The 278726-nt window shown below is 41.6% G+C and overlaps 2 protein-coding genes and 1 long non-coding RNA gene across 11 annotated transcripts; 1 reads left to right on the forward strand and 2 right to left on the reverse strand.

Annotated features, from left to right (window-relative positions):
* Positions 1-63168: 63168 nt before the first annotated feature.
* Epsti1 (epithelial stromal interaction 1) lies at positions 63169-165603 on the reverse strand. Of its 7 annotated transcripts, none has more exons than XM_028878513.2 (12): positions 165299-165601; positions 143846-143904; positions 142115-142198; positions 137038-137111; positions 136199-136282; positions 128203-128276; positions 103845-103959; positions 90528-90560; positions 88636-88719; positions 77571-77644; positions 70660-70759; positions 63593-63685 (listed from the first exon to the last, which is right to left on the reverse strand). In XM_028878513.2, the coding sequence occupies exons 1-12, from the start codon at positions 165475-165477 to the stop codon at positions 63677-63679; spliced, it is 969 nt and encodes a 322-aa protein (XP_028734346.1). In that variant the 5' UTR covers positions 165478-165601; the 3' UTR covers positions 63593-63676. The 7 variants fall into 7 exon arrangements, with proteins under 7 accessions (XP_037064266.1, XP_037064265.1, XP_037064267.1 ...); XM_028878521.2 differs by having other exon boundaries at positions 103866-103959; positions 165299-165600; XM_037208371.1 differs by lacking the exon at positions 70660-70759 and having other exon boundaries at positions 63169-63685; positions 103866-103959.
* Positions 165604-168615: 3012 nt separating this feature from the next.
* Positions 168616-186398, reverse strand: LOC119088503. Of its 2 annotated transcripts, XR_005092149.1 has the most exons (3): positions 186270-186398; positions 183492-183645; positions 168616-168751 (listed from the first exon to the last, which is right to left on the reverse strand). It is a non-coding gene; the product is annotated as an uncharacterized LOC119088503 (long non-coding RNA). The 2 variants fall into 2 exon arrangements; XR_005092150.1 differs by lacking the exons at positions 168616-168751; positions 183492-183645 and adding an exon at positions 184231-184460.
* Positions 186399-186470: 72 nt separating this feature from the next.
* Positions 186471-243263, forward strand: Dnajc15 (DnaJ heat shock protein family (Hsp40) member C15). Of its 2 annotated transcripts, none has more exons than XM_028878538.2 (6): positions 186471-186659; positions 199038-199089; positions 202680-202753; positions 215395-215471; positions 219852-219922; positions 220867-221131. In XM_028878538.2, the coding sequence occupies exons 1-6, from the start codon at positions 186558-186560 to the stop codon at positions 220971-220973; spliced, it is 483 nt and encodes a 160-aa protein (XP_028734371.1). In that variant the 5' UTR covers positions 186471-186557; the 3' UTR covers positions 220974-221131. The 2 variants fall into 2 exon arrangements, with proteins under 2 accessions (XP_028734371.1, XP_028734375.1); XM_028878542.2 differs by lacking the exon at positions 220867-221131 and adding an exon at positions 243009-243263 and having other exon boundaries at positions 186498-186659.
* The last annotated feature ends 35463 nt before the right edge of the window (positions 243264-278726 follow it).

The raw sequence follows: 278726 nt of genomic DNA on the forward strand, positions 1-278726 counted from the left end.
CGCCTGCCTCTGCCTCCCGAGTGCTGGGATTAAAGGCGTGCGCCACCACCGCCCGGCTTTTGAGACTAATAGTTTTATTACATAAAATAAATTATGAAAACAAATCAGCTTATTCGAGAGTATAAAAGTATGTAAAGAGTATAAAAGGCAGTAGTATTAGGCCATCAGTCCAATGTACATTTTTATTGGTAGTATTTTACCTTTTGGAGGCAGGCTCCTCTTTCTATAGAGTATACTTGACAAGAGGTCACATGAGCCTTCTCCTGTGCCCTTCTTATCACACTCCCCCCACCACCACCATGCTACTCACTGCTCACAGCAGTCTGAAAATGAGACAGCGTGGCCGAGCCTTAGAGAGGTTGACTTTGTGGAGTCAGTAAGCGAGTGTGATTTATGTTCCCACCGAGGGCACACTGTTCTGAAACAGACACATCTCTGGGATTCTGTGTCTCAGCACTCTGCCACCTCTTTGGAGGGTAGCTGCTGGTATCGGTGAGATAAACCAAAGCCAGAGAACTCCAACTAGGATGTTAAGTCCTTTCCTTGGGAGCAAGAAAGAGCTCATGTCTACATTTCATGTTTGAGATGTGTCTACAAACATGATAAAGGAATGCCCAAACAAAAGGCACATATTTTGCTGATTGACATACACACAAATGTATGCACATGTACATGGATTCATACACATGCATATAGGTGCATGTTTTCACAGTCATATTCACATCTGCCGTGTTCACACTGATGACCTAATATTTGGGGGATTAGCATCTGGAAGTCTTTCTCAAGCCTTCTTTCCTATGCCCCTTACATCCTGGTTACAGCAATGATTAACTTTCCAATGACAGTAAACAAGCCATTGACCATGCCGTTGCAGACCTCAGACGCTCTGCATTCTTTCCAATCCCTCATTCTGAACCTGACTCGCTAGCTCCATCTAAAAGCTCCAGTGGCCTTTTACACACACACACACACACACACACACACACACACACACACACACACTATTTGTCAAACACCTCATGCATAAATGCCTGCAGGCGTGCTTGACTAGATGCCATCGCTACTTCTTTGATGAGAGCATCCAGTGCCTTCTATTTAGTGGATATCTGTCTGTCTAGTTCCTGCCACTCTGCCCTGAGAGCATCAGCCACAGCAGGAAAAAAATGGTGTTCTTCTCTCTCTTCCTTCCTCCCCCCTCCCTCCCTCCCTCCTTCCTTCCTTTTTTCAGTTTGTTCACATTCATCAAATAGAGCGCAGAATACAGGTAAATAAAAATTGAGTGAGTGAAGGAACAGAATGAATGAGTGTGTTCTTGATCACGTCCTTAGGTAAATGGCTACCCTATGCATTTATGTCCTATGCAGCCCTCACCCTGAAATCTAAAGTCGAGGCTTGTGGGTGGAGGATTTGGTTGTTTCCTAAGCAACAGGCAATGGCATGGCTGAACCATCTGCATCCCACTTGAATAGGGAGAAATTACCTAAGTGGGCAGTTACTCTTTGCCCGGTGACTTTTGTTGCACTGTGTAGCTCATTTGATCAAGTCTAGACGCATTATTTCATGTGCTGTGAAGTCCCAGTTCCTGTAACACAGCCCCCTCTAATCATTAGTCTTTCTGGCAGAATTTGATAGGGGTCATATAAAATCCCTTTCCTCGTCTGCTAATGGCAATTTGCAGACACTTACTATGAGCAATGTGCACTGCAAAGACCAGCAAATTCCCCCGTTCTCATCCAGGCCTGTAACGTCAAAGCCCGGAACCCAGCCTGATACTTTCCTCAGTGATATGTGAGTCTTGTTTGTGGTTGGCTGCCTCATCAATTTTCATTTGGGAGTTGAAATGGACTCTGAGGCAGATATGGCATTAATTACGGGGAAATTGGTTGCAATATGCCTGAGGTAAAGCCCTTCTGATGGGAAGCTGAGATGGAAAGAAAGCCAAATTATAAAAAGGGTGATTTACTGGAAAAGGGAAATGTGTGCATTACCATGAACGTTTAGCAAAAAAAAAAAAAAAGGGGGGGAGGACGGACCGATAAACCAGAAAGATGGTGGCGTGACTGAAAGAGAAAGAAACCCAGGATCTCAGAAAAGATTTATTCTTACGCTTCGTGCATTGTATTTCCCCAGATGCATATGGCATTTTCTAAGAGTGTGCTTCAATTAAAAGGCAAGTGAGCATTAATAATGGTTGGCAGGGCCCCTGTTTCTTTCTAGATTGAAATATATTTCACTAAGAACGAACTAAGGAGTGTCTAGGGATGCCAAAGCTAAAATTCATTTTGCCAGCTATGGTATCTGCTGTTTTATCAATTTTCTTGTTATAATATCACATTGTTCCCCTAAAGATTTCAACTTTTTTCTTTGTTAATATCTCATTTTGTTATTGTTGTTGTTGTTGTGACTGAATCTTGACGAGGCAAAACACAGATGCAAAGTCAAGGCAGAAATGACAACCCTCGATTTAGGATGAGAAAAGTGAGATGAGAGAAACCTGAGGGGTTCACTTTTAAAAAGCCGCACAGTTCTTCCTCATCGGGCATACCAGTGAATTACGAGGAAAAAAACTCACGGGTGCTGGTGAGTGCCTGTAATTGTGGTGCTCCGGGAGCTGAGGCAGGAGGATGCTGATTTCAAAGCACCAATCTGGGCTAAATACTGAGTGAAGGTCAGTCTGGGCTACACGTGGAGATCCTGAATTAAAAAAAAAAAAAAAAAAGGAAGGAGGAGGAGGGGGCGACTGATAACACTCCTTCCCACTCTCACTGCAGTAAGGGTTGTGATGGGCTAACCTATGCTCACTGGGAAGCAGAAAGTGGGTGGCTTTTATTTTGAAAACACAGTAGCGGAGACAGTGGGGAATCGTGGGGAGGGGAGCCAGCTTTGCCCCATCCCATCCCATCCCAGCTGCTTAGGGTAACTTCAGCCTGTTTCAGCTCAGCTTTCCCCTCAGCATAAGAGTGGTTGCTATTGCCTTGAGAATTAAGTTTGATTTCTTCTTTAGAAGGAGTGCTATGACTACAGAACGCAGGTTCATGGAAGCTTCGGAATCCTAGAGAGGTTGCGGGGTCCTAGGACCAGCTGTCTTCAGGATGGGGTCCTAGGAGGCACCCGGTGTGCCTAGTTGGAAGATAAGGACTCCTGATGCTAGAACTCTGTACCTGATAGATACACTGCCAGTCAGGAGGGTGGAGGGCTGTGAGGTTCCTCTGTGTAGCCTTGGCTGTCTTCAAACTCACCCTGTAGATCAGGCTGGCTTCAAACTCAAAGTTCCATCTGCCTCTGCCTCCTGAGTTCTGGGATTAAAGGTGGGGCCACCCTGCTGGGCAGTGTGAGTGTGTGTGTGTGTGTGTGTGTGTGTGTGTGTGTGTGTGTGTGTACATAAATGATTTGGAATGGATTACACATCTGCTAGGTACACGAACACTCAGAGCAAATTAAATATGATTGAGTGCAGCTCTAGAACGAAACTTGAATCACCTTCTACTATGGGGAATTACAACTAATGCTCACAGAAACTGTTATGTACACATTCGGCAGAAACTTAAACTATGCAAGTTTGGGCTGTCGACAATGCCATTTGGTCTTTCTCTTCTGTCACCCTTAGCATTCGACATTTGTCACTTGGTTTCAAGAGGTCTATATCTCGCCTGTGAGGTCTTAGAAGCCTTAATGGGCACTCTAAGTTGAAAGAAAGAAGACTGTCAAGGAGGAAGGGTGGTTCAAAACAAAACAAGACAAAACAAAACAAAAACGTCCATAAATGAGTTCTAGAAGCTGTCACTTCATCTTTCATTGGCCAGTGCTCTGTCACGTGCTCATGCTTCCGCTGTATGCTGGTAGCTCTAGCATTTCTAGCTGGAATATTGCCATACTGAGCTCTGTGGGTTCATTTATTAGCTGGAAAAGAGAAAGGAGAGATCGAAGGAAAGCAGCCAACCGAGCCTGCCACACATGCTTTCCCAATATCTGCATTGGATGTGGATCTGTGTAAGAAAATATACACATTGTTGAAAGTACGCCACGTAAATGAAAATATAAAATTGTGATTTTTAAAGTAGGGAAGGCAGGTCTGCTTGATCAAAGAGCTAATAAAATAACTCTCTTCAATTGTATTTTAAACACAATTTGATTTGTATAATATTTTAAGATTACAAACATTTTTATCTCAAGGCAATGCCTATTTTTAATTTTTAGTTATTTAACTTTTGATTATAACTACACAGGTACATAGTACCCCATGTGACAATTCCGTGCCTGTGCACAATATGTAATGATGGGATCAGGGCCATTAGCATGTCCTCCTCAGTAAACACTGAGCAGTTCCTGAGACGAGGAGCTTCTGACACCTTGTGAAATAGAAAGCCAACACTGGAGTGGAGGCATTGCCCGAAGAGTGAGCTCTATATTCATACAACAGGAATGTAGCATAGGAATAAGGGTGACTGGGACTAAGCAGGGTCTCATGGGCACTAGGAGCCAGGCTGAGTCGCCTCATTCCCTTGAATTGATCAGTGTGGCCTAGGATACCTACAGCCCCTAGTTTGTGCCAGAAGTAAACTTAGATCTCATCTTGGGAAATGTAAAATTATACTAGGCTTTAAATTATTTCTATACTTTTTTTTCTCATGTAAAGAGTAGCACTCAATTATAAAAGAACCAGGCACATACAAAGACACAACAATATGAATGAAATTAAAGGGAAATGCTATAGAACAAAACAGATGTTAAAGGGAGATAAGATAGAGTTATTAGACTTTTTTTCTGATTAACTTAGTATATTCATGGAGCCGGAAGACGAAATTGAGAATTCATTAGAAAACTGAAACTGGGGGGGGGTCCCAGATCTAAACAACAAAAACCACAATAAAGGAAGTTAACCCAATATACCGCTTAAGCAGAAGATTGGAATGGCTTAAAGGCAAATTAACAGGGGTCTGGGGAGATGGCTCAGCAGTTAAGAACACGTGTTGCTCATTTAGAGGACCAGACTACAGTTCCCAGTTCTTCCATTCAGTAACTCACAACTGCTTGTAACTGTAGCTCCAGAGAATCTGACGCCCTCTTCTGGCCTCTGCAGGTACCTGCATGTATGTGTCCACAACATTCAAACACACACACACACACACACACACACACACACACACACACACAAATATAAAATAAAGTAGAATGATTAGTGATTTGGAGAATTGGTTAAAGAAATTAAACTAACTAACATAGAGACAAGCTGACTTTGAGTGGTCAGAAAAGACAATGGCCTGAGGTCCCTGTCCTAGTTAGGACTACTATTGCTGTGATAAACACTATGACCAAAAGCAAATTGGGGAGGAAAGGGTTTATTTCAGTTTACATTGAAGGAAGTCAGGGCAGGAACTCCAACAAGTCAGGGGCCTGGGGGCAGGAGCTAAAACAGGGGCCTTGGAGGGGGGCTGCTTTCTGGCTTTGCTCTTGTGACTTGCTCAGGCTGCTTTCTTATACAATTCTGGATGACCTGCCTACAGCGCCATACACAATGGGCTAGGCCCTCCCCACATCAATTGTTAATCAAGAAAATGTACTACAGGCCAAGCTGGTAGAAACATTTTCTCAGTTGAATTCCCTGCTTCCGAAATAACTCTAGCTTATTTCAAGCTGACATAAAATTAACCAGGACAATCACTCAAATCATATCTCTGTATTCTTACACAGTAAAAACTATTAAATATGAAGAAATGAACTATCACGAGTTAAACAACTATATTCCATATCATGGAATAGTCAAATAATTAAGTGAGGATACATAATATATATGTTTCAAATATCTAAGGAAATAAAAGCTAAAGAAAGGCAAAGAATGGTGGTGCTCGCTTTTAATTTTGGCATTCAGGAAGCAGAGACAGATAGCCGAGGGGACAGAAGTCTGAGGCCAGCCTGTTCTACATAAGCTCCAGGCCAACCAGTGCTAAACACACACACACACACACACACACACACACAGAGAGAGAGAGAGAGAGAGACAGAGAGAGAGAGAGAGAGAGACAGAGAGAGACAGAGAGAGACAGAGAGAGAGAAACTCTAAAGAAAACTAGGAATTACATTCTATTATAAAAGAGAAAGTCTAAAAATTAGGCAAATACAGCCTTTTCCATCAAAAAATTTAAAGCATTAAAAATTTTAAAGGTAAAAGACACCCTAAGGAGCAGATTAGACTTGAGTAGTCAGAGGTACATGGGTATTTGAAGATGTAACTGAACGATGCTTTGAGAATGTGACGCAGTGAAAGGACGAGGTTGGAATAACAAGAGAGCTGAGCACCAGAAACATGGAGGAACAACTGACAATAAACGATAGAGATTTCGTTGGCCCTGAGACTCTTCCCTCCCTCACCTCCCCCAGCCACTCCTTCATGTCACCCTTGTTCACGTTCTAGTGTGCCCTCTAACACAATTTTTCCCTTTGGGTTTGAAGATTGTAGTGAAGGGCTACGAGCTAAATAGATCCCTGATAGGCAGACAGACAGGAAAAGGTAGACTACAGCTCGGTAATGAAGACGGCCAACACCAGCTTCTTCCTCACCCTCCAGACCCGAGACAAACCTGGCGGGATTTTCCTCCTTCCAGCAGGCCCTGGGTCACGGTCTCCCCTCTTCATCCACCGGGCTGGTCAGACATGTTCAAGGTCAATTCTGAACACGCTTCCTTACAGCTTTGGGCCTGTCAGTTCTCCTCTCTTCATCGAAGGCGACCAACCTAAAATTGGGAAAGGGACCTGCCTGTGCCATCCAAACCCAGAGTGCCCAGGTCAGTTCCCATTCTGCTCTGCATTTTTGTCTATGCAGGAAGAACTTTCTTTTCCTTATCTGTTTTGCTTGCTTCCAGCTCCACCCCTGCAAAGTGCAGAGGCAGCTACGTGGGGTGATACGAAAGGCGCCGTAATGCGACGATAAAGCAGGCAGGAAATCTAGAAGTTGATGTTGTCCCCTCCCTCCCAGCTTCCGAGTCCCTGCCCAGGGCAGAGGTGGTTAGCGAATTGGAAAACTCAAGCTTTAAAATAAGTTCAGAGTTTTTATTATTAACCTATTCACACCTTTAAATGGATGAACTGAGGCAGTCCTTGTGGCGCAAAGTAATGGAGGGAGAACTTTTTATAATCTAGAAGTTACTGGAAAATCTATTTGGCTTAACAAGCACGCTGGCTTGCTGTGAAAGGACCACAGGAGGGGACATAAAGTGACTTTATAGTACACCGGACTGAGTTCATCTCTTCCTCCACGGCAGTTATACCTGCCCAGAGCACCATGAGGAATGAAAGCAGTCCAGACTCTTTAAAGGAGCACAGAAATCAGGGATAAAAAGCGTGACTGCCTCGTGATGACCATCTAACAGAAGCTCTGCTCTTGTTACCATTTAAATATAAAATCCTACCTGGAAGAGACTCGCCTATTTTAGAAAGGGTTTTTCCAGGTGTACACCCATCCCTCTCAAGAGAGAGACCCATCCCGGTTACCTGTGCCTCAGAAAGTGATGGCTGAGCACCTATCAATCAAAATGCTGTTGCTGTACCAGGTAAGGCGTGAAGACAACTCTGCAAAAGTGAATGATATGCAAGCAAAATGACTCTGCTCTTCCGGTTGCTCTCTGATAAGTATGCTCAGCTGACTCTCCCCGAGGAGGCTACCAGAACCACAAAGCAATGGTTCTATAATCACTGCAATTACTAGGGAGGAGACATTTGATCATTCACTGTCTACATGTATTAAGTCATCTTTGCAATAGTTTAGCCCAGTTGGGGTTAACCAAATCAAAAGTTGTATGGTGATGGTGAACACATTCTGGTTGTTTCCTTTGGGCAGTTGAAAGTTTTTCCAGGGGCTGGAGAAATGGTTCAGTAACAAAGAACACTTGCTGCTCAATCATGAGGTCAAGAGTTCTAATCCCAGCACCCAAGTCAGGCAGCTCACAAATGTCTGTAATTCCTCGTTGAGGGACCTGACACCCTCTTCTGTACTCTGCCATCACCCCACATACACACATTGCGTGTGTGTGCACGTGCGTGTGTGTATGTGTGTGCGCGCACACACCACACACACACACACACACCAAAATCATTTAGAACAAGAGTTTTCTAAATTCATTCACATGTTCATTAATTCTCTTTCATGTTTGTTTCTCATTCCCATTTCATTTTCTCCGTCACTGAGTAACAATTCATTCAAGTCCATCCATCAGTTTTCCCATGTTCTAGGAAGACATAATGTGTAGTTTATGTGGCAGCATTTTAGATTCCAGAAATGACACCCTGCTATAGAGTTTATTCCACTTCTGCTTGCTATGTTTCTTAAACTTTTCCTTTTTTAAACCAGGTGTTGTGTTAGCACCCAGTCTCCTGCTCTGAATGTCTGCATAGCAATCTACAGCATGTATCCATCATCCCATAATGACAAAGAAACAGGTTTTCTCCACGCTTTCATCATACCTCCGTGATGGAAATCTTCATCTATCACCATATTAACCTGTGTGAATGGGGTCTCTGGGGTATGTGCTGCAAGGGAAATGCTACTGGAAGTCACATGTTCTGGTCTGGATCTACAAGCTGACTAAGCAGCACCATATTGCCCTTCAGAGGAGTGACATCCATCACTCCTCCCACGGCGACTCTCTGGACTCTCTCCTCTCTGCATCACACTGGGGATTACACAACTTTTCCTCCACGAGAAAAATAATTAGTATCTCTCCCAAACACAAGTTTTCTGATGACTCATAAATTTGAGCATCTTTTTACATATTTTCTAGTTTCTTGAATAAAGAGCTGTTCTTTTTGTTCATTTTCCTGTCGGGGTTTCTGTCTTTTTCCTTGATGTTTTCTATATTTCTTTACACAGTTCTACATATTGAACTTTTGTTGCTTTATACATTGCTAGAATTTTCCTGCAATTGCTCTTTTGTCTGTCTCCATTGTGGTTGTTTGTTTTTTCTCTTTTTGGGGGGACCTGCTACCCAGCTTCCAAATAAATCACACACAGAGGCTTATTCTTAATTATGTATGCCCAGCCTTAGCTTGGCTTAGTTTCTAGTCAGCTTTCTTTAACATAATTTATCTCATCTATGTTTTGCCTCTGGGCTTTCCCATTCTCTTCTGTAAATCTTACTCTTACTCCATGGCTTGCTGTGCAGCTGGGTGGCTGGCCCCTGGAGTCCTCCTCTTTCTCTGGCTCCTAGATCTCTCTTCCCACTTTTCTCCTTCTGCATGTACTCTCTGCCTGCCAGCCCTGCCTGTCCTTTCTCCTGCCTTGCCATTGGCCATTCAGTTCTTTATTAGACCATCAGGTGCTTTAGACAGGCAAAGTAACACAGCTTCACAGAGTTAAATGCAACATAAACAAAAGTAACACAACTTAAAGTAGTATTCCCCAACACTCCAGCACTGAACAAAAAACCTGAATTTTTATGTAATCCAAGAAGTCATCATGTATTGATTGACTTCATTTTATTTTGTCTTTGTTGATTTCTTTAAAAAAAAAAAATCCCCTTGCTTCTGTATTATGAATATATTTTGGGTGTTACCTTGAATTAACTGATTTTCTTTTAACGTTTAAAGTGATAATTCATCAGCAGCACAGTTTTGGATATGATATGTGTGTGTAGCAGTGTAGTTTGCAAAATCCACTTCCTTCTTACAAATAAATGATGACTAGAAAGTAATAGGAAATGTCATTTACATAATGGCATACACACTCAGGAATGTTCAGGAATGAACGTAAGAGAAACAATGGAAGGTTGTGGTAGTGTGTGCCTGTAAGATATTCTGAGGACACAGAAGTAGAAGGGTCGTGAATTGGAGGCCAGCCTGGGCTACCCCTTAGGGGCTGGAGAGATGGCACACCAGTTAAAAGCACTTGCTGCTCTTGCAGAGACCAGCATTCAGTTCCAAGCACCCACAGGGCAGCCCACACACAACCATCTGTAACTCCAGTCCTAGGGGATTTGATACCCTCTTCTGGCTTCAGCAGACACTACACACACATGGTGCATTTAAATAAAGAGGAAAAACTCATAAAATTAAAATAAAAAATAAAGTCTTTAAAAAAAAGTACTATTCAAAGCCTATATGAAAAGGTTTACTAAGGGATATAAAAATAAACAAATTTTTAATAACAACTAAAAACAAATAAAACAAAAATATATTTTAAAATTCTTGACAAATTAAGAAACATGTAATGTGACAATTCACTATTAATAATGCTATCTATTCTTCCCAAATGATTGCAAATAAATTGCATATTCAAGCAAAATCCCAAATGATACAAATAAAATTTAAATTGATTATTTGAATGTTTACTTGAGAAAAAAACTACAAAAGTATCTCCCAAAACTTGCTGCAAAAGAAGTGCTTGTCACATTGACTATCGAATACACTATGAAAAGTACAAGTAAAAATTAGTATCAGGAGCGGTGGTGGCGCACGCCTTTAATCCCAGCACTCGGGAGGCAGAGGCAGGCGGATCTCTGTGAGTTCAAGGCCAGCCTGGTCTACAGAGCAAGATCCAGGAAAGGCACAAAGCTACACAGAGAAACCCTGTCTTGAAAAACCAAAAACAACAACAAAAAAAAAATTAGTATCAGCAAAATTACTATCATGGTGCTGTAGAGTAATAGTATGAAATGAGACCCATAGGCTTATCTTCCAGTTAATGATAAAGTGAATTTTAGATTTTAAACAGTATCATCAAAATTTAAAATTTGAGTAATTTGACACATATTAAAAAAAACTTAGTTATATTTTCTTTTTGTTTCTCCTTTAAAAAAATTTTATTCATTTTACATACCAACTAAAGATCCCCCTCTCATTCCTCCTCCCACTCCCCTCACCTCCCCCACGTCACCCCTCCTCCAACAGGGTGAGTTATTCCATGGGGGGACAGCGAAACCTGTCCAGGAACCTAAAATACTCGTGGAAGCTATGTTCCTTGATTCTAAAATGTAGCCTAGAAACTTAAGTCAGTTCTCATGATTTCAGTGCCACAAATGTCTCACCGATCAGACCAGAAGCACATCTTCACTTACTGACAATCCTGACATGGTTCTTCTCTTGTCAACCCCGCACCCCTGTTCCGGGGAAACTGACCCTTCTCCCATCTCCCATCCAGTGATTTTAATGATCAGAAAGTCAACATTTATTGAGAATGTGTCACACACTAGACATATTAACAAGGACTGGAGGTGGGGGGGCATGGTGAATCAGATGTGGTTCATGCTTTTGAAAAGCCTGGGGGGGAAGTAGATGTGTTAAAAAAAACAAAAAAAAAAAAAAAAACAAAAAAAACCACTCCATCATAATGTTCTATGGAGATAAAGAAGAATCGACACTTTCCCCAGCATCTCTTAATCCATTTCTTTTGCTATCTCCCTTACTAAGTCCTTCCTTTGTAATTTTTTCCCTCCCTCATCTCTTCATTTTCATCTTCTTAACCTAATGCACACTATACAAGGCAACCTTTTCCCAAGCCGTGATAGTCTATGTTTCACCTCAGTCCTCAACGAAACTACAAAATACAAACTTCTTCCCCTCAGAGCTAAAGAGAGAACATAGTATATTCCTAGTAAGTAGCTGGTGAACCAATGAATGCATCTAAACCAAAGCTAACTATTGAAAATCAGATTTTATAACTATGTGCCTCTAATTATGTTAATAGGATCCTAGGAGAGTGGACTGACTCTGGGAATACCAACACACAAGATGTGGTCACCTGATACCTCAACGGTACAGAGATAAGTGGCATTGGACTAAGAAGGGGAATTACTCAGTATGACCACAGCAGGAAGGACCACGGGGATTGCTGTCTTATGCCCTTTCTCTCAACATTGACAGTAGCACTAAGACTATTTGGACTATATAGACAGAAGAGCAAAAGTGGACAACCAGACATGTATGTAGTCATGTAGTCTTAGTTAAATAGGTGCTCCATTCATCATGAGCTCAGGTCCAGTCCCGCTGGGTCCTTCTGACACCAAGAAAAGCACTATTGTTTGAGTGGGAGAAGGAATTCAGTTCCCATCAGAAGATAATTTCTCCTGCTTTGGGGAGAGGCCCTAGTTCCTGAGATTCAGTGTTTTGTGTGAAATGCTTGCTGCACTTAGAATCATGAAAATATTTTAGTTACTCAGCCTTGGAGTGGGAAGAAATGAAGACATATTGGGTAAATTTAGAACTATTTCAACTTCATGATGAACATACCTTAAATGACTAGCAAGTCTCAACCAAAGTTTAGGTTTGCAAAGGAGACAAAGGCATTGAAAATTGGAGGTGTGAAGCTTTTGTCTCATTTTCAGTTACAGATTGGGCATCTCAGACCCAAGAATGGAGTCAATGACTTTAGCAAAAGTCTATTGAAAGTCTTTGTTGTAGTCATACTACTTCGACTTGGATAAGCGTCTTTCATCTGGGCATGCTGACACACAATTATGATCCTGTACTCATGAGGCAGAAGCAAGAGCGTTGTAAGTTCAAGGTTAGCAGGGCACACAGTAAGATCCTGTCTCAAAATGAAACACAAAATAACAATAACAAAGCCTTAAATCCTGCCCCATAGCACGTTAGCACGTTGTCACCTCTGTACTTGTCTAGTGGTACTCTCTCATAGCTCTGTGAAGCCCTTCCTACCTTTCTGACAACTGTCTACACTGAAGCTCAATTCTGGACCCATTACCTAAAAGGATTTTCCCAGAGAAGACTTCTTCCAAATGTCTTTGAAACTCTTTGCCTGAGCCATTCATCTGCTACTTTGGAATGCGCTACTGGAAATTGTTATCTTTTGATTAATATGCTTTGTCTCTCCAAGTAAGATACCCATAATTTATCAGCTCCAGTGAAACTGGAGCTACAGTTGTTAGCTCTCATACAATAATTACTTAGAGTGCTGAGACAATGCATTTGGAAGCAAAAACAACATTTGTTCCCAGTGGGTACAAATGACACATTCCCATGTCTACCTCCATTGCTTGCTGAACAAGGGATCTGACAGGAAATCACGAGGCAGCGGTCCTTGCTAGCATGATAATGAATCAACAACACACCGATCAACATCTTCTCTCCCATCAACATGACAAAATTACACATTCATTTGCAGGACCAGCTCCGTCGAGCCCTCCAGCTGCCAAGAAATTTTCATAATTTATTTGCTTTTATTATTAAAGATTTGGGCATGTTTAAATTGAGAAGTAGAGGGAAATGGCTTAGGAGGTCTTCCTGGATTCTTTGTGCTAAATTGAAAAGTGTCCCCCTAATGGAATTCTTTATGACCATCGAGATCGGGAGAAGGGTCAAATAAAATGCTATCCTCACATGCCACAGTATAACTATCCACTCCATTCTACATTCAGACATCAAGAGGAGGAGAAATGATATGCTTAACTTAGGACTCAAAGCAACTAAGGGGGTCACCTCTTCAGAAAAGGTAAGTCTGCTCCAGCGCTGTAGTCCACTAAAAAACAGTAACAGCACAACTGAAGGCCATTTGCATGCCAGATGAAGCCTCCTCCAGCCCTACTCCATGCCACAGCATCCTTGCTGATAGTCTTTTTTTCATTTTTCTTGTGTGTGTGCATGTGTGCGTGTGTGCGTGTGTGCGTGTGTGTGTGTGTGTGTGTGTGTGTGTGTGTGTGTGTGTGTGTGCTGTATACATATGCATGTTTGTGAGCAGTGTGTGTGTGTAGGGGGGGTTATATGGGCATGTATGTACACATGCATGTGGTGTCCTGAGGTTGATGTTGGGAATCATCTCTGATTGCTCTTCTTCCTTATTCAGTGAAGCAGAGTCTGTCAGTCAAACCCAGAGTACCCAATATGGCTGGTCCCACTAGCCAGCTTGATTTGGGGGACTCCCCTGGTCTCTGCCTTCTGAGGCTGGAATTAAGGCGGACTGCACACCCACCTGGCATTTGCATTGGTTCTGGGGATCCAAATTTAGGTCCTCAGGGCAAGTGCTTAATCACCAAGTCATCTCCCCAGATCCATTGCTGACATTCTATCATGCTGTCCCTCACTGTGTATTCAATCCTTATTTGTCTGTCTGTAGCAAATGGAAAATAATTTCCTCAAGACAAGGAATTCTTACCCCTGTGATTTCAGTTCTTAAAAGACTGTCCAGCAAAGACAGGGCCTGTAGTATGTCAACTGAATAATTTATCAGCTCCTAGGAAACTGGAACTCTAGTTGTTAGCTCTCATACAATAATTAGAGTGTCGAGACAATGCATTTGGAACAAAACTAACATTTGTTCCCAGTAGGTCTTATGACTCCTTATGACTTTCAACTTTGAATTATCATAAAACCATTTTGCAAGATGTAGGACAGAATCTGCATGTACACAGGAGCATAGAAACCTACAACAGACAAAGACAGAGAGGAGGAAACACGAAGACGGGGACAGGAGAGTGAGATGCATCCACGAACAAAAGAGCATCCTCAGCCACTAGATGTGGGAACAGATTACAAGCAAGCAAAGCCATGCAAAGATGTTGATTTCAGCCCCATGATACTCTCTCTGGATTTTCAGCCCCCCAGAACTGCAGAAGAATAAGTTTCTGTTATTTTAAGCTTATGGAGTTTATGATAATTTGCTATAGCAACCACAGGAAACTAACACAGTGGGTAACTACCCAGAATATCATAAACCTGTCAATCACAATTCAAAGCCAGGTGCTTTGGTTTTAAAGCCCAGGCACGTTTCCCTTTTCAGTCCAGAATGTTCTGAACATGGCCTAGTTTCTGGTCAGTAGATTTTAGAAGCATCATCATCCTTTCAGCCTCTACAATGAACAGAGTGTTGACTTCCACATTCCCCCTTAGCCCTGAGCATATCTTCAGGGGACATCCCCAGTAGTATACAAATAATTGTACATGTATTGTACCTTTTAGTGCTCTCAACTTTAGGAAATAGATGTAATTACTATTCCCATTACAAATGGGAATAAATGAAGGTAAAGAGAGCTTAAATTATCCCATCCACGGTCCCACATACTTGAATTTGTGGCATATATAACAAATTGTGCAGGCTAATGATTTTTTGAAGACTTTAACTATGCTCAATCTTCCTCCCACATTAGCTTCTCATCTTCTTAGATTTCTTCATGCAGCTCATAAAGTATCTTGTCTAATACAAGTGAGGCATGAATTACCTAAGGCCCCAGCAATATGAAAGCAGATGGATAATAGAGTGAAATTATTTACTCATGCTTGACAAGCTAAGTGGCGGCTCAGGTTGGTGCAAAGTTAAAGAAAAAATAGAACTTGTGTGCCTCTTGTGCCTCTTAGTCCAGAAATCGATTTCAGAGTTGAGAGAAAGAGGAGAAAGATTGCACAGAATGGAATGGAGGACCATGGAGAGGCCTTTAAGCTTCATGGTGTAAGACCAGCACTGGAGTGACTGCAATCTCATGTCACTGTGACTAATGCCAATCGGGAGTGAAGTTCTGCCTCATCCACCTGACAGAGACAGTCACCTCCCTCCCCTTCAATGACATGTGTCACTCACGGAAGGAACCAAACTGACTGAAAAGGATAGCAGAGCCCTGATGACAGGAAGAATAGGACAGAAGTATGAAGAGAGCCTCTGGGAATGAACACACCCATTCTTTGGGCTCCCATGGGTCTATCCCCACCCCTACCATTATGGAAATCAGCAATCAGTGTGTTGGAAAGGATTTGCCCAGTGGTTCCTCCAAACACCGGATTGCCTGTGTCAGCAATCTGACATGGTGGCGACACTATCTTCGAGATCTACCATAATACTTCCAGGCTTTGCTATTCAGTTTGTGATTGTAGCATACGCCTTCCCATGGAGGTGTTTGGGTCATCCTGCTGATATTTCTATCTCACCTCATTCTTTTCCCACAAATGATTCGTTAGCAAGCCAATTGCAACCATGAGCTTTGAACACGTGCTAGCCTAATTTCCATTTGTTCCCCTGGCAACACAGGTCTTGTCTATTTAACCCAGGGCCAAAGCCAGCAACAGTTTAAGTGCTCGAAAGGGCAAAGCACCAATCACTACACGTAAGGCTTGATCTGCAGGGTGAAGAGGAAATAGCAAGTTTGACCTTTTAGACTTATGCTAATGGTGGTCACCAGGATCCACTTAGCCAAAGACCTTTTTTCTAAAACCCCTCACAAAATGAACAGTATCTCCTACCGGAAGCAAACAGATCTTTCTAGGGAATCAGACTAGGGACATTTATATATTTATTTCTAAAATATTAATTTTGTTTTCACTTAATGAGGATATCTAGGGGACTTCAAAAAGGGGGAAATGGGAGATGCTGACATTATTGAACAACAAGCTCTAAGTGACCCTTTGGTCAGAAAATAACACAACATATTCTTTTATTTACTTGCATTCCACAGATAGGTTAGCTAGTCCTCCACTGCATGGTATGGGTCCATCCCCAAATCAAGTACCAAAGAAAATAACAGTCCCTCAAGAAGTGACTAGCACTTGTCCTGATGCCCATTTGTGCCTCTCCCTAGATGTTTGTGGAGCATTAAATCATTGCAAGGCCGCAAAATGACCCAGCTCTGCCTTTCAGGATACTATAGCTTCTGACACGTGGGAATCATTATCATCTGACCTCATCTTGGGAGAGACTTGGAACAGACACCTCTGGCCATAGCTGAGCCTATCTTCACACCACCCTTCTGTCGTCCTCTCTGGGAGAAAGTTCCTGTCCCTTCCTTTGAAGCCCTCGCAGATACATTAGAAGCCTCTCCTAGTGTCTCTAGGATGTATTTCTCTTGTAATCCACAGCATTCAACGCTTGTTAAGTCCCTGTACTGAACATGAGATCACGAAGTTGCTTGACGTGTGTATGTAACTGACAGAAACACCCCAGGGTATCTAGCCATTCGCCCATGTTCTCCCCAGCTGGAAATACTGCGGAGGAAATGCACACCTGACTTGAACTTCTGAGTGTCGACTTTTTTGAGGAAGTGTAAACAGAGCAGAAAACCTGCCCTCACAGAAGCATTTGCAGAAGGAGAACCAAGTCAGAGCATGAGCAGCAGATGGGGCTTGAGAGCCAAGATTGAAAAACTCAGGATGCGTCCAAACTCTAAATCATTATTGACTGAGCTCCATACTGTCTTAACGGCTTTTACTACCTCTTGGTTCCAATTGGAAATGCATATTAAAGCATGCAACACTGGGAAGACCAGAGGGGCTAGAATAGTAAACTACCCATAGCTTAGTAATCGTTATACATTAATTATTCAGGAGCCCAAGCTACTCTTTGCAGACATTAAAACTAGTGACAGCAAAGAAATATGCCTCCCCTTTGGAGGATGGGAAGGAGAAGTGTTATGTGGGGTTGATGCTGCCATGATATTTAGCAAAGCATGACAGCTTTAGTAGATAAATAACGGAATGTAGTATCATGCAAACTGTTAGCAATGCATTGGAAGACTCAAGTATTCCCTGTAGGGCATTTACATTGGATTTGCTATGATTGCAATATCTGCACAGTGATGCATTGCGTGTTTTATTCTCTTTATTATATGTTTTCATTACTTTGTGTGTTTGAATGCAATAAAGAAAGCCGAAGCAATAAAGGCTGATTGATAATAATAATTCTGCAAAGATGCAACTTCCTCTCTAAAGCAGTTCTGGAGTTGGAGGAACCAATGGCCTCAGATCATCTGTTCCTTTGTTAAGGTTTTATCTTCCTTTCTGATAAAGGAATGGTAATGGATATAGAAACAGCTTTCCATGGCAGCTGGCCTTTCATGGTAAATGAAGAGGAAGGTAGGAGAGAATGGGTTACATTTATAATGTACCATCTTGCATATACTTTACTTTTCTGTTTGCATCCTTCCTTTTGTGTTCTGTAATTCAAATATCGGATGCTGTGTTTTAAATGAACAGCAAGTCTTTGTGTCCCCTTTGTTTGCTAGGTTTTGAATTAGCACAGGTATCATTTGGGTTCTCTGTTGGTTAGCTCTCTGTAACTGTAACTAATAGCTGAGGCAATCAACTTACAAAGAGAAGCAGTTGATTCGGACTCCTGGGTTCGACTGATGCCTCATAATAAAGCTGTAAGGCCTGTGGAGATGCAGTTCATCATGCTGAGAGTGCATGACAGACCCAAACCACTCATCTATAGCCTTGGAACTAAATGCAGAAAGAAAAGGGGCTGGGACTCTGCATTCCTCTACAAGAGTCTTCCCCTAAAGACATTAGGGGGAAAAAAAACCTCCCACTGGGCCTCACCTCCTCTAGTTTCTACTTGTGTTAGCTAGCAAATCTTGATTGTCAGTATCCATCAGATCAGCCTGTGGGCCCATTGATTTGGGTATTTTCTTAATTGCTAATCAATGTAGAAGAGCCCAGCCCACTGTGGGCAATACCATCCCTATTCAGGTGGGCTTGTGATTTATTAAAAGCAACAACAACAGTAACTGAATAAAAGCCTGGAATCAAGCCAGTAAGCAGCAGTTTGTGGCTTCTGCTTCAGTGCCTGCCTCCAGGTTCCTGTCTTGAGTTCCCATGGAGATGTCCCTTAATGATGGACCTGTAAGTCAAACAAACCCTTGCTTCCTCCTGCTGTTTTTGGTCAGTGTTTTATCACAGAAACAGGGGACAGCCTAGGACACCACCACTTCCCAAAAGTGCCATAGTGGTGACCAAGCCTTTACCATAAGAACCTTAGAGAATACTTAAGACCCAAACTACAGCAGGTTCTATCATTCTGGCGGCCTCTAAAGTTTGTGAAAAGCTTATGTAAGCAATTTTCACTAGTGACTCTGTCTTAGGGTTTCTATTACCGTGAAGAGTTCCCATGGCCACCACAGCAACTCTTATAAGAAAAACATTTCACTAGGGTGGCTCGCTTACAGTCTCAGTGGTTCAGTCCGTTATCATCATGGCATGGAGTGTGGTGGCGTGCAGGCAGACATGGTGCTGGCTACATGTTGATATGCAGGCCACAGGAAATGGACTGCGTGTCACACAGAGGGAGAAGCTTTGAGCAAAAGAGACCTCCAAGCCCACCCCCACTGTTACACATTTTCTCCAACAAGGCCACACCTGCTAATAATGCCACTCCCTTGGGGGGGCCATCTTCTTTCAAACCACCACAGACTCCTAATCTACTGGAACCAGTGTGTGTGTGTTTTCTCAACCTAATGTAAAAATGAGCTTCAGTCATAGCTGAGCATGTGTGATGAGCCAGTGGCAGACAGGATCCATAAGACTAAGACTTTGCTCAATAGCTTTGTTTAGGTTCATCTGCGGGTACTCAGGGATGCAGTTGGGCTGGAAATACCGTACTTCTCTGGGGTGTTGCAGAGAGGTGCTGCATGCAGAAATTGAAATGGCTTCGCCAGGGTTGTTGGAAAGGGAGTTTTGCTGAGATGGAGAAAACGAAAACACAGCATCAGGGCAAATCAGCCCTCCCCACCCCCACTTCTGTGCCACGCAAGGCAACGGCCAATGGCTGCATGCAAGTCAGGATGCCTGGAAACACGTTCAAAGCTCCCCCGGAGTTTGTGTCTGTGGGGCAGAGAGATGAAGGAAGAGGCCGTTGCCCTATCTGGGGGAAGGGGGACATCGGAATCTTCATCTTCGGGAAGACCATTGCTCTTCTTGATGTGGGGAAGCACAGCCAAATGAATCCAAAATCAATCCCACCAGCTAGCAGCCATGTGTAGCCAAACAAAACAGCTGCTGAGATCCCTCAGAAACACATGGGGGAGATTTTCGCAGGGAATTGAGTTTTCCGTATTATGTAGGTGTGGGCATGAGTCAGTAAAACTTGGGCAATAAACATTAAGTGCCTTTATTTGTACCTACAAACAGATGAGGCCTGGGGGAAATGGGTTATTTGTGAAATAAAGGGCAAATTCCATTTGTGATTACAAAGGGCAGGCAGCCGCTCTTGGCATATGATTTTCTAAAAAGCCCAAACAATAGAAACAAGCACATTAACGGGACAGAACAATTGTTATATTTGGGTCAGGCCAGTGAGTCACCCCACTGAGGGAAGCCATTGCAGAGGATGGCATAAAGGATTGGGGTGCTTAGGGATAATGTCAAGTTGGGAGGGCAGGACTGGCAAAACACTGGCCCCATGAGAATGAACTAGAAGGCCTGTTAAAGTGCAGACCACAGGGCTGCACACCCCAGGGGGGCTGACTCAGTCGCTTTCAGTCAAACATCCTTACAGGGCTATCTGTGAGGGCCACCCTAGTCTGCATGGACATCCTAGGGGCCAGACCATTGACTAGGGACTCACCGTGTGCCCAGAAGAGAGAGAAGCTGTCTATGGCACAGAGTGGTGAGGAAGTCAGTATAGAAGGCTGTGGTCACCAGCCACTGGGGCAGACAACAGAAAATCAGGAGAAGCAGAGAAAAAGAAAATGAGATATGGTACAGGGCTGTGGAAAAACCGGGTATTGAATCCCAGCTTTTGCTTAGCGCCAGGAATCCAATGCCTAGACAGTAGAGGAAGATGCTCCAGAGAGAACTCGGTTGGACCATTTGTTCCAGGTGATTCTGTAGTTTCTATGTGGGTATGTTTAGGTGGATGCCAGATGGGCTTCTTAACATGAGTGTTTACCTGCACACAACTCACAAAGGTCTTTATTTTTTCATAGATTTTATTCCTCAGAAAGAGCTGTATGAGTACACAGGAGGCTGATACATGAAGAACAAGAGTCTATGGCAAACCTGGGCTACATAGCAAGGACAGCCTGGGAAAATCAAAAAGATCTTGTTTCAAAAACAAAAGGAAGTAAGGGAGGGAGATGCGAAAGAGAGCCTTGATGGAGGTAGGAAGACAAAAATCAATGTTAGTTTATGAGGCAACCTAATATCTAAGAGGAGCATATTCCTTGGAAGGAGAAAGGCATCAGTCAATGCCTCTACCTCTAAGCTACCTCTACTCTACTATACCTCTACTCATGAGCTGGATGACTGGGAAAATAATGCTACGGTTGTTGGTTGTTTTTGCTCTTTGGGCTCTTTTCTCTTTTTTGGGGGGCCTGCCACCCAGCTCCTAAATAAACCACACACAGAGGCTTATTCTTCACTATAAATGCTCAGCCTTAGCTTGTTTCCTGCCAGCTTTTCTTAACTTAAATTATCCCATCTATATTTGGCCTCAGGGCTTTTATCTTTCTCTATTCCTGTATACGTTTTCTTTCCTTCTTATTCTGTGTCTGGCTGTGTAGCTGGGTGGCTGAGTGGCTGGCCCCTTAAGTCCTCTTCCTTCCTCAATGTTTGTCAAGGCCCTTATGGCTTTTAGAGTCTCCATTGATAAGTCAGGTGTAATTCTAACAGGTCTGCTTTATATGTTACCTGGTCTTTTTCCCTTGAAGCTTTTAATATTCTTTCTTTGTTCTGATCATTTAGTGTTTTGATTATTATGTGCTGAGGGTAATTTCTTTTCTAGTTGACTATATTTGGTATTCTGTATACTTCTTGTCCCATGATAGGCATCTCCTTCTTTAGATTGGGGAAGTTTTCTTCTATGAGTTTGTTGAAAAGATTTTCTGTGCCTTTGACCTGAGTTTCTTATCTTTCCTCTATTCCTATTATTCTTAGATTTGGTCTTTTCATAGTGTCCCAGATTTCCTAGATATTCTGTGCCTGGAGTTTTTTAGATTTAACATTTTCTGGTCCAGTCTTTCTGGTGTTCAGTTTCAAAATTCTATTCAACCCCCATTTAAAGGCAATAAAGGGGGTGCTTAGATGGATCAGTGGGTACAGCTGCTGCCATTCCTGGTGGTAGAGGAAGAGAAGCAGCTCCTACAATTTGTCTCTGACTTCTCTGTGCCATGGCATGTGACCCTCCACCCAAACAAATGAATAAATGTCCGAAGAAAAGAAGAAAGGTTTTAAAGGTAATAAAGATCCTAACTTCAGCATACTTCACCATTTCCTCTTGAAAACCACACCACCCCCTCCTTCCTCCACTAATCTTTTCTGACATCTATAGTTGGAAGTATCTCTGGTCCTGCCCGGCCCCTGAAGTCCAGACAAATCTCTCTCACCCATGGTGTCACAGCTGTTTATAAAATAATTGCTCAGAGGATTAATATTATTTACAAACTGTATGGCCTATGGAAGGCTTCTTGCTAGAATAGAACAAATAACCCCCATACAATAGTGTATATTTATAAAACACAGCTAGGAAATAAATATTGCACTCAGCATATGTGGACTGCTTATAAAAACTGATCTCACAAATGTCTCAACACATTTTTGAAGAATACTATCATCTGAATTGTCAGATTCAATTAAATTCGACATCACTGTCCTGTTACTTTTAGTTTTTTATTTATTTATTTTAGAATATGAGTGTTTTTTCTGCATGTATGTCTATGTACAACATGCATACCTGGTGCCCATGGAGACTAGAAGAGGCTGTTAGATGCCCAGGTACTGGAGTTACAGATGGTTGTAAACCACCATGTGGGTGCTGGGAATTGAACCTGAATCCTCTGGAAATGCACCAGTACTCTTGATCACTAAGCCACCTCTTCAGTCACAGTCATAGGTTGTTTAAGGCCATTTGGAAAATTAAAAATGCACTTCTAAACAATTCATAGATCAAAAGTGAAATCACATTTAATAGTCAAAATAACAAAGACTATAAAACAAAAGTTGATAAAATAAAAAGGGTATGAAAAAAAAAACTCTAGCTGTAAGTATTTTCACCAGAATAAAAAAATAAGGTTTTCTGTCAATGAACCAAGAATCAAATCTAAACTTATACAAATAAAAGTCTGTGAGGGGGTGGAGAGATGGCTCAGTGGTTAAGAGTACCTATTGTGGTCATGGAGGAACAAACCCAAGACTTACTGTATGGTGGCTCATGCTGAGGATCCAATACCCTCTTCCAGTCACTGAGGGCACCTGCATGCCTGTGGAACTTCATGTGGGCACACACACATACACATAACTAAAAATAAAATAATCTTAAGAAGGAAAAATAGACATTTAAAACAATGAAAAAAGGAAAAACAAAATGATAAAGATAAGCAGAAGTAGTAACAAGATAGAAAGACAATGTCATTAATGAAGAGGGTCAACAAAGCAAAAAGGTGGCCTTTTAAATTTGACTTAATTTTAGAAATAATGGTCTGAAACAATAGGAAAACCATAAAATTAGGAATAAAAAAAAAATGGTCACAATGATAGATTCCTGATAAAAAACTAACAATGGTAGTTTGTCAATAAATTTGAAAAACAGGGAAAAATGATAAGTTCCCTAAAGTGGTTAAATTATTGACATTTACACATGAAAAAAAAAGCGGAGAGCCTGAAACAGCCCATGCTCATTAGGATAACAGAATTCTCTTTAAAACTGAAAAAAAAAAAACAAAACAAAACACAGGACCAGAAGTTTCTGTGGAAGTTCTAGTAAACAGTCAACAAACAACTGATTCCAAAATCAAATGTACTCCTCCTGGAGTTTTGCCAAGAAATGATCTTCTGGGAGTGGGGTGTGGCTCAGTTTGGAGCCAGGGCCTCCCTAGCATGTGTTCTTAGCTCTGAGGAGGGCGTAGACCGAAAGTGTTTTTCAACTATAGATATAAGGCAATTCTAAATTGTTTTTTAAAATTAAAGTTTTATCTATCATATTTAAATCATACACATTTGAAATCAATTTAGCCTATCCTATGAATATGGATGTAATTTCATGGCTTTTCATATCTATTCTTTTCTCTGTCACAATGATTACTTATCCATGCCTCCTCCTAGTGACAAGATTATGATGGCGTTTGAGAATAAATTTCAGTGTGTCTGTTTAAGGATTACAGCATAATGTTAGAAGATACAACAAGCTAACATGGTTACTGTACAATATCCATCATCTGGAATAACTGCCCATCCTTCTCCTTGTAGCCAAAGCAGATATAACCTAGACTTTAGCCATGTTTAAAGATTTCTATTTATAATATTTAATACCATGTAAATAGTGGCAAGAAAACCGCACACAGTCTCTTCAGATGCAGTCCTTCCTCCAGGCCCATCACCTTCGTCCTCTAACTTCTCGGTCCTTTTCCTCTCACAGAAACGCCCTCTTCTCCATCTCCTGTGTTCACTTGCCCCGTCCACCTCTTTCCAAAGCCTCTTTTTCAGAGTTCCCTAAACCCCTTTCTGAGTTTTTTTCCTGTTAGTTTAGCAAATTTTCATGTATAACCCCCCTTCTTCCCCCTTCTACCACCCAGAGTGCATTTCTTCAGGAGTACCTGAGCTATTTTTAACATTTGGTTCCTTTTCAGCAATTTAAATTCTGTTTAATTTTTCATTAAAACTCTCTTGAGCATTTGATTGGAATTTCTTTCTTTTTAAAATATTTATTCTTATTTACCTGTCGTGTGTACGCGTGTGCACACCATGTGTGTGGGGGTGCCCACAGAGGTCAGCAGAGAGCATTGGATCCTCCGGAACTGGAGTTACAGATGGTTTTGAGCTGCCTGATAAGGGTGCTGGAAGCCCATCTCCAGTGTCTAGAAGAGCAGCAAGAGCTCTTAACCACTGAGCCATCTCTCCAGCTCCAGCTGAAATTTCTTTCACGATGTCTGTGAGTTTGGTGAGACCTAACATTTATCAGTTAGTGATGTGAGGAAGCAAGAACTGAGCTTTCCAGAGAACAAGGATTGCTGCCTCAGCACAGAAAACACACAGACCTTGCCAGAGTTTTTAGGCTGCCCTAGAGACTCCAGACCCCAGACCACAACTCCTGAGACTTCAAAAGCCTTACAGAGTTTGGAGTTGGCAGGCAGTCAGCCCTCTGCCTTCATAGGAGCCAAGTTCTTATCAGTATTCTTGTTTATCCCCTTTCTCTGGTCCTCCCTCAGACTGATGATACCCTAGGAGATCTGTGAAGCTTCGGGAATCCTGTGCCTCATCTGCACTACCCTCCTTCTCAGAACTGAGAAGCTGCTAAGTGGCTTGCTCTGAAGCCACTTTGTTTCTTCTACACTGGAAACAGAGTAAAATGAATCAGACAGAAAAGGACAAATGTCACATGTTATTTCTTATGAGTAATCTGTATTCTTAAAGCAGGACATGAGGGTAGAGACCATCTGGGAATAGGAGGAATGGGAGGACAAGAGAGAGTAATACAATCCAAACATTATAGCACAGTCTATACATGTATGAAAATATCACCATGAAACCCATTCTTTTATATAATTAATATAAACCAATAAAAAGTCATGAAAAGGGTCACTGTATTAAAAACTCTTTGTTGCTATGATAAAGCACCACAATTTCTTATGGAAGAAATAGTTTCTTTTGGCTTAGGGTTCCTGAGGGAGCGTGTACAATGGCGAGGGAGCATGGCAGCCAGCATCAGGAGGAGGGAGATGAGAGAGTATACCTTTAATCACAAACACAAGCCAGAGAGAAACCTGGAAGTGGGCTGAGACCCAGAACTCTCAAAGTTCCCCCTTGACCCTTCAGCAAGGCTCTTCCTCCTAAAGGTGTTATAAGGTCCCCAAACAGCGCCACCCAACTGGGGGCCAAGTGTTCAAATGTGTCAGCTGTGGGGGACATTTTTCATTCAATCTGCCACAGTCACTTAGACAATTGTGAATGTCAAAATCTACAGGTTATTTCAATATGTTTATTATAAATCAATGAGAAAAATCAATGAAGTCTTTAAATTTGGAAGGTATGTATGGACTTAAATAATACTATATATAATACACGTATATAAAACTTATATAATATTATATATATATATATATTATATAATAAGGACTGTGCGGATTTATATAAACTACCCTCACCAGCTCTTTCTCTTCTTCCTTAAAATGAGGATGACCTAAATCACAAGAGCCAATTGTGTTCAAACTTCCTGCATTTTCCTCAGTAGGAAGTGAACTGAAGGCGATTAGATTCGACAGTAGATATTTCCTGCATACAGGGACTGTGTGCTCATCCCGACTGCCGTGGATGAGACTTCGTAGGTAGAGTCACGAGGCAAGGTCTCTCGTGCTTACGGAAGTGCAGGTTGCACATACACCACCTCTGGATAGATTTCTTCCACATCAGGCTCAGCTGCTGTCTCACACATCAGCAAAGCCACTAGGCATCCTGCTCCAACCAGCAAGATGAGCCCTTCCCCCACCGCCCACTGCAAATAGAGCCTGAATCCCTAGCTGCCCCTCTAGAGGGTCAGTGGGGGGGGGCGGCGCGGCAGCTCAGACCTGGGTCACCTAGACAGAATGAGAATCCAACCTAAACCTCTCAAAGGCAGAAAAGCAACATACACAACCAAAAACAAAGGAACAAATCTATAAAGAAAAGCACAGGCATTGCTGTGCACAAAGAAAACCTCCGAGCCTTCGAGATTTAGTCACCTCTTTGGCTATAAAGTCTGTGTCAGAATTGGGCACTCTCTCCAATACTGGGAAGCAGAAAACAGTCTTCAATCCCGGATATGTTAAGGCAAGGTCAGCCTTTAACAACTAAGAAAGAAAAGGATGAAAATCACGAGGCAGAAATTGCATGCCACCCTTTGCCAACTCTTGCTTTTGAAATTCAGAATTGCAAGCTGAGCCATATGGCTCCATGCACCTTTTTGACTAATGGCTTTCTCATGGGGAATGGCTCAATCAGGCATTTGTTTGTGTTTCTGGGGATGGCTGAGTTTTCTAAAAGCCCTCTCCCCTCCCAAGCCTACACACTTTATGTTGAAGGAAAACCTTGTGAGAAACAGAACATTCAAGAGTCATTAGTAGTCATACTCCTAAGCCTTCATACTTAGCCACAGCCTTCAGAGCAGGCTTCCCTGTGGTTACTAAATTTTTCCTCTTGCTGAGATTTCCCAGCATGCTCTAGGATTATCAAGCAAAGCCAAATATTAAGAGGAAAATCTTGAAAATCCTTCAGTGCCTAGGGTGGAATCAAATCAGAGGAGCTCTTCACTCTGGCACCAGCCAGCTGAGCTACAAACACTGACCCAGCCCACGCTGAGAAGATCATCATGAGCAGAAGCCCAGAATGCAGCTTGAATACATTGCAGACTCACAAATGGGGGAAATGAAGTCCATAAAACAGTGGGAACATTTGCAGAAATAACAGTTAATATTTATTTCGGGCATTCATCTGTACATGATGTTGAGATGTTTCTCCCTCAGTGTTTCTTTCTGCCCTCAAGGCTTTCTGTTGGATAGATTCTGAATTCCTTAATCATGGAAGCTTTGCACCATATCTCAACTGGCAATCCAGCCCAGTTTTTGTCAAAGTGAGTGCTGGGCCCAGAAAATAGCTGCCATTTAAAATGAAGCAAAACAAAGCCAAAGACAAAAACTTGGACACCGGTAGCCCTGGTCAGATGAATTTTATTAGGCCACGTTTTAGTATCTTCTTTATGGATTCTACTTGGTTGCTCAGATTGTGAAAATTACAAGATAAAAATTAAGTGGCTGTGTAATGTCTGACTTGTCAATTTTTCCACCTGGCATTTCTTTCTTTTGCAGCATTCCTCATTCTCTCAAGGAGGGGAGGCGTGAAATGGGGAAAGCCACCTGTCCTGTGCAGCAAATGGGAAGGGTAGTGGGCTGGAAATCCGAGGCACCTGGTTTTCCAAACAAGATCACAGTCCTTTATGCTCAGCCTTAAGCAAAGCCATGTCTCCCTGAACCCTATGTGTAAGCTCTTACAGAAAACACCATTTCCACTGAGAAAAACAGAATCTCAGGGTGGGGCAATAGCTCAGTCAGTGATACACTTGCTGAGTAAACATGAAGACCTGAGTTGGATCCTCCGCAGCCCATGTGAAAAGCAAGGGGTAGTGGCTGGGGCTTATGATCTCAGTGTTGGGAGGCAGAGACAGGTAGATCCCCAATGCTCTCTGGCCATCCACCCTCGTGAAATCAGTGAGCTCCTGGCCAGTGAGAGACTCCATCTCCACAAACAAGACGGCTGTTCCTGAGAAAGGATACTTGAGGTTGTTGAAGTTGTCTTCTCACCTCCACATGAACACACACACACACACACACACACACACACACACACACACACACACCGAGTCTCACTGATGGCTGCTTCCAAGCTTCTAAATACAAAGATGCACATCTCCCAACGACCCTGTTTCTAAATAATATTCATAACCAGAGTTTGTCCAGGATAACTGTTTGTGGGAGTCACAGGAATGCCATTTTTGCACTTTCATATATAATGGAAATGCTTTGCTTGTGTGCCCCACACCATCACATAGAATATTTTAAAAGGTGCACATTCAAGCAGCAACATTTAATCAGATTAAGTATTTTGCTGGATCATCAAGGTTACTCTTAAGGGACATTCCTTTCTGCCACTGCATAATGATCAGGACTAAGACGTTTACCAGGGCACTTTGAGGTGCTGCCTGGGTTTGTTGGTTTGTGCTGAGATGTCAGCAATTCAATGTGTCTTGGCTTTACGTTGTCACTGCAAATGTCAGGGCAGTGAAAGGATGAAACAGGAATGCATTTGGCCTCAGAGGCCCCCAGAAGGGTCCCGGGGACTCCCAAAGGTCTAGATATAATACTTTGAACAATCACTGTGCTAATACCTTAATATAAAGACATGGACAACATTAGACTCCAGAAGAGCAGGTATCAAAACAAGGAGAGAACACAACATTTTATAAAAAGGTCTAGCAGACGTCTGGCACTCAGCATAACCTTGTGTTTCCTATTTGGTATTATCACCGTTATTTAGACTAGACCAGTCAGCAAATTTTTATACGCACTGTGTGCTGGTTTCCAGTGGCCACTATCATACTTAGTTCGTGGCTGACAACAGAAATTTAATCTGTCCCACTCCTTAAGGGCTTCAAGTTCTAAAATCTGCAGTGCCACAACACTGGAGGCTCTGGGAAGAATCCTCCATTGCTTTCTCCTAGCTCCTGATGGCACCCACCCTTATCGCTCCAACTGCTGCTTCCGCTTACACAAAGCTCCCCGCCCGCTTCGTTACTCCTTCTAACCACACACACACACACACACACATCATCATCATCATCATCATCATCATCATCATCATCATCATCCAACAGTCTGCAAAGTCTTCATTTCCAAATTAGGTCATAGATTCCTATGTTAAGATTTGAACACATCTTTCCTTTTTGATACAAAAATAAGGGGTACAAATTACTGCCATTGTAATATTATATTATGGTATGCTTAATTGTGTTTCTTGAACCCATTGCACTCTACCCGAAAGAATTCGTGCTAATTCTCTTTTGATCTCCCCATTGTTGGGAATACTGAGCAGTACAGTTTGTTTTAAAGAACTTGGTTATAATTGATGCTGTATATAACTTGGATATTTACATTGGTAATATGTGGTAAGTTGTGATTTATGTGTGTCCTCATTAAATCTTACCGTAATCAAGATAATAAGCACACCCAGAGAAACCCAAAGCACCCAAGTCTTCTTTCGCCACCTTCCTTCTCCACCTTCCTCTGCTCCCACCCCAGATCCCCAAGGCAACCACCATTTTGCTCTCATTCACCACATTTTACTGCATTTTACAGTTATTCATAATGGAATCACAGATTGTGTATTTTTTCCCCTCTGAAATCCTTCACTCAGCACAATTATTTCATAATCCATCCAGTTCCCATATAGGCACCTAGAATTGCTCTTAATTGCTACATAAATTCAATTATTTAGATATACACAATTTATCCATTTTCTTGCCAATGAAAATTCAGGTTTCTTCAATAATTGACTATTACAAATAAAATTGAATGATCCTAGTCAATCCTGCAAGTGGTCGGAATTACTCTTACTGTCTGCTGTATATTTTGACTAGGAACCTAACGAGCCTGACAAAGCATGTTTTGCTAGAAGTCAACACTTGCACTGACTGTTTCTGAGAAGGTTGGGTGGCTTTCTCTGGTACGAATTACACAAAACCTTTTGTAAAGAAGAATGTAGCACAAATCATGAGTCAAAAATTAAAATTTTCTACTTGGATATCATATTCATTAGGGTTTTTGCCTCCTGAATTAATCTCTTAAAAAAGAAAACAGAAAGCAAATTGGTGAATTTCTTTTCTATAGACCTGTGTACAACAGTAAAGCAGTAGAGGCAATCTAAATTATATATAGGTTCATATATAATACATATAAGAAGGGAGTTTTTACACAAAATGTGAGGGTGTGTCAGACAAAACTTTTAACCCAAAAAAGAGCTCAATGTGAAATTTGTCTAGACTATGAAGTCAGCCATATAAAATTTAGGTATGCTTGTAGATGTGGAAACTTCGTTGTTACTTTATTACTGTAGTGGAAATATGAATGATATTTCTCTTTTGATGTCTTTAGAGCTTGCCATGGCATTTATGCAACAATAACCACCCTCTTCCGTCACTGCATGGTAAGCCTTTTCTTTCTGATGACATGCAAAGCTGACCGCATCCAGTTGATCCCTTTCCTACCATGGATGAGAAAAGCCTGGATGCTGTTAGGATCAGTCAACTCTACCCCAACACTTTACTACATTTCAAATAGAACCCAAAGGCTGATATTAGGTAGTCATGTGCCATGGAGACCCATAAACTCAAAAGTATACATAGTAAAAGAGACAGAGGGAAGACTCAAGGGTTGGCAATGATGCATCTTATCCCAATCTCTCACACACTGATGGTGGAAGTATGAGTTGGTAAAAACCACCTGGAAAACTATCTGGAGTTATCTAACAAAGAAGAACACATTACATGCTCTGACACCATAAATCTCCCTCCCATGGGTATACCCAAGAGAAACACATATGTATGTTCAGCAAAGGTGAGTACCTAGAGTGGTGATGGCCACCAAAATTGTAATAGTCTACATTGGAAACCACTCAACATTTATTTTTAAAACAATGGGCAAATGCGTTGTGGTAGAGACATATGATAGAATACCATACAATAATTAGAATGTATAGTTATACATATTCATAAGGGTTAAATATCACAAATACGGAAAGAAGCCAAAGAGTGCATAGTGTATGTCTAGTTGTACAAAGCCAGACAAAATTAATCTGTGCCTTTAAGGATTAGGAAATGGTTGGCATTGGGGGCAAAAGGGCACATACTTACTGAAAGGAACATAAAGAGGCTCCCAGGGTGCTCATAACATACTATTTACTGATTCAAGTGCAAATTAAATGAATGTGTTCAGTTTGCAAAACTCCACAAGCTGCGTACTTATATGTACTTTTCTGTAACGTATATAATATTCTGACAAAAGTTTCTTTTTTGTGAAGTCCATAAGCATTATTAAAAGCTGTAAGAGCGTTACCAGGAGCTTTCTTTTTTATGTAGATACTAAAAGAGGGACAGTTGGCAGTGTTAGTGTAGTGTGGTGGATTTACAATGAGCTCGGAAATCAGGGTTATACAGCAGGGTGCATCTGGGGAACTTTGTCACCAGCCAGGAATGGTTATTGCTAGTTATAGAGCTGAAAGCTCTCAATAAATTTTGTTTCCTCCATTTCACACTGTCCAGTGATTGGCAAAGAAATAAAATGTAGAATCAAGAAGGCTAGAATGCCCTCTGTGAGAATAAAATGTACTGCCAATATGGCACACAGCTGCACCTCCATCCAGAGCTGTATGGCGCACATGAGAGGTCCAAGCTGCTAGATGACTTGGAGGGCCAGCAGGCTTCCTTTGCCAGATGCACAGTTAGAAGAGGCAAAGAGAAAATGTGCTTCCACTAAAGTCCCCAAGGGAACAAAAGGAAACTTTTCTCCAATGGAGAGAGGAAAGGAGAGAATCCCATCTCTAGGCTTCTAAAGAAGCTCTCCACGAGGCAAAGGAGAAACTCTCTATCCAGCTGAAAAAGCAGCATTGTGTGCAAGTCCTTACTAACACTGAGTTGTCGGAATTTCTACTACAAATTCCAGCTCTGCACATCTTAGTTTTCAGTCTTATCCTTCTGCTGATGAAGGAAGGGTCATCAAGACCTTTGTGGACAATTTTATCCTGTCTCGTGTGTAGCTCTGGAATTGATACGATCTATAAAAACTGTAAGCAAAGTGAATGTGAGCAAGGGGAAAAGTTAAATATTTCATGGTATGTCCTATAATACAATGTAGACACGATTTTAGAAATAAAATTGTGTCCTATAGATGTCACTTCTTACTAAATGAAACCAATCCACCTCAGAGAGATGACTCAACCTAAATCCAATGTAGAAATACACTGGGTAGATCTAGGCTACCTTAAGTACCAGGAAGTTAGGCGACCACAACAAGCTACCAGACTCTCATTGCATAAGAGCAAAGGAGTATCTGAGGTATCCCTGTCTGCCAAGGAATGAGACCTTGAAACACATGTAATAAATAAATAGAAGTACAAAGACCATATTGATTACCATTAGAGGTTGTCAAAGCAAGAAGAGGAGGAAGAAGAAGAAGAAGAAGAAGAAGAAGAAGAAGAAGAAGAAGAAGAAGAAGAAGAAGAAGAAGAAGAAGAAGAAGTTGTTGTTGTCAAGGCCCCAGTACTCATGATGATATGGCAGGAAGTTCATAGCAGTAGCTACTAAGTGTTCATGCTACACTATATTCTATATTCTCTATATTCAACAGAGAATTAAAGGAAGCACAGAGCAAAAAAACATGTTAAATTGCACCCCGAGGATGCATCTGGCCAAACATAAGGGGATTGTAAAAGGAAAATCATTTGGGTCACTTCATCAAATAAGTTTCAAAAAGGAAAGGGAAGGGGAAACTCTTAAGCATCAGAGAGACTTATCATCAGCTGTATGAGTCAGATGCAATGTTTTGCACTGGGACCCCACTCACACAAGCCAGACAGTTTATAGGGGAAACAGGGTAGATTAGAATATATCCTGGGAATTGGATGGTTTAAAGAATCATTTTAAATTAGGCTATAAGTGATATTAGTATAATGCTATAACTTTGTTTTTACAACTAGCTACCTGCTTGTTAGTGATATATATTAAAGAGTGCTGTGCTAAATAAAACAACAAAGTCTGGGTTTACATTAAGGAAGTCTGGCAAAAATAAATACAAAGCCAGCTACAGATAAAATAATATTAGCAAAATGTCAATAGATGTTGAAACCAGGTAACAGGCAATGAGGAATCTACATATTTTCACTATCCTTGTGGATGTCTTAAATTTCTCCTTTTGAATTAAAAAATAGAGAATAAATTGAAACTCTACCAACTGACCTAGAGTAATGTCCACAATTTTTAACAGGGTCTCACTCTGTAACCCTGGCTAGCCTGGAACTTCCAATACAGAACCAGCCGGCCAGAACCCACAGAGAACTGCCTCCTGAGAAGCAGGTACTCATGGTACTGCTAGCATGTCGAGCCTCAAACGCACAGTTCCTTGTTGAGTCAAAAACCAAAATGAAGAACAAGCAGATTATATGATCTCAATTTGTAAATAAAGCCCTGGTTTTACAAATAAACATGAAGATTTGTAGGCTATCTATAGACATATTTATATGTGTTGTTATGAGCATGGAGAATTATTTGAAGGTCCTATACTACATTACAAATATGGAAGTAGAAGTTGATACAGATGGAGAAATGCTAAATAGGGGTAAATACAAGCAAGAGCTCATATTTAAAAAGCAATACAACATAACCTAACATAAGGGTTTATATGACACGATACAAATAGATTTTATTTATTTATTTATTTATTTATTTATTTATTTATTTATTTATTTATTTATTTTTGGTTTTTCGAGACAGGGTTTCTCTGTGTAGCTTTGCGCCTTTCCTGGAACTCGCTTTGGAGAACAGGCTGGCCTCGAACTCACAGAGATCTGCCTGCCTCTGCCTCCCGAGTGCTGGGATTAAAGGCATGCGCCATCACCGCCCGGCTACAAATAGATTTTTTTAAATAAAAGATTATTCTTAATCTCTATTTATCTTGGGTTTTTGGTGTTGTTTGTTTGTTTGTTTTGTTTTGTTTTGAGACAGGGTTTCTCCATGTAGCCCTGGCTGTCCTGGAACACTCCCTATAGACCAGGTTGGCCTCGTACTCAGAGATCCACCTGCCTCTGCCTCCCAAGTGCTGTGATTAGAGGCATGTGCCATCATACCCAGCTATTGTTCTTAATTTTTTTTCTAGATAGGGTTTCTCTGTGTAGCCTTGGAGCCTGTCTTGGATTTCCCTCTGAAGACCAGGCTGCCCTCGAACTCACAGAGATCCACCTGCTTCTGCCTCCTGAGTGCTGGGATTAAAGGCGTGTGCCACCAACTCCCAGTCTGTTCTTAATTTTTAAAAAAACAGTAAAATATGCACATATTTCTGAAACCTAATTGTTTTCTTGATCCTGATGTCTTGGTAGCTGTAGTAAACTTCTGACACCTGTATGTAAGAGTAGTAAGACCAAACTAAGAGCTTCCAGAGGCAGCACACAGTGAGCTGAGGGGAGGCAAATAGGATTGGGTGTGTGGCAGGGACTTTGGGATGGGGGCTGACTGGAAATCAATGCTTCAGGATGTACTGAAGCAAGCATCACTGTGGTGTGTGAGCGTGGATGGCAAGGAAACAAAATGAAATGTCAGCAGAGCGCACTACAGACAGCGAACGTCTCTTTCAGAGCCCATGTGTCCCGCAGAAGGCACGCCAGCATCAGGCAGCCATGGAGCAGAGGACAAGCACTGATCGGGGAGTTTAGGTCTATGGCACATGCCTTGTCTCAGCTTAGATAGACACCAAGTGCAGACCTTGGAAAAGAAGCTTGCCTTCTATTCCTACACGTATAAAATGGGAATGTAAATAATACTCTATACATAGTCATCAAGTATGGTAACACACATCTATGTTCCAAAAAAGGCCAACTAAAAAATGCCAGGCATATGAAAGTACCAGAAAAAATTATTGCAGTCTTCCACATATGTGTCTGTTCATGCACACTCTCAACAGTCACATATATACTCACTATAGAATTATGTGTAATTCATCTATAATTATGCTCTGTAGTTGGTGTTCCACATCTGCAAACCCACATGTGCAGAGTCAACTAATTGCAGATTAAAAAAGAATGAAAAAAAATTGTGTCTGTGTCGAAGATGTAGGCTTTTCTGCCATTATTCCCCGAGAGATACAATGCCATCTAAAGATGATTTAACATACATGAGGGAATGTGCATAGGTTATATGCAATATATATATAGTGTACTGTTTTATATAAGGAGCTTGAGCATCTATGGACATCCATAGGTACCCAGCAACAACTGTATTTTCACAAGTTTTACAACAACACAGGTTTTCTCAAAGATTAAGGACCTTAGGAAGCTAGCAGTCACATAATAGGGTAGTTAGAATAATGCTGGGCTGTAGCTGAGGCTTCTGTTTGGAGACAGTCTCATTCACAGTTCTTAAATATCATTCATTATCTAGAGTAAGGCCTTTAACCCAGAAAACTTACAAAGCCAGACACTATCAACTGAATTATGTCCATCGAATTCACACACTGAAGTTCCAAACCCTAAATGACAATATTTGGATGCATAACTTCTGGAAAGCCATCAAGGTTAGGTAAAATCATGAGTCTGGGACTCTTGTATTAGGATTGGTACATTTATTAGAAGACATCAAGGGGTGGGGCAGACAGGAAAGCTATCTATGTGTGAGGGGACCTTACCAGAAACTCAAACCCACTGGAACTTGATCTTAGACTTCCAGACTCCAGGGCTGTCAGGCAATAATCGGTCATTAAAGCCACCTAGTCTATGGGGGTTTTCTCAGAGCAGCCTCAGTAGGCTAAGACAACAATGAAGAGTCTCTACGTCATGTTCTCGAAATATCTGGACTCCACATAGTACAACATCTGCCACATCATGTTGTCAGTACTACTTCCTGACCATAAGACCCTGTCCTGGTTGTTTAACATTTCCTCTGTCTCTTTCCTTCTTCATACGGTGGGGAGAATGGTGGGAACCTGCCTCACAGATCTTCCCACTCATTTTGCGATGATTAGGTACATCCGGTTAATAATGATGAGTCAATAGGACGTAAGCTCGCCTGGAGAATAGTAAACCAGACAGAATGGAGGCTCCAGTCATTGGTTTTGCTGTCAGCCTACCAGATTAAACTGGAGATTCCACAACGACCTATAGACTTTGATCACCTTCCTTAGCCTTGTCACCCTGAGAAGAAACACAAGGATGTGACACATAAATAAATACTGCCGAAATGAACAGCTAGACGACGAGAAAGGAAAGACCAACTCCGCAGGGAGGAGGACATTTTCAGACACTGTATCCAATACCTACAACTAAAGAAGAAAGCTATTTCTTAAGAGATTCCAAGCAGAAATTTATAAGTTGCAATTTAATTGATTCAACACATAATCTTAAAAAAATGAGGGAAGATTAGTATAGTATAATATTCCTTGAACAATTGCCCTGTGAATAGTAAAATATCCGTTGGAGAAGTGTCAAGGGTGTGCACCATTCTAAAGCTCATTAAAGCTTTAATGGTACAGGGTTGGGGTTCTCATTTCATTTCAATACAATATTTTATTGGAGGAAAGTTCGGGCTATGACAGCAGTGAGGTGTGTCTACTGCGTTGGGTGACATTTCATTTCATTTCTGGGTACCTGTGGAGATGAATACACTAATTCCAAGTCTGCGAATTCAGCTTGCTGGGCTTCTGCAAATGAAAATGTCATATGCTAAAGTGTACTCTTTATCATTTAATTTCTAACTGCCCGCTCATCAAATCAGAATAACAAAGACAACAGCTATTGCAGGATGGGTGCCACATGAATTCTAGAAATCCACTGCACTTGGAACTTCAGCCTTGTTCATGGCAAGAGATCGATGAAAATGCAAATTTTAAAATATTCCTCCTTGCTTCCAGAACATGGATGATTATGAGACTTTAATTTGGTTTTGGCTGAAATCATAAAGCAAGGGCATGGATATATTGCGTAGTTGCAGCCTCGCGGTCTACATAAACAATCTGCATTGCTAGGCAAACCTTTTATTGCCTGAATAAGTCTGGAAGACAGTGAGAGCAGTAAGTGAGTTAGATTTAAAGACAGGGTGGTGATGTGTGGCTGGAGGAAGCCGCAGTAGACAGGGAGCCTGTTCACTCCATTACCAGGACCATAGGTGACCATCTATCAACCTTATCACATGTCTCAAAACATCAGAGCCTAATTCCCACCTTGGATTAAATCATCTGATGAAATTTAGAAATGTCCCACTCCTCCGAACTATAAATAAGTTGCCCAATTCTCTCCTCAAAACAAAGAGGGAAGAAATTCTCTGTTCTATTCTCCTTAGCCTTTGGGGATACTGAGAAAATAAACCTTCTCAGAGTCCGGACATAACTATCTTCTTTTTTTTTTTTTTTTTTTTTTTTTTTTTTTTTTTTTGAGACTTTTCTTGTCTTTCTTTTGAACTGCTTTGGAGACCAGGCTGCCAACTCACAGATCCCCTCCTCCTCCCGAGTGCGGATAAGGCGCCCCACCGCCCGGCTCGGACATAACTATCTATACCGGGCAATACCCACTGGTCATCTGTGACAGAATCCACTCTAACTACTTGTGTGGGAAAGAAGGAAGGAAGGAATATTTATGTGATCATTCTGTATGTTTGTGTAGAGAGATTGAGTTCAATTAGTGAGGAAGCTGATCCATAGCCACTACCACTGGCTTTCTATACCTTAAACTCTGACTGGCAGGAGTGATAAACTAAAAAGGAATAATAGGAGTATGTAAGTTCTTGATGCTGCTGACTATGAGAGTCTTCATGGAGTGGCATTGCCTTGTAGGTCTGATTGTTCCACATTGGGCATTGTTTCTTGAGATGCATTGCCATCTTTTTGCCAATGACATTTCATCTCCTAGTTTTATTATCTAGTCATATGGCTTTACATAGTAGCTGTGTGTGATGTCAATCAAGCATTTATCTCCATCACAGACTGTGGTGGGAGTTTTAGACTCTTACGTCCAACTTCACAGTTTTTAATCCACTGGGATGAGGAATAGCAATGTGAAGCCACAATGTCAAAAGTAAAAACAAAAATCTCCACATTTTAATACATTGATTCCATGCTGTAACCTAGCTCTCAATGACACATTGCACCAAACATTTTACCCCAAACAGCCAATTTTAAGGAAGAAAATGGATGCCGAAAATCGTGCTACTCAACAGAATCGTGAGATGCCTGTTCATGCATCCAGATATGACCCTTCATCAATGATTACAAACCAAGTAGCTTCCTTTAGCTCTTACAGAAAGAGCTCCAATTCTCTCCCTCTTAGAATTCACTTACTTACTGTGTCTCTATCCTTTCTGCAGCACTATTTTATTTATTAAATTTTTATGTTTGTTTCATAAAATACTTCCACATACGTGCCTTTGGCTTGTCATCATTATTATTGCCACAACATTTTGGTAGCCCACGCGGGGAAGCCTCTCATTGCTTCTCTTAGCCTCTCTCCACTCTCGTGATTATGGTGCTCGGCTATCCAACAGGGTCAGTCTCTTCTCATGTAAACTCCAGAACTTATTATAAAATCTTGTCAAATGAGATCTTGCTGCTTTCGCGCCAGACCCTCCCCCGGAGGCCTCTCTGTAGAGTTCCTGTGTGAAGACAATGAACCCTACCTCGGTGCTAGACCACAGCTGTAATGTTCACTACTTTCCCAATCCAAGGCTATCTGATTCACGGGTGGTAGTAGTTTTATGGAGGCAGGACATAGATTTATTTTTTCAGGCTCTGCAGTAGTGCACCTCTAACAGACCATAGACTCTTACACCTTCTAGGTAATTCCATATCATCCCAACTATAGAACTAATTGCCCTGACTAGGACTCTCCATCTGAAAGCAGGAATGAGAGAGCTCACACTCCCCCACACTCACGCTGTACTTTCTATGTAACCAAGCACGTAGCCACCTAGACAGAAAGAATTTTCACTGACCAAAATGCCTCAGTTAAACTTGCTCCTGAGATGTTGGCACCTCATTTGACTTCCAACCTAGGTGGCCACTAGATATCAGAAGGCCCATTAAGATGACCATTTTGACATCCTTCTAGAAAACAAAGAGCATATTCACAGGCCAAACAGGTAACTAGGTTTCCTTGGTTTCCAATCCCATTCTCCTACATCACGATATCCTCCTAGAGAAAGCCCAAAGGCTTCATATCAGAGCTTTACAACACCCTCCTCTCTTCTCTAGTGCTGGCTAATATTATGTCAACTGGACACAAGTTAGTTGTCTGAAAGCTCAATTGAGAAATGATTGATGGGGGAGGATCCAGCCCATTGTGAGTGGTGCTGTCCCTGGGCTGGTAGTCCTGGGTTCTCTAAGAAGCAAGCTGAGTAAGCTATGAGGAGCAAGCCAGTCAGCGGCTCCCCTCCATGGCCTCTGCATCAGCTCCTGCCTCCAGGTCCCTGCCCCATTTGAGTTCCTGTCCTGACTTCCTTCCATGATGAACAGTGCTGTGGAAGTGGAAGCCAAATAAACCCTTTCCTCCCCAAGTTACTTCAGTCATGGTGTTTCATCACGGCAATAGTAACCCTAACTAAGATACTCCCCAAAGAGAGATGGTTATAAATCCAAGAGAATAAGCTGCTGACTCTTGGATTATCTCAATGGAAGATCCTTGACAATTTTTATCAGGCCAAACATTTGGGGACCAAAGTCTACCAATTTCTAAATGAGCCATTGCTCATGGATATAGAAAAGTCCCAGAGTTTGCAGCCTATTTCTAAACATCGTCCTATCTATTGTCAGGCTGATCCTGAAGAAGCCCTCAAGGTCCTTTCCTTTCCTCCTATATAGCCCACCAATCTAAGGAATTATGCTGGGGAAGATTGGCAAATAGATTTTAGCAACCTGCCTTCATACAGTATAAGTAGATGGCCTCGGGTATCTGTAAGTTCTGGTGGAATACCTTCTCTAGAGGCATAGAACTCACTATGGCACAAAGGAGCCTCAGAAGGAATCACTGTCCTCACAGAACATGTTATTCCTCACTTAGAGCTGGTCTCTGCAGTCTAATAATGGCCCAAGCTTTCACTTCTAGTACCACTCTGGGAATGCGTGAAGCTCTCAAAACCAAACATTATCTGCATCTGCACATTACTTGGCATCTTCAATCTTCTGGAAAGGTTGAGAGAGATAATCTAACCCTTATGATATCTGTCAGTGCACAGTTGAAACCCAACAGCCTTGGTCCACTCTCCTCCCAAGAGCACCTTTAAGATGGCGCATTACTCTCAAGTCTACAACACACATCAGCATCTTTGAAATCCATTGCAGTAGGCTCCTCCTCCAGGCATTACAGCCCCAAGTCTGCCCTCACCATTTTAGAGGTGTCCCTCGTTAACTAGGGGAATTGGATCTATTTGACAACTTTCCCACAGGACAAAAGACTGCTTAAGGCTGTTAAGACCAGACCTTATCAAATGCTGCTCACATCTCCAATCACAGTCAGGCGATACAGCCTATCACCATAGGCTCATGTGTCCAGAGTTAAGATTGTTCCAGACCCAGAAGTTCAAATGTGTGAGCCTCTGAGCCTCTTACAGAGCTCCACGCTCAATCACCTCTACATGCTAATGGGTGATAGAGGTTGTTTTTCTAACCTTTCTGAGTTCCAAGGTGTGATGTGACAGGCGCTCTTTTTTATTCACTCAGTATTCTGCAAGATCCAACCCAGTTTAGAGAATTCATCCCAGTCCTTTTCCTCCAGGAAGACTTCTTAGACTATTCCTAGACACAAGTCCTCCCTACCCTAGAGTTTCCTCCATCTTTATTCACTTAAACCATCATTATATTGAGACCCTATGCTAGGTGTAAGCTTTCTTCTCATCTTCACAGTTCCTATTATTAGGCTTCTTACCTGGCTTCCTGAAATTACCTCATGATGCCAATCTTAACCATTATTACTTTTTAAAATCCATGTACTCATTCCTGTTTTAGCCCCTACAGTTACCTCCCTTTATCACCATATATAAAAGGCTTATGATGTACTCAAACTGCACCTCTCAATCCTTGAAGAAGCTTGCTGGCTTTGTCTGCTCTCAACTCCTAATCACTGGTCCCTTTGGGCCAGGTTGACTCTCTTACTTCACTCAAACTGCTGTGCCCATGACATGCTTATATGGCAGCCCAAAGTGGTACATGCCTGGGTCTGAGAGAAGAACGTTGTATTTATGCCAGTTGGCCAGGGATAGCCTGAGATCAGCTAGAAGATGAGCAAAGCAGATATCTGATTTAATACAGAGAGCATCAGAGAGATCACTCCTATGGTAGAGCACATGGGACTGGCACTTCCAATTATAACCTCTCCTTGGTCTGCTCACCAGTATAATTCTCCTCTTTTCAGCCATTATTTGCTTAATTTTATGGTACATTTGTATCTTCTAGATTCTAGGCCATTAAGTTCCAGATGGCATTGTCACAGAGATAGTAACCATTACCATCAATATCTGTCCCCCATCACTGAGGATCTCTCAGCCTCCAAGTGACATCACAGTCTGGGCTTCCACCTCTTAGGGTAATCACTCTATGTCCTCTTACAAATGGCATTTGATTCCTTTATATTTTGTGGTCCTACAACCCATGACAGAGTAGCAGTGCCAACCAGGGCCCTCTGATATTCCTACTTAGCTCTGAAGACATTTCATCCATTGTCAGTGATATTACCTTGTTGATATGTTCAGCAAGCATGAAGACAACAAGACCAAAAATAAAAGCAGAAATTCCTAAATTTCAACAAACAGACACTGACTATTTGGTGACTCACTCAAGTGATTTGTGATGTCCTGATGACAAATGGCACTTTATCACAAATGACCAATCTCAAGAAAGATAACTAACGAATGCTATAAGTTTTCTTCTTAACAAGGTAATGGGATGCCTACTATTATATATCCAGATATGGAATCCACATAAATGACACTCTACTTGGTAACATGCAACTCCCCTTAATTTCTATAAAAAAAAAAAAAAAAAAAACCCTGCCTGCTCTACCTGTGTCCTTTTTGTGCTCTATTTTGGGTTGGTAAATAGCTTTGCCTCAGCACCTCAGTTTGCTGCTATCAATCCTGGCATGAAAACACAACCTAAGCATCTTTAAAACAGAAATCCCAATTCTCATCCTTCATCTCTTTCTTTGAAAAGTGTCTACTCACTTGCTGAGGCATCAGATGTAGGATTCATTTTGTTTATTTCCTTCTTTCCACTTCTGGAAGCCCGGTCACCTGGTTCCTTAAATAAACACAAATTCATCCCATTTGGGATGTGTATTGTGCAGACTATGAAACAGGATGTTACAAGGGAGGACAAGGGCCTTCATATGATGGCTAGGAATCCCTTTCAGAAAGGCAACAACACCATTATCAGGTTTTGAGGAGGCCATACAAAGACCAAGGGATCTGTCATTTCAGACAGAAAGAACAGCCTAGAACACAATTCTAAGGCAAAGTATGGTGGATTGAATAAGGGATACTACTGTGAGTTCTCACTGAGCAGGGAGCCATGGGACAACTCATATAGGACAATTTAAGCCAAAATTCTGAGTTTATATATCAAAGTACAATCACTGGTAACTTGAACTTGAGTAGTGGTATCTTAGTTTTGGTTTTTATTGCTGTGAAAAGACACCATGACCACGGCAACACTTGTAAAGAAAACATTTAATTGGGGTGGCTCACTTAGAGTTTCAGAGGTTCAGTCAATTATTGTCAGGGCAGAGAGCATGGCAGAGTGCAGGCAGAGGTGGTGCTGGAGCTGAGACTGCCACCTCTTTCAGGCAACAGGAAACAAACTGACATACTGGGCAGCATATGAAACCTCAAAGCCTGTCCCCACACGTTATAATAGTGCCACCCCCTGTGAGATTATGGGATTGTGGGATTATGAGGGCCAATTACATTCAAACTACCACAAGTGACATGAACTATTTTGTTTTTTCAAAAATCACTCAAGAGTCCTGGTCAAGTGACGTGAGTAGGCTTACAGCTTCGGCTCCGCCCACTGCTGCGCTCTTGCGCTATTGATTGTATGGAAAACACAGAGGTGTTGGGCTACACACACAGGGCTCATAGAAGAAGGGAGGGATGGAGAAAAGGAGCAATAGATGGGGACAGCATAGGAAGGAGGAAAATCTTGAGAAACCAGGATAAAAAAAGATAACCTAAGCCAGACTGGCCATACTGTCAATTAAAATGGAAAAAGACCAAAGGGCATGGGTAGAATACCCAGGGTAACCAGCGCAGGGGATTTATCTTCTGGGACAAGGGAGTCATAGTTCTGAGGTGGGATCAGGCAGAAAGTAGAAAGCAAGACTCCAGCATTTAGTGATGTTCCTCCAAAGACTTCCCTATCTTAAAAAAGGAAGATGGAAAAACTCCACTTGGTCATTCTGGAAGAAGAAACAATGCCTGGAAATCTTCATGTGATAGAACCCCACATTAGATAAGGCATCAAAAGTTAAGATGCAGAAAAGATATTTGCCAAATTAAAAAAAAAAAAAAAGTTAAGATGCCCACACAATACAAGCAACTCAAATCAGGAGAATAAAATTTAAAAACAAACAAGAACAAAACGACCACCACTGAACTCTGAAAATCCAACCAGAAGTAAATGCAAAAGCATTACACAAGAGTACATGAGTACACATTGGGGGTGGGGGGCAGGAGTGATCCTAGTGTAGCAGTTTGTAGCTGGAGGTTTTTTTTGTGTCCACCCAGCTTCTGTAGCCACTCAGACCCAAGTGAACACACAGAGACTTATATTATTATAAACTGTATGGCCATGGCAGGCTTCTTGCTATCTAGTTCTTATATCTTAAATTAACCCACAATTCTTATTTATGCTTAGCCACATGGCTTGGTACCTTTTCCCAGTTCTGCCTTCACATCTTGCTTCTCATGGCAAAGGCTGGCAGCATCTCCTGACTCAGCCCTCCTATTCCCAGAATTCTCCTCTCCCTTTGTCCTGCCTATACCTCCTGCATGGCTACTGGCCAATCAGCACTTTATTTATTAACCAATCAGAGCAACACATTCACAGCATACAGATATCCACAGCACTTCCCCTTTTCTTTTCTTTTTTTTTCAAAAAAGGAAGGTTTTAACTTTAACATAGTAAAATTACATATAACAAAACAATTATCAAGCAAGAATTACAGATACAGCAGTTTACAGTAAAAATATTACAACCTACCCAAGAAAGTAAACACTTGGTAGGGAGCTGGCAGAGAGTAAGAGCTCTAACCCTGAAAAGTCTAGAGTGGTTGATAACACGACCTGAACGAGACTGTAAATCAAGCACAAAAATGACAGTGAAGACACTGGGGATCACGAAAGAAAGAGGCAAAGTGAAAAGAAAACCAAAATGCATATTGCCTTTAAATATTAAAACTAAGCCATTAAGATTTAAAAGTTAAATGAGTAGGTTAAAAAGCAGATGAGGAGCAGCCCGGGAGAAAATTAGTAAACTGCAGAATATATTTGGAGAAACAGCATAAAACACAGCACAATCATATACAGAGAAATACAAAGTTTGTGCAAGTGATTAAGAAACACAAAGCACTGAAGAAAATGTTGAATATTTATCTGGTGGGATAACAAGATGTGTGGAGGGGTAGCGTTTGGGTTAACCACAATACTTTATTCTCTTGCACATAGGATTGGTATAGATTCATCTGAATGTTTCCCTAGGGAAGATATATATAATGCAGGATGTTGAAGATATTTGCCTGGAATTGCTATCCTGACTTACAATGTACAGAATTAGTAAGAGAGTCTTCATGCACTGGGTTGTGAGATCAGAGTGTGCCCAGTGTGGGATGAAGAACTTTCATAGTCCCTCAGCTTTTGTCCCGTGTCCACTTTCCTCATTTCTTGGCAGTGGGGGATGGCACAATGAGTTTGACATGACCACAGCAGAGCCAGAAACATCAGAGGTGGAGAGGGGCTGGGACCAAGACCTCCCGATGTCTGATCAACAGCTCTTCCCACTGTATCTTCCTCCTTTTCAATTCTGTAGTGCTGTGTACCAGGCCTGACAATGATTGAGAGCTAAATCAAGGTATCTTAACCTTCTCTCAACCCTGGCTGGAGTCCACAACAAAACAAAATGCAACAGCCTCCCTCTGGTGCCCGGAGCCTCTCGCTGTGTCATTTTGGCAGAAGTACCTCATTTGGAACAGGGTGGGCTTCCAGGGACTCTGTAAAGGCTGGTGGGCATGAGGTTTAATGTTTTACAATTGGTATGAAAAATCCTGTGCTCCCACCATAAGGGAAAGTGAGGCCAAATAATCATGCCCAGGGTATGCTGGAACCTGAAGCCAGCTGACTCTGAGTGACAGTGAGTTGTGGGGTGTGCTGAGTGATCAAGACAATAGGCACAATGATTAATTGGGAAGGATGGGTTGCTGGAAATGCAAAGAACCACTGTCCGTATGAAAGCGCTGTATACGCAGACAAGAGGAATTAGATAACCTACTTAAACCCCTTTGCATTTTGAGTCAAATCCAAGGGAAGTCAGTTCAAAAGATTCCTGGGTCTTGCCACTCACCTTCCGAGCCACCAGATTGTTCTTCCTCCATAAACGATGTCTGAAAGTGCACTGTATTTGGATGGGTTGTTCCTGTTTTGCTCAGGGCCCTCTTGGTTACACCTGCTGTGTCAGCCCCTCACCACAGGCCAGTGTTTGTACTGGGTGACAATGAGCCAAGTATTATTTGCAGGGATGAAGAGCTGCATTAAAGTCGGTCAGGATGGGTTCCGCAGACTTCAGAAGTCAGTGCTGTGCCACCCAAAGCACCTTCCAGAGCAGAACTATTCACAGCTACCAGGTGAGCACCTGGTAGAGGGCCTCAGCTCTCAGTCTGTCTTAGTGACTGTTCTGTTGCTGTGACAAAACACTATGACCAAGGCAACTCATGAAGGAAATCATTTAATTGGGGCTCACGGTTCTAGAGGTTGAGCCCATGACCATCACGACAGGTAGCATGGCGGCAGCAGGCAGTCAGGCATGGCGCTGGAGCAGTAGCTGAGAGCTTACATTTGAGACAACAACCACAAGGCAGAGAGAGAGAGAGAAAGAGAGAGAGACAGAGAGAGACAGAGACAGAGAGACACAGACACAGACACAGACACAGACACAGGACAAAGACAGACAGAGACACTGAGAGACACACACTGAGCACACTAACTGGAAATAGCAAGGGCTTTTGAAACCTTAAAGCCTACCCCTACTGACAAACCTCCTCAACAAGACTACACCTCCTAATTCTTCCCAAACAGTTCCACCATCTGGAGGCCAGGCATTCAAATATATGACTCTATAGGGATATTTTCATTCAAACCACCACACATCTCTGTTCAGAATTGCTCTGAATGACAAACGTCAACTCAGTTATGGCCACACCTTGCCCCAAGGCACACATAACCAATGGCTGATTTATAAGGAGATATGCAGTTCACCCATCTTCACAGACAACTACAAACTTGACCTTGTATGAGACTGAATGACAGGCCAGCTTTTCCTTCTGCCCAATCCTAGGACACATTTTTCCCTTCCGGAGGAACTAATCTCAAGATTAGCACCCTCAACAAATCTGCTAGACTTACATCTACATCTCAGCATCTCCTTGCTAAGCTGCCAGAGCCCAGGACAATCATCACTTGGTGCTTTTGATACAGGTTTGACTGGTATAAGTAAGATGTGGGCAATGAGCTGAATTATTTTAAGGCTGGTTAAATCAGAGAATTTCCAGAGATAAACTAGCTCATCTTTGCCAATTCTATGAAAAGACACGTGAGACCCAAATGAGGTGATGTGCAGATGCCCATCTGTGAGCAGTCCAGTGAGTAGCCTCTAGCTGTCAGCCTCTTCAGGGTCAGTCTTACCAAAGGGTGGCCCCACTGAGGGACATGCCCCTTCTAGGACAGTCCACAGTTGGCAACTGAGTGAGTTGGTGCGTACAAGTCCAGCGACGTCAGCTCCGCATGGGACACCGCCACATTTGTTTCCAGAGAAAGGTTAGCTCCAACTTTGTCTAACCCATACCACAGCTGCGACATCTTCCTTTACCCAATCTGCCTTTTCCCTCCTTCTCCCTCGAGCCCCAGTTTCCTCTCTGCATTTGCACCTCCGTACTTCAACCTTCACCATGATATGACGAACACCTACTTTCCAAGGACAGCTTGTTGGGTGCTTGCTGAACGCATGAAGTGCCTGGGCACTGGCAGTCAGGGATAGCTAACTCTTCATCCGGATAATGAGGAGAAAAGATTTGGTATTGTCACTCTCAAGCATAACAGTCAATTGTGTAGTGACCTTGGCCTCAATTAGAGAGATGTCTGAGGCCAGGAGGTCACCATTCAGTGCAGTCAATAGAAAACATGAGACATTTTTATCTAAGTAGCTGTGAAGCAGAACCTGAGCATCCTGCCAGGGGACATATAAAAAATAAGAGTCTCACGGCTCTTGTACAATGACTGTAACATTAATGGCATGCTGTATGAATCTACAGCTATGAAATGGTTAGTATTTGATAACACATTTTAAATTTGAAGTAAATATTTTGGAGTTAATGGAATAAGAAAAAGATGAAATGGAAGAGTCAATAAAAAAAATCAAATACTCTGTCGATGAGAGAGCTGGTAAAACTATAAATTCCAAAGTGCTTATTGCTACTCATCATGGTCCCCCAAGAGACATGACATCATTGACCACATAATATCCAGAAGATACAAATCTACTCAAATTACAGTGCATACTTCCAACGACTGTACAGAAGAAACATAGTAGAAAGTAGAAAGCATGGCACTTGGTTTTGGTCAAATAATTGTTCCTCTAAATAATTATATTTTCTGTTTCTTATGCATGAGAAAGTGAAATCAATAGAATTTAGGGCACTACTCCAAAATAATGGTACCTTGACATACTGACTATTCTAAGCTGGAGGAATCTGGGGAAAACCACAAAAGCTGGAAGGTCACTGTCTCCTTCTCCCCTTCTCCGTGATGCAGAGCTAAGGTCTAGCAAGGGTTTCCTGATCCCTCCCAGAGGCCCTTCTGTGAAAGACACCCTCTCTTTACTTGGAAAAAAAGGAATGTTTTCACCCCTGTAGTCACAGAGAATCTAACAAACAGACCTTGCAAAATAAACTGTGACAAACTATGTGGACCAGAAAGGATCTTGGAATTTGGTGTGGCTGCAATAGAATTCATTTCCATAATCAAGTAAATAGTGATACTCCATGGGCATCCAAACAGTAGCATTGCTGAGAAATATGTAAATGTTACACACAGTTAAACTGAGCTACATATTTTTTTTTTTTTGTAAATTCAAACACAAGGCACTAGTATGCCTTCACCCTTTACTGTCTGCTGGTCATAGAACTTTGAAATCATTTGAATCTTTGAATAAATAATTTTTATAATCTACCTAAATGTCCCATAATGTTATTGGATGTTTTTGAAAGTGAGTTTGAGTTGTATTTATCTAAATCAGTTAGAAATGTCTTATAAATGTTTTAAATGGGTTAAGTCCAAATTTTCCAGTTTTCTAGATGCTCTGATAATTGAGATTATTAGATAACAAGGTTGAAAAGCAGCAAGACACTAAAATGTACCCCTACTGCCAAAAGGCAAATTAAAACAGATTTAGTAATGGATCTAATTGGTTTTTATTTGCAATTTATGAATTGGAGTCGTTTCTACAAATCGAAACGACAGCAACTCCTCCGGGGTGATGACTGAACTGTAATGCGAATCTTAAAAGGTCTATAATAAAAAACCCAGAGCCAGATATTGGGGTGAAAGCTGAAAGATCAGAGAAGCAGAACAGCCAGCCACTAGCTGACCTTTACGAAATCCTCAGCCTCAAGAGAGAGAGAGAGAGTTCCTGCTTCCTCATGCCTTATATACCTTTCTGTGTCCTGCCATATTACTTCCTGGGATTAAAGGCATGTGTCACCACTGCCTGGCTCTGTTTCTCTCATGTAGTCCAGTGTGACCTTGAACTCACAGATATCCAGATGGATCTCTGACTCCTGAGTGAGAGGATTAAGGGTATATGCTACCACAGCCTGACCTCTATGTCTAATTTAGTGGCTGGCTCTGTCCTCTGATCCCCAGGTAGGCTTTATTGGGGTACATAATATATCACCACACTGAACAGTAGGTTTTACAAGATGATAACAAACAAATAGATTACAGGAAATCCAATTGGTTAACTCTGGGGTACATTTCTGTAGACAACACAGCAGAAAGGAATTCCTTATTTGCAGTGACAAGAATCTGTGTTGAGATCTGGACTGTTTTGGAACCTGATTCATTGAAGTTTTGGGTTAATTATGTGACACTTAGCATGAGGGATTCCATCTTGTTGGAGCACACTCCAAAATCTTGCCCTGTCACGAAATCAAAAGAAGACTTCAATTCATTCACTGTTAAAATTCTATAATTATCTTTGGAGTATCTCAATTTGTGGACAGATTTTTTTTTTCTTTTTAAGCAAAAGGAAGTACAAAATGGCCATTGAAGGCTTAAAATACTTCACAAGACATTGTCAGAAATGTATTCAGACTCAGATCTCAGAAAGATTGCTGCTATTCCTCCATTTGTTTGCAGCGTAAGATGGGAAGATGGGAGGAAGGCAAGATGCCATAATCCTATGCCTCTGGGCCACAGACAGACAGACTTCATTTAGGAATTAAGCAGGGCAGGTCCACAGCCTTCCAGCTGAGCTAGATTATCCGACATGACAGCATGTCGACTTTCTGAACTATCATTCCTTTCTCCTGTGTGTCAAGTGTGTCCTCTGGGAGTCCTGGGTCTGGTTACCCAAAGCCTATGTTCCTCTTCTCAGGGTATAAACACAGGTCTCACTGTTCCAGTATCACAGTGAGTGCCACTGATGTGATTTCTAACTACCCCCCCCATAGACAGACACTTTTACTGATGCTCTTATTTTAAATTATAGGAGTAGGCAGAGTTGAGAAAAATTAAATTTTGACAAATATAAATTAGGCAAAAAAATAATGAATAGACAAAATTAATTTGGCAAGTAAAATAGTGTTTGAAGAAAGATCCTCCAAGTAGAGATTTAAACGTTAGTACCCTTGAAAATAAATTAGAGTAGAGAATAGTGTGCTTTACCACTAATCCAATTAAGTGTGGTAGCAGGAGCACATTCTCAGACAACCTCTGGTCTACAGAGGAGGTCAATTGAAGGTTCGTTTCCAATTTATTAGCCATAAAATACAACTTTGAAGAGAATTCCTATTTGACACAGCAAGATCATATTAAGATGAAAATCACATTCTTAAGGAAGATACAGTGATGCAATAGTTTGAGACAAATGTGTTTTTAAAAAACTAAAGGAGATAATAATCCTGATTTTGTTTAATGTTTGATTTTCAATAGAAGAAGGTTGTAAGTTTACAACCTTCTTGGTGGACACAGACATATGTTAACTTTGGTAAAGAAAAGTGTTTTTAGGCTGGGCGGTGGTGGCGTACACTTATAATCCCAGCTCTCGGGAGGCAGAGGCAGGCGGATCGCTGTGAGTTTGAGGCCAGCCTGGTCTACAGAGAGAGTTCCAGGACGGCCACGGCGGGTACATAGAGAAACCCTGTCTCGAGAAACTAAAAAAAAAAAGAAGAAGAAGAAGAAAGTGTATATATGTATATATAATAAAGCATTTATCTATATAAAAAAAGTGTTTTTAGACAGTGTTGGAATATGACTATCTTATCAACCCAACTGAAACTCAATTGCCGATTCATAAATATTTAAAGATGTTCATGACTAATTTAGTGTCTTTTTTCCTTCTCAAAGGTGAAGTAGCTGGAAATACAAACTTCTTGGTCACTCTGGCTATTGAGTCATCAGATACCCTACACTCAAGGAGAAAGTGTGTGTGTGTGTGTGTGTGTGTGTGTGTGTGTGTGTGTGTGTATGTGTGTGTGTGTGTGTGTGTGTGTGTGTGTGTGTGTGTGAGAGAGAGAGAGAGAGAGAGAGAGAGAGAGAGAGAGAGAGAGAGAGAGAGAGAGAGAGAGATCTGGTTTCCCTTTCTAGGACCTATACAGTCAAAGGCTCCCAGGACTGGAGGATATCTCAAAGAAAAAAATGCACCAAATGCCTCCAAGGTATTCAATTTCAGTGTACTGAGTACCTTTGAGAATTTACTAGAAGATAAATCTCTGGTCCTTGGTGATAAGACATGTGGTATAAATCCTGAATGGGGGCCAGTGGTCTATGTTTTTCCCAAGATCTTCCCCTCCCTCCCAAAAGACTCTTTTGAAAAAATGTACCTGGTCAGCTTTCAAATAATTCTGAAATCTTTTATTGGTATAAAGCTGAACTTCACATCCAGAAGTACCATTGACCAGCACTAATAGTCATAGGAAAAATAATCCTTGTCCTCATGGTGGATTTTTAAACAGAGGAGAGAGATGCCATCTGTTGTCAGGGTCTTTCCTTCTCTGCCCTTCACCTCTACACACATGCACACATACAGACATTCAAGCATGCACACACACAACCACATATACATTCAAACAAGACGGAGAATAAAAAAACAAACAAACAAGGATTAGGGCTATGTGGTTGATGAGCAACATGTGCAGACAAGCTAAGGGTGGCAGCTGAGGGCAAGCTTTATGGACCCAACACTAGGAATTACACAAGAAAATCAGGGAGTAGAAGGGATAGGGCAAGGCAAAGAGAGGGAACGGAAGGACCAAGAGGAGAGAACTCTACATCCATCGATTGCCCAGTCATCCCCAAGCACTCTGCTGCCTTTGCCATATCATTGGTTAAATATTTTCTGTCTCCTAGATATCAAATCTGCTAGTCCTCCAAGCACCCTGGCTTTCCATTCTTTTCTCTTTTCTTCTTGTAGTAACAGTTTATTTTTTTCTTTTTTTAAATTATTTTTAGTGAGTATATGAAGTACTGGGTTTCATTGTGACATTTTCATAGATATTATATTTTGTCCCTTCCTGTTCTCCCCTCCTGAGCATCCCTTCTACCCTCCAAATGGTCCTTCCTTCTGCTTTACGCCACAGGTAATCCCTTAACACTCTTTTGACTCCTCTTCTTTTCCTCCACCTCTCCCTCCCCTCTGATCACTGCCTTTCCATTTTTGTGTCCTATGTATTTGTAAATTTGAACTGAGATTCCACATATGCAATTAAAATATACACTCTTTGTGAATCTAGCTTATTTCACTTAACATAATGACCTCCAGTTCCATCCATTTTCCTGCAAATGTCATAATTTCATTCTTCTTTATAACTGGATAAAAGTCCTTTGTGTGTGTATCCCACATCTTCTTTATCCATTTATCTACTCCTCTCCTCAAAGTTATTCTTTTCTGTGTTCTTGATTCTGCCTCTGTGTACAGTAGTCATTAAGTATCTGCAGTGTTGGCTTGAGGAATGTGTGCTTCTTTAGTCTTTGCTTATTTTAAAATGTGCATATTTTTTCATCAATTTTCAAAGATAGAGCAATCTTGCTTGGCAGTTATTTAGTTTTGAAACTTGAAATACAACCTTCCATTGTTTCTTGGTTTTGTATGAAATTTGGTATTATTTTCTTTATAGCCTTTAGTATTGGTTCTTTGTGGATCTTCTCTGGTCATATCTATTTGGGGTTCTGAGAGCCTCTTGAAATTGGATGTCCATTTCTTTCACTAGATGTGGGGAATTCTCTGCTAGAATTTCACTGAATAGTTCCCTGCCTTTAGTTTTCTATTTCAGCCTCTTCTTGCATCCTACTGATTCCTAGGCTTGGTCTCCTGGTCGCATCCCAGGGCTCCTGGGCATTGAGGCCAAGCTTGCTCATCTTTCCGTTTTTATTGGTGTCACAATGTAGTACTTCTCTTGACCTTATCTTCCATTCTGGACATTCTTGCCTTTGCTTGGTCAGGTCTATTGAAGTAGCCATTTCAGTCCACTCCCTCCTGCAAGATTCAACTCAAACATCATCTTCTACTTCACTGGAGATGATTCATCCCTCTCCTTTGGACATCAGCTGTGCCCAGAAAGCCCAGATTCTGTGTGCTATTTATACCTGCTTTCTTGTATCTAGTCCTCTTAATAAGCTATGTCATTTGCTTAGATATGATTTTCATTGCTAGTGCCTCTCTTCCAACACTGTAAGTTTCATGAGGGCAAGACTTGTGTTTTGCCGGGCGGTGGTGGCGCACGCCTTTAATCCCAGCACTCGGGAGGCAGAGCCAGGTGGATCTCTGTGAGTTCGAGGCCAGCCTGGGCTACCAAGTGAGTTCCAGGAAAGGCGCAAAGCTACACAGAGAAACCCTGTCTCGAAAAATCAAAAAAAAAAAAAAAAAAAAAAAAAAAAAAAGACTTGTGTTTTATGGAATACCATATCCCCAGTACTTGGAAGAGTACCTGGCACATAGGAAGACACATAATATAATGGAAAACAAAATTTCCCAGACCAGAAAAAAACAACTTTCCTCATAGTGGAAGAGGATTTAATAACATTACTGAATAAGAACTTAACCAGAAAGTGACATACATTACAGAAAATTTGCCTAAAAAGATTCAAAGCACCGAGAAAGCTCATCTGCTTACAGCTAAGTAGATACAGCCACGCTTGCATCGTGTAGGTTCACTGATCTGCGGTCAGGACAGCTGGAGCTGTCTTCTGACACAGACTTAAAGCCTGCCTTCTTTAATGATTCATTCAAAGAGGTGGTTCTTGGGGCCTGAAGAAAGCACTTCTGAGAGGCAGGCCAGATGTGTAGTTACAGAGATTTGCACACACAGAGACAGTGAAACAAATTCTGAAAGAAAAAAGGGGAGAATGTGGAAGTGTCTCCCAGTTTTTAATAAGGAGAATTATGACTTACAATAATTCTACATTGAAATTGGTTTTTTTTTTAACTCTTTCTGCACTTGATATTTGTTGACTAAACAAACAGCTAAATTCACATGGTAAGCACTCAAGAGCCAAACCTGTGCCATTTTTATTTTTCTCTACAAGACCAGCACAGTGTTCGTGGAAATGGGAGAAGGGAGTGAATGATTTCAACGACTATAATGCTACATCAGGGACTTAACGTATTAAAGACGAGAATAAAATGTGTGATGGATAAGCTGGGCTTGTTATGAATCCCTAAATATCCCTAAAACATCTCTAAATATACATTAGTGAAGCAGATAAGGGCTGAACTGGATACCCAGGACCGTATCCCACTCTGAATGCTACAATCCATAGCTCAGAGCATTTGCCTGTTCCCAAGCCCCTTGTATTTCTTCCTTCCCCATCAGCCAGAGTTCTCCCTGCTTAGCTGGGTGAACTCATGCAGCATTTTCTCAGGCGCCTGCTCTACATTTCATTCGGAGCCAGACACGTAGGCTCATTTACAGGGGACGCATGCTCTCGCATAATCTCTTCACCCATCTTGAGCTTCAATTTTCTCTTAACAATGTTCACTCTAGCCTATTTGGTCCAAAGATCACTCTCCTTGACAGAGAAGACAGGAGCAAATGGAAGAAAAGGAGTTCTGCTTTCTTTGTGTCATCCATCAACATCACACTGTTTGGCCTGAGCAGCTGGCCTCTTCCTTGTTCCTGCTCTGGACTTAAAAGCCCTCCACTACCCTGAGCCTTTCAACTCAAATGCTTCTGTTCATTCTGCCCCTTGGGCCTGATCTACTATTTCTCTCTCTCTCTCTCTCTCTCTCTCTCTCTCTCTCTCTCTCTCTCTCTCTCTCTCTCCAATGTGTTGGGGTGGGGTACACACACCTATGTACGTGCCTACAGGGGCCAGCAGAGGCCAGAAGGGGCTGTCAGAACTCCTGTTCCTCACTCTCCACCTTCCTCCTTTGTGATGCGCTCTCTTACTGAATCCAGAGCTCTCCATTTTCTGTCTAGGCTGGCTGACCAACAAGCCCCAGCAATTCTCTTGTCTCTATCCTCCATAGCACTAGGAATACAGATTCACGTGGCCACACCCAGTTTTTGTATGTGTGCTGTGGACTGAGCTTAGGCTCTTATGTTTAACCAGTAGGTGCTCTTACCTACATGGCCACCCCCCAGATCCCTTCAGCATCTCTTTCACATCAGCATTGGAAATAGGTTTCTTCCCACTTTTTTTTTCTTCTTCCCACTTTTTGGCACATGCCCTTTTACAATATGAACCTCCTGGTAGAGTATACAGGACCCTGCTTCTAAATGTCATCTTCTCTTGTCTTCCCAGCATATGGATGGCAAAGACAGAATTATAACTTCAAAGGAAAATGTAGTATGTATACTTAATGGAGTTTTTTTTTCATCCATAAAGAAAAAAAAATGTTATGTCATTGAAAGAAAATGGATGCAACTAAAGATAACTATATAAATGAACTAACCCAACCCCATAAAGATAAATATTGCACACATTTCCTCATTTATGGCTTATACTTTTTTAAAAAGTGTGTGTATGATAAAAGTTTTTTAAATGCTGTGTGGGGAGAGGTAAGAGGCAAGAAAAATGAGGATGAGGCTATGAGGGAGGATGTATTCAGAATACAGTGTATTACGTCTATTAAAGCTTCAAAAACATCAAACATGGCCTGAAAACGAACAACAGCTTCAAAAGCTCACCAATTCATTTGAGTCTGCTCTTCAGGAATAGTATTGTAACGGTGCTTTCTTGGATTCTTTAAAATCTACATTTTCCAAGTGCTAAGTACCATCTCAGCATCCCAAGCTCCTTCCTTTGGGCTGGCACAAATCTCAAAGGATTCATTTGTCCACCAAACTCCAGCCTTCCTGGTAGGCTGTAGACTTTTGCAAGGTGCAAGAGACAAAACCAGATAGTCCTTTCTGACAGGGGTGGGTGGCTGAGAAGTTGGGGCAGGGAGAGTGGGGCTGGGGGTTATGGGAGTGGAATTCCTGCCAATGGACGATGCAAGGATGGGGGCGGGGTAGACTGCCGAGGTCGCACGTGCACGGGGCAGGTGGGAGACGGGAGGAAGAGCGAGCAGTGTTAGTAACGATGGAGTCCTTTCATTTTCCACGAAGTCAGCACTTCCTTGCCCTTCTTCTACCTTTGCCATCATGCTAACTAAGACCCTTTACCTCGTCAACTCATGGAAACACTGTCCTGTGCGGTAGCCAAGGAAGAGAATTATCCAACAATTCAACACTAGTGAACCACAGGGCGGGACCCCTGCGTCTCCCAGATCAAGTGGTTCTTCTTTCTGTTCCAAAGGGTCACTGTTCACCATCCACAGCAATTAAAGGACAGCCCTTGCCAACATCCTTTACACATACCAGTGTGCAAAGCCAGCCACTTGGCTCATGTCAGTGGTTGCCTACAGCAGGGCTTGAGGCTATGAAAACTATTCCATGTAGTCTGATATTCTTAGACCAAGAGTTCCTCCATCCTTGACTGTCACATATGGAGTTGGCAAACTACTTGTGAGAAACTCTAAGAGCCTGAACGTTTCTCCAGGGTGCTTCTCCTCTACTGCAATCTATCCCCCATTCCATTTCATACTCAGCCACAACCATCTCAGCCCTGTGGATCTCTCTGTGTCTCTCTGTCTATATCTGTCTCTGTCTCTCTGTGTCTGTCTGTCTGTCTCTCTCTCTTTCTCTCTATCTCCCTTCTAAAACATTTCTACACCCACATCAGTACAATGTGCTTTCCTCCAGTTCTCTGTATCCTACCCCTTACCAGCCAACACCATACTTATTTCTACCAAGGGCAGTTTTATTCCTGAAATCAACCTATTCATTCAGCAAATGCTCCCCGAGTGTCTTGTATGAGCAGGCACCACACATAAGCCTGGGAGTAAGACATTGAACAAGGCAGAGTAGCTTTTTTAGATTTTTAGTTCTTGAAGTTCTTCTTGACTATACCCTCTTCCGCCTTTGAAATTCTTCAGATTTTCCCTTCACGGTCATGTCACCATCAATGTATTCATATATGAAATTTACCTCTGACTTGTCGCTCTGTCTCTGCCCTACAAACTCCACATATGCACTCTTTACCCCCTAGCCGTACTCACTGCTCTGGACTGGGACCCTCCATCTCTGCTCACCGGGGCTGATGTCATCCCCTACAGCTTCCTAAGTACGTACTCAGACTTTGTTCTTGACTTCTACAAATCTGGATCCCATAAGTCCATCACTCATGATTTATTTAAACAAATATCTAGTTTGATCCATTCCCTTCTTATGGCTTTTGAAAAGTGTAAACTACTTGAGATGCATGCACCAAGTTTCAGGTTCAACCTGTGCCTTTTATCTCTTGCTTCATCTTTCTGCATAGTTCTTATTATATTTTATTTAGGTTAGCTGTGTATGCTCCTAACTCAAATGAGAGATTTTTGTCTATTGGTTTTATATGGTGCTGGGATTTGAATCCAGGACTTCCCAAATACTACACAGATACTCTTCCACTAAGCCACATTGCTAGCCCAGATTTCCTTATTGCTGACCTGTCCATCAGGGCAGTCTCTCTATCTATCGCAGTCCCTGACCTGTACTATCCCCATAACAGATTTTGGACTGCAGTAGGTATCTGATATACCTCACATGTATGTGCATCTTTAATTAGAAGTTTTCATGGGTGAGTCTTACACATTTGGGGTAGTTACTTATCCTGTTTACAAATGTTCTTAATTTCTTCTGAGAACATTGTGAAATCCTCTTTCCAAGTGTCTTTAAAGATAATTAAATGGGGCATGGGGACAAGAAAGGTTAACTGGGGTAAATGATTATATATACAATGAAATTCATTATTGTGTGTAAATAATGCATGATAATAATAAAAAGATAGAGATGGCCATATAATTTGTCCTGACTAGCATAATGGAAAAAATGGAGATGTTCTTTTGTGTGGCTCAGTAGGCAAAAGGGCAAGCTGTGCAAGCCCAATTACCTGAGGTCAACCCCTGAATTCATATACAAAAGCCGCATATGGTGGCATGTCGCTGTAATTTCAGTACTCCTACAAGGGGGTAGGAGGCATCGACAGGATGGACACCAGCTAGCCTGGTGTATTCAGCACCACAGCAGAAACAGGAAATCACCTGCCTCAGCAAGGTGGAAGATGAGGAAGATGAGAAGGAACTCCTAAAAGTTGTTCTCTGACCGCCCCCTTCCCCCAACAGACACACACACACACACACACACACACACACACACACACATGCTGTGTGGCATGTGTCTACTTTCATTCATACATACACTTAGAAAAGCAGATGAACAGGCATTGCATTTGTTAGCTGGACATGGAGGCGCGCACACACGCAATCTCCGGCTGCTTCAGGCTGAGGCAGGCTCTGCGGTGGAACTCCTGAGTTAGGAAGTAGTGTGAACACCCAGGTAAGACAGTGTCTCGATAACCAAGTGTGCCATTTCCTGAAGAAAGCATTTCACTGCCTGGGGGTGAGGCACAACCACTGTGTTCTTCTGCTGTAGGGCAAGTGCAGGAGGAGAAGGGACCTCCATCGGGCCAGGTCCCCGGGAGAGAGCCTGTGTGAACGGAGCTCTGCCTCTGCACGGCAGCGGTGTCGCATGGAGGAGAGAGAATGAGTTAAGACAGTAGGGAGAGATGGGATTGCTTAGTGTGGCCAGAAATGGGTATCTTATCGCAACTGCTCCAAAGCCTGAAGAGGACCCAGACCACTTCCCTTTCATGCCTTCTTGCTTCATATTTCAAGCAGACTAGACTATAAATAGTTTAATGTTGACTTCCGAGTTCTTAATTCAAACTGTTCAAAGTCAAACATTCTCTCCTGTTTCTTCTCTTGGTCCTAAGCTACATTTCATTCTCGAGTAACTCTGGTTCCCAAAGCAAACATTTCTAGCTAGTGTCGACTCCGGTGATGGTCACTGGCTTAGCATTTTGTAAAGACCAGCATGTCACTCTCTCAGCAGCTCCTCTGCAGCCCGTAATCTTTGGGGACTGTCAGAAAGACGACTCCGGCACTCGGCCAGCAGCTGAGCAGCCAGCAAAGCCAAGGGGCTGTGACAAATTAGCTGTGGCGGCTGTGTGTGCTGCAGTGCGGGCCGCCCTGCATCTTCCGTCCCAGCAGATGGCACAGTATCATGACAATAAATGTCGTGAGAGTGTTTCCCCATTTGCCTTTTACAAAAAAAAAAAAAAAAAAAAAAAAAAAAAAAAAAATCCTCCCTCTATGATGCTTTTTAAACCCCACTCTAGAGCAATGGCATATTTGGAAAAGAAGAGAGCTCCTAAACAGAGCCCATTCCTTCAAAATAAAATGGCCTGGAGTACATTTATTCTCTGCCGTTTTTAGAGTGACTTGAAAGGTGTACTTTTTTAGCCTCATGTAAATGTGCCGCACAGCAACCAGCATTGCTTTGTGCACATCAGGACAAAGCGAGCGCCTGCATGCTTCGTTTGAGTTAGAAACAAAGGGCCAGCAGCCTTCTTGCTATTTCCTTCCATCTGGTAGCTGTTCTAATACAATGCTTATTCCCTCTTCTGACAGGCAGGCTTCCTTCCACAGGTCCCTTTTCTTGGGAATAAATAGGTATACCTAATCATGACCTATCTGCTTAATGCCTGCAATTTGCAGTCAGGCGTGGAGACATGGTTTCAGGGCTTATACGCTTTCAGAACACAATTGTTTATTTTAGCATGGATTGTCAAAAAATTTTGACTTTCAACCCAAATTTTTCATATTTATAAGTGTCAAGAGTTTTATTTGGAGGGGGGTATATCTACATTTGCTATAATGACAATATAATTTCTCACACTTTTTGAAAGACAACCAACTCATAGGCTGCCCATAATGTTTTGTAAAACAAAATCAATCCAAAGAAAAAAATTCTGTGTTAGCTAGGAGCTGTGGTGTGTGCCCGCAACCCCAATACTAAGGGGGAAGCGTCAGCAGGATTGTGGCCTCAAGGCAAACCTCGACTACATAGTAAGGCCAGCCTCAACCACACAGTACAACCTGCCTCAAGAAACCAAGAGATGGAGGTGTAACACAGTGGTAGAGCACTTGCCAAGAATGCCCAAGACCTTGGCTCAATTAGCCAGCACAGCTAAAACAATCCAATTCTTTCTTTCAACCTAAACAGAAATATGTATCTAGTACAAAAACATAAATAAATAAACAATAAATAAATAATAAACTAGTAAAAAGCAAATACAGAGAGCTGTGTCACATCAGGAATGGGACAATCTATCCTATGTTACTCAGAACTAAATCTACTATGAGGAAGCTGGCATCTTTTGTTTGATTCAGATGGCCACTAGGCCAAGTGTTGATGTATATGTTTTAAAATTGATCAAATGGATACCAAGCAAAAATAAAAGAAAAAGACTGGTAAATTGAAATATATAAATATTTCAAACTTCAATAATGGACTTAAGGCTAAAATCCTCCACAAACATTAGAAGAGTATCTGTGAAATCACACCTCATCATAGACAGATCTTTTGCAAATCCCACAGGTATACCCACACCTAAATTCTCCTCTCCACAAAGCTGAAGCCACCGAGCAGGAAGCACATGGGAAGAGGAGGGTGACCTCTCTATTGACATGTTTGACTCATTCAATAGGCAAAGATTTAAAAGTCGCTAATTCTACCAGAGAAAGTACACATATTGGGGTGCCATTGTACACTTCCAGTGCTGATAAATACTAGCAGGGCCCTTTGAGAAGAATGTTTTATCACTTAGGTCAAGGCTCCTATGTTTCTACCCCCACAGGATGGTTAATCAACTGTCAGTATGACAGAACTCAAGAGTCACCAAGGAGACAAAACTCTGCGTGTGTCCGTAATGGTTTAACTACAGAGAGGTTTAACTGATAGACCCACACTAAACGTGGGTGGCACCATTTCATGGACTGTAGTCCCAGACCAAATCTAAGGAGAAATACATGAGCTGAGCAATAGAATTCATCTCCATCTGCTTCCAACATGGCCAGCTGTCTCAAACTCCTGCCACCCTGCCCTCCTCACCATGATGGAATGCATCCTCCAAACATGAGCCAAAATTAATCCCTCCCTCCCTTCTCCCTCCCTCCTTCCCTCCCTTCCTTCCTTCAGCTGTTTTTTGCCAGGCATTTATCACAATGATGAGATAAGGAACTAACAGATCATCCCACCAAAGTCATATGTTCAAATCCCAATCCCTACAGTGATAAGCATCAAGAAATAGAGGCTCCTGGAGGTGATCAGGTCACAGGGATAGACTCCCTATGAATGGGATCAGTGTTCTATAGAGGAGGCTCAAGATAGACCCCTTGCCTCTTCTACTACATGAGAACATGCCAAGAAGGTGGTCAGCCAGAAAGTGCTATCTCCCCAGATGTCAAGTCTGGGAGTCCCCCTGTCTTGGACTTCTAGCCTCCAGAAATATGAGGAATAAATATGCTGTTCATAAGCTAACCAGACTCAGGAAGCTTCTTCAAACAGCTTGAGTGGATTAAGACAACCTCATCAGTGTGTATTTTAATCACCAGTTCAAACTCTAGGAGCTCACTCTCAGCCAACAGTCTACACGGCATCCTTTGATACACATACTGGAAAGGATCCAGAAGGATACACAACAAAGTTTAATTATAACTATCTAGGAATAAAACCTGAAATATTATCAATTTGTTAACTGCTCATCTGTAGCAGTCAATATTTATTTCTATAACACATAAATTATTTTACAATAATTTGCTTCTTTCCTAGAAAAAAGAAAGTTCCCTCAAAGCATAGGAATATAGACAGGACTTGAGGATTTCCTACCCAGAGTTACCTAAAAGTCAAAATTCATTCCAATTGGTTCAACAAGGCTGGTTAAATATGAAAGGCATAATAGTAGGGTCCCTCGGGCAGTGGTTCATGTTTCTTTCCTAATAACTTCCATCTACATACTTCAAGAAATTCCTTAAGAAATATACTTACAGCCCATACATATTCATAATTTCAGCCATGATATTGTAATTTTCCATACCTGTACTTTAAAAAAAAAAAAAGTGGAACCAGACACATGAACAATCTGCTGGGGAGTATAGAAAACGTCATATACTAAGGAGGAGATTTGGGCCAACTTCCCCAAGAGCCTTCAAAAGAAGAATGCATCCTTTCACCTACCCCTGGATCCACAGTGATGGTCACCACAGAGGGGAATACCATTTCTGAACACACACACCAAAACACACCTGTGAGGGAGCCAGGCTGCCGTGTGTACGGGTAAAGTGGCTGCTTGCCATGGCAGCAAACTGTCTGCTACCACAGCACATTGACAATTGGTTTGGCAGTGTTTCCAACACAGGCTGAGGGATTCAGCTTTCTTCATATATGACAACAACAAGAGTTTCAAATGGACCAAACACTTCATATTAGTGTCAGCACTCACACAGCTTCTGTTGGCAGAGAACAGGAAAACAAACGTATCTGCATTTTTTTTGTTGTTCTAGAGAAATTGCCAGAACACCATTTGTTCTTAGCCACCTTCACCCCACCCAATATGGAACTTTCTGCGTGGCACCATGGCCCTAGTCATGTGTCATGGCCCAAGATTTCAAATCCCAATGTTTCCCTGAATATAGAGATCTGGAAAATTAATCTTAACAGGGCATTTGGTGAAATAGAAGATGTCTTGATGCTACAAAGTATTATTGGTTTAATAAATATTAGAGTTCTGTCTATCTACCTGTTTATCTATTCTCTTTCTATAACTTATCTGTCTATAATCTACCTATCTATATATCTATTATCTACACACACACACACACACACATACACACACACACACACACACACACACACACTCATTCTTCCAACCTTTATTCTATGAAAGACTAAATGCAATGCACCTTGGAGGATAGAAAGGCGACTATGGGACTGAACTACACAGTAGAGAGATCAATATTCTTTTACTCTAAGAATGATGAGCTTGTTCAAGGTCACAGAGCTTGAACAGGAGAGCTAATTAAACTAGGTTGCACAGAACACAGAAAAGATAAGTTTCTCTCATACTTACAAGTCAGATAAGGCCTATAGCTGTCTAGCTAATTTTTATAAACATATTGGCTTTCCAATAAACAAATTTTCCCATTTGAAAATCAGGGGAACAGCAGTAACCAATGTATAAAGACCAAGGGAAGACCCAAGAGTGACTACCCACTGTGTTTGATCTATATGGACTGTAAAAATGAATGTTAGAATCAGACTCTGGAGAATTTTTCATTTTAAAAAAATGACCCATTTATACAGAAGTAGTTGGGAATTTATTTATAAATTTGTTTATAAAAGTATAAGAGATCTCCTTTTGCTCAAATTTGTAGATTAAGAAAGTAGGAATTCAGAAAGACCCCAAAGGATCCCCAAACCTGTTGTAAGAATTAGTAAAGAAAAAAAAAGTCAATTAGGGGACACAAGCCTACAGCATCCACAGCTCTAACTACCTTGAATGTCACGTGATTCCCTTTTACTATTTTACTAACATTGCTCTAATTAGCCTTCTAATAAGAGGCAGAACTAATTAGGAAAAATAAGGTAACATTATGCTGGCAGTAGAGATTAAACACGAGTTGGTAATGAGCCTCTAAATCCACACATAACTAATGACAGAGGAAAACTGGCCACCCACAACCCCTCAGCTGAGTAGGTGGGCAGTTGAAGTTGAGGTATGAAAACTAAAGCCAAACAAAATTGCATGAAGGAAAAGCATCTCATGAGGGTTTTCAAGGTCAGCTGAAGAAAGCCCGATGGTAGTGACTGTTTCTCATATACCCTGAAATAAAAAGAAAACATAAATTACCACAAACAGCAAAATAAAATCTGGAGCCCGTACAACCCAAAATGGAGTTCCTGTAAACTATATGCAGTGCATCAGACTAAGGTAACCTTCTCTGTTTTTTAATGACTGAAGTCCCAGTGAAATGAGTTTGATTTTTAAGTCGTGGTGTATTTAGTTTGCTACATGGTCTTTGCTGAGGTCCTAATGTCTTATCCAATGACATCTTAGTGACTGTGCTGTTACACACAGGCCAGCATGGGTCACAAATATTAGAGTTCATAAGTGTTGGCACCTCAACAAACACAGCAAGGACAGAATCAGGGTCAAAGGAATTGGAATGAAAATGTATTAGTGGAGTCACACTGGCTTATTCACCAGGAAGGTGACTTCTAAGGTGACCTTGAGGTTGATAGACGGACTAATGAGTCCCCACCTCCACTGTGTTCAAGGGATCATCCTTTTGTAATACTGGGCCACACTACACTTGGGATACAGACAATTGTTGATTTGTTAGCCCTTTATGGAAACTCAGAGGTCATGTCAAGTTCTTAACTATCCTTGAAGACAAAGCATTCAGAGATATATCCCACAAAGTCTTGCCTATTATTGTAACTGAACATATAATTGACAGTGACTTTTAACATGTTCAACATCAGGTGCCTCATGAAAACTAACATGGAACTTTACAAAATAAAAATGCATTTTTAAATATATGTCATTTAAAATTGTTGAAGAATAACTATATACATTAAGCAATATCAAGCTATAATGAAATAAAAATGTTTAAGAAATAAAGATCAATCCTATCTGTCATTTCAGCATACACTTATCAGGGGCCTCCTGTCCAAGAATCTATGTGACATATCAAGAAACTATTCTTTCCATGGATTTTTACCATAGTCCCTCATTTTTTGCCTTCTTCCTTTTCTTCTCTGCCTTTGGCTTTCTACTGGTTCCCATGTTTCCTCCCAGCCATCATTGAGGGCAGAGCTTTTTTCCTCATATTCCTTAGAGAATCTCAATTGCCATCCATTCACTTCTAAATAAATGACCCATTTGGAATATACCCTACATACTAACTCTAGTCTGATTGGTATTTAAAAAATACACCCAGAATAAAAGACCAATTTCTGGCACTCTCTTCTGACTTTGGATTGAGGTCCTTTGAGGAATGGATATATTAATTTTTTAAAAATATTTATTTATTATGTATACAGTGTTCCATCTGCATGTATCCCTGCAGGCCAGAAGAGGGAGCTAGATCTCATTACAGATGGTTGTGAGCCACCATGTGGGTGCTGGGAATTGAACTCAGGACCTCTGGAAGAACAGTCAGTGTTCTTTACCTCTGAGCCATCTCTCCAGCCCAGATATATTAAATTTTAATGTAGCTATAGTTACTTTTTATTTTTGGTTTATATTTTGGGTCAATTTTTTTAAATAATGTTTTTAATTTTCTTCTAAAATCTAAAAAGGTTTCATTTTTCTTTCTAAGCTTGACTCCCCCTAGAGCTGATTTTTGTAAATGGTGTCAGGAGAGTGCTGTCTAATTTCCAATAGGTATACATGGGTCCTCAACACATCTGCTGCAGAGTCCATTTGCCCCCAGGGATGTGTTCTCCACTGCTCTGTCCTACATCAAAAGTCTGCAAATGTTTGGCCTGCCAATACCAACTGTGAGACATCCTAAATAATTAAATACTCAGGTACATGTCTTTATCTTCAACTCTTCTTGACTCTATGCTTCCACAGTTAGTTAAACCATAGACTGGGAACTCATCCCTATCCTTTAACAGGATACAGCTTGCCATTTTTTATTCCTTAGAGTCTTTCTGAAATGTCTTATAATTCTTTAAAAAGTTCTCACATTTTTTGATCACATGTTTTTGGTTTGGTTTTCTTGTTTGCTCTAAATGTGTAGAAATGAATTTGGGTTTTATATACTGATTCTACCTAAGTCAACATTGGTGAGCCCTTATTTATTCTAATATGAATAAATATTCTTTGAGATTCCTATGTAGGTGATCACATCATATGTGATGTAATTTATAGATTTGTTTTCCTTTTCAATACTTATACATAATTCAACAGAAAGGTTTTTGTTGAAGTTTTGTTTTATTATGAAGTTCTGCTTTATTATTAAATAAAGAAACTTGCCCTCTATTTCTCCTTTGATAGAGCTTTTGACTACAAATGAGCACTTGAGTTTATCAAATGCTTTCTCTGTATCTGTAGAAATGATCATACAAAATTTATGAGATATATTATTTTAGGAGGTTTTTTATGGCTTGTTTTATGATAAGCCAGGTACCATCGTGAGAGTCAGTTGCCAACTTGATACACTTAGGAAGAGGGAACCCTAATTGGGTGTTTGCCTCTATTGATGGGCATGTCTGAGGGACATTTTCTTGCTGTGGGAAGTACCACCCCAGGCAGATGGATACAGGCTAGCCAAGAAAAGTAGCTGAGCAAACCATGAGAAGCAAGGTATGATCTCTGTTTTGGTTCCTGCCTTGACTTCCTGTCTTAACATCTCTTCATGATGGACTATAACCATAAGAGGAAATAAATTATGTCCTTCCCAAGTTGTTTTTGGCCATGCCATTTATCACACAACAGAAACTCGAACTGGAGCATCGTGTTTGCAGTTCTGAGATAGGTATAACTTAATGAGGTTTTATTACCTAATGTTTTAAAGGTCTATAAACATTTTATGATTTTAAACCTATGTTTATGAGCAAAAGTCCTTTTCGTACCTTTTTGAGAATTGCATGCATGACTACAGTGAATTTTCATCATATCTTCTACTCCCTCCCTCCCCAATTCCTCTCCATGTTCCCCAACACAGTCCATTCTCAAATTCATGAAGTGCTCCTCCATAATTATTGCTACATGCACACACACACACACACACACACACACACCCCTATGGAGTTCAACTAGTACTGCCTGTAGGTACTTTGGTTGAACTATCAAGGAGCGTGTCTTAGAAGAAAACTGACTTTCTCTTCCTTAGAAGCCGCCAACTCTCTATAGCTCTTCAACTAGGGATAGCACCATTGGGAGAGGTGCTGGCAATATGCCTGGCTCAGTTGTTGCAGTAGCTTGTCGATTTCACTGTGTCATCACACTCCTCCTGGTCCTCCAGCTCTTACGACCCTGTCCATGAGATGTAGATGTATGTCCATTTGGGTTTGGCACAGCCGCTCATTCTTTGCACACTTTGGGGAAAGCCCAGCTTGTTTCATGGGTACTGGGGTCTGGTGCTCCTGATTGGGCAGCAAGCCCTCTTCACTGAGCTTTCTCTCCAGCCCCTGGGCCATCTTTAATTGTATCTTGGTTTTGTTCGTTATTCCAAGTCTCATTCTTATTTTAGCAAATGCTTCCTACACAGCTCTTTTAAATTCAACACCTATTCATTTTACTATATCAAAATGTTCTCCTAAATCTTTTGTTGTGCTCATAATGTAAAATCTCAACGACTTTGTTCTCTTGTGTGTGCAGTAGATTCTAGTCATGGCTTCTTGTTTGGCGTATATTAGCAAGCGAAACAATCCAAGAGACCCATCCTTCTATGCAGAGAGGTCCAAACAGTCAGACAAATGTATAAATAGATGTGTTAGGGAAATATAGTAGAGGAGAAAGCATTGTGGGAAAATACAGTAGTATGTGGGAAGGGTACCACAAGGCTTAAAAAAAGAACAATCTAAGGAAATCCTATCAAGATGATGGAATCCGAGGAAGCTCTTGAAGGAAGAGAAATGACGGATACTTTGAAGAGGTATATAAAGGGAGAAGCTGTGTAAATGTCCCAAACTGAAGCAGCCAGTGTCAGAACGTTTTCAAATACCCCCAAGGATGCTGATGCAGCTAGAAAGAGCCATGACAGTAAAGAGCAGGAGTGAGACAGATTCCACCTCATGTAGAACCCTGGGGGCCAGAGAGAGGATCCAGCTCTTACCCCAAGTGGCAGAGGGAGTTCTGTGAGCCCCTGGAGGGTTTTGAAGAGGAAATTGACAAGCTATGACCTCCTACTAAAAGGTATTCCTGGCTAAGCTCTCCTACTGAAAACAGATTCCAGATATGTAATTGTGAACATAAGAAAACAAGTCAGGAGTTGACTGTTAGGATTTGGAAGTGCACTGGGAGAGACTAGACAGAGGATGTTGCCAGTGGAGGTGGTGGAAAGGTCGGACTGAAAACATTTACAGCTTAGTTTTAGACATATGGAGGTCGAAATGCCTGTTACGTATCTTAGTCAACCCAACTGCATGTGCAAATCTAGAGGAAAGGATCAGGTTGGGAACAGAAAGTTAACAGCAGTAAGCGCATGGAAGGGACTTAGTTTCTTCAGGCAGAGCAAGGCCACCAAGGTATTAATGAAGTCGTCGGGAATGTGGCTTCCCTGGGATACAGGAGATTCCGGGAAGGAGAATGGAAGGAAATGACCACTGAGATTTGTTGGGTCCCAGCAAAGGAATGTGTCCTAGAACCTATTTCAGAGGCGGAAAAGATTCACCTTGCCAAGTGCTGAGAGGCCAGAGATCAAACTTGAAGGGTAGCCAAGGGTTTTTGCACTGTGGACATTGTCAGTGGCCATGAAAAGATAATAAAAAACAAACAAACAAGCAAACAAAAACCTACTGGTAGAGTTGGCTCATACAGAATAACAACAAAAACCCCGAGAGGCAGACAACACGATGGTGTACAGCTGTAATCCTACGCACCAGGAAAAGGTGAGATGAGAGGTCCACACCAGCCTCAGCTACAGAGGAGCTGGCTTTTGAAAAAATAGGAAATTAAGTCAGTGGCAGCAACATATCAACAAAATTTATGTTTGCTCCTGTTACACTGGTAGAATTTTCTACTTTGATGGAATGTTTGATGACTCAGGAGAGAAGGATGTTAGAACAAAGTGTCCCAGCAGGTAAAAAGAGAAGCTCTGGTCCATAATTAAGCAAGGTCTCAATATGTGTAGGTGAATAAAGATGGGGTGAGACTGAGGACGTTCTCACCTTTCTATCACATAATTTCAAATAAGAGAAGAATCGCAAACCACCTTGGATTTGGATATGCCTGTCTTGGTAAAACATTTTGACCCAATCATTGTCACCATTGTGTCCTAAGAACATAGCGGTCTTCTCTTTGAGCTGTTGAGTCTAAGCAACAATTTGTCACCCACTCTCCAAGGTTTGCCAGTAGTCACTGCAGAGCTGGGCTTTAAGTCACCTCCTTAGCTGAATCCCAGTTGCTATGTATGCATTCACATGTTCCCACACCTTCCCTGGATCCTAGACACTTCTCTGAGGGACTCCTGGAAGTTGTTGAGTAGTGGAGAGATGAAAACTCAACAGTGAGTTTCAAATCCCGGACAAAATTTGATTTCGAAGTATGTTTTCTTATGTCTCCTACACACAAAGCCTCATGGACAAGTCAGTACTGTATGGATTACATCTCACAACCCAGAGACTGAGTTTCAAATGTGTTCTCCCTCTTCCACACTGTCCAGATTCTGAATGCCATAGCAGAGCATATCAACATACATTGTGAATAAAATAGACCCATCCAACACACATTCTCTACAAATGTGCTCACAGTCCATCATCTTCAATATGTATATTTTAATAAAAAAAAATACCAGTTTTAACTTCTAGCTGCCTTCTGAAGAGTCCTGCATATAAGATTGTTAATACACTGATTTCTCCACAGTGAGCTTTTGCACTTCAACTATTTATCGAGTTATTTATTTCCTAGTTTCCAGGTTAGAAAACACTCTATGTATTTATCTGGAGGTGGGGCATGCCACAGCATGAATGTGGAGGTCAGCTGACAGCCTGTGGGAGATCTCTCTTTCCAACATGTGGGTCCCAGGGATTAAACTCAGGTCATCAGGCTTGATGATGAATACCTTTGTCCACTGAGCCATCTCACCAGCCCAGCACTTGATTATTTTGTTGGATTTTGATGATTTAAAAACATCTATCTGATCTCCTCACTCCAAATATACAGGTATATATGTATAGACACATACACACACACACACAAACATATCTGATCTCCTCACTCCAAATACTCCTCACTCCAAATATAACTGTATATATATATATACATATATATATATATATACACACATATATATATACACATATGTATGCATACACACATACACACACACACAAATACCAAATACTTTTAAGTCTTCATTCACTTGGGATTTAATTAAACTAAAAAATAAATTGTGATTAGTTCTGACTCTGCACACCTTGTAGTCACACATATTTTGAAGTTTTGTTATTGGTTCAAGAATATATTACACACAAAACCACATTAAACACATAGAATTGCAAGGGTGTTTTTTCCACAGAAATATGTAAGGATATTTCATCTTCCAAAAATACCTTTGGCTATAGGGCTTTTTTTTTTTTTTAAATCATATTGTAGTGAAAAGTTAAATCCTAGTTTCTTTGATGTGGTGGGTTCACAAGGAGGCCCATGACTGGAGAAGAATGCTTAGTGTTTTCATAACCACATTTCACTTCAAATTTCCTTGGGGGTAAAAATGTTCATTTGTTTTTGTTGCAGGTCTGGGCAAAGGTGATGAAAAAAAAAAAAAAAAAAAAAAAAAAAAAAAAAGCCTTCCAGGCTGGGCACATGCTAAGAACAAAAGGTAGGTGTCCTGTTGTTTGTCTTTTAATTGACCCAAACTGAAACTCTTCTTACCCTCCTCCTCTTCCTCTCCTCCTCTCTCTGCTCCTCCCTCCCCCTCCCTTTCTTTCCTCCACTCTCTTCCCTGCTGAATTTATATTAATTACCCAGCTGCCCATTACAGTACACAGATGATGATGATGATGATGATGATGATGATGATTGGTGGAAATTCACAATATATTTTTAAGTGATCACTTATTTTTATCCTTTGACTTGGAAACATGATTTTTTGTCTTTTTTAGAGAAAGAGAAAAACTCACCCAGCTGTTGGTACTATTCATATTCCAACAGCCTCCAGACTGCTCTCGGCCACCTGGTTGACTTTTGCCTTGGAGTCGGTCCAGAAAAGCATTATTTACCCTTTAAAACCAAGAAAAATGTGCATAAGTAGCAAGCCTGCTGCAGGGATAAGAGGTTTCTGAGAAGCAAATGTGCTGCACAAACTGGTGTGGGATGCTTCTTCCCCTCGGCTTAGAGGAGGTCTATGGAAACCTCCATCCGGTGACGCATGGGGTCTGCTAACAGCCCCTTACTGGGAGGCTGGTACTGGTGTGTTTCAAGCCAAAAGGGCATCAATTCCCGACTTGAAAGTTTCACTCACCGGGTCTCTATCATCTTAGCTAGTGCTCTGGTCACCCAAGTAAGCCAAGGAATAAGACAGAGGCTAGAGATGGAAGAACCAGGAAGAACTAAATAGGGGGTGGGGTGGGGTGGCGGAAAGCTCTGTGGTGGTGCTGGGCAGGACAGAGCCGTTTCCACTTAAGCTCTATGGCCCTGTCAGTCATCCGGAATCAGGCTAGAGAAAAGGAGAAGGAAAATAGCAGGCTGCAAGGAGAGAAGAGAAGTCCAAGTTCCAAAAGACAGAATAAGTACACCTTTCTCTGATGTTCTGCCACACTTATAGCCACCAACTTCAAAACTTAAATCTGAATTAATAAGACAATCATGTTCGCAAAGGTCAGGATAGAGGCTGCCAGAGATGGTCTAACAAGTTATCCCTCAGTATCCATGAGGGGTTGACTCCAGGGCTGCCTGTGGGTACCAAAGGACACTGATGTCATGTCTCTTCTGTAAAATGACATAGCACTACCACCCTTCACATATCCTCCTATATGTTTTAAATGATCTGTGGGTTACTTATAATATTTAATACAGTATCAATGCTGTGTAACGAGTAAAAGACTTATTACACTGTATTCTTTAGAGAATGAGGCAGGAAAATTGTTATAACACACAGCTATAGATACAGAATTTTCTGAGTATTTTCAGTTCAGTCTGTTCAAGCCATGAACAGACTCACAGATATGATGCGCTGACTATTTCTACAGATGGCTACCTGGAGGCTCACTTGATAATTAGTTATTATTCTAAATAGTTGTATTATGGGCATTTCAACACCATCCTCTAAGTCACCTAGGCATGGCTGAGTAGAGACAGGGGACTCAGAAGCTGGGTAAATAGCAACAGAGAGACTTAAAAACTTGGAAGATAAGACTAGAAAGTTCTTGGGGCAGAAACAGCACCTAGCATAAGCAGCTACTCACACTCAGCATGAATTTGTGGAAGGAAGGGGAAGGCGGGAACTGAGCACACCTGCCTCCTGTGCGATCATGGAAGCAGAATAAGGTCCTGGTGGATGGCCAAAGTCACAGCTCTCTGAGATGGGGAACCGCAGGAAAACAATGGCTGGGTGGCCCAGTCATGTAGTCCGAGCTCACTCAGTGCCAGCCAAGAAGTCAACTGTGTTTGGGCTCATTTTGATCTCTGAGGATTGACCAGCTGTTTCTCAACAAGTTTATTCCCCATAGGCTGTGGCTGCATCTCAGCTCTCTGTTCTCATCCTAGAAACCTAGGCAAGTGCCACACAGCGTGGCCCACTGCAGGACCTCATGTCTGAGTCACCATGCTGAATCTCTCAGCAGGCAGGCTGAGAAAAGTCTTACTAAATTATGGCCTTGAATGCTAACTGGTGGAAACTGCCCTGTGAGCAACACAACCAAAGGCATTCTGGGATGTGGACACACTTGATGCTGTTTTTAGTGTGTGTATGTGTGTAGGCCAGAGGTGAACACTGGGTGCTTGTCTCAATTTCTCTCTATTTAAGGCAGTGTCTCTCATGGAACTTTGGGCTGCTCAGTTTGGCTAGACCGGCTGGCCAATATGCCTCCACTGTCTCTATCCCCTCCACACCAAATCACTGGGGCCATAGATGGGTCCCTCATTCTACCCAGGTACTGAGGATCCAAACTCAGGTTTTCATGATTACACAGCAAGCCCCTTGTGGCTGATTATCTCCCCAACCCCTTTATCTAGGGTTCTGGTCAGTCATAAGGAGGAGTTTTCCCTCAGTCGTTTCCCCAGTGATCTCCCACCCCATACAAACCACTAGATGTCTTAACTGTCTCGCTAATCAACACATCCTGAATTGACTCATGTCCTATCACCTCTCTGGGTTACTGTCTCTACCCTATCCTGTCATTCATTCTTCACATAGCAACCTCCACCCCACCCCACCCCAAGTTAGAAAAGTGATCTTACCTCCAATGATGGTTTGAATAAGAATCACCCCTATAGGCTCATGGATTTGAATGCTTAGTCACCAGGGAGGGGCGCTATTTGAAAGGATTGGGAGGTATGACCTTGCTGGAGGATGTGTGTCCCTGGAGGTGGGCTTAGTGCTTTTAAAAGCCCACATCAAGCTCAGTATCCCCCACTCCGCATGCAGATCAGGATGTAGCTCTCAACTACTTCTCTAGCACCATGCCTGCCATGTCTGCTGCCATGATAATGGTGGACAAAACCTCCAAAACTTGTAAGCCAGCTCCAATTAAATGTGTTCTTTTATGAGAGCTGCCTTGCTCATGGCTTCTCTTCACAGCAACAGAACAGTGACTAAGGATGTAAGGATTATGTCCTTAATTACGTCACCTGCCTGCGATGGCGTCCCAGCCTAAAAAGCTGGTGTGCCCTCTCTGTGCTCTTTCTTTCTGCACTCTCTCCATATTCTCTTCCCTCTGAGCAGTCTCTCTGTCTCTCTCTCTGTCTCTGTCTACTAATAAAGCTCTAGAAAGGTAACCATGGCTCGTAATTCTTCCATCATCGCAACATCTAGCACTGTCTTTCATCGGCATGGCCTCCGCGGGCCGCGGCTTAAACCAACAGAGACACCTTCCTTCTGCTTAAAAGTCTCCCATGGCTTGAGAAGAGTCACTATCTTACGCAATCTCATATTTCATCCTTCCTACTTTGGACCAGCTTCCATACTCTACTCCTTTTCATCCAGCGTCATCCAAACTTTGGCATGCAAAGTCTAATCTCATTCCCACCCCAACCCCCGCCCCCACAGCCTCTGCACTTGCTGTTTCGCTGACAGCAAGGGGCCCTTCCAGTAGAAGTCTCTGCCTCTGAGTTCTGTGCACCAGCGTCTTCCTCACCCTCTGATGTTAGCTCTCCTGTGAGGCCTTTTAATCACCTGCCACCTCCAGCTGCTCACGCTGATATCACAGTCATGGTATTCACCACCATTTGGAAAACTCTCACTGTGTGATTGTTTCTGGGTTTGTGATTTGCATGTGGTTGGGGACTATTTTTCGCTGGTTCACCCCATTACCTGGAGTAGAGCCTGGGCTGAGTGTGCCCTGATAACATACTCACTGAGTGAATGGGGCTTCTCGGCACATGCTCCCTACATCCCATGGCCGTGGACAGGAGAGGCTGTGCCATGAAAAGCTCACTGATGTGTAGCACAAAGTACACATGGCTCAGTGTCAACTGTTCTGGCTGGGTTTTCATAAAGCAAGTTCACCCACAAGCTTGGCTACTAAGAGGAAGGGGGACTGAGTTCCCCATGGTGCTTTAGGAAGATCCTCAACTGGCTTGCCCACTGCAGAATGGGTCAACCAGAGACAAAGACAAGGAATGCACAGCTTGTTTCTCTCCATTGGCAACAAGAATCGAAACAGCGAGGAAAGATTACTGTTACATTTTTGTTGACTAGTTTGAGACTGTACATTTTAATTGTTGTCAAACTTGTACTCTGGGTTTGTTTGGTTTTTTTTCTCCCTGAGGGTTAGTTTGGATTAAAAACTATTACTCAGAGATGGTTTGAGTTTTCATAAATCAGTAGGGTTTATGATTTATGTCCAGATCCATCTGAGCCTTTAAACTGGTGATCTCTCAGCTCTCTGCGGGGATTCTTAGGTGCTTCTCTTGCTTAAGTGGTTAAATGGGGTCAGGTGCAGTTCCAGGTGTGCACTCATTGTAGGACTCATTGAAAAGCTCACATGGAATCCCACAAGCTTTCTATCATAAATGCCGAGTTGAGTGCTTATCTATGTCAACTTCTAAACAGGAGAATGCTTGTCGCCTTTTGCATGCTAATGAACTCATGCCCCCAGGGTACACCTAATGTATATACCCTACATGCACACTACCTAGTTTGTGTTGTTGCCTTGAGAGGAGGCACCACTATTTTTGTTCATTAAGGAATTATGGGATGTGTGTCTCATGATACCATGGGAATGCATGCTATAAACTTTAAAGGCAGTACAAATGCACACTCTTTTCAAAAATTGATCAAGAATATAAAATATGTGTCTGAAGGCTTGGTTAGTTGTTTCAAACTTGATTACTGAGTTTATTTTCCACAGAGATTTCCTGGTGGGTTTAATTTGGATCTATGTGTCACCAGAATCAATAAGAGAGAAAATAGGTACAGAAAACAAACATTCCCACCAATATTTATGTATTTGGCAGTATGGAAAATAAATTTAAAAAATGATGGCCAAGATTCCTGTAACAAAAATGCAACCCTTTCCACCGCTAACCAAATAGCATGCACTTTTATTTGGCACCCATGAAAGGTTAATGTATTAGCAATGGGGACTATTAATGTGACACATTGCTATCTTTAAGATGCTTAAGGCTTTTTAATCTAATTAACCCAGAAGAATAATTGGCTACTGGTAGCAACCACTGTATATATAAAAACAATGTCAGTGTTTTTCTAACCAAAGGTCTTTTAAAGAGAAAATGAGCAAAACCAATAAAAAACACTAGATAATTTATGGCCTACTTCATAGGTAATAATAAAGGTCCCTTCCTCCCCTCAGTTTACCTAACAAAATGATCTAACCAATGTCTCAAGGTTTTGATGTTCCCTAAATCAGAGTAAAACATATAAACTCACATTTAACATTTTAAAAGTACTTTGTGAGAACCGTAGAAACAGCAAAGTCTACTCAAAGGGACATCAGCACTCACCAGCAGTTAGAGGCACCTTCAGAACTGGAACATCTACTAGACATCTTTCAAAGTCCCTCATTTACAAAATGAAAGCATTACAATTCAAAAACACACTTCAGTGGGGCTGGAGAGATGGCGGAGCAGTCAAGAGCCCTCATTGCTCTTCCAGAAGACCCAGGTTCGAATCCCAGCACCTATATGGTGGCTTATAACCGTCTGTAATTCTATCCCAGGGGATTTGATGCCCCTCTTCTGGCCTCTACCTGCACCAAGCATGTACATGGTGTAGAGACACACATGCAGGTAAAATATCCTTACTCATAAAAATAAGCAAATAAAATAAAAAAAAAACCATATTTTAGTGGTAGGGGAAGTTACATAAGAGACATCATCTGCTTTCAAAAAGAATATGCTTCCTTAAATCATGAAAGCCCTTACACTAAATTCTTCTAAGATGTTCCACCCAGAGGCCTCGCAGGAAGAACCTATCATTACAGCTACGGTCAGTATAGCGTTATTAGCGATGTCCTAACACATGTTATGTCGAGTCTCACCAGGTATTCTCAAAATACATCTGACACTAGGGACTTTCCTATGAGATTGCGTAGGCTACTAATGTCAGAAGCTACACCCATAAAGCTTACCAACATGACCGTACAAGCATGAGCTGAATAAAGATGATACCAACTAAAAAAAAAAAAAAAAGATGATACCCATAGGGATGCCAAAGTGGATGGGAAAAGGTCCAGAGGCCTCAACCCTACACAAAGAGCTACCAGCAACCAAGGAATACTGAGAGCAAGAGAAACTGTTCCCCAGAGAAGAGCATGCCAGAGGGTTATCCAATACCCAATGGTCAGCCCTGAAAGCATACATACAAGTAACATTGTACAGACTGAGCATGATATATCCAGGGATATATCTGTACACACACACACACACACACACACACACACACACACACACACATACACATACACACACACACACACACACATATATATACACACACATAATAACAATTAATGAAAAAAGAGGGCAGAAATTCGAAAGAGAACAAGGAGGAGTATATGGGAGAGTTTGGAGGAAGGAAAGAGAAGGGAGAAATAATGTAATTATATTATAATCTAGAAAATAAAGAGTACTTAATCTATTAAAAGTCACTTACTGCTTCTATCTTGACTTTTTACCCCCACCCTAATATATTAGTCAACATAAAATACCTTTAATGAGTTTTTTCCCAAGTGTTTGTTCCCAAGCACTGGTGTCTAACCATCTATATCAATCCAATAATGCCAAAGTCGTTTACAAACAGTAACGTGCGGTCCAGAGGGATGTGATATTCTGTCGCAGGGAAGGGGACAAAATAACAGCCTAAATAAACAGAAAGTGTGGTTCGGCCTTCTCTCTTTAAGCCAACACATGCATCCTCATGTGAGTACAGGTGCCCAGGGAAGCCAGTGACAGTGTCAGATTCCCTGGGACAGGTTTTACTCCCTGGAATAGGAGTTGTGGGCATTTGTGAGTAGCCGGATGTGGGTGCTGAGGATTCAACTCAGGTCCTTTGTAAGAGCAATAAGTGTTCTTAACCACTAAGCCATTTTACTCCAACCCTGTGATTCAGCCTTCTCATATGAGTTTGAATGTACTTAACCCAAGAAGTGTGGATATTCTGTATGCATGTACATATGTATGTATACAGATGAATAGATAGATAGATAGATAGATAGATAGATAGATAGATAGATAGATAGATAGATAGATAGATAGATAGGTAGGTAGCAGTTTGGCATAGCACGCACAGGTTTAAAAGTGATTTTAATTCCAGAACATTATTTAATGTTGCTCTAACATTTTCCCAAAATGCTGCAAAACTTTATAAGTAATTGATTTTACCAAGGATGCTTATTTTATTGGCCAGTTATACCTCCAGTGCTCAGCTTGAAGGATTTGGGCTCTTTCTTCCTCTTGGTGTTGTCCTTTAGTTTCCAGTAATTGATTCTAGGAACAATAAAAGTTTGAAGATATGGTTTTCAATTAACACGGCTGTACAGACGGCACCCAAATCAATTACACATTTAACCTTAGCTGGAGCAACATTTCACTTCTGAAACTTCTACTTAAATCTATTTGGACATGAAATTATTTTCCCTCTATAAGTAGGCAGCAAAAATAATTGCAGCTTAGTCTAACAGAATAGCTCTGTGAGTGTAAAATTGTCAGATTAAAAAGCCAATGTGCATGGTCAAGAAAATTAGACCAAGGTGTACAAAACACAGAGAAGACAATACAATATGACTCAAACTCATCTATGTCTTACAAAGAAAAACAAATCAAATTAGTTCCTTTAAGAATATCACACAATACTATCATAGTATTTTTGTAACATTTCTTTCCTAGTAAAAATCCATTGCAACTTAAAAGTAAATTTTGGACTCCATTCTGCAGTGCAATTCTATTGGCAAAGCGTTCTCAGCCTTGGAGAATAAGATCTGCCTTAATAACAGTTACATCTTTTTTTTAAACAGTTATTTCTCCTGCTATCAGAACTTCAGGCTCCCTGGTTGGTGTTCCAAATACATCTCATGACTGTGAGTCTCCAGTTTCTAACATCCCGGTTGTCTTCTTGGAAGTAGTAACTCCTGTGGCCACGGATAATTCATTTATATCTTACACCATAGGACTAAGTGCCAGGATTTCCTGAATACCCATCACCTGCCTTCAGGCAGACCAAGTTTTAATCCTATTTTCAAAGACAGACAAAAGCAGAAGAAAGAAAACTACCAGGCCCAAGTCATAAGCCAGCCCTTGGGCTAAAGAGATTTTTTTCTGGTAGAAACTCTACTGTCATGTTCTGACAAATGCATACCAATGAATGGTTGTGGCCGTGGCTAGTGTTTTAGAACCACCTTGTGAAAAGTCTAAAACAAACTAAAAATTCATACTGACTTTTCTTTTAAATTTCATTCAAATGTCATTGCCAAAGAAATACAATTGTTTCTTATGCATTATACTCTAAATTTATTGCCTATCCGTCTATAAAGCCCATTAGTCTATTCTCATTCTTATATAGCGCTAATAAGGGAAATTGGAGAGTTTTCAAGACAATGACATACTGTCCACCCATTCAACACTTCCCCGGAATCTAGATGCCAAGCCTAGTGCTAGAGCTCTCACTTTTCCACAATGACATAAAGTCGTCTGTTTCTTTTAATCTGTTAATTGTATTTTCCCCTTGGGACCAAAGCCAGGGGTGTGGACAGGCTCTCTGGGTGCTCTACCCCCAAACACTATCCCCCCTCCTTCCTTTTGATCTTAATATATACAGAAAGTTTTAACACTCTGTCAAATGGCTAGGCAGAGTGGTACGGGTCTGTGATTTAAGCCCTTGGAAGGCTGGGGCCCAAAGACTAAGTTTGAGGCTAGCCTTGGCTACCTATTAAGATCCAGTTTCAAAAAATAAGTCAAAGAATGAGAACACATCCTAGCACTGGCCAGGTTTATATAAAGCGAAAGCAGGTGTTGCCCTCCTTTGTCCCCATACCATTTTCAATTCCTCTTGTGTGCATGCTTGCCTGTCTAAACTATCTCCACAATAAGCATTCCTATTCTACTTATTAATTCTGGTTACATTAATTTTATGTCCTATTATGGAATGAGATTTATATGTCTTTATTACTATCTTCATGCCAATCCCAATCCCCCTCCTCATATAGCTCATTTCCATTCTTAAACACTTCTCTCAACATTCAGTGTGGTGGCAGAGGGGACCTAGGGCTCTTGCAGCTCCTTACTAAGATTTCCAAAATTTTATTAAATACTAACTGCACTTCCCCCTTCCCTTCACTCATTCTAACCCCCACCACCATGCCCTTCCCTCTGACACCTTCCTTCTCAAATTCCTTGATTGTCATTGTTATATGCATATATATAAATGTCTAACTACAACCTGCTGAGGCTGTCTAGTGTCACTTGTGTATGTGATATCAGGGCTGACCACTTTACACTGTAGAACTAACTAGTTGTTTTTATTTTTAACCCAGCCTCGGCAGGTGCCACATACCTCCACATCCAGCACTTTAGTCAGCCTATGTCTTGTAGCTTCTTGAATATGAGTTCTATCTTTCCTGTTTCACTCAGTCAATTATCGCTTGCCAGCTACAAAATGTTTGCTAAAGATCTAGAAGTATGATTCTATGGAGAGCACTTGCCTGGCATGTCTAAGATTCTGGGTTGATTCTCACCAATAAACAAGCAAATAAATAAATAAATAAGACATTTAATTTTTGCTGTAGTCCCCTTATCTATTCTTTTGTTCTTATAAACATACAAGAGCAAAAAAAAAAAAAGATTAAAAAAATTGTTGTGGAATTTATTAAGGAAAAAATCCAAGAATGTAATCATAGCTACAAAGACATCATGTGCAAGGAAATAATGAGAAAGAAGTAGATCTACCAGACATCAAGGTGTGTCCTGAAACTTAGCTATTTAAACAGCTCAAGTCTGGCAAGAGGCCGAATGCCTGTGGAAATGTGGTTATGGTAGACTTGTACTGAGGCTGTCTAGCAGACAGTTGAGTGAAGGTTGATAGACAGAGCACCTACTAAGAGAAAAATCAAAACTAGATCCTTCACTTGTAAATGTACATAAATTCTATAGAGTCTAAGATTGGAACCTTAAAGATGAAATCACAAACATTTTCAAAGCAAGTATAGGTAAATTTATGAACACAGCAAAGAAAGTTACACAAGAAGAAAATTGGTAAATTCAGCTGAATAAAAAAATCTATAACTCCCATTTTGATAAAATACCATACACCAGCTTTAAAATAAGTAAAATAGGAACAAGGAGATATTGATGGCATACATAAGCTAATTGGATGTGTTTCATGCATTCCTTGAACAAAATATCTGAGAGGCTTGTGGTGAGCCAGGCTTAGATGGATGTGCCAGCCCTACTGTGGTGCACAAGACAGATGAGACCCTTGCTCTATTACAGTTCCTACTCTAGATGAAGGAAACTTGTGACCAAGTGAGGGTGCTGGAGTCAGTCCCTGGGACTGGAGCTATAGACAGTTGTGAAGCACCATGTGGGTGGTAAGAATTGAACCCACGTCCTTTTTGAGAACAACAAGTGCTCTAAACCACTGAGCCATCTCCCCAGTGCCCCCATTTCAACCTTTATATGCTTGCATCTGCCATATATAAAATGTCTTGTGGAACAATGAAAGAAACTGGTCATTGCCATTGGTAAAGAACTTGGAGGGTAGATGGATAGAGGGAGAAAGCTTTAACATCTGACACACTTTAGGTGTTACAATCTTTATATGTACATATTACTTCCTTAGACCATCTGTGGGGGTTTATAACTCATGCAAAAGGCCACTTCTGCTTTCATAAGTTTTTCCTTGTTTAAAGATGTAATTCTACTTTAATTAAAATGTATTGAAATAAATAAAAAGATTCTAATAGGTACAGTTTTTAACATGTAGAGATAACAAAACAGGAAGTTAGTATATTAGGAAGCGAAGAACTGCTAGAAGAAAGAGGCAGGGAAGAGAGTGATGCACATCATCCTCTTGCAGAGGCTAAGAATGGGGGAGTAGAGATAAAGATCTGGTGGGAAGTGCGGACAGGGAGCTGATGAGGCATCACCATCACTGTGTGAGAACATTGTTCCAGATGGCAGAGGGGAGGGGCTGGTGCCACTGCGCCCGGGCTTATTTTCTGATCATCAGCACCGTGTATTCCAAAGGGAGGCCGTTTTTCTTTGGTACCAAGAAAGATAATTTCTACTAATTAATTTGTTCTGCTGAACTGACAGCCATCGAGGATGTGTCTGCATGCCTCATAAGCATATTTGTGGTTCATTTCCTCGGTTTCTCACACGGAAGGGCAACACGCAGTTGAAAAAGTACAAGGTAAGTTATTCTGGTTCCCCGGACTGAGACTGCAACACGAAGAAAATCAAAATTCCGCGATACACAACACACCAGACACTCGACCCTTATCTCACGCAGTGCGTGCGTGTTAAGTACCAGCCACTCCTCAGACACCTGGATTTGTGCAGATAAAGCGCGATGCAGCTCTTCCCCCGAAGGAAACCATGTTAAAATGGAAGCGGACCCAGAAAGAACCATGGAACGAAGCAAAAAGAAATGCATTGTTGAACGTAAGTCTCAACAATAACACAGGAATACAAAGCAGAAACACAAACCAGAGAAATGAATATTCAGTGTTTAAAGCATATCTATAAAAGCTCTCCAAGGAGCGGGAGGGGAGGGTCTTCTCCAGGCACTGAGAGCTCCAGACACAGAGGGCACTTCCGGGAAATGGTAAGATACCATCTTGAGATGTCAAGAACAGAACCTGTAAGCACTGACCTGGTGGCCTATTACAGGTGAGGAATCTGCTGCAAACAGGGGACTGTCTAGGTTAGTCAGGAGGTAGGGAGGTGGCTGTGCTGGACAGCCGCAGCACAGCTCCGAGCATCAGCCCTGGGAGCAGAGCCTAACAGAGAGCCACAGAGCAGTGGGCATTTCCTGCTAGAAGCAAAATCAGCCCTGTGCTTCCGCTCCCTCCCAGCGCCCTACTCCATCAGAGGAGCCATGGGACCACACTCAGGTGTGTGCAAGGTTGGGAGCTCTGAGAAGCGATGAGACTAGAGCAAAAGGCAGGCTCCAAAGCAACTCCTAGTGCACTAATCGACGATGAGGATAGGGCGGTTTTGAGATCATGTCCGATTCCGACTGTGGCATGTACAGACATGGTTCAGCCTGACTGCTTCGTGTAAACATTAAAGTGCCGTCGCCTTGGTGGGATGAATTTCTCCCAGGAGAGGATGTTCTCTCAGCTCTACTGGAGTTTTGAAAAGCACAAGTGGAAGCAGGAGGGCCGAGCCGGGACAGGAAAAGAACTGCTTGCTGCCTTTGAATGTTTGCTGCGGAAGACTTTGAGGGAATGGGAGAGTCTAAAGAGAGCCTGGCTCTGATGAGGCTCCCTCCCAGAAGGACAGCGATGACCTTGACCAGCAAGACCAAGGTGAAAAGGTGGAAAGGATGCTCGAAAAGAGGTGCCCAACCAAATCGAAGGACGTAAGCACCAAAGGGTGAAGTGGGATAGTCAAGAAAATTACAGAGTGAGGTGGAACACTTACCGGAAATGATACAGTGTGTGACTAAGTTCTCCCTTGACTAGTGCTGGCAGCTCTATCATTTAGTGTCAATAGTAACAAGGGGAGTCCAGCTCCATGATCTTTGATTTCACCATTCTCTACCTTTCACCCAGATCCATTTCACACCAGAACATTTCTCATCTTCTCTCTCTCTCTCTCTCTCTCTCTCTCTCTCTCTCTCTCTCTCTCTCTCTCTCTCTCTCTCTAAGCTTTTCCTTTGCTGGAGGTTTGATTCACTGTAGAAAAATCCAGAAACTACAGAAAGTATAAAGGACAACAAATAATTACTCAGAAAACTCTCCTCCCAGAGATAAGCCCCCTTTAACAAGCCCCTGTATTTTCCTCCTGATTAAACATACAGATTACAGCCTCCCACCCTGACTCACATTATCAGGCTTAGCATGTGCCAGGCGCGAGGATCAACTCCCAACCTGCTTCCTCTCTTTTGATCTTGACAAAATGTCACGAGGCAAATAACAGCACCATCAACACAACAGGCAAGGCTGGGCAGGGCAGCAACCCACACAGGGTACAGTAGCAGGAGGCAGGTTTAACAATCTGTCTGTGCTCTATTTTTAATCTATGTTTCCATTGTCACCAATGTGAACATATTCCTGTCATTCAAGGACGCTGCTAACTGCCATATGGACTTCCAGAACCTTCCAGTCTTCTGCCAGTCAACAAATTGTTTCAAGTTTTCATTAATCATTTAAAAAAAATGTGTGCCTACTTCTTGTGGGCATCTGTGATTATTTTCTCAGAACAAACGTATATATTTGCCAGGCATGGTTGCTATGGGTCCATCATCTCAGCACTCGGTAGGCTGGGGGTGGGAATTGATAACAAGCTCAAGGCTAACCTGGGCTATTACATACTCTGTCAAAAATAAATAAACAAATACTATTTACAACTACTGCTTTTTGAATTTGATAGTGCCCAAGGGCTTTTTAGTTTCTCTTGTCCTAGTAACAGCTTCGTGTTGGTCTACACTATATTGTAACTACTACTGTAAGCTCTCATCCCAGCAAACACATACAGCATCCTGTTTATCTACACTAGATTGTAACCACTACCATAAGCTCTTACCCCAGCAAACACATACAGCATCCTGTTTATCTATACTATATTGTAACCACTACCATAAACTCTTACCCAGCAAACACATACAGCATCCTGTTTGTCTACACTATATTGTAACCACTACTGTAAGTCCTTACCCCAGCAAACACAATTATCAGGTGGTCATTTTTTCCAAAGTTTCTGCATTATTCTCAGAGTTGAGACTTAGAAATGAATTGTCAAAGTATTTTAAATTTTATTGGAATTAAAGTCAAATTAACTTGGATACACCTGTAGTTACTGCAATGTAGAGTTTACCCACTCAGGGACACTACCATCTCTGCTCTATCCAAATGGACTTTTATGGGCAAAGGAAAGTTATGCTTTGGAGGTTGGTTGGTTGGTTTGTTTCAAGCTACTAAATGTTTTTTTTTTTTTTTTTACACAGTTAAGCTCATGAGCTCCTTTTTACCTCACTATATTTTGTAATCAATTTTCACTAATATTTGAGAGAGTTCCTTCTTGATATATCTCTTGTAACCAACCTCTCTTATGAACTTCTCTCTGTCTAATCATGCTTCAACAGACTCTCTTAGGTTGTGTGGGTGAGTCATCCATTAATATTAGCTTATTTCCAATAATTAGAAATGTTCCTTTTAAATTTTCATTTCTTGCCTTATCGAGTTGACTAAAATAATTCCCAAAGCTGTTCCATGCAATATTAACAGTTTTGCCTCAAACAGATCTGAGGAACACTATGTCAGAATTTCCAGAATGATCTTGGTTTATATGGTAGGAATTATAAGAATCCCATGTTTCTCATTTTGGTATTTTGGCACTAATGATAAATATATTGGGTTTTAGTTTGGAAGGCTATACCTATGCTAAGAATATCCTTTTTATTATAGTTTAATAAAATTTTGTTTAATTGACAGAATTAATTTAAAAGTCTATCTTTTTTTTTTCCCTGCCACTTAAAAGATCTCTGAACACCAGACAGTGGTGGCACACACCTTTAATCCCAGCACTCAGGAGGCAGAGGCAGGAGGATGTCTGTGAGTTCAAGGCCATCCTGGTCTACAGAGGGAGATCTAGAACAGGCACCAAAACTACACAGAGAAACCCTGTCTCAAACAAACAAACAAATAAACAAACAAACAAAATCAGTGAATATTTTTTTCGGTAGTTTTCCTATAGCAAAAATAAAATATAACAAATTCTAACAGGTAGTTTTTGCATTTTTAGAAACTATTTTATCTTTTACTTATAAATTACTACTTGAGAGAAAAATTCTACTTTTATTTTCAGTATTAAATCTTTAGCTTTTGAAACTTTTATATCTAAAAGATCTGTGTTCTCTCTCTCTCTCTCTCTCTCTCTCTCTCTCTCTCTCTCTCTCTGTGTGTGTGTGTGTGTGTGTGTGTGTGTGTGTGTGTGAATGTACACACACTTACTATGTACCTATACTTAAACAATAGCTTAAAAAAAGCCTAAAATGTTTAATCCTTTTCCTTGATCTGGAACAGTTTCTAAGCATAATGAAAAAAAAAAAAAAAAAAAACTGCCATGTAAAAAATTCCGAAGAACTTACTTCTAACATTAAGCTTAGTCTGTTGGGGTAAGGAGCTCCCAGGAAACTTTCCAGATCAAGGTATTTCCATTTGTCTTTGTGCACTTTTTAATTCTTTGTCATTTTATGTTTTCCGAGAAAGTCATTCACTTCATGGAGATTTTCAACTTATTAGCATAGCCTTCCCTGCAGCAACAGGAGCATAATCCTCCCAAAGCTGCCTCTCTGGACCCCCAGATCTAAGGTTGTATGTTTATGTCTGTTCGTTTAATCTCTTCCAAATCATGCTTGCTGCAGATCCCTTCAGCCTGCTGACGTTATCACAGAATGCACGGCTGGAGTTTCTAAACAGCTGCTTCGTCAAGTTTCTAATTATTAAGTTATTAATTTCTGTTCTTATCTTAATTACTTCCTTTAGTTTCACTTATTGTTTCTGCTGTAAATTCCTTGGTACGTAATTCATGACTTTTCTTCTTCTTTTTATGTATTCAATGGATTTAACAGTTGTAATTTCCTTTCTCTGTGCACAGCTCTGCATGCATTTCCCATAAGATGCTAGCACTACAACTTTTTATGGCTTCCATAACAACTTTGTTTCCTAATTATCTGAGTGCCTTCTGGTTTCCTTTGTTGCCTTTTCACTTTCTAAATTAAACCGATAACCATACAAAACTCGGGGAGTACAATCAACCTATTAGAAATGATAGAAAAGGCCAACAAGGTAAAAAGGACAGGGCAAGTTACATGGAGTGTGGCAGCCCACAAAAGCTTCCTAGTGAGACCTGAGCTTACTTTACACAGCAAAGCTGCATTAGGGGATGGATGACCATGTGCATGGTCACCAGGTGTCTGGGATGGTTTGCACTTGACTGTGCTGGGGGGAGGTCTTTTGCTCCACTCCTTGGCATTCCTTTAAAAGCACTTTAGTAGAGACAGAAGGGGCCAGTGGGTTTTGACCCAGGCCCTCCCGAGCTATCCTGTGTTTCTAACTGTCTCTCTTCTCTATACTTCTGTCTACATATTTCTCACTTCTCCCCCTTCAAGAGCACCCTGGGGGGGGGAGCAGGTCTCCCTCAGTAGAGTACATGGAGGACGACTGCATGAGCAGGATGCACTAGAGCTGAGTTAACCGTGCCTCCACAGGAGCTTTGTGAAGGAATACCAACGTCTCTACTGGGGCCACCAGCTGGAGAAGGGCATCCAGGGCATGTTTGTGTTGGCTTCTCTCCTCAGTCCATCACACCAAACAGAGGAGTAGAGAATGAGCTCAGAGAAATAGTATGCCAGGGATCTGTGACCACAGAATAAGCCACCACACATAAGGACAGTGGCTGCTTATCTCGGGTCCAGGCGAACATAAGCAAGAATCACCAAACATGAAGAAACAAATGCATGGGAGAGAAAACGGGAAATACAGTTGGTATATGAAGTTGAAAGTTTAATATGTGGATAGTTACCATCAGTGGAGAGATGAGAATATTAGATTCATAAAGCGGAACATTGCTACAATAAAGCCAATGAGCGGTTTGGGTGAGCAAATGAATGCAATATATGTGTCAAATAAGCACACAGTGCAGAGTCCTGAGAGACTGCAGTCAACGGGATGATCCAGTGCCTTCTTCAGAATGAGATGCAGAGGGAAGGAGCAGAAGGAAGAGTGAAGACGTATGGAGAACTGATCCTGCCTGTCTGGAATCCATTTGATAGATGTCCCGGGAATGGTGAGCAGCGACGGAACAAGGGAATAGACACCGACAGAAAGCCAGAGAGATGCATGCATTTTCAGATCCGAAGAGACAAGCAGAGTCGGTGCAGCAAGATTAAAAACAGAAATAGAAGCACTGTAAATCTTCTCATAATATGGGAGGGGAGGGGGGAGGAGTGATTAATAAACACAACAGAGAAAAATGCAACCAGAGATCATAAAAATAAAGAAAACACGGTGAATGAAATGTCAGTTACGTGGCAAGAGTACAAACATGGGCAAATGAACTACCAACCACAGAAAATGAGGACACATCAAACCACAAATGCAAAGAGACCATGACACAGAGTGAAAGAAAATCAGCCACTTTCATCACTGGACATACATTTTAGACCAGTAACACAGAGGGGTAAAAACTGAGTGATAGGAAAATGCTACATAAACCCTAAGAACAATGAGGTACAGGAACTGTTGGATAAAATACAGAAAGACAAAAAGGAAATTTACCTGAAAGATAATTAATGAGAAGAACAGACTTTTTCAAATCAACACTGAAAGGCAATCTCCCTTAGCCTGGTTGCCCAAATCTACAGCCTATGTTCACGGTGAAAACCAATCACAATCATGCAGAATGGAATTTCCCTAGACAGGGAGACGAACTAGGATTGGATCTTTGGCCTGGAACGGCCCCTCCATTTTCTGGCACATAGGCCATGTCATATCGAGTGGAATCCTCTAGACGAGCCAGGGTGTGGCTGAGGAGAAGGCAGTCAGCACCGGGATGGACCAGACTGCACTTCTCACAGCTTCGCATCTGTTTCCCTACAGCACAGGTTACCACACTGTCCTGAATGTCCGTACAATTAAAAGCACAAGGCAGGACTTCTCTGTCTGCTTTGAATTACCAATCTGCCCCACTACTAGAGCCTGCTCGTGGAAAGCATGCTTGACCATCAAATCACAATTTTAGTTTTAGTTACCAGACTAGAAACTTTTAGTTGTGAAATCCAGCCATTCAGAAGTTAGGAGGTTCTGCACTCGTCTCACTGATTTCCATCACTCAAAGTGTGCTGGATGCTCTTCATGTGTATGCATGTGTGTACAGATGTCTACCCCAGTTTCATAACACTTCTTTCATTCAAAGCCCTGGACTCTCCGCTGGATGCCATTTGTAACTTCATCTACCCTTGGCTCACATGGGGGTTGGTTATGTTTTGTGTTCACGTGTGTGTTTTCCTCTTCTCTGTGGACGGCCAGCACCGGCTGTGGCCAAAACGGTACAACCCACTGTAGGGCTACATAAGTAAACATTTTGGCTGGAAGGAGCCGCCTCCATAGAACAAATCCAGAATCCATCTTTTGTTTGCAATGTGTTGTCAGTTTTTCCAAAATCTTTTTAAGAATCTAAACATGTCTGTTCAGCAAGCCTTCAAAAGCACCTGGTACTTGAAGCAATCTGCAGTAACAAGGAAGGCTCGTAAATACCTTCTGATGTTGTCCATCCCTCATCTTCTGCGATTTTTGGTTGTCTTCCTTCCGTAGAGAATCCTTGTGTATTTGGCTACTGGCCTGCAAAGGTACAAGCAGAGAAGCATCAATTCAGTGCATCCATCTTCCTACCAAGGGACTGCTGTTAATAACTCAGCCTCCATGTGGAGCATACACTAAGCTTTCCATACATACTTGCTTATTGAGTGATTTATGCATACATCTGAAGACATCCCCTGGGATATATAAAAAGAAGGCTAGTGTAAGCACAATCATCTAGCACATTTTAAAGGATGATTTAAATGTTTGTTTAATTAAGCTGTAAAATTTCTCCTCAGAGATAACTGACATAATTCATCCCTTCTGGTGGAAAGCTAAAGATTTCACAATTATTCCAACCGACTGATTGGTCCCTCTCACAGACAGTAACGACACTGGCTGTAGAATCACTACCGTGACCACTGCTCATTTGTGGTATCTATTAAACTCTGCCAATTGGTGATTGATAACACGTAACTCCAAAGATGTATTTCTTTCTAAGCCTTTATCTGTACCTGACACACAGTTCTATTCCCAAGAGGAGGAGATGAAAAGCCTTTTCTGGACCACAGGAGCTTTGAGAGAGCCAGCACCTTCAACAGGATGTCCTGCTGTCTTTCTGACTCACTGTCGTAGCCCAACACACTGTCCTATGGACCAATTATTATGAAATGTATGAGATCGCAAGTAGTCATGGTGCCTGACTTATGATGCTTCACTTGTGAGTTTTTTTTTTCTTTCAACTTTATGGTTGTGCAAAAGTGATGTGCATGCAGTTTTGATCTTCTCGCAGTCTGGTGATATGTAGTAACACATTAGCTCTGGATGCTTGGCGGTGGGAGCAAGCCACACATTCCGTCAGCCATGCAATCAGGAGGATAAATGACTGACGCTCCACAGCCTGCGATGATGCTAAGCCAGGGTGTTCCCTAGGTTAGATACATTACATACATTCTGACTTGCCATACTTTCAAATTACGATCGGTTTATTTGGGTGTAAACCCCATCGTGAGCTCAGACTATCTATATTCTGTTCAAGTGTCATGTACTTTTTCTACTTCACACTGAACTTGTAGTCCCAGCCTCCAAAAGGCAGGAAGCACAACCTGAAAACCTAGTGCTCCCGAAACTGCATCCATCTCATAAAACTCCCAGCAGCAGCGACTGAGAAAGCCCCATATTTCAGGCCTCGTTCTATGGACTAGAAATCCGGCTAGCCTGTGTACTTGGTTCCCCCTGTTCCCGTACTATAATTTTTCTCAAGTACTTCTTAGATCATCCCCCCATTCTTATAACCATAAAAATCCATCTCCCACCATCGACCAGCAAGAACCACTCTCCAGGGAGGGAGAGAGGCTTTCAGAATCACATCATGCAGAAGCATCACTGAGGCTGGTGGAGCTCTGTGTGTCCAGAAATCCCTCAAATATCCAAAGCCTGCTTCATCACACAAGCAACCTCCACACCACGACTTTCTCTTATCTCTATACCCAAACAATGTAGTTGTGATAAGCCACAGCAAGTGGGTAGTGGTTCTCTCATGCCCTTTCTATTTATAGTAGAGAAAGCTAATCTTAATCACAAATATTCCACATGAGACCCAGGGAGCAAGGCAGAATGCAAGTAAATATTATGTCTTGAACAAGGAACATGAATTCTGCTTGAATGCCTTTCCTTATAAATGTATCACATTGTTCTTTATCAGAATATGAGTCTTATTTTTCAGCTGAGACATAAGAGGCTTATTATGCATATGAGGTGCCATATAAAAGGCCACAAGAACTGAGGAGTCACATGATACCTTAGCTATAGAGAGCTCAAAGTTACTTGCAACCCTAATTCATGCTTACCCAACTGGGATCTCTAGGCAGGACTGGAAGTTTCTGTTCAAAGGAATACAGGAGAAAATATGTTTTATTTTCTATTTTTTCTTAGTTCTTAATACTAGCCAAGTCTAAATCACTGCATTAATATTTGTATAGCATTAAATATTTACTTGATATAGTAATTGACACTGAAGTTTTGTCATTAAGCCAATGCACACTTTTCTCCATTTTTCTCAAAGCTGTGCTTACAATGCATTCATTCATAAACAATACCTGGATGTTACAATGCATTCATTCATAAACAATACCTGAATGCTTACAATGCATTCATTCATAAACAATACCTGAGTCACCTATGTACAAGAGTTGCATCAAAACAAGATCCCAAACTTCAGACTTTAATAACTTTGTGTGGAAGTCAGAGAGACAGTGATTTACAGTTCCAAGGCATGTTAACTATTGTAACATACGAAGCTAGAAAAGATGGCATTTAATCAAATAGGGTCAAAAACACCTTCTCCAACTGGGTGATGTTAAGCTATATTTCAGAGAATGAATAGGAAACTGATTAAGAAAGGAGACTATTTTTGGTTGTGAACCTAGTGCTTAATGGCTGAGCCATCTTGATGTCTGTGGCTCCTATTTCCACTGTGGGTTGCTGATTTCAGGGATCATGGCGACGATGTAGGGTCATGTCGGTGTCTAAGGACCATGCTGCCACTGGGCCATACTGATTTGGGTGTCCTTTGCTGTCACCTGAGGCCATGGTGACATCCAGACCCGGACTGCTGCCATGAATCTATGCCTGGATCTGTGGTCCTACCGCAGCCAGGATCTGTGTTGACATCTGTGGCTTCTAGTACAACCAAAGGCTGTGTGGTTGCCTGGGGTCTCAATAGCCACCTGGGACCATGTTGGTACCCTGAGAACCATGCTTCTTCCAGGGCCATACAGATCTGAGTGGCCAGTGTTTCCACCAGGAGCCAGGATGTTATCCTGGCCTGAGCTGCTGCCAAAGGCCATGTCTGAGTCAGTGGTCCAGCTACAGCTCAGGTTTGTGGTGATGTCTATGGCCTGTGTCCCCTCAGGGAACCATAGGAACAAAAAATCAGAGGGACATGCTGAGCCAGCTCACCCTTCACTGGCCTGGGACAGCTGGCCCTGCCTCTTGCTAAACACTGTAGCAAGAGAGCTGGCCCCTGCACTTGGGAGAGATGCCTCCACCCCTCACCACAGGTGAGGGAGAACTAACCCTGATGGCATAGGCATAGGGGAGCTGGCTGTGCCCTCTTGCCTGAGGCAGGTGACCCCAATGGCCCAGACTGACCAGCTCAACTACCACCCAGACCCATAGCTGGGCCTTGGGTTGACCCACCCTGACATCTACCCCATCTAGGACCTGCTGGGGCTGGTGAAGGGACTGGTCCTGTGGGAAGATACCCACAGGATCTCCATAACTCAGGGCAGCCACAGGATATCCCAGAAGAATTTCAGTGAGGATCCAGTGATGATGGTGTACTGAAACCAGAGGCCTTGGACCAGACCAATGATTCATTGCAATGAACATTTGCTAGGAAAGCAGATTGGACGAAAGGGAATACTATGTGTCACACTGCTCCTAATGCCACCAGGACAAATGAAGAGGTGATGGGGAGGTGGGAAAGAAGGGAAAGTGAAGATGTGGCTTTGAGGTTTGGGGGGTGTTCGTTTGTTTTGTTCTTATTTTCATTTGATTGGCTGCTCTGTTTTGTTTTGGTTTGATTTTTTAAAATTTTCTTTTTGGGGGGCACTGCATGGGTAAGGGAAGGATATGGGGGGGACTGGGAGGTGAGCATAATTAAAGTGCATGATGTGAAATTCCTAAAGAATCAATAAAGAAATTACATTAAATTTAAAAAAAAAAGAAATTCAGGAAAAAAAAAAAGGAGAATAACATCCTATGAACAGATGACAAATCACATTGTTTTAGATAGCATTCAGTCCTAAATGGGATGTCTTCATCAAAGCCTGATCCTTCAAGGCTCGGGGGTCTGTGTGGAAAAGGAGACAGAAAGACTGTAAGAGCCAGAGGTGGGAGAAGACTCCAGGAAACAGTGTCTGCCAGACACAGCAGAGCTGATGCCCATAGGAACTCACAGAGACCGTGACAGCAGGCACAGGCCTGCACAGGTTCAAACCAGACAAAGTTCCAGCACGCAGAAGCAGAAGTGGACACCAGGTCCGCCCTAATCAAGAAGATATTTGCAATGAATACCTGATGGGAAAGGGAAATTCGGTTTTCTCCAACAGAGTATCACTGGATCCATAACCATAACAACTGCAGAGCAAGCCTCATGCCCAGGAGTAGTCGGTCAACACCAATGAACTCCAAGGGGGCCTTTGCTGTGGAGGTTTTGTTTCATTTGGCAATTCTCTTTGTCTTACTGGCTTCTTTGTTTGTTTTGATTTCCTTTTTTTTTTTTTTTTTTTTTTTTGATGGCTTTTTCTTTTTTGAGAGAGAGAGAACATGAAGTTGGGTGGGTAGGAAGGTGGGAGGAACTGGGAGGTGTTGAGAAAGGGAAAACATGATCAAAACATACTGCATGAAAAAAATTAAATTAGAAAAACAATGTTTACTAAAGAGTTTGCTCATGCTCCCATTGTCAAACCAGCTCAGACAGGTGGCTCAAAGTTCAGAAATCTGCTGTCTCGTGGCTCTAGACATGATAATTTCAAAATCAAGGTTACTCCTTCTGACTGTGAGGGAGGGATTTATCTGTCCCATCCCTCCTGTCTGGCTTGCAGGGTCATAGTTATCCCGTGTCTCCATATACTTCCTGTCTGACTTGTAGGGGTCATAGTCATCCTTTGTCTCCCCATACTTCCTTTCTGGCTTGCAGGGGTCATAGTCATCCCTTTCTTTTCCCACCACTTCCTTCTACATGTAACTCTCTCAGTTTCATGTTGAATTTCATACTGATCAGCCCTGTGAAGCTCCTATCTTCAAATGAGCTCACATTCAAAAATGGTCGGGTTTAGGTTTCAACACATAAACCTGGAGGGCTTCATAACATCCCAAGATAAATTTTCATATCAGATGATGGAGTAAGGATGTTTGTACTTCTAGATATTTTTCTCTCAAAGATTAACCTAAAAACAAAGCAAAATAAAACAAACTATTTTCAAAAAATCAAGAGAAGTTGGGTCTGGAGAGATGGCTGAGTGGTTACTAGCACTGGCTGTGATGGACCAACCTGGTTCCATCTTAAGCCATGTTGATACAAGGTCAAAATAAGAGCATTCCTACTTACTGTAAAATTTGGATTTGATCATGTCTTGACCCATCTTCTGGAATCTGACATGGTCTCTGACACTCTATACCCTGACCTTCACCGAGATAAGATGTTCTGCCAAATAATTCTGAGATGTTCTGACAAGTTCCTACATAACCAAAAAGCCTAAGAAAGCTCCTAGCCTTGTAATTCTTCAGGCTATATAAGCCTCACATTTTCTCGTGTTCAATGTTATTTTCCCAAACCCCACTTTAAGGAAACAGCCCTGTCTGACAGAAAATAAAGCTTGTTTAATTTGAGCAAAGAATTTGAGTGATGGTCTTATTCTCTTCCAGAGGGATTAATAGCTGTTCTCTCAGAGGACCCAAGTTCAGTTCCCAGCACCCACATGGTGGGCAAATAATATCTTAACTCCAGTTTCAAAATATTTAATTCACTCTTGTGGTCTCTGAGGGCACTGCATGCATATAGTGCAGCATACAAGCAGGTAAAAACGCCCATACACATAAGAAATAAAAATAAACACAAAAAATGATTTAGTCAAGAGACATCATCACTCACAGATGGAAATGTATCAAGCCAAATTGATCAAGAAACAAAAAGTGATACAAGAGTAGCTGGCAGGGGTCAGAGGGCAGGGCAGAGGAGATTAGTTCCTTTTCTCTTTGCTGTGATAACACACCCGACAAGGTGCCATTTAAAGGAAGAAGAGTTTATTTGGGCTGACAGTTCAAGGGGGCCCATTCCTCCACTGTGAGAGGATCAAAATGCCCTGAGCAGGAACCCAGAGGTCACATTGCATCCACAGTCAGGAAGAGGAGAGTGGACAGAGGAGGGGGCAGGCTATAAAACCTCAGGGCCCACCCCCAACTTTTCACCTCCTTCAGTCAAGCTCTACCTTCTAAAGCAGTGGTCTTCAGCCTTCCCAAGGCCGTGACCCTTTAATACAGTTCCTCATGCTGTGGTGACCCCCAGTCACCAAATTATCTCACTGCTATTTCACAACTGATTCACTACTGCTGTGAATCAGAATGTGAATATCTGATAGGCAGGATATCTGATATCTGACCCCTGTGAAGGGGGGTCGTGACCCACAAATTGAGAACCATTGTTCTAAAGGTTCTGTGACCTTCCCAGACACCATCAGCAGCTGGGATCACGTGTTCAAATACATGAGTCTATGGGAGACATTTCACATTCAAAACACAAACAGACAGCCCCCTCCCTTTTTCTTCCTCAGAGCTGCATGAGGGTGTAATACATGGATGCACCAGCTATTTGGGGAGCCAGATGGGCCACAGGAAGACGAAAGAAAGAAATTATTAGGAAGTGCAAATAGCTGCTTGCCCCCTTGTCCTGAAAACTCAAGTGCTAATTCTCTCAGTCCTCACAGGAAATCCAAAGTGTATTCTCTGGCAAAAATGAAAGCAGACACAGCAAGCCTAGAAGGCAACAATGGTGAGCAGGCAAAGGCTACATAGGATCCTGCAGGCTGACGCCCTCCGTGGGGTTTTCACCTGTCTCCTGCACTGTGGCCGCCCAAATGAAAAGGGTGGTACATTCTTTCCAAAGAAATGGAGACAGATTCCCAGAAAACGACCAAGATTTCCCTCCTCCACAAAAACAATCAAATCCATAAAACACTTGGAGGATAAAGTCACAAAAGTGTGTCAGCAGGCAGGAGCTAAAGGGACTGGAAGATAAATTCAAGGAGAAAAGAAAAATGTTTAAAAGATAAAGTTAGAAAATAAATCCAGGTGGCCTGGGATTAGAGAAATGGGAATTCCATAAGGGGAAAATGAAGCGAAATGAATAAAAAGAAAGTAGCACTAGAAACTTATCTAGGACTAGAAATGAGTTTCCAAGTTGAAAATGAGTAATAAAAACCCTCCTACTCAGTCACATCACTACGGACTGTCAGGAGAAGAAAGGGGGATGTTAAACTATTCCCCAGGAAAGCAGGTTTACAAAACTCCTATAAGAACTAAAATCCAGATGCCCTTGGATTGCTCAGGAGCCAATACTGAAAAGTAGAAGAGCAGGACCATCAAAACTCAGGAGCCAACTTCTATCCAGTTTGGAACTGCAAGCAAAGTGGGGGGGGTTGTAAAAATAGTGTCCCACACAGAAGGACCTGAACGCATTTGCCTTCCCTGTGTCTTCTCCACGGAAACTATTAGACAAGATGTTACATTGAAACAAAGGAACAAAGCCTACAAGCAGAAGCTAAGGAGATCGCAAAGTCGGGGAACTCGAGATAAAAAGACAATAAAGGCGATTCCCAAGACACTCAGACAGTCCTTCTCGACCTTGGCTGCACTTCACAGCTGCCTTGGGTGCTTTGAAAACCCTCCAGTCCGGGGCACACTGTAGCTGGATCTCTGGGGGTGTGACCTAGGCATGAACAAGGTTTTTATTATTATTATTATTATTATTATTATTATTATTAAGAAATTTTTTATTCATTTTTATATACCAATCATAGATCCCCCCTTTCTTCTCTCCTCCTACCCCTCCAGCCTTCCCCCTCAAGCCACCCCCCATTCCCTCCTCTAAGAAGGTAAGGCTTGCCATGGGGAGTCTGCAGAGCCTGGTACATTCAGTAGAAGCAGGTCCAAGCCCCTCCCTCTGCCTCAAGGCTGTACGAGGTGTCCCACCATAGGCAGTGGGCTCCAAAAAGCCAGCTCAAGCACAGTATGGACAAGTTTTAAAGCTCCCCAGATCAGTTCACTGGGCAGAGGAATCTCTGACCCACTGTGCTAAAGGAAAGCTCCAGAACAACCCCTATAGTCTGGACTAGAAAAAGAAGCTGCATTCAGAGCAGGAGCGAGGTGGCATCTGAATGGGGAAGACAGAACCGAGGAGCTAGCTGACAGTCACAAAATGGAATATGTGTGGAATCTTTAGCCAAGAAGTATTGGGTGGGACATCTGGAAAGACTAAAGACGGTTTCCTGTGAACATTTGATCAAGAAAATACAAAAATAAAATAGAACCTTCTCAAATGTTTACAAGTTGCAAAAGACAGACAGTGCAACCAGATTTATACTAACTAACTGGCTGGGCAAGGAAAAGACACTCAGATAGGGCATAGTAATGGGAAGCCCGAAACACTGGTAATGCTGAGAGAATGAAAAGAAGAAATGAGTTGGCAAGGTTTGAAAGTCATCAAGAGATAGTAATATACGCATGTTAACGGATATTGCCAAAAACCAAAAGGGTACAAAATGCTCTCCCAGAGATATTTCCACTCCATTCCCTAGAATATGTTCATATCACCACCTAAGACAAGAGGAACAGCAAGGTGGGAGGCTAGTCTCGATCAGCTGGGGAGACCCAGTGGAATTCCAAGAGTCCACATGACAAAAAGGCAAGAGGTCAGAGCAGGGCAGAGGGAGAAGAAGAGACCCAGCTGATGTGGCATGGGACAGGCAGCCTGAGTGACAGGGGCTGCAGAAGGCAAGGCACCGATGCCCACAGTCTCCACAGAAGGAACCAGTCCTGTCGGTTTTAGTGTCTTCAGACTCATCTTGGATTTCTGGCCCCCAGAAACATAAAAAAATAATTGAGTTCACTTACATCAAGACACCCTCAGTGCAGGTCCTTCTTAACCTTGGCTGCCCTTCACAGCTACCCACTGTTAGTCTACAGTGGTTCTTTGTTGTTGAATATTAGTTGAAGATGTGTTACATTTACTTACACTGTGGAACATTTATTTAATGATGCAAAGATGCCTTGTGTTCTTTTATGTTATTTGTTTAACTCTGTAAAGCTGTGCTACTTTGTCTATCGAAAACACCTGATTGGTCTAATTAAGAGCTGAATGGCCAACAACTAGGCAGAAGAGAGAAATAGGCAGGTCTTCTAGGCAGAGAGAATAAATAAAAGGAGAGAGACAAGGGACAAGTGAGAAAAGGAGAAGGAGAAGAGGATGCCAGGGGCCAGCCAGCCAGCAACACAGCCAGCCACTGAGTAAGAAAGAAAGGAAAACATAGAATACAGAAAGGTAAAAGCCCAGAGGCAAAAGGTAGATGGGATAATTTAAGTTAAGAAAAGCTGGCTGGAAATAGGCCAAGCTAAGGCCGGGCATTCATAAGTAAGAATAAGCCTCCGTGTATTTATTTGGGAGCTGGGTGGTGGGGCCCCAAAGAGCAAAGAATAAAAACAACCAACAACAGTTTGTTGCATCAACAGCAGAAAATACAAGGACTTTGGGGTGTTTGTATGCAAACAGGACAAAACAGAGCAGAGGGGGTGCAGACATAGGAGCATCGTGAAATGTTTTAAAGGAATGAACATGTGACCCATGGATAAAAATTGCAAACAAACAACTCATACAGCGTGTGGAGAGCAGAGTGAGTAGATAACCCCAGGGCAGCTTCTCTCCAACATAAACATGCACATGAATCAGCCAGGGGCCGTATTCAACAGCAAGTTCAGACTCAGAAGGTCTGGAATGGGGCTTGAGATCTATCTGCATCTCTGCATGTTCCCAGATGACCAATGCTGTGGGTCCCAGGATCACAAATGAAGTAGCAAACATCAAGATCAGTCCTCTGAGACCTTAGGGGCTGGTGAGGGGTCATCTAAAGAGCAGGGGTGTGGTAGGGAGAGAGGTGGGCAGGGGTGTGGAGAGTATAAAAAGCATTGCACCTAAGCTAAGACATTTTGGCTTTATCATTGGAGATACTGGAAGCCACTAAGGGACTTTAAGGAATAGAAGATTGGGCTATAATTTTAGTGGTACAAACATTATATGAGCAAACCACTCCTTTTGATTGGATTTAGGTCCCTCTCTACAAAATGAAATCCATACTAGGCACCACTATTGAGCCAAGAACCTACGGCTAAACAGTTCATGGGCATAGAGAAGAAACCACTACCATTATACTGCTAAACTGACACAGTAGTAAACTGATTGCTAATGATGTATCGTACCCATCGATCAGTGCATCTCTCAAACCCCACCGAAGAAGCTTCTATCTGCAATACGTAGTGATTAGCAGAGACCCCCTCAACTAGCCAAAGTACAGAAAATAAGAGACAATAGAATGCTCAGCCCTAAATGAAACATCTCTACCACACCCCTCCTCCCAAGGCTCAGGGATCGTTGTGGACCAGAGAGTGGAAAGAGTGTAAGAGTAGGCAGTGGATAACCACAAGGAAGCTGTCTTCTGGATAAAGCAAGGAAGCTATCTAGATGAACTCACAAGACGTGTGCAAACTCAAGCCAAACCAAACACCTTAATGGAAAAGGGAGTTGGCAGGAAGTCCCACACATAGCTAAGGAGGTATTGGCAATTAATAGTCACTGGGAGAGGGAGAGACAGTTTTCTCTAAGATTATAGCCCCTAGGAAGTTGACCACACTCTAGTAGAAGGCCACACATCCAAGAATATTTGGGATGCACAAACAGGCCTTGATAGGTTAACAAAAAAGACACAATGTTGGGTGGGTAGGAAAGGGTAGAGATGGAGCTGAGGAAAGGTAAATAGTAAGTATGACAAAGCACATTGTATGGAAATGAAACTCTCAATGAATATAATATATATACCTTATTCTTTGCAGAAGAGGGCAAAACAAGCAAGGACTGCAAACTATTTAGAACGTAGCTGAGAATATTCATTGCTAATATCTCAGAAAGAAAGGATTTCTGCCCCACCTTAACCCCAACACACACATATTTACTGGAGAGAGTGACACCATCTAAGTCTAAGCAAATTCTTCAGATGTCTTTTGTCTGGAGTCCTAAACCTCAGAGAGCTTTATTCTAACACACAAAGGAATTTTCCTACAGCCTTTTTCATCCATATAATTACACAGTATTTATAAAATCCCTATCTCCCAATGGTGGCTGTATGTTCAAATTAGAAATGTGTGTAAAGACCTATGGGAAGCTAACTCATGCCTGGCACTGAGAATTTCCTTTATTAACCTAGGCATTTTGGAAGAAGCTTTGTCCACCTATGCAAGGTACCTCTATTATATATATGTATATATATATATATATATATATTATATATTATATATATATATATTATATATATATGTGTGTGTGTGTGTGTGTGTGTGTGTGTGTATGTGTGTGTATGTATATATATATGTGTGTATGTATATATGTATATATATATATATTATGGAGGGTTATAAGACCCCATCCTTAGTGGAGGAGCCAGGTAGGGAAGAGAGAGTCAAGGGTCATGTTTCCCGAGGAGTGGGACCTCTGGTAGATGACCTACTCCCAAATGTATGGGCAGCACTTATTAAACTCAACTGGGCAATATACAGAGAGTGGGAGATTGCAGCACTCGGTCCTTTGACGTCTTCATCAAGGCCCTCCCATCTATTTGGATCTATATGAAAGAGGAAAATTTTAAGAGCCAGAGATGGTGGATGACTCCCAGGAAACAGTGCCAAACAGACACAACACATGAACTCACAGAAACTGTGACAAGAATACACAAGACCTGTAAAGATTTCTCACAGAACAGAGAAGGGGAAATGGACACAAAGTCCCACCCTAAGCAAGAAACTATTTGCAAATACTATCTTCTGGGAAAGGAGTGCCATTTGGTCTATCACCCACACTCCAGGCCCAATCCCAGGAGTAGCAGCTCAATGCAGAAAAGACTCCATGGTTTTTGTTTGCTTTTTTTCTTGTTCAGTTTTATTGTTTTTGTTATGTTTTGTTTTTGTCTTAATGGGTTTTTCATTTGTTTCTTTAGATTTGTGGGGGTTTGTGTTGTTTTTTGTTTTCTTTCTCTTTTTTTGGAGAGAGAAAGAACATGAAATTGGGTGGGGAGGTAGGTGAGGAGAACCTGGGAGGCGTTGGGGGAAGGGGAAGAATATCAAAATATATTGTATGAAAAAATTTTAGTAAAAATATAAATTTAAAAAAAGAAAAAGAGGACATAAAACTGGGAGAAAGTTGTGCTGGTGGAGCCAGTAGGGACAGCGGGGTAGATATGATCAGGAGACACTGAACATACATATGAGATAGTAGTTTTAAATGTAGGAGAAAAGCTTTTCAGAAAAGTTGCTTTGAAGAGTGTAACAAAATTAGGAAACAGACAAAAATAATTTAAATCCTTTCAGCTCTCCATATACATGCAGATGGGAGTGGGACATGGCTCACATTCTGGACATGGACTAGGTATCCTCTTAACAGAATGAACGTTTTTCACAGAAGTGCAATGTACATATTTGACTTTCTTAAAGCATTAGAAATGGCTGCACAAAGCTTTCTCAGAATTCTATGCATATGGATTAGACAGAAGGAGAATAGCACACTACGGGTGAAAACTCAGTTAAGTATATCGAACGCTGACAACTTATTAATAGTTTGATGTCAAAAATCGAGTATCTCTTGCAAGCAGCTCATGAGGAACCATCCTGGGGCTGATCCTGCTCCATATTTCCTATTGATAGCTCGAGGATGGTGCTACGTGTGCACTAATCAATCCAGAGAATATGCAGCTCTGGGAGACATGGCTGATGCGTTATAGACGACACTGTTAAAATTCAGGATGGTCTTGTACAGTCAAAGAAATGAGTTAAAATCGATAGAGCAAGCAGACACAGTCCTGCTGATGTTTCACATTGCAGTACTCCAAAAGCTCCCAACTAGAAAGCAAGATACACTGGCAAGTAAGCCCTAGAGCTCCAATTTCTACTGTCCTTGTTCCCTCACAGCCACAAGGCTATCCAGACTTGCTTAGGACTTGCCCTCCACACATAATGTATGCCTGTGACCTGCGGTTTTTCCATTCTCCCCCTCAGGGTTCTGTAGAGAGGGGAGTGAGATGACGGATTTGGGGTGACACAATGATAGAGCTCACACTGACGAGTGACAAGTGTAGATTATACAACACCACATCAGAAACAGGGGAAAAATATAAAACAGGATCCTTACAGGTCAGGAAGCAAGAGTGGTCTTTTTTCTAAGCATGGCATCATATTTTCCCCCCAGTGAGCATGCAACAACCAAGTCTGGCCATTTTTCCCTTCCTGTTTTCAACGCCCACCACATCCACTCTCACTTGTTGAATTCTTCATCACGTGGCACCTAGACCACAATCAGAGTCTTAGAGGTTCTTTTCTCTCAATTCTCTTGGATCTATCCTTCACACCATCGTCTGTGTGGTCCCAGGAAAATACAAGAGACCTTGAATCCTCCTTGTTCCTGTTGGGGCCATTTCTAGGTGTCTCATTGTCTAGGTCAATGGTTCTCCACCTGTGGGTTGCAAACCCTTTGGGGGGGGGTTAAATGATCCTTTCAAAGGTGGCATGGAAGACCCTTGGAAATATCCAATATTTACAGTATGACCCATAACAGTAGCAAAGCTATCGTTATGAAGTAGCAATGAAAATAATTTTATGGTTGGGGGTCACCACAACATGAGGAACTGGATTAAAGGGCCACAGCCTTAGGAAGGTTGAGAGCCACTGGTCGAGGGGATGTTACTAGCATTTGGGGGCCGGAGATGCTACACAAACTAGACAACAACCTGCCCCACCCAGTTTGCCACTGATACCCCATTTGAGGAAAACTCCTCAGGGCCCTGCTTGCTTCCGGAGCCTTCTGGCTTATTTCTCCCTCGTATCTACGTGAGGCACCGTCCCCAGCACCCAGCTGTGCTCTTCCCTTGCCTGGACACCTGGCGCCAGGGAATTCGGACACCTGGAATAACTCTCTTCGTTTCACTAACTCGTTTTCGTCAGCTTCGGCTCAGGTATCCTCCACCAGGAAGCGCCTCACACAGCCTGACTGACACGCTTCTTCCTCAAAAAGCAGTGGGGTTTTCTGACGGTGCTAAGCTCTGCGCTCGGTACACAGCTTCCTAAGTATTGGTTTCTCTCTCCTTACTGGGGTCATTTGGTGTAGAGAATGAACTAGGCCTTATATAGAAATAAATGTTTTGGTGAGGTGAAGGAATCAATGTCAGCATACAATATACCCGATTGCCCAAGTTTACCTAGCCTCATTTACCATTGCCAAAGCCTAGAGTCAACCTAAGTACCTGTCTGTGGATGAAAGATAAAGAAAATGTGGTAGAAATACTATAATAGAGTATCTTTCACTACAAAGAACAAACTTGTGTCGTTTTTTAGGACACTGGGTTGAATGGGAAATTACAACGTCAAGTGAAATAAGTGAGCCTTAGTTAAACAGATGTCAAAAGTATATTCTCACATGGAGAATCAAGATTAAAAATTATAAGCATGAAAATGGAAGGAATATTTGGGAAAATGAAAAGGACCAGAAAGACTAGACAGAGGGGCCATGGGGTTAATGGGGGATGGAGTTAATATGATAACAGTTTATTGTATCCATACATAAAAAATATTAAAATGAAACCCTATGGTGATATTTTATTTGTGCTAAAATGTGATTTTATTTGTATGTTAATAAATAAAGTTGCCTGGAGATCAGAGGTAAAAGTGAGCCATTAAGCAGAAGTCCACTGGTGGTGGCACGCACCCTTAATCCAATCACATGGCAGGCAGAGTCTCTGTGTGGTCAAGGACACAGCCAGTCGTGGTGACCTGAACCTTTAATCCCAGTACCAACCATAGAGACCTGGAGGTCTGTCTAGACAGGCAGTGACGAGGAAGTCATGTGGTTGGGTTTGGTGCCAATGAGAAGGCAGAACAGAAAGGCAATAAAAAGACAAGTCGCACAGGAAGAAGGTCTCTCTCTTGGGGGAAGCGATTGCAGCGAGGTGGTCAGATAAGGTAGTCATGGCTCTTGCTCTGATCTCTTAGGCTTTAACTCTGTATTTGGCTCTGTGTTTCTCATTTACAAAGACTGTTTAGAATTTCATCTATAAACCCCATTATTCTGTACAGGGTAAGAGATTGGAGGGGGTATAGGTGGACGGCTGGGTAAGATAAAAAAATTTTCAGATACCCGTGTTATGGTAACAAATACAAGCATTGTTTTATACCTCAAGGGGCAGTGGTAGGGGGGGTGAATCAGGGTTCCAGATCATTCTGTGCTGTACCTGTCACTTTGGGCCCTTAATCTTTGGTCTCTAAACATTTCTTCAAAGGTGCCAGACAGTACCTACCCTGCAGGAGTTTCCACTCACCCATACTGAGGACTGGGAAGCATGAAGAGCAGTTTGACAGGCAGTTCTCTTTCTCCGGTCTGTGTCCAGTCTGCTCAAGAACTCAGCAGTTTTGCTGCCGGGAAAACAAAGAGGTGTTAGTGCTCCAAAAGACTAGAAATAGCCCTGTTTACTGTGCCTTTGGATCCCAGCCTGGCTTGTCATGGGGTGATGCCTAAAAATAACCTAAGGAGAACAAAAGGTGGGAGATCACGGTGCCGGTGCCGTAGGAAATCAAAGCTAAGTGCTTTTGCAAGACCGCGTCTTGAAGAGCATATGTTTTAAAAATATAAAATTAGGTTTGTGAAATGTGAACCTGTTATTTCAGATTTTACACTTGGCATTATCGATGGAGATAAATCCTCCCCGTGACTTCACAGGATGGTGCTTAATTTCCTCTGTGTATATCTCGAGTTTGACAGCAGCCGTCAGTACAGACCTGTGGGACACTAATCCCAGACAACATCTCACTCCACTTCAGCTTTACATTAAGCCCTTAACCCTCCAGGGGTCTTTCTCTAGTCATCTCAACTCCCACAGAGCTCTGACTACTCACAGGACACACAGAGCCCAAAGGCCAGCAGCTCTCTCCCATTTAGGGACCGTGAGTGCTTTAAGATTCTGAAACAGAAATAGACCTTCTATCCAGACGCAGAAAGACATCCCCACAACACACACACACACACACACACACACACACACACACACACACACACACACACCTCTGCATTTGATTCAAGGAAAGAGATGAATTTCCTTCTTTAGAGGTTCAAAGTGCCACTTGGACTGAGGAGATGACTCGGTCAACAAAGTGCTTGCTGTACAAACATGGTGTCTTGAGATCAGACTCCCAGGAACCACATAAAAAGGTGGGCATGGTTGTCGGAATTCCTAGCCACTCCCCCACGACCGCTCATGGGCTGCCAGGATGCTTAGTCATCCTGTAACCTGTGTGCTGCATGACCATGTAACTTGAGCGCAGTGCATTCACGTAATCTATGCGCATGTGTGGCATAGTTACCTAAGCCCATATGCACATGTGCAGGGGGAATCTATAAAAGTGGGTTCTACATATCCCCTCCCTCTCTTCCTGCACCATCTTTCCATAGGCCTAAGCACCCCCTTCTGTTCTCTTCCCTTAATAAACTCTTATGGTGGGTTTTGTTGTGCCTCGTGGCTTTTCTTGCAAGGTAAACAGTGCCGCTTAATGGATAACATTGCGCCACTTAATGAATAACATTGGTGACACACACCTGTAGTCCTGGTGCAGGCAACTCAGAAACAGGAGACTCCCTGGGGCAGTCTAGCCAAATCAGTGAGTTCCAGAGTTAATAAGAGGTTCTAGCTTAAAACATAAGGAGATATGTCGTTTGAAATTAAAAAAAAAAAAATTTAAATAAAAAACCTGGAACCAGATATTGGGGTAAACGCCAGCTCCACGAATCCTCTGAGTGACTGAATGCCTGAGTCTTCAGCCTGAAGGGCTCTTAGTTCCTGTTTCCTCATCCTTACATGCTTTTCTCTGCCCAGCCATCACTTCCTGGGATTAAAGGTGTGTGTGCTTCCCAGTACAGGGATTAAAGACCTGTGTCACCACTGCCTGGCTCTGTTTTCTCTCCTAGACTGAGTCAATCTCATGTAGTCCAGGGTGGCTTTGAACTCACAGAGATCCAGATGGATCTCTGCCTCCCAAGTGCTAGGATTAAAAGTGTGTGCCACCACTGCTTGACCTCTATGTTTCATCGAGTGGCTTGTTCTGTTCTCTGATCTTCAGGTAAATTTTATTAAGGTCCACAATATATCACCTCAGTGAGAGCTGGGTGTGATGGCCCACACCATTCATCTCAGCACTCCTGAGGCAAAGACAGGAGGACTCTTTGAGTTGGAGGTCTGCCTGGTCTACACAGTGAGTTGCAGGCCACCTAGGACTGCATAGTGAAATCCTGTATCATTAATCAACTGAGCAAGGAAAAAAAGTAATAGAATAAAACACTCAAAGTTGACCTCTGACCTCCACATGCATGTATACATGCATCCACATACACATGTTAACATGCACAATTACATACACACAAGTGTGTATAGCACATACCCAAATGTACACAATACTGCAGACTAGCCATGTACTAGGTCTGTAAGAGGGCCTCTGGTTTTTCCTCAATCCAAATCCCCATTCAGTTTCTCTTCTCACCTGTGTCAAGCGCAGAACACCAGAGGTACTTCCTAGCCCTTACTTCAGCACTGCCGCACTCCGCCTACCATTGACTAACTCGTTTTTTTTTTCCTTTCCCTGTGTAACCTCCGAATTTTTACTTCCTACTCCACATTTATAACCAAACACCTCAAAGAAGCCTGATTTATATATTGCTCCATGCTCCCGTCATCTGCTCCCATTTTCCTCCTCCTTTCCACTCTTCCTCTGCTAATAATACCAAAACTAAGATTCAGGTCATCCAGTACCTAGGACACGGGCATCTCAGGAAGCACAGGGGTCTAATAGGAACCAGGGGCACACAGTTGGGGGGGGAGAAAATTCAAGGAATTAGAAATGAAACAAAGATGCCCACATCATGGTGAATAGACTCTTGGGTAGAACGTGGAGTTTAAGCAAAGTTAGAAGCCCGAACTGAGCAAGCAAGTGCAAACAAAGTACACGGCCCGAGAAGCACGAGATTCAGCCATGACAGCAAGCAGCCTGTCCACTAGCCCAGGATGAATCACCTTGCCCGGAATAGGCAGAGGCCAATGACATCGCACAGCCTGATGCTTTGAAATCAATCATGTAAAATAGGAGAGGGTCCTATTTTACAGAATGCACTTAACATTCTTACTGATGGGTATTTATGTTGCCCTAGGGAACACCAGAGTATATGGCATAAAAGAGTTAAACTACCAGCTTTATATTATGTTTAAATTATCATTGTAATTATGAAGTCATCCTCACTGAAAACTATAAATGATGACTGGTCCCCACCTCACCCCCAGTGGTTCTAGCGCTGTTGGGAGGGGGCGGTTTTACCTGATCTTTCCTTCTTTTAGCTAACACACAGACTCAGTTGCCTGTGCGTCCAGACAGTCAATGTACGTGAGTAAAGAAAACATGGGATTAGATATAGCAGTAAGTGGTATCTGCCAATGGAGTCAAAGACAGGGAGAATACTGATCATGTTGGGGTGAAGGGGGGGGGACAAACTAGAAAATTATTTCCCATGCAAGGGGGTCAGTTGCTACTTAGTGGCAGACCAGCATTGCCGATGGGTAGCAAGCCAGCAATGGCAAATGGCCCAGGTTTTACTGTTGTAACCAAGATGGCTGAAATTCTTGATGTGAAATAATTTGGCAATTAATTTAAAAAGTTTGAAAAACTTTGCAGGCTTACCCTGCTGGCCCCGAGCAAACAATGAAACCAGCAAAACAAAACGAAGCCCTCTGCAAGCCAGATGTGGTCCTAAGGACTCTGTGCCATGGCTGAATCATTGCCTCTGCCTGATCATGTTTGTGTTGTTGACAATACAGTTATGTCATAACTATAGGCTCTTTATCCTTAGGCTAAAAAGAATATAAGAGAGAAAGGCCAATATACTGCTTTATATCTGCCAGCTAAGAGACACCATACCATATATCATATTTATGCCAAATACTAAGGTGTATCATTTTTATTTACTCTTTCGGCTCTGTGCATTTGTGTTAATACATGAAAAGCAAACACTACATATAAAATAAAAAGGAAAACCACAGAAAATATTTATGACCAAAGAAAGATAATAAAAGAGTTATTGTGCAAAATGCATGAAGAACACTGATAAATCAAATTTCAAAAAGACAAAGAGCCCAAGCTACGAGTGGGTAAGAGATAAAAATGTACACTTCACTGAAAAAGAAACACAATTAATAACACAAATGGCAACAATGGTTTAGGGTTTATAAATATAATATCACGTATGTCAAGCCCTGTTGAGAGACCCTTACATCTACAACTTCATGACAACCTTGCAAAGATTTTATCATCTTCAGTTCATAGAAGCAACAAGCTCAAGGCCACACAATCAGCAAATATCAGAACCAGGACTCAGATGCAGACATCCCAACTGCAGAGGCCATACTTTCAGCCAGGACACTCGACTGTTCCTATGGAGGAATACGCACGTGCACAGATGTTCCATCTCAGTAACAATTGAGAACAGGAAAATTAAAACAAGACACTACCACACAAGCCAAAAAAATACTTTTACGTGTGGAAAACTGTCCCATGCTAAGGAGAAAATCTGGCAGAACTTCTCATACGAATTGCTGATAGGAAAGCAAATTGGTCACCTGGGAAAGAAATTTGACAACACCTGGTGGAGCCAAAAACATGTGCAATGTCTAGATGTTTAATACTAAGGGGACTCTTGACAACTAAGGAGAAGTGAGAAAGGACACAGAATCCAGCATCATTTGTAAGTATCCCAGACCAGGAAGGAAGAGAAAAGAGAGGAGAAAAACATGAGGGAAAGGGTGGAAGGAACCAGAAGTCAGAAGGAAATGAGTTAATTTATATCACGAATCCTTTTGAGTGGCTCTCGTATCTGAGAACTGATCTGACGTTCTCACCTAACAGTTATCGTGGAGTGATCCAGCCACACAAAGATGTGTTCTATGTTGAACATCTGCATCTGATTCTTGCAAAGTAATGATGTAACCCGCAAATTACCCACATCTCCCCCCAACTCAGTGAAAGACTCCTGCTCCTTTTCCAGGCACAGCTCCTTCCTCCGGTTGTGATGTCAGCCCTACGCTGCTGACAATTTATCAAGATACCCAACACAAACTGCCCCTGTGCCCTTACGCCACCCTCTGTCAACTCAGACTCTTCCCCTGATTACCTAACCGAAGTCCAAATCCTATACTTGGCTCTTTCGGATGGTTTTCTCTCCTCATTCTTCACTATTCTCTATAGCATTTGTTTTGCTTTGCTTCAACAATAAACACAATTTGTTCACCTACAGGTGTGTCTCTAGTTCGAGGGGAAGGATGCTTACCGCATCCGGACAGGATGACTACAGGGAAAAGGTAGAGAATGATAGCATTGTGACAGTCTCTATAGTATTTCATTTCCCTTTAAAATGAACACAGCTTTAGTGGTTTATCAAACAGAGAAAAGGCACAGGCGCTTTGGTTGCACTGAGGAAGAGAATTCCATCATAGCTTCCTAGGACAATAGCTCTCCAAATGCCCATCGGAAGACCCTCCCCACCTGGGACTGCAAACCTGAGACTCATCAATGGAGCATCTTAGGGACCACTGGGCTCAGGCCTTAGACATCCCAGCATGTCTGGAATAGAATCCAGAAATCTGCGTCTTAAAAGCACCCACCCCCACCATGATCTTAAGAGCTACCACAGTCCTGCAGATGGATAGTTAATATACATAATTATCCTAGATCCATATGGTTTTGGCTTATGAATAATTCATGTTATAGAACAATATTTATTTGGAAATAAAACATTGGTGTATCTTAGAAACTGTCTGTGCAAGTGTTAGCAAGACATTCTACCCTACTTTCTAATAGGTTTATAAAACTAACTTTGGTACTGGGAAGTGTGGGTGAGTGAACAATCGCTTTTCCATTCACACAGGCAATGTGTACACCACTGTGTACTTTGGAAGCATTATTTCACATGAGCCCATTTCCTATAACTGGGTGTAAACAAAAGATAGTCATGCATCTTCTGGCATTAGCAAAGCCTGTGTAATAAAAATCCAGGAGAAACTGGGTATAATAGATATATAAGTCCCATTTACAAGATCACAAGGAAATGATCTAAGAATGTTGGGAGAGATAAATTTTGCTAAATTAAACATGTATTTAAAATAATTATTTCCACTTATTTAATGGTTTCTTAATGTTTTAATTTTTCATCACAAAAGTAATACAAGAATAAAATAAAAAGGAATTGAAAATAGAAATAGAAAAGTTTAAGGAATAAAATAATGATGTCCTATGTAATATTTTACTCAGCACAAATCATTCCATATGTATCTTTCTGGGCAATTTCCTCCGAATTGATAAACATTTGCATAGGAAGCTACTCGGGTGAGGAGTGGTGTCCTTCAGGGGATGGTAAGTACTTAGGAGAAAGCAGAAAGGCCAGCTCTTCTCAAGTGAGTTTCTCCATGCCTTGGCATGGAGGAGATGACATTTCCTTGCTCCCCTGCAACTAGACACCACTGTGCCTGAGCTCTGGGCTGAGAAATGAGAGCAGATGGATGGGCCAGGCTTGGAGTGGCGCGTTTATAGCTACTCGCATGATTCTGAGGACTCTTTCCTCCTGTCTGATGGTGGCACTCAAAGGCTTGGAAGACGCTTGCTAAGCATGGTAGAGGCTCCATTTGCCTGAGTTTCCCACCGCCGGAGGACAAACGTGAACTGCATAGTCACATACCAGCTCTTATCACTCCACATGAAAAGCATACTCTTCTAAATTATTGATTTAGAATTTTTTTTTTCACCATAGCTTTTTTACTCCCTAAACAGGAATATTTTCCCCTATATGGAATACTGTGATACTCTATGCTATTCTTACTTTTTTCAATTAATATCATCTTTTGAACTTGTCCTTATTAATTCTTACACATCTGACTTAATCCATTACCAGCTAAACACAGTCCTACCACATTTTTACTGATGAATATTTGTTACTCTAGTGACCATCTATATATGCATAACACTGCACTAAGATATATACTTGCAAATTAATTATTTCCTAGTATATGTTCATATAGACATGCATATTTAAGTCATGCTTATTGGTGCCAAGATGCTGTATGTAAATAAAGATCACCCCTAAAACTATGTGTACTGAAATTAGCAATTTGAAACAACTTCCTTCCACTGAGTATCAATCTTCTGTCTTATATATTTCTTATCCTAGGCACCTTCAAATACCCTAGACTTACCCAGTGACAAAGTTGAGATTGAACACTTTCACCAAAGGCTGTTAGAAGCTTGGTCCCCAGGGAGATGTTATTGACAGGTAGTGGAATCTTTTAGAGGAGGTGTCTAAAGGGAGGGCTTTGGTCTTTGAGGATGTGCCCTTGAAGGTGATCATGGGACTCCAGTGTTTTCTTCTCCCTTCTCTTGCTCTGCCAGGAGATTGAGTTTTATACCACCATGTACTTTCATCCGGGTATGGTATATTACCACAGGCCCTGAGCAGCCAAAGCAATTAATTATGGATTGTACTCTCCAAAACTGTGAGCCAAAGAATGTTTTATACTTTTAATTTTAGTATCTCAATCATTTTATTATAATAATAGAAAACTAATACCCCCATCATCCATTACCACTCAATTTTTCAATCCTATAATTCTCTGGATATCTGTTCCTCCTCCATTCAGCCTTCTGAACTTTCTGCCATGAAAACAAAAGATCTTCAACTGAAGTCCAACAACCTTATGCCTGTAACCTTGTATCAGAAGGTTAATAATAATACTAGTAATATTATTATTATTACCCCTTCAAGAGTAATAGCATCTTCCTCAGGCCTCCACACATACACATGACATACACCACACATGTACCAGATAGTCCCAATTTTAAAAAATTTTCCTCAAATATAAAATGATTACTAGGTAAATACCAAAGTAAAAGATAAAATTTTCCTTACATGCTCCATATGGGGTTAATAAACCCTCTGAGCAAGAGTTGGGGCTAACAGAACACTCGTATCATCTCAGTGAAGGCACCTAAGTCACACGTGGAAACAGCACCTTCACAGTGCAGAGAACCTTAACTAAACAGCCGAAGTCACATTACAAGTGAAAAGGACACAAGCCTCATGCACCTTCTGATAGGATGCACCGGGAGTGAGTGGCATCATTTCTACAGTGTTGCTTATTAAAATGTGTATCTTCAGTCAAATCAGGAGAAAGGTCAGCCTGATCCCAATGGAAAGCTGTTCAAATGAGGTCACACCACAGATAGAAGAAAACTAAGGAGTCATGATGACTAGATGTTTTCTATGCCTTAAATCAGATCCTGAAATAGAAAGAGGACTTGGAGGGAAAAAATGGTGAACTTTTAAAAAGTGTTGTACATATATAGTACTGCACCAATGCTAATTGCCTGATGTTGATAATTATACCACAGCTGCATAAGCTATTAAATTCTCTTAGATGAAGGTGTTAATGGCAATAATACTATTTTTATATCTTGTCTTTAAGGTGAAAATGATTGCCAAACAAAGAGGGGGAAGGCCTTTTTTTTAATGCATTGTTTGAAACTTAACTCTACATGAAAGGTGTTTCCCCTGAACTTCTGAATTAGCTACTGTCAATGTTCTGCTGCTGTGAAGAGATGCCATGACCACAGCTCTTATAAAAGAAAGCGTGTAGTTGGGGCTGGCTTACAGTTTCAGAAGTTTAGTCCATCATCACCATGGCGGGGAGCGTGGTGGCACACAGTCAATGGGGCAGTTCTGAGAGCTACATTTTGATCCGCAGGCAAAGATAGTTGGGGGAGGGGGAAGCAAGAGGCTGGATCGGGCATCATCGTCTTTTGAAACCTCAAAGCACCCCCCACACACACTCAGTAAAACACTTCCGCCAAATCCTTCTAATCCTATGGAAGAGTTCCACTCAATGGTGATGAAGCGTTCAAATACACGAGCCTAAGGAAGCTATCCTTATTCAAGCTACCATATCCCACTCCCTGGCCTCCACAGGCCTGCCACCATACATTAATGCAAAAACACATTCGGTCCAACTTCAAAAGTCCAAAGTTCTAAGACTGGAAGCAATCTCTTAACTCTAAACCCTGAAAAAATAAAAAAAAAGCAAATCACATGTTTCCAACAAACACAGGCACGGAATATAATTACCATTCCAAAAGGGAGGAAGAGGAGCATAGTGAGGAAATACCGAACCAAAGCAAGAACAAAACCAATAGAGCAATGTAGCACAAATCTTAACAAGTCTTATTAATAACATCAAACCTGAAGCCAGGTATTGGGGTGAATGCTGGAAGATCAGAGAAGCAGAACAAACCACAGCTTCCTCGCCTCGCCAGTTCCTCAGCTGATCCTGTTTCCTCACACTGGAAGCTTCTGAGTCCTCATCCAAATGGATCTCAGCTGAGCTGCTGCTCAAAAGCCTAAAAGCTTAACCAGGCTCTAGTTCCTGGTTTTCATGCCTTTTATACCTTTCTGCTTCCTGCCATCACTTCCTGGGATTAAAGGCTCTTGTTACCACGTCTGGCTGTTTCCAGTGTGGCCTTGAACTCGCAGAGTACCAGGTGGATCTCTGCCTCTGGAATGCTAGGATTAAAGGCATGTGCTACCACTGCCTAACCTCTATGTTTAATATTGTGACTGTTCTGTTCTCTGGCCCCAGATAAGTTTATTAGACTGCACAATATTTTGGGGAGCACAATACCACCACAGGGCAAACTCCAAGTTCTGCATCTCTATGTCTGATGCCAAAGCTCTCTTCAGATCTCCAACTCCTTTCAGCTTTGTTAACTACAATACACTTATCTTGTGCTGATTCCACACCCAGCCTGCAGCTTTCCTTGGCAGGTATCCCATGACTCTGTCATCTCCAACAATTTGGGGTCTTCAATCAATTCTAGCTTCACCTTTACAGTTTCATGCAATGGCCTCTGTAGGCCTCCATGCAGGGACGCCCCTGACCCATGCCTGGCATCAGAGGCTTTCACAAACCCTTTCTTGTATTCTTGACCCTAATGACAGAACCAAATCATGTGACTGAAGCTGCCAGGTTCTCCTGCTTGATGGGGCTGGAACCCGGCCCCCTTTTCTGATTACATCTGCATCAATTTCCTGTTGTTGATGGTTTCCTCCACTGTTTAAGCTTTCTTTAATTCCTTTTCAGAAGTTAGAAGCTTAGCAGGGTGAGGTCTTGCCCTGCGGTCACCACTCCCTTTATTCCATTTAGCATTATCTCCCTGAGCCCTAGATTTAGCTACTTTACACTTCCTGGTGCTTCTTTTCTCCTCACACTGTACATTTTACAATTCTCTTTGTCCAGCTTGCTCCTTCTCATTATAGATCTGCATAAGACTAATTACTGACACCCATGTGACACATTCGATCCTATGCTGTCTTGAAATCTCTGCCAATGCCATTAATCTAAAACTCTTCAATTTAGCCTCAGGCAAATGTTTAGGACAATGGCAAAAAGCAGCCCATTCTTTGCCAAAATATCACAAGAATGGCCTTTAGGCCACTTACTAATATTCTTCCTCTCTGAAACTCTTTAATGGAGCCACCACACTCTACATTACTGTCAGCATTGTCTACCATGCTTCTACTAGTATAGTCCATTAATCCCTGCTTAAAGCACCCAACTGCTTTCCTAATCCAAGGTCCTAAAGTTTGCAATCTGCCAAACAAGAGCATGGTTAGGCTTGTCACGGCAATACCCCACTCCTGGTACCAACTGTGATACCTCAGTAAAACCCCCCACTCTATCCCCTACAGACAAAGAGAAGCTTAAACCAGGATTCCTAAGTGTAGATAAGAACTTAGACCCCTTTTCCCCAGGTGGCTGTATCTGCTACAGGGACTTTGGAAAACACAGAGTCAGGATATTCGACCAAAAGACTAAAAAAGGGAGGCAGGTTAAAATGAAATATATGGTCTGTACCTTTAAGAACTAGCCTCACCAAGAAAGGGGAGCGCTCCTTCCAACCTCCCTGCTGTGAGTGAGAGATTTGGAAGAGCCTCCCTGGAGGCTTGTAAACTTAGAATACACCTTGCTTTTGCATTTTGTACCTAAAGTCTCCAGTGGCAGCTTTGGGAACACGATCTGGGCACAACAAGACCCTCACTCTATTGTCTCAAAAAAGGGGCCTTAGACAAAGATATCTCAATATAGATAGACCCAGGCCAGTTTCAAGTCCCCAGAAATGATGGCACCAGCCCCAGGAACTCAAAAGAACAAAGTCAGGATGTCTGATGGTAACCGATTAACCACGAGATGCCCCTCTCTGGAGATAACATGACCAGACCCCGGAGATGAGTTATAAAACTCCTGACAGGGCAAACAGATAAGCTAGAATAAGATAAAGTCCAGGCCCGGGAAAAACTGGACCAATCAAGGATGGACCCGTACTAACCCCCTCCCCTCTAAGAAATTTTATGGGTTTTGCCTATAAAAACTAACTTCCCCAAGAAAGAGTAACTCTTCCCTGCCTCACTTGAGATGGCTTGAGATGAGTTCCCTGTCATGACTTGCAGCAGAAGTAAACCTTGCTTTTTCATTCTGGTATGCTCATCCCTGGTGGTCTCTCTGGGGGTGACAATCTGGGCACAACACCAATGTCTGTCTTAGTCAGTGTTCTACTGCTGTGAAGAGACACCATGACCAAGGCAACTCTTATCAAAGAAAGCACTTACCTGGAGGCTTGCTTACAGTTTCGGAGGTTCCGTCCATTATCATTGATGGGACAAAATACCAGACAAAAGCAGCTTCAAGAAGGAAGAGGGGCTGGGCGGTGGTGGCGCACGCCTTTAATCCCAGCACTCGGGAGGCAGAGCCAGGAGGATCTCTGTGAGTTCGAGGCCAGAGGGGCTCGAACTCACTGGGCTACCAAGTGAGTCTCAGGAAAGGCGCAAAGCTACACAGAGAAACCCTGTCTCGAAAAACCAAAAGAAAAAAAAAAAAAAAGAAGGAAGAGGGTTTTGGCTCACAGTTTGAAGGTATAGTCCATCATGGTGTTAAGATCTTGACACAGCTGATAGCTAACTCTGCACCCATGTTTAGTAAGCAGAGAAGAAGGGATGGTGTTTTCCACTCTTTATGAAGCCATCAGGACTCTCAGCCCACGCAATGGTGCTGCCTATATCAACTAACCTAATCTAGGTGATCTCTTACCAACATGCCAAGAGGCTCCTCCTTATTGAGTCTAGAATCTATTGAGTCGACAGTCTTAACCATTGTACCCCCTAAATGGAGCTATTTCATCTCTTATGCACATGTCCCTCAGTGCCTGAAAGTGGGCCATGCATCTTCGTTGCGCCCCATGCTGCTGGTAGATCATTGCTGCTGCCTCACTATTTATAAAAACATCTGCTTCTGTAACACCTGTAAAAGTAAGACTATATCATTCTCTTTGCCAGTCAGCTTTCTTGTCAAATATTTCTTATTTGTGGAACATTTTGTCCTTCCTCCCTCAATGGTTAAGCACAATGGTCAACTTAATGAGGTCTAGAATGACCTGGGAGACAGGCCACTGGGCATGTTAAAGATTATCTTGATTGGGTTAGTTGAGGGGAAAAGACCTACTCACTGCAAATGGTACCATTCCCTGGGCTGGGATGACAGACTATATAAAGAAGAGAAAGTGAGTTGAGCATAAGCATTCATTGCCCTCTGCTCCTTGACTACGGAGTGTCAAGTGCTGTAATTCACCCACCATAGAAGACAGTAACATTGACTTTTAGTCAATATAAACTCTTCCTCCTTTAAGTTCCTTTTACCAAGCTATTTTACCACAGCAACAGGAAAAGTAACCAAGACATTCCCTGTGTCAACTGCTGTCATCAACACAGATACCCTACTTTCTCTCTGTAAAGACCTTTATCCTGCTTTCCCCCTCTTTCCATCCATTACACTCATCTGAGTTAGATCTATATTCTGCTACACCCTACCTCTATTTCTCAACTTTCTCATCTCTAAAAGCTTTTCTCTACTTTATGTCAACCACATAAAGTATACTAGTCAGCTTTCTATTGCCATGACAAAAATACATGAGAAAAATCCATGTTAAGGAGAAAAGATTATCCTGGCTAGTGTTTCAGAAGTTTCTATCCATAATCACTTTGTCCCATCATAGTCAAGACAGGACATCTGATGGGGAGGGCATAGCAGAATAAAGTTGCTTGTCTAATGGCAGTTGGCAGTCATGAGGGAGAGAAAAGAAAAGACTAATGAGATGGGCTTCACCTTAGGTCCTAATTTGTAAGTTTCTATCACCTCCTAATAGCCTATCAAATGATGGCGCCATCAGTTGGCTCTGAATTCTCACAATTCAACCACTCCAACAAAGCCCCAGCTCTGAATGTCACTGTAGTAAAAACCAAATCTTATCACAAGAGCTTTGAGGGAACATTTCAGACCTAAACAACATAGTTTCACAGGCTAGACATTAGTGCCACTGACAAGTGTCTTCTTTGCAAACTACCACGCAGTCAATTTCATTCTTAGATACAATTTCTATCATGCCTTGATTTTCCTTCAAACACTCTCCCTACAGTAAGAATCCATTCCCTTGGGATGTCTAAATCATCGTCACCATTCCCCAACTCCTTTCTGACCATCAGTTTCCATTTATCTTCACTTTTTATATAGCTTTTAACATCACAACCAATTTTGTTTTAAAAAATAAATATCCTCACAATTGCTTTTAACTTATTTCTTCCTCTCTTTCCTTTCATCATTTTGTCTGAAAAAACCTGCCAGACCCAGATCAAGTCAAACACCTGTACCCCCTGAGTCTATAGCAGGGGTCCTGAGTAAGACCTGAGGGAAGGAACATGCCAGGTGTTTGGGGTTAGAAGTAGGAAGGAGAAGTGAATAGAGAGGAAGACCAAACTCATATGTGCATCAACATTAGTGTGTACATATACTGCCTCTTTCTAACCATTGGTTAAACCCTTGACTTTACATTGTCATTAACCTACCCTTTTAGACCTTAAGAACTTTATTCCTTTCATTTCCCTTCTGTCCTATCTCTCTCTCTTCTGGTGAACTTTGTTGTATCTACACACAAATGTAGACACTTTAGGAACTCTCCCTTGATCCCACAACCTCCTCCTGTTACAGCATTTTTTTTTGTTCTCTTTCTCAAATTACTCAAGAGTTGGGCATCTCTACTTGCATCTCCCTTTAGTCTTGCATCTATCCCAATCAGGCTCCATCCCCACTATCATCCAAATCTTTAGTTCCTGTCAGGATCAGAAGTGATTTCCTCTTAGTCATAACACTGGATTCCTCTCACGCAGCATTTCAGCAGCAATGGAGAATTAACAAATCCCTCCTCGCAGAACTGTCTAGCCCTCTTGATTCCCAAGACCCCACACTCCATACTCTGCCTCTCAGATGGACTTCTGCATCCACCTGAACTCTAAATGAGTTTAGCTCCTGTATAGTTGGACCTGGGATTCTGCTCAAATGCAGTTTATCGTAAGTGATATCATGCATTTCATGGCTTATATTTATACCATATGCTAGTAATTTATAAACTTATACATCCCACATATTTACTCACAAAATGATATGTGCAACTGTTCATTTCACATCTCCCAGGTATCTCAAGCTTAGCACTTTAAAAATTAAACTTTGGTATTTTTTTCCTGAAACTTTGATTCATACCTAATGGTCCCCATCTCAGTGAATGATACCACCACTCATCCAATACAGCACATCTTTGATTCTTCCTCTCCCCACTCCTATACACCAGCATATCCTACTCATGTTCCATATAGATTTTCCAAACAATAGGTATTTGTTCTGTTCTCTGCCTGAAAATCACCCTAAGTGAAGCCACTGTAAACTCCCACCTAAACCACTACATAATGTCATTCATATGTCTCTATTTCCCTCTCATCTCCTTAGATACAGTCTCAGTACAGCTACCTGAGTGGTTCCTTCTTTAAAATGAAAAAGTAGAGGGACAAAGAGAGAAAGAGAGGTGGGGGAAGAGGAGTTGGAGATGATGATGATGATGATGATGATGATGATTCTGGTGGTTTTCCCATGGAACTAGATACAAATCTGGCTTCTTTATGGCCCACTTGATCTGTCTAGCTACTGCCCATCTCATCGAATTCACAACCCCTTCTCCAAGTTTCACTGAAACTCTTTTTTTTTTTAAATATTTATATATTTATTTATTATGTATACAGTGTTCTGTCTACATGTATCCTCGCAGGCTAGAAGAGGGCACCAGATCTCATTACAGATGGTTGTGAGCCACCATGTGGGTGCTGGGAATTGAACTCAGAACCTCTGGAAGAGCAGCCGGTGCTCTTAACCTCTGAGCCATCTCTCCAGCCCCTCACTGAAACTCTTAATAAGCCAGCTTCTTTTTGGTTGATTGAATCACACTGTATGATGATCCCTGAGCCAAGAATTTTCCTCCTTAGTTGCTGGTGAGGCAGGGCCTTGACTTCCCCTCTGAGCAGCAATGGAGAACTGACAGTTCTCTCCTTGTGGAAATGTGTGTCCCTTCATTTCCACGACCCAACCATTCTTCTCAGATATTCTTACACATCAATCTAAACTCTAAATGACAGAGCTCCTCCACCCTTGGTCATGACTCATCTCTCAAATCTATAATCTCCCTTAAGTGATTTTTATCCATTTGCATAGCTTATAGTAACATCACAATTTCTAAATCTACATGTCCTACATAGTTGCTCACAAATTTCCATGTACCCTCAGTTCAAATGCCAACTTCTCAGTGAGTCAGGAGTTCCTGATCACACTGAGGAGATTTACTCCTCTGGGTCCCACTTCTCTTGGTCATTGTACATCTCTCTAACTTGTGCTCCTGTAAGGAAATGACCACCAACTATGCATGCCTTTGGCAGCATCATCTGATTTCCATATTTAGTCATGGAATCACATTCATTTGCTCACACAACACATACAGAACCTAGTACAGTCCTGGACACATACTAACATACTAGGTACTCCTTATCAATCAATGAAAGCATGTTTCCAAATGCTAGTGATTATCAATACATTGATACTTTTCATTGAAGTCATAAAATTTGTATTTATGTTTCTCTGAATATTTCCCTCTTAATTGCATATTCAAGTACTTTGTCAGTTTTCCTAGAGTTGGCTTATCATATTGTGGAAAAATCCTTTGTGAATTAGGTCTTTATCCCATTATATTTTAGGCAACGTTTTCTCTTAGACCACCATTTACTTGTAGTTTTGTTCACTATGCCTTCTATTATAAAGTTAAAAGCATTATGTCCTTAGGTCTTTTTATTTTCTTCACTGCTTCTGGGATTTCTATAATATTTTAAAAGGAATAAACCTTAAAATTATAAAATACCATTATATTCTAACTGTATTTGTTCAATACAATTTGTCAAATCATCCATCTGTTTGATCCTGATTTTAAGAAACACTTGCTTCATAGATAGCTAAAGTCTTAAGTACTGAATTCTCATATGACTGTGGATTTCCTCATGGATCTTCTGTAGCATTTAATGGATCTAATTATCTATTGGTTACAAAACTATAAACATGTAGCTATACCTATCAGAGTTTTAAAATTCTTATTCTTTTATCACAAACTAATTTGTACTTTTCCACATTAGTCATTTAAAAGGATATTTAAGCTCTTCATAGTGGCTCATACTCAAAACCCCAACACTCATAAGACTAAAGCAGAGGGATTGAGTTCTAGATCAGCCTAGGCTACATAGCAACTTCGTCTTAAAACTAGGAAAAAAGAGTAAAAGGGGGCACTTAAATTCTTGTGACTTTAAAATGTCTTACTGCACAATTTCTAGTTTTACTATATTTTTCAAGAGTTAGGGTTATCCAGGATTTGGAGAGACATTTGGAATATACCAACAGTCTCTGAGGTTTTGGCCATGGTCAATGCTATAGAAGTTAACACAATGTTCACAAAGAATGTGTTCTCATATACTGGGTACAGTGCTTTTATCACCATGTCTATAAAATCATATGGAGTAATTATTATTCAATGTCTTTATTCTTTATGTCACTTTTTTGGCTTATTTGATTGATTCATTTCTATGGAGATTTACCTAAATAAAAGAAAATTTCAGCAAATCCATATGCTATATTAGAAACTATATAATAGTATTTTGTCTAATTTTTGTGTCCTACATACATTTCAAATCTATGTTACTGAAGATTTATGTTTCATTTTCTTTGGGATTATGTATTTATCTTCATAAAATATTGAACACTTTTCACCTAGAATTCAATTTGTCTCATATTAATATTGCTACATCTGCTTTCTTTTGCTGGCATTTATGGATATATTTTCCACGCTTTTGATTTTAACTCTTTTATAGCTGTTACTCATAATAACACAGAGTTAGATATTTATTTTTATGCTACCCAGGAGGATTTTTAAAAATAAATAAACATGATTTATATACCTTTTGGAAGCACTAGCTTGTTAGACTTAATATTCTACTTTCTTATATTTTACCATAAAAATTCAACATTTTTCTGCTTTTCGTTGTAACGACCAAATTGTCATGTGTCACATTTTCCCCTGTTGTTATATATCCTATTTGTATAGTGGATTAGTGTGCACAACTAAACACGCGCACGCCAGTTTTTCAGTTGGCACCAGGAGCTCACAAGCCTTTGTGCTTGCACCAAAGGGGACCACACTTAGTGCAGCCAGACCCTTCTCTTGAGCTCGTGTCTCTTCTCGTGCAACAGTCCTCCATGCTCTTAACTTCATCCTGGTTTTGCTCAGGGAAGGAAAGGGGGGGGTGCTGTGGGGTGTTCTGTATGCTAAATGTGTTGCTCTGATTGGTTAATAAATAAAACACTGATTGGCCAGTAGCCAGGCAGGAAGTATAGGTGGGACAAGGAGAGAGGAGAATTCTGGGAAATGGAAGGCTGAGTCAGGGAGACACTGTCAGCTGCTACCATGAAAAGCAAGATGTAAGGTACCGGTAAGCCACATGGCAACTTATAGATGAATAGAAATGGGTTAATTTAAGATAGAAGAATAGTTAGCAAGAAGCCTGCCACAGCCATACAGTTTGTAAGCAATATAAGTCTCTGTGTTTACTTGGTTGGGTCTGAGCGGCTGCAGGACTGGCGGGTGAAAGAGATTTGTCCTGACTGTGGACCAGGCAGGAAAATTCTAGCTACAGGAGGGGAAGAAAATGGGGAAAGGAGAGAAAAGGAGGCCAGTTACATATTTGAACCATAAATCTCATTTTCTTTGACATTTTTCTGCCATTTCAATCTTCCTCCTTCTTTGTTTCATTATTTATTTGTCTAGAGTCCCTTTTCTTGTATTGTTTTGGTTTTTTTCTTTTTTCCTCCAGAGAGACTTTCAGAACCACATGGAAGTGATAAAGTTGGCTGTGCCGAGAACTTGTCTCCAGGATGGACATACCTTCCCCAAGGTGTGCTGTGTTCACCAGGGCCAGGCTTTGGCCCTAGGGCTGCCTTTGCGAATCTCCTGGATTCAAAAAGTGGTTCCCAGGGTCAGCACATTGCCATGAGCACTAGGTACATATGTACGTACGTTAGCATCTTCTGTGCACTGTATTCATCAGTCTTCCTATGAGTAGCAGCTATCAGCATTCATTCCATGGTGTACTTGAGGGAATAGAGTCCCAAAGAGGCTCTAAAACATTCTCCAGCTGGAGGAAAGTCGTTACAATTTGGACTAAGGAAGTCAAGGCCCAAATACTCGTCCCTCCCAGGAGGGAGACACTAATGGTAGGCTCCAGCGATGAAGAGAATTAAGTTAGACTGTTCTACAATAAGACTCTGATCAAAAAAGTATTTTTTTTTTTTTTTGGTTACAGAGAAAAATGAAAATGAACCTAGTACTGATGTCTAGGCTTTGGTGTTCTCCTGTGGAAAGTAAACAATTCCGTGTAATATTAACACCGGAAGAGGTTGTTATATGACTGTGATATAAAGTATAAAGTCACTCGGCAACATGTCTGTCTTAGGGTTTCTATTGCTATGAAGAGACCCCATGACTGCAGCAACTCTCACAAAGGAAAACATTTCATTGGGGCTGATTTAACAGTTCAGAGGTTTAGTCCATTGTCAGCATGGTGGGAAACATGGCTGCGCGTAAGCAGTCATGGTGCTGGAGAGGAGCCGAGAGTTCTACATCTGGATCTGCAGGCAGCGGGAAGAGAGGGAGATACTGGGCCTGGAGATTTCAGAAGATACTTGAGCTTCTGAAACTTCAGAGCCCATCCTCTAGTGACACGCTTCCTCTAACAAGGCCACACCTACTGCAACAAGGCCACACCCCCTGATAGTGACACTCCCTGTGAGCCTACGGGAATCATTTTCTTTCAATCCACCACAATGTATGAACACCAAAAAAAAGCATACAAGCCTTCTGCAAACCATAACAATGACCAAACACCTCAAAATCCTGGTTATAAAAAATGACTGTCACTGCTTTGTCAGTGACAGTATGGACTTGCTCTGGTCTTCACCCATGACTGATTTTTAAAAGGGATAAGACAACCATATAACAACCTGATTCCTGATACCAGAAAACTCAGGGCAAAGCCCTGCTTCCTCAGACCTTTCACCTGGCATAGACCCAAATCCTGTAAGTTCCTTCTGATATCTTACTAAGGCACCTCATAGTACCCTAAAGTTCAACTACAGAGACTAGAATTTATTTTTAGGCAACAGGAATGAGAAATAAAATCTTTTGGAATAGGGCATAATGTGACCCAATCTATGTTTTTTAAAAACTAAATTGGGGGGGAGGTGTAAGATGGTTCAGCAGGTAAGGGTGCCAGGTCTTACCACCTGAACTTAATCCCTGGGACACAAATTGTGGAGAGGACCAACTCTCTCTGGCTTCTCCATACGTGTGTGCCTACACAATACACATAAACACAATAATAAAGCAATGTAATTTACAAATTGAAAAACTAAGTGTGACCGAATTTGAGAAAATCAAGAGAAGAGATGGTTGGAAAAGATGTTGCAGGAGTCCCTAGGGTCACCAGGGAACACAGAAGAAACAGGCATGTGATAAGTGCCAAGATGAGAGAACCAAAGGACATGGGTGACAGAGGCCCTGCTAGCTACAGGGTAGAAATCTGATGTGCCCTACCCCTCAACAGCATGCCTTAACACTCATCAGTAAGGACTTCCCTCAGACTGGGTCTTTCATACGCTGTTCACTTTCATTTTAAACAAAATAGACTCAGGGATTTTATATCTCTGAGTTCACTTCATTAGCATATGCTAGAAAGTTAGGAACAGGATGACTTTCCAGTCACCTTACCTAAATTATAAAACTCAAGGGTTGGATCAAAGCCTACCACATGGACAAGGGAACACTGTAGCCCTTAAGTGTCTTTCAGAAGTTCCCATGAAGGGCATTAGAAGTTTTGCGAGCAGATTAGAAGGTAAACTTGGGGCCAAAGTATGCGCATTCAGCAGACCTGTCTGGCTTCACAGTTCTGGGAAGCTGAAAGAGATGCAGATGTGCCTCTGAGGAACTTAGCACACATAACTATTTGAGTAGAAATAAAAGAGATGCATGGGTCCGATGGTGGGATGAGTAAAACTTCCTGATATTACAGTCCCAGGGCAGAGCTGGGGGGAGGCGCATGCAGTTAAGGAGTAAGGTCCTTTTGGGAAATGGGCTTGGTTCCAAAAGGTTTTCCAACCACAGTTTTAAGAGCTGAAATCCTCAGGCTAGCAAGATGGCGTAGTGGCCAAAAAAAAAGTGCTTTGCCTCACAAACCTGATAACCTGAGCTAGATCCCAGGATCCCAGAGTAGATGGAGAAAGCTTACGTCTGAAAGTTGTTCTCTGACCTCCACAGGTACACTGGACATGCACACGCATGCACGTGTGCCCGCATGCACACACACACACACACACACACACACACACACACACACACACACCATATACACTAGTAAATGAATAAACTTTAAATAATTGAACCTCTCGGTCCTGTTGAACAGTTCTGGAGACTGTACCTTGAGAGAAGAGCACACCGCAGATAGATCATGACACTCATCCCCTCTAACCTGAGATTAGCCACAGGATTAATCAGGGTTGGACCCGGGGAGTAGGGGTCTTGCTTGTATTTGATGACGGGAGAGAACACTAATTTTTTTCCAGCCTTTCTTTTGCCCACCCTAGACCAAATGTAGAACCCGGTGAAAAGAGCTGCTGTGCCCTCTCCAACAGTCTTGCCTCAAGAATCCATGCTGTCACATCACACCACCAGCCCTGCTATTACCGACCTTCAAGGTGCCCTGTGCCCTCAGATTATCTATTTTTCAAAATCTCCCAAAATTTGGGGCCTAAATTTGGCTGAATTACTTACGATCCCTGTCACTTTGGAAAATTTCAGCTACCCAAGACTGTATCTGTAAAGTGCGAGGGTTGGGGAGGGGGGATGATGTAGCTCTAGTAAATTTAACCCAAAGATTAAACTTGTTCTTCAAGACTCGGTATCTATCACAGAGCCTGACGTCCCATTTCTCAACTACATAGCAGTGTCTTGCTTCAATCTGAAAGAGCCCAGCACTTCGTACTTCTTAGGTGACATAAACACATCATCTTACAGTAAATAATCACTAGAGATGAATTATAATTCTAAGCATCTAAAACATGCCAGTTCATATGCTCCCAGAAAAATCTTCAAAGAATACTATTTTTCCTACTACCAGAATGCAAATTGTCTGGCCCTATCTGGCCTTCACTATCATTCCTCAATAGGCTCAAAACCAAGCCAGGTATGGTGGCACACACCTTCAATCCCAGCACTCAGGGAGGCCAGAGGCAAGCAGCTCTTGGTGAGTTCAAGGCCAGCCTAATCTACTTAGCAAGTTCCAGGACAGCCAGGGCTACATGGTGAGACCCTGTCTCAAAAACCAAACAACAAAATACCAAAAAAGACCACACCTCAATCCATACCAAAATTCATCCAAAAACCACACAATTAAAAAGATAAAAAGACATAATTATAAAAATGACAACACTCCTAGGATAAATTACCATTAAAATTTAAAATATAATGGAGTCAGTGGATTATTAGACTAAGGAAAAGAGGACACAAAGTTGGGGAGTGGGTAGCAAGATGGGCGGAGTTAAGGGGAGGAGTCAGGTTGAATATGATCAAAATACATTATGTGAAATTCTCAAAAAATGAATTAAATATTTTTTAAAAGAGAAAGGAAAGGAAATCTGAAAAAATTAAAACATTGACATTTATTTTACTCAGTGTTGTAAATAATAACAATCTCTCTTTGATATTAAAAATGGAGGCTCTTTCACTGTCATTTCAGAGCTGGGCATCCTTCTGTACTATCAGCCCATAGGAAAGTACCCACCACCACCACCACCACCACCACCACCACCACCACCACCACCACCACCACCACCACCACCCCACACCCAAAAAAGCACATTTGAATTTTTATAGGCAGTAAGTAGAGACTAAAAGTCATGGTGAAAATTATGCCAAGGTTAAAGGCCCATCTCTACTCTCTGCTTTCAGGTCCGAGAATCCTAGAACTAATTCTGAGTTGTGAAATTGGAGAACGTCCCCAGCCAGAGTGGCAAACTTAATGCGTCATTAATCGGGTCTGCTCTCAGCTGCCAATGGCAATAGTCACAGCCATTCGATTTTTAAGGAAAAGACAGTGCTCCAGAAGTGCATTGTGGAGGTCTTTTCATAAAATCCATCCTGTGTGCTCCATCTGCATGTGCAATCTGCTTGTGTATTTTCAGCCAGCTTGCATGGGCAGATTAATGCGTACAATTAGAAAGCAACCTCACAGGCATTCAATAAACTGCCTTCATTATTATACTCAGGAGAGTGCCTTTGGTTGTCAATAAAAGCCTAGTTTTCTGCCTGTTAGCTAAATAATTGACAACACTAAAAATAATCAGAAGCAAATGAACAGAGTCAGGAGGAACAAGGTGTGAAGAAAGAGCACGGTCCGATGCTCTGGGGTACCTAGGGTGGCCATGGTGCACCTTTTCCCGGTTCCTCCAGCAGCTGGATTTACAGTCCGCTCAAGTCCACGACTGCCCTTCTCAACAGCAAAAACACATTGCTCCTGGTCTGCCGTTCGCACCACCCAGCACGGCATGCTGAAACTGGCAAGGTATCGACTCGTTTGAAAGAACTGCTTATTTGGTTTCTGTTTTGTGTTCCTTCCCCTGACAGCTTCAAGAGAATCTCTTTCGGGCGTGGGAGGCAGAGGGTCCGGGAGCGGTTTGGTGAAATCTTTGCCCTGCTAGGATTCTAACGGCTTTGCTAGGCGTTTTCTCCCACTATAAACTGGTTCTAAGAAAAAGCGGTAAAGACCTTTCTATAGAGGATCCACCTTTTCTAAGAAGTTCCTCTCACATTTCTAGCTATATAAATGGTCATTCGATTCTTCAGCTATTGGTCTCCTTAATTTAAAAAGTAATTCTGAACACAATGTTCTTAAAAGGAAAAAAAAAAAACCCTGACACATCTATACTTCTTGTGTTTCTCAATAGGCTTTAAAAATCAATTTGAGATACTTCTCGTTTTTCTAGCCAACTTTCCTTTTTTCCTGGCTAACCCGGACTTTCGTGATAAGCAGGAGAAAGAGCCCGAGTGAAATGTGCATGTAATTGAATTCAGCTCCGCCGATCGTGTGTGTGGTGGCTGGGAGCAAGGCCTCCTTTTCTTCTTTACATTAAAGGGTGACTGATCTTTAGTATTTAGTAAAACACAAACTCAAGGTGCTGGGGGACTTTGAAAAGACAGGAGGCTGTGTAGAACAGCCTCCAACCTTTGGAAACTCCAAGAATTTCTCCTGTCTTGCCCTGTCTCAACTGGCTGAAGGCAGATTCCTTCAACCTCCCCAGCTCTGACCTTAACTTGGTAAGGAGAAATGCACCGGGGTGGGAACTCCTTTTCTATTCATGCGGCTGTGGTCTCTTTAAAGGATGTAACAGATTTTCTGCATTATCCAAGTATAGTATTAGCATATTAAATAATATTATTCAGGAATCACACTAGAAAAATTACCTTGGTTTATAACCATCGATAATTAATAAATAATATCTCAACTCTTGGCAAGAAAAAATACAACAGATTCGGGTGCAGTAGCACATGCCATTAATCCCAGCACTTGGGAGTCTGAGGCCAGCCTGGTCTAGAGTGATATCCAGAGCAGCCAGGTATATGTAGAGAAACCCTGTCTGGAAAAATCAAAAGAAAAAAAAAAAAGTAAAACAGCCCTCAGCACACAAAATAATACCACTTAGTTTAGACCTCACTTGGATATTGCAGATATTTCACCTCAAACACCACCCTCCTTACACAATGCTCTGGAGATCAGTATAATCAGAAGTACCCTGGAATCTAACTTATTTACAGGGACAAATTCCTCAAATTGAGTCGGAATACTGCTTATCATTTGACTGCTAGAGAACACTTTGATGAGTATGAGTGTCCCAATCTCTAATTCCATGATTAATATAGTGCCCACAATATAACTCCCCATGTCTGAAAAGTCATCCTTTTCCAGCACCCGGAATAATCCTATAAAGAAACAAAGTTCTGAGAGCATAAACTTACTGTTGGTGATGCTCTCGGAATGCGTCTCTTCTGAGGCTTTCTTGAAGTTGCCTTTTCTCCTCTAGTTTGTTACTCTGAAATTTAAAATATCAAAATGTGATCTGTTATGGAAGATTTAAGAAGAATCACGATGTTTAAGTTATCTCAAACCCCAAAACCCTGGGTTGCCATGGTCCCAGAAATTGCAAGATAGTCTCCCCTCTCATAACCCACAAGCACTATGATGGAGGCCCCAAGATGTTCCCAAAGCTCCCCCTCCCCACCTGACTGGATAAACTGCAGAATCAAAATTTCACATTTTTATTTCAGTTCAAATGATAGCAACATCCATTTTTATGGAAGTGAGTTTGTGAAATATTCTGATGGAAACAAGAAATTCCCCACCAAACATATTAATTAAAAATAATAATGCACAATTACATAGTTTATTCAAAGTGTGTGTGTGTGTGTGTGTGTGTGTGTGTGTGTGTGTGTGTGTGTGTCACACATTCTACCACAATATTCAGGAAAAGACTCTCAATAACCCAATCCAACTCCCTTGTGACTTAGACACTTAAAGCTGTGGAGAAATGGAGTAGCCTGTGTCTGAAAAAAGCCATCCACTTGACTAGAAAGAGTTCTATTTTTTAATTAGTTGTCTAGAGCGCCTCCAGACATGTGACTTCATATTGATATTGCTGTCACCATGGCTCTGGCGCATTTGAGCCTGATTTAAATAACCAAACCCACTTGCTTTTTGCTCACTCTGACACTATGGTCATTTTTTAACATGCCAAAGAAAAATAGATAACATTCTCAAGACAAAGATTAAATTTAATAAGGAGTGGAAACACATTCTACAACACAGGAGAAAAGTAGTTTTCAGCAAGTCCAAAGGAAAGCCAGAAAGCAGCTGGGTTTAAATAAACAACAACAGTAACAAACAAAAAAAATGGATTTTCCCGGAGGAAGAGCTATGCAAGAGTGTAATAGGAATCATTGCTTTTAAATTCTGATTGGGATCTGGCTCCATCACTCAAAGATGGGGAGCTATTCATATTCATTTCATAAAAGTCTTAAAGTACACTGAGCTTTCCCATTTTGACAGGCAAAATAGATGTTTTCCATGTTTTTTTTTTTTGTTTTTGTTTTTTTTTTTAAAAAAGGAAACAAAACCCATAGAAAGTACTCTAGAATCCAGGAAGCAGTTATGCAGCAGCAGACTGTTAATGAAACAGAATCCCAGGAAGGAAATGAAAGAAGAATTTAACCCCAAATAGGTAATGCGTCTAGATAAAGTACTGACTAGTGAGCCCAAACAGGCTGGATTGTGATGATCTCTCCACATCCCTGAGGTGGAGGCACCAATGGATGGAGGTCTGCAAGCGAGCAGAATGTAAACAGGACGTATTGATTAAACCAAGGTCAGGAATCTCCTTAGAGAACGCGGAGAAAGTCACACCAGCATCTAGAAACAAAAGCATGCTTCCTTCATGGAGGTCAGTAATTGAGAAAACCAGCTTTACTCTCTTCCCTGATAGATTCTGACTCATAATGATACACATTAGCCCAATTTACCCAGGGAAGGTCTATTAATCAATCCCTCAGCAAAAAAGCAATGAACAAGTATTTTGTAAAATGGAGGAATGTTTGAGGATTTGAATCCAATGTCTACCAACATAGGAAGAGATTTCTGTATCAGTCCAAATACTTAGATTTAGTCAGCTCACCCAAATGTATGTGTACAAATAAAAATGCAGAAGGAAACTCAGCCAGGACACTACCACTGGCTAAGAGACCTGAATAATTTCACTGAATCACATGTATTCAACAAACATTTATTCAATGCCCTATTATACACATATATTATGATACAATATATTATACTATATTTATTATATGAACAGAGAAGTACCTGTCCTGTAAAAGATATAGACAAGAGAGAAATGAAGAAATTATGTTAAATATGCCAAGAGAGAGGCTCAGAAGTGAAGTAATAATAACAACTTCAGAAGGAGATCCACAGACATTTGAAGTATGGAGGTTTGGAGATTTAGTTTTCATTTGTTGATTTGATTTGGTCTGTTGCTGTTTTGAGGTTTCAACTTTTTGTTTCACTTTCTATAAAATCCCGCGCCCCACAAAACATTCCACTTGCAAGAACTGTGGATGTCACTAAATGTATAAAAGCAAATACATAGAAACTGGGTAGTAATTTAGGTGAGTAAAAGATGGCACAAGAGGGCTTATCACAGGTATTATATGCTAAAGCATAAGATTTATAGGCTTAAAAACAGCCCTGAAATCACAGATTTCACCCCATCTCCATCCCTCAGCCATATTTTAACTCCGCCTTTCTTGCAGCCATTTGCACTCATAGCTGCCCCTCTGTTCCCAGCTCACTTGCACTTCTCGCCTCGCTGCTTTGGAGAGGCTGGGATGCAGACTTGTAATCCTCCTGCCTCTGCCTCCATGTGATAGCTGCCATCAACCTTCTGAAGGGAGCACTTTGGCTTTTCAGAAGTGTGTGGAATCCAGAGGTTGTGTCCCTGAGCACTTAGGAGGGATGTTTTTAAATCCATACATTATACAGCTGTAATTTACAGTAGCATAAAACTTGATGTTTAACAGGGAGATGCTGGCTAATTTAAAATACATCCATAAGGAAATGCTGTTATCTTTCTTGGGCCCTGGTCTCCTGTTGCCTGAATTGGCTTCAAACTTCCTGGTCTTCTTCACTTTACTTCCCAAGAACTGGGATGCACCATCATGCCCTCCTTGGGAGAAATTATTAAACTATTCAAATTTTTAAAATCATTTAAGGAACAAGGTTGACAACATGCTTATCTAATACGTAATTTCTTACCACTGTTTCTTACGTATCTTGTTTACTGGGTTATAAGGATCTGTTGTATGTGTGCGTACTCAATGCAGTTGAAAAATACTGTATGTTTTACAGTTTTTGTAATTTGAATAGTTGGCCATAATGCTCTCCCTTTCTTACATATTGGAAGAGAAAATTCCTTTGAAAGTCTCTTGACAAAAGCTTAGACAAAAATGACCAATTGTTTCCCCCAGACCATTCTGTAGTCTTACAAATTCAGTTACAAGGGAGACTTTGACACTCTAGGTCTTATGATGTCATCAACACACATGACATTTTTAATTTAAGTCATATACATATATATTTATGTATATATATACATATATACATACATATTTCTATTGAGAATATCGTTGCTTGTCATGTCTACACCTGTACCAGACAAGTACTAGAGACAGAAGCCAAGCTTTACTCACAAAGAAACAAATAAAGAAAAGATCCAGAGGGTTCATTTTCTTGGTCTGATGGGCACAGCATCAGTGCTTTTTAAAGCAAAAACTCTGTCTTGTTCAAGTGAGTATTAAAATTAGTCCATGAACTCACATTTCAAATCAAAGGCTAAAGAGAAGGCTTTCAAGAAGTTGACCATGATGCTTGGGGTAGAGTAGTTGAAAGTAGGTAAGAGTACAGCAGTGTGATTTGTTGAGATGAGAAAATTAAGTAAAAAGTCTATGCTGAGCAAAGAAACAAAAAATACAAAAGAGAAAAAAATGGCAGGGTGGGGGGCGGGGCTTAACCAATGAAAACACAAGGTCCCTGAAGGAATGAGAGAGAGGAGAGAGTGAATGCAGATGGAAGATTCCAGCATAGCATCAAGAAGAGACACCTTCTTATTCCTCTTCAGATGGTTTGGAGATGGAAGCGGCAAAGAGCTAGACATCATAGTGCAGGCCTATAGTCCAGCAACCAAGAGGCTGAGGCAGCGAAATCAGCAGTTCGAAGCTAGTTTGGGCCATATAGTAAAACTGTCAAAGAACAGAAGGAAATAAGGAAGGAGGGGAAAGGAGGAGGAGGAGGGAGAGGAAGAAAGGGGGAGAGAAGGAGGGAGGAAGGGGAAAGTAGAAAAGTAACAAAGAGTAAAATAATAGAAAAATAAGGATGGTCACAGCCTAATGGCCTTTATTTCGATGATGTAGTAGAGGACATTCTATTTTGAAAAGGAAAGAAAGGAAAAGAAAGTGAGCAAAGGCCCTGGTGATTAGGGCCAAGCACACAAAGGAAAACTAGTGGATATTGGTCAATGTTAAAATTTTAGCTGAACTGGAAGCCTGGAAATAAGACATGGCCAAGAGTGCCAAGTGCGTTTTCCCTCCAGCAATTTCACTGATGTGGGCTTCACAGACGTGAAATCACTGACCCCATTTCATCTGTGATAAGTAACAGTAAGCTTCTCTTTGCCTTCCTTGCAGACTAAAATCCAATGAAATGAAAGACTATAAAGCCTTTCTTTATACTTATAACTAGGGTAGGGCACCTTTACCACAGGCTAAGAGCTAGGGCTGGGCATGGTGGTACATGCCTTTAATCCTGGCACTTGGAAGGCGGAGGCAGCATGGTCTATACAGTGAATTTCAGGTCAGTTAGAGTAGCACAGTGAAACCAAAAGTAAATAAATAAGAGCTAAGCACTGTGCTTAAGACTTTGTACATTTACCCTTCAGTTCTCCTGTCCTTATTATTGAATCCATTTTATAACTAAGGCAAATGGATCCCAGGCAAGCTAACAGCCCATACTCTTAATGCCTGTGTTCCAGAGATACCGTTCTCATTCCAACATTCATTAATGAAAGCATTTCAACACCCAAAGACATATTGCCTGTTCCAATGCCACCCCAAAGAAGTGCAGAGTGTGAAGAACCATATTTCTCAGAAACCTGTGTGGCTTGAGAGTGTACAGAATTGGAAATAATTCCCAGTTCAAACAACGTTCAGGTAACTTCATGAGTTTGAATTTTGACCTTAAAGCCATTAGTCCTTGCTACTACTTGCCTTACAGAACTAGGAGGCAACAAGTATGATGCCCTAAAAATAAGTATATGAATATATTTACATCTAATATGCATAATTTATATTCTACTGGTTTGTTCCTACAGCATTGAACAGCATTCAAATTACCTATGTTTCTTGGGGTCTATAAAAAAGCAACGACTTTTCTTGATGCAAGTGACTTTGGTAGCTACAGCTTGAGGATCAAGAAAAGGCTTTAGATGCCACTCAAATCTTTAGCTGTTTTTAACACTTTCCAAAGTTATGATGATACAGGGAAATTGGGATAATTAGATGGAAGGATCTGGAAAAGACATAACACTGTATACTATTTCAAACTAAATAGATAGTAAGGTAAGATGAATCCAAGGGGTAGGGAAGGTCTTTAACATGGAGGTGGAAGGTTTTCATTTTTCAGGTTTGTGAATATTGTGAAAGTATGGAAAAAATCAAGTGAGTATTTCATCAATATGATTATGAACAGGGTATGATGGACATTTATTCTCAGAACATTCAATTTAGCTGAAAAAAGTATTGTAGTGACCTATGAAAACCTATTACTGTAGTTTAGATATGAAGTTGCCATTCAAAGGCTGATATATGAAAAACGTGATCCCCATGGCAAGCAGTGGTCACTGTTGGGACTTTGAAGAAGTGACTGGCCCATGAGGACTCTCCTTAAACGCATACATCGATCCACTGATGTACTAACAGGTTACAATAAGAAAGATACCTTGCAGGTGTCTTGGGGATTGGCCAGACTCCTGGGTGGCAGTAGCTTCTTGGCTCTGCCTTGGCTCAGACTTCCTGGCCACTATCCACCTGCCAGGGGAGGAGGGCAGAGTTGTGCAGGCTGGTGTCCGTGCATGCATTTGCTGTGCATTTTAAAGACTAAGTGCTCCATAAGCATAGTCATTATCACTTCTCCCAGCCATTATCACACTGGCAATGTGGAATATGTCACTTCTGGAAAGCGAATATCCACTCTTCGGTCTGACACAAGCCACTAAACCAGCATACAGAGCCATGAACGGTCACAGATTTATACTCAACAGAAATATTTCACCATATTCAGCCAGTGACAGTGGAAGCCAAGCAGCCAGATAAATCAAGACTCACTTAAATTAATACTCCACAAAATTTTATCTGCACAGGAATCAACTCAGGAAGCATGGCAAGATGCAGTATGCAGTACGTCCAAGTGGGTACATTAGCAAATCCCAGGTAATGCCCATTCTTCTCATTCCCCTTCTCATGAGAAAGGCTCCAGAGCCGATTCCTCTCCATCACTTTCAAATTTATATCATAATTATCAATTTAGAAAGGCTAATCCAATTAATGTTTCAGTGCCCAAAGACTGCTGTGTCTCTACAGTGGTGGTGTGACTTAGAAGAAAGCAGAATCAGAGTTTCACCCACGCATTAAGAACGTGTGTTATGAAGCCATGAAGAAACGAACTATAAGCAACCCACAAGCCAGCCAATTACAGGGACAAAATGACACTAAACATGACTTAGATGCAACCACAACAACAACAAAAATTCTTCAGGTTCTATTAGTCTTTAATCCGTCCCTGGTGGTGTTTTCCTTGGTCCCACTTGAACGTGCAGGCAGACTGGGCAAGATGTGCTCCGTCCCTACAGGTACAGACCAAAGCTCCAGCTTTTCAAGTGGGAGAGAGGAGGAGAAAGCAACAAAGAACAGAAGTGTAGTAAAAGAGAGAACCAGTAGAGATCTTTTGTGTAATAGATAGCCAACTGGTAGTGGATCGGTGGATCAAAATTTATAAGTAAACTACCTGTGCTTTTTATATACATTTATATCCAATATTTTATTACAGTTTGTATGTACAAGTCCAGGCTCAGTGCCACCTGCATCTCTATGGCAACAAGTTGCTCTTGAACTTTGGAGGTGGTACTTGTAGAATCATTTTACAGGAAGAGTTTTGAGAAAGTTGGAAGCCTATCCAAGGTCAGACAATAATGATAGACTTTCCAAGAATCTAGACTGTTCCCAGGCAAAAAGAGAATTCCTACAAGGAGAGAAAACCTGTATTCCTGCCCAGTGTTCCATAAGCCATTAGCTTTTGGCTTCCTTAACTTTAACTGCTAAAAACATCTGGTGGTGGTACATGCCTTTAATTTAGCACTCAAGAGGCAGAGGCGGTACGTGTTTCTGTGTGTTCTAGGCTAGGAAAGGCTACATAGTGAGACTTTGTCTCAAAAACAATCAATAAATAAATAAAATAAGTAAGTCTATTGCTTAAAATGAGGGGAGGGAAGGGGAGAGAAAGAAGGAAAAAGAAAATAGAAAGGGAGAAAGAAAGAGAGAGAGATGAGGAAGGGAAGGGGAGAGGGAGAGAGGGGGAGGGAGGGGAGAGAGGGAAGGAGGGAGGGTAGGAGAGAGGGGTAGAGAGAGAAACAAGCAGGCAACAGCTGTGTTTTTAAAAGGCATCTGCAACAGTATCACACACACACCACACACACACACACACACACACACACACACACACACCACTTCTCAGAACCATGAGTCGGCTCCCTGCTCTCAAAGACCCCACACTAATCCTTACTTTTCAGGCCTTTGAGGAAGGGAAGGGGGTTGATTATACCATCTCTGTATTGTTTCTTGTTCTCTAGCAAACAAGCATTTGTAAGAGATTTTCCCCAAGCTCTGGATGCTATATCAAAACAAAAGCATGGCTGTCAGGTTGAGAAAAGTCTGACATACTAAATAAAAGACCAGCCTATGCTCTTTCCCAGTGGTGAAGGACTGTGTTCACCTTCACCAAGCTCACCCTAGAAAACGCTGTATTTGCATACAAATATAACAATGGCCCACTGACTTCTCTCTCACTTGTGGCTTTGCCTTCTGGCCAAGCACACTGCTAAGAGGTGCCCCGGTGGGTGTGGTGACTCCGAACCCCAGCTCTGAGGCCAGTGTGTTGGGCTATGAAACCCAGTTACCTAATTCTAGCTGAGGGCCACCGGGCACCTTATCTTCCCTCTCTCTGCCGCTTCTTCATTTGCACAATTGGATAATAGCCACCATCTCAGATTCCAGGGAGGGTTAAAAGAGAAGGATGCAGACAGTGTCTAGAAGAGCGCTGACCTCAGCCAACGTCAGCCCACCCCCTCCACCTGCTCACCTTCTCCCTCTGGATCGCCTTCATTTGTTGGAGCTCAGCTTCCTCAGCTTCCTTCCTGATTCGTAGAGATTCATCTCTCTTTAGCTAAATTGTGTTGAGATTACAGAGGACAAAAAAACAGTTACCATTTTTTCAGTCTGAACTTGTGGAACACAAAATTATGATGAAAGGCAAATTACAGTATTGTTTGTGATCTACCTCACCATGATTATAGGCTGTTACTGTAAGCCACTTAGATCTCAGAGAATGGCCAGACTGCTTTTCCTGCCTGAGAATTTCAGTGTTTCTTCATGGGTCTGTCTGTTGGTCTGTCTATATCTCAAGTACACGCTCTCTCTCTCTTGCTCTATCTAGCTCTCATTCTCACTCTCTCTTTCTCTGTGCATGCGTGTGTGTGTGTGTGTGTGTGTGTGTGTGTGTGTGTGTGTGTCCATCCATACACACAAGAGGAGAAAGCAAGTAATTTTCAATTATAAAAATCATATTTGTTGCAAAAATCACTCGTTATCTTAAATCATTTTTGTACTACTTTTATCACTAGCTTGAAATAAGCAAAACCATTCTCTGGAATGAAAACAGTAATCTTAAACTATAATTAATACATAATTTAAAGGACTATCTTTAATCAAAAGACAGGCTTAGTATGCATGGCTTGGGTAAGACTTCTAGATACTTTTCCTTTTTCTTCTCACTTCCTGGCACTTTTTATTTGGAGAATTATATTTTGCAGTTGATTTGAAGGTTTTATATTTTGGGTCACTGTGTTATTTCATGGTTATGTGGAAATGTTGGTACTGAAATTTGTTGCTGAAATTCAACTAGAAGAAATGGATTCTGACCTTTTGCTGGTATTTAGATCGCATCTGTTGGAGCTGTTGTTTCTGCCTGGCTTCAGATTCAGACTGGCTTCCACCTAAGGAAGATAAATAATAAATAAATAGCCGTAAAAGTAAAACAGGAGTATTAAGTGGAAATGCCAGCTGTTGAGTACTAATTAATGCATGGTAAGTCTGCATGGTAAGTGTGAGTTCAACATTTTCATATCCCTCGACATCAGAACACAGCCAAAGTTCTGAGTGGTGGCTACTTAAAAGACAATGGATGGAAAGATGAGACCTTGTTTTTTGCTTTTTGTTTTTTCCCTGAGACAGGGTTTCTCCATGTAGTTTTGGTGCCTGTCCTGGATCTCACTCTGTAGACCAGGCTGGCCTCCAACTCACAGAGATCTGCCTGGCTCTGCCTCCTGAGTGCTGGGATTAAAGGCATGCGCATCACTGCCCAGCTGAGACCTTGTTCTTTAAAGGATGATAACACTAGGGTTTTCAATCATTCACGTTAAAGTACTCACCTAGATTGAAATCATATCTGAAGGGCCACACTAGACATTAGGTAATATGGAACATTCCTCTTGCTTCAGGTTGGCCATTCCTTACCCCAGTAAAGACAATGACCAATAAGGCTTCAGTTGCTCTTCTTCCCCTACCTCTGCTGCCCTATGTTCAAGCAGGGAACCCCCCAAACCCTCAGGATTCTTGACACCACAGATGTATGTGCTCTTTATAAACCACTCTTTTCTTCTCAATATTTTATTAGTTCCTTGAGGGTTTCATACAAATTTGTTTTGATCATATTCATTTCCCCTCCCCCAACTCTTCACAGATACCCCCCTCTTCCCTACCCACTCAACTGTGCATCCTGTCTAAATTCTTCAAGACTAATTTGTGCTGCCCATAGATTCTTGGGTGTGTGGTCTCCCACTAGAGAACAGTCAGCTTACTGAGGACTACATGCTTAGAGAACACCCTGCATACACACCTCCCAGCAGCAGCTAACAATTGCTAGTGGCTCCATGGTGAGGGGTAGAATTGTATGTCCAGCTCCCCTCTCCATGCTGATGCTTGGTCTGGTGTTGTGGAATACTATTTTAACTATGTAAAGACGTGTTCCATTTGTTTATGCTATGGAATATTACTCTAACCTGTGAAGGTGTGATATAGTTGCTTCTGCTGCTTTGTTAATGGATGTAAAGATGTGCTGCATTTGTTTATGCTGCATTTATTTAATTATGTAAAGATGTGTTGCTGGTTCACCTTGCTTGGCTTAGGCACCTGATCGGTCTAATAAAAAGCTGAATGGCCAATAGCTAGGCAGGAGAGGGCTAGGTGGGGCTGGCGGGCAGAGAGAACAAATAGAGAACAGAGAACAAGGATGAAAGAGAGGGACACGCCAGGGGCCAGAAGCCAGGCAGCCACCAGACAGACACCAGAGCAGGGAAGTGGGATACAAAGAAAGAAAGAAAGAAAGAAAGAAAGAAAGAAAGAAAGAAAGAAAGAAAGAAAGAAAGAAAGGAAGGAAGGAAGGAAGGAAGGAAGGAAGGAAGGAAGGAAGGAAGAAAGAAAGAAAGAAAGAAAGAAAGAAAGAAAGAAAGAAAGAAAGAAAGAAAGAAAGAAAGAAAAGTTAAAAGGTCCAGGGCAAAATGTAGATAGAGAGAAACAGATAAAATAAGAGTTAAGGTAAGGCCGGGCGTTCATAACTAATAATAAGTCTCTGGGTCATGATTTGGGAGCTGGTTGGGGGCCCAAAAGGAAAAGCCTGGTACAGTCTGGCTTGAGCTTACACAGCTGTTGTACATACTGTCCTGACCACTTTGAGTTTATATGTGCAGCTTCCCTGCTGTGTCCAGAAAGATGTTTCCTCATAGTTATGCACAGACTTGAGTTCTTACACTCTTTCTGCCTCTTCCTCTGCAATGATCCCTGAGCCTTGGGAGGAGTGCAGCATTTATTCCATTTAGACTGAGTACTCTGAAATCACTTATTCCAGTCTTTTAAATAGTCTACCTAGTAATTGTTAGTCCATCATGCCATTTACAGCTCCCCCCCCCTTTTTGGTATTCAAGACAAAAACAAGGACTTACAATGATTTACGATGATTTATTTGCTCCTACTCTTAAACCAGAATTATCTGGGGCCAGAAAGCCTCACAGCTTGACAATCAGCCTAAGAGCTGTCGCTTGGTGATTTCCCTGTGTTTATACAAGCTTGGTATTTATGTTAAAAGGACTCCTTTCATGGGCTGGAGAAATGGCTCAGCAGTTAAGAGCACTGGCTCTTCCTACAGAGGATGTGGGCTCTGTTCCAAGCACCCACATCACAGCTAACAACCGTCTGTAACTCCAATGCCCGGAGATCTGACCCCGGCTTCTGGCATCCACGGGTGCCGCTTGCACGTGGTGGTGCACAATCATACGTGCAAGCAAGACACCCACATACACAAAACAACAATAAATACATTTTCTCATTAAAAAGAGAGAGCTCTTTGCAATAATTCTCTGGCACTTTGGTTACTAAAAGTGTCAGCTTTCTTTAGGAGTCACTGTCTCAGAAGTTATGTGAAAACAGTTTGCATTTACAGAGGTTTTTATAATTGATCTGATAAAGACACTGAAGGTAGTTTTCTTCTGAGCTACATGAAGCCAGTTTGGTTGGCCCCTTCTGTTGGGAAAGATGGGAAAGAATTGGGAATAATAAAGCTTTATTGCTATTGTCACACTATTCTCTGTAGTTCTTACAATCATCACAAAATTTTAAGTGATAGAGACACAGGCGATAAATTAAGAGTCAAAAAAATGGAGGAAGCCAAATGTCTAAGTATTTTTTAAAACATTTTTTCAAAACTCATTTTAAGGGTTAACACATTTTATAATTTGCTTTTCAAAAGCCACCTATCTCCCAACAGAGACACATACCTGATTATTTCTAGATACTTCTATACTAGTTGGTTTTGTATGTCAACTTGACACAAGCTAGAGTCATCAGAGAGAAGAAGCCTTAGTTGAGGAAATGCCTCCATGAGATCCAGCCGTAAGGCATTTTCTCAACTAGTGATCAATGTGGAGGGCCCCTCCATTGTGGGTGGTGCCATCCCTGGGCTGGTGGTCCTGGATCCCACAAGAAAGCAGGCTGAAGCCAGGCGGTGGTGGCTCACACCTTAATCCCAGCACTTGGGAGGCAGAGGCAAGCAGATTTCTGTGTATTTGAGGCCAGCCTCGTCTACAAGGCAAATTCCAGGACAGCCATGACTGTTGCACAGAAAAACCCTGTCACAAAAAAAACAAAAACAAAACAAAAAACAAACAAAAAGAAAGCTGGTTGAGCAAGCCAGGGGAAACAAGCCAGTAAGCAGCACCCTCCATGGCTTCTGTATCAGCTCCTGCCTCCAGGATCCTGCCCTTGAGTTCCTGTCTTGCCTGCGTTTGGTGATGAACAGCAACATGGAAATGTAAACTGAATAAACCCTTTCCTCCCCAACTTGCTTTTTGGTCAGGCTGTTTCATTGCAGCAACAGAAACCCTAACGAAGACAACTTCATAGAGCAGACAGGCAGACACTGAGATCTTGCTCACTTTCTGTGGAGGCTGTAAAACAACAGGGGCCAGGCTCTCCAAATTCCAGAGTGAGGTGGTCCCCAGGCCCCGGAGAAAGATCCAGGAGGAAGAACTAAAAATCAGTTTAAAGAATCTGCTCAAGAAAATCCCTTCAGCCTATAAAAAAGAGTTTGCATGAGGAAGGCTGGGGGCTGAGGAAGGATGTCTCCCTAAGTTCCACCTCCTTCTGTGTTTGTGTTTGGGAAAGAAAGGTTTCACACCAAGATGACGGAGGGGTTTAATGAAAACCACCCTCAACATGAGCTTCTGGGAGGAAAGGGGATGCTGAGAATCCAAGCCTAAAAGCACAAGTCCACAGTCGGATAGGTCCTCAAGACGATCTGGCTGACACTGGGCAGAGTTGTAAATCTGTAATCCCAATACTAGGGATGTGAAAGCCAGTCTCAGGAAAGACTAGCCTGGCTGTGCACCGTCTCAGATGGCACCTCCGATGGCCTCTCTTCCTGAGTTGGAGGAGAAGGGACACAACAGTGTTATCTTCACTATCAATAGTGTGGATCTCATGAAAGAGTACACATCCCAAGTCACCCTGGAGGTGACCAAGTCTGGCCCGTGCCTAGCACTGAGCACTACTTGCTGGAACAAGACTGTCTCAAAGGACAAAGGAAAACAAACAGTAATTTCTTACTTCACCTCAAAATCATGTCAAGAAGGACACGTTTGAACTGGGCTCCTCAAGTCTGGCTTGTTCTGCTACAGGCAAATATGCAGAGTGACATCTATAGCTCTATTACTTCCACTCATTCAGAGGTTTCCAACTTAGCTTTACATTGTTCTTATTTCTCTCGGACTATGGTGGCAGTATCTTTGTATGAACTGGAACTGTGCTAAACCTTTATGTGCCAAGCTTTGGCCATGAAGAGACATCAAGACAGGAAGCAAATGGCTCCCACTGGGGGACATCCCTTCTGAAGATCCCAAACCCCACACAGGGGGTCTAGACAGTCCATCACGCCAGCAACACCGGCTCTGCCAACTCAGATGTCCCCAGCCCTAGCATGTAAACCCGAGTGACATCTCTCTTTGCACCCACAGCTGGGTCCCCAGCTCCCTCTCATTTTGCTTTCCGAATTGACTCTCCCTTCGCGTTCGCCACATTAGCATCTAACTACCGTGATGAATATGCTGTGATGGCTTCTCCTCACAGCCTGACGATGCTGTGACAGGGCATCTGCAGCGCCCCAGGTAAGCTTTCTTCAGAGCTGATCATCTAAGAGGCTCTAAATTATTTGCCAATTAAGCCATCACTTTATTCCCACACAACTGTGGCAGGTGCATTGGCTCCTTGCAGAATACCAGAAACAACCATCTACCCGCGCACTTCAGTGTTTCTTGTCGGAGGGGTCCCATCTCCAGCAGTACACACACCCACAGAACAAGCCTTGCGAACGAAGGACGGCAGACACGGCAGGTCTCAGTCGAGGCGAGTGACCCTGCCTACCGGCTCTGGCTTTCCGTTTGACACTCACCCAGCCGCTGTGGCACCAAGTGGACCGGTTTGGCCCGGTTCTGCTGCTTCCACCTCTCCAGGTCTGCCAGTTCTTGCTCAGCAACTAACCAGGTGAGAAAGAGCAAGTCATCAATTGTCAGAATTTGGAAAGAAACCCGGCCATCCCAAACATCAAAACTACTAGCAGAGAGCAGTTCCCGAGTCTCCAGAACCAGAGGACAAGATGTCCAGGCAAAAGATGCTTCCTCCCAGCCCCACCCCTGGAGGAAGGCTGGACCCACCCCATGGCATTTCCCAAGTGTCTGCACAGAAGGTGCAAATTTGAACAACAGCTAAACTCCTACTAATACAGAGAAGTATAGTTTTCCCTCTAATACCGACATTCTGAAAACCTCATGAATTATTTCTAAAGGTTTTCTATAGCAAATGTGTACAAAAACTAGAATATTCATATGTCAATAAGATCCAGGTAAATATACATCCTCAAAGAATTCTGGTGCCTGTATTTGCTTTATTTTGAATGTTTCCCAAGCGGGCTGCAACTCTGGAGAGGGAGACAGCACTGCGCTTTGGCACCCCTGTATTCTTCATTGACCAAATATTCAGGGCTCGAGACAGCAGGGGGCGCCCGCGAGATTTTAGTGCTGTTGCTCCAGCGTAGAACCTGATCTCTGTTAGACTGGCTTGTCCCAAAAGACCATTAATAAAAACTTCCAAATTAGTAAAAGAAAAATTCTGAAACACTTCAGAACCCCAGATGATTTTTGACTCTTAAATCCCTGTTAGAAATTTGAACTCGCAGCCTGAAAGATGTCGGCACCTCGGGGTTCTGTTGGGTAAATGCCTGCCGATCCCATAGTCAACTGCAGATCGATGTCATTTGCTATAGTGACTCATTGTGCCACCCATGTTGATACTTGACGAGTGTGGTCCCTTTAGATAATGACTTTCTTGGCTGTGCCATTATGTCCTCATTAGTCACTGCATTCCCTAACAATAACCTAATAAGGGAGAGCACAGAATTCCAGAGCCAGCTGCACAGCCTGCCATGGACAGGCACACATTGTCCTTGTGAGCTCAATGAATGTTATCTCTCCCAGCAACTAAAAATAATGCTATAGCATTAGAAGCTTTGTATTTACGGTGCCTTGATTAAACCTGATGCTTGTGCCTGAAGTACAAGGCACACAGCAAGAGATTCAGATGTGGTCCCTGCCTTCTAGGTTATTATCTAGAAAAAAAAAGTGATTATACAAGATAAAACTGTGGAGGCTAGATTAACTGTTACAGAAGTGTGGGAATACAGAGGCTAAAGAAAAAAGTCCGTTAAGGGAAGATGGAACATATCAGAAAAGGTACAAATTACTTATGATCTTTTTAATATATAGCTTGTCTGTTTCAAAGGTATTCATGGCACCATTAAAATATCACCAAGTTGCCTGATATATCCGGGACCAGATCCAAACAATAACAACAGGTGTGAGGTTCTTTTAAACCCAAGAAAAATCCAAAACTTACACTCACTCATGCCATGAGTTCTGTTACTAATGTAGAGAAACAAACTTAGAAGGGCTAACAATAGAATAATTTTACAAGTATAATTAAAACTGCTAGGGTTTTTTTTTTTTTTAAGGCCTTGGTGAGATCCAATGAATCTCTATAAATCATAAAATAAAAATACTAAAAAAACCAAAACAATTATAAGGCCAATGAGAAGCACTGTGAGTCTTGGATGAATGCGTGTGCATACTTCTCTGTATCTTCTGCCTTCGACTTGCATTCGGTGCTATCAAGGTGTACGTGCCTGCACTGGAATAAAAAGAAGAAAGTGGTTATCACGACCAATTCCTAAGGCATCTGACAGTATGAATAACCTTCTTTTTTTTTTTTTTTTTTTTTTTTTTTTTTTCAGACAGTTTCTCTGCGTAGTTTTGCCCTTTTGACTCATTGTAGCCCAGCTGCCTCAACTCACAGGATCACCTGCTCTGCTCGAGTGCTGGATTAAAGCGTGCGCACACCGCGATAACCTTCCTTAAGAGCTCTGTTCTCCGCTTCCTTCCAAACTAGCTGCAGAACACGTGGACAGGGTCAAATAAACAAACACAGGGCAGTGGGTGTGACTAGTTCCTGCTGAATTCCCTCACCACTGGTTCATGGTAGGCGGGGCGTGTGGGACATCTCTCCTCTAGGTGGCGCTTGGGAGTCACCCACTTTAAGATTGATTTTCGTCCTCTTGTAACCCACTTTTGGAGGAAAAGGAACACCAGGAAGGACATCTGGTGCATTCTTTGTTCAGACAAACCAGAGTCCAAGTCTTTTGCCATGCAGCCACATCCTCTTTGTGACCCACGTGACTAGCCCACTAGTCTGTTTCTTGTTTTTAGGTTTTGATGCTTATGAGCCTTGATCTCCTGGGCTCCTCATTCTCCTGGGGACACAGGTTGAACATAATCAGGAGCCCAGAGAAGCAAGGACACTGTGAACATGGGACTCAAGGAAATGTTGTAGAATATTATCTTAAGGTGTGTTACTTTTGTTTGTGTTGCGTTTATTTAACTCTGTGAAGCTGTGTTACTGTGCCTGTCTATAACACCTGATGGTCTAGTGGCCAATAGCAAGGCAGGAGAAAGGACAGGCAGGGCTGGCAGGCAGAGAGAATATATAGAAGGAGAAACCTGGGAGGAGAAGGGCTCGGGGCCAGTCACCCAGCTACACAGCAAGCCATGGGGTAAGAGTAAGATTTCCAGAAGTCAGAGAACAGAAAAAGCCCAGCGGAAAAAGATAGATGGGTTAATTTAAGTTAAGGAAAGCTGGCTAGAAACAATCCAAGCTAAGGCCAGGCATTTATAATTAGGAATAAGCCTCTGTGTGTGATTTATTTGGGAGCTCGGTGGTGCCCCCCCCCAAAAGAGTAAAAAAGGCCAACAACAAAGAAAAATTCTTTTTTTTTCAGTTTTATCTTTGTTCTTTAACAGGTGAGGTACAAGTGTGTGTGTGTGCCCTTGCATGCGCTGATACACTTCCCTGTGCATGCATGTGTGAGGGTCTGAGGTTGGCATTGGTGTCTTCTGTTTCTTGTCACCTTATTTTTTGAGATGGGATATCTCACTGAACCTGGAGTCCTATTTTGACTGGACTGGCTGGCCAGAGCCTGCCCCCCCCCCCATCTCTGATCCTTCCATATCCCTCCCTTGTGTCTCTGGGGTCAGAGACACACCCCTCCATGCTGGACTTTCCCCCTGGGTACTGGGAATCCAAAGTCAGGCTCTCCTGCCTACACAGTAAGCACTGAGCCATCTCCCCAGCTTCTTTCTTTCTTTTTTTTCTTTCTTTTTTTTTTTTTTTTTTTTGTAAGTAAAAATATTCCACACGAGATACAGGAAATACTGAACTCTATAAAACACAGTGGACCTTTAAGGGCAGAGGTAGGCTTCATTGGTATGTTTTTCAGATCCGCGCCACAGTGCCTGGCTCACAGCGGCTGTGTAATGAAGTGTGGGCTAGCTGAAGTACAGTGTCACAGATCCCAGCTGTGAGTCTGGGCCGGGGTGGCTCTTTTTGAGCCGGGGCATGTGGTCCCACCAGAGCACGAATACTTCATAAAGTAAAACTAAAAAGTACAGTAACAGACTGGGGCATACATATGGGTGCAGTTTGGGAGAAAATGCTGTGGATAAATGCAACCATCTTATAAGTATGGGTTTAAAACAAAACCCCTAGATGCTCTTAGAAGTCTCTTTTCTACCTGAGATGTCCCATTTCTAAGGGCAAATTAGCAAAGACAGAACAGGAGAGGCCAAAAGTGCTGATTAACAGAAGCCATTTTTCCTTATCTCATTATTTTCCTAGCTGCGAGCCTTCAGCCTGCTCCTTCCTGGACTTTAATTTCAGACTTGTAATGTGAGGTGTGCAACCACCTTTGCATGCAAATGGGGCTGCTGGGTGCCCAATTACCTAATGTATATCAGCAGATGGTGCATGGGTAGCCTAGCATGCATACAACGTTATGAATACAGAATTAGGAGACTGCCACTGGAAATTAATCCCTTATCTGTTACATAGTCTTTGTTCACCCCGAGAAAGACTTTTCACTCCTCAATTGCCAGTGCTTTATAGGAACTTGGGAGCTGCAATTCTGTGAGTAGTATCTGGAAGCTTCAACATGATGCAATGGTGAGCCATTCTACAGAGCCTTAAAGCTGAAATGCAAGGCACTGGATTTAAAGGCCAACTGTGAAATTGCTGCACCGTCCTCGGTGCCGAGACTGTGATGTAGAGTCCAGGCTGGGGATTTGCCTATGCTGCACATCAGCAGCTCTTAACCTTTACCATACATCAGAATCACCTGGAGGGCTTGTTGGCAGGCTTGTTAAAGGGCAGAATTTCTGATTCAGCAGCTCGGGGGTGAGGCTCGATAACACGCATTTTTTAAAAATAAGTTCCCAGTCGATGTTTGCACGGGTTGATCTTCATCGTCATCTTTACAGGATTGAAACTCTCCTAGGAGTAACACCTCCTGGACCCATCCGTAAGGGCATTTCCAGGAGGATTAACTAAGGAGGGATGACCCACCCTGAATGTGGACGGAATAAAAAATGGGGAAGGAGAAAGCATACGGAGAGCCGGCATGCACCACTCTGCTTCCCGGCTGCAGACTCCACGTGACCATCTGCCTCAGTTCCCACCAAGCCTTCTGCTTTTACTTCTACCTTGACAGCAACAGGAAATGCTGCCCGAGGTACCACACTTGAAGAACCACTGCTGTAGATTGTTATACCTACTATGCTGCCGGTATGGTTCATCCCCAGTGAGACCCATGTTGAAGCTTTTAATCTCCAGTGTATGAGTGTTGTGGGGGGAGGTCTTTAAGAGATGTTGGTTGGACATGCTCTTACAAGGGACTAAGGGATTAATGCCATTCTCACAAAAGTGGGCTGGGCATTGCAGGACCAGATTAGGTAAGAAGGAGTAGTGTTTTGAGAACTCAGAGCTAGTCACCTCTTGATCTTCTTCACGTGTCTGCCCCCACTTCCACTTCACTGTTTCCCACAGCCCAAAGGTGTGTAGGTGTTGGTACCATGCTCTTGGGACTTTCTAGCCACCAAATTTGTGAACCAAATGAATTTCTCTTTAAAAAAAAAAAAATGCATTACCCTTCTCAGGTATTTTGTTATAGAAACACAAAAGCACTAAGAAACTGTTTTAGGATGTTTTGATATGTTGAAAAGATAACAAGGGTCATGCACAGTGGTGCCCATCTTTAATGCCAGCACTTGGGAGGCAGAGGCAAGTGGTCTCTGTGAGTTTGAGGACAGCCTGGTCTACACACCGAGTTCTAGACAAGCCAGGGCTACATAAAAGACACTGTCTCAAAGACAAACAACAAAAAAAATTTAGAGATTAATAAATTTTTTATAAATACCCAGATAGTAAATCATATACTAAAAAAATCACTAGATTAACTAAACAATGGGGCTAAGACTCAGAAGTTGGTACTTTTGACCCACACCAATTAACTGTAGCTGATTTTTCAACCAAACATAGAAAGCATAAAATATGGCTATTTTCTTTACTTCACCCACCACCTCTATATGAACTGCTTGGCTCGGCACACTAAGTAATGACACTTTCATGCATACCTGTCGTTGTGCTTTGTTCTGATTCATTTCCCTCCTCCTCGACATCTCCTTTTACAGCTCTTTCTCTTCCTTTTTCCACTCACTCACTTGCTTTGCGTCATTGTTCTATGTTTTCTAGTTTCCTATTTCCCACTTCCCTTAAAATTTCTTCAGCTCCCATGTTCCCCTTTCTAGTTTCATGACCTAAAAACATACATATATAGACATGCATATATGGATAATTTCAAATCTAGGTTCTAGATAGGAGAGAAAATTGTAGCATCTGTCTTCCTGGGCCTGGCTAATTTCATTTGATTCAACGATTTCTAATTGAACTCATTTTCCTGCAGATGTCTTGATTTTTCATTATGGCTTTGTGAACTCTATTGTGTATATGCCTCCTTGTTCTTTCATCTGTGATGAAAACTGGTCCCACTTCCTGTAACTTCAGCCCTTGAAATACATCCAAGCAATATGAACACTTGCCTGAGTATCTACTACAGAATTACTATGCTAGAGATTTACCGGGCTTGGGAGAGGTGTCAAACCCAGACACCAACCCCTTCCAACGATCTTAAACTTTAGTTAGGAACAATTCAAGAAACCAGCATAACTCGGCGACAAGACTATCCAGACAAGCTCTAGGGGGAGATGACTTAGGCAGTCAGGGACCCAAGCAGAGGAGATCTACGAAGGAACCCAGAAGAGCAGCAAACTTCAAGGAAGAGGACTGCCGAGTTGAAGACAGGGCAAATGAGCTTGCTAAGAATGTTTCACAGAGAAACTTCCAGCCTTCTTATTACTGAAGAGAGTTGGAGGGGAACATCTGTTTACAGAAGATTGTAGCTTACAGCATCTAATCTGACTGAGTCCAGTGGCAGTACAGTAGCATCTGTCAATCACAGAAGACATGAGACTACTGGGTCAGAGACAAAAGGACTCCTAGTCCACGCACAGAAAACAGTGTGACCCGATAGGGCTGTTCCCATCTTTCTCTCTCTCCGGCTCCAGGTCCGAGGAACTGTCCTGAGAACAGGGCCGCCCACAAATGCAGGATGCTGTGTGTGGTTGATAGTACCCATGTATCACGGGAGGGGATAAGAGAGAAGGGATGAACTGGCCCTGAAAATAAAGGATTTGGATCAAAAGCGTTTTAGCCTAATTCTAACACTGGTCCTAGTCATGCACATTTTATGTGAGAGAATGCCTTAGCAATATTTTATTGGCTGAAAATGCCAAATCAAAAACATATGAATATAAGAAAGCACCGCCAAATGATTCAGCTTTTCTCTCCCCTTTTTGCAGCAGGAAGAGGAGCTGAAGTCTAAGGATATGCTTTTTATTTTTAATATTGAGTGGCAGAGTGCAAGGCCCTGACAGATCAAAAATATTCATCTCTTCTCTCTGAACTTTTTTGACATGAATAGCAAGTATAATTTATTAATGTTCTCAACCAATTAGTTCCCACCCACAGCAGACCTTTGCCATTTTAGCTTCATGGCGTTCCTTTCACCAAGTGGATTCTGGAGGCGCTGATCAGGCGAGCTCAAGCGGTCTCCATTTAGCATTCTGGTCATTTCCTAATGAAGCAACATCTTAGCTGCCGAAACAAATATATATTTTTGAAAATGAGTTTCCTTAATTATCTCATTGAAATTTAATGAAATATCTGTTGGTACGATTGTTCGCAATTCACAACAGCACAGTTCTGTGAGACGGAGTGGAGGGCCCAGGAGACAGCAGGCTAAACAAAGTCCAATATCTTTTCTACATCATTTTTAAAAAGGGCAGGAAAGGCGGGAGATGGCTTAGGGAGAAAAGTCCTGCTGTGCAAGCATGAGGTTGTGAGTTCAGATCCCCCAGAATCTATGGGGAAAGTCCAGAGAGGCAGCCCCAGTGCTGAAGGAAGTAGAGATGGGCAGATCCCTAGGGATTGCTGAGCGGCCAGCCTAGCCAATCAGTGAGCCCCAGGTTCAGCTATGGACCCTTTCTCAAAACACAAAATGGAGAAGCAGCTGAGGGAGATATGGGCACCCTGGCCTCCACAGATGTGTGCACACACATTCATTCATTCTCTCTCTCTCTCTCTCTCTCTCTCTCTCTCTCTCTCTCTCTCTCTCTCTCACACACACACACACACACACACACACACACACACACACACACACACAAGCACATATACATACTTGAAAAAATGACTTGAGCAAAAAGATGTGTAAGCCATGTTTCCACTGTGAGGGCTCTAGTCACACAAGGGCATCTCCTATGTAGACTTCTCGGCTGTTTTCATGACATCTCATCAATAAGCACTCTATTAAAAAAAAACTGCTATGTGCAAGCTGTGAAAAATAGATTGGCTGTTAAAGGTGTTACACACATATATCCCCTGGAGTGTGCAAACTGTACCAGATGTAATTTAAATTTCTAATTAAGACCAGCATTGGTTTGGTTGAAAAAAGAAATGTACTGGATAGCAGATATTCAGGAAGAGATACATGAGTGAATTACAGGCAGCTTCAAGCTGAATAGTAGATGTGTGGACTTTACCGTCCGGTCGAAACCTGGCTTGATGCTATATGGATGTAGGAACTAAAAAGGCTAGCTCAAGGTTAACATGCAAAGTCCTCAGAGCAAGACTGGAAGCCTTCCTTCCCACAGCATCATCTCATGACAGAGCATGTGTTAAGCAAAGCCTTGAACATAGAAGCAGGAAGGGAGGGAGGCATAAAAAAAAAAAACCCATGCACCCAGTTTCCTGGATGGTTTGGGGGCCCTTTTCTCAGCTCACTCACTCACGTCCACTCCTCAGAGTATCTTGGTCCTGTTTTAATAGACTCTCATTTCTATTCCATGCCTAACTTGACAAGCATGACTTCTCTCCATCCTCTGGCAGCTGCCATGATTATTATCTTACCCACACTATGGTTTTCTCTTAAACTCTAAAAACATTGTCCAAGAGCTTTCTTTTGAGTTCATTCTAAGTTCTTTTTATTAATGTGACTAAGAACCCCAAAAATGAACCTCAGTTTCCCTTGTGACTGTTTTTCATAGTTCAAGAAAATCTTAAATCTCGGATATAATTGGCAACGGGGAGAACGACCAGGGGGATGAAAGGCACCAGATAGTTTTATGGGGTTCCATATTGGTTTTGTTATGTGGCCTTCAGTGTGGAGATACGAAGCTTATTATTTTTACTATCTATTTTACATTTTTATTTTTATTTTATGTGTGTGGGTGTTTTGCATGCACATAAATACATGGCCTAGGGTTCCCGTGTCTTGATAAGATATGACCAGTTTGCACAAGTTAGAAAAACACACCCTACTAGAGAGCTCATTGTTGGATACATATTTTATGCCTACAGTATTAATTTAGCTGAGGCAATCTGGGCAGTTAAAATGCACAGCTACAGAGGGTAGACCAGAGATGGTATGTTGCTTCCCTTAAAAGCATATGTCCTAAAATGTTATACACTAAAAAAGAAAGCTAGCAAGAACAATTGACCATAAAGATACAAAGAACATTCACGAAAAAAAATAATACTGTACAGAACTTCCACCTTTGAGAGGCCAAAAACCAAGATGAGATTGGGACCAATTGATAGGTAAACTAATAAAATGTATAAAATTGCTTTCTCAGGAAAAATTGGAAGAAATTTGTGTTTTCAGAACATGGGTGTCAGGTCTGAAATTTTGATGTAACTGTTACAAGCGACGAAACGAGCCTGTTTTCACTTCCGGGACACAGACAGAAGACATGAGATTCCAGGTCAGAGACAAAAGACTTCGTTCCTCTGCAGCATGACCAGGAACTCTTTCACCTCAGCTGTCTGGCCTTAGGTCCCATGGGGGCAGTGTGGTGAGCATGCACCTGGTAGGCTTGCCTTGCAGCTAAGACATGCTGTACTTTGGTTTTTCTTGGTTTTATGAATCGGGGTCGCAGGATAGAACTCAGCATGGCCTTGACCTCTCAATTCTCCTGCCATAGCTTCCCCAGAGACTGGATATCAGGTACATGCCACCACACCCTAAAAGTCTACCATTGTTACGGTGGGTCTTAAAACAATCTGGTCTTTGTCCTGGAAAGAGTGTACCTGTCTCCCAAGGTTTGTTAGATAGGCAACCCTAGAAGCAGCCTGGGTTAGTTGGTCAAAGTAGTGTGTGAGTTAAATCTCAGATCCTCAGGAGGCTGGATGATCACTTCAGTCTAGGACTTCAACACTAGTTAGGAAATACAGCAAAATTCCCCCATCAAAACAAAACAAAAAAGTACAGAAAATAGGGATCTCAAGTTAAAGGTTGAAAAGAGCAGGAAACTGGGGCAAGGCTCTTGTCTTAGGATTTCTATTGCTGTGAAGAGACACCATGACCACAGCAACTCTTGTAAAGAAAAACATTTCATTGAGGCCTTGCTTACAGTTTCCGAGGTTTAGTCCATTATCATCATGGTGGGATATGGCATCATGCAGGCAGACATGGTGCTGGGGTAGGAGCTGAGAGTGCTACATCTTGATCCAAAGGCAGCAGAAAGAACTCTGTGTCACACTGGGCATCCCTTGAGCATAGGAGATCTCAAAACCTACCTCCACAGTGACACACTTCCTCCAATAAGGCCACACCTCCTAATAGTGCCACTCCCTATGGGGGCCATTTTCTTTCAAACCGCCATAGCTGTCTTCTAAAGGATAACTCAGTGGAGCAGATGGCAACTGCCTGACAGCTAGTTACATGTCAAATATGCTACGCATTTCTCCTTTTTATTTTCATTCAACTTAAACTTAAGACTCTTCAGAATCCCGGCATCTAGTGATATACATTTCAGTTCATGCAAAGAATACTGCAGAGTAAAAAAATACTTATTTTTAATTTTGAAAATCATACGTAAGACAATGTAGAAAAACAACTTTAAAAGTCACCCCTCTGTCTCGAAAAAACAAAAAAAAAAAAAAGTCACCCACTTCTCAAAGATTGCAATTATTGTTTTATCTGGCTGAATTTCCATTTAATCTATGTTCTCTACTTTTTTGTTGTTTTCATTTGAGACAAATTTCATTATGTTTTTAACCCTGGCTTCATATTTACCCTGTAGCTCAGGCTGGCCTCAAACTCCCAAGCGCTAGAATTGATACAAATGTACATCAGTACACCCAGCCATGCTCTCCAGTTTGTAGTCCTATTTTAAAGTACATTTTCTACCTTATTTTCCATTTTAAATGGTTTCTCCATTAAATTATACATACCATGCTTAATACTAAGTGGCTCCATAAGTATGCCCTAACATAACAGCTGTTTCGTTTGTTTCAAACATTCACTGTTATAAAAAAAAAAAAAAAAGCTTTGCACAAAGCACTGTCCAGCAGATCCTAACAGTCCTCTGGAATCAGCACTTGGGGCCAAGAATATGACCCCACTTAGATTTTCTTCTGTTGATTGGTCCCTGACTTGCATTGCCAAAGATCTAGGTCATATGATTGGTCTCCACTCTTCTGCCTGATTCTCCTCAGCTTTCCAACCAGAAGAGACGTTGGCCCCTGCCAAGGTGCATTTTCACTTCATCCTAACAGCACTCCCAAACTGTCCAGGCTGACAATGTGCCTGGCTGAGAGTCTACAGTCTCCAACCTTTACAGCTAAGTGTGACCACACCATTCATTTGGGACACTGGCGTATTAGTAGAAGTATCGAGCAAGATTTCTAGGACCATGTTGCTAAATGGAGATAGACAGATTAAGCTTTGGCTTGCATTTCCCTTCCTGGAAGTGTTGAGGGGAGAGCTGATGCTCAAATAGCTAGTCTGCCCTCTGACTACCACATTGGTGCTGCTCCGGCCTTATCCACTTCATAGGTTAAAATTAAAAAAAAAATGCTTCAAATAATTTCAGGGTCCAAAAAAATATGGGTCTACAGGTAAAAGGCCTGCCACCTAAGCTTGACAACCTGAATTTAATTCCTGTCGTCCACAGTGGAAGGAGAAAACTACCACAAGTATCCCTGACCTCCAAACATATGCCATGGCATATGGGTGCCACATTATACATATATGTAATACATACATACACATACCATGATAATACATTTAATTTAAAAAAACAGTATCAGAAAGTAACAGGAGCTGGAAAAGTGGTTTTGGTTCTCAGCACCCACAAGCAGTGTCTCACACCTGCCTGTAATTCCAGCTCCAGGGCATCCGATGCCCTCTGTAGTCTTCTAGGGGTACCTGCACACATGTGATATACACACACATGTACATGCACACATACACATACATTTTTTTAATTAAAGCAAAGCAACAATGTTCTACTATAACTGCCAAGTATTTGTATCAGTCCTAGTCTAGCTACCTTTGGGCATATTTTGTAGGAAAAACCTAAAGTTTTGTTTTGGAATATATATGAAGGGGTCTGTTTTGCATGTAGTATTAAGTAGATATACTATATATTATGGCTGCTTTGGGTACTAGACCCTCAACCATCACTAGTCCATCTCCTCGTGTTCTGAATTAATCCCTTTCCTGTATCTTTCTCATAAACATATATAGTTTCTTTTTTTTTTAATTCTTTTGACAACTGTGGCCCTGGCTCTTCCCTCTAACATCTATGTCATAGCTCCTTGATTCTTTTCTGTGTGTCACAGAGGTAACAAGACCCACCTCCTGACATAAAATGGGATTGAGAAAGATGTCTTGAAAGATTAGCGGATGTGATTCCCCTGCAAACGACAGTACCGCTCTGAGCCCAGGCTTTGCTCCTTCATTTATTGAAATATAATAGACCTACAGTAAACTGCAAAACCTTAAGTCCATAGCTCTGTGACAAACTTTCTTTTAAGTCCTCTGGGTTCCAAAAGAGAAAAGGAAAAGAAAAATCAGAGAAACAAAATGAGCCTTAAGATGTTACCAAGGCTAACTCTTTCCCTACTGTTTATTTTTAAATTCTTTAGAAGCGTTGGGCTGGGCTGGAGGTTCGACTCAGGGGTAGAGTGTTTCCCAGTGTGTACGGGGCATGAGTTTCACCCCTCACATAACACATACATAAATAAAGCCTGACAAGCAACATTAGTCAAATAAAGAGCACCACTCTCTACTCACAGTCATCGGTTCTGGAGGTCTTACACATTTATTTTCTCGCCTGCTCTTTTTTTTTTTTTTTTTTTTTTTTTTTTTTTTTGTGTGTGTGTGTGTGTGTGTGTGTGTGTGTGTGTGTGTGTACCAAAAAATTAAGCTACAGGATCATGTTATATAATCCCTAAACACTATAGTATATATCTCCAAGAAAATGATGATCCTACTTATACATAAAAATATTATCAGACACATGGAATTTACCTAATTATATTCAGATTTCAAAGTTGTGTCACTTGAATTCCTCCCTATTCCCACCTCATCCTAGACTCAGTCATGAATCTCACTTGTCTCTGCAGACCGTTAATCTAGGACGATTCCCTTGACCTTGCATGATGGGGCATCATTAAGAACTCTAAGTATATTGTCGTATGGAATGTCTCGTGGTCTGGAGGCAGGGGTTATAATTATGGAAAGGATTAAAACCAGCACTTGAGATGCAGAGGCAGGAAGATCCTGAGTTTCAAGAAGTTGAAGGACAGCCTGGATTATACAAGATCCTATCACAAAAAAAGCAAAAAGATTTATAATAATAATAATAATAATAATAATAATAATGAATAATAGATTCATCACCATCTCTTGACAGTGGAACTGAGGAGCATACTGGGTCTTTTCCCCTTTATTTCTTCTTTTCTTCCTGTCTGTCTGTCTGTCTTTACAAGATCTCTTCATATCTATGTAGTGCAGACTGGACTTTAGTGATCCCCTGTCCCCGTGTTCTGAATGCCAAGATATGTGCCACCACACCCTGCTCTATCTTTGTTTTAATGATGGAAAATATCTTGCATTTTTCTACATTACTTTAATAGATTGCTTTTTAATCTTCCCATTTGGAGGGAGAACCACAAACATTTCAGAACAAAGGAGCCGTCACAGCTGATTTTCTGATAGAGAATAGAACCCTCCAAAGCTGTCTGTTCCTTTGATCATTTTTTTCTCCTAAGCTTTTGTTTCAGACTCAAATACATTCTGAATAGATGCAATTAACCTTAACAATATGTATAACCTTACGGCACTCTCCTGACTTTGAAGTGAGTCACCTTACTGTGTAATTGAGCTAAGTTTCATTTTGCTCTCATTTCTGCAACACTTCTACTGATTATTATAGGTATTATGTGTTTTCGGGCTTTCATCATCCTGTTGATTTATTGTTTCACTGTTGCAGCTGTCAAAGGCTTTTTGAAAAATGTCCATTCATTTCTGGATGATACTGTATTTGAACAAAAATGATTGCTCCCCAAGACTTGGCAGATCACAAACGCGTACCACATCGAGGAGCAGGGTCTAGCACAAAGAAAGTTGGAAATTCATTCTCACAGGAGCATAATTTATACCTTCCTCCATAAACAGGAAGGTAAATTTGATCTAATCAAACCAAAATGTCTTTTCTTTCCATCCACTCTAACGAACTCCTCTGCATAGAGCTGTACTTTTCCAACTGTAAGTGCTAGCCCACGCATGCTTTATGAAATCATGCTGATGAATTTACCTTCTAATGAACAAGAATAGAAAATGGGGACTGGAGAGATTACTTAGTGGGTAAAAGCAGTGGCTCTGCCATCCTGAGGACCTTAGTTCAAATCCCCAACACAGACATAAAAAGCTAGACATGGTTGCTCTGCAGGCCTGCAATCCCAGCCTTAAGGAGAAAGACTGGGAAGATCCAGAGAGCATATTGGCTAGCTTGCCTCGGCAAAAATGTAAACTTCTGGTTCCGTGAGAGACCCTGTTTTAAGGCAGCAAGACAGAGTGATGGAGAAACACACCCAACATCCTCCGCTCTGGCTTCCCCATTGTATGTGCAAGCACGTGCAAACTCACATGTGTGTTCCATGCATACAAAAGAATAGAAAATGTCAATGGAACACATGTAGTGAGAATTGCTTTGTGAAATTTCTTTTTGGTTGTAAATATCTTCATATATGTTGATATATGTCCTAGGTCACAATATCAAACAAATTGTTCACTGTAGGCTTTGGTCAAAAGTCACCATGTGGTTCAGGTTGCTTAGGGACAATGACAACAGCCTGCTCTAGCAGGAGGCAACCAAGCTGTGTATCATATGTAGAAGGCAGCAGAGAAAAGATTCACACACACACACACACACACACACACACACACACACACACACGGCACTTCAAACTACTTTTCTAACTTGTTTAGAAAATAACTTAGAAACAGTGATAGGATTCAGGGCACATTTTTCAAAAATATGGCACCTTGGCATTTGAGAAAATAAAAACAGGCAAGTCTGCCTTTCCTCACCCCTTGGAGCAGACCATGAAGGAGTTCTCTAACCTTTAGAGTTGGTAGGTCGTAGGGCCCACAATTCAAAGCTCTCTTTTGAAGAATCTGTACAAGCAGGCCTCCTTTGTTTCTTCACTTTTTTATAGGATTATTAGTTGCTAACCCTTTCCAACCAACCACATAGCTACAAACTGTTTACCCTCCATCAAGCCTAAGCATAAAAATAGGTGTTATGGCTATATAGAAAATGTCCCTTACGGGGGCATGCTCTGGGTACTTGGTGCTCAGCTTGTGGCAGTATTTTGTTTTTAATATTTTATTTTATATTTTTTAATTTTATTTTATGTGTGTGTGTGTGTGTGTGTGTGTGTGTTGCCTACATATAAGTACATGTACCATATGCATGTCTGATGCCCTTGGAGGTCAGAAGAGGATGTGAGATCCCCTGGAACCGTAGTAACTGATGGTTATGAGCACCATGTAGACACTGGGAACTGAAGCCAGGCCCTCTCCAAGAGCAATAAGTGCTCTAAACTGCTAAGCCATCTCTCCGCTCCCTTGTGGCACTGTTTTATAATGTGTAAAGTCTTTAAGAGATGAGGCCTAACTGGTAGCAGTCGGGCTCTTGTGGCAAACCTTTAAAAGTTATGTCCACTTCTGTTATGATTCCAGGCTGTATTTCTTTTGTCCTGTCTGTGGTCACATGGTACACAAACCTCCTCCATATACTCCACCTGCCATGAAATTGCCCCACCATGAACTGTACCCTTTGAAATGATGAGCCAAAGTCAGTCTTTGCTCCCTTAAGTTGCCTTGGTCAAGCATTTTGTCACAGTAATGAGAAAATTTATCAATGTGTAAGATTTCTCTGTATCTTATGTCATCATTTCTAAAGGCTTCGATGTCACATACAATCCACCAAACAAATTTGTATTCTTTTCTCTTGTGAATCTGACTTTGCTATAGATGTCTCAGCCATGAACCAAGGGATGGGTGACTAAAGAAATTGTTTCTCCCTCAGAAGCTGAAAATAAGCAACACATTTCTACTTCTGTATAAATACTCTTACTGACCCACTGAATTTTTCTTGATGTGGACATAAAACAATAAGACAACAGGTAACTTTGATATCACTTCCTCTCCCAGCTCCTGAGTAGTTTCTTCTTCAGTAGAAAAGAACTCTTGAGTTCTAGCTACTGATTAGGAAATGCAATGGAAAATTGGGAAACTCATTTAATCCTCTAAGGCTTACTTTCTTTATCTGTTGGGTGGCAAGGTGTTTATTTGGAAGATAAAATTCAATAATGTTGATTGCATGCTGTACATGATCTAATGAATGGTTTAGCATTTGAGATATTTTAAGTCCTTTTTAACGATTGTTTTTGCTTGTCTGGCAATGCTGGCTTGAACCTAGGGCTTCATTTATACTAGGTAAGTAATGAACAACCCAACTGATTGTTACTTTTGTGCATGTCTATTTTGGTTTTGCAAGGATACTTGGCTTATTTGAGGCTATAACTAATTTACATCATGTAACAACAGTATTGCAATGCTCCAACACATTTATCATTCCAAGAGTAACCTAAGGAAGCAGACCTCTGCTAATTAGCTTGCTATTAGAATCTGGTAGTGGTTGAGGTACCTACCCAGTTCATTGAACTGCATCATTATCATTAAGAGTTAAACACTATCTGTTACATTACAAACTTTCTAAGTGCTTATGGGCCTTGTCTGGGAGTTGAGTTGAATAATCCCCTAATGAATAGCCATCTATATTGAGCCATCAGGAAGATTGCTCATTAAGACAACTGTTGAGCTTTTTCCATGTACTATTATTTCATAACATTGAGAGAAGCTTCTACACTATCCAGTTCTCCATCTCCAGGAAGAATAAGCCTGATGCTTTCATGCCATTTAGCATCTACTGGAAAAAAACTTATTTTCCTTTAATCACATGGAGACAGGAAATTGAAATCTGGAGCACTGTAGTGAGAAGAAAATAGTAAATTGGTTTTTATAGGCTCTAATAACTACCAATGTGTTGCTTGAAAGTGGGGTAGTAGAGCATATCTGTAATCTACCTGAGGAAGCTGAGGCTTCCAAAATGATCACATGTTTAAAATCAGTATGGGCTACATAGTGAGTTCAGGGTATTCTTGGCTACCTAAAAAGACTCTGTCTCAAAAAGCTGAAGAAACAAACAAGCAAAAAAAAAAAAAAGCAAACAAACCAGTATCTCAGGTTTTCCCTGACAAAAGCCATTCAAGAAAGAAAGTGTCGTAACTACTTTTCTATTGTCATGACAAAACATGATCAAGGCAACATATAAAAGAAAGCATTCAACTTGGGGCTCCCAGTTCCAGAGGGTAGTAGAGTCCATGACTACCATGGCAGGGAGCATGGCGGCAGGGAGGCAGGCATGGCACTGAAGCAGTAGCTCAGAGCTACTTCATGTTGAGACACAGCCGTGAGGCAACGAGAGAGGCTAACTGGAATGGCATGGAGTTTTCACACCCCAAAGCTCACCCATAGTGACATACCTCCTCCAACGAGGCCACACCTCCTTATCCTTCCCAAACAGTTCCACCAAGAATTCAAACATGTGAGTCTATGAGGGCCATTTTCATCCAAACTACCAGAGGTTTATTTTGGCTCATGGTACAAGGACACAGTCCATCACAACAGGGGAATTAAAGCAGCAGGAACTTAAAACAGCTGATAACACTGTATTCACAGTCAAAAAGATGGAAGTAATGGATACTGGTACTCAGCTACTTTCCTCCTTTTAATGCATTCCTACAGCCAAGGCCAGAGTATGATGCTACCCTCCTTTAGGGTGTGTCTTCCTCCCTCAATTAACCTAATCAAAGCAATTCCTCACGAGGCTAATCTAATCTAAATAATTCTTCCTAGGTGTAACTGCAGGCTTGTCTCCTAGATAATTCCAAATCCCTGCCAAGTTGACAATCAAATCATCACAACCTACAACATAAACATCTCCATACATACAACTTCTCATTCTCCTACAGGTCTCAGTTTAATATCATGTCCTAGGAAAAAGTTTCCTTCCCTCACAACTAGCTCAGGTACTGGCTTTATTTGTAGTACACACAAAAATGTACTTGTATAGTTTTTGCAGAAGTATCTGTACCATCAACTAGATTTAAAAAAAAAAAAAACTCCTTAGGAAGTGTGCTAAGCAGATAATTGTTCCAACGTTTTAAATTGTCCCGAGCTAGGGCTCCTCTGTTACTGTAAGGCTGTTAGCATATGTAATGCACTGTTGCACAGGAAGCACTTCATAAGTATTTGCTATTATGGCTGTTCAGTCTTTACGTCTCTATAGCACTCCATATATAGTAGACCATAAGTGTGTAATGGTAAACTGAAGTTGTGTCTAAATTATATTAAAGTTAACTACTGTATAGTAAAGTTCTATACTGCTGGTCCATTTTCGGAATGTCTTTTTTTTTTTTTTTTCCAAAAAGTATCAGGCATTTATCACTAACACAAGCAAGAGCCTATGGCCCACAATTGAGTATAATCAGGCTGAAAACCTGTACCTTTAATATCCATATAGATGTAAGTGGAATTAGCTTAGAAGCAAGCAAAGTAGTCAAAGAGAATAAAAGATTGCTTTAGATTACAAGTTTACATAAGCTTCTTGTTTCTCTTTAAATCTGTGTGAATAGTTTATAATAGTTGGGGACAAGGTACATATCACTAAGTAAAAATAACTATAAAAGCCAATATGAAATAGTAAACACTTGCAATAACTGAAATTCAAATGCAGTAAAATAAATAAATAAAAGTTAGCCTATCTGGTATTCTGCCACAGTTCAGGAATCATTGATTTTTAAAGAACTTCATAGATCTTTATTTTTTCCCTAGTTGTCTTAGTTATTTTTCTATTGCTGTAATAAAGACCATGACCAAAAGAAACTTGGAGAGGAAGGGTTTATTTTGATTACACCTCCTTGTCACAGTCTACCATCAAAGGACATCAGGGTAGGAACTCAAGGAAGGAACTTAGAGTCAAGAACTGAAGCAAAGGCCATGGAGGAATTTTGCTTACTGGCTTGCTCCTCACGGTTTGCTCAACCTGATTTCTTAAAGCATCCAGAACCACCATCCCAGGAGGGATGCTATTCACAGTGAGCTGGGATCTCTTACATCAGTCATCAATCAAGAAATTGTACCATAGGCCTACCCTCTTCCCAAATGACTGTTTTCTGTCAAGTTGACACCAAACTCCCAGCACAATTGACATCCTGTCAACTTGATATGCAAACACATCACTATTAAACCCAAACCTTTCTTGTTGTCCCCAAGATGTCACTAATATCAATATCACAATATAGAACATACTCCAAACTTTAAAAGTCCCACAAGCATTACAAATTCAAGCACTTTAGATTTTAACATGTCCAGTTTCTCTAAAACATCTACAGTCTCTCCAAAATACTGAAGCCTCTATAAAATTCCGGTCTGTCTAAAACTCAAACATCTCTTTAAAATTCCCAAATCTCTATAAAATTCCAAAGTCTGTTAGATGTGGACTCCTGTAAAATTTTAAAGAAAAATACACAATTTCTTACTCAAAGAAGGAAGAATCAAAGCAAGTCATAATCAAATCAAAGCAAACTCAAAGTTCAAAGGTATTAAAAGTTCAGGATTTGGCTGGGCAGTGGTGATGCATGCCTTTAATCCCAGCACTCAGGAGGTAGAGGTAGGTGAATCTCTGTGAGTTTGAGGCCTGCCTGGTGTACAGAGTGAGTTCCAGGACAGCCAGAGCTACACAGAGAAAGCCTATTTCAAAAACAAACAAAGTTCAGTGTTTGGCTTCTGGGACTTCACTTCCAACCCTCCAGGCTCCAAAGGGTCCGGACAGCTAGCTCTATTTCTTGGGCCCACCCTCTGCAGCAGACCCAGATTGTCTCCTAGGCTAAGGCTGGCTCCATTCTGCAGCTGCTGTCCTTGGCTTCTCCTATGGTGCTGGCTTCTCCAAAATGCTCGGGACCCACTAGAACTGGGCAGCACCATCACCAATAGCCTCTCCTGGGCTTTCTTAAGGGACTCTACCCCTGCCACCCGGTGTCAAGCCTCAACTTCTCTCCATGACACCTTGTTGCCTTCAAAATATGACCTGAATGAATGACTTACGCATTACCAGCTCTGGCTGCCAACACAAGGTACAGCACTGGCCACCTCTGGACCACAGTTTCCGTGCTGACTCTGCTGAGATGCTTCCCAGAGGATTTTGCCTCAATGGTGCTGGTCTCCTTTTAATGAAAGATGACTCCTCAGGCCCTATGGCCCAGTATTGATTGTCCCAGCAAATCAGAGATTTCACTTTAGTAGTTCATAATTCAAAATTTCAAATGGCCCTGATAGAGTCTTTAAGGGACTTGTAAACATTCCTCTGACACTTCAAAGCCAGGCCTCCTTCATCTGTATTGCTCTCTGCATTATCTTCTAAGTTCCCACAACAGCTCAGCTCAGTTCAGTAGTTCAGAGCTCATTAAGGTCTGAACACCCAATGCCTTTTCCAGTCCAAAATCCCAAAGTTCTTCCACAATCCTCCCAAAAACACATGGTCAGGTCTGCCACTACAATATCCCATGACCTGGTACCAATTTCTCTTAGTTTTCCATTGCTGTGATTAAAACACCATAACCAAAAGCAACTTAGGAGGAAGGGGTTTCTTTTAGCTTACAACTCTCAGGTCACACTCCATCGCCAAAGGAAGTCAGGGCAAGAACTCAAGGCAGGAACCTGGAAGCAGGAGCTGATGCAAAAACCATGAAGGAGTGCTGCATATTAGTTTGTTCTCATGGCTTGCTTGTTCGGCTTCCTTATAGCACTCATTACCACCAGCCCAGGAGTGGCACTACCCACAGTGAGTTAGGCCCAAATTAATCCTTAATCAAGAGAATAATGCATCACAGGCTTGCCATGGGCCAATCTGGTGGAAGCCCCTTCTCAACTGAGGTTCCCTCTTCTAAATGGACTCTAACTTGTGTCAAGTTGGCACAAAACTACCAGCACACTAGTGTATTTTGTTTATTTAGTAAGAAGGAATTTAAATAAATATGGTTTTTCAAGTCATAAACAATCTAAGGGTGATAGCATCATCATCAATAAATGCTTGTTAAATGAAGTCATGGCCATCAGCTTCCAACATTGACTGAATACTGGCTTAAAGGCTGCTATTATTTCACTTTTATTAATGAAAAAACTGAGACATGCAGTAGCTAAGCATGTTATTCAGAGAGTAAGCAACCATAGAATCAGAAGTTGAACCCATCTACTAGGCATCAAAGCCGATACTTGTAATCCCCATACTGGACTCGTTTTCCAGACGAATTTTTCGAAGGTTGAACACAGATGAAGGTAAGTTTTCCTTTACCCATACAAATAAACTACTATGGCACTTAGCATCCTCCTTTCTTATTTTCCATCACACACACACCCTCTCTCTCCAAACTAAGTAAGACCTTCCTAATTCTTTGTTGTTGTTTTTACAGAGATGCCATTTATCACTCAACCAGTCCCCTTGGCTTACTGATTCCATTAAGGAAACAAGTGAGAAAGTGGACATAGTGAATGATGAAAATACAAGATGAACCAGAGTGTTCCAAACAAGACCTGAGATGTTAACCACTTAAAGTGGAATGCATTCTCTAATACTCTGCTGGCTACCAGCGATGCACATTTAGTCTGTGAGAAGTAATTGAATTCTTTCAGGAATTTCCTCTAATGATCTAACAGAAAACTGCCCCTTTCTGAGCGATTTGGTCCAGCAAGATGCTGGAGTAATTACCATCAAATCAGAAAACAGAAAGATGTAACTGATTAGTGCTTGTGAGATGACAGGAGCATACAAATAAGTGGTTATGTCTAAACAGCTGCTTTCTAATAAAAGGCTTGGAAATGGGTTTTTATCATTAACCACTCATAAGCATTGAGACCAGATTATAGGTATGTGACTTGGGGTCAATGAACTTCTATTGTGGCAAGATGCCAGCTACTCTGAGAGAAAGTCCACCGTCTCTAATTGATTCCCAGACCACCTGCCCCAGCTGAGGGTAACTCTACCCTGAATAGTATTATAACCTTGCTTCTTTCAGAAGCTGGGGGGGAGGGGGCTGGGGATGATGAGAGAAACTCTACTGCTTGTTGGTCATAAGGTTATATAACCGTTCCTTAGCAACCAGCATTTGTCTTTTCTGCAACAAAGAAGTCGTTGCAAAGGGGGAAAACTAAAAATAAAACAGTTTGGACAGTTCTAGTTCACAGAGGCAGCACTTCAAACCACAGGGCTGAGTGGAAAAAGAAACAAGAAAACAAAAGAAAGAAAAAAACCCATTCCACCTGGTGCAAAGAGAGGGTGGCAGACACTCTACGTCACATGCTTTCAGGATGCCATCAGTAGTCCTTAAACCACAGATCAAAGACGCACGCCTCCTCTCTCTTCCTGCTTAGAATGCCTTCAGCCTTGAGAGGCTGAGGTCCTCGATCCCAGCTGTATTCCACTGGTCCCAAGAGGCTAGTCTACCTTGAGTCAGACAGTGATGTAAACTTGCTTCTGAGGCTATCTGGACTCTCTGTATCATAGTCCTTCTTGCCTTTACTATGGTGTAATGACCTCATTTAGGCTCTCTCTCTCCCCCTCTCCCCCCCCCTCTCTCCTCTCCCCTCCCTCCCCCCCCTCTCTCTCTCCCTCTCCCCCCCTCTCTCCCCTCTCCCTTCTCCCTCTCCCCCCTCTTCCTCTCCCCTCTCCCCTCTCTCTCCCTCTCTCCCCCCTCCCCCCCCCCCCCCCCCCCCCCCCCTCCCCCTCTCTCCCTCTCCCTCTCCCCTCTCCCCTCTCCCCCTCTCCCCCTCTCCCCCCTTCCTCCCCTCTCCAATAAAGGAAAACTTACTTTCACAATGAATAAGAAGCCCAGAACACACCCATCTTTTAATCCAGGAGCCAGTCACAAGAATCAGTGGAGTGGGCGCCAGAATATGCTCTAAAGATCTGCCAATTGGCAGATTCAAGGCATAATAAAGTAATTCACAGGTAATTTTATTGAGGTAAATGACACTTAACTCTTTCAAAATCCCTGTTATTGGGCCTCTATGGTTTCAACCTCCAAAGACCTGGAAGGTGTCTGGTGCCTGATTATGCTTGAGACCAAGACTTCCCGCATCCCAGGCAGCTTGCTGAATACTTACCTCCCCTGGTCAGCGCGCCCCTGCCTCTCCATCATAGGGTCCTTGGGAGCCGGCATCTCCAAACTCGGTCTCCGACTTTGCTGCTGGTGCAGCTCCTTGCCCTGCCCATCTCCAGCGTGGTCCCGAGAGATGGAGGAAGTGCCCAAGCCTGGGCCCACCACCCTACTGCGGGTGTACATGGTCCACAGCCCTCCTGCTGGGTCCGAGCCTCAGCCTCTGCGGGGAAGGATCCTGGTGAGGGTTCCCAGGAGGCTCGAGGAGAGGGTTCTGAAGAGCAAGCACAGCGGTTTTAACAGCTGAGTTTCGATTTCTCTCTAACCACCCTCAGGGCCAGCAGAGAACTTCCTCATTGCTTCTCTACCCAGGGGCCCTCTGACTTCATGACAGGTTAACAGTCTGGGATGAGCCAGCCTGCAGCAGGGGTGATGGACTGAGCTGGGTCAGCCAGCAACAGGTGAGTGGACTTAAAGCCTCAGCACCACTACGGAGAGCACCAAGGGTCATTATGATAAGCCATGGGCAGCTTCCGAGCTGTTGCAGAATGACCCGAGTCCTGAAAATACTTTTGGAACTGCTTAAACAGGGGTCCCTAATCTGAGGTCACTGTTGGAGGCTGGAGACTGGGAACATATTACCTTGAGTCCCCATGGGTTAGGAAAATAACTAAAACCAATGAGACAAAAAAAAAAAATTTTTTTTTTTTTTTAAATTGCCATTTATTAGTGGTGACTGCTGCTTGGCTGTTAGGGGAAAAGGAAAGTGAAATGAGAAGAAAGCAAACACCCAACAGAGTTGGAGAGGCAAGTTGAGGACTAAGGAGAGCTGATGGCCTGTTAGCCTTGCTAAGTAATTGACTAAACATCCAAGAAATTATGGATTAAATGCCTGCCCTAAGCACAGCTTCCAGTGATCCAACTATGTTGAATGCTTTCGTTTTTTTTTTTTTAAACAGATTTGTAAGACTAATTTTGTAGGTCTTGGATATGTTCTGGCATCATTTGTTTGTTGTTTAATGCTCCAGATAATTCTGATGTGATTGCATGGCTGGGTTCATCCCTAGCCACAGTGCGGGCCACACAAAGATGAGTGACGCTCTTCCTGTATTCTGGGAAGCGGGCAAACAAACACTAACGCTGTCACTGGACAATTGAAATGATAGGAAGATGTGTAAGGTCCATGGACCGGAGAGCTAGGAACTAGCCCTCTAATTCAGAAAACGGGCCATTTGAGACTAAGCCACAAAAAGGCATGGGAGGTCACGGGGGGGGGGGGGGACACAGGATATTATGACAGGGGTTTCTGCTGTCAAATTATTATGAGGTGTGTACCTGTCCTGGTGATTTCCTGTGGCAGAGACCCTCAGCTTTGGCAACTGGCCACCCAGAAGCTGGACTGCCGTGCTGGGAGCAGGAAGACAAATGCATGTTTGATAGCTAATGAAAGAATAAAATTGAAAAGTAATTAAGTGCAGGTGATAAAGTAGGAAGGGAGAAAGTAGTGGCCACACGGGTCCGGATTCCTATGCACCCTCAACGAGGCATCGGAGCTCGGTGAAGTGGGCCAGAGATTCTCAGAGCTCAGAGAGCAATAGAAGCACGGGGTGGGTGTGTTAGAACAGGTAGATAGCAGGCAGAACTGAGCACCAGGGTCAACAGAGAGATCAGGGGCCAGCCTTTGCACCACTTTGAGATCAGCAAGGACACATGCTGGCCCCGTGACAGAGCTAAGTCTCTGCCTTCCTCATGGTCCCAGTTTCCTGATCTGCACAATGTGACATGAAGTCACAATCTCGACCTTGTATTGTGAGGACTATGGAGATAATTCATATCAATGGTTGTCAGAGTTGATTTTGCCTCCAGCAGACATTAGGCAAAGCCTCGAGACACTTTTTTTCTGTGAAGCCTGGAGGAAGAGAGATGCCTGGCATCTAGTAGGGAGAGGCCAAGAAAACTGCTAAATATAAAACACTGTCCAGAGAACAGTCCCCACAACAAAGAGTTACCCAGCCCCAAATGCCCATGGTCCAGAGGCTGCCACGTCCTCACCTATCTGAAAGCTCCAGCAATGTGCACAGCTGCCATGATGCTTTAGAAGAGGGCCACCATGGTCTGCCTGTAGGCTGTACTTTTCCAAGTCATGTGTGCTTAGGGGAATGCCACAGGAGCTCTTGCTTCAAAGAGAAGATCACTATTTTTTGTCACATGCATGGGATTTAACATTTAAGTAAGGGAAAAGGCAAGTTAGGGGAACCCCAACCCCCACCCCCAAGAGCTAGTAATGATGGTACTGATTTCAAGAATATATTTGTTTGACACTATTTATCATACAATATGCTCTGCACTAAAGTTCTAAACATGAGACAGAATCAGAGGTCCACAGGCAAAATAGAAATTCCTTCACTTGCTCACTGTTTGACCATATTCTTTGTTTAAAATCATGGCTGTGATTCCCTGCGGCAGTATGATAGTAGGTGTCTACAAGCTTCTTTAGGACATTCCAGGATTATTATCTATTTACATATCTCTTACTCTCTCCCTGTCCACATATGTGTTTGTCTGTCTCTACCTGGCTTCCACCCTGGCGGCTGGGGGGTGTGCCACTGCAGAAATGGCTGGTGAAAAGAAGTAGGGCTTGGGGGCTTTTGGAAAACTTGGGGTCCCTGTCCCTGCTCCAACCAAGCACTTTAATTCCTTCTCTCCTACATACTGAGATGATGCCCAATTTTCTTTCATGCAAGAATCCCTTTTAGTGTTTGAACAACCACCATATCGCATAATGGAGAAGGAATGCATTTTAGGAGACAGGATACTGACCCAAAATCCACTGAAACTGTTACATTGCTTGAAATTTGACCGATTAGATATTCATTTAGCAAATTGCTTTCTTCTAAGATATCACTGTCCTTGGGAAATACTCATTTACTCATCCCTTTGGGTCAATGAGTTTAATATGAGCAAAGGACTTATGGGGTTGGGGAGAGGAAGAGCGAAAGAATTCAAAAAATTATGCAGAGAAAAATGCCCTGAGATGACTGGAAATTCAGATGTAAAGTGAGCAATTTTAGCCAGCCCAGTGAGCTTTAAGAGACAAGATCAACCCAAAAAGAACCCTCTTCGGTTTGGCTTGCATGGGTAACATATCCACATATGCCTTTCTCTCCCAAGAAAACCAAGGGATTTGATTTTTAAGTTAGTTCCCTTAGATTAATCTCCCATTGTTATGTATGAGTTTATAAGATGTATCAACTCTGAACCTTCCGCTGATGTGAAAGGCCTTAATGAAAAGTCTTCATTTCTGAAAATAAACAATGTCCTTAATGTTTTTACATATACTCTTTATTTTGTTTGTTTATATGTGGGTGCACATACCACCACACTACAGAGCTTATGTGGGGAACGGAGGACAACTTGTGGGAGTCTCTTCTCTCTTTGCACCTTCCACCATCTTGCAGTTCTGAAAGAATTGAACTCACATCAGGCTTGGCAACAAGCACCTTTAACCACTGAGCCATCAAGCTAGTCTTGCTTCCTAAAACCTTATGCTTCACTGTGAAGTTAGATTAACACGTCAGAGCCAAGAGCTGGGCCAGCAGTTAAGAGCACTTGCTCATCCTGTAGAAGACCTGAGCTCAGTTCCCAACACCCATATGGTGACTCCAGTGCCAGTTCCAGGGGATCTGGTACCCTCTTTTGCACCAGGCATGCAGGCAATGGGCATACACAGGGCTGAGAGATGGCTCAATTCAGAGCACTAGTTGCTGTTCCAGAGGATGCAAGTTCGAGTCCCAGCACCCACATGGTAGGTAGCTCACAGGAGTCTATTACGACAGTCCCAGGAGATGCTGTCTTCCATCCTCTGCAGCACTGCATAGAATGGTACACAGAGTTCCATGTAGGCAAAACACACACACACACACACACAATAAAAACAGAGGTTGACAAAATTCTTGAAAACACTTAGACATAGAAAATAAATAGTTTTTAAATTAAGGCAGCAAATCCAGGAGAGCTATTAAAGCTGTTTTCCCCACTTTGAACAATAGAATTATGTCAATGTCATGTGTTCCTTACCACCTCTCCACTTGTAGAGTGTGTGTGTGCATTGTACGTTTGTACTGCGACAATTTCATATTTTAAAACCTTCTCCAATCATTATAGAATGAGATGCCACAAGGACAGATGTTCTCAAGTTCCTGCAAGATAGGTTTCCTGAGGGCTAAGTGCACACCACTTGCTCTCTCGGCACTAGAGTTGCTGTGGTAAACAGACAGAACATTGGTACTCTGCCTCCATGCTCATCACCTAACTGTCTCATTTTAAGTACAAGGAAACAGAAACTCCACAAAGTCAAGTGACTTTCCAGGTAGTGTACACATCTGTAGCAGAAACAGAACTTGAATATAGGCCTTTCCCATCAAAGTTTGGCTTTTTACATTTTGTAAGACAAGTGCCACTAACTATATCTCTTGATGAAATTTACAATTTCAAGTAGTATTCACTCCATATAAAATTCCCAACCATCAGCCATGCGTTGTTTTCCAGAGCCAAAACAGTTACAACAAAGTTTCTAGACCTATCAAAGTCAACACTATTAATAAATAGAAGCCCTAGCACTCTTCTGTTCACCCCTACGGTTTTGGTCAAATAATTTCTATGGTGATAGACTTGTGAACAACTTGTCAAATATTCACCAATGGCAAATGTATTGAGTGGGGCTTAAAATAGCATGCTCTGCTGTACAGAACAAAGGACCGTATTGAGCAGTGGAAAGCTGTACCCTTGCTCCCTGCACTTGCAATGATAATGAATACCATCTCTTGGCAAATGAGGGACTAGAAATGCACTTTTAGTGATGTTCCTCTGGCAGGGGGCTGATTTCTTTGGAAATTCAGACCTGAGGGAAAGACAGCAGCTGCCTTCTCTAGGTTCTCAGGCTGTGTGCCAGCTCTCACAAGATCTCTGTTGGCTGTGGGGCTTGAAAGAATTTTCCCTAACTTAAGAAACTTCTGCAGACTCTGTCAGCTACCTTGGCCTGGAGATTCCCTGGGAGTGTTTTTTGTTCTTTTAAACTAGGGATAAATGATTCAAACAGAAACTATCTGAACACTGTTCAGATTTTACCAAACACCTGTGCCTTTAAAAAAGAAACATCCGCTTTTAAGGGAACTACCCATAGGTCTTATGTTCTGACTCTAAGTCAACAGTATGGTGGACTTCAAAGTCTTTGTGAATATGTCCAAGTGTGCCAGAGAACAAGCAACCACATGGGGAAGAGTGGGAGACACAAATACAGAAAGCTTGAGTTGAGACTTGGTGACATCAGTGAAGATGTTCCTGACCTCCGACAACCACTGAGCTGAACTCTAGTTGCTGCATCAGTGGGATAGCAGTATAAATCAAGCCGCCTCACCTGGCCGGCCCATCCACCTTTGCAGGGTTTGTGAGGGCTGAATGAGGTAAAGATGGGAAAGTGCCTCATGTATGACACCTTGATACAGCGTAAGTGGGCACTTACTTTAGAGCTATTGGGGCCCAAAGGATTTTTAATTTTAGTTCCCAAGGCTTTTGGATTTCAATTTCTAAAACATCACAGAACTTTATCCATAATGTGTGTTTAAATTTAAACCCCATTCAGAATAGAAACTAAGTCGAATTTGTAGTTTTATTGACCAATATAGAAATGCCTGGTATAGGGCTGAGGCAGGTGAATGGTGAATTTGAGGTCAGCCTGGGCTACATAGTAAAACCTTGGCAAAAAAAAAAAGAAAAAGTCTGGCACAGGAGCACACTTTTTAGTGAAGCTGAGACTCTGTTGTCTTTGCTGGGTGGCATTAGAAACTGTAGCTATTTCATGACATGCTTCTAGCCTAACAACTTCTGGAAGGTGACAAAAATTCCATTGCTGTGGATAATCCCTAGGCTTCTCTTGGATTTACATAGAGAAGTCATCATCTTAGGAATCCCCACGACATTTGAAGGCTTCCAGGCTTGTAGTTTGGGATGGGATTCCCCCCACAAGATTGTTACTAGACTTGTTAGGGTCAGGTCTAGGCTCTGACAACATTAACAAGCTGGGCTCAGCCACCCTTCCTCAATGGCCCAATAAAACTACCGAGCAATAGTGAATGTCTTCTGCGTCCTGACATGAGGTTTAAGTAGAGGTCAACAAGTATGCATGACCAAGCTATCCTTGTAGGGTGTGCTCCTGCCCATCACTGACATCCTTGTCTAGGCTCTTGGCTCCCTGTCCTGCAGGAGGTCAACTGTGTGAAGTCTTTTTCTGGAAGACATTTCCTTCTGGCTGGCTAAAGGGCCCTAGCCTTTTGCTTCCTCAGCATGGGAGTCCTTGGGTCCCATATCTGTATTCCACTAGCCAAAGGGAAGGACATAAATATCTTAGAATATCTTTGTTGCTGATGGGGTGTGAAAGATGGCTGGTAACTAACTTGCAAATAGACCTGAGTCCTGTTTCCTAGCACCCCTGTAAAAATCCAGGTGCAGTCTATAATCCCAACATTGGGAAGGCAAAGATAAGAGAATGGCCTGATGGCAGCCAGTCTAGCCTAATGGATGAGCTCTAGGCCAATAAGAGATCCTGTCTCAAAAATAAATAAATAAATAAATAAATAAATAAATAAATAAATAAATAAATAAAATAAACCAGAGAAGCAATTAAAGAAGACACCTGACATAAGCCTCTGGTCTCCATGTGTACATACACACATGTGTATGAACATATACACATATGTGAACTTATACACATGCATAACATTTTATAAAAATATCTTTCTAAGGCCAGAATGGTTGGTTACAGGCTCAGCACATGAGTTAATATTCAGCCAACTATATGTTCCCCTTCTTTAAGTTATCAGGGAGGCTATTCCTGGCAATGTAAGTGAGAAGACCAAGGTTAGGTTGAAGATACATGCAGTCTTGAGGAAGTATGGGACTCCAGTTTTATCCACCAGTACAGGACAATTCTCTGGGTGGCCAGAACCAGTTCTCTCATGTTTCCCACTTATTAGCTCTCAAAAGTGCTTTTAGAAGATGCTGGTATACAGTAGTTAAGCACTTCCCTAGATAGCCTAGCCTTTCTTCCTGTCCCCTTTTCTCAATTTACAGAAGAGCTGCCCAGAACAACACAGAATTTCCTCCTCTCTCTCCTAGAAGCAGTGTGTTCGTCAACACTTGTCCAGTGAGTCACATGGCCCCTGAATTAAGTCATCTAGAGCAGGCAGCTTTTGGGGGCCACTTAACTGTGGTGCAATATTGGGCATGGGCAGTCAAGACTCCATCTATCCTGGGCAGGTTCCTTTAGGGAACAAGCTCATGATGGAGCTGAGATGTCTGTCTTTGCTTTCTACATGGAAGTAATAAATACGTTTTACATAGCTTGTGGTATATAAATGTGATGACTGGATTCAGAAAAATAAGTAAGGGATATATGATGCTCCTAAATACTGGCACAGGAAACAGTGGACACCAGTATACAGACTGTGGAGGTTGGCATAGTGATGACTTCTGTTCTTCTCACAGGGAGTGAAAGTCTATTGTTTTCCAATACTGAGCAGTTGTTTGCAGTCTGCCACATGATCATCAGGGCAACAACTGGAATGCTACAGTGTACTGTGATGCCCAGTAGGTTATGAGTATTAAATGTCTTTCAGTTTAGGATGTTTTTAATGAATGATAGTTTTGTTGGGGTGTATGTGACCCCATCTTATTAAATTGCCACACTTACAGCCCCATTGAACTATCTTGTGTATCTCTAAGTACAAAATGTTTGTAATACTTGCCCAAGATTATATTCAGTAAATGTAGTCTGCTGTGGGATGTCATTCTGTATGCTGTGAATATGTGTTGCTCTGATTGGTTGATAAATAAAATGCTATTGGCTAGTAGCCAGACAGAAAGTATAGACAGGATAAGCAGACAAGGAGAATTCTGGGAAGAGAAAGGCTGAGTCAGGAGTTGCCAACCAGATACAGAGGAAGCAAGATGACAAGGCACAATTGAGAAAAGGTACCAAGACACATGGCTAAACATAGATAAGAATTATGGGTTAATTTAAGTGTAAGAGCTAGTCAGTAATAAGCCTGAGCTAATAGCCATATAGTTCATAATTAATATAAGCCTCTGTGTGTTTATTGGGGTCTGAGCGGCTGTGGACCAGGCAAAACACAGGAAAACTTCCAACTACAGTAATAATCTAAACCCTCAAAAACTAAAATGAGTCAGGTATGGTAGCACAGGCTTATAATCCCAGCTATGCTGGAAGTTGAGATAAGAGGATCACAAGTTGAAGTCTGGCCTGAGTTAGAGAGCAAGTTCAAGGCCAACCTGGGCAACTAAGGAAGAAGGGAGACTCTGTCACAAAAATTTTGAAGTGAGTTAAAGACTTGGGGACAACTCAAAGGAAGAACACGTGCCCAGGTTAAATACTAAATAAAATAAATTAAAAAATATGTAACAAATCCTTTACACAAGAAGACACCCAAATGAATAATAAACATATGAAAAGGAACTCCATTTGGCAAGAAGGAAATGCAAATAAAAATTAGAATAATATATCACTACTTATTCAACAATATGGCTAAAATGAATAAATATCTACAATATGGCTAAAAAGATTACAGAAAAGTCTGTAAAACAACTAAACTTTTATACTTTGCTGGTGGGCTTGTAAATTATCATATCCCCTTAGGAGAAACTTAAGGAATATGTATAACTGAATATTTGCATATCTAGTCATTCCACTGTTAGATGTACAACATAGCTGTGTGCCTGTATTCATTAACATCATATGTGAATGTTCGTATTGGCATTCTACACTAGAACATAAAACCAGAAACTACTCGAAGCCTGTCTATTGATAGCTGCAGAAGGCAGTGGTTAATACAGGGACTGGTAACTGTCTAAAGTGCTGAGAATAGGTGACTCTGAGTGCTCAGCTGTAGAAGAGGCCCCTCCATCTCAAGTCTCAGGGAACGTGGCAGAAGAGTGTTGTGGCAGTCTGAATGAAAATGTCCCCTATAGGCTTACATATTTGAATGTCTGGTCCACAATTGGTGGAGCTGTTTAGGAAGGATTAGCAGGTGTGGCCTTGTTGGAAGACATGTGTCACGAGGGGTGGGCTTTGAATTTTCAAAAGCCCAGGCCAAAAGTCTCTCTGTCTGTCTCTGTCTCTCTCTGTCTCTCTCTCTGTCTCTCTCTCTCTGTCTCTCTCTCTTTCTGTCTCTCTCTCTCTCCTCTCTCTCTGCCTGCTGCTTGCTGATCAGATGCAAGCTCTCAGCTACTGTCCTAGCACCATATCTGCCTTCCTGCTGCCATGCTCCCAGCTATGATGATAATGGACTCTGCTGTGGGATGGTCTGTATGTCAAATCTGTTGTTCTGATTGGTCAATAAATAAAACACTGATTGGCCAGTGGCCAGGCAGGAAGTATAGGCAGGACTAACAGAAAGGAGAATTGAGAGAACAGGAAGGCAGAGGGAGTCACTGCCAGCTGCCACCATGATAAGAAGCATGTGAAGACACTGGTAAGCCACAAGCCACGTGGCAAGGTATAGATTTATGGAAATGGATTAATTTAAGCTATAAGAACAGTTAGCAAAAAGCCTGCCACGGCCATACAGTTTGTAAGCAATATAAGTCTCTGTGTTTACTTGGTTGGGTCTGAGCGGCTATAGGACTGGTGGGTGGCAAAGATTTGTCCTGACTGTGGGCAAGGCAGGAAAACTCTAGCTATAGGACTCACTCTCTGAAACTGTAAGGAAGCCCCCAATTAAATCTTTTATAAGTTCCCTTGATCATAGTGTCTCTTTACAGCAATAGAACAGTAATCAAGAAAAGGGAACAGAAAGAATGTAAGACCTGAAGGATGAGGAGGAGGGCTTTGAAATGCTGACCTCTGACTATGACATGGTCACGGGACTCATGAATAACTCACAGAAACTGTAGATATTTGCATAAGACCTGCACAAGGTCAAGCCATTTAAAAATTCTAGTATGGAGTAGGGAGGAGCTTCCAATGGCCCAGCTCTCACTAAGGAGCTATTGGTCATTGCTGGCTGCTGAGGGAAGAAGAGACTTTGTAGTGTGTTTCCATTGAAAGATCACCCATGTCCCAGAAGAGAACCCTACACCCGTGAATAGAATGGACTCAACAGATTATTTTTTTTTAATTTTAAGAGAACATAAAGTTTGAAGGAAGGTGTATTTAAGGGATACCAGGATCAAGATTTCAAAGAATAAAAAGAAAATTTTAAAATGATCAATAACAGATGAATAAACTGGAAGATTCTAAACTTACCATTATTTATAAGGAAGCCCTGTGTTTGTCATTTTTACTCACTTTTGCAATAGAGTAGCACCGTGTAGCCTACTCTGTAGTCCAGACTGACCCGAAACTCACAATCCTTCTGCCTCAGCCTTCCAAGTGCTGGGATCACAGATGTTCACCAGCATGATTTGTTTTTCAGTATTGATTGGCCATTAGCACTCATCCTTAGGGCCTTTCACCTGTGTACCTTATCATGGCTAAACCATGGCTCAACTCCAGTAATAGAGACACAAAACAGCTGGGAGTGACAGGGCCCGGAAGCTTGCTTTTAGGCACCTGTCCACGCATATGCAAGCTGGGACCACCATAGTGTCTCCATAGTGGCAAGGGCGCCAGGGTTCCTTCACTCCTGCTGCTCTGATTCCTCTGAGTCTTCACCTTTATCTACAGCTAACACATACATAACCTAGCCAATGAAAATGTGGAAAGGGGGGCAATGGGGGCAATACCTTTCCCTTTATGGGTACAACTTAAACATTTCACGTCTGCCTACATTTTCCTGCAAAAAAATTTAGCTATGTGGCCAAGCTACACAGCAGTAGCTAGCCTTCAGGGGTTCTTGACTTCTTGCAGTCATTTCTTTAAGCAGTTCCCTCCAGCAGTCAACACTATGGCAATATTTCACCTCTAGCAATATGTTTCACAACCTGAGAACACATCTTGTTTTGCTTTGCTTTGCAGGTTTGCGAGCCAACTGACACTGTGACTATAGCCAAAAAAGCATGCAGCTTAGAATTTCCAACTCATAGACATGAATCCAAGCAGCAAGAGCCTGTAATCCCAGTTTGGGGAAGCTGTGATAAAAATCATGAGTTCAAGGCTAGCCTGAGCTATACAGCAAGCCTTTGTTTCCAAACACACAGACACACACAGACACACACACAGACACACACAGACACACACACACACACACACACACACACACACGTCGTCATTTGGAAAATAAATGTTTAATGTTCTTTTGAGCCACACCATAAGAGTAATTAATCTGTTACACAGCAACAGGTAACTAAGACGAGTAAGGAGGAAAAATGAAAGAAGAAAGGGAAGTGAATGTAAGTAGGGAATTTTAGATAGAATGTCCCGAGGAAGTCTTCCTCCTGGGTGAGGAGTCGTGGATTTATAAACACTCACTGGGCCTCAGGTGACCCTGCCTCACAGCTCCACTGGGGCTGAAGAACACCAGTTAGTGACTGACCAAGTCAACACCTGCAGCAGTTTTTTGCTCACTATTCTGATTAGGTCAATACTAGTCTATGAAGAGGGATGGCTTAGAAGGCTGAAAACACATGAGAAAAGAACAATTACTGAATAACTAGTTTAAATTGCAGATCATACACATAGAAACTAGAGTTAACAGACAGAAATCCAAAAGCATCTATTCACTTTTAGGGCTGCCACAGCCAAATCCCACAAGCTGGATAGTTTTTGTATTTTTTTTTTTTTTTTTTGGTCTTGTTTTTTGGATTTTCAAGACAGGGTTTCTATGTAGCTTTGGTACCTGTCCTGGATCCTGCTCTGTAGTCCAGGCTGGCCTCAAACTCACAGATGGCTCTGCCTCCCGAGTGCTGGGATTAAAGGCGTGCTGGACAGTTTAAAACAACAGACATTTACTCTCTCGGTTCTAGAGGCTACAAGTTCAGGCAGTGTTGTCTCTTCCTGGGATAGTTTCTGATATTTGCCAGAAATCCTCAGTGTCCCTGGTTTGCAGCTACGTCACAGCAGCCTCTCCTCTGCCATCACCACACATCTTCTCTGTGTCTATTTCCATCCCTCACTCCTTATAAAATAGCTCAGATCTAGTCGGTGTGACCACAGCTAATGTAATGGTTGCGTCTGCAAAGCACTCTTCTCCCAATACAAACACCTTCAGATGCACCAAATTCACAAATCCAACACTCCAGGGAACCCAACCTGATGAGCCCATGGAGGGCTTCCAAAGTCTCTTCTTTGCCCGAAACACTTTAGTGTAGTTTAGTAGTATTTTGGTATACATTTCTTAATCATCAGGGCACCCTCTTAAGCAACCAGGTCATACCCATAAAAATCAAGAAATTAACACTGATACACATTCCCATTTAATACATGAACTCTACTCAAATTTTCCAAGTTGTCCCAGTAGAGGATTCAAAAAAAAAAAAAAAAAAAAAAAGTAAAATCCTTCCCTTCCTCCACCTTCATGATCTAGGAATTGATTCTGGACTATTCAATTGTTGTGTTTCTTTGATTCCTTTCAAGCCAGAAAAATCCCCAGTTTTCCTATTCCTAATGATTTTTGATGTTTTTTGAAGTGCACAGGCCAATAACTTTGCAGAGTGTCTTTTAATTTGCCCTTGTGTGATGTTTCATCAAGATTCAAACAATGCCATGCATTTTGGCAGGAATCCTGCAGAAGGATGCTGTGGTTCTCTCAATGTACCACGTTGGGAAATGCATGGTGATGGTTTGTCCTGTTCTTGGCAGTGTAGACTATAATCACTTGGTTTAAGATGACACATGCTGGGTTTCTCCACTGTGGGGCTTTTAAATAATTAATAAGCAGTTGATAAGCAATTTGTGGGGAGATACTTTGAGGCTATGTAAACATGCAGCTCCTCATCAAACTTTTACCCACTGGTTTTAGCATCCATGGATGTTTTTCGCCTGAATCATTTATGAATATGAAATAGCAATTCCAGACTTCATCATTCCTTCTACATTAACTAGTATTCTCCTTGAGATGGAGAATAGCACTTTCCATTTGTTTATACAAATAGTGACTCCTGGATCTTTATTTTATTCGACAGGTTATAATATATTACTGTTGTTTCTGGGATTTCACTCTGGACTCCCTTCAGTTCCCTGGTCATTGTTCATCTCTGTTGAATTAATTCATACAAGACACCCAGAGAACAGAGGAGAAGACAGGCAGCATTTATAACTCAGAGCTTATTAAAGTGAGGAATTCTCAAGGCTGAGAGTGCTCAGTGGCTAAAAGGACCACTATGCCAACCTAACAATTGTAGGTAGGTTTCATACTATTTCTTAAAGTTTCTGGAGAGTGTTTTCTTGTCTGAGTGATTGACAGTCTTATTTGTAATAACTGTATTTAAGGTGTGTGTGTGTGTGTGTGTGTGTGTGTGTGTGTGTGTGTGTGTGTGATGTGAGTGTAGATGCTGCAGACTACCAAAATAAAGCATCGTATGCCTAAGAGCTAGAGTTACAAGTGATTCTGAAACACCCATGGATGTAGAGAATCAAACTCAAGTCCTCTTCAGTGCTCTGAACCCCTGAGTGGTCTATCCAGTCTCTCCAGTGCCTCATTTGGATTAATTCATGAGGGAAGGACAGTGGCATGGCTTTGTTCTTTACCAAACAGTGGTTTATGAGCCCTTGGACAGTTTAGAATGCCATATCTCTATCAAAGAGCAAAGATATACCTCAGATCTCGTTCCTTCAGAGGCCTGCTGATGATAAGCGTGAACTCTACCTTCAACATTTAAGCTTACTAATATCCAACTGGCTACCAAACACTATTCTTATTTTCCCTGTCACATTTGGCCAGTGAGAGCCCTTTCTTGCTGGCCTCTACATCATTCTACGATTCTTTGAGCACTCCTAATACAGAGGATGTCCCAGACTTAAGTTTTCCCTGCCTCAGACAATAGAGTTATTTCTCCACTTAGTCATGTTTTATCTCATTGAGTAATAGTATTTATGAACCATGATTTAGGTGCTAAAGCAGACACCTTTCTTCTCCCCTGGAGTGTCATTGCTTCTGGGCATTTTTCCGAAGATATACATAGGAAATATGTGTATGCATAAACATATACAAGTAAGCATACATATATCTCCATTTCTATAGTTAGTTATCCAATAGATATCTGCTGATCTATAAATTGGTAAATAGATAATACAGTAGGCTGAATTCTAAAGACTGCTTTCCCTAAGATTCTTGTTTCCAGTTATTTAAGCAAACATTAATGCAGGTACCATGACAGGGGGATTTTTGTAAGTATCATTAAACTCCCGGATTTATTTGTTTATTTACTCATTTCTGAAACAAGGTCTTGCTTTGTGGCCCCCCCAGCTCTGGAACAAGCATTCTTTCTGTGCCGCCATGCCTGGCTTCATTTGATCCTGAGAAACACTATTATGAGAGACACAGGCTACTTAAGTTCTTTAAAAACAGTTCATCATCAGGGAGCAGAAAAGGAAGTCAGAGTTTTAAGGCACAAGAAGTACAGCAGCTGCTGCTGGCCGGAAAGAGGACATAAGGAGCTTGTAATGACCTCAACTGATAGCCAAAAGGAAAACACAGGTCTCAGTGCCACAAGCACAAGAACTGAATGCTGCCAACAACCTGAATGAGCTTGGAAGATTCTTGTCCAGGCCTGCCAGATGGGCAGGCAGTCTTACAGACACCGTGACTTCGGCATCAGGGTACACAGTATATAGAGCCTGGCTGAGCTCCTTTGGATTCTGCAGAAGTCTGAGCCAATATAAATGAGTGTGACACAGCTTGTTACAGCAGCAATAGAAAACACATACAGACAGACATTGCTGCAAGTATAATATAATTTAAATTTTTCCTTATAGACATATGTCATTCATAAGGAGCCCTGTGATAGTGAATATTATTATCAACTTGACAGGAACTAATTTCACCTAGTATACGAGCTTGTCGGTATGCTTGTAAGGGATTGTCTAGTTGGGTTTGCACATAGGCCAATCTATAAGAGTTTATCGTAATTGAGGAGGGAAAACCTGCCCACCATGGGCAGTTCTATTCCCTGGGCTTGGGTCTTAGATTGAATAAAAAGGAATAAATCAAACTGAAGTAGCATTCACCTCTCTCTGCTTCCTGACTGGAGATACAATGTGACCAGCTGCCCTAGGCTTTTCCCTCCATGACCTTCCCACCAGGATGCGGTGTACCCTGAACCTGGGAGCTAAAGTAACCCTTATCTTAAATTGTCAGGTGTTTTGCCACAGAAATAAGTAACTAATACAATAATACAAGCTCTTTTCAACCATATCTGACACTATGATGATGGGGTAGGGTAAAGAAAGGGATGTCCTGGGTGCCAGAGGAATTGGGATTTGTAGCCATACCCACTAGTCTCCCAGACTGGGAGAGGCACTGAAGACTGAGTTCAGTCACCAAGGGCTAATGATTTACTCTACCATGCTTATGTAATGAAACCTCGGTAATACATCCTAAATTTCTAGACTCATGAACAACACATCCAGGAGCTGAGGTGGCTTGGAAGCCCTGAATCCACCCACCCCCCAACCCCCGATCTTTGAATCTCTTCCATTTGGGTGTGCTTCACTTGTGTCCTTCATAACAAAGTAGTCATGGTAAACAAAAAGCCTCGCTGAGTTGAGTGAGTCTTATAGCAAATTATGAAATTGGAGGAGGACGACATGGGACCTGTGCCCTCCCTGTTGTAGGACAGTCAGTCAGAGTTACAGAAGCTACTCTGGAACCTGCAATTGGTATCTGAAGTGAGGACAATCTTGTGGGACCAAATTATTAACCTGTGGGTCTGCACTAATTCTGCTAATTCTAGGATGATTAGTGTGAGAATTGGATTGTAGAACACAGTGGATGTCCAGAGAATTGGAAAATTGGTTGGTATGAGACAACTCTTACACATGTGTATGTGTGGAGAGAGCAACCCTTGTGTTTATTGGAGCACACATCTCCCACATATTTCTTTTTTTTTTTTTTTTTTTCCTTTTTAGGCAGATGTTGTAAAGGAAAATATTCGATTTGGGAAAATGTAAAACATAATCACTTTTAATTATCGACACAGAATACATAGAATGTGTCTTGCTATCTATTAGGAAAATGCCTCCTCACACAACTGTAAATGTGGCTGAGAGACAAGGACAAAATAATTATATATTCACCTCTGTCTTTCAATGAAGACAGAGAGAGCTTTCCATTTCAAATTTGTTTTGTTTTGTACCACATGTGGGTTAATTAGATAAAACCATGTCATGTGCCAGTTTCAATCAGCCTGAAAATAATCAGAAAACCAGGTTTGGCATAGTTTGTGCTGTTTTGGCTCAGACAAACAAAGCACAAAATGCAAATTGGCTCCAGAAAACAACATGGGTATTCCTGCCAGCTCTTCCTCCAAGGGATTCTCGGTAGCTGGCACCCAAGCAGCTGATCTGCTCCCGGTGACCATGAGACAAACCTACCGGGTGCAGAGACCCATTTTCTCCCATCAGAGAGTGGCTATCTCCATGAAGAGCACTTACACGTGTTTTTGTTTGGTTTATCCCCTACTGACTTCCTTGGGGTCGTGTGTGTGTGTGTGTGTGTGTGTGTGTGTGTGTGTGTGTGTGTGTGTGTGTTTAATTCCATGTAAGATTAGCCCTGAAACCATCCCACAGCCATATTTCCTTGTTGCAGCCAGGTCCCCCAAACAGCAAGAAGTTTCACTGTCTCCCTACATTAATGTGGAATCAATAGTATGCCAGGAGATAAATATTTTGGCAAGTATCCAAGCAATATGAGGGGTAATCATTTTTAAATTAACCCAGTCCAGCTAGTTAACTTCTTTCATGTATTATTACATATTTTTTCCATGTAAGTGGTGTGGCTTCAATACACAAGGGAACAGGGCTACACATCATCATGCCTTGTGGTTTGGATATGACACTCCTGTCAGTCTTATTCATTAAGGGGTTGGTTGCCAGCTGATAGAACTTTATCAGTTGTTTGGATCATGAAAGCTCTTAATTCACCAATGGGTTAATTCAGTGGTGACTTCCTGTTCAAAGGTGGATGTAGCTAGAGTTTTCCTGTCTGGCCCACAGTCAGGACAAATCTTTGTCACCCACCAGTCCCACAGCCGCTCAGACCCAACCAAGTAAACACAGAGACTTATTTGGTTACAAACTGTATGGCCATGGCAGGCTTCTTGCTAATTGTTCTTATATCTTACAGCTCACTCCATAGGAGGGTACTTAGCCTGGTGCTGTAAATGTAGCCATGAACCCATGACTGATGAGGTCGTAGATGCTAGAGGAGAACCTACTACTAAATAGTTATAGTATCCAACTGCCTTCGAAATACTTATCCTCACACCATAGATTAGTGCAGCTCTCCCCTCCTCATCAAAGAAGCATCTTATTTCATCAGAGGCTACTCTAGATCAAAAGGTAGAGAATGAACAACTCCTGAGTGCCTATCCATAATTGAGACACCATCTACAACAAAATCCTGATGCCCAAGGCTCAGGGAATATTACAGAAGGTGGGACAGGAACAGCGTAAGAGCCAGAGGACTGGGGTAGCTGACAAGATAGCACTGAGATAAGTATGCAGACCATGCTTCAAAGCAGAGTTTCCAACTGCACCAGTCAACGTACCGATGTGGGGGAGTGGGGTTTAATAAGGCTACCCACTGATAAAAAACTACAGGGAGCTGGGCAGTGGTGGCACACACCTTTCATCCCAGCACTAGGGAGGCAAGGACAAGCAGATGTCTTTGAGTTCAAGGACAGCCTGGTCTACAGAGCGAGTTCTAGCACAACCAAGTCAGTTACACAGAAAAAACCCTGTCTCAAAAAAACAAAACAAACACACAAAAGCCACAGGGTTAATAGCTGATGGAGGAGGGAGAATTGGCCTCCTGAAAGGTGATAAAATGGTCAGCCCTAAATGTATGTACATACCGACTACACTTATTGGATTCAGTAGGGTGTGTGTAAAACAATGCTCATTATAGAATAAGAGGTTATAGATTTGAGGGGGTTTGGGGGAATGGAATAGTTGGAGTAGAAATGATGTAAATACAGTATACTCACATAGGAAATTTTAAAAGACATTGAAAAAACAGAAATAGTAATACCTTTGCAGAATTAACTAGATCCCAGGCAATTAGTTAAGTTCCTTTTGGTTGTTGTGACAAATAACAAAGAGAAAGAATTTAAAAAGGAGAAGGAGTTCATAGTGCATGGTTTCAGTGGCTTCTTTTTTTGTTGGCTGGACCCAATGCTGTAGGCCTATATTAATGAAGAACAAAGTATAAGTTTGTGTTTGAAGAGGCTGCTCACCTCACAGTAGCCAAGAGGCAGAGAGGGAGCCAGACAGACCCTACACAAGCTATAAGCCCTAAGGACCCAATCCAGTAGTCTACTTTCACCAACTAGGCCCTACCGCTGAGAATGTCCAACACCTCCCAATAGTACCATCAAATGGAAAATCCATCAGTGGATTAATCTATTGATTAGCTCAGTGCCTTCATGATCCACTGGCCAATTGCAACCATGCCTTCCATTTATAAGCCTTTTGGAAGGGCACTTTCTACCCAATTCATAATAGTCATCATTCTAAGATAGTTACAAAGCTAACTCATTTGCTGCATACAGGGGAGGTGATACTGCTAAGTAACTTACTGATAAAAAAAAACACGCATAGAGAGGTTAAGACTCCCTGTTCTTTTACTGAAAGTCCTAACAAAACTTTAAACTCCCTTTTGCTGAAATGTTTCCAAAATGTATACCAATTTCTGCCTGTGTTTTACAAGGCCCATTGAACATAATATAGCTTTGAAATGGTATAAGTAATTAAAAGAAAACCAATAGAAATTTAACACACCTCTCTTTTTTATTTCACAAAACAACATTTATCATCATTTTCAAGGAAGCCAGAGAAGTGAGTTTAGCTAAACCAAGAAGAGATCCTTGGGGGAGAGGAAAGGATTTCACGGCTTTTGTTTTTATCGTTGTTTGCTGGTAAGGTTGAGCCTGCTGAAGAACCAAAGGCTGAGGGCTGAGTGGTCACTGGGGATGAGATTTCTCTGGAACACTGGCCACTTCTGTAGAAGGAGATAACCAAGGCAGCAGTGGCAGGGAGTCTGGCAAAGTCTAGAAACAGCCAATAATCTCTCAAAACCTGCTGGCCACCTTCCTCCTCATAGCTGTCTCCTCTGCCTCATTCTCCATGGCTTATTCTCCACCCCAGCCCCCCTCTCTCCTGGCTTCTGCTTTGGAAGCTTCCCCTCCAGCTCTGAGCAGGTGCAACATTCTAAAAAGAGCTGGCTCGCATGGGTCTTGCTCTAATTGCTTGTTTGCTCCAGGCTAGTGGCCTATGACTGTTAGGGTCCAGCTGCTAGGATACACCATTAGCCTCCCTTAGACTCTAACCTCCAAAGACTTGGAGACCTCATTTGTTTAACTGATGCTAAAGGCACAATGCCCCGATACCGTGTCTAAAATTTGACACATGTTCAATACGTATTTATTGAATAAATTGAACAAATGGATGATGAATGAATGATATGTAGGCTCCAGTCCCACTCATTTGTTTTGCTCACAAATAATTGTGGATTTGTAGATGTAACCAACTGTCTTATTCAATAAGAAACACAGAGCCAATACAGAGATGAAAGCCAAGAGGTCAGAGCAATAGCTAAGAGCTAAAAACCTTACCCTTCACTGTCACTGTTGCCCTACCTCTCAGAAAGAGACCTACTTCCTGTGTCTGTCTTTTTATAGTGTTTCTGTTCTGCCTTCTCATTGGTTGTAAACTCAACTACATGACCTCCTAGTCACTGCCTGTCTGTACAGACCTCCAGGTCTTCTATGGTTGGTATTGAGATTAAAGGCGTGTGTCTCCAATGCTGGCTGTATCCTTGAACACAGAGATCTACCTAGCTCTGCCTACCAAGTGCTGGGATTAAAGGCATGCACCACCACCGCCCAGCTTTCGCTATGGCTTGCTAATAGCTCTGACGCCCGGGCAACTTTATTTATTAACATACAAATAAAATCACATTTCAGTACAAATAAAATATCACCATGTGGATTGGCTTAATAAAAAATAATTTAGATAAAAATCATGTTTCTAAAGAGTCTTGAAATACTTTTAACCCAATGTTACACACCACCCTTTTCAGTTCTTTGTGTTTATTTCCAAGTGGAATTTCTGGCCCTTTTCGTCTTCAAACTAAAACAAACAAACAAAAAACAAAACAAAACAAACAAACAAAAAAAAACAAAAACGTTTTTTACTGAACTGTCTCAATGGCTGAGCCTCCAAGGAAACGTTCATGATCGCTGCTGTTCCTTTCTGTAAACACTAATGCTGTTGCTTTTGCAGCTAATCCAGCAAGCTCATGCTCTGATATATATTAACTAGCACGGTGTTAGTGTAATCTTTTCTTCTGGATTGTAAATTCCTTCAGGCCCTAAGCATGCACATAATATTAACTACATGGATAAATTAATAGGTTCTTAAAACTTTTAATTCAAGAATAGAAAGGAAAAAAAACAACTTCTGGTAAGCTGGTTTGCAAAGTGTATAAAGGGCAAACCAACAGCCAAGTCGGTCCAGGGGTTAGAAAACGTATTAGCTTCAGTTTATTGTCTAATATTTGTTCCAAGAGCCTGACCTAAAAATTAATAAAGTAAGTCTTTATATATTCAAATTAACTCAAAAATAGCTACTTGGTCACCAGTTTCTCCCCAGTAATTTCACTTACATGTAAAATCATAGTTATTTCTGTCTGGGAAGGTCAAGTTAGGAAGCACCAAGCATGTCTCTACTCCCAGGCACCACCGCGGAACCCAGGCGTCTCTCCCAGGCTAGTTTCAGAGAAACTCAAGACAGACCTAACAAGTCTCACCTCAACCCCAGGCGTGGTGGGTGTGGTGGAAGGTAACACAACACGTCTAGCCCCAGGAGGTCCTGCAAAATAAACAAACAAATAAAAGTAAACAAGTTTGGGCTTTGACGGGACAAACTGCTGGGAGGTAACAATGAGAACCAGAGTCTCTACAGCGTCTCCACCCACACGACTGAGCCTTTGCCCAGAGCGCGAAGCTAACCCGCCCGCACTAGTTTGTCCCTACGGCCGTCTCGTCTCGTAGACTCGTAGCAACGCAGCGCGTCCTTGGGGGCCACCCTCACTGCTATGGCTACCGGTGGCGGCGTGGCCTCCAAAGAGGGGCTGCGCTACGCCGAGTACCTGCCCCCCTCCACCCAAAGGCCGGACGCCGACATCGACCACGCAGCGGTGAGTCTGCGGCCGGCCGCCGTCCCGCGCTCCCCTCCCGGACCTCCGCACCCATGGACCCCAAGATCTCCCAAGTTTCCCCCCGCGCAGGCTGCCTCCGCCGAGTGACACCGGGCCACAGAACTGGCCCGTGCACGGCCACTGAAGAGTCCCCCGGAACCCCCTGGGCGGCCTGGAGGGGACCTGGAGGGGACCTGGAGGGGCCAGGGGCACCTCCCTGGGCAAAGTAGTTAAGAACCCCGGCGTGAAGAAGGCGCGAGGGAGGAGGGAGAGATGCTTCTCTAGCGTCACCCCCAAATCTGGAGTTACCCAACCTGGGGCCACTCAGAGAGTGCACGCGATTTATTCAGGCTGAAATAGGTTCTTTCCTTTCCGGGGATCGAACTCTTGTCGGCCTCACCCCGCCTTCTTCCATCTGTAGGAATGAATGTAGAGCTGAAGGACCTAAGTTAGGAAGTCTTTTTAGTAGCCAGCCTCAGGCATGCTCAGCAGGTGTGGGTGATTCTCCACCAGTCCACGCCAGTGCCGGTTTTTTATACCAAGAACTTTTAAAAGTTTCCTGTGATATCCTGATAGGAGAGTCAGTAAAGTTTTTTTTTTTGTTTTTTTTTTTTTTTTTGTTTTTTTTAGTCAATAGTCTAACTGAAACATAAAGGTGAGGTAACTGTTTCCCTAGTCACATGTCGCCTTTTGAACTTGTAAAAATGCCTGCGCGTTATTACGTTAGAGGCTGCAGTATTACAAAGTGAGCATATTGCTCCCCTATTGCAGCAGTCCAAAGCAGTCGAATGTGTGACAGCTACAGCCGCCAGCCATCAGGATCTTGATTTTTAAACGGGGACTCACTGTGTATCCCAGACTGGCCTCGACTTAAGGAGCCTCCTGCCTCACCCTTCTCACTGCCTGGCTTATCAAATAGCATTCCAATTTTATTTTTATTTTTAATTTCATTTATTTTTTTAATTTAATTTAATGTTATTTTTAATAATTTTTTTCCAGAAAGGTGGACACTTTGAGGTAATTTTTTGAAAATACCTCCTCAGTTTACAGGGTAGCTTCACTTATGGAAAATTCAGTCGGTACTGAAACAGTAGACACGGTGTAAATGGATGAAAGTTCTTAGCATAGAGGAGCATAAACTGGCTATCGCCTACTTCATGTCACTAGTATCTTGTAAAACCTTAAGGGCCAGGGTTGGTTCTTTATTGCTCTGTTGGCTGGTCTCACATGAAATCGGTAGTCCACTGTCCACAAAGTACCCGTCCTCTTATGCAAATTACTGTGGGACCTCAAAGGGCCTCACAAAATTTTCAGAATGTCCCGGAGGGACCATTCTTGATTTTGATAGTACTTGATCCAAATCAAACCAATGAGGTAGACAAGATTACTGATAATAACTTTAGGTAACTGAAAATAAATGGGAAGCTGACAAAGGGGTACATGTTAGGAAAGGAAAAAAATGGCCTGGCAATTGTAGACATTGATCTGGGTGGTGGTGTCTCATGCCTTTAATCCCAGAAGGTAGAAGGTAGAGGGCTGAGGGATCTCTGTGAGTACAAGGCTAGCTTGGTCTACAGAGTGAGTTCCAGGACAGCCAAGGCTACACAGAGAAACTCTGTCTTGAAAAAAGCAAAACAAAACAAAAAAACAGAAAAAGAAAATAGTAGACACTGATGTTTTATAAGTTAAGGAAAACCTTTTCATTTACTGAGATGTATTTTGATATTTATAGACTATATCTCTGTGTCTGTTCTTATCAAATAACTCTTTTTCTTCATGAAGCTTATCTTTATTTATTTATTTGTTTATTTTGGTTTTTCAAGACAAGGTTTCTCTGTGTAGCTTTTGGAGTCTGTCCTGGAACTCACTCTGTAGACCACGCTGGCCTGGAACTCACAGAACTCCTCTTGGCTCCGCCTCCCAAGTGCTCGGATTAAGGTGTGTACCACTACCACCTGGCTATGAAGCTTACCTTAATGGATTAAGATGTAATGTTCATTAACCTGTATGAGAGGCTGAATAAAGCAGGCAAAATACTTATTGTATATAAGTATTTATATAATCTACAATTGTTTGATAGATGCCATTGTCAAAGGTAGTTCTAGCAAAATTACTTCTTATGGAAAAGGAGAAAAGAAACTTAAGTTGGGAATAGACTATTACCAATATTTAAAAGAGTTTATATAAAACCAAGTTTGAACTGGTAGCCTTTGAGTTCCATTACTTTTCCAGAAAGCATAATATACTATTAGGATAGTAAAACATGTAAGACAATTAGCCACCTACATTTCATTATAACCACCACTTAAAGGCTAAAACCTATCAATATATTAGCTAAAACCTTATTCTTATTATGTATTAGTAAGCATTTGTTGCTCCCAAATAATGGAACACTCCTATCTTTACCATCCATTAACATCTCCTAAGACATACTTGGAAACTTCTCTTGGCAATCACGTGGATTATATTTTGTGATTTTAACCTTGATTATTATAATATTTTAACCTTGAGTCTGCCCTTGCTTTACCATGGCATAAGCTGTATTTATAGATTGGTATGACCGTCCAGCATCTATGTTAGTACTTGATATGTAGTAGTATTCGAATCAGAAATGTTGCTTTGGAGTAGGAAGGAATGAGAAGAATGATTTTCTCAAAAGACGGAAAGTATTTCCATTTGCTTATCAATGAGTCCTACAAACAAAACCACAAAAATTTAGCTTATCTAAAATGTACTTGTTATGTGATCTGTCCCCAAGCATGCTGATTCTCCTGTTATTTCCCATGTCTTGCATAAAGCCATCAACTCTCCCTTTCCTTTAATTCTGACCTTGAATTACCTAGGCTGATCTCTGATCTACTTTTGACTCTTTATTGCTGTTCTCTTTATCCTCTCTCCTCTGTAGCAGAGGATTACCTGTTGTAATACACTTGAACCACTGGTCTCCCTGCCTTGATGGCTCACACTTTCTAAACATCATCACACTGCCGCCAGTTATTTAGTACAGCACAGATCAGTAAGGAGGCCACTCCTGTTATCAAACCGTGAAGCTACCCAGTCTCAGCTTTCGTCAGGGTGGAATACGGGACAGTTCATGTGTTAATCCTTGGTGGCTTCACCAGCCACATTGCCCATCCTTTGGACTACACATTCACTGCATGCTGTAGTTAAATTGGGTTTCCATTTCTATATGGAATTTCCTACTTCTATGACATTTTTAAAGCTTTCTCTTCTGATTAACATTCTTTGCTGAAATGAACTTCTCCTTCCTTTTTGAAGACCCTTGCCTTAGAGCCTTCCCTGGACCCCGTTCCTCTTCTGCAGCAGGAGAAAATTGTCTCCTATTCATTTGCTTAGAAGGTTATACAAGCTTTTATTATAGTTTATTATTATCTCTCTGATGGTCAGTCCCCACTGTCAGCTTACCTAGATTACATCACCTAGGAAACACACCTCTGGGTGTGTCTGTGAGGTTGTTTCTAGAGAGTGCTGAGGAGGGAGAACCTACCCTGAGTGTGGACAGCTTCAGCCCAGGAGACAGAGTGTCCTAAGAACCAGCTTTTATCTTCCTACTTCCTGACTGGAGATGCCTGTGCACCAAACCATGAACCACGAAACCTTCATTCACTTTATTTCTTGAATCAGCCCCCTTCTCTTATTTTTAGGAAGTCTCATATGGCCCAGGCTTCCCTTGAATTCTCTAGGTGTAGAGGATTCCCATATCATATTGGTATATATTTTTGCTATTGGCTGTAAAGGAGGATAAGAAACATGAGTACATATCTGTCTTGTTCACTATTCTTTCTCCAGAGCTTAGTAAAAGGCCTGGCATGTTTATATGGTAAATGCCAATTAAATAATTATTTAGTGTATGCTTCCTTTTTCTGTCCCAACTATCACTCCTTGAGAAGAACTTTTTTTTTCTCCTGTTCTTGTATCCCTCTGGCACAATTATTGTCTATCTTGAATTCCAGTGATGCAGCCTCAAAACAGATGTTTTAGCATTTTAAAATGCTTTCAGGCAATTTATACTTATCTAGATGATAGTTATTTACTGCTTATACTGTTTGGGAGAATAAAATGCCACAGGGAAATTTTAAACAGTTTTGATGTGATTAAAAAAAAAATTAGCAGCAGCAGCTGGGGTGGAGTGGGTTGTTTTCCTAGTTTTCTACTTTTTTTTTAATTCATGGTAGTTGAACATTTGAGTAATTTTCCATCTCACACAATGGAAGGAGGGAACCAACTTCCATAAGTTGACCACTGTCTTCCACATGTGTGCAGTGGTGTGCTCATCACCCCCACCAAATAGAACCCCCCAAATTTTAAATTTGATTATTCTTGTTTAACATATTGTTTGGGAAACATTAGGTGTGTAAATGATAGAAACTGGGTTTGTGTATGCAGAATGTGTATAAACCAGGATTTATAAACCTATGTATAAACTACCTCCAAGGTCAGAGAACAGCAACCCTAGTTCATAAGCAGGTACTAAGTGTTTTAGGCTCTGCAACCTTGTTATAATTCCTCTGTTATTATGGTGGGTATTTATAAAGCTGGATCCAGTTCAGTTGCCCAGTTAAGGACAGATGTGTTAATGCTGTCATTTTTTTTTTTCATTCTCTAAATGCATGTTTATTATTAGTGTAAGATGCCTGTTCTAAATGCTGTGGTAAATCCAGAGTCAAATCAGGTGGGAATTTTGCCCTTAGGAGACTTGCTCAGTCTCCAAGCCTAGGGACTCCTCAGCAGTAGTGAGCCTGTCTGATGCCCTTTGACACTGCCCCCAGAGCCAAGCCATCCTTGCACATTGTAGAGTCATTGTTTCCTCAAGAACAAGTTAGTGAGAGGCTTTCCCTGAGTTCAGACCCATTGTTTCTAGTGTTGGAAATCAAAAGTCTGTAGAAAAGTGAGCGAGCCAGACTTTGAAAAGGGGAAGAAAGTCACTTAATTGGTGAATTTCTTTCAGTTAGAGAAACTTGTAATCTTCTGCAGTTTAGTCAGAATATCATGTGATTTAGAATTATTCTCGTTTTTTAAGTCTCAATAGAAACTATTTCTAACAGTAAGGTTATTGTTTATATTTTCTCAATATGGTAAGCATTTCTGACTATGAGATTTGTATAGATGGTTACGTTAGGTACTTTTAGTGTAAGTTCACTCTTAGCTACTGTAAGTTCCTTTTCCTGATTTTGTTTGCCCTCACCTAAAAACACTTTTGCACAATCTTCTCAATTAAGTTCTTTTATAACATTAAAAAAAAAATTCCTTTTCTGCCCCTATAATAATATTAGAATACTAGTGAGGGTGTGTGTGTGTGTGTGTATGATTGATTTTTATTTCTGTATGTGACTGTTTTGTCTGAGTGCCTGTGGAGGTCAGATTCCCTGGAACTGGAGTTACAAGCCTCCAAACATCGGTGCTGGGAATTGAACTTGTATCCCTGGGAAGAGCAATAAACAGCCTCAACCACTAAGCCATCTCTGAAGCCCTGATATTGCTGTTCTTATTCATTATGCCTAAATCGTTAAGGAGGAAGCAAATGAACATTTAATGAATGTCTGCTCTGCACCAGGCACTGTGATAGTGTTTTCTCCTTGTAAAATTACCCTGTGGAGTTCATGCTATTTTTCTTTACTTTACATAAAAGAAAGTTGAGACTTGAAGAGGTTAATTAAGTCTCCCAAGGTTACTCTGATAGTAAGTGGTAGGCCTGGGGTAGGAACCCAGTCCCTTTTGTTGTAGAACACTGCCATTCCATCATTTAGATAAAGGAAATGGATGAAGTCCAGTTCCAAGAAATGATTTGTGGTCTTGGCTTTTGTGATAATTTTCAGGGTCTTCAGATGAAGCTAGATATTTTTATAAATTCCTAAGCTTCAAAGCAGATTGGTTTGAGTTCCCCTTAACTCAGAGAAAGAAATGAATAATATATAATGAAAATTGTCAGCTCTGAATACGGTCTGTCTGAGATTGTTGCCTTACAGTAAAGTAGGTGCTGGGAAGGGAGTAGAGTAGTTTCTGGAAAGGAGATAAATTCAAATTCCCAAGTAAGAAGAAATAAGAAAAGCTGTAAAATGCCATAGGTAAGATATTTAAAGTGTTTGATTCTTATGATGAAATTACCCTCAAGACATGGAGTTCACTTTGCAATCTCCTGCATCAAGAGATTATTCATTGGGCTGCTTTCTGGCTTTTCAGATTTGAGCTGTTGGTTAAAATGTACATCTTTCGCTGGGCATGGTGGTGCACACTCGGAGGCAGAGACAGGCAAAACTCTAAGTTCAAAGCCAGTCAGTTTCAGGACAGCCAGGGAACCACGGAGAGACCCTGTCTTGGGGGAAAAAAATGTATGTCTTCGTTACTAAGAGTTTCTGCGCTAGCACTATAACACATTGCCACATGGTGCCAGCTAAAGCATTTCAAAGGACTAGTACTGCTACTTCTAAGTACATCAAGTGTCAATGCTGTCTTTACTATAGGGTATTGCAATGCACTTTGGGTAAAGGGAGAAGGAAGATAGCATTATAGAGAATAAAGTATTTGGGACATCACAGACAAGTGCTAGTCTCTAGTTTTAGTTTAGCTAAGTAGAAGAAAACCATACTCTAGATTGTCTGTAAAAATGACCCAGTGATGAGTTGTTTAAGACATTTTATAAGGGTTTTGTGAATGGGCATTAGAGTCAGATAGGGGTGTTTGATTGTGAGTTCACCTTGGCAAGTAGTGATTATCATCCATTGGGTATACTTTTCCTTTTAAGGAACACTGGGGTACAGATGCAGAGCTGCAATTATACTAGCTGAGCTCTAATTCTAGTGCAGACACAGCTGCAGCTCGCGAGGCATGCGACTTTTCTGGTCTCAGTGTCTCTCTTGGAATGTGGCTTTCGGCCGGGTTTGCTTTTTCTTACAGCTCTAGATTCTGTGACAGCCTATGAAGGCCATTGAAAGTGAAACAGAAACTTTTTTTTTTCATAAAATGACCTTTCTGTACCAAAAATTCTGTATATATTTCTTATACCTTTAGAAATAAATAGAAATGAATAACTTCTCCCAAAAGACAACAGATAAACTTATTATTGTGAGAAGTTTATAGTTGAGTGTTATGGAGATGGAGTGTGTGGCAGGAGAAGGCTGATTTGAAGGTAGGTGTATTAGTAACCTTTTTTGTTTGTTTCTGTTTCTGTTTTGTCTCTCTGTGTATGTAGTGCCTGGCTGCCCTGGGACTCATGTAGACAGGCTGGTCTCAACCTCAGAGATCTGGCCGCCTTGTCTTTGAGAGTGATTGGATTAAAGGTTGTGGGTCATCATGCCTGGCTGTATTAGCGTTTGCGTTAGTAATAGAATCAAGATCGAAACAACTCGGGGGAAGAGTTCCTGTGGGCTGATGACTTCTCAGGCGTCAGCCCTGGTCACTTGGTCCTGTGGGACTGGACAGAGCGTGTTGGTGACAGGAACACATGGATGGAGAGATGTTTCACTTGTTGGGCCACAGGAAAGGAGAGATCAAGACAGGATGTGGGCATGGATAGTATACCCCATGGACCTACTCCCAGTGACCTTTTCCTTCAGCTAGGCCTCACTTTCAAAGTTCCCCCAATCTCCCTTTTAAATTAGTGCCACAAGCTAAGGGACCAATATACAGAACACAAGCCTGTCAGGAACATTTCAGATTTAAACCACAGCAGGAGCAAAAGAATTTGGAACTTGGATCATAAATAGTTCAGATCTATTAGTTTAGGAAGACACTGGACAAAGGCAATAATAATAATAATAATAATAATAGAAGTCAATGTAATAATAAAATGACAAAAGGAATTGGTTGGGTGAAAAGGGCCTCTTTCTTTAAATTATAATGACATAAGATAATAGCAAGGTGAGAATAAACTCCAAATCAGAATTTAGGTTTAACAACATAATCTTCGTTCTCTCCCTGTCCCACCCTTGACTCCACTATCCTTCATTTTTGTTTCTACTTTTCTGAGAAGGGCTCTGACTTAGAAGCAAAACACTCAGATGCCTAACCACCTGTTCCTCATCTGTGTCTCCATGTAGGTAATTACTCTTATTGAGCTCTTATTGAGTACTGTATATTGAGAATAAGAGTGAACAAAGCCTGATTCTTATTCTCTGGAGCCTCCTGGTGTGGTGAAGACAGGCTTTACAATGTGGTCTGTGATAGAACAGAGTTAACGGCGAGGGGGAGTTAGGAAGCTGGAGCTCTATGAAGAGGGGAGAATTTGGGGATGGCATTGACGTCTTTAATGCTTGGATGCTTATTTATCCTGCTGCTAATACCAGAGATAGACAAAGTCCTTGGCTCCAGAGAGTCCCAAGTGACCAGACTCAGTCACTCACCCTGTAATGAAAGCGGAAGAGGAGCTTCTCCAGTGGTCTCACTAGGAGCCACAGACAGGTCTGTAATTTGTCTTCAGAATATGTACAGCAGTCTCAGGGTTATGTAGCAACAGAAAGGCAAGGATTGGGGTTTTCCATGCTACCATTTGTTTGTGGTTTATGTGATCATTATCTTAGGCTATTACTCCAGGATGGGCCATGGAAAGGTCTATTTCCAGGTCTCTGCTGTTTATGGTGTACTTTGGTCCTTTGCCTTAAGATGTTAATAAGGCCTACTGTTCCTGGGATCTCAGTAGCGCTCAGAAAAAAAGGGTGGTTTTGTTAGCTGGTCAGAATCCTTTAGGTTTATGTCAGGGAGAGACATAAACTAATTTCAGCGTGGGAGAGGAATCTAGGGGGTCTTTTTCTTCCATGTCCCTTTGTTTTCCTTGTCATTTTATCCTGCTCAGTGTGACAGTGGATGCTCAGTTCTCTTGTTAAACACCTGCAGATTTAGAGGAAGGGAGGAAGACACGCCCCCCCATACACACACAACACACACACACACACACACACACAGTGTTGTGGGCCTCTGTACACATCACAAGGGAGATTGTTAGAAATCTTTTTTTTAAAGATTTATTTATTTATTATGTATACAGAAGAGGGCACCAGATCTCATTACAGATGGTTGTGAGCCACCATGTGGGTGCTGGGAATTGAACTCAGGACCTCTGGAAGAACAGTTGGTGCTTTTAACCTCCAGCCCCTAGAAAACTTTTTTTAAAGCTCCTCAGATCTACTACTTCCTGGCAACAAGTTAAAGAAGTTGAAAGCTTTAAAAATCTTAGAAAAATATTATTTTATATACTTAATGATTGAGCTTGCATTATATACCATGACACACTGATGTAATAGCAGGAGATAACAAAAAGGATAGATTACAACTATGTGTTCTTGAAATGACCCAGAACAATTTTTACGTATTCTGTGACATAATCTAAGAATTGAAAGTGTCAGGTACGTAGACTTGAGACCCGTTAGCAATTAGTAGTACCTTTCCTTGATTGTCCTAAGAAACATTTTTGGCTCAAAGATCTGGGAAGCTCTACAGGAAATTAGACACATTTATAGGGAATAAGAGTAAAAGAAAACTATTGTGTTTTGGTAGACATATCTTTTGTTTTGTTTTGTTTTGAGGGAATTTATAACATTTAAGAGATCTTTTTATTTATCTGTATCTCTAGGCCTAGCCTTGTGCCTGGTATGTAACTGATAGCAAGATTAAATATTTAAAGATGGATTTAATTGTGCCCAATAGATGTATCAAGAGTAAGCCTGAAAAGAGGACATAGCTTGGTGTAGAACACTACTGAGCATGTGTGAGGCTCAGGGCTTAAACACTAGAAGTCTGTATTAGTTAGGTTCTTTGGAGAAACAGAACAAAGTAATATATGTGTTTATTTTAAGAAATTGGTATGTATTTTGTGACTAGCAAGTCTAAAATTTATAGGATAGGACCCAGGCAGAAAACTTTAAGATAGGAGTTCAATTTTTGTTTGTTCTTTGTTTTTATGTCTTCTGCCAGAGATTGAACCGTAGACCTTGGTGAAAACTCAGTAGTAGGCAAACTCCTTACTGCTGAGCTGCACCTATAGCCTGGAGTTGCCTCCAGCCCTGCCTCGCCACTCCAGACTTGATTTTTCCGCAGGGAAACCTTCAACTTTGTTTTTTGAATGCCTTTCAGTTGACAGGTTGAGGCCTTCATAGATGATCAGATAGTCTTGAACTGACAATGAGTGTTGACCGAATCTACAGACACCTCCACAGCAGTTTCAAGAGTTAGAGTCTAGCCAGGTCAACCCATGGACTGCCTGTCACTGTGTATTTGGGTTAAGGAGGAACCTGAAACAGATTTGTGGCGTGGTTGGCAAACCTACCACAGCTCATGTCTCTCTAAGGCTTCCAGGACTGGTTTGTTACTAGAGCAAGATTTTCCACTACATACATTTATTCACATTATAGTGTAATGTGAGCAAAGAGCTTTTTATGTTACTAGGAGAAAGTGCAGGCAAGACTCACAACATTATTTTGAATAAAGCCAAAGTAGTATTTAAAAGATTATTCCCAAGAAATCATTATGTAGAAGAGCTTTGAGTTTGGAGAAATTTCATTCATTACACTGAGGAGTGGAATACAGCTCACTTGGGGGGAGCCTCAGAGTTGTTTCCTGTGTTTGACTTTTGATTTTTGTTGCACTGTTTTGCGACCCCCCCCACACACTTATTCATTAGTGTTATTGTAGAATTCAAAACTTGCCTTTGATTTAAAAGAAATTGAGTGGCTTAAAAGCAGATTGTAGAACTGGGCCCTAGCCTTGCCTCTCCTCGAGATGGAGGGGAGGGGGGCGCATGCGCGCACTGTTGAAGTGAAACCACATCGCCAAAGGCTGAGTAGGTTAATGTGGGTTAGCCAGTTTAGACTTCATGCACTTGAAACTTTCAGGTGAGAGAATTGTGAAAGTTCTCTTGCAAATGTCATTTTACGGTCCGACGTTTTGTGTGTGTCAGTATAAACACTCTCCCCTCCTTTTTAGTTTTGGGATGGTAGGGATGGAATCCAGGGCTACCATAGTAACACAGGCTATCCTGCTTCCAGCCCCTGAGCTGCGCTCAGCACAGGCCCCTCTTCTCTTCCTTCCTGAGGAACACTCCTGTAACTTTTTGGGGAGCACTCCTGTAACAACTTCTGACTTCTCCCCAAATCTCGCTGCTGTGTCAGCAGCCTTTGTGAGTCCCTCTCCATGTTTTCCCTTTTACTTGATGTTGTTGAAATTCAGAAGGCTTTCTTTGTGGAAATTGAACCAAATAATAAGACAGTATAAAACACTGAGTTCAGCAAAAGTGATTTGCTTGCGATTAACCCTTGAGAATTACGTCCCTGCCAGATAACAAAGAACAGTTTTGCTTAATCCTGCTCATTCTTCTTTTCCCTCCCTCTCAACCAAGTGTTAATGAATTCCTGTGCAATGTGTCTTATTTGTTCATCCTGGTTTTTGCAAGTAAGCCCAAAGAGAGCTCATCAGATTTCCTACTGGAAAGCTCTTAGTCTGACCCCTCAGGAAAGGCATTTCATTTTTGTAGTTGTTCAAGACAGCAACTTTGACATTCTAGATTTTTCTCTCATAGACCACATACGGTACCAGAAAATCTTTTTACCTTCAAAATACGGAAATCTACAAGTTTACCATTTTCATCACTAATCCCCATTATTATTTCTTGGACTACTTTGAAATACTTCTAATTCGTTTCTGTGCCTGTTTTTGACCCTGTATAGCTTTTGTTGTTGGTTTTTCAGCATGACAACTAGAGATCCTTAGAATTCTCTGATAATGTCAGGCCCCTGTTGGAAACAGTGGTGTCTCTGTCACTCACAGCAAGGCTGAAGTCCTGATGTTCCCTGTGAGGCCCCCACCGGTGTCCAGCCTGTGGGCCACATGCGGCCTGGCCCAACACAAAATTATAAACTTACTTAAATTGTAAGGTTTGGGGTTTGTTTTTGTTTTTGTTTTTTGTTGTTTTGTAACTTGATTGCATGGTACCTGCATGTGAACTTTGCTAACACTATCATGTCACAATGTCAAAAGGTTGGAACATGTGCACGACACTTGACCTCTCTAACTTGATTCCTTATTCGTTTGTCCTGTGCCTGCTGACTGGCCTGTTTGCTCCTCACCAGTCCCTGCCTGCTTCAGCAGGAGGATCTCTTGAGTTCAAGGCCAGTCTACAGAGCAAGTTCCAGGACAGCCGGGACTACACCTAGAGAAACCCTGTCTCGAAAAACCAAAGGAAAAAAGAAAAGAAAATTAGCCAGTAAAGCAAGCAGCATTTATAATCTCATAGGTAGTATAGATTTTTAAGTTATATTCTTCATAATAGCACTTGAAGAAAATGTATTTGCTGTACTTATCGTTGTCATTAAGGTGATCTACTGTCATAGACTGGTGTGCACAACCATAAATGATGTTTTCCCTCTGCAGGGAAGGAGGCTGATAGCTGTAGGACTTGGAGTTGCGGCTGTTGCCTTTGCAGGTACGTTGTTCTGCTTTTTAGACACACTGCGTTCCCACTTGCCCACCGGTAACAGTTACTTAGCAGTGATCAGTCAAGCAAAATACAGATAAGAAATTCTTACAATAAAGAAAATTATTGGTCAGTGAGCTAAGACAGCTGGCTGCATAATGGTTGATGTTCCTGCCATGCTCTTTCCAGTTTTATTTATAGTGTCCAATGATAAGAAATTTGTAGCATGGGCTGCTGAGATGGCTCAGTGGCTAAAGCACTTGCTACGGAAGCCTGAAGATCCAAGTTCAGACAGCCCAAACACATGCAGAGGTGTGACACAGTAGCTCATGTAATCCGGGTGCACAGTGGAAGGCTGAGACGAGAGGAACCCTGGAAAATCCTGGACCTGTATATGTATGTTGGCATATACAACAGTTAACAGTAGAAAGACTCTGTCTCAAACCAGGTCAAAACTGAGGCCCAGTGTCCTAGTTATCCTCTGACGGTGTTGTGCACACTGTGGTACACGATAAATAGAGAGAGCTGCTGGAGAGATGTCTCGGCAGTTTAGAGCACTTGATGTTCTTCCAGAGGACCAGAGTTCAGTTCCTAGCACCCACATCAGGCACTTCACAGCTGCCTCTAACGCCACCTCCAGATGAGTCAACTCTTTCTTTGGCTTTTGTGGACACCTGCCCACAAATACACATGCATACACCTAAATAAATAATAAAAGTAAATCTTAAAAAGACAAAAAAAAAAAAAAAAAAAAAAGGCCTGGACAGGATAAGTAGATGGCAGATGACAACTTTAGGGAGTCAGTTCTCTTTCCACCACAGAGGTTCCCAGGATGGAAGTCAGGTTGTCAGGCTTGAACAACAAGTACTTTTATCCCCATAGCCATCTCTGGTCCTAAAATCTTTAAAACATGCAATACAGGTGATAGAGGTTCCTTTATGCTCTCATGTTTATATGGACTCACACATTTCAAGCTCTCATTTCCTTCTGATGAACATAGCTATTCCTTGACTACTTAGTTATCTTCTAACATATTGATATTGTTTGTTTATAAACTCAGGAGAGTGTAATTCACTGCCATAATTATCTTACTAGAAAGGGTAGTTTTAAAGATATTTATTCAGTCATTAATTTACAACATTAAATTCCCTAACTAAATGTTAATCTAAGAATATTTCCTTCTGTTAGTTTTGTTTACTGTTGCTTTCATAAAATACCTTGATAAACAACTTAGGGAAAGAAGAGTTAGTTTTAGCTCACAATTCCAGTTACAGTTACTATAGCAGGGAAATCAAGGTGCCAGGATCTTAATCAGCTACTCACATCCTTAGTCAGAACAGAAAGAGAATTAATGCATGCATGCTTGTCTTCGACAGTCTTTCTCCACTCTTACTCAGTTCAGTATTCTCTGCCTAGAGAATGTTGTCTCCCATAGTGGGCAGTCTTCCCACATCAGTTAATATAATGAAGACATTTTCCTACAGACAGGCCCATAGGCTAACCTGATCTAAGATGGTCCTTTACTGAAACCATTCCCAGGTGATTTAGACTATGTCAAGTTGACAATTAAAATTAACCATTACACCATGTTATTTAAGTTTTTGTTTCTAAATCCTATGTGTTTGATTATGTTAATTGCATTTTTCTTTGGATAAAGCTACATTCTGTTGTGGTGTCATAGAATTCAGTTCTAATAGAAAATGACAGTTTTATTGGTTCTATACAGTATCTAATTTTACACAGTTCTCATTTAAAACAATCAGAACTTAAAATCAACAAGACCCACGATTCAGAGCCTTTAGATCGTTTTGCCAGCAGGGCTCTGCACCATTTGCATGACTGTAGTTAAATACTTCTGAGCTTTCATGAGAAGAAGATGTTTTTAAAGAAATTTTGACAGTTGTCATAAACATAAACCAATTTTAGTACTATTACAGAATAGGCATAATTATAAATTCAACTGTGAGCTTTTCATTTTAATTTAGAAAAATATGTATTTTGCATCCTTGTCTTTCATACAATGACAAAAATTTGTGTGTACATTGTATATAAGAGATTCATGTTACAAATTAGAATAGCAGCACTTGCCCAGAGCCAAATAAACTGAATGAAAGAGCTAGGAGAAGCTGTCCTTGCTGTGCTTCCTTGGGCTGCAGCGAGATCTAGTTTGTGTCTCAGTGAATCTCCAGACATCACCTCCAAAGGAAGCCTTCTCTGTTCTTGTTTGTTTTGTTTCACTGAGGCAGGAGATTGCTTGCTGTGCCTGGTTGTGGTTTTGAAGAATTCCGAGTGATTTGAAAGTAATGTTTTATGTATGGAATCAAGTGGTAAACTATCCGGGAAGATCTGGGTGTTGAGCTTTCCCACTGGGGTTAGGTTTGTGGTGTCTTACACAGTTTTCTAGCACAACTTGGTGAGAAGGGCACAAGTAGAAAGTGTGTGTGCTGATGTCGGTCTTGTGTGAAGCCCTCAGAGTGACTTTAGGATCTGGTTTGCTTTAGATTCTTATTTGTCAACACAAGGGAATATTAGCATGCTTAAGAAAGGGAAATTAAGTAAGATTTTAGTCCTTCTTCCAAAAACTCAGGTATGTTTTTAGAGCCGAAACTCAAGTTTTGTGTCTTTAGTAAATTTATAGGAAATCTCTGGCAAAGACCAGTTTAGCAATTTTGCTTTAACATCTATCATTTCTTGTCACAGACTTTTTTTTTTTTTTTTTTTTACTATTTTTTAAGGATAATATAAACACGTGTTTTCTATTTGGGTTTACATTTCCTAATCAAATTTAGGAATTTTTGAATGCTCAAATTAGAGACATTTTCTCTAATATGATACTTGAAATTGTGAAAATGTAAATTTGAATAATTATTTTAATACTTTGAATTCCAATAGTAATTGTAGTCTGTAAAATATCAACTTGAAAATAATTTCCAAACTCTTTTGGAGGTACCTTGGAGATAGGAGTGATAAGAAGTTTTATTGATGAGAAATCACTGGAATCACTGGAAATTCTAAATGAGAGTAAATCTTTAAACAACAACAACAAAATAAAAATAAAGTAAGATTTTAGAGAAAATAAAGACTGGAAGTAAGAAAAACAGATAATGAAATCTTTAAGAGCGTGGTTGCTTTCTTGCTCTGCAGGTTACTCTACTAAATGCAGTCCTGTATCATGTGTCTGAGGTGTTTGTTTTCTATGTATTTCAGTGTGATTATCATTGTAAATGGCAATATAATTACTCATTTAGTATCATAAGTGACTATTATAAACAGTGTCTTGTTTTAGTCAGTTTATTGTGGAAAGAGTATTAAGGTATTACTGTATTCTATAACATTGTATAAGTGTACAATATACATATAAACATTGAAAATTTCTGATGTTATTATCATGAACTAGAACTTGGTACATATGTGTTGGCTATGATAATATTAAACTCAAAGTCTATTTAGTAAATTAGAAGTTTGAAAAATAGTAAGTCTTTTTAATAAAATTTGAAATAGCATTTATATCAATAAATGATGTATGATAAGCACCTTAAAAGTAATGATTGACACTGATTATGAGAAATATATTAGTATTTGTTCTATTTACTGTTTAGGTCGCTATGCATTTCAAATCTGGAAACCTCTAGAACAAGTAATCACAGAAACAGCAAAGAAGATTTCATCACCTGTAAGTTAAATGGGGCTGTAATTAGAAAGCACTTTTAATGGTTGTTTATTGTACTTGAAAGCAACTCAGAGCATGTTTTAGGCTTCCCACCTAGAAGTCAGGAAGAAGTAGAAGTTCACCTCCTCACATCATTTATGAGTCTGTCTAGTCTATGGATTTAGTTTAAGTTTCTTAGTCATATGATTTTTATACATGAACTTCTGTTTCTGGTTTTGATGATTGCTAGGTAACTTACTGTCTGTTTTCTTGTTTTGAAGCAGGGTATAGGCAGACTTTTCTTTCCCACCAGCTATGACCCAAATAACTATACTGAGACTTAATATTAATTACAAATGCTCAGTCAACAGCTTAGGCTTGTTTTTAGCTAGCTCTTATAACTTAAATTAACCCATCTCTATAAATCTATGTGCTTCCTTGAGGCTTGTTTATCTCATGTGCATACTTCCCATGTTGCTCGCCCTGAGTCTTATGGTGTCTCCTCATGATGCCTCATACTTTGCCCTTCCTCCCAGTGTTTTCTCTGCTCAAAAAAACCTGCCTAGGCATTGGCCAGTCAGCTCTTAATAACCAATGAAAGTAATACATTGAACAAAAGGATTATTCCACAGCACTTCCCCCTTTTTGTCTAATTAAAAAGGAAGAATTTAACATAATAAAATTATATATGACAGTTATCAAGTAAGAATTACAGTTACAATATCCAGTCCATTTGTATTTGAAAATTTTAGAGAAAATATTCTATTATCTGTCTTATCTATTAGTCTAAAGTTTTATACCTAATTTACCTTTTATTATAACTAAGGAAAACTTTAAGTCTAATTATTTAGTCTTTAACTCCATCAAAAACCCCAGAAGGGTGAATGTTTCCAAGGACAGGGACATCTGGCTGCCTGGACGGTCACTCATAGTTCTTCTGTAACATTGGGGCATCCAGCTTTGACCTACAGGCCTAGTATATCTGACAGACATTTTTGAGAAGCAGGACATTTTGAAGGACTGTCTTACCTTGTCTTGGGAAAGTTTGGCAGGTGCTTTTTTATTTCTTTCTTTCTCATCCTCATGGTCCAGTTTGAATAGTATACTGTCAGTAGTTGAGGCAAGGGCAGTTGTTGTCTTTGTTGTTTTATTTTTTTTTTTAAGTGGCTAGCTTTTGCCATAAAGAAAGCAAACTCCATATGGAGGTTCTTTGATGCCCATCATCTGCTTTTGAAGTAAAATGGTGCTGTCAGGAGCAGATGTGTCTAACTGTCATGAAAAACCTGGTTATTAAACATATTAAATGCTGTATTCTCTAGGTCCTTGAAATGTTTGAAGACCATCAATGTATTGAAATATATCTGTTTAACCTTGAAAACATGCTTAATATGACTACAAGTTTGATTATTGTAGATGGCTATTAACCTATATTTCTTAATTATACATTTTTAAATGAATTGCAGAAGTACAATACCCCAAACAAGAGTAGAAACATACATATAGTATAGCAAAAATAACTTTAAATTTGTATTACTAAACCAAAATCTATACCAATATAAAATATTTTGAGATTATAGTTGTTTTGGGGGGTTAAAGTAGATTCAGTAATCTGCACTCTTATCCTATCATTCCTATATCATATCCCCCCTTTTTTCTTTAGAAAGAGATCTTTGAATTTAATTCTTTTGTTTAGTTTTTTTTTTTTTCTGACTATGACCAATCACAATTTGTAACCAACTCCCCTAAATAATGACAAACATTCATAATCCATTGAATAACCAAAACTCACCCATACCCCATCTCTTGGGAATCTGGGCATTGCTCTCTAGACTACTTGTTGTTTGTGGGCATTGAATCTTTGGGGTACCTTGAGAAAATCAGGATAATTGTTAAGTCTTGACTGGAGTAGTTTGTGAGGTTGGATCATCTCAACCAGCAGCCTTGAAACTGTTCTGGATGCAGAACTCTGAGGAAACTGCAAGATAGGTTCTCTGAGATGCTGGATCATCTGGACCATTCATTTTTATTTGTGCCTGGTTTCCTTGTTCTGAAAATACATAAACTTTTAAAGGAAATGTGCATGTCTATATTAATACAAGTATAGATTGTTGACATGGGGCCTGCGAGGGACCCCTCAGGGTGTTTCCAGCTTGCAAAGGCAAGGGATCACCTTGTCTGTCCCTTGTTGATGTACATTCCTTAGTCCAAAGTCTGACTTTGCCACACTTTCTGCATAATCAAGAAGGAAGAAGCATTCTGTTAGGATTATTTCTTGAAAAAACATTGTTTCTAGGAACGCTCTGTTTACAGTCCTTTTTTCGGTGACCGTTTTTTACTGCAATTGAAACATTTGACATTATTATTTTTCTTCAAACTCTGGAAATCACCTCTCCTCATCATGATGAGATTCAATATTGATTGTATCTTGGATTCATTCCTCCAAGGGTGCTGATCTTGCCTTTAATGGCCTAATTACCCTTTTGCATTGTGCATTAGCATTTTCAAAAGCCAGAGATTCAATTATTATTTGTCTAGCTTCTGAATTAGGTATCATTCTCTTTTCTGCTGAAGTCAGTCTTGGTATGAAATCAGTAAAGGTTTCTTTTGGGCCCTGTATTACTTTAGTAAATGACTCAATTTTCTTTCCTACTTCTTCAATTCTGTCCCAAGCATTCAAAGCTGCTGTGCGCCATTAGGCCAGGGTGTGGTTATCATATAAAGATTGTCTTTGTGTATCAGCATAATTACCCTCTGCAAATTGATCTTGGGAGATTTCCATACCTCTAATCTTGCTTCGTTTTTTAATGGTCTTAGCCTCATCCTTCCACCAGGTCCTCCATTGTAATTGTGGACCAGCCTCTAAGACTACTGTAACCAAATCTCTACAGTCTTGAGGGATAATTCTGTTACAAGCTGACCATGAGTTTAACATATGCTTCACAAACGGGGATGCGTGTTTACTTGGGACTGTGTGGCTGCGGAGCTGGGTGGGACACAGGAAAACTTCCATCTTCAGATTGTATTTTGTACACAAGTTAGCCAAAGATAATTTTTTTTTTGTTTCATGACTGAGCAGGTAAAATATATATTATGTATTTTGTAGTTTTTCTAGGTTTATTTCTTTATGTCTGTAGCCAGGATTTTCAGGGAATCTTCCCTGATCAAACCTGGTCCATATCAACCTGGAAGGAATACACAGCCTCTCATTTCCTATGGAAATAAAAGCAAAACCTCTTCCCCAAAGTAACATATTTTTTTGATTTCCATTTTGAAGTCAAGACATTTTAAAAATAGATTGGTTGGTTTAATCCAACGGTTTTCATAATCCATTGTGTCTTAGCAGCTGTCATTCCTTCATTAGCAATCAGAAAATGCAAAGACAACACAATAACATACAGGATCCAGACTCTGTGTTTCCCATCTTTCTGTGGTATTTTGTTGTTGTTGTTGTTGTTGTTGTTGTTTTTCACTCCTTTTTAAAGGACTTGACATTATTATTTTTAAACTTTTTTTTTTAATCTATGACTGTATATACCTTTTCTCTCTCCCAAGCCTATGTATATTTTTAAACACACTGTGACCTATTTAGAGGTTTTTTCTTCTGGATCTGTTTTTACTGAGCACTTGTATTGTTTTTTGATTGCATGAGACAAATCTTAAACTGTTGTGTCAGCTAATGGCACGGTCCAGCTTAGTGTATGACAGTAAAGCTTGGTGGTTGGTGGATAGCTTCATCCCGCAGGCAGCTGCCAGAGATGCATCTCTATACTGTGGCCAGCATGAGAGACATGAGACTAGGAAGCTGTGTTTGCCTCCTGTTTTGTGTGTTTACAACCTTTTTTAAGCTTTCTCAGGTCTTATGTGGATGTAGGTGCTGGATGTTTGACACCAGCAGGGTCTTGTGTATCCCAGGCTGGCCTGAGTTCTTTGCTCTTACCGAGTGGTTATAGACACGCACCACCATATCTAGCCTCTTTGGGTTTTTGTTTTATGAGATAGCATCTCACTGTTTAGCCAATGTTAACTTTGAACTCTCTTGGTCCTCCAGCCCCATATAGCAACTATTGAGGTTACCACACCTGTCTTATTTTTCCTTTTGAACTACTTATTATTTACTCAGTAACCATTTAGTGAGTGCCCACCATTTACCAATCCCTGTGCTGGGAAATGAAAACAGCAATTGAGTAAAACAAAACAAAAAACAAAGCCTCTACCTTAGTAGAGCTTATGCACACTGTATTTCAGCTTGAAATTTGAAACTAGTTCCTAATATCTCTGCACCTGACCATCTCAAACATAACTTTGCAAAACTCCACCACAAAATCTTATAGGACTATATGTTGTGGAATATATTTGAAGATGTGTTATATTCATTGATGCTGTGGAATATTTGTTTAATGATGCAAAGATGTGTTGCATTCTTTTATGTTGCATTTGTTTAACTCTTTGAAGCTGTGTTACTTTGCATGCCTAAAACACCTAATGATCTAATAAAGAGCTGAATGGCCAATAGCAAGGCTAGAGAGGGATAGGCAGGACTGGCAGGCAGAGAGAATAAATAGAATGAGAAGAGAGGAAGGAGCGAGAGAAGAAGAGGAGGATGCCAGGGGACAGCCACACAGCCACACAGCCAGACATGGAGTAAGAAGTTAAAAAAAAGGTATATAGAACAGAGAAAGGTAAAAGCCCAGAGGCAAAAGGTAGATGGGATAATTTAAGTTAAATGCTGGCTAGAAACAAGCCAAGCTAATGCTGAGTGTTGTAGAATATTATTTTAAGGTATGTTACTTGCATTTGTTTAACACTGTGAAGCTGTGTGACTGTGCCTGTCTAAAACACCTGATGGTCTAATAAAAAACTGAACAGCCAATGGCAAGGCAGGAGAAAGGATAGGCAGGACTGGCAGGTAGAGAGGATAAATAGAAGGAGAAATCTGAGAGGAAAGAAGAGGGAGCAAGAGCAGGAGGAGGATGCAAGGGGCCAGCCACCCAGCTACACAACCAGCAATGGAGTAAGAAAGTAAGGTTACAGAAGTAAGAGAAAGGGAAAAGCCCAGAGGCAAAAGGTAGACAGGACAATTTAAGTTCGGGAAAGCTGGCAAGAAATAAGCCAAGCTAAGGCCGGACATTTATAATTAAGAATGAGCCTCTGTGTGTGATTTATTTGGGAGCTAGGTGGCAGCCCCCCAAAAAATAGTAAAAGCAAACAACAGCTGGGCATTCATAAGTAAGAATAAGCTTCCGTGTATTTATTTGGGAGCTGGGTGGCAGGCCCAAAGAGTGAAAAAAACAACTACAGCTATTCATTCATTCAGCAGAATTCTAGATATTTTTTATTTTTATAAACTTAAAAGAAGTGCAGAATGAATGAAAATGAGAATGAAACAGCAACTCTGTGTGTGTGTGTGTGTGTGTGTGTGTGTGTGTGTGTGTGTGTGTGTTGGGAGCTGGAGATATGGCTCAGCAATTATGAGCACTGGCTGCTCTTCCAGAGACTTGGGTATAGTTCCCAGCACCCACATGGCAGTTGCAGGGGATCCAACACCCTCACATAGACACAACAACAATGCATAGAAAAAAATTAATGAATAAAAATAAATAAATCATTTTTTAAAAGCTACAGTGTGAATTGCAGTTTTGATCACTGTAGTGTAAGCCTTGCCTTTTGCAAACTAGGAACAGATCTGGACTCGATCAGCTTGGTTTGTTAGCAAAGACATTACAGGCATGTGGGATTAGTTAATAACAGCCCTTCAAAGGAAGACATAGTGAAAGTAATTCAGCCCATATTCAAAAGAACTGCAAGAGATTCTTCCAGAATCTGAGAATGCATGTCTGTGATTATGGAGTATAGGTGTGTTTTCTGCTTCCCATTTATATTTGATTTGGCTAACATATTCATAGGTAGATATTCAGCATTTGTTCAGTTAGTATTCACTGTGTACCTGCTACATGGCAGATATTATAGGCAGTGAAATATATTCATAGACCAAGCATACTTCTCTCTAGGAGTTTATGTTTTACATTTTAGTGCAGATAAACAATTTAAAACATGAAAGTATATCATTTCTAAAATTATCAAGTATCATTAAGAAATCCAAACCAGTGTAAGAAAGAAGAATGCTGGAAGAGAAGGACCTTCGTTCATCTAGGCCAGGCAAAGCCTTTTAGGAGATGTGGACAGGGACCATATGAGCATCTGAAGGAAGTGTTCTGAGCAGTAGGAGCACTGAGAGGTCCCAAGGTGGGGTGAGCACAGCAGCAAGGATAATTCCAGTAGTGTCTGAAGAGAAACCAGCTCAGGCCCGGTCTCTTAGGGCCCATAGACCATGAAAGCACCTCTCATTCTTTTCTGAGTACAGAAGATTTTGAACAGGGGAAAGGTCAAGACAGGCATTGTTTTAAGTTATCATTTGTCCTGCCAACCACTTAGAGTATAGACAAGAGTGAGCCAGAGCAAAAGCTCTGGAGGTCGTTGAGAGGGAATGGTGATGTATGATAGAGACACGAGAGGAGTGATCCTAACAGAAATTGTGACAGGGCTCATTGAGTGCATGTTGTCTTCATCTTTCCCTGTGTGTCCCTTGTGACTGGAAACACATTTAGAAAGAATTATCATGCTTCTGCTGTGGTGATGCTCTGTAGATATATGTATGTATATCATGAAGAGAAAACCTTAAGCCCCTGGAGCACTGTACTGAGAAAAAGGCGTTGAGAATATTTTCACCATTGCACCGCTCAGTAGAGGCCTACAGCAGGGCAGCTGGTATTGGGCATGTCGCAAGACTTTTCTTAGGAGGGGAAAGTGATTGATGTGCCACCCTTTTCCTTGTGATGATTTTTTTTTTTTAAAAAATCTAGCTTTTTCTTTTTAAAACAAAATGTGATTCTAGTTTGTAGGGAAATAGTTTAGAATATCTTAATCATCGTCATCTTCAAGAATAATTCTTTACATACTAACCAGTCCAGAGAAACTGAAACATGAAGTATGTGCATAGCTTCTCTTCACATTAACGAGTCCCAGCTGCCTCATAAATACAGTGTTACGGGATTCGAGAAGTACTCATTTTTGAACCAAGTTGGGTTACTAAAAGAATAGGATGTGCAGTTGTATTCCACTATCTCATTCACAGGCTTTCTGTTTATTGTTTTGTATACTCTACTTTATTCAAGTTTTACTGTCCTGTTCTTTTCTTTTTCTTTTTTCTTTTATTTTTGTACTGTCTTGTTCTTAAATCCCATTTCTCTTAGTCATATATTTAAAACTTATTATCTAGGAATGCTGGCTGGAGTGAGAGTTCATCGTGTGCTTGGACGGTGAATGTTTTCACTCTTTTTCTGCTAACAAGATTTGTGTTGCCTGCACAATTATTAATGGTTAATTATTGATTGTGACTCTTTTCTGCTTGAAATCTAGTGGTCCCTGATTAACAGAAGTAGATGTCTCTGATGGGATGCAACCTCACTGCCCCCCCCCTTGTTTCCATTGTTTGGTTTGGGGGTTCAGTTACTTTGTTTCTTTAATTATTGATATCTTACTATCTTCACCAGGATTCTTAATGAACTGTAGCTTACTTGGAGATTCTCTTTTATTCTTTCATACTGCTGTTTTTCTTTGATTATTTCTTCCCTCTATTAATTCTCTATTTCTAGGTTGTGTATTAGAAGATGCTGGCATCTGAGTTTGTCCTTTAGTGTCTGGCTCTTTCATCTCATTTTTGTTCCCGATAATGTTTTTCTTTTACATTCTGCAATTCTTCCACAGTTTAAAAATCACCAGGCTGGTGGTTAGCTGTGGTCATTCTTTAAAACAGTTCATCTGAATTTTATACAAGGGAAATGTTTTACATTTTATTTTATTTTTAATTACATGTATGTGTGTGGGTTTGTCCACATAGGGGTGCAAATACCTGAGGAGTGCAAAAAAGAGTGTTGGGTTCCCTAGGGCTGGATTTATGGGCAGGTGTGAGCAGCATGACATGGGTCCTCTGCAAGAGATGTTCCTAATACTGGCCATTTCTCCGGCCCCTACAAGGGAAGATTATACTTTCTAAGAAGTCATTGTTATTTCTTCTTCATGGTGTAATGTATTTGTTTGTCCGTTTCCTTAGTCAGAGGGGAAGTCACATGTTCTGGACCACAGGCTCTGATTTAGATGAGTATAGGGAGGGCCCTCTTTGCTATAAACCTCAATACTTAAAAAAGAAATGGCCTCTGAATTTAATGTTTTCTTCTTGGTTTCCTGGGGGAGAATTTATTCTTTCCTAGTGTTTTGTTTTTCCTGATATTTGGGGTTGCTGTGATAGTTTTTCATATGCGTCTTTCATGTTTTTCAATATCAGTATTTGTTTAAACTTTCTGGCCTACTACTGATTTCTTATTTTCAAAGTCTGTTATGGCTTTCTCTTATTGCAAATATTTACTTTTTTATTTCTTAGGCACTTTGGGAGACGAAAGACCGTTATGATGCAGTCTGTTATTTTGAACTAGTGCCTTTTGTTTACTGTTTAAAATGTATAAATGAGTACTAATTGGTTCAACAAATGCCTAATTACTCCTAATTTAAGAATTGAGAGAGTCCTGAGTCATTTATCTTCTTCAAGGCTTTTAATTTTCTATTTATAAATTTGTCCTTTTACTTGAAGTCATCCTTTTGTGGCTCTGTAACTCAGATATGAAGTTTATTTCTTCACCTAACACTGAATGATAAGCATTCTCACCTAGTGGAGGATTGTTCATGTTACCCACTGAAATAGCTAATGAACACTTGTTTTATTGAGTTATTTTAGCCCTCCTTTGATAACATGACACCATCATTTAATACTAATTTCAGAAAGAAATTAATGTGACTTCTGTTGTTGCTTGTGTGTGCTTCTTGGATAGAATATTATTTGTACATCCTAGGGTGTTTTCAGTAGACATCATCATCTCTTCACCCTCAATGACAAAATTATTACTTGTAGTAATATCGTTGTCTTAGTTAGGGTTTCTGTTGCTGTGAAGAGACACCATGACCACAGCAACTCTTATAAAGGAAAACATTTAATTGTGGTGGCAGCTTACAGTTCAGAGGTTCAGTCCATTATCATCATGGCGGGACATGGCAGCATGGAGGCAGACGTGGTGCTGGAGAAGGAGCCGAGAGTCCTACATCTTTCAGGCAACAGGACTGACTCACTGGGAGTGGCTTGAGCATATATGAGACCTCAAAGCCCACCCCCACAGTGACACACTTCCTTCAACAAGACCACACCTTCTAATAGTGCCACTCCTTTTGGGGGCCGTTTTCTTTCAAACCACCAAAATCATGTTCATGGATCTGGACGTTTCCTTTGGATCGAAGCATTTTCAGAGAGTGAACTACAGCATCTGATCTCCTTATATTCCAAACAATTTGGTGTTGATATATTTTACCAAGCCTCAAATACCCTTTCAATTATTATTTAGGATTAGAGGAGGGAGATACCAAGTTATAATTTCGTGCCTGCTCAGAATGCAAACAGTGATTTAAAGATAATAGATTAGTGTATTGTACAAATATCTCTTTTTGAAGTTGTCTTTCTTGGTTGTAGAAGGCAGGATTTTCTCTGAAGAAATGGGCCTATATTTCAGTGTTGAGCAGTACAAGCTTCTATTTCCTCGTGTCTGTCTTTCTGTGTGCTGTCCCGGGTGTTAGGCTTCTGTCTGCAAAACGATCTTCTAGAAGGCGTGATGGTTTCTGTGCGAAGGTTACTGACTTGTAATAAAGGCAGTGTTGCAGGATAGGAAGTTCTTGCAGATGCTGGGTTTTGAGGAGACTTTTCTGTGGCCCCATTTCCACTTGGTAAAAAATAAAAATAGCATAGATACTAGTGTTGCTTTTTAAGTGTAGTGACTTGTGACCATAGAGGGAATGACAGGAACATCAGTTTATCTTATGCTGAGTTAGAGTCTTAGAGCTCTCCACAGTGGGTGAGGAGTCATAGGAATACCTTTTCTGTAAAGGAAAAGTGTATCAGCCTGAAGCATGAATTAAGACCAAAAGAAGAACCAATGTACTGCTGTAGAGATGCCTGCCATAAACAACTCAAATAACCAGCTTTCATTTGAGGATAAGGCTTGCACCTAGGAAAGATTTTGGTCTGCTGAAAGAGCCTCTAAGATCATCTGGCCTTCCTCTACTAAGTATCCAGTTTTTCTCCAGCTTTGGCTTGAGGTTTAACTCCCGTCTTCTGTAACAGTCTCTCTGTGTGTTTGTTTTTGTAGTGGGTTGGAAATGACATGACACTGGAAATAGGGCATGTGACTGACTCCTCATGGCCCTGTTAGATTAGTGAATCATCGGTGTCTGTGGTAAAAGACAATGCTTACCGTGTCTTACTTCCGGCAGATCACCACCATGGAGGGGAAACTGTACCTGAGCTAATCGCGTAGCACTGGTTTCTCTTGCCATCAATCCTTAACTACAGTGTAGCCACTGTTGATTTACATGTCATTTACATTGTTTTAGTGATCTGCGGGTGGTTTGCGGTGTACAGGAGGAGGGGGCAGCTTATTTGCAGATACTGTGTTGTGCTTTTCTATAACAGACTTGTACACCCAAGCATTTCAATACAACCGACTGGTTCTGGAAGCAACCCCTGATACATACTGTAGTCGGTGGCTATAGTTACTTATTATTCATTGCAAAAATGCAGTCTTCTGCCTAGAATTGTGTATGTGTTCAATCGTACATGCCTATGTTTCTCTCTAAAAGCTGAGTCATACACCTGTTCAGAGCCCCTGACAATAATTGCTTTTCCTTGCTCTCTCCTGATTTCTTGCTCTCTCTCCTTTTTGATTTTTTTTGTTTTCCCCGCTTTGAGACAGGATGTCGTTATGTAGCCCGAGGGAGCTGCGGGTTTTGTGCTGCCCTGTCTCCCCCTCGGAAGTGCTTTGATCCCAGCCGTGCTCCGCCATACCCGGCAACTCAACTCACCTCACTTGCTACTGTCTTTTGAGACAGGTCTCTCTTCAGCCCAGGCTGACAGCCTTGGAACTCCCAGCCCTGCCTCTCCATTGACCTTCTCTTTGCTAATTAATGGGGTCAGTTCTCAGATCACATTTTCTTTTACCTACCCGAAACACTTGAAACCATGTTTTATTTCCTCGCTTTTCACTTTCCGTTTTCTTCCTAGGTCATAGCGTGGTCTTCCTAGAGCCCTTTACTGATCCCTCCTCCGTTTCAGTTCTTGCGCAGACTCAGGCTCAGTCTCTGTACTTGCTCTCCTTAGGCAGCCTTGCTCAGTCTATCTTCACTAAGCACTGTCCCCACTGAGGACTCTGATGGGCTTTCTCTAGATTGAACTTTTTTTCCACTTGGATATGGATAGAAGCTTCAATTTAATGACTTGGAAACCATCCTCATCATATCTATTTCCTACAACTGATAACTGCTCCATCCTTTAGCCATTAAAAAGCAGTCTGGTAGTTCTAGGCCAAAAATCTTAAAGACATTTGCATGGCTTGGGCTCTCTGAGAAGCAGACTGGGGCAAAAATTGGAGAGCTGTAAGTTTAGGGAACAGTCTTTGACGCAGCATCCTTCAAAGCAAGACAAGGCTAGAGGAGCAAGTTATGGTGTAGTGCAGTCTTAACAAAGGTCTGGCCTCACAGCTACCATGGTCCATTGTGATTAGAAGAGGGCTAGGAGCATAGCATCACCTGGGAAGTGGGTATAGTGGCATCCAAGGACTGACCTTGGAGAACTGCAGCTCATTCCACCTCGGCCAGGCATTTCAGATGCAGGCTGCTCTGGGAAGAGGGCATGCCTTTGACTTTCGTCTCAAATGGTCAGAGCTAGGCTGCTCAGTGAGTGCAGCTCTGTGTCTTGAGTCCTTCAGTCCCGAGGAGGGATCTGGACAGTGCAGAACTTCTGCATCATTTGTAATTCCTCCTTTTTCATATCTCATAGTCATCCACTAAGCAAATGTTTGCTCTCCAAAGACATGAAAAGTCTCTGACCATTTCCACCACATCCTCAGGTCCTGCCTTCATTTATGTCCCAGTGCCTTGCTAGTTTACAGTCTGTTCTTCAACTGGTCCACCCTTGTTCTTTTTCACTCTTCAGACTCGAACTGATCCTTCCAAAACAAAGCCAAATGATGTTCCTCCAGTGCTCTCACTTCTCATTCCGTCACCAACCAGGCCTTTCACGATCCATTCCCATTGCTTTTTAAGACTCCTGGCTTCCTAGTTCACTCTCTAGCCACCACGGCCATGTCGCTCAGTTTCCCAGCCTCTCTTGCCTTTCCTGTCTGTTACCATTACATGTTCTTCTTTCTCTGTCAGCCAGGATACAAGGCAAACAGATACCTGCCATATCAATATAAGTGCCTTGGTCAAGGCTATCCAGTGAGAAAAGAACTTCAGTGCTTAGGGAAAAGCATTGACATTTGCTGATCCCTGTCCTTCGGTTCTATCTCAGTAGAGAAAATTAATGCATTGTAAAGTTGAAAACACTGTTCATGTTTTTTGCATTCATCTTGGTTAGAGTTTTATGAAAGGATCATTGTGTAGTGCATTCCCCTGCAATTTCAAGTTGATTTCTAATAAAATGCATTGCTCTTACTGTAGCGGTGTGAGGGGATTGAGGTCATGCTACCCTGTGCATGGAACTAATTATTTCTTGCTCTTTCTTTCCCATGCAGAGCCTTTCATCCTACTATAAAGGAGGATTTGAGCAGAAAATGAGTAGGCGAGAAGCTAGTCTTATTTTAGGTGTAAGGTAAGTGCTGCATAAGTATTTTTGTTTTGTGGCCAAGATTGTCTTGAAAATTGGAAGTGGGGGGAATTGTGGTGAAATTTAAAATTTAAAAATAAAACCCAGAAGAGGATATAGCACATTTTTGCCTTTTAAGGTCTGGATTAATTGAAGTTATGTATACTCTTTGCTCTTTTCAAGGAGTCCTAGGCTCCAGGTCCCATCACAAGATTCCCTGTTGTGACACTGATTTCTCTCTCAACCACCTGCATACTGTGGTACATCCACATACACCCCCACCCCACCCCACCCCCCACCCCACAGATGTGTGGATACAAATAAATAAGTGCAATAATAATTTTTGAAGACTGGACTTCCTTTAGCTTAGTACTTTATTTAAAACTAAGAGATGGGAGTTTTCCTCGTCAGAGAAAGTAGTGGCTGGCATTAAGCAAAGGGACCATGTTAGTTAGCTAACTATTTCCTTGCTTAGTATTTACTCAGGGAGCATTAATGTCCCTCATCTTATTGACTCTGTTTACTACAGGCTCAAGAATGCCACTCAGTTCCACACACCTTGTTTCTCCACCTACCCCACCCTCCCTTCCCTTGCCAGTCAAACATATTCCAGGGAACACTTTAAAATTCATGGTCTGGGCAACAAATACATCATTAAAATGTAGCAATGATTTAGAGTTTCAATATAGCAAAACCAGAAGGGGAATAAACTGCATGTAAATGAGAATTCTCCCCCCATCTTCAAAGCTCACCACTAAGATGATAATTGTCTTAAAGGCCATGGTTTTAAATTGTCATATTTGTGTACATCAACTTTTCTTCCATGCGTTTTCACTTTAATATAGTTTGATGGGCGTCAGACCTCAATGTACACAGTACTTCAGGTTTTGTGTAGAAAAAAGTTACTTTTTAAAAAATAGGCAATGTCAAGGGGCATCAAGACCATGATGGGTAAACTTACAGAGAGAAGCGAACCAAGCCAGTGGGAACTTATGAACTTTGGACTGACAGCTGTGGAGCCTGCATTGGACTGGACTGGGTCCTCTGTATGGGCGAGATAGTTGTATAGCTTGGTCTGTTTAAGAGGCCCCTGACAGTGGGAATAGGATCTATCTCTGGTGCATGAACTTGTGGTGATATTTTATTTGTGCTGAAATGTGGTGATATTTTATAAATAAAGCTTGCCTAGAGATCAAGGGGAAAAGGTCAGCCATTTTAAGTAAGCAAGAAGTCAGGCAGCACACGCCCTTAATCTGATCACTTAGCAGGCAGGGTCTCTGTGTGTTCAAGGCCACACTAGGGAACAGAGCCAAGCACGGTGACACACGCCTTTAATCCCAGTACCAACCATAGAGACCTGGAGGTCTGTACAGACAGACAGAAAGTGACAGAGGTGTGTAGGAAGAGGAAGTGAGGTAGCTGGGCTAAGATAGTCAATGAGAGGGCAGAACAGCAAGGCAATAAAGGCGTGGGTAGGCAGGAAGTAACTCACATTTGGAAGCTGCAGAGTTAGTGAGGTAAGGTTGGCTGGTGGCTTTCCCTGTTTCCCTGATCTAAGGCTTTCACCCCTATATTTGGCTCCTTGGTTTTTATTTAATAAGACCATTTAGAAATTCGTCTACATGAACTGGCCTTTTGGAGTGTATTGCCCTTGATGCAGGAGGAGGGGCTTGGACCCTCCTCAGCTGAATGTGTGGGCTTTGCTGACGCCCCATGGGAGGTTATACCTTTTTCAGAGGAGGAGATAGGGGGGGGGGGGGATCTGTAGTTGGTATGTGGAATGAATAAAAAATTTCTTAATAAAAAAAAATTTTAAAAATAGGCAATGCCATTGATTTTCAAGAATATTGTAACTGAGGTGACTTTCAGACTTTGTTTCATGTATTCAATTAAAACTTGATATACAAAATAAGAGCTAACACACCATGTTTCTTCAAATATATACAACAAATTGGTACTTTTCTAAATTGATATCTATTTTTTAGTAATTAGCTTTGTGAAGTACAGTCTTGTGAGGCTCTTTTTATAGGTTTCTAATTTTTATACCTAATAGTCTTGTATACTGTCAGTGTTCACTAGTTAGAGCCTTCATTCTTCTAAGGAATTTACTTTTTGTGATTGTTGCTCTTGGTTTTGGGTCTTTTGGTTTTTGTTGTTGGGTTTTTTAGGGGGGTTACTATAAAATCCATGAAGCACCCATTGCATATTCCATCTGAGATGATATCTTACGTGCAGGTCTAGACTGTACCTGTAAGTCATTTGTATGTACAGTCGGGCATCCAGAACAAGAGAGCATAACCAGTGTAGAGGTGCTGGAGAGCGCTGTAAACAGAAGGATCTGTGCACGTCAGCACAGGAAGTGAAACTGCGCTGGTTTTCGGAGTGATGTGGTTTTCATTTCTTACGCAATTAGATAGAAAGTTAGCTCTTATAAATATCCAATTGTTACTTTACTTTCTCAAAACTCAATAGTCTGAAATCAAACACTATCTATTTGAGAGCTACCTAAAAGTTAAGTTTAAAAATGTTCCCCTAAGCCGGGCGGTGGTGGCGCACGCCTTTAATCCCAGCACTCGGAAGGCAGAGGCAGGCGGATCTCTGTGAGTTCGAGGCCAGCCTGGGCTACCAAGTGAGTTCCAGGAAAAGGCGCAAAGCTACACAGAGAAACCCTGTCTCGAAAAACCAAAAAAAAAAAAAAAAAAAAAATGTTCCCCCATAAGGTTTCTGTAAACAACCAAAAGAAGTATTCTCAGGACCTTGCATAAAGGAACTTGTTTATTTTATTTATGGAAGAATGGTTTGTCTGTTCATTTAGCCAGTAATAGTTCTTTTTTCACAGGGATCTTATCTTTTGAGACAGTCTTGTTACATAGCCTTTTTGAGTTCAAGATATTTTTGTCTCAGCCTCCTGAATGCTAGAAGTTTAGGCATGTGACACTTTAATATGATGTATTAACATGTATGACATTGTTATTTATCTGTAGGAGGTTAGTGGTAGCATGTAATTGACAAGAAACTACTAGAAATTGGAGCACTAACAGAATCAAAGATTGACACCTGATATCAAGGGAGGTGTTGTTCAAACAGAAGGAGGATCTTAAGCAGCATTCTGGGCCTTTAGAAGGATCAGCCAACTTCTGCAGACTTTGAGAGCTGCATTTAGTTCATTCTCAGGATAGTGCTTCTGAGTCATTCAGGAAATGTTAGATTGTTTACATTAAGTTCTTTAAAAGTACAAATATATATACATATATACATATAAAATGTATTTTCATAAACATCCTTTACTCTTTAAAGTAATCCTTGTAGATAGGCTTCATTGTATTTATGTTACATATGAGAAAATGATAACTCAGAGAGTTTAAATGAGCAAGACAATTTCATAGCTGAAGAGCAGTAGAATTAGGATTTTTGAACTTCGACCTGAATAACTAAAATTGTGTGCTTCCTGCTAACACAGGAATCCATTCAGATTCCTTTGAGCTTCACAACTACCCTCATACTTTAAGCTGGCTATAAACTTACCCATTTGAAGCTTGGTAAAGTTAAGTCACTTAAATACAATACCTGTTAGGTGCAGTAACTTCTACTGTTGGTGCTAAAATTCTTTTCATGCTCAGAAAATGAACTAAACGCTTGTAACTCTGAAGAAATCAGTTTCGTCGTTGTAATATTATGTTTATTTCACTGTCTCCTTTCACTTCCACTCACATTGTAGGCTGCTGTACGCCACACTTTCCCACAGCTTTCTTACAAAGCTAGATACACTCTGAACTCGGTGGAGTTTGGAGATTGCTTGTTGAAGGTCTGACAGAAGACAACTATTCTAGAACTCACATGTGGGCACTGTCCTAGCACTCGGCAGTATCCTTGACCAGCAGCAGCCAGTACTCCGCAGCAAGACTGATCTAAAAACCTAGCAGACTAGTTCTGGAACTCCAGTACCTCGATGATATATGCCACCTTCCTCCAAAATGACCTTAGAAGCATAAACTTTCAATACTTGTAGTGTGCATAGTGTGACTCTCGTGGCCTGTGTATGTGGGGTGTTGTTGGTTGTGGTGGTGGTGTGTTATTTTGGTGCTGGGCACTAAGCCTTGGGTCTCATGGCTGCTAGGTAAGGATTCTATGATGGAGCTAAATCTCCAACCCATCTTTTATTTATTCAGTTTTTAAAACTGAGAATGAGGATAGATATTATAAAGCACTGAAGGAAAATATAATACAGTATTGAGTCACCATGATTTTAATGATTAGTAGAATTAAGTGTAAAGCTTGTAATTTTGTATTTGTCCACAAGATGGTGAAATTCTCATTAGTTTTTAATTTCTTGAAACCCATATAAATCATTAATTTATAATCTGCATTTGGTTAATTTGTTTGCAGCCCATCTGCTAGCAAGGCCAAGATTAGAACAGCACACAAGAGAATGATGATTTTGAACCATCCAGACAAAGGTAGGTAGTAGCTCCGTTTCCCAGGGTCAGATGCGCTATGAGTTTCTTTCAGGTCACTCCAACTCACATGAGTAATACAGGGCTGAAGCGGACTTAGGCGCCACGTGTGTGGAGATTTTCCTCGTAAACAAGTGGACTTGTAGTTCAGAGTTGAGTGACTCAATGGAAAGAGTGGATTTGAACTGTTAACTTCCAAGAACGTAGTTGCTGGCTTTAGGGATGAGTATCTGAACTCACTAATGTTCCCACATTTTGATCAAGAAAGAAAACATGAGCTATGAGCTGGGAGGTGAATAAGCTGATTTGTGCATCATCTATTATATCTACTAAATCTTAAAGATAAAAGTAGAAGCTTTAGGGATTTCCTCTACATCTCTGTAATTTGTCATAGATGGTTATGAATTTTTAAATTTTAAGAAGACTCTGCGGCTGAGCTATTTATTTCTCACTGGCCAGGTTTTTAATGTAAATTTATCTTACAGAAAGACAATTATTATAACTTTAACTACACTACAGCTGCTTGATAGAGAAAGCCCCATATGTTCATTACTGTCTTGCTTTAAAATAACAGATGGGAAAAGTTGCACTGTATTTCGGAAGTCAAGGGGGTGGGGGCAGGAAAGCGAAGGCTTTCTTAGATTCTTATTTATAGACTTTCAGTTTTGTAATTATTTTGGAAAAAATTAAAAACGAATTTTGGATTCCTATTCCTTTTGACACCAAAATAAAGCGTTTTTTTTTTTTCAGCTTTCTCAACTTAATTACTTACTATAAAAATTCTTTTCACTGAACATTATCGCCATTGGTTTTGTACTTGCTGTTCTTTAGTGTGAATAAACAAGAGAATAAACTTTGAAAAGAGATTTTGCTGAAATTTTTTAAAGAGCTTCAGCAGTTACTGAAAGATCCACTCAACTAATTTGTTCTTTATTGTTTGCTTTCAGAGCAATTGACTGAGCAAGAAATGTGTTTAAGTGCCTCCTTGAAGTCCTTTTCTCCTGAATGTCCTCTGCCCCTTCTGGGTCAAGTGCATGCTCTTGGCTGTGATTGATTGCAATAGTATTAAGCACTCCTGTCTGTCAGATGATTGATAAGTTGTTGGTTGTTTCTACCAGGAAGGAAGCAAGTTCTAAAATGTATCCAAGAAAGCATGTTGTTTTACATAAAAATTAAAATTAAAAAATTAAAATGGCCCAGTAATACCCAAAATAAGGGCTTGTTTTCTTCTTAGACAATTTATTTATCAGATATATATCATATGTGTGTGATATATCAGACTTTGAATGCCAGTACGCCTACCAGTGCCTTCCTATCTGGTTTTGTGTGAACAACTGAGTGAGAAAGGATGAGCCATGCAGGCAGGAAGCTAGTATTTTCTGCTGGCATTGTAGCCTTAACATTCCCTTAATTTCTCCAGATTTTAGTATTTATCATGTATAAAAACAGGGATTTATTCTAAAGTCCTTTTTGTTTATGGAACTTAATGTAATCATATTTTATACCTATGAAGGAAGGAACTGTACTCTGTATTTTTCTTCAGATCACACGTTTAAGAAAGATCTCTGTCTTTTCAGATTTTGTACCCTCTAAGCGTGTATTGATGCTGTGGGTTATTCCCCCCATAGAATTGCTAATTTGTTCAGTTTAAAACATCTGGAATTTCCTAAGCTCATGGACTTGCTAAGTCCTGTACTGGCTGTGATGGTTGGTGTTAATTGTCAAAAGGGGACAGACCTATAGCCATGCCTGTGGGGATGATCTTGATTACACTCACTGAGGTAGGAAGACCCACCTCCCGCTGTGGGTGACACCATTCCCTGAACAAAGAATTCTGGGTTGTATAAGATAAAGAACACTGGTTGGCCACTATCATTCATGTGTTCATTGGTGTCTTCTAACTGTGCGTCCTGTGTGCCCAGTTGCTTCCAGATCCTTCTGCCCTGACTTCTCTGCCATGACAGACCTTGAACTGTGAGATAAACCCTTTTTCCCTTGAGCTGCTTCTGTCTGAGTATTTTATCACTTTATTTTATCAGTAATAAGAAAATAAAGTACCTCGCATTTGGGAAGAAACACAAGTACAGCGAACTAAGAGGAATATTGGTACTTCCTATGTGTGATGAAGTTGGAATACTGACTCATAAATCTGAAAATTATCTCTAGAGAAGTCATAGGTTTTTCAACAGAAATGTTTCCTTGACCTTGGAAGGAGAAAGCTAGGAATATTGCAAAGCATAGCGATGAGCAATCCAGTTCTGCCCCCACCTGTTCTGTTTCCCAGCAGAGTTGTCCTGGCCAGGTCAGCACTAAGTGTTGTAAGCCCTTACAGCTGCTAACCTCTCCAGTACTAAAACTCACATCTGTGCTTCCCCAACTCGGACCAAAGTCACTTTTCTGTTTGTTACCAGTGGGTGAGATAAACATAGAGCAGCGTGTGTGCAACAAGCTTTACCTTATCAGGTTGTGCGAAGAAAATGACTCCAGAAAATGAACATGGGAAATGGCTGGAAATTATATATATATATATATATTTTTTTTTTTTTTTTTTTCGAACAGGTTTCTCTGTGTAGCTTTGCGCCTTTCCTGAGCTCTCTTGGTAGCCAGGCTGGCTTGAACTCACAGAGATCCGCCTGGCTCTGCCTCCCGAGTGCTGGGATTAAAGGCGTGCGCTACCACCGCCCGGCCTGGAAATAATATTTTTGTAACTAGTTTGAAATGAGCATTCAGGTGACTTTCAATAAAAAGTGAACTTAGTGAGTTAGAAGATTAATGCTGTCTTTGATCTGATGGTTTGAAGCTAATGTCTTAGTTTATCAACTTTTTTAACTGCTGAAGAAAGAGGTTATTTTCTATAAAGTCAGTAGTTTCATATACTGCGTGATGAACATCCAAGAGGGAAGATTGACAGATGGGGCAATTTGAAAACTAAGCTACAGACTGTCCTTCCTGTCTTTCCTTTTGAAGACAGGTCTTCCTATAGCCGAGCCTCCTGATGACCTCAAACTCATTATGTAGCTAAGGATGACCTTGAACTTTGATCCCCCTGCCCCACAAGGTTACTGAGGTGCTGGGATCCACACCAAGGCTTCTGTATGCTAGAAACACTTCACCAGTTGAGGTGCATCTCCAGCCTGCCTGCAGGGATTTTTTTCCAGGCTGTCTAGATGGTGTTTTTTAATGTTTTCCTATATGTAAGAAATTAAAAACATGTTTGTGTGTATATGTGTGTGATATTTATATGTATGTTATATTAAATACATATACATGTACACACATGTTGTTGGTTACTTTTGCTCTTTTGGGGGGCTTGCCACCCAACTCCTACCAGAGTCTGCAAGAAATATGCAGCAGAAGACAGCTTGTATTCATAAAGTCAACCCACCAGATGAATAATTCTCTGATGGGGACCCTACTTGGCAAAAACTGTGGGGTCACTGACTGTGTGAATCAGTTTGTTTCTGTCTGCACTTCTCTCATGTGCTACCACAATTCCTCCCTAAAAAGAACAACCGTGGGACCCTTCGCACAGCCTATTGGTGGTGTGTTCTCCACTTATTGGGCACAGTTATGTCTGTGAATTGACAGTAGGATGACTTATGCTGTGTAATTTTGGTATTTGAATAAAATATACTTTCTTAGCCAGGCTTTATTCCATGGCTTCAAGACAATTACAGACCTCAGAGCAAATCTAAAATAGACTAGTTGCCCCTGGAGATGAATTGCTCAAGGACAAGTTCCCAGGTGTCTAATTGTAGAATCAAGGTCAGGCATTAAGCAACTTTAGTGCCAGTTTTTTGCTTGCAAAAGCCTGGCTGATAACGTTAAAGACACAATTACCTGTACAAATCCTCTCAGCAACTGACTCTGCACATACTCCTAACCTCACTTTTATGATACAAGGCTCAAGGTTCAGCCAACTAACTTAGGTCCTGAATTGAATGTCACTCTCTGTGATGTCGCTCAGGCTGTGTGCCTCCTGTCTGCACAGCAAAGCATTGCCATGATTACTCACTTCTAGCCAGTCAGAGTGACATCTTTAGCCTGAAAATAACTGTGTGATCAGAATGGCTCTGTTTCTTCATTTGTTTTTGTTTTTCGAGACAGGGTTTCTCTGTATAGTTTTGGTGCCTGTCCTGGATCTCACTCTGTAGACCAGGCTGGCCTCGAACTCACAGAGATCTGCCTGCCTCTGCCTCCTGAGTGCTGGGACTAAAGGTGTGCGCCACCACCACCTATGCTCTGTTTCTTAATGTTTGTTCAAGACTATGCGATACGACCCTGAGAGATCAGAGGAATAGAACAAGCCACAGCCAACCTCACCTTACCAACTCCTCAGCCTCCAGAGAGAGCCACTTCCTGTATACTCACATCTATATCCTTTCTGTGCCCTGCTATCTTACTTCCTTATTTCATATATTGTCTAGAGTTTTCTGCTGAGGAGTTTTTTTCATGATGAAGTAAAAAGAGAAAGTTACCATCAGAACGCATGTGTTTCCTATTAACTCTCAGATAGAAAAGATTAGCTCTTGTCATATTTGTAGATTTTTTTGCATGCCCTGGGCTGCTGGAGGCTGGCCCTCCAGGCAGCAATAAGCTCCCAAACAAATCACACACAGGGGCTTATTCTTATTTATAAATGCCCAACCTTAGCTTGGCTTGTTTCTTGCCAGCTTTTCTTAACTTAAATTATTCCATCTACCTTTTGCCTCTGGGCTTTTACCTTTCTCTTACTTCTGTAAATTTTACTTTCACTCTGACTCGGTGGCTCGCTATGTGGCTGGGTGCTTGGCCCTTAGCATCCCTCTCCTTGTTCTCTTGCTCATTGCTTTTTTCCTCCAAGATTTCTCCTTCTATTTATTCTCTCTGCCTGGAAACCCAGCCTATCCTTTCTCCTGCCTTGCTGTTTGGCTGTTCAGCTCTTCATTAGACCATCAGGCATTTTAGACAGTCAAAGTAACATAGCTTCATAGAGTTAACAAATGAAACATAAAAGAATGCAACACATTTTTGTATCATTAGACAAATAATCCACAGCATAAACAAATGTAACACATCTTAAAATAATAATCTACAGCACATACACACAGATCTCTATTCAGTTTGCATCTTCTCTTTTTATCAGATTGCCTAAGGATTTGTCAGTCATTAACTTTTTCAAATAACCAACTCTTTTGGTTGGTTTAGCACATTATCCTTTCAGTCTTTGTTTCATTAATGTCTTCCCTAATCTATTATTTCTTGCCATCTAAAGGGTTTGGCTGTTTATTGAAGTTCATTATTGGGTTGTTTATTAAGTGTGGTAATATTTTATTTGTGCACCCCAATAAAGCTTATCTGGAGATCAGAGGATAAAGCCAGTCACTATATTAAACATAGAGGTCAGGCAGTGGTAGCACACGCCTTTAATCCTAGCATTCAGGAGGCAGAGATTCATATGGAGCTCTGTGAGTTCAAGGCCACACTGGGAACAGAGCCAGGCGTGGTACACACGCCTTTAATCCCAGCACTAGTTAACCATAGAGGTCTGGAGGTCTGTACAGACAGACAGAAAGTGATAGAACTGGGTGGAAAGAGGAAGTGATAAAGCTGGACAGAGAAAGAAAGTAAGATAGCAGAGCACAGAAAGGATATAGGTGTGAGTATACAGGAAGTAGCTATCTCTGGAGGCTGAGGAGTTGGTAAGGTGAAGTTGGCTGTGGCTTGTTCTATTTCTCTGATCTCTCAGTTTTCATCCCAATACCTGGCTCCAGGGTTTGTTTTGTTTTGTTTTGTTTTGTGTTTTTGTTTTTTATTAATAAGACCATTTAGTAATTTGTGTTACATTTAAAATTTCAGATTTTTAAAATAAAAAAAAGTGAACTCACATCTCTCAGATTTTCTAATGTGAGCACTTATAGCTTTCAGTTGCCTTGGCTGTATCCCAGTGGTTCTGATAGGTTGTGTTCTTACTTGTCTCTAGAGATTTTTTAAATTTCTTCTTTGATTTCTTGAGTGGCCAACTGTTCATTAAAAATTGTATTGTTTAGTTTCTTTGTATTTCTGTAGTTTTCTTATTTCTACCTTTATTCCATTATGCTTTAATAGGACTCAAGGAATTATCTTGATTATTTTTATTGTTTTAAATGTGATTTATGTCCTAAGATATGACTAAATTTGGATAAGGTTTGATGTGCTATTGAGAAAAATGCCTATTAGTGTAAAGGTAACTGAGCCAGTAACTGAGCCACATAAAAGAATGTACATTAAAGATATGGGTTAATTTAAGTTGTAAGAGCTAGTTAGTAACAAGGCTAAGCTATGGCCAATTTTTTTGTAATTAATAAGAAGCCTCTGTGTGGTCATTTGGGAGCTGGCAGGACAGATGCCTAATGTCCTGCGTATATACACATAAAACCTGAGAAGGTTTGAAAAAGATTCTAAACGGCCAGGCAGTGGTGATGTAGGCCTTTAATCCCAGCACTCGGGAGGCAGAGGCAGGCGGATCTCTGTGAGTTTGAGACCAGCCTGGGCTACAGAGTGAGTTCCAGGAAAGGTGCCAAAGCTACACAGAGAAACCCTGTCTGACAGTTCTAAACACCCCAAAACAGAGCCAAACACAGCTTCCTAGTCTCATGTCTCTCATGCTGGCCTCAGTACAGAGACCTGTCTCCTGGAAGCTGCCTGTATGCTTGAGCAGCCAGTATGCCATGAACTAAGCCACATGTCGGGTTTAAAGTTTCGCTCATGAAACAGAAAATGTTACAGATACGCAGTAAAGCAGGTTCAGACAGAAAAATCCTCTAAATAGGTTACAATGTTTAATAATGTACATAGGCTTAAGAAAAAAATGGGTATAGACAGTTATAAAAATAAATAAGTAGTTTTACAATAATAAAGTCTTTAAAGAAAGAGTAAAGTAATTTAAAAAAAAAAGAATAAGCCACATAGAGATGGAAAATACGTAGTGACTCTGGATCCTGTATGTTATTGTGTTGTCTTTCAATTTTCTGATTGCTGGTGAACAAACAGTAGTTGCTGAGAGACATTGTGTTATGGAAACTGCTAAATTAAACCAACATATATATTTTTAAAATGTCTCAACTTCAAAAAAAGAAGTAAAAAGTTATGTCACATTGAGGAAGAAGTTATGCTTTTGTTTCCACAGGAAACGAAAGGCTGTCGATTCTTCTATCTTTTGGTAATATTTTATATACATCTGATAAATTCAGTTGATCTATAGTATATTTGACTCTGAAGTATCTTTGCTTTTTTCTTTTTAGTTTAGAAGGCCTATTTAAATATGAGAGTGAGGTATTCTTACATTGTGTCAGCCCGGACATGGCCTTTTATGCCTTTTAGTGTTTGTCTTATGAAATTAGAGGTGCCAGTGTTTTGTGCATAAATGTTTACAATTATATCTCAGTGAGTGGTTCCCTCTTTAAAGATGTAATGCCCCTTTATCTTCTGATTAGTGTTGATTTGAAGTTCACTATCTGATATAAAGATAGCTATGTCTGCTTCATTTTGATGTCCAGCTGCTGGAAGCTTGTTTTCTATCCTTTGATCTTGGGTTTTGGGTATCTTTGCTGGCTAAGTGAGTTTCTTGCAGACAGCATATAATTCATTCTTGTTTTTCAACCTGGCCCATTAGTCTGTGTCTTTTTAATGTGAGTTGAGGCCATATGCATTTAAGATTATTATAGAAAGGGGTTTGGTCTTTCCTGTCAGGTTGCTAGGTGATGTTTTGTTTTGCTAGGTTATTGGTATTTCTTTTTCTTCTCCCATATTAGTTCTGAGGATTTACTGCATTGCTGTGTTGGACATGGCAGTTTCTTTCCCAGGTCTACTATGTTCTTCAGTTACTTTCATGGAGTGTAAGCTTTCATGTATTTTCCTGAAGGAGACTCTCTTAACTTCTTCCTCTCTGTAACGTATTCCATTAAGAGTTTTCTTCAGTGCTGGTTAGGTTGTTGTGAATTGATTTAATTTGTGTTTGTCTTAAAATATCCTAATGGCTCCATCAGTTTTTGAAAGATACCTTTTTGGGGTAAAGCATTCTTGCTCCCCAGTTATTTAACATGACATGTTTTATTCCAAGCTCTTCTGGCTTTTATTGTTGTTGATGGAAAGTCTGTGGTGATTCTGATATTTCCACCTTTGCATGTAAGTCAATATCTTTCTCGTGCTGCTTTTAGGATTTTTTTTCTTTACTTTGCATTTTTGACATACTAGCTATGATATGCCATGGAGAGTTTCCTTTCTATATCTTTTGGGAGCTCTGTAGACCTCTTGTGTTTGGACATCTGCTTTTTTCCTTGAAGTTTGGAGAGTTTTTTCTGCTATAATTTCATTAAGTAGTCTGTCTATTCCATTTACACCTCTTGTGTTTGGACATCTGCTTTTTTCCTTGAAGTTTGGAGAGTTTTTTCTTCTATAATTTCATTAAGTAGTCTGTCTATTCCATTTACTTTTACTTCTGTTTCTTCTATACCATAAATTCTCAAGGTCAGGGTAGGGGGCAGGGTGAGAACTGCTGACAGAAGACAAGAGTCTGTAACAGGTATTAGCCATCGTGAGAGAGAGACTGGCAGCCAGAGGCCACTTTGATATGTTAAATAGGCACCTCTATTAGAAACCTCTAAATAGGCAGTGTGCCCTGTGCCCTCAGCAGTCAGAGGCATGTGGCTCTCTGTTTGAGGCCAGCTGGGTCTAAGAGTGAGTTCCAGGACAACCAGGGGTACACAGAGAAACCCTGTCTTGAAAAAACAAAAGAGAAAAAGAAAAAAATTTTCATATATAATATATATGTAGTGTGTGTGTATGTGTGTGTGTGTGTGTGTATGTATGTATGTATGTATGTGTACCTCAGTTGTTTGTCCTGGGATTCTTTGATATCTAACAATCATCTCATTCATTTCAAATATTTCTGTTTTGTTCCTTTTCAGTGTTTCAATTTCTGCTAATATTTTTCCTCTATATTTTGGACTTTCACTTCTAATTTACTGTTTTGTTCACTTTGGAGACTGTTGTCAAGGTCTTGGATAAATTTTTTCATTCATTCATCCGTTTGGTCTTTCATATGATAATTCTTTTAAAAAGTAAAATTCTGGATTTTTTTTCCTCGGGCATTTCCACCGTCTCTTTCGTTTCAGGTTCCTTTATGGGGAATTGGTCAGCTGGGGCTGGGCATGGTAGTTGTTCACATCCCAGTGCTTACCTGTTGTGGTTTTGCTTCTGTTAAAGTGAGTTTGTCTTTCAGTTTTGATTTCTCCTTCTCAGATGATCTGGGGTGGAAAAAGAAAAATGTGTCCTTCAAAACTTGAAAGAAATTCAAGCAGTGGTGCTACACATCTTTAATCCCAGCACTCAGAAGACAGACACAGGCAGACCTCTGTGAGTTCGAGGCTTGCCTGGTCTACAGAGCAAGTTCCAGGCCAGCCAGGGCTGATACACAGAAAATCTCAAAAAAAAAAAGGAAAAAAAAGCTTGAAAGAAAACTAAGTAAAAGGAGAAATAGTTTAAGGTGAAAGCATGCTCAATTTTTTAAATTAAGTATACATTATGATATTTAAGCACTGTTGATTTTATAAGAAATACTCCATTTTGTTTTAGGATCAAACCCAGAGACTTTAATGGAACTCACCTCCTAAAATTAGTTTCTTTTCTCTTCAGTCTAAATTTATGTATTTAATATTTTTAAATGTGTGTAAACATTTGCATTTTCATAATTTTTTCACAATTCTAGTGTTGTTTTATATATATATGTATATATATAAAATACTATATAATTGTTTTACATTTTTTATCTCTACTCTGACTTGTAAAAACTACTTATATTCTCATGTCAATCTCTGTGTTCATTCTCTTATAGTATGTAGTTTCTTTAAGTAGATAAAGAAAATACATACTTAGATAGTTGGGAGAGGAAAGATTGTTTTCAGGGTGCCTGAGTTGGGAGACTCTTTGCTGCTGAACCAGAATTCAGCAGTGGTGGTTTCTTAAAATTAGTTGCATTTGGAATCTAAAACCACACTAATGAATTTCAGAAGTTCATTGCATAAAATGTATGGGTCTGTCATGAACTTTGAATTGATTTTATATCCAAGTATGATTTTGTAACATCATTCACTGATCATTTGGAAAGTACTGCTTCACTGAGAGTTCCAAATGAGCCAAGTGTTGATGTATTTCATTGTGGAGTATTTCTCAAGATGTAGTCTGGGCACTAGCAGCAAACTCTTGGGCTTACTTTAGACCTACAGAATCAGAAAATGGGCAAGGCCAGCAATGTATATTGATTAACAAGTCCCCTAGAAAGTCTGATGTCAGAGAACCTCTGAAGTTTCCAACCAGGTCCAAGGGTGTTCATCAGAACTGGTTCTGACCTCTATCACTGTTGTTCCCCTGAACATCGGAAATGTTTAGAAACTGAAGCTCCTGCTTCTTTCTAAACCTTTCTCTTCTGCCTTGTTCAAGTCCGAAAGTTGATTGTATTTGAAGTGAAAACTTTGTCAAGAGATTTCTGTTTCAACCCTAGCCTCCCATATCCCACCTCCCCACCCACCACCCACCCCCGGCCCCCACATTAGATCCTAAACCTTTCTTAATACTGTCTTTCTAGCGCATGTATAGCGAGCAGGCCCGCCCTTGGGCAGCTTTCCCCGGCCATTTGCCTGTGTTTTAGCTTCTTTTCCACACTAAGAACAAGCAAATACCATGGGAAAGGGAGTGTTAAATGTCAAAATACCATCTTCAGCTTCCTCATGTCACTTCCAGAACCTGTGCTTATAGTCTTATTTCCTGAATAACCTCTTTATAAGCCTAAGAAACAGGAAGGAGTTTGTTGTTTTGATTTTATTGGGGAGAATCATTTTTGGCTTTAATTTGGTTATTTTCAAGTTGATACAAGCTGTTCCATCATTACCAAGAGCAGAAGTTAAAGAAGCTTACTTTTGAAGCATCTCACAGGCAGATGAATCGGCTAGTAGATTGTTTAGCAGCCCAGACCTACTTCAGGATGAAGAGAAGCTAATGAATTTGAGATAGTTAGTAGTTACTCTCAATTGATGCTAGAAATAAACTACTTCTGACTGAATCTGAATTAAAGAATTAAACTGGTAGCAGAGCAGTTTATTGAAAGAAAGATGACTTAGAAAAGGCAGATAGATTTTAGACAAGATTGGAGAACAAGAATACTGTCTTGTTGTTAGATGTAGTACTCAGGAGACAATCCAGGTGGAATTGGAGAGTAGAAAGATGGACAAATCAAGAGTCCAAAAGAGAAGTCTGCATGTCTTGTAACTCCAGCTATCCCAGAGGCTGAGTTCAAGGCCAGGCTGGCTGCCATAGAAGACTTTGTCTTGGGTTCTCTTTGTTTTGTTTTAGTGGGTTTGAAATATAGCACAGTGGTGGAGCACTTCTTATATTGTATGTACAAAACATCTAGATTCAGTCCCCGGCACTACAAAAATAGTACCAAGTACAAAGTTATAGAAAAAGTATGTATCAGATAGAGGGAGAGACTGGGTGTCCAGGTGTGAGGAACTCAAATGTTTATAAATTAGGAAGAATCAGCAAAAGAGATGGAAGGAGAAAATATTATAATAGAAGCTGAGACGGGAATACATTTAAGAAAACCAACTGAGCTGAGCTGCTGTGAGCACCATTAAGCTGAGGGTGGGGAGTGGGCACATGGGGTTTTGTTTGATTTTAGTGTTTGAAGAATCTGTGCCAGGCAGTAGTGGCACACACCTTTAATCCCAGCACTCAGAAGACAGAGGCAGTTGGATCTCTGGGTTGGAGGCCAGTCTGGTGAGTTCTAGGACAGCCAGGGCTACAGAGAAACCCTGTCTTGAAGAAACAAACAAACAAACAAAAAAAAAGATGGAGGAGGAAGGAAGGAAAATGGAGAATTATTTGTGACCTTAAAAACAGTTTCAGCTGGCACTGATTTAGAAGTAAAAACACTTAGACAACTTTTTTTGAGATTTGTGAGAAAAAGGAAGAAATGGAGTAAGGTGCAAGAGAGGATTGTGACATTTCAGAAAAGAATGTGGGGAAACCCTGGTAATTTTGAGCAAGCTTGTATTGTATCAGCTAGAGAGATTGAGTTAGAAGAGATTACAATTAAATCAACATAAATGTTCTTTTACATTCCTGAATCAATTGCATACATATAGGACAGAAATTTGGCAATGTTTGATGTGAAAAAGAGCCATGAGTATATAGTTGCTCTCAAAGCCTGCAAGGCTTCTTAGTATAAAAACTACAAAAAGCGTTTATGCGTCATAATCTATAGGAAGGACATACAGTGTCTTTATTAAAACCCAGGTACCACCACGATCTTCTGCTCTGTTCTCACTCTTCATTCAGCTAACATCTGTTCACCCAGCACTGCTGAGTCTACAGGATTTCATTAAACACACCTTGTTGAGATAAGGAGTTCATATTTATTGAGTTAAAGCGTGCCTTTCAGAACTGCATGATAGAGAAGCAGATGCTTGGAACCAGCATCACAGTAAACTTTAGACCGTTGTAAAGAAAGAAGCCCTTTTCCTGCTTAGGTTTTTTGTCACCTTGATACAAGCTATAGTCATGTGAGAAGAAGTATTTTAGTTGAGAAAACACCTCCATCATATTGCCTGTAGGCAAGTCTGTAGGGCTTTTTTTTTGTTTTGTTTTGTTTTTGTTTTTTGTTTTGTTTTGTTTTGTTTTTGGTGGGGGGGTTGTTGTTGTTTTATTTCTGTTAGTTTGTTTTTTGATTGAGTGATATGGGAGGACTCAGATTACTGCCACCCCTTTACAGGAGGTTCTAGGTGCTAAAGAAAACAAGCTGAGCAAGCGGGAAGCTGTGATCCTCTTTGGTCTCTGGTTCTGATTCACCTCTTTGTTGAACTCCTGCTTTGCTTTAACTCCTGCCTTGGACTGTGAATGTGACATGTAAACTAAAATAAACCCTTTCCTCCCCACATTGCTTTTGGTCATGGTGTTTTCTGCCAACAATAGAAAGCAGGCTAAATGGACCTCCCCCTTCCCACTCCAGCTTCTCAGTTCTGTTCCATTGATATGTCCTGTGTCAGTACAACACAGTGTCTTGATTATAATTGCTTTGAAAGAAGTTTTCACGTTGTGCAGTGTTAGCCCTACTTATTCTTCTATTGCAGGATTGCTTGGGCTATTCTGGGTACCTTTCAATGCTGTGTAAGTTTTCTATCAGCTTTTCACTTTCTACAAAGGAGTTTTGATAGGAATTGTCTGGATCTGTAAAGCAGTTTGTGGAGTTTTGCTGTTATGACAGTGTTAAGTGATCTGATGGTGGGTGTGGGATGTTTTCTCGTGTATTTAAATCTTCTGTAATTGTATCCATGTTTTGTGATTTTTTTCAGAGTATAAATTTTGTACTTCTCTAATTTCCTATTCTTTTTGATGCTGTTGTGAATGAATTATTGTCTTGGTTTCATTTTTTGGGTTATTCGGTGCAAATGTATAGGAATGCAATGATTTTTGTGTGTTGGTTTTATATTCTGCAACCTTGGTGAAATCATTAGTTCTAATAGTGTGTTCCTTCGGATGGGTTGTAAGTATATAAAGTCATATCATCCATTAATAGAGATATTTTGACCACTTTCTTATCTGGATGCTTTTTGTTTCTTTTTCTTACCAAATGCCTTACTTTGAAACCCCAGTAAAATGTTAAATAAGTACAAGTGATAAAAATGGACATCCTTTTTTTTTTTTTTTATCTGATCTTAGGAGAAAATTCTAGTCTTTTACCATTGGGTGTGGATTCAGGCCTAGCATTCTGTGAATGTCCCTTATCAGATTGGGAAACACATGCTCAGATGGATGATAACAGATCAGTCTCTCTTGGGATCGGATATTGATATAAAAATAGGGTATTGTTTAATAAAAGTAAGAAGACAGAATGTGAAAAAAAAAAAAAAAAAAAAAAAAAAAAAAAAAAAAAAAAAAAAAAAAAAAAAAAAAAAAAAAAAAAAAAAAGAAAGAAGCAGCCAATGTTGTTATAGCAGGAAACTGGGAAGCTGGAGTCCTAGAGACAAGGAAGGACGTGGTGTGAGCCGGTGACTGAAGAGTGCAGGCTCAGACAGCACGGCTTAGCTCTGGGGCTGTTGGCTGGGTAGATTTTTGTGAATTTGGTCTCTACCTAATGGAAATAAGAAGCAAATCAGTGCAGATGTAGTTTGAGAGCTCAGTGAGGCAGTGCATTGTAGTGGCTCTCCCCAGCCCGTGGCCCAGTCGGAGCTTGCGCAACACTGGTTGTTTGAAGGGTTGTCAAAACTACACAGTGATGACATAAACTTTAAAACTTGAGGTACACATCAATAAAAGGACACAAATCAATAAAGTATTACAGAGTGGACCCACCAATGCAGTAGAACCTGAGTTAAGAAATGGCTCAGATTCCTTATGGACCCAAGGATGACCTCTTGATCCTCCCAGTATAGGGATCACAGGTTTGCACCACTATGCCCGCCCAGCTTGTCTCTCTTTCTTATTGACTTTGTGAACAACATATATGAATGTTCCAGGTAAGAGTCCTTGTATTGCAAGTATCTTCTCTCTGCAGCTTGTTTTTCTGTCCTCTTACTGGTGTTCATTCATGAGCAGAAATCTTTAGTTTTAAAGTAACCAGTTTAACATTTTTATTTTCAATGGGTTACTTTTTATATTTTAAGAAATTTTTGCCTTTCACAAAGTCATGAAAATCTCGAAGCTATGATGATGTGTTTAAACATTGTATTTTGGAAAGTGCTTTTATGTGTGCTCTGAGGCAGTGGTAAAGTTTTGATTGTTTCAGGTCCAAGTATCATAGTACTACTTACTGAAAAGGACATTATTTCTCCAATGACCTGTACTGTAAACTTTTGATAAATCAAATAATCAGATATTTATAGGTGGAGTTTCTCTATGTCCCAGCAGTCACCCCCAAATATCCACTCAGAGACTTAATATTAATTATAAATGCTCAGCCGATAGCTCTGACTAGTTACTAGCTAACTTACATTTTGAATTAACTCATATTTCTTATCTACCCTCTGCCACTTGGCTGTGCCTTCTTTAAACACGGCACATTCATCTTGCTTCTCTCTGTGTCTCTCACAACTCCCAAGACTCCTCAGACTTCACCCTTTTTCCCAGCATTCTCTCTGCCCCTAAAATCCTGCCTAGCTATCAGCCAATCAGCTTTTTATTAACAATGAGAGCAACACATTTTCATAGTGTACAAAAGGATTAGTCCACAGCAGATATTTCTGTATTTTCTCTCCTTTCATGATTGGTTCTTTATGTTGGTTTTACACTGTCCTGGCCTATATTGACTGTGTAGCTTTACTTATACAAAGCTTTATTCTAATAGTGAAAGTCTTTCATACTTTTCCTTATTTAATGTCTTTTTCTAGCTATTTGGCTGTTTTCATTTTAACATAAGTTAAGAATATAAAATCCAGACATGGTGATGCTTGTCTTAAGTCACTAGTCTCTCAAGGTAGGCAGGAGGATCACTCTTAAGTTTTTTTTTTTTTTTTTTTTTTTTTGGTTTTTCGAGACAGGGTTTCTCTGTGTAGCTTTGCGCCTTTCCTGGGACTCACTTGGTAGCCCAGGCTGGCCTCGAACTCACAGAGATCCGCCTGGCTCTGCCTCCCGAGTGCTGGGACTAAAGGCGTGCGCCACCACCGCCCGGCCAACTCTTAAGTTTTTAAAGCCAGCATGGTCTAAACCACATCAACAACTAAAACAAAAAACTTATCAGTTTGCATGTGTGTTCATTCACACACAAATCTTCTAGCCTCATGGTTGAAGTTGTCCAAATGCACATTCTGTTTGGAGAGAATTGGCATCTTTACATATTGAATTTTCCTGTTCATAAACAAGGTGGAACATTTCTTTTATTGTTATCATTTATTATTTAAAACATTTTTTTAATTTAAACATTTTGATTATATTCTTTCCCTCCACTTTCCTACCCACTCAACTTTAAGTTCTTTCTCAAGAAACAAACAAAAACCCAATACAACAACAGCCTTTCCCCAAAGCCAAGAAAACAGAACAAAACACCAAGCTATAACCAAATAAAAGTACACACACAAAAAAAAACCTGTGGAATCCATTCTATGTTGGTCAGCTACTCCTGAACATGAGATTTACCCTGGAGTGGTTAATATACCCGGTGCTGCTTCATTGGAAAAAGCTGATTTTCCCTCTCCCAGTGGGTATAAATGACAGCTCAGTTGTTAACCTTTACCCTAGTGGCTAGGTTTTCATTCATTCATTTTTAAAAAGTATAACAAAATGAAATATAGTTAGATAAAACAAAAGCTGTTGCCGGGCGTTGGTGGCGCACGCCTTTAATCCCAGCACTCGGGAGGCAGAGCCAGGCGGATCTCTGTGAGTTCGAGGCCAGCCTGGGCTACCAAGTGAGCTCCAGGAAAGGCGCAAAGCTACACAGAGAAACCCTGTCTCGAAAAAACAAAAAACAAAAAACAAAAAACAAAAAAAAAAAAAAAAAAAAAAAAAAAAAAAAAGCTGTCATAGTGAAGATGGGCAATACAAATAAACAGAAGGAAAGGGCCCAGGGGAAGGCACAAGAGTCAGAGACCCACTCATTCACACACTCAGGAATCCCATAAAAACACTGAACTGGAAGCCATACTATCAACTCAGAGGACCTGATGCAGACCATGCAGCTGCTTCAGTCTCTGTGAGTTCTGAAGCTTTGCTCCTGATGATTCGGAGGGCCTTGCTTTCTTGGTGTCCTCCATCCCCTCTGGATCTTCCATCTTTGTGCCTCCTCTTCCTAGGGTTCTCTGAGCTCTGAGGGGAGAGATTTGATGGAGACATCCTGTTTAGGGCTGAGTGTCCCAAGGTCTCTCACTCTCTGTGTAATGCCTGGCTGCGGGTCTCTGTATTTGTTCCCATCTGCTGCAGGAGGAAACTTCTCTGATGATGACTGAACAAGTCACTAATCTAGTATAGCAAAATATCATCAGCGATTGTTTTATTACTACATTTCCACCCACCCATCCCCCCTTTTAGACCAGTATTACTTGGTTTTACCCTAGGTCCCTGGGCTATCGAGTCTCAGGTCCTTGGTCACCCAAGCAGTCTGGGGTATGGGTTCCATCTCATGGAGTGGGCCTTAAGTCAGATCATTTATTGGTTGCTTACTCCCACATGCTTTGTGCCCCCATTGCCCCAGCATATCTTGCAGGTAGTACACCATTGTAGATAAAGGATTTGTGGTTGGTCTGGTGTTTATGTTTCTCTTTTGTAGCCTACAGAATACCTTCCTGTACCAAAGATGCTGGAACATAGGGGTGAAGGCTCTATGTGAGCACCAGCTTGACATCTCCATGTTCAATGAGTTGTGTAGGTGTTGTCCTCAGCAGTGGGACCTTGCCGTCAGTTTGTGGGAGAGCAACCTATAGTCTTGGCAACAGTCTGAGTGGTTTGAGGATTCCCATGAGGCCCCTTTGGCCAACAACTCAATTAAATGTAACCCACTTCTGGTACTAGAAGCTTCATTTGGTGATAAGAGATGGCCAGTTGGGACTCTGTCCTTCCCATTAATGATTTGGTAATATCATTTATATCACCTTCATATATGTATATGTTTTAGGAAGTTTCTACTGTATTAGGTTTCCATATTCCTCCACAGTCTCCTCAGTTTCAGTCATCTCTTCCTGTATTCTCTTCCACTACCTGCCTCCCCGCTCCTCCCCTCCCCTCCGGACTTGATCCTCCTGTCCAGCCCCCCATCCATATCTATCTATTCATTTCCCTTTCCTATGAGATCTAGCTGTTTCCTCTAGCCCAGTGGTTCTCAATGCTTCCTAATGCTGCAACTCTTTACACAGTTCCTCTTGTTATGGCGACCCCCCATCCATGAAATTACTTTCATTGCTACTTCATAACTGTAATTTTGCTACTGTTATGAATCATAATTCGAGTAGCTGTGTTTTTCCAATGCTCTTAGGTGACCCCTGTGAAAGGTTCATTCAACACCTCCCCCAAAGTGGTCACAACCCAAAGGTTGAGAACCACTGCTCTAGTCCCTTACTCTATACCCACTTTCTGTGCTCCAGTGGACTGGAGCTTAGTTATTGACTTAACAGGAACATTTGTTTAGATCATCTTTGTTTCCGTTTTCAGTGTCTGTGTTTCAGTCATATCTGTGATTTATCCTGTTTATTGCTAGGTATTGGTTCCGGTTTGTTTGTTTGTTTGTTTTGAAGGCGTTGGGATTGGGCCCAGGACTTTGCACATGCTTATCTGGTCCTTTTCCACTGAGCTACCACCCCAACCCCTAGGTAAAGATGGATATTTTTAATTATGTATCGGTGTTTGTGTTTGTGTGGGTAGTGCACATGAGTGCAGCTGTCCACAGAGGCTAGAGGCATCAGACCCAGGAGATCTAGTTACAGAGGGCTGTGAACGGCCTGATGTAGGTGCTGGGAAGTAAATCTTTGTCCTCTGGAAAAGCAACAAATGCTCATAACTGATGAGCCATCTCTCCATCCTAGGATTGTAGGTTTTCTGCTATGAATTGTCATGTTTCAGAAACAATTATACAGTTACTTATTAGGATACAGAAATGCTGACTTTCAAATATCTTGTATTTTATCCATCAACTTGTTGGATTTTTTTTTTTTTTATGAAATCAGTGATTTGTCTTTAGATCATTTTGGGTTTTCTGTGGAGTAGTTGGTATCATTTTTAAACAGTGACCATTTCTTTCTGGTCTTTATTCCTTTTGTGTTAGGAAGAGGTGGGGGAGGAAAGGCTACATGGCAAGTCACTCCCACGTGGTGTTATGGGCAGCTGTGATAGCTGCTGTCTCTTGTTCTCATCTCAGATCCAGAGTCCAGCCTTTCACTACTAACAGTGCCATTGACTGTAGTCTGATGGCTTTAGCACACAAACCACGCTCCTGTCTCTTCTTAGTTCATTAAAAGTTCATTACAACAGTGTTTTGAATTGTCTGTGTCTACTGAGAGGATGGTATGCTTTGCTTCAGCTGTCAATGCATTGAGTTACATTGCTTAACTTTGGAATGTTTGCTAAAGTCAATCTTGCTCTTCTGATATAAGCCTGACTTGGTCATATTTGGTCTGACTGGATAAGTGAGAATAGTGTTTTTGAATCTACACTAGTAAGAGGTGCTGGTCTATGGTTTCCTTTCTTGTGATAACTCCATCAGAGTTTATTATAAGAGGTAACCCCTAGACATATAAAAAGATGATTATGCTCTCCTATTCATCTCCATGTTTAGATTAGTTGGTTGATTGGTTGGTTGGTTGTTTTTTCAGGGCTTGGATTTGTTGATAAAATTCTGGGTAGGCATTTAATTTCAGATTCAGTTCTTTAAGTAAATAGTATGCTTTTGACTTTTCAGATTTTTTTTTTTAAACAGGTTGTGTGAGATGCCATGTTTTTCCTGGAATTAATTTTTCATTTAAAATTTTCACTTTAGCATGAAAGTGTTTGGTTTTTTTTTTTAACTTATGATTTATTTCATGTGTATGCTGTGTGTGTGTGCTCGCGCATGCGTGCGTGCATGCATGTGTCTGTGTGTGTGTGTGTGAGAGAGAGACGGGGGGGAGAGGGAGAGGAGTGTGTGCCTGTGTGTGACATGGCACATTGTGGTAGTCAGTTCTTTCTTTGTACCATTTGAGTCTTGAGGGTAGAGCTCGGCATGTGCCTTTGCCTGATGAGCTATCTTAGGGGTCCTTTGTTTTGTTTTGTTTTTAAAAAAACTGACTACTAACCATGGTGGCGTACGCCTTTAATTCCAGCACTTGGGAGGCAGAGGCAGATGGTTCTCTGTGAGTTCAAGGCCAGCCTGGTCTACAGAGCAAATTCCAGGGCTGTTATACAGAGAAACCTTGTCTCCAAAAACCAAAAAAAAAAAAAAAAAAAAAAAAAAAAAAAAGAAGGAAAAGAAACTATCCTTCGGAATTTGTTGAATGACTCTCTTAAATGCTAATTTATTTTATGATATTTTCTTTTATATGTGAATTATTTCTAAACATTGAGACCCTCTAGATATGTTGCTGGTTTCTATCATAATTCTACAATTGTGGAATTGTGTGTCAACATTGTTCAAGTACTATATTTTATATAACTTGCATTTTTCCCGTAATCTGGTGGCTTTTTAAAAATGTTTTAGTTTTTTAATTATGTGTAGGTGTTTGAGTCTACATGTGGGTGTATGCATGTGAATGCGGCAGGCTGCAGAGCGGCCAGAGGATTAGATCTCTTGCAGCTGGAGCTCACAGACAGCTGACTGATGGCAGCTCAGGTGAGCAGCAAGTGCTTGTCACCTCTGAGCCCTGGGGACCTGTAAAATACAACAGATGAATCTACTAAAAAGTTGAGCTCTATAAAATTGATCTGTATTATTCTCAAAATACTTGGTTTTTGAGCTTGGCTGGTCACTCCAACAGAATGCACTTGTTGATTTTGATGTTTTTAAGTTTGCTGAGACTTGGTGTTCTAAGTTTGCAGCTTTAAAGCTGTATTCTGCTTTTCTCAAAATACTTGGTTTTTAAGCTTGGCTGGTCACTGCCAACAGAATGCACTTGTTGATTTTGATGTTTTTAAGTTTGCTGAGACTTGGTGTTCTAAGTTTGCAGCTTTAAAGTTGTATTCTGCTTTTCAAGGGTGGAATGTCTTAAGAGCATCAGTTCAATCACATTTGCTTATCATGTAATTTATTTTGATGTTCTTACCCTTTCTGTAGTTGTTCAATCAATTATTGAGATGTGTGCTAAACCTCCCAGTGATTATGGGGTGTGTATTTTTCCTTTTTGGTTGTGACGATGTCTTCTTTATGTGTTCTGATCTTAAGATATTAGGAATGTACAAAATCTAAATCTCATTGTTTTATCCCATAGACTAACTTAAAACACCGTGAAATCTCTATTACTGCATTTTGCCTTAAAGCAGTTTTCCTGTGATAATTAGTATAGCAATGCTTACTTTATTTTTATTGATGTGAAACTTTATATTATTTGAAAATGAGGTCTCCTTTAACCAACATCTACTGGGCTGATTTTTTAAATAAATAATATTAGATAATCTACAAATAAATATAATGTTTAATAAGATTTTTATTCTTCTGTGCTCTTTTTATTTGTTTTCTGTTGTGAGCCTATCATGACTTATAATTTAAATATTTAGAATGTATATTGACCAGTTAAAGGTTATAGCTAAGATCAGTTAATATTTTAATATTTTTTAGAGCACACAAAGTACCTGGCAACTCCTTGCTAACTCAAACATTTAAGCAACTGATAAAGATGAGCTTTACGTGTTTCAAGGTTATTTTTAGAGATAATCATGAAATCAACTTATAGGGTTATGAACTTTCTTTGTAATTCTCATTGTGTACTCAAGGTCACTGTGTGATATATTCCTTAAATGTTTATCATGTTTCATATCTTGATATGAAAATGTCATTGGTATCCTCAAAAGCAAAAGCTAAATATAGCTTCCTCCAGCTCTATTGCAGCCCATGTTTGTTGATGTATTTTCTCTGCTTGCTTTTTCCTTCATGAAGTGGTAGGTGGTAACAACTGAAGACCTGCATAAAGCCAGGATGGTTTATATCTATACTATCTAAACACTTTTGTTTTCGTAAAAGTTTTGAGGCATTACGATATTTTCAACAGCCATAGTTTGTACTGAAGAGAAAAATTCAAAATAAAAAGCAGACTGGAAACTGTAAGATGATTGTTAGTTCAAGCATTAAGCAATGCCAGTGTTCTAGAATAGAAGTTAGGATATGATGTGTAGCTTTAATGTGACAGTTTGGGGATATTTTTGTATGTCAAATAAGCATTGTTTATGATTATAATGATTCTGTGTTTGAAATTCACCTCAATTTGATGTTTGCATTAGAAATAATTGATTGCAAAGCACTCTAAAAAATAACTGACTTAATTTTATTTGAGGGTATTATAAATCCAAGACTACACTGTAAATAGTCTTGTAATAGAACCATTTCAGAGAATAGGAGAATTTCTTCTAGCATTATTTTTATTTTCACTCAGTTATTAGTGTTAGTTCATTTATCTTAGCAAGTATGATTCTTACCACTATGTATTATATATGTGCCTTTTTTTTTTTTTTTTTTTGGTTTTTCGAGACAGGGTTTCTCTGTGTAGCTTTGCGCCTTTCCTGGAACTCACTTGGTAGCCCAGGCTGGCCTCGAACTCACAAAGATCCACCTGGCTCTGCCTCCCGAGTGCTGGGATTAAAGGCGTGCGCCACCACCGCCCGGCTATATGTGCCTTTTAAACAAGTGTTTATTTTCTGAAATTATGATAAGACATGAAAAGACCCCCTTAGATGGATTTAGCTCCTTCTGAACGGTAATATTTATTGCTTTTGAGATGTAACTGAGAAGAAACTGTTATTTTGTTTACTTAATCATACACTTAATTTTAGAAAATATTCTGGCCAAATGTCTATATGGTAACTGTATAACCAGTAAGTGTTTTTCAACTGATTATAACTAATGTACAAGAATGCAAATACAGCCATATCTTTCACCCTGCACAAAACTCAAGTCCAAGTGAACCAATGACCTCAACATAAATCCAGTTACACTGATCTTGATAGAAGAGAAAGTGGGAAGTAGCCTTGAACACATTGGCACAGGAGGCTACTTCCTGAGTATAACACCAGCAGCACAGACACTGAGATTGACAATTAATAAATGAGACCTCCTCAAATTGAAAAGCTTCTGTAAGGCAAAGGACACGGTCAGTAAGACAAAATGGCAGCCTACAGAATAGGAAAAGATCTTCACCGACCCCATATCTGACAGAGGGCTGATCTCCAAAATGTATTAACTTATATTTTTCTCAGAAATTATATTTTGACCGATGGGTACATGTAATACTTCACTAAATAAGTTTAATTGGTGCTGTTTTGACTTCTGGTAAGCATGTAAAATAGTTTGTCAGAAGAAAAATGTGTGGGAAAATACCCGAATTATAGTTGTTGTGTTTTTTTTCTATATTGAATTTTTAAAATATCAGTAATGACACAGGCTTTAACTATTCATTTCTCTTTGTCCTCCTAGGTGGATCTCCTTACTTAGCATCCAAAATAAATGAAGCAAAGGACTTGCTAGAAGCATCCACCAAACTTAACTGATGCTGAAAGACCATACCAAAGGAAGACAAAATACAAGACTCTGAAAGTCCTGCAGAAGATTGTGGAACATGGTCTTGCTTCATTACTGACCAAATCTGTCCTTCTGTCATTAAGTGTGCAGCAATAAAAGACACACGGCCTTGCCCTCCACTCCCTGTGAGGGGATTTCATACATCCTGCAGCTGTGCTTTGCCACATTATTTCATGTAACATTATACTTCTGCAGACTGGTGATTTAGTCTAACTCTTCTCTCTGCTCCGGACACACACAGAAAGGTGTGACCATCATGATGGCATTGAGATTTGTAAGCTGAGTTCAAGTATTCTTCTCAGTGCTTATGGATATGCCCTCACTGTCCCTTTCTTTAGAAGAATTTGGGACTTCTTCGGTGTCAGGGAATTTAAATGTTTTGAGACCAAACAGTGATTACTACCTCGTGGGGAAAAAATCCAAAATGGATGTAATTTACTAAATAGTGATGTATTCAGCAGTTGTTGGAATTTTAAAGGGAACTCTGCTCTCTAAGACCTTATGGCTAAAGCATGAGAACTTGGAGAGCCACTAAGATGATTAAGAATTTACAAAACTAGCCCTGTGAGGAAAAGCTGGAAAGAGCTGGGAGAAATATAAGGAGTTTACATTTACTTATAGTCTTCCTATTATGTATATTTATTCAATAATTCATTCTATGAATATTTATTGACCCAGCTATGATGTATAAGGTACTGTAGTGGATCCTCTGAGGAGAGCCACATGTATGAACCAGCCATGGAGCCTGACCCAGAAGAAGTTTTGTATAGAGAAGAGATAAATCATATAAGTAAGGAATACTATCAGACAGATACAGATCATATGCTAATGAAGTGCAGAGAAGAAAAGTGTACTTTAAATCTCAGTACTTGAGGGTCTTCCTGGAACAAAAACAAAAAACAACCACAAAATACCATATAATTGGTGAGTCAGTAGTATTTCTCCTGAAATCAGAATTGGTAGAAATGGGTATCAGTTACTGTGGTTAGAGTGAAGGGTTTCTCAAAGTAAATGATGGGCAGAGTTGTTGTGAAAAGCAAGCCCTGTACTTAGTGTGTGTATGAGTCACCCCAGAAGTAACTGGGAGTCTCCTTCATTTCACTTTCCTACTAAGCATGTCCCTGACCTTGGGAAGCTACTTAATTTGTGGGTGTATAACTGTCTTAGTGTTTCTATTGCTACGAAGAGACACCATGAACACAGCAGCTCTTAGAAAGAAAACATTTAATTGGGGATTGCTTACAGTTTCAGAGGTTTAGTCCATTACTATCATGGTGAGAAGCATGGCAGCATGCAGACAGATATGGTGCTTGAGAAGGTGCTGAGAGTTCTACATCTTGATCCGCAGGCAGCAGGAGACTGTATATCATACTGGGCATAGCTTGAGCTTAGAAGACCTCAAAGCCTACCCCGACAGTACACACTTCCTACAAAGCCATACAGGCTCCAACAAGGCTACACCTCCTAATAGAATCACTCCTTATAAACCAAGCATTCAAATACATGAGTCTATGGAAGCCATTCCTATTCAAATCACATTCCATTCCCATCCCCCACCCCCCATAGGCTTGTAGCCATAATAATGCAGAAATGCATTCAGTAATTTCAAAAGCCCCCATAGTCTATCACAGTCTCAACTCTTTAAAAGTTCAGTGTTCAAAGTCTCTTCTGAAATGCATGCAATCTCTTAACTGTGATCCTCCATAAAATCAAGATAAAAAAGCAGATCACATACTTCCAACATAATGGCACCAGATATACGTTACCATTCCAAAATGGAGGAAAGGGAGCAAAATGAAATACTGAACCACAGCAAGACCTAAAACCAGCTGGGCAAACTCCAAACTTAGTGTCTCTGTGTCTGATGTCAAACACTTCAGATCTCCAACTCCATTTAGCTTTGTTGACTGCAACATACTTATTTCTCTTGGGCTGGTTCCACTCCCTGTTAGCAGCTTTCCTCAGCAGATATCCCATGACTCTGGCATCTCCAACATCTTGGGGTCTCTAAGGCAATCCAGGTTTCAACTTCACAGCTTCACTCAAATGACTTCTTCTGGGCTTCCATTCAGGGACACCTCTGACACATGCCTGATCTCAGTGGCTTTCTTCATTAGCAGAGTCAAATTCCATAGTACCTTTCCTCTATCCTTCACTCTAAAGCCAGAACCATGTGGCCAAAGCTGCCAAGTTCTGCTGCTTGCTAGGGACTGGAACATGGCCCCATTGTTCAATTACTTCTTCATCAGCTTTCTCGTTTCCATGGTTTTCTTCACTGCCTAACCTTGGCTGTCCTGGAACTTGCTCCGTAGATCAGGCTGGCCTTGAACTCAGAGATCTGCATGCCTCTGTCTCCTGAACGAGTACTGAGATTAAAGGTGCATACCACCACTCTTTTTATTCCATTTCTTAATCTGTTTGATCTCCTTGAACTCATGATTTAGCTCCATTCCACTTCCTGGTGTTCCTTTTCCTCAAATTGTACATTTTGTATTTTTCCCTTCTCAACTTGATCCTTTTCATTATAGATTTGTGTAAGAGTGACCATTAATAACCACACAACAGTCAATATTAGGCTGTTTTGAGATATCCTCTGCCAACAGAATTAACACAAAACTCTTCAGTTTAGCCGCATGCAAACTTTTTGGACAAAGGCAAAATTTTAAAAGAAAAAATTCCATCGTGGACGGGGGCCCAATGTGGTGTGATGCACCTCACGTGGGTGGGCCACACAGGAGGAGTGCGGGTTCCCAGCCAGCCCGGGGAACTTCGCAAGTCCATAGTCCAAAACGAGGAAATGAAGCGAAACTTACGAACAACCCAAACCAGAAAGAGCGCTTTTATAAAGCACTCATGTGACATGTATGAGATCCTGCGATGGGTCAGTTAATTATAGGGTTTGAGCTCAGAGAGCTTCAGTTAGCACAAATGCCATTTGGGGTAGATAGTAATTCAGTAGTAATTCTCTGAATGATGGTGTAGTTTTAAAATTGGGTTTTAACAAACTGTTTACCTTCAATTCCTCATCTGTAAAAAGCTTATCTAAATGGTTGCCTATCTTCAGTAAAGATTGCTTTTATGTATTTCCTGTCATTGCATATTCTGCTCATTTAAGCTTTGTTGATACTGCAGTTTCTGTTTACACAAAGAACTTAAGTCTGAGAATAAGACCTTTTAGAAACACAATTACTTCAAAGAGAAAGTACACTTCTGATGAACAGCTAACAGTAGTGTGTAGGGACAATTAGATTATACTTAGTGGTGCCAATCTGCAATGTAATGTGAAAGGTTAAGAAAAAGATTTAGCTAAGAAAAAGAATGTTGGATATGGCAGGCATTGTTTTCTTTAGCCTTCAGAGCATATCCTGTGTTTTGTTTGAACAATGTTTAAAAACCAAAGTTTTAAACTTGGTTTTGTATTTCACTTGGTAATGTATTTTACCAAGGTGGTAAAGGTGGAAATTACTGACACCTTGAGGACCAGCGCAGGGTTTGAGGGGAGCCAACAGTCAGTGGACTATCACTGCACTTGACTTTTCTAAATGATCAAGTAGAACTTAATTCTCTGGGGCTGGCAAGGAGCACTAAACTTAACTCTCCAGGGTCAGTGAAAAGAAAGAAAAAGCAAAAACACACATCCACTCTTAAGGTCTTTCTTTGTTCTCTTTCATTTCTCTCTCTGTCTTTTCCTTTTCCTTTACACCTTATATATTCGAACAAAATCTTTCAGGCAATATTAAAATTACAATGTGGTTACATTCTATTTTTCAAATGAATAATCATAATGAATACAGGTTAAAAAAAAAAAAACATGTTTCCCATTCCTCTTACATGATTAAACATCCTACATATTATAGATGAAAAACAAATTATCCCAAGAACCCACATACATTTACATCCAAGCAACTTGTTATAGATTAACAGTGTAAGCAAGCATAATATTTTTATCAGCCAATTCTCTTACTGGCAGGCTGCATTTTGTGATTACAAAGAAAGTATCATCACTATTACTTATCGCAAAAGGTAATCTTATAAGCAATCTTAAAAGAATTATAAACCTAAACTTTTATATATGAAAAACAATCAGTCATTTCTACTTTAAATCCTCAGGGTGCATAGCCACTCAATGGTTCTTTACATCAGGAAGCTGAAGTCAGAAATGAGTACAAGGAATTCATCATCATCTTTGGTTGCCAACCAATCCTAGCAAGAAAGGCACATCAGCCAATAATAATTGGGCTGCTTTGTTCTTGTTCCCTGACCTTAATGAGTCCCGCACTCAACTGTGCCTTTCTAAACTTTAGATGGTTTCCCAACGTTTTTCTCTTCAGAGCTATTAACACAAAACATCTTAATCTAACCTTAAGTCATATTTTCAAGCTTTATTTTAGCTATGTTACACACCAAAACCCATGAACACATCTCTCAACATTAAGATTAAAAGAACTTGAGCTACCTTAGCTTTTGGGACTCAGTTGTTTTTCTTAATCATTAATCTAAGCCACAGTCTATATGGCTCTTGAGGAGAAACTAGCTGTGTGGCATTCCCTTATTCTGTTTTTCTGTCCTCTGTAGCCCCTGTTTCATCAGGGGCGGAGACAACACTGTGTTTTGCTTTTGCCTATATTAGTTTTTCCACTAAGCTAACCTCTGTCATAATCCCTTACTATATTTATTAAAAGACCTTCAGTCATCAAAATCCTATTTAAACCACCACTGTGATTGTAGAAAATCATTGCTTCAGTTAAAACAGTACAGCCGAGGAGGAAATCATCTTCATAATAATCCACAGGTTAAAATGCCCAGTAGAACAGGGTATTTCCATGAGATAATCACACCTCATTAAAGGCAGTGGGGATCTCCCCACACCCATTCACACCATGCCAGATACCAGAGAAAGATGGCAACAGCAAGAGACATTCTGGGGCCAAGGCTCCTGTGGCCTTGCCTATCTGAGAGTCACCCGTCAGTACATTTCATTTCTGTGGGCTGATCCTCTGAAGTCAGTTGCCACCTGCTGCTGCTCTGACATGGCCACCGGTACAAAATACATTCATTCTTAAAAAATGCAAAGGTTCAAACGAAATAGAAGAAATAGTTTTCAACACAAGTGACTTGCCTTCTACTTTTTTTTATTAACAAGAAAATTCAAGAGTTGTGTTACTTCTGATTATCCAGCAAGGCCATTAAGATTACATGCCTGTAGGGGGGAAGTTTTTGGTTGTCATGGGAAACCTTGAATACAGAAAATAGCTTTCTGTGATTTATCTTCAACACATTTCATAATTAGCTTAAAATAGTTTAATGACATTTGTGGGAACCGATGAATCAGCCAGATTCTTAATGTCAAAAATAAGAGGTTTCTGTGACTCAGTCAACCTAGGGCGAGCTGCTGAAACCAGGGAGTCTGCCTCATTCCACAGAGTGGGAACCATGCTGTCTACAGTCACTCCCCCAACTCTGGCTGCAGGAGGATTTGAGGGAGAAGGTGTATCAGCATCCTTTTTTGCTTCTAATGAAAAGACAACACAAAGAGCATATTCTATTAGCGCCAGGTCAGTACTATCTAGGTGTCAAGAACGTTTTGTGAATTATGAGCCCAAATTTTATTTATGTGTAGTTACATTAGGAAATTAAAATTTCTGCCAGTATAATTTATTAGTTTGAATTTCTGAAAAGGTTCTCTGACCTCATTTTTATAGGTAGAATCTAAGTGATCTGGATCGTTGCCTACCAGCAAAATTGCTAGGTGTGGTAGACAAAGAAAATGTTCCTTCTAATGATTTTTTAGGAGCCGAGCAGCTATTGTTCTCAGCTGAGTGCTTTTTTTTTCTTTTTATTGTTGCTGAGCAAAAAAAAAAAAAATTATAAAAAGCATTTAAAAAAAAAATAAAAATTCCTGCTTAATTGAAATGCATGTTCCTTAAGTTGTGTTTGGTTCTCTTCCTGGCGTGCTAACCCTCCCGCTGGCATCTGGTCAGCAGTGCCCTGCAGCACCCACCATCAACACTGAAATCTGAGCTGGCATCTCCCGATCCGCAGTGTTGTAAAGGTCGAGAAACCACTTGATTTTCACAAGCTTTTTTTTATTCATTAATTGATTTATTTTTAGATATTTTTAAGTGGATGAATGTTTTGTCTGCATGAATGTATAGGCACCTCATGCCTGCCTCTTGCCCAGGGAGATCAGAAGATCTGGAACTGGAGTTCTGGATGGTTAGGAGCCACCGTGTCGGTCATGGGAACCGAACCCATGTTCTCTACAAGAGTGAGCAACTGTTAACCTCCGAGCTCTCCAGCCCCACAAACTATTTTAGTTATACCTAATGTTTGTTGAACACTTTTGCAAACATTCTACCCACATTATCTTTTCATTTCCAGAGCTAACCTAAGAGAGGTGTGACTATTTTTCCTGTATGAAGAAACAAAGGCTCCCCGGGAGTTTAGAATCTCTTTAAGATTGCAATTCTTTTCTAAAGATGCGAGTAGGATCTCAGTCCAGTTTGTCTCACCAATGCTGAAGCAATGCCCCAAGTATGTGAGAAGCATTGATGGGGTTTGCATCACTTTATGGCTCATTCTTGTGACCTGGATCATGAGTGTGAAATGGGCTTATGTATGGAAGAATCTAGTGTCACGCTTCGGGAGTCTTGGGTAACTGCCCAAAGGCTTGCAATGTTCTCATTGCGCATAGCACAGTCTCGGCTGTAAAGTGTGAGCCGCGTAGTGTGAGTTTCTCCGACGTGGGGCTGGAGCGATCCCTGATGAGATTGCATTTGAACATTCTGGAGAGAGCACACAAGGAGAATGTCCAGAACAAGGTGTAGAAGGCACTCCACAAAAGGAAAGCCTCTGACTTTGGGTGAGAAGGAGATGGTTCGGTAAATGAACAAAACAAGACTGAATTTATCGAAAGGAGCTAAGAGGCCGGGAGCCAAACTGGTTGGAGGCTGGGAACTGAAACAAGAAGAGAACTTGGAGCAGCTGGGTGCTTTTGTATAAGTTTTAAAAGTAGTTTTTGGGGTGTGAATGTAGCCCAGTGCTAGAGCCCCTCCTAGCCGTGTGGAAGGTCTTGGGTCCAATCAACACTGCAGACACAAAAATGATTAAAATGTGCTTTTTATAACTCAGTTATATGCCCACGCCATGCTTTTATTCCAAATTGCAAATTGCATTTGCACCCTTAAAGGGTTTTCTAGCAGAATCTACAGAGCATTAGCCACCAGTCTGAGACTGACTGGAGATTAAACCCTTAACTGTTTACAGAAGTGGTAATCAGAAGATGAAATGGTTTCTAACTCAGATGACCAGTGTCCATGGCAGAAATGTAAACTCCTTGAGTGTTTGGGACACCTAATATCTTAATCAGTGTTCTGTTGCTGTGAAGAAACACCATGACCAAGGCAACTCCTATAATATATATATATATATATATATATATATATATATATATATATATATATATATTTAATTGGGGCTTGCTTATAGTTTCAGAAGTTTAGTTCATTATCATCATGGGACAAGCATGGTGGCCTGCAGGCAGACATGGTGCTGGAGAGACAGCTGAGAGTTCTGCATCCTGAGCCACACGCAGCAAGATGAGGGAGCAACACTGGGCTTGGCATGGGCCTCATGCCCACCCTTAGTGACACACTTCCTCCAACAAGGCCACACTTCCTCCAACAAGGCCACACTTCCTCCAACAAGGCCACACCTCCTAATCCTTTCAAATAGCGCCACTCCCTGATGACCAAGCATTCAAATCCTTGAGCCTATGGGGGGCCATTCTCTTTCAAACCACCACACCTGGACTCAAAAAGAAATGCATCCCACAGCTACCTCGTTGACTGAGTCATGTCAAGCTGAGTTACTGGTGCCTTTGCTCTTTCGTTCTGCGAATATGGATGTTCCAGAGATGACTTCGTAAGTTTATAGTTTTGTTGCCATGTCTCTGGGGCAGAATGAGATGAGGTAATAATGTTTGTTCTTGGTGGTGAGACAGGGGATTCTGTTTGCATCGTCTGCCTCTGTTAGGCTGCTCTGAGAGGTTGTGCAGGGCAGTGTTACAGAAGAGCAACATGTACACACAGACACAGCCCTCCCTAATTAAGCCCACATGGGTCTGAATTACGCTGTGTTGATTGGCTTCCTGGTACTTAGCTATTCAGTTTGCCTTCTCTATTCTACTTTAGACTTATAGACTATATTCCTGTATCCCCACCCACCCCCACACCACCCCTTAAAAATAGGAATTTAAAAAAATGTGAAAATATATACTATTTTTCTCCGGATAACAAAACCTATTTCTTTTATACTAAACTTTAAAGAAATGAAAGGGAATATTCTTACATTTGCTTTCCTTTAAACATCATAAAGGATAAACTCTATGATGCATCTATCGATACAGTTTTTCCCAACACAGTTAAAATAAAATCTTACTTGCCAAAATTGAATTTACACTCAATTTTTCTGTTGTAGAACTCTTGAAGAATACCTTGTGTGTTATATAATCCCATCTACATTGTGAGCTCTTTATTAAAAGACTGTGGGAGCCTTTTTATCTGTTTTAACTTCCTGTGCTTCGTGAGATGCTCAGGCCAGGCATCCCTGCAGACAAGTTATTGACTGGTTCATCCTAAAGGCAGTGGTGAACGCCAGGCACTGTGGCACTCCTGTAATTCCAGGACTCAGGATCTGATGGAGATGGGGAGTTTTCAACCTGCCTGGGCACCATCACAAGACCCTGCCTCATGGAGGAATATACCTGAAACGAACATTTTCTCAGAAGCTCTTATTAAACTTGGGTTTTTGCTTTTCATGTCAAAATAATCAGGGCCAGGGGAGTAGAACTCAGCCCAAGAATACTTTAAAATTTAGGTTCTTAACTGTCTTACAATGTACTGCAACGGAAGTCAAGTGCCTGGCTCCTTAGTCTGTTTCCTTGTTTCTTGTCGCAGGTTTTTTTTTTTTTACCATTTGTTAGTCCTCAGCAGTTTTGACTGCATACAGAATTTCACACCCAGGCACTGTGGGAACAGAAATGCTGACACAACTGAGCTGTCAGCCCCGGAATGTATTAATAAATATGTCTACACAGGTAGGTCTCAGAAAGAGAAGAAGAGGGCAACGGCTCAGCTCTCAGTAAAAGGAGATACCCACAAAGCTGTTTCTCCTCGTGTGTGTTATGTGTGTGTGTGTGTGTGTGTGTGTGTGTGTGTGTGTGTGTGTGTTTTGAAACAGAGTTTCTCTGTGTAGCTTTGGAGCGTGTCCTGGAACTTGCTTTGTAGACCAGGCTGGCCGCGAACTCACAGAGATCCGCCTGCATCTGCCTCCTGAGTGCTGGGATTAAAGGCGTGCGCCGCCACCACTGCCTGGCGAAAAGACAATATTGGATTCCATTGAATTGGAGTTACAGGGGTTGAGCTGTTGTGTAAGTGCTAGGAATCGAACCCAGATCTCTGCCAGAGCAACAAGTGCTCTTAACTGCTGAGCCGTTTCTCCTTTTGGCCTTTCCTTCACCTCAGCTCTTGTTCATGTGTCCGTGGAAACATGTACTTGCATGTATATAAACTTGGCCTCTCAAAACACAGACATCCTTACAGTCACATTCACCGTGGCCCATCAGACACTCAGTGGGTACTGTATGTGCTGCTATGTTTTACATAGCCTGGGAAGGTCTTATCGCTGCCATCATGCATTTTTTGTGTTCACATCCATCAAGGAAGGGGGATGATGGGGTTGTTGAGCTAACCTGACATGAAGGGATAAAGTAGGAGCTTGAATTTGTTTTGACAGAGGAGGAATACGTTATTCACGCCAGTCTAATGAATTAAAAGCAAAACACAGAACCATATGGTGAACATGTTTTGTCTGACTGTACCTGGGATTTGTGTATGGAACATCAAGTTTCTGTACAGATATAGCAACACATTACCATGATAAACCATGTGGCAATCTGGCACAGTGTGTGTGTGTGTGTGTGTGTGTGTGTGTGTGTGTGTGTGTGTGTGTTAATTTTTAATGAGGAAAATCAGAAGACCTGAAAACAGATAAAAGTGAAGAAATTGTTGATTTGAATTTTTTGCTCAAAATACATGTGAAGCGACTATTCCTTGCATGTATTGTAGAGATCCATAGACATTGAGCGTATTGCCCTGTTCCTTCTTGGAGTGACTTTTTTTTAAAAAAACAGGGCAAAGACAGCTAAGGAACAGATCCTCAGCTCTGCTGTGTGGCTCAGAAATGCTCTTAGCCCATTCCAGCTTCACCTCTGGGGTCTCTGAGTGAGGTCTCTCAGCAGGTCTGAGAGCCTTCGGGATTTAACAGGAGTGGAGATTTAATAGGAGTGGGGATTTTTCCTTCACAGCCTGGTGGACAGTTACTCCTAGGGAAAGAACAGTCCACTGACAAATTCATCCCTTGCCCTGACTGAACAGAAATACCTGGCTCTGAGCACCTAGTTAGTGGAGGTCAGCAGCAGGTCAGGTGGTAATTGTTTGGAGCCTTGCATGCCAGTGGCAATGGGAATTGCTGTGGTATAAATTGGCCTAGGGGACAAATTGGTCAACCAGAAGAGCTTTGGTAGATTTTTAGTGTTCCAGTTACTGATGAGGGTGCTGACTTTCTGGAACAGATGATGCAAGGCAGCTGAATCGCTTTCCATTAGCTTGTGTCTCCCTGTCCCCGCAGACTTCCAGAGATGGTTTAGCCTAAGGGAGTGCTTGTAGTCTTGTCCTTTGGGACATCATGGCAGGATCCATAATGGCAGGGGAATCTTTCCTTCTAAGAAGGCCTCTGTGTTCTCCTTGACTACTCTTGGCTTGCTTTATTGTTTTGTACGAGTTGCTCCTGCATCCGTGGGTAGACACACACACACACACACACACACACACACACACACACACACACACACACACACACGCACTGTGGGTGGTGATTCCTGCTGACCCACACATGTGTTGCACTCACCACCCAGCTCAGACAGTTGCTTTACTTCACTTCTGGAATACCATTCACCTGCCTGAAGAGAGTGAGTCACAGACTGACGAGAAAGGTATAAGGGAGACACATGGCATGTTCTGGATCCCTCCAGATGAGGTGTCTAGTTAAGGTTTCTATCGATGTGATAAAAACATCATCACCATAAACAACTTGGGGAGGAAAGGGTTTATTTCAGCTTACAACTCTCAAGCCACACTCCACTGCTGAGGAAAGTCAAGGCAGGAGTTCCAGGCAGAAACTAATGCAAACACCATGGAGGAGTGCTCCTCACTGACTTGCTCCTCATAGCTTACTCAGCCTGCTTTCTTATAGCACCCAAGACCACCAATCCAGAGTGGCACAGTCCACAGTGAGGCAGACCCCTCTCCATCAATTATCAATCAAGAGAATGTACCATAGACCTGCCCACAGGCCAGTCTGGTGGGGGCATTTTTTCCATTGCAGTTTCCTATTCCCAAACAACTCTGGCTTGTGCCACTGTGCACAGGAGGTGTTCGTCCCAGGCACTGTGTGTATCTCTGTGAAGCACAGCAGTGTTGGCCTGTGCATCTTCAGCATCGCTGGTGCTGAAGCATTGTCTCCACATGCACGTTCTCTGGCTCTGTTTGGCTGTGTAGTCCCAACTGTCCTTGAGTGTTTGGGATTTCTGCCAAAGCTTTTAAAGTCCTGGGATTATAGACATGTCCCACCACGCTGCACCTGACCCATTCTCTTGTGCATGGGGAAGCACCTCACGTAGAACCTACTACAGAATTCTAGGTTAGGGCTTTTCAGTTTTGGTTTGATTTTGGATTGTTATTTCTAGCCAATCTTTCTCCATTTTGCAGGTGGCTGAGAAGTCCGTTTAAATCTACTGTGGGCACTACAGAAACACTTTCTATTTGGAGCTGCTTAGATGAGTTTGCCAATGTCAAGTACACAGTCCTTGATGTGTAGAGAGCTGTGTAGGCGCCAGGCTGCAATCCTTCCACACTGATGGAATGGAAGTTTCTTTTGCAGCCCACCCAGGCAAGTATCCGCCTATGCCTTGAAGCCAGCTAGCAAGTTCGGCAGAGCCAGGTAGGAGCTGCCAGGTAACGTCTGTAGATGCCTTGGGTCACTCTGGTGGAATCTGCTCAAGTTCAGCTCTCCGTGAAGATGTCTTTCACTTGACACAGTCCTCTTGGGTCTTGCTTACCACTACATTCCATTAGGCGGACATGTCCATATGTATTGTCGCCTTTTGGGGCATGGTATCTAGTCGTTTCTTCCTATCGCTAATGTTTACGATGATGCCCCTTGGGAAACTATCCTCCCAGCCAAAGTGCTTTGGGAGCAGACAGAGAACAGCCTTGATGTTCTTGTGCAGGCATTTTCTGAAAATTCTGTAGGCCTAACTTAAATTGCTCAATAAAGGTTATTTTTAAATGAAAACATGTACAATATATTCTGATCACCGTTTCCCCTCCCCCACCTCTCCCAGATCCTCCCAGCCTCCCCACCCACCCAATTCCACACCTTCTTTTTCCTTCTTTCTAAAACAAACAAATAAAAATGCAAACAAACCAGAATAAAACAGTGAAAAAGCACAAGAAACACATCCACACACATACATAAAGCCCCACCACCACCACCAAAAAATAAATATAATCAGAAACCATAATGTACAAGCAAAAGACAGGTGAGACTGAAAAAAAAAATCTGCAAAACACAATGAACTTTGTTTTCTGTTGGCCACCTACTACTGGGCAGGTGGCCGTCCTTAAGTATGGTTTGTATACCTAGAGAGACTCCATCGGAGAAAAGTAACTTTTCCTTTGCAAGAGGTTATCAACTGGAGATAGCTTCTTAGGGATGAGAGATCATATCCATGCCCCCTCTCAGTTCTGAGACTCTGTCTGGCTTGAACCAGTGCAGGCTGAGTGGCCGAATCAAGATTTATCCAAGGGTTTTGTGTTTCATGTTGTAAAGTATGTAAAAGATAGCAACGTTTCTCAAAGAACACTCCTGACTCCTCCTAACCTTAAAGACTTGGAGAACTTGGGTTCTAGTAGTCTGCCTCCTCCGGAGCCAATACACTACTTGTTGGTCAAGACAAGTTGAATTAGGCGCTCTCATAGGGGACGGCCAGGAGGAGCACTTTCTTCCCAAATCACTGGACCTGTGTAAGTCCCTGGGCACTCTCTGCTAACAGAAGAGATCTTGTGGCAATTTCGTCAGCTGCCCTTTGGGTCCCTGACATAATGACGTGGACCTCAGGCAATTGTCTGGATGTTAAAGAGATGGATTTCGCACCTGCACACAGTTGCTTTTTCAAAAATACTCCTTTTCCCTGACACGGTTTGAGATGTCCCTGATCGAGTTTATTTACATTTCAGATACTGTTCAAATATTACAACAGCAGTAAGTAAATTTTAAAAGAATAACAGATTACTGATGAGTAACTCCAGCGTCCTTTTCACAACCATCTTGTATTTAGGGAAAGGCGGTCCCTTTAGTACATCTTTATACAGAGCCTTGGGGATTTATCTTACATGAAATGCCTGGAGACAAACATACACATCTCAAGATCTGAAGAGACAACAACATTGCAAAGACACAAACACCTTCTCTAACATAACTGATTTCCCAGTGCTAATGGCCTGAACGCCGGCTTACCAGCAGAGAGCCACGAGCCGGTTTGTAACAATCAGAAGGACAGAGTCCCGGCTGTCAGTCACTGAGTGCCTAATGCGGGCACCATTGTTCATGCTCTCTCTTTTACCCTGTTGAGACTGTGAGCTATTTTTAACCTCATTTCATACAAAGCGGGGCCTCAAGGGCCAAACTACCTTCCACGGTCCCACAATCAAAAAGGGGGAGAGCGGGCTCTGCTCCCAGAGTCTAACCCCAAAGACGCTTTCTTTTTGCTGTTTGCCAGGCCAGTGCCAAGCTCGCCCCGATGCCTTTCAGCCCAAGTTCCTGAAACCCTTGCTCTCCTTCTAAAGTGGAAGCTGGTAATTGATGAGGCCACTCGGGATAGTCCTTTGTTCCAGCATGAGCACAGTCAAGGACCTCCTGGCTTCTCACAGCATTTGTCGCCTGTCATGTTACATTTAGGACACCGAGTAGGCATCCGGGGAGACGGACAGGAGTCCTCTCTGCCAGAGAAACCTACCTGAGCTGTAACTGGAAAAAAGACACTGTAGATCTGAAGTCGGCTGTGGGTGTGGCCCGGGGGGGGGTGGGGGTGGGTGTTCCAGGTTTGCAGCATCTTTAAAGCACGTGATCACCCCAAAGATAATCAACACTAAATGAAAGGGAAAGTGTGAGATCTTGGAGTAAGAAAATGTACTACTTTTTATGTCATGTCTATTCGGGAATGATTCTAAGAATTCGAAGAATTTAGGCTCAGGAGACAGACCAGCAAGGATTTCAATTCTGGGTCCTATACTTGCTTGTCGTATGGCTGTGGTTGTTTATGCTCTGAGCTCAGCCTCCTTATCCATAAAGTGGACCTAAGATCACCCGCTCAGGATGGCTGTGAGGATTAGGGAAGCGATGCATATGAGCCGTCAGTGTCTGGCCTGGGGCTGGCTCTCCACAGCCACGAGCCCAGCTGATTCCCTTCACTGAACAAGTGATTCTTGGCTGTTTCTTAGAACCATCTGGTTTAAAAATCCTAAAGCCAAGGCAGAGTGTCCAGCTTTCGGGGACGGAGCCAAGCACAAGCCTCATTCCACGCTCCTTCCTTTTTCCCTGCCCAGCCTAGTTAAAGCGCCACTGGACTGGACTCCAGCCCAGGGCAAGGCTCTCCCCACCAGCTCCTCAGAGGCTTAGATCCCAAAGTAGCTAGGCTTGAGGTTGACGAGGAGTGTGATAGGGAACCCTCAACTATCTCAAAAAGGTAGATGGGGGTATCTTCAAGACCTAACAGACTAATCACTCTGGGGTTTTTCCTTCTCCAATGTTTTCCCCCAAGCGAGGCCAGCCTTAAACAAAATGAGATGGGGGCCTAAAGCAGCATCATGCCCAAAGATGAGGAGAAGGTCATAGCTGGAGAAGATGAGAACAAAGTCTGCACTGTAGATCCACCTGCACAGGCAGCTTGACTCAGTACTGCGTGCCCAAAGTGATTGTCCCTTTTCGACAGGATTCCCTACATAACCATCAGGGAATGTAGCATGGCCCCAGCCCAGCAGCTTAGGACCACAGGGGCAAGTCAGAAATATCAGGATCTCTTGCAAATACCCCACACACTGGCAGACCTACTGAGACAGAACCTCTTGTGGTGAGCCAGGCTTATCCACTGTACCATGGTTTCCAGGTGATCGGCAGTATGCTCAGTAGAAATGGGTAAGCACTGATAGTGAAAATATCAGTGAAAATATCAAGCTGAAGGGGCGGACTAGTTCTGGGAACTGCATGATCCTTGAAAGGTTACTTAGTCTCTCTGAAGTAGTTCCTTCATGTGTAAATTAGGGACAAAGTGATTTACCTTGATAATGGACCATTGTGGATGAAACAGAGGAATCTATTGTTTGGCGTAAGGGGAAATCATTTTTGTTTTCACGCGTCCCTAACTGAAATTGAGCATCTCAGTTGATTCTGTGAGTAGCATTTGCTAGCACCTGGCTCTTTGTCGCCACAGAACAGCTGTTCCCATGCTACCTTACAGTTGTTGCAGAGGTCTCTAAGTAGCATCTGCATTCATGAGCTTCAGACCTACCACCGTTCTTTAGACTTGCTGCTAGCTCTTGATGCTTAATGCATTAATAATGAGGCACGGGAAGCTTTTTAATTTTATGAAAATTGTATTTTAAACTAATTGGTTTCCTTTGCAATTGTTATTATTGTGAGTACGCATTTAAAAGCATTATTCTGAAAAAGTGATCCATAGACTCAGGGTGCCAAAGAAAGATACGGGCCTCCTTGCTTTGTAAGTTTTCGTGATGATCACGTGCAATCAGATGTGCCCAACACTTGGCAGAGACTCCATAGCAGGGCCCTCATTGTCCTCAGCATTGTATGTCTTGCTTTGTCCCAAGCCTGGCCAAAGGGCCCTCTAGACTTCTTGGGGGATGATGGGTAATCAGTGTCAAAATTTACACTGTGCCGTCATTTTTCCTGCAGGCGGTGTGTGTGTGTGTGTGTGTGTGTGTGTGTGTGTGTGTGTGCGCATGTGTGTGTCTAATTCAAGTTCTAATGAATGAATGAAAATTATTTGAGGTCCTGGGCTGCCAGAGAGAGGAAGGAGGTTTTCCACCTTTTAAGCAATGCTGACATCCAACATGAGGTTCTCTTGCATTCAGAGCAAGCCTGAACCACTCACTGAGCTACACCTCAGCCCTAGGAATCCACCTAATCAGAGCTGGTAAGAAGGGCGCTGGCATCTGGCTGCTGCACAGCCCTGTGTGCTCCTGGGTGAGGTGAAGGAATCCAAGTGGAGGAGAAGCAGTGAGTGACTCCGACATGCTCTTAGGTCAAGAAGGCGGCGGAGGGGACATAGTGGAATCAGTGGTGTAAGCACGGTCTCTTAGTTCTTGCTATTTTGTAAGCACGTATTAAGCACTTACTGTGTGCCTGGCCAGCCCTGTGTCAGTGGTTAGAGTACTCAGCTGAGCCAGCCATGTGCCTGTCATAAGACCTATGTGTTCTGGCAGCAGGACGAGAAGCTCCTAGTTCAGGCCAGGAGAGGGAGACTGGGATGACAGTCTCCTCAGCACTGGTACAGTGTAATGTCTTAATCCTTAATCACATGTGACAATGCATCTGAGCCACAATGCCTAGATCTTTGATCAAACATTCTGGATGTGCCTAGGGCAAGTTTTTAAATAAGATTAACATATATGTTATTTATGTATTTATTCAGCCTATGTAGCTATGTAGGTTTATCTTGAAGTTTCTGTATAGCCCAGGATGAACTGAAATCACAGATCCTTTTGCCTCAGCCACCCATGTGGTCAGGCATGTACCACCATGCCCAGTTTAGAGGACTTTCACAGAGCAACTGGCCTCCGTAGTATGAATGGGCCTCATGCAGTCAGTTGAAGACCTTTCTAGCACAAAGCGTATCATCTTCCAAGGAAAAGGGCATTCTGCCAGCAGATGTTTTGAGACTTCAACACCGGCTGCCGGCTCACCTTGCAGAGTTTGGATCTGCCGGGTCTCGTAACCTCATAAACGAGTTCTTAAGATAACCCTCTTCTCTGTCTGTACACGTGTATTGATTCTGCCTCTGGAGAACCTGATTAGTACACAGCCTAGTTGGTTGTGTCTGTCTGTGATCCTATAGGCCTTACTCCCGCATTGTGTTCCATTGTGCACATCTGCTCTCCCGGGGTCCTGAACCCCTGGGAAACTTGATTTATCACATAGCCCCTTGCAGTATATCTGGCCTAATGTACTCAGTGCTGGTTCATTGATAGAAACTTCTGGGAAACAGGAAATCCTGGGCTCAGAAGGGAAAACAAATGACAGACAGTATTGTGCATGTTACATTCATTCTGACTTAATTTTAAAAGATTTGTTTTTATTGTTCTTAATTGTGTGTATGTGCTTGTGTGTGCAGGTATCTAAGGAGGCCAATGCCCAGCATGGGTGCCGGAAATCAAACTCTGGTCCTCTGGAAAAGTAGTATATGCTCTTAACTGCCGAGCCATCTCTCCAGTCCCCATTCTGACTTGTTTGTTTCTTAAGACAGGGTTTCTCTGTATAATAGTCCAGGCTGTTCTAGAACTCTCTCTGTAGACCAGGCTGGCCTTGAACTCAGAGATCTGTCTGTCTCTGCCTTCTGAGTGCTGGGATTAAAGGTGTGTGCCACCACCCGGCCACCACTCTTCTTAATGCTGACTATAGTACTTTGTGAAGATTTGTCACTTGGATTGGTTTAATAAAAAGCTTAACAGTCAATAGCTAGGCAGGATTTTCAGGGCAGAAGGACGCTGGAAAAAAGGACAGAGATTCAAGAGTCACACTGAAGCCAAAAAAAAAAAAATCAAAAAAAAAAAAAAAAAAAAAAAAAAGCATAAGATAGAAATCTGGATTGAGAAAAAAAAAAAAAAAAAAAAAAAAAAAAAAAAAAAAAAAAAAAAAAAAAAAAGCAGGAAGCATGATGTAAGCCAGCTCCAGCACAGTCAGCGAAGCAGGATGAGACAAGAAGCTCAGTCAAGAAACAGACCAGTGAGATGCAGTGAGGTACTGTGCTTTTTTTTTATTACAGATATAATGATTTTATTTTATTATAAGTACTTTTAGATTCAGCTACACCAAAGACAAAAAAAAGAAAACCATAAGAGCAAAAGTAAAAATGAGAAGAAATGATGAGTTAAGTTATAAGAGCTAGTTAGAAACAAGCCTAAGCTATCGGCCAAGCATTCATAATTAATAATTAGTCTCCATGTTGTGTGGGGGACCACAGGGACTCCATAGTGTGGCCTTATTCCATCTTGACTCAAGGTCAGAGAGTCCAAGCTTGTTTTGTCCCACAAGGCTGCATAATAGGATGTTTTGGCCAAAGGCATGGTTACCAGGTGTCTTATACTTCAAGGCCTACTTACAGGGTGCTTTGCCGTAAGGCATGGCTACTAGATATTTTGAGAATTAAGGAAGTGTTTACACTTGTCTGTACTTTGTCCTTGAGAGGTCTTTTGTCTCTCCTTGCTGGTGTATACAAAGCCCATGAGGAATAAACTCAGGGTGATTGTGGTATTGACCCAGAGCCCTCCCGATGTTATTCTTGTTATTCTGTCTTTTTCTATTACACTAGGGGTTGTCCTTTATATCTCTATTTTTCATATCTATTATTTCTCAATCCTCACTCCTCCCTTCAAGGACTGTTTGATAGTTGGGCGGGACCCAGCAATGTTGTGGTTTAGGAGCTGGCAGGAGGGACAGAAAAATCCACCCACAAAGTACAAGGTAAACAAAACTATTGTCTACTGCACAGAGAAGAAAACTGAGGTCTGAAGAGAATAACTCCCTGCTCACCCAGCTAGTGAGGTCAATACTAATCTCTAAACCCAAATATCACAACAAGGAACCCAAAGCTAGGCTCTTTACAACACAAGCTGCTGCTTCCCCCTGCAATGCTAGGCTCAGGAAAAAGGAGTCCCCACTCCATACACCAAAAGAGCTTCGCACCTCCCGATGGCTCCCACAGCCACACCAGTCCCTCCCGTGGGAGATTAGAAGCATCTCGCTTAGGGCCCATCAGGGAGACAAGTGAATCCTAGAGAAAAGAACCCTGGGTTCTCTGCAGAATCTCTGAAATAGTCTAGCTGGATTCCTGGTGGCAGAGACTGGGATCCAGCCAGGGCTCAGCATGTAGATGGTCAAGGGCCACTTGACCCTCGTCTCTCGCTCTCCTCTGACTTGCCCTCCAGCCGAGCTCATGAGGCAGTCACTATGCAGGGTGGAGAGCCTGCCCACAGCCTGAGAGATGGCATCCAGCACTTGTTTCCTTGTCTCTACTTGCTTCCTTTCCACCAGACACGGGAGAGAAACTGCTCTGGGCACCATTTGCTCTCCAGAAAGCCACTTTGGCTGCAAACTCCACCAAAAGAGAGTGGATTTATTTGGGTGATTCTTTCCAAAGCCAATGAACAGACCTCAGAGCTGCCCGCAGCGAATTGAAGGGGCTGGCCACCAGGCCAGGCCCACCTGTCAGAGGAAGCAGGAGCCAACGGGGGCAGAAGGGATGAAAGTGAGCCAGCAGAGAACCCCTTCATGGGTTCTTCCTCCCAGCCTTGGTCTGCCTGGAAACTGGAAAACACAGAAGGCAAAAATATGACCCACAGGCCTTCTAGGAGTACAGACATGGAAGGCTCTCCTCCAAACTGCGGAGCAATAGCACTGGAAAGGAGAATCAATGCTGGTGTTGTTTATGAGGCCTGGGAAATACTCATTGACTTTCCTTCTCACAGCGGAGACCTGCCGGTCTGTCCTTTGTAGACTCTCTCCACAGCACTGTCCCCTGGCCCCTCCTCGGGAAGAACCCCAACCTGTTCGTATCCTCAGCTCACTGGAAGCACTTGGTACTTGCAGAACTATAATTATGGCTAACTCCATGTATTTTCATTTGACCCTCTATAAGAAGTAGTTAAGAAGGATGACAAAGAAAGTTAAAAGACAAAATAAACCATTTACTTTAAACTTGGGGACAAAATGAAGGCAGAGGAGCCAGGGATTGGAAACTGTAAAGGAATGCCAGGAATTTAGCGTGGCAGTGGAGAGTGTGTGCTCTGTATGTGTGGGGTCCTCACCACTGAGAACGTGAAAGAAAAGGTAAGAAAGTATGTGTGAAATACTGTGATCTTGGACTTCTCCTGGGCCGCAGGTAGCTAACGGCTTTGGCTCTAAGCTTTCCAGAAACTGACTGAAAATAGTGCCTGCTTCTTCCTTCCTTGCCTCACACTGTTCCCACTTGCTCAGAGGAGGCTTGCTTCTCCCCTTACTGCGACTGAAGACAAAACTCCCCCATGGTTCCTCACGAACAAGAACTTGTAAGTGACCGTGAACGATGTCCTCCACAGTGCTCTTAGGGTGGATGTGCTCTTTTAGGTGGCTGTGACACATACGTCCTCTCTGTCTATCTATGGCATCACACCACGGGACCAGGCAGAGAAATGGACAGGGTGGTGCTGTGGGATGGTCTGTATGCTCCGTATGTGTTGCTCTGATTGGTTAATAAATAAAACGCTGATTGGCCAGTAGCTAGGCAGGAAGTATAGGCGGGCCAAGGAGAGAGGAGAATTCTGGGAAGTGGAAGGCTGAGTGAGAGAGATGCTGCCAGCCAGCTGCCATGAGAAGATGTTAAGATACCTGTAGGTAAGCCACGAGCCATCTGGCAAGATATAGGTTAATAGAAATGGATTAATTTAAGATATAAAAACTAGATAGCAAGAAGCCTGAGCCATTAGGCCAAGCAGTTTAAATAATATAAGCGTCTGTGTGTTTATTTGGATCTGAGTGACCATGGGGTCTGGGCAGGACTGGAGATAACTCCAGCTACAGGGTGGCCAATCCAGTGAGAGTTGGTTGTATGGCATTTGTTAGCTTGCTTGATTTACCAGTAACCTTTACTCAATCTACAGGGACTAGAGCTTGCTAGCCTCAATGAAAATTTGGGTGAGTATAGTGAACATGAATATTTGTTCTGCCATCCCTAGGAAATATGAGTAGCTTTGCTAGCTTCTTGGAATTTCTTAAACCAGTGATTCTCAACCTTCCTAATGCTGCGACCCTTTAATCCAGTACACTGTGTTGTGGCGACCTCCCCCCAACCATAACATTATTTTGTTGCCGCTTCATAACTCTAATTTTGCTACCGCTATGAATCTTAACGTAAATATCTGACATGCAGGATATCTACTATGTGACCCCCGTGAAAGAGTCATTTGACCCCCAGGTTGAGACCCCCACTGCCTTAAACTAACACGGCTCTCCCCTCCTGTGCCACAGCTGAAGGAATCAGCTGCTTGCTCTTCTGGCCTTCCGTGTAAGGAGCAGGTGGACAGGTGGCCCAGGTGCCACCAGTCAAAGTTGGGTGACGACGAGGATGCTGGCAGTGACTGCAAACACCCGCAGCCATCCTGCCTGGTGACATCCAGTGACAGGAGCTAGAGGTACTGGTGAGAGAGGTTGTGACCTCTTCACGTGACCCAAGTCGCTACTCATGAGACAAGAGCCCCGGACCTGGTTCTGCTCTCCTAGGGTTTCTTCTGTGCACTTCTAAATATCCTTCTGATGAGTTTGTGCTGAGACCGGCCAGCCTGAGTGGGCTCTGGTGGCCCGCACGAGACTGCCTGGTGCATTCAGCTGTGTCTCGTTCCCTCCTGTCCACCTACACAGAGAATGTGGGAAAGTCAAACCGCTGGGAAAACCAAGGATGTGCACAGATAGAGGACACACTGCCCACATAGTCCCGAAGATGCAGAAACTCACAGGCTCTAAAGCACAATCCCCGATAGAGAGAGATGCCTCGGAACCGGAATCTCCGAGCCTGGGAGGATGGTGTCCAAGGTAGCAGCAGGAATCCCAGGTGGCTGTTTAATTTAAATCAGTCAACATTAAATATAATTAAAATTAATTCTCTAGGCACACTAGGCATACACTGAGCACTCAGTGATACTCACCTAACAACTACCACTTTGTGACCACAGAGAGTGAACATTTCGGTTATTGCAGGAAGATCCACTGGACAGCACTAGCCTGCTTCCTGCCTTGTGGGGTCCTAACCGTCATTTCCTGCCTTGTGCGGTTCTAGCCATCTTTCCTGCCTTGTGGGGTTCTAGCCATCTTTCCTGCCTTGTGGGGTCCTAGCCGTCGTTTCCTGTAGCTGACAGTGGTGGGAACGCAGAAGCAGGGACAGTGATCCTGCCTTCTCTATCTTCGTGGACTTCAAGCCCACATGAGCTGTCAGGATTGTGTCACGTTTGATTTTGGTGATATTTTATTTGTGCTGAAATGTGGTGATATTTATTTGTGCATTAATAAATAAAGCTTGCCTGGAGATCAGAGGGGAAAGGCCAGCCATTTTAAGTAAACAAAGAAGTCAGGTAGCTCATGCCCTTAATCCCTTAGCAGGCAAGACCTGTGTGTTCAAGGCCACCCTAGGGAACAGAGCCAAGCGTGGTGACACTCGCATTTAATCCCAGTACCAACCATAGGAACCTGGAGGTCTGTACAGACAGACGGACAGCGACAGAGCTGTGTAGGAAGAGAAAGTGAGGTAGCTGGGCTAAGAGCCAATGAGAGGGCAGAAAAACAAGGCATATAAACCTAGGTAGACAGGAAGTCACGCTCTTTGGAAGCTGAGGAGTTGGTGAGGTGAGGTTAGCTGGTGGTTTTCCATACTTCCCTGATCTCTCTAAGGCTTTAACCCAAATTTCTGGCTCCATGTTTTTTATTTAATAAAACCGTTTAGAAATTCATCTACATTTGGTGTCTGTGGGGACAGATGGGAGAGCCCTATTAATTCCTCAGAAGCCTCATCTTATGTCCTTCCTGTCATGTCTGACTGGATACTTTAGGAGAACACAAGTAAAGCAACCTTGGTTAGAGTCCTCATCATTATGGTCATCAATTCTGGGCCTAGATCAGGCTCTGCAGCCTGGGCTAATGCAGACGCTGTCCCAGTGTGTGGTCATCTTAGCCCATTTTCTGATGCTAGAACAAAACACCCAAGCCTGAGTCATTAATAAAGAGTGGGCTTTTATCTGAATCACAGTTCAAGAGCATGGCACCACATCTGATTAGCGCCTGGTCAAGGCCCCCTTGTTGTGTCCTAAGATGACAAAAGACAACACGTGCTAAGGCAGAAAAAGCACACGCCAGCCCAGGGCACCCTCTTCCTCTGTTTATGTCTGAAGGTCTTACCTGATCCCTCAAAGGGTCCACCTTTAAATACTATCAACATAGAGGTTGGAGGAAAGACGAGTTTTGAGTAGGGGACATTCAAAGCATTGTCCTCTTGGGGAAGTGTTATTTACATCCCCTGGGTTCTGCATGGAGGATGATTTACAATAGCCATGCTTTTGATTTCAAATGAGTGAGCTTATTGAGTATATATTTACAGAAGAGGAAAAGCACAAATAGAAAATATTAGATAGATAGATAGATAGATAGATAGATGATAGATAGATAGATAGATAGATAGATAGATAGATAGATAGATAGATAGATAGACAGACAGATAGCAGGTAGATAGCAAACACACCAAATGGGGCTCTTACAACATGCAGCAGAAATGGCTGGAGCAACCCAGTTGAGAGAGCAAAGAAAGCGACATGAAGTGACTGGAAAATTCCTTCTAAAGCAATCATGCTGGAGCTCCTGAATGAGAGGTTCCTGGACAGAGTGTCTCCACAGGCATATTTATACCACAGACAGTAGCCTCTGTTGGCAATGGTTTACCTTGTCCATTCTCAGGGGCACAGTTTTTTTAATGCCTTTTGCTGTTCTCTTCTCTCTCTGTCAGAGTTTGGGCACCAGCCTGATCGAAGACAGAGAGTTCTGAAGGACACTTGAGATAAAGATGCTTGAATTTGAGAGGAGGGAGAGCCTTCTTGCCCCTGGAGTCAGATTTCAACAACCGAAGACAACAGCTGACAGCTTGTCAATCTGGTATACATCACACCCCGTCTCCCTGAGATTCAGCCCGAGCAGGGGCTTTGCAGGGAGGGAAACATGGACCCTGCTGGTCACATCAAAGTCCTCAGCTCATGTCCATTGGGGCAGCAAGGGTCGAACATAGACTCAGAGGGTCTGATGTAGGATGACCAAACAATTTCTATGACAAACGCCTTTCTTCAAGCTCAAAGGAAGGGACTGCTATGCTAATTATGTTAATGCATGTTGGAACACGGTCCATGGATGAAGCTGTGTGAGGAGATTTCTGAATCTTGTGAGAAAACTCCAAGTAAACAAGAGTCTTGTAACCTCTGCTTGTTCCTTCATAACATGAGATGTTCTTGGAATGTGCTTTCATGCCCTTCCCAGGTGTGGTAAGTAGGAGTGAGTTTCCTTTAGATTACCCATCATCCACTAGGATTCAGATGATGTTTCCAAGTGCAAGCTGTTCTCATGATTGTATACACGCCCTTGACCTCTAGATGGTATAAGCCTAAACTCATGTGACCTTGCCCTTGTACTCTAAGTGAACAACTCTTTTGCTCACGTGACCTTGTTTAATTCTCAGAATGCCTTTAGAATATAAATTGTCTGATGCAATGAATAAAGTTGGCTATTACATGAAACTTTAGTCTGCCTTTTTAGATCCCACTCTCCCAGGTTCACTCCACCAGATAGAGTGGTAACAAATGAGGACAAAATGTATCAATAAAAATACAGCAGATGCGATCTTAACTAGAATTGTGCAAAAGTAGGTTCCGTGTGAGGCTATGTGGAATTATGTGTATTTTTACTTTGAAAATTCCAAAAATATTGTTTCATGTGTCAGAATAGCTAGACAGTCAAGAGGAATAAAGGAGATGGTAAACAAAGACAAAGAACATTAGCATGGTCTTTGACAAAGGACAGATGATGCTAAGTATAAAATAGCCATTATTACTGCACTAGAAATCTGTGGGCGACAAGACACAGGACTCTTAGCATCCCAGCCATGCTGTGCCTGCCCCTCACCACAGGTGAGTGGGGGAAGATTCCAGGGACAGAATTCTGAGACCTATCACCCCACTCTCTCCCTGCAGGGCAGCCAGGCCAAGCGTCTCCTGTCAGCACCCAGCAGGGGAACACTTTTTCCCACTTGGTTTAGGAGACTGTGGAGATTTGGAAGACGTCCCCTTCTCCCCCCAGTTCCTGGAACTGTCATGTTGCCAATGAGCTTGCCCTTTAAGCCAAATCCGCAGAAAACAGGGCTCTCTCTGGTTCTCCTTTTGAGGTTTCCACTCCTGGTATTATTTAAGTCCTCAGCTGCTAATGAGGGCCTTGGTCGGCTTCCCAGGAGGACAGGAGACTTACAATCACTGTCTGCTCTGGCTCTCTCTCTTGCTGTGTGTGTGGCTCTCATGCTCGCTCCCCTCCCTCCTGTTTCTTGATACTGGATACATCTGCTGGATGCTTCCTATCGGCTCTCTCCATCCCCATCTCCCATCTATTTCTTTTCTTTCTTTTTTTCTTTTCTTTCTTTTTTTTTTTTTTGTGATGCATCTTTTTCTGTTCTGCTCTCTTCTTATACCTCATCTATCTCTCTTTCGTTATGTTCCTTGAATCTTCTGAGCCCAGAATTTAAAACTGTATTTGCACAGTGAAGCTGGGGAGGGCGCTGTCAGTACAGAGCTTTGCTATGCACACATGAAGACCTGAGCTTGTGCATGCGTGCAAGAGTGTGTGTGTGTGTGTGTGTGTGTGTGTGTGTGTGTGTGTGTGTGTATTAATTAAGGTAGCTTGGAAATACATTGAGGTTTTTATTTAAAAAAATAAAATATAATAACACTTACCCCAGGATCACCATACCCTTAATGGAGCTACCAAGCCTTTGTGTCAAAGATAGGTCCTTCTGCCCCAAGCCTGAGTTCTCCACCACCCACCCCGCTGCACAGGTAGGCTCACGCAATTTTCTCTGTAAAGAGAAAATGATGTATGTGGGGACTCTAATAAGGGGACATGCCCGGAACGCTTCTGGTAGAGGAAGTCATGTCTCAGTTCTTACAACATCAAATAGCAAATGTAGGAGCAAAATCTTTGTAGGTGTTGGATGGAGTCATTCTACCCACAGATATGCTGAATAACTCAGATACCTATAACTGAAGGGCTGTACTTTATCCTTTCACAGTTGGCCTTTCAATACTTCCTTTAACTCCTCAGGATAATCTTTATCTATTAGGAGAGACCGTGAGATGGTTGTTTGCATCTTTGACATGCGAACAGGCTCAGAAAGATTCCAAGACCTGTTCTCTTTCATGGGGAGTTGCGATGCCCCAGATGCGGGGTACCCCTTCTCTGAATCCACCAACCCCCTTGGTGCCCTCAGTGCTGGGATTCCAATTCCCAGCAGAAATCAGTAACATCTCAGATGAAAGGTGTCCAAGAGTGTCTGTGTGGCTCTGAGACACATGGTGTCCTTTATAAATCACCTGGGCTCCAGGTCCCAGCTGCGGAGCAGCTCTGAGATCTAATCACGGTCCAGGACTCAGTCCCAGCCGTGAATCTCGCAGCCCCGCAAGTGCCAAAGCAGAGACCGTGCGACAAAAGGAGCTGAGAGTTCGCTGGAATATATTACTCAAACACCGGTTTCCACAAAGCAAGGAAACTTAATTCCCGCTACGACACCGGGATAAACAAGATGTAATTTATAACATTGTTCCGTCCATCCAGGCTTTATCTCCCTTTTCCCATGTAAGTAACTGGAGGGAAAATGCAGAGGCTGTTAGGAGTGTTATCGTCTTTGGAACCCATTCGAACGGCAACTGCAGATATTTCACAGGGAAGGCAAGTCCACAGCGGCTGTGACTGCAGACAGGCTCCGGCTCCAAGGTGGAGTCATCATCGCCTGTGCAATCCGGAATGCCAACGCAGAAGCTACTCCTCAGTCTCCCCGCTGCAGCTGCCCGGTTTATCTGTTGCAGAGCTGGTGATGAGACAAGCAGTTGATTACGGTTTACAATGACAATAAACCTCTCAGAATTGGCTGTTTGCAAAATAAATAGCCATTCTGTTAAATGTTAAATAACAAGTCATAAAGGGCTGAAAACAGCCAATTTCTTGTGGATTATTGCCTTAATAAATTTCAGCCAGAAAGGCAGATCATTAAGCTGTGAACGCCACAGATCAAAACCATTCCATTTTTAAAATCAGTCAATCAACTAATCCATCAAAGGAAGTCCCATTCAACAGTGAATCACACCTTCTGTTTTGTTGAATTCCTTGTGGCTGTTCCTTTCCAGGTTATGGCTAGTTCTCATTTCCAAAAGTCCTTCTGTACTTAGACTCAGACAGTAAATGCTATCCCAGACTGAGTTGTTAAACTGGCCCTTCCGAGTGTGTTTGGAAAGCCCAGCAGCATTTCTTAGGCACCACATTTAAAGTCTACAGTATTCCAATTGATAAAACACAGACCTGTCCACTAAGTTAAACATTTGAGTCAAAGCTCAGTGGCAAATAGATTTCAACTGTGGCTCTAATAGAGGCCATTCTTATAAAAGGAGCCAACTTCATTGGGATGATTGACAGAAGATTCCTCACCATAGCAACCAGGGTTATCTCCCTGGAATAACAACATTAACCTCCTTCATAACCAGTTTTTCATCCGTAAGTATAAAAGGCAGCTGCATGCATCTTCCATGATCCTTTTATTTTTATTTTTGAATGAACAGTTAGCAGTTACATAAAAATAGGACAAGATGCTGGGAAGCCAAATTAATTTTGAATTCCTCCGGAAGAAAGAAAAGGCATTGCAATGGATCTTGTAGGCAGAACAATTAGAGGGCAGGAAGAGGCCCTGTCTTTTCTGGGCACAGGGCAATGGCAAAGAGATTTCTATTTATCTGCTGCCTCGGCTATAGCCACATGGATGGGCTTTGTGCTGTGGTGTGTTAGTGGGGGGGGGGGCAGGGAATCACCGAGAAATGTTTCTCAGATATTATTCTGGCCTCATTTTTCCCCCTTACAACTTCTAACACACACGGACAAAGACACAGACACAGACACAGACACACACACACACACACACACACACACACACACACACACACATCTTATCAGTGCCCTCAGGTACACAGGACCGAATCATCTATAGTAACATGCATATTTTCCCTATGCATATTCTACATCTTTTATGCATATTCTATCCCCCTTTAAAGAAATTGCTAAGTGGACCTCAAACCACCTCCTCTGCCATGCATCCAATGCTTGGTGGAAGGAACCGCGGACATCAGGGGTAGGAAACGTTGCTCGCTGACGCACCTCCCTGACCCTACCAGCTGTGCCTTGCTCTGTGGCTCTGGCTTCCAAGGCTGGTATCGGCTGAAAGCATCCAATTCCAACCAGTGTGATCAAGTAAAAAGTGTAGCACTGGCCCTGGGATGCAGGATGGAGACAGGGCTGAGGAAATCTGGCCTGTAGAAGTGGCTGGGTCCCTGCCAACCCAGCCGTGTTCCTGCCCTCTTTCCCATGTCCGAGTCATTTCTCACTGGGGCCAATTTCACTGCACCTGCTGCCTTGGAACACGGAGCAATCTTTTCTGAGGCTTCTGTATCAGTCAAGGTCACCATCTTAAGTTCTAAGGCGTAAACACTAAGAACTTCAGTCCTCTGTAAAGGAAGAAGGCTGGGTAGATATGAAAGAGGTGTTAGTTGGACAGAGCAAGCACAATTCAGGAACAGGACACACACACACACACACACACACACACACACACACACGCACGCACGCACGCACGCACGCACGCACGCATGTGGTTCTATCTATCCCCAGTATACAAAGAAAAGAGATCAATTCTGTGGGGCTTTGGGGTGAGTGTGGGTGGGGCGGTGGCATGTCCAACTCTATCAGATAAATCCCTGACCTGGTTTGGATTTAAGCAAACACACTAACCAAGAAAGCATGGCCAGTGGTTTTTCAAAACATGTTTTGTCACCCAATTTTGTATTAAGTTTGGGAGTTGGGAGAACCCCGTGAGGCTCCTCGCTGTACTGACCACAAACCTTAAGAAAGGCTCCTCCACGGGCTCCCTTCTCTGCCTACCCTCACACCTGTCCTACCTACCAGCATCTCACCGGCTTTGCCAAGCTTTGGAGCTACCCCCCAATCTAAGTCGTGGCCCTGAGTATGTGACCCATGTCCGAACACAATCAGTCCAAATCGCTCTTCCACTCCAGGACCAGTAGTGAACTTGCCTGCCTGAGGAATGACTGAAGACATAAAGGAGGAGGCTGTGCCTGGAAATGAGCGTGGCGCACAGGTAGTAGGCGGTAGAGAACTGAGGTGTGGTCCTGTGTGTCCTCATCCCGCCCCGCTCCCCGGGCAGGCCTGCTGCTGCTGCCTCTTACAAACTGAGGGGACACACCCAGGAGCAGCCTGTGAACATTCCCGACCAACAAGCTGTGTACAGGGCAGCCATGCTGTACCAGGGGTTATTTTGTAATTTTTGTTAATTTAAAAATGTGTGTGTGTGTGTGTGTGTGTGTGTGTGTGTGTGTGTGTGTGTGTGTTCTCCGTAAGGTGTGTGAATAGTGCGCCGGTGACATGTGACCCTCAAGAGACTGCTTTGTGGACTCCATCCTCTCCTTCCACCTGTACAGGGCTCCAGAGTTCAGGCTCCCTTCAATAAACGTGCGCTGCACTCACTTTGCCCATCTCACTGGCCTCAGGGTTTATTTTTTTAAAGCTCTCCCTTCTCACTCCTTCCTCACACCGCCTCATCCTGGATTTCAGATTCCCCGTACACAGCTACACTATAATTCTTGCCCGGGGCTCCGTTGGAGGATGAGCAGAGAAAACTACCCAGGTCATTCACCCCCCTGGGGCTCTTCTCTAAAGGCTGCTGAGCTGCAGGCTTGAAACAGCGTCTTAGGATAGGAATGGGCAGTGAAAAGCATGAGCCTCCTTCTCTCAGAAGCTTGTCCATTTCTCTCTGTTTGCTAAATGATCCCTGATTTCAGAGCCAGCGGTGGAAACTTCAAGTCTCCTTAAGCCGAGGTTTGAAGGATTGCTTAATGCTCTCCCACACTTTTTCCCCCAGAGACGGTCTCAACTTGTGTTTCCCAGGCTGACTATGTGGCTGAGGATGACCTTGAACTTCTGATCTTCCTGCCTCTGCTTCCCATGTACTGGGATTACAGGTGTGCACCCCCATTCCTATCCAAGCTGAATATGGATTTTTAAAAATCTTTTCTGAGAAAGAAACAGGATCTCCTGTAGCCCAGGCTGGCCTCAGATTGGCTATGTTAAGAAGCTGACTCTGAACTCCTGATCCTCTGTCCTCTACCTCCTGAGTGTCAGGATCACAGACTCAGCGGTGACTCCTAGTTTATGCCGTGCTGAGGACTGAATCCAGGGCTTTGTGCATGGCAGGCAAGCATCCGCAGCCCTCAGTTGCTTTTCAGAAGTGGGGAATCTCCTTTTTGTTGTTCTTATTTTGGGACAGGGTCTCCCTCTTTTGCCTTGAATGACCTTGAATTCACAATCTCCCCGTCTCATCCTCTAAACTGTTAGGATTACAGGTGAGAGCCACTACATCCCTATGGGCCTTCTTTCTTAATTGGAAAAAATCAAACTAGTAGAAACGAAGGGGCCAAACATCTAAGATGCTTGCACTCATTCTCCCTGGAGACCGAGGAGATTTATTTAAATAATTTGTATTTCAAGTCACACAATGTCCAGGTAGTCAGAGGGGGAGAGAGCGCATGCCTACCTAAAACACCTGAACACACTGCTCTCCTTGGCCCAGAGGACAGTGAACCAGTGTTCACCCTCTCTACTCAGTTTCCTCCTCACGGTCTGGCTAAACCCTCTGCCTCGTGTGAATATTTCATTATTTACAGGTGCGCTGGTTTATTCATGCACCTGGCCCAGCCAGCGAGCGGGGTGTGTGTGTGTGTGTGTGTGTGTGTGTGTGTGTGTGTGTGTGTGTGTCTGAAGTCTGTGGTGTGATTGGTGGGTTGCAGCTGTTGCTAATAAACCAACTTCTGGGTTCCATGCCTTAGGGAGTCCATTAGCTTCCCCCGGCAGCAGTCAGAGGCTGCACTCGACAGCCCAGGAAGGAACTTGGGCTGTGTTTCACAGGGCAGTGGGGCCCTGGGGGTGCAGAGAGGGGAATATGGAGTCACCACGAGGATCCCACCTCTGCTGGAGAAACACCGAAGGAGAAAAGGCAAAGGGTGGCCGTGGTGCACCCTGGTACTTGTTACTCCGTCCGAAGGTACGTGTGCTTTTCAAACGCGAGTTTTGCATTCAGTCACCAAGTTCACGAAGCACCTATTATGTTTTAAGAACCGGAACTCACGGTTGTCTAGATTCTCTTGAGCTTCCTTCCATTCCTCAACCATTAAAACAGGTAGTCTTCTGAGAAGGACCCGTCCATTGACATCCGAAAATAAGATAGATGGAAAGTATCCATTTTCATGTTTTGTGAAACTATACAAGAAAGAAAACATAATGCACTCACTCAAATATTTATAGACTGCTTAGTCTGTTCTTGGGGGTTAGAGATACTGGAGTGAACAAAAAACTTCAAAATCCCGGATCTTTGGAGTTGTAGTCCAGCAAGAGGGTGTGGGACAGTACACAGAAAAGTCAGGGGAAAAGGAGAGGAAGAGGGACAGACGTTTCCAGGAAGGGCCTGTACCTATAGAGAAAAGACTCAGGGAGGGACCTCAGGCTGCAGCAACGACCTAGACAACCAAGGGCAGGAGGAACAGCCATGGCCTCGAGGAGGCGGCCTGCTCGGTGCATATGTGTTTGCAGCCCAGTGCAGTTGGAGCAGAGGGAGCGAGGAGGAGCAATGGCTTTTCTCTTCCCGTCATAGGAACGGGGGACTCCTTAAGTTCCCTTCAAAGACTGAGAACACTAAGGGAAGCCAGCAAGATTTCTCCTTTTGCTAATGTCATGCCCTGGGCACCTGGATGGCATTGTCGTTTTGAATGCCAACTTGGGAAGGTGGCGAGCAGCGTCAAACCAATCTTTCCCTTCTTGGGATTCTTTTTGAAAATGTGGTCCGTCGTGTCTAGCTTGAAACTCTAGCACTCAGTCTACAGACCAATAGAGGTTACTTTATTGGAAGTGGCATTACTGTGATCACTGTGTGGCATTATTGTGAGCAATGTGTATGTTTTATGGTGTTTTTCCCGCTTACAGTGACTCTGCAAGACAGATATTACTATGCTACAGATTCAGAGAGAGGTCCACTCAGGCTAGGCTAAGTGATGTGCCCAGGCAGGGGCTGGTTTCAAACCTAGGACACTATTGTCTGCTTATGGGACCCAATACAATTGCAATGACTACTGGGTTCGTTACACTAACTTGTCCCTTAGAATTCATGAGGGACAGACTTCCTCTGAGGGAAGCAGTTCTGGGAATTACCTTGCAGATGGTTTCCCTCTCCCCCAGCACCCCCCACACCCACACCCACCCTCACCTCCACCACCCAGCACTAGAACTTCCCCATCGTGTGATAAAAAACACTCACTTTTCTGTGTCCTCCTTAGCTCACAAGGTTCTGAAGAACAGGGCCGAAGCCAAACACTTTCTACCAAGTGTTTTCCTCTCCAATGTCCCTAACAATCCACAGCACACAGCAAACTCAACATGGACCCACTGTTGGAAGCAGCTTGGGTGTCCCTTATCCAAAATGCCTGGGGGTAAAAAGGACTTCCGAGTTGAAAAATGATGTGACATACACATATTAAAGTCGAGTGAGTCCTGAAAACCTCAGATTTGGATGCAGTTCGGATTTCAGATTAGGGGTATTCAACTTTATTTACTTTAATTCTCTTTTCCCGTGGAGTCTGAAGAGAAGGAAAAAAAATGAAAGTGTTTGAGAGACGACAGAATGGTCCCATTTTACCCTCTCAGCCAAGCTTCTTAGGAAAGTTAATCTAAGAGAAGAGCATCTGTTCCCATGAACCCCCTTCCTGGAAGTAGACAGGCAAATTTCCCAGGACCCTACTTCCAGGAGGAAGCTTGGGATCCTGGGTCACTGAACCCTGTGCCCTCATCATGGTGAACACGTGCTAAAGCTGACGGCCGATATACAGGGCAGGCATAGCTGTGAGGCCTAGATGGAGTCCTATGAAGTCTATAAATGGAGATTACAGCATTTAAACCTTTTCGATCTTTGTGTTCTGCAGATCTTGGGCCCTTCGAGGGGGTTTATGACTAACAGTGACTGCCCAGCCATGTCAATTCTTCTCACACAGGTCGTTTTTCTGACCAGTCCCATCTGGGGGGCCTATGCCAGTGTCCTTGCTGACAGAGTTGAATTTGGTCTGTGTTTCGCTTGCACAAGAACAAAGCCTCACTGTAGGAACAACTGTCTCGAGGGCACATCCAGAGCTGAGTTCTTCTCTCTCTCATGTTCGTCTCTTTATTGCTTCTGAGGCTGTACATATTTCAGGGATGTCAGGGGTTTGGAATGGCTCTACCTGGAGGGGAGCAAAGAAATCGCTGTGTGTGTGTGTGTGTGTGTGTGTGTGTGTGTATGTGTGTATGTGTACACTGGTGAGGCCAAGGCAGTTTTATGTATATCAGCCTGGCTGTTTATTGGTCCCATGGAGTGATGGAGCGAGAAAGCAATTGGAATCTCCTGACTCTGAGAAATACAACTCTTGACCAACTGCGGCCATTTTTCTGCCTCTCTGACCAAAACAAACAAAACAACAAAACAAGAAAAACATGTATTTAGAATTCCTCACCCAGGAGGAACTTGTTGGAAAGAATATTTCATGCAAATGTATAGCAGGTTTCTTGGGCTGGACTTGCAATTCAGATGTCTGAGCATATATTTTGTTGGAAGCCATTTTGAGGATAAGCACTTGTTCTGGAATGGAGGTGCCTTGTGGGAGGTTTGTGGGTGTGTTTTGTTTCACCGCCCTCAAAAGGTTTTGAAGCTTGGCAGCTAATAGGTTGATGGAGCACTGTACTTTGCTAGAGAAGAGGCCCTAAAAAAGTTTGGAATTTAAAAATAAAGTGCTGAAATACACTCTGAGGAAATAGAGTAGTGTGTTGAATTCTTGTCTTGAAAGCTTTGTGGACAGTAACCGAACAGGAAAATACTCTAAAAATTAAATCAGATTTATATTTTGTTTACATTTTGGATTTGGGAGAATGTACCATCTTCTTTCCAAGGTTTTGTTTTAAACTAGGTACTGTTGTGAATACTAGTTTAAGATGTGTTACATTCGTTTATGCTGTGGAATAGTTGTTTAATGATGCAAAGATGTTGCATTTGTTGAACTCTGTGAAGCTGTGTTACTTTGCCTGCCTAAAACACTTGATTAGTCTAATAAAGAGCTGAATGTCCAATAGGTAGGCAGGGGAGAGAAATAGGTGGGGTTGCCAGGCAGAGAGAATAAATAGGAGGAGGAATCTAGGAAAGAGAGCAAGGAGTGAGAAAAGGAGAGGAGGATGCCAGGGGCCAGCCACACAGCCAGCCACAGAGTAAGAAGGAAAGAAAGATATATAAAATAAAGAAAGGTAAAAAACCAAGAGACAAAATGTAGTTAAAAAGAAATGGGATAATTTAAGTTAGAAAAGCTGGCTAGAAACAAACCAAGCTAAGGCTGGATATTCATAAGTAAATTTATTTATTTGGGAGCTGAGTGGCAGGCCCCCAAAGAGTGAAAAAAGCAACTACAAGGTACAGTCTATAGAATTCAATCTCTTCTCTGGGAATGCTGAACAGACTTGCCATCAAGACTTTCACCTTACATGGTAAATTGAATTGGGGTAGATGCATGGTAGCATATTCCTTTAATCCCAGCACTTGGGAGGAAAAGGCAGGCAGATCCTGTAAGGCCAACGTGGTCTACATACTGAGACTTTATCTCAAACAAACAAATCCCTGTGGTTTTCAGCTTTCAGTGCCTTCAGGTCACACTGTTTCCTGAAAATTCTTACAACCTGCTTCATGCAGAGGCCTGTGCCTGGGAGGCAACCGACCACATGGCTTCTGATTGCCTTGCTGGAGAGTGGATTCAAAAGCCAGCTGAGATCATTCCTGCTCAGGGCTCGATCTGTTTCAGCCATATGCTTTACTGAAAACAGATGAGAGAGGATGACTGCAGAACCCTTAGAAATTAACTTTTTAAATTATGTATGTATAACTCATCAGATAAATTTTGAGAAAATGCCACTTGAAGAATAACCAAGAAGGTTAAAAACTATTTTGGATCCCAAAGCTCACAAGCAACATATGGGATGTAGGAAGTGGTGTCTAGCCTTGTGCGTCTCTGCTAATGTCAATGACATCAGCAAGGGTACGCGCACATTGCAACCAGACGCCAGTATCTTTCTGATCACTACTGGGAGAGAAGACAGTCTCAGATGCTAATGAGCACACGTCTCACAGTAAGGGGTGGGGGCTTACTAAAAGTGGGTGCTTTTGTTTAGTAGTTGTGGGTGGGGCTAAGACTCCTCCCCTGAACCCCAACCCCTGGTGGTGGTCAGAGCCATCTTCTCTTTCATTCTAGAGAAAGG

The sequence above is a fragment of the Peromyscus leucopus genome, chromosome 9 (genome assembly GCF_004664715.2).
Source record: "Peromyscus leucopus breed LL Stock chromosome 9, UCI_PerLeu_2.1, whole genome shotgun sequence".
NCBI lineage: Eukaryota > Metazoa > Chordata > Mammalia > Rodentia > Cricetidae > Peromyscus > Peromyscus leucopus.

Coding starts and splice junctions, on each gene's coding strand:
- Dnajc15 (XM_028878538.2), top strand. CDS start 186,558: ATGGCTACCGGTGGCGGCGTGGCCTCCAAAGAGGGGCTGCGCTACGCC. Junction 215,472..219,851: donor AGTCTTATTTTAGGTGTAAG/GTAAGTGCTGCA, acceptor ATTTGTTTGCAG/CCCATCTGCTAGCAAGGCCA. Junction 219,923..220,866: donor TTTGAACCATCCAGACAAAG/GTAGGTAGTAGC, acceptor GTTTGCTTTCAG/AGCAATTGACTGAGCAAGAA.
- Epsti1 (XM_037208370.1), bottom strand. CDS start 165,477: ATGTACACCCGCAGTAGGGTGGTGGGCCCAGGCTTGGGCACTTCCTCC. Junction 143,905..165,298: donor GGGCGCGCTGACCAGGGGAG/GTAAGTATTCAG, acceptor TTTTTATTCCAG/TGCAGGCACGTACACCTTGA. Junction 63,686..77,570: donor CTTCAAGCTGAGCACTGGAG/GTATAACTGGCC, acceptor TTTTTATTTCAG/GGTATATGAGAAACAGTCAC.